Below are 214,310 nucleotides of genomic sequence, written 5' to 3' on the forward strand. Positions count from 1 at the left end.
CTTTTTAGAGAAGTACCACATATCTGAAGGTTACTTTTCAACATTTCCTACTCCCTCCTGTTCTCGCCACTTAGAAAAAGGTAATATTGTAGGGCTTCCCTCATGCCCCTTTTCATGATAATGATATCAGCCAAGTGAGTGAGTAAAAACAGTTATGCAAAAAGGTTCAATGCAGATGTGGGTAGCTATTTCGTTAACATCTTTAGCAGTTTTATGGTTTGGGGTTAGATGCTGTTCATGGTTCTGTTGGTTCTAGACTTGGAGCAATTAGGGTTAAGTGCCTTGCTCAAAGGCACATCAATAGATATTTTTGGGGGGATGGGATTCTTAACAGCGACCTTTCGGTTACTGACATTCTGTGAACAGTATATCGATATTCATCATTGTATTGACATGTTTGTCAGAAGTAAAAAAATAAAATAAAATAAAAAGTTTAATAGGAAATATGCACTGGCACTTGTTTCACTTGTCTTCAAACATGTCGACTGCATCCTTTCCCAGAAATGTAAAGCAATCAAGCAACAGATTCATGGTTTATTTCAGTATTACCATTTTATTGAGTTGCATCACTCTACATTATCTAGAATTTCAACAACGTTAAGACTAAATATAGTACTTGCATCCCTGCAATAAGTCTCTACACTCAAAGAGAGAAAGCCATTTTACTGAAACATACATAAGTATAAGAATTAGTATTTCATTAAACATTGCCATAAAAGTGAATGTTCATTCTGTATGGCATTTTCTATTCATATATATTTTTGTTTCATCTGTCCTTTATAGGAATACTATAAAATAAAAATAAGAAATGCACAAAACCCATTGAAAATAGCATGGCTAAATACTACAGCAAATAAGTTACTGGACATTCATTTGAACATGCACTCAAGTGAGGGATAAGGAGAGAAAAAATTGATTGCACAGTTTAGGGAACAGCCAGGAATGTTATAGAAATAGTATTGGCATTTTTTTTTTGTCTGGCTGGCTCTGACCTGTTCATACAGAACCCAACAGAAGCAACGGATAAATAGAAAACCTTTCCAGTAGAATTTCCCCACGTCTGTCAACAAGGGATCCATGCACTTGCTCCATTCTGTAATACTGATGCTGAGGCTAATATAAAGCCCAAGGCGTGCTATTCATTATTGATTAATATCACAGGTGCATTAACACTGAGAAGTCCAGGGTTCTCTCAAGGTAAAGTGTAATGTGGCCTAGCACCAGAGATTGAACTGGACATGAGTTCATTCCATTTCAGTGGTGGTCCTAGTTATGATCAAAGGCAAGTAAACAAACCGTTTTATTTATTTTACAGTGCACAAGGACAGTATTTGTTATTACTTGATATTATCTGAGAATGTTATCCTGGGGAGGGAGAGTTTGATATTCCCCCATTGGTTAAGGACAGGCTTGCCATGACCTTCATGTGCTTACAGGACAAACTAAGAAATTCAATGGCGAAGTAGGTGAAATATTCCGCCCTCTAAAGGTTGATCAAGATGAGTGATTCATACATTATTCTTTATAGATAACATTCATATTTTGATCATTTCTAATACTCTCATACTTTATATATCTTAATCGCTATATTCCATTTATGTACATTGTGGTTTTTGACTAGGTCTCTGTTTGATCATGTTGATTTCAGGTTGGTGAAATTGGGGTTGGACAAAGTCGTCATGGTCCTAGATGTGCACAAGAGGTTCTTCTCTAACTGGGCTGGTGGGTGAACATTCTGATATATTTTCTGTTACTATCATTTTGCTTGATAGGTGTGTAAACATCTCCTTTTTGCTCAATTGCAATGAACATTGTGATTGTAAGATGGGGCTGTGCGTTAGATGTTTAAAATCTAATTAGTGTGTGTTTTTGGGAAATCCTACCTAGGTACCCACTTACAACCTCAACCATATGCTGATGTTTAAGGCTTGAGATTGTGTTGGTCAAAAAGGGAACTGCTGCAGCAAACCAAGTTTTGCTACTTTTGTAGTAATTGCTTTTTCTTCATAATTTTGCACTGTATCACGAAAGACATCAATACAAATATAATTATAATATAACATTTTTTCATATAATTTTACTAGACTTTAACAGCTAATATATCCAGTGCTGATTCATACATTTACTTTTAACACAACGGAAAAAACAACCTTAACTGCTTGATAGAGACGAATGTTGAGTGCTCTATTAGTCTACCATTAGCAGTAGCAGGTTCATGTCTTTAGTCAAAATGGATGACATGCACGAGAGCCTCAAAAGCAGGTTAACAGTTCACGTCATTTCTACCATGACTTGAGGGTGAACGATATGATGAAGAAATGCATTGGATGGAGGTAATCTCGCTTTAATGCACTGTTCAATATTCACTGCAATTGACACATTCCATTTTGCCTCAATATCAAACAGACACTGTGTAAACATGTACTTACAAAAGAGAGAAAGAGAGGGGTTGTGAGGGTGAGGGAGGTTAAGGGGGAGCTAAGGATGGTGGGTGTTGCAGACTCAGGCAATCTGGCCTCACCCCCGTCAGTCTCTGCTCAGGCTGCACCAGGCGGCTGCAGGGAGAGAGACAGAGGGGGAGTTCAGTTAAGACACAAACAGCTCAGGAATACAAAAAAACAAGTCTATCATTAACACACTCACACATTGACACTCACATCTACTGTTTCTCTGCTCAAATGTGATAATACACTGCGTAATATAATTCCAATTTAATGTCATACATGTTCAGGTTTGTCTGGGGTAAGTCTATGACATAAGGCCTTATGCATTCATGCCAATAACAATAAGTCCACAACAATAAATATCAAGGTATGTGCTTTCCCTGACTGTTCCTGCTCTACATTGAACATATCTCTCCCCAGTAGGTTCCCTTGCATTAAGGGCCCCCCATCCATCCCAGACACATGGCACTATGCCAGCATCCCTCTCCAACCTGGACTCAGAGCATTTCGTATTATTCCTATGTATATCCAAGACACTCCATTTAGTACAATATGCTACGTTTTGTGTGGTATGTATTCATTTGTGGATGTCCATCACCAATTTCATATGATTACAATTTGTATGATATGTTACGGATAATAGGTAGCTAATGGTAGCTAATGTTAGCTAGTTTAGGAGTTAGGTTAAACGGTTAGGGTTAGGGGAAGCATTAGCTAAAAAGGTTAGCTTTAGGTGAAGGGTTAGCTAAAATAGTTAACGTTAGGAAAAGGGTTAGCTAAAATAGTTAACGTTAGAAAAAGGGTTAGCTAACATGCTAAGTAGTTGGAATGTAGCAAAAAAGTAGTAGGTAAGCCAAAATGCTAAAGTTGTCTGTGATGAGATTTGAACTCGCAACTCTTGTGTTACTACGCCCACCCATCTACCCCGACCAACCACCCTCCTTTTTTTTTGCCTTATGTAAGCATCTGTCTTATGTAACCATAGCAAACGTAACATATCATACTAAATCGAGTGTCTCGGATTTATGTATAGAACAATATGAAATTCTCTGAAACCTGGTTGCCCTCTCAGGAGACTAACCTGGCACAGCGACAGTGGACACAGCCTCGGGCTGGCACAGAGTGTCCACTTTAACATGTTGAAAGGCCTTGGAAGATGCAGTCTGGAGGTGTCTGAGGACAGAGGTGGAGGGCATAAGATCACACAAAGACAGATGAGGACATATGCACGCTCACTCACTTCTTCAGTATGCCCCATAGATTATATTGTGATTGTGAGCAGGAAAATATTAATGAGAACATACAAGATAAAGACGCATTACAGCCTCAGCACATCCCCAAAATCATCAATAAGTAATTATGCCAGCCTTATTCTAGCTGTAGATAGATTACGCTACTGCTACTCTCTGTTCATCATATATGCATAGTCACGTTAACCATATCTACATGTACATACTACCTCAATCAGCCTGACTAACTGGTGTCTGTATGTAGCCTCGCTACGTTTACAGCCTTGCTACTGTATATAGCCTGTCTTTTCTACTGTTGTTTTATTTCTTTACTTACCTATTGTTCACCTAATGCCTTTTTTGCACTATTGGTTAGAGCCCGTAAGTAAGCATTTCACTGTAAGTATACCTGTTGTATTCTGCGTACGTGACAAATATACTGATTTGAATTGATTCCTGCTGCTGTAGAGTCACATACTGTACATCTGGTGGTCTGTGCCGTTTAAGATGAGGGAGGACGATTATTTTTTGTTTTTATTACAGCATATTGGATGACTGTCATTCATATTCCATTCACCCAGCTCAATGTAATGTCGTTAGGTTTAGGCTACTACATTATATTCAAATTTTCCCTATACCCATTATGAGGTTGTTACAACCTAGCCTATGAATGAAAGTTTACAATATACTGTAGGTGCACACATGTCAAGATAATTTTTTTAAGTGACAGACAGTGACACATGGACAGACAGTGACATATTCAATACCGCCTGGCACACTCTTTCTTGCCTGCATCTAGCTGATCTAGGGTGTAATCATTAATACAACCATTGCAAACTAGAGTTTCTATTGGACAAATTCAGGTATATTTATCCCCGTTTCATTCTGTTTGCTTCTGTTTAAGAAACATTTTTCAACAGAATTGGCAGAATGAATACACCCCTGATCACACGTAAACACAGTTCACTTTCATAGCAGCCATGTTGTATTCCTTCTCACATTTACGCACGCTCCTCCTCTCACTTTTTCCCTTCACTTGTGGACTTCAATGCACATTCACATCAGCTGCATGTGACCAAGTGAAAAAACCTTTCCAAGCCAAACCATATAATAACCGCTACACACAGCCTACATCGTTGTCACCATATTAGCTAAAGTAACGTCATAGTCAACATAGCTAATAGAATTAACGTGTTACCAAACATGTTACAGTCATTTGTACAGTATACAGTTAGTAAGCAGTTTAGCAGTTACACCGGTGGGCCCCGGTGACAATAAATGAATAAAACCAAAAGCTTACCCTGACTTGGAAAAATCATAGTATTGTGTTGGATAGTCATAGTTAGCTAGCTAACATACATCCCTCTGTTTGAGCCGGGTGTTTGAGTAGGCTAAACTGTCTAGCTGCATTTGCTAGCTAAGTAAGTGAAAGTGAAAATGAAAAAAAAGACTAAATATCTCTCTCTTGCTTCTCCTTCATTTTTTCAGAAATTAATTACTGTTTTTCTCTCTCTTTGAGTCAACTACTCACCACATTTCATGCACTGCAGTGATAGCTAGCTGTAGCTTATGCTTTCAGTACTAGATTCATTCTCTGATCCTTTGATTGGGTGGACAACATATCAGATCATGCTGAAAGAGCTCTGATAGGTTAGAGGACGTCCTCTGGGAAGTTGTCATAATTACTGTGTAAGTCTATGGAAGGGGGTGAGAACCATGAGCCTCCTAGGTTTTGTATTGAAGTCAATGTACCCAGAGGAGGACGTAAGCTAGCTGTCCTCTGGCTACACCATGGTGCTACCATACAGACTGCTCATTTTTCTGTTTTTTTTCTTCTATTTAACCATTATTTAACTAGGCAAGTCAGTTAAGAACAAATTCTTATTTACAATGACGGCCTAGGAACAGTGGATTAACTGCCTTGTTCAGGGGAAGAATGACAGATTTTTTACCTTGTCAGCCATTGAGGCTACTGTAGACTGGAATAGCAGAACAGTGTATTTTATCAGTTATTTTGTGACGTGAATATATTTAATATAGTTTTATCTAAAAATTATAACTTTTTAAATGTTTAACTATTTTTATTTTTATGAAATTCCCTGAGGAGGATGGTCATCCCCTTCCTCCTCTGACCTCTACTTAACCAAAGACTGACTCCAGATGTTACCTTAGTATGAACCACAAAAACACTAAGCAACGATGGCTCTTCTGTATTCATCTACCCAATCATGTAAGAAATACAGACACAGTGCATAGTGAGTCTACACATCCCTTGCACAGTCTTCAAATTTCGCTGCCTTAAAATAAAAAATAAATAATAATTCGTTTTTTGTACTCCACACTTCCAAAGTTTAAGAAAAAGTATAGGATATTTTCCAAATGAATGATTTACATATTTTTTTAAAGGATGTCTTGATTGCATATGTCTTCACACCCCAGAGTTAATACTTGGTGGAAGCACCTTTGGCAGCCATTACAGCTGCGAAACATTTTGAATAAGATTCTACCAACTTTGGGTGGTGGACAATTCCTGATACACATGGGAAACTGTTGAGCGTGAAAAATCCAGCAGCGTTGCAGTTCTTGACGCAAACCGGTGTGCCAGGCTACCATACCCTGTTCAAAGGTACTTAAATATTTTGTCCTGACCATTCACCCTCTGAATGGCACACATACACAATCCATGTCTAAATTCTCTCAAGGCCTAAAAATCATTTTTTTAACCTGTCTCCTCCCCTTCATCTACACTTATTTGATTAAACAACTGACATTAATAAGGGACCATAATGTAGATTTCATCTGGATTCACCTGGTCAGTCTATGTCAAGGAAAGGGCGGTGTTCATAATGTTTTGTACACTCAGTGTATATCTATTGTTTTTGTCAAAATTGTTCAAGCTCAGTAAATTTGGTTGGGAGTCGTTGGTGGATAGAAATAGTCAAACCTTGTCTCTGGAATGAGACTGGACCATTCAGGAACACACAACACCTATTGGAAAGCCATTCCAGTGTGTCTTTGGCATTAAAATGTGTGTAATTGTCACGCTAAAAAATAAAACTATCCCAGGGGTTAGGTATCTAGAAGTCTGAGGCAGCGTTTCCTCTAACCTTTTAATCTGGCCTTTGCTCCTTTGATATTTATTTTTATCCAGAGACAAGGTTTGAATATCCATCATCCATCAATGAGCTTGAGCAATTTTGACAAAAACAGTGGATAAATGTTGACCTAAGAGTTGTGCAAAGTTGGTCAAATCAAAAAAAGTTGGCCAAAATATTAACTCTGGGGTGTGAAGACATACACAATCAAAACGTCTTTGTTTTGTTACTTTTTCTTTAACTTTGAAAGTGTGTAGTAGGTTGTGTAGATCGGTATAATTTTTGTATTTTATTTTTTATCCCTTTTGAGATTAAGTTTTAAAGCAGAAACATGGGAAGACTGTAAGGGGAGTGTAGACTTTCACTAGAGACTGTATCTCATAAAAGAACCGTGCATACAAAATAGTTATTCACTAATTCGGATCGGGTGTAGATAATGATACAAATATATCAAATTATTGTGCATTATTGATTCCATATTTTCTGGGAATTGGACCTATGGGATTATAAAAACACCAATGAGTCAAGGTTCAGGAGATGTGGGAGAGAGAGGAACGAGGTCAAATCTGACACATATCTAGGTCTTACTTTTTCCACTCCTCCTCTCCATCCCAGAACTCATACACCACGAAGGAGAGTCCATCTGGCAGCCGCACTGCAGTCACACTGAGAAAGAAAGGAATAAAAAGAAAGAGAGTAAGACATTGGAAAGTCAATAATGGGCAGTGGACATTGGAGAACTATGAAATATCCTAATAGAGTTAATTGCCAATAAGCGTATGTGGTAGTAGTTATGTGTGGTAGTTAAGCAAAGAAACACTTTCACACCACATAAACCATAGCAGTAGACACCCATAGTCACTTGACTTCAGCTCCACTCACTTCCCACCCATTATCTTCCACTGGAGGGCAGTAGTGGTTCAGATGGATGAGTTGTGCCTCGGGTTTAGTGCAGTAGAACAGTTCTACTGTATGAGCTGGGTTTTATAATGGCTTCCATCACAGTGGAGCTCACAACTCCACTGGAGAGACTCCTGACATGTCTTATTGACCCGCTGAATGCTTCCATTATGGCTAGCAGCTCTCTGTTGGAGGTAACATCTATATTAGACCACTACATTGTTTCATTTGACGGGCAGATGCTGTGCAAGGCTCAACAATCACATTAATCAAACCAAAGAAACATTATGTCCAAGTCAGTGTGTGTCCATCTAAAAGAAAGCTGTGGACAGTGGGAGGTTGATTGAGTGTGAGTCTGTGCATTCATTTGTGTGCTTCCTTCCCATAACTTTCCAGCGTTTGTGTGTATCTGAGACTGTGAGTTAAATGACTAAAAAGGAGGACATTTTCTTATGGAGTTTGACAGGATGTATTAGTACCATATATAAGCACTTATAGGAACCAAGAGTAAAGAGATGAGAGGGAGGAAAAGAAAGGGTCAGACCTAGATTGTGGTGGTGTGAGTGAGACTAGAAAAGAGACAAGAAAATTGCCTATTCAGCAGCAGCAGTAGAAGCAGTACAGACTCAGAGCCCAATTCCTCAGTGATAAATTATTCACCGTCCCTACGTGCATTATGATGAGATTACAAAATGCTGCCTAAGAATCTGCTGCTACATTGATTTGCATGATAGGAAATAAGATACATTTGTACATTTGAAGTCGGAAGTTTACATACACCTTAGCCAAATACATTTAAACTCAGTTTTTCACAATTCCTGACATGTAATCCTCATAAAAATGCCCTGTCTTAGGTCTGTTAGGACCACCACTTTATTTTAAGAATGTGAAATGTCAGAATAATAGTAGAGAAAATTATTTATTTCAGCCCATTTGCGACCAAGCTTTAACTTCCTGACTGATGTCTTGAGATTTTGCTTCAATATATCCACATAATTTTCATTACTCATGATGCCATCTATTTTGTTAAGTGCTCCAGTCCCTTATGCAGCAAAGCACCCCCACAACATGATGCTGCCAACCCCGTGCTTCACGGTTGGGATGTGTTCTTCGGCATGCAAGCATCCCCCTTTTTCCTCCAAACATAACGATGGTCATTATGGCCAAACAGTTCTATTTTTGTTTCCTTAAAGCAGAGGACATTTCTCCAAAAAGTATGATCTTTGTCCCCATATGTGCAGTAGCAAACTGTAGTCTGGCTTTTTTATGGCGGTTTTGGAGCAGTGGCTCCTTCCTTGCTGAGCGCCTTTCAGGTTATGTCGAGGTACTTTTGTACCTGTTTCCTCCAGCATCTTCACAGGGTCCTTTACTGTTGTTCTGGGATTGATTTGCACTTTTTGCACCAAAGTACATTCATCTCTAGGAGACAGAATGCGTCTCCTTCCTGAGCGGTATGACGGCTGCGTGGTCCCATGGTGTTTATACTTAAGGTATTATTGTTTGTACAGATGAATGGGGTACCTTCAGGCATTTGGAAATTGCTCCAAAGGATGAACCAGACTTGTGGAGGTCTACAATTCTTTTCCTGAGGTCTTGGCTGATTTCATTTGATTTTCCCATGACGTCAAGCAAAGAGGCACTGAGTTTGAAGGTAGGCCTTGCAATACATCCACAGGTACACCTCCAACTGACACAAATTATGTCAATTAGCCTATCAGAAGCTTCTAAAGCCATGACATAATTTTCTGGAATTTTCCAAGCTGTTTAAAGGCACAGTCAACTTATTGTATGTAAACTTCTGACCCACTGGAATTGTGATACAGTGAATTATAAGTGAAATAATTGGTCTGTAAACAATTGATGGAGAAATTACTTGTGTCATGCACAAAGTAGATATCCTAACCGACTTGACAAAACTATAGTTTGTTAACAAGAAATGTGTGGAGTGGTTGAAACACTTAGGTTGGAGTCATTAAAACTAGTTTATGTGAACTTCTGACTTCAATTGTACATGTCATCTTCTCTGCAAAGCAGTTATTGATAAAGAAATATCCTCGCTATGACAGCAGTGCTCTAGTGTACTTGGAGGTTTTGTAATAGGCTACCTCAGAGCAAAAGATCAGAGGCTCTGTCCAACTAAACCCGGCTTTCTCTAATCTGCTCAACCCTATTTTCCACTCCATGGTCCCTTGTCACATGGAGATTCCTCCTGGTTGATGATGGTTGTGGCGAGGCAGAGGAGAACAGCGTGTCTAACAGGTTTATTCAGCGGCCAGACATCTTTCCCAGGTCTGATTGCCTCTTCAGTCCACATGCAGCACATCCTTTCTCTGTCAGATGGATTCTCAACCATTACTAACCTGCACACACCAGCACTCAGAGGCTCTCTGTCTCTCCCTATCTCCCTCAACCAAGGTCACTGGAATGTTGACTTATTTGTCCTCTTTATTTCCTCATATCTATTCATGTTCTCTCCCCTGAGCTTCCTGCCATTATACCGGGGGATGGGTTTAGTACCTTGCTGAGCATTGTGACAAAACAAGCATTATGAAGGCACAGCCCATCACTCCAGAGATGAATATGAGGATTTGTAAAGGCATGACACAATCGTGTTAATAGAGAAATGTGTCAGTGCAGAAGTCACTGGAGTCAAGAATCAGTCTCGCATATTAAATTGTGTATTGAGGATTGCTAAAGTACTTGAGCAGGGTTCCACAAATAACCAGTTAGGTTGGGAATAGATCAGCCATAAATAAAACACACACAGCAGACAAAAGGCCACTAATTATGAAAGATTGACAATGACAGATAAAGGGAAATAGGTGGACCCACTGGAAGCAGTCTCTTTGGGCAGAGACATTCTTCAGGTACTGCTTCAGGGCCTCGCAGAACTCTCCCAGCTGCTTCTGGGATACCGCCATCTCCTGACGAATCAGGTACAGGGACTGGGAAAGAGAAAGACAAAGGAAGAGAGAGGGGTTGAGAAAAAGAGGTAGATAAAAACAGAGAGAGGTAACAAAATCCATTATATTGTGTGATGGGAATGCTCTATGGAGTGCTTGCAGTGTGCCATATAACCATGGTATTGCAGATGACCATTTTTGCCAGGTCAGTTGCCAATAGAAAGTAATGGTTAAGGCTAATCCAGCAATATCAAGTAGGATATTCCCACTGAATATCAGCATTAGGAAAGAGCTTAGGCATATGAAAGAGAACTGATTATTGTCATACTCTCTCTTACTGTATTAACAAAACTAATTTGCATAATGTTTGTGCTATCTTCAGGTTTAATGTGTTATCTCTAGGGACAGTTCATAATTTACTGGGGTGAGGGGGGTCCAAAATAGGGGAGGGTTGTCTAATATCCGGCTTTGCTGATAGCTAATTTATTGATGAAAAGTGTACGTACTTTGCCAGTAATATTTGGTTGTTTTTATTTATGGGATCAGCAGTTTAATACGGGTATTCAAGTGTTGTACAGTTTGTCCACAGTAAAGGAACTCCTCAGTACTCCTCTTTGATTGATATTGTCTCTGACAACAAGCTGCTGCTGTTGAAGCTTGTTGCCATGGAGTCATTTCCAGGGTCAGCAAGGCTGGATAGGGTAAGGGTCAGGGTGGTTGAGGTCTTAGAGGCCTGCTGGTACAGCTGGATCTTCTTGGTAATCTTCCTCTCCTTGGCTCACCTGTTCTGGAACCAGATCTGTACCTGTCTCTCTGAGAGGCTGAGGCCCAGGGCCAGCTCTATCTTCCTCCTGGTGGTGATGTAGCGGCTGTTCTGGAACCAGATCTGTACCTGTCTCTCTGAGAGGCTGAGGCCCAGGGCCAACTCTGTCTTCCTCCTGATGGTGATGTAGCGGCTGTTCTGGAACCAGATCTGTACCTGTCTCTCTGAGAGGCTGAGGCCCAGGGCCAGCTCTGTCTTCCTCCTGATGGTGATGTAGCGGCTGTTCTGGAACCAGATCTCTACCTGTCTCTCTGAGAGGCTGAGGCCCAGGGCCAGCTCTGTCTTCCTCCTGATGGTGATGTAGCGGCTGTACTGCTACTCCTTCTCTAGCTCTAGGCACTGCTGGTCTGTGTACACCACACTTTACTTTCCTTGCTGGGCGTCTTCCCTCCTGTACTGGATGAATGTACATTGTGTCTGATTCAGTCGTACAAGTTTCTTCTCTCTGAGTACTGCCCAGCAGGTGAGTTGAGTGATGGAAGAGCTCCCGGCCCCGGAGGCAGGATGGATGTCAGATCTGGGGAACCACACGGTGACCACTTCTCCCGTGGATATGCGAAGTAAGTGGATTTCCCCACTTCCCTGTCGTCTGGGAATGCGGGTCATTGATGCATGTGACGTCATGATAACCACTGAAATCTGTATATTGCATTAAGTTCTGACTGTTCAGCGTTTGAGTCGGGTGTGTCACAGAATTTGAGTACTTTCCTGTGTCTTTATCCAGCAAGTAACTCACGTACATCTCAATGAATGAACTCCTCTGCGCATGGTAATCAAAAACATTATAACACCAATTCATTAGAAATTCCTAGAAATCTATCTATGCGACTTGACCTCCTGTAACCTGTTGGATCAGCTTTAATATTGTAAATAGATTGTGGCTTCTATCAATGTAATTGTCTGCATAATTTCCAATGTATACATTTATATACAGTACCAGTCAAAAGTTTTGTTTTTTCTTTATTTTGATTATTTTCTACATTGTAGAATAATAGTGAAGACATCAAAAAGACGAAATAACACATATGGAATCATGCAGTAACCAAAAAAGTGTTAAACAAATCAACATCTATTTTAGATTTGAGATTCTTCAAAGTAGCCACCCTTTGCATTGATGACAGCTTTGCACACTCTTGACATTCTCTCAACCAGCTTCATGAGGTAGTCACCTGGAATGCATTTCAATTAACAGGTGTGCCTTTGTAACGGATGTGAAATGGCTAGCTAGTTAGCAGTGGTGCACGCTAATAGCATTTCAATCGGTGACGTCACTCGCTTTGAGACCTTGAAGTAGTGGTTCCCCTTGCTCTGCAAAGGCCGCAGCTTTTGTGGAGCGATGGGTAACGATGCTTCGTGGGTGTCAGTTGTTGTGTGCAGAGGGTCCCTGGTTTGAGCCCGGGTATGGGCGAGAGGACGGACTAAAGTTATACTGTTACACCTTGTTAAAAGTTAATTTGTGGAAATTCTTTCCTTCTTAATGTGTTTGAACCAATCAGTTGAGGTGTGACAAGGAAGGGGTGGTATACAGAAGAAAGCCCTATTTGGTAAAAGACCCAGTCCATATTTTGTCATGAACAGCTCAAATAAGCAAAGAGAAACGACAGTCCATATCATTACTTTAGGTGATGAAGGTCAGTTAATACGGAAAACTTTGAACGTTTCTTCAAGTGCAGTTGCAAAAACCATCAAGCGCTATGATGAATTTGGCTCTCATGAGGTTCGCTACAGGAAAGGAAGACCCAGAGTCACCTCTGCTGCAGAAGATAAGTTAATTAGAGTTACCAGCCTCAGAAAATGCAGCCCAAATAAATGCTTCACAGAGTTTAAGTAACAGACACATCTCAACATCAACTGTTCAGATGAAACTGCGTGAATCAGGCCTTGATGGTCGAATTGCTGCAAAGAAACCACTACTTAATGAAAATAGCGCAGACAGAGAGGGCTGCCTCGCTTCTAGTCCTTAGGAAACTTTGCAGTATTTTTTTAAATTTTTTACATTGTTAGCCCAGACAATCTTGTGTTATTACATACAACCGGGAAGATCTATTGGATAGCAGAGTGGCGTCAACTTACCAGCACTATGACCAGGAATAGGACTGACCTACAATTTCTCAAAGAGGAGTCTTGTTCGCACCACCCAGGGCATTTGAACTGATTCCAGAGGCCGACCTAAAAGAACGCCGCTGGAGGAGAGGGAGTCGTTTCGGTCTTCTAGTCAGACGTCGCTTCCGAGTATATTACTCGCTGATGTCCAGTCCTTAGATAACAAAGTTGACGAAATCAGTGCAAGGGTTGCTTTCCAGAGAGACATCAGGGAATGTAACATACTCTGTTTCACGGAAACATGGCTTTCTCAGGATATGCTGTCGGAGTCGGTACAGCCACCGGGATTCTCAGTACATCGCGCTGACAGGAATAAAAAATCTTCCTGAGAAGAAGAAAGGCATGGGTGTATGTTTCATGATTAACGACTCATGGTGTTATTGTAACAACACCTGACCTACAATTCCTCACAATCAAATGCCGACCATATTATCTCCCAAGAGAATTCTATTAGTTTATTGTCACAGCCATGTATATCGCCCCTCAAGCCGATACCAAGACAGCCCCCAAGGACCTTCACTGGACTTTATGCAAACTGGAAACCATAAACAGTTGAAGTCGGAAGTTTTTTAATTTGTAATTTTACCTTTATTTAACTAGGCAAGTCAGTTAAGAACAAATTCCTATTTACAATAAGTGCCTAGGAACAGTGACTTGTTCAGGGGCAGAATGACAGAGCTTGACCTTGTCAGCTAAGGGATTCGATCTAGCAATCTTTCAGTTACTGGCCCAACAACTAGGCTATCTGCCACTTAGGTTGGAGTCATTAAAACTTGTTTTTCAACCACTCCACAAATTTCTTGTTAACAAACTATATAGTTTTGGCAAGTCGGTTAGGACATCTACTTTGTGCATGACACAAGTAATTTTCCCAACAATTGTTTACAGACAGATTATTTAACTTATAATACACTGTATCACAATTCCAGTGGGTCAGAAGTTTACATACACTAAGATGACTGTGCCTTTAAACAGCTTGGAAAATTCCAGAAAATGATGTTATGGCTTTAGAAGCTTCTGATAAGCTAATTGACATAATTTGAGTCAGTTGGAGGTGTACCTGTGGATGTATTGCAAAGCCTACCTTCAAACTCAGTGCCTCTTTGCTTGACATCATGGGAAAATCTAAATAAATCAGCCAACACCCCAGGAAAGGAATTGTAGACCTCCACAAGTCTGGTTCATCCTTGGGAGCAATTTCCAAATGCCTGAAGGTACCACGGTCATCTGTACAAACAATAGTACGCAAGTATAAACACCATGGGACCACGCAGCCGTCATACTGCTCAGGAAGTAGACACGTTCTGTCTCCTAGCGATGAATGTACTTTGGTGCGAAAAGTGCAAATCAATCCCAGAACAACAGCAGAGGACCCTGTGAAGATGCTGGAGGAAACAAAAAGTATCTATATCCAAAGTAAAACGAGTCCTATATCGACATAACCTGAAAGGCCGCTCAGCAAGGAATAAGCCACTGCTCCAAAACCGCCATAAAAAAAGCCAGACTACGGTTTGCAACTGCACATGGGGACAAAGATCATACTTTTTGGAGAAATGTCCTCTGGTCTGATGAAACAAAAATAGAACTGTTTGGCCATAATGACCCTAGTTATGTTTGGAGGGAAAATGGTGAGGCTTGCAAGTCGAAGAACTCCATACCAACCGTGAAGCACGGGGTTGGCAGCATCATGTTGTGGGGGTGCTTTGCTGCAGGAGGGACTGGTGCACTTCACAAAATAGATGGCATTATGAGTAGGGAAAATGAAGTGGATATATTGAAGCAACATCTCAAGACATCAATCAGGAACTTAAAGCTTGGTCGCAAATGGGACTTCCAAATGGACAATGACCCCAAGCATACTTCCAAATGTGTGGCAAAATGGCTTAAGGACAACAAAGTCAAGCTATTGGAGTGGTCATCACAAAGTCCTGACCTCAATCCTATAGAAAATGTGTGTGCAGAACTGAAAAAGTGTGTGCAAGCAAGGAGGCCTACAATCCTGATTCAGTTACACCAGCTCTGTCAGGAGGAATGGGCCAAAAGGCTACCCGAAACATTTGACCCAAGTTAAACAATTTAAAGGCAATGCTACCAAATAGTAATTGAGTATATGTCAACATTTGACCCACTCGGAATGTGATGAAAGAAATAAAAGCTAAAATAAATCATTCTCTCTACTATTATTCTGACATTTCACATTCTTAAAATGAAGTGGTGATCTGAATTGACCTAAAACAGAGAATTTTACTAGGATTAAATGTCAGCTATTGTGAAAAACTGAGTTTAAATGTATTTGGCTAAGGTGCATGTAAACTTCCGACTTCAACTGTATCCTGAGGCTGCAATTATTGTAGCTGGGGTTTTTAACAAAGCAAATTTAAGGAAAAGGCTATCTAAATTCTACCAGCATATCGACTGTAGCGCTGGAAAAGCACTGGACCATTATTACTCTAACTTCCGCAATGTATACAAGGCCCTCCCCCACCCTCTTTTTGGCTAATCTTACCACAACTCCATTTGACTCCTCCCTTCCTATAGGCAGAAACTCAAACAGGAAGTACCCATGCTAAGGACTATTCAACACAGTTCTGACCAATCGGAATCCACGCTTCAAGATTGTTTTGATCACGCGGACTGGGATAGGTTCCGGGTAGCCTCAGAGAATGATATTGACGTATACGCTGATTCGGGTGAGTGAGTTTATAAGGAAGTGTATAGCAGATGTTGTACCCACTGTGACTTAAAACCTACCCTAACCAGAAACTGTAAATAGATAGCAGCATTCGCCAAAACTGAAAGCGATTACCACCGCATTCAACCATGGCAAGGCAACTTGGAATATGGCAGAATACAAACAGAGTAGTCATTCCCTCAGCAAGGCAATCAAATAAGCAAAATGCCCGCTTTGAGGACAATACAGTGCCACCGACGCGGCTCGCTACTAAGGTCTGTGGGCTCTCCTTCCCTGTGGCCGACATGAGTAAGACATTTAAACGTGTTAACCCTCGCAAGGCTGTTGGCCCAAACGGCATTCCTAGTTGTGTCCTCAGAGCATGCGCAGGCCAGCTGGCTGGTGTGTTTACGGACATATTCAATCTCTCGCTATCCCGGTCTGCTTCAAGATGGCCACCTTTGTTCTTGTACCCAAGAATGCAAAGGTAACTGAACTAAATGACTATCGCCCCATAGAACTTACTTCTGTCATCATAAAGTGCTTTGAGAGACTAGTCAAGGATCATATCACCTTCACCTTACCTGTCACCCTAGACAAACTTCAATTTGCTTACGGCCCCAACAGGTCCACAGACGATGCAATCGCCATCACACTGCACACGGCCCTATCCCATCTGGACAAGAGGAATACCTATGTTAGAATGCTGTTCATTGACTATAGCTCAGCATTCAACACCATAGTACCATCCAAGCTCATCATTAAGCTTGAGGCTCTGGGTCTGAACCCCGCCCTGTGCAACTGGGTCCTGGACTTCCTGACGGGCTGCCCCCAGGGGGTGAATGTAGGAAACAACATCTCCACTTCTCTGATCCTCAACACTGGGGCCCCACAAGGGTGCATGCTCAGCCCCCTCCTGTACTCCCTGTTCACCCATGACTGCGTGGCCATGCACGCCTCCAACTCAATCATCAAGTTAGCAGACAACACAACGGTAGTAGGCTTGATTGCCAACAATGACGAGACAGCCTACAGGGAGGAGGTGATGGCTCTCGGAATGTGGTGTCAGGAAAATAACCTCTCACTCAACAAAACAAAGGAGATGATCGTGCACTTCAGGAAACAGCAGAGGGAGCACCCCATTGTCCACAGACAGGTCAGCAGCGGAGAAGGTGGGAAGTTTTATGTTCCTCGGTGTGCATATCACTGACAAACTGAAATGGTGCACCCACACAGACAGTGTGGTGAAGAAGGCGCAATAGCGCCTCTTCAACATCAGGAGGCTGAAGAAATTTGGCTAGTCACCTAAAACTCTCAAACTTTTACAGATGCACAATTGAGAGCATCCGGTTGGGCTATATCACCGCCTGGTATGGCAACTGCACCCCCCACAACCTCAAGGCTCTCCAGAGGGTGGTGAGATGTGCACAACACATCACCAGGGGCAAACTACCAGCTCTCCAAGACACCTACATCACCTGATGTCACAGGAAGGCCAAAAGTATAATCAAGGGCAACAACCACCCGAGCCACTGCCTGTTCACTCCGCTACCATCCAGAAGGCGAGGTCAGTACAGGTGCATCAGGTCAGTACAGCTGCCATCTGTTTTGCGCTTAGTGGGACTACCATTTGTTTTTCAGCAGTACAATGACTCAAAATACACCTCCAGGCTGTGCAAAGGCTATTTAACAAAGGAGAGTGATGGAGTGGTGCATTAGATGACCTGGCCTCCACAATCTCCCAATCCAATTGAGATGGTTTGAGATGATTGGACCGTAGAGTGAAGGAAAAGCAGCCAACAAGTCTTCAGCATACGTGGGAACTTCAAGACTGTTGAAAAATCATTCCTCATGAAGTTGGTTGGGAGAACGCCAAGAGTGTGCAAAGCTGTCATCAAGGCAAAGGGTGGCTACTTTGAAGAATCTAAAATCTAAAATATATTTTGATTGTTTAAAACTTTTTTAGTTACTACACGATTCCATATGTGTTATTTCATGGTTATGATGTCTTCACTATTATTCTACAATAAGAAAAACAAAAGAAAAACCCTGGAATGAGTAGGTGTGTCCAAACTTTTGACTGGTACTGTATATGCAAAGGTATGTGGACACCCCTTCAAATTAGTGGATTCGGCTATTTCAGACACACCCTTTGCTGACAAGTGTATAAATCGAGCACACAGCCCTATAATCTCCAAAGACAAACTTCGGCAGTAGAATGGTCTTGCTGAAGAGCTCATTGACTTTCAACATGGCACTGTCATAGGACCTGTCCAACAAGTCAGTTCATCAAATTTCTGCCTGCTCCTGTCAACTGTAAGTGCTGTTACTGAGAAGTGGAAACGTCTTTGAGAAGTGAAACTTTTGTTCCCGGTTGCAACACTCATTACCGAGTTACAAACTGCCTCTGGAAGAAATGTCAGCACAAGAACTGTTCGTCGAGAGCTTCATGAAATGGGTTTCGGTGACCGAGCAGCCGCACATAAGCCTACGATCACCATGTGCAATGCCATCACGCTACACCAACTGGCAGTCTGATGGACAAATCTGGGTTTGGTGGATGCCAGAAGAATGCTACTTGCCCCAATGCATAGTGCCAACTGTAAAGTTAGGTTGAGGAGGAATAATGGGCTGTTTTTCATGGTTCGGGCTATGCCCCTTTGTTCCATTGAAGGAATATCTTAACGCTACAGCATACAATTACATTCTAGATGATTCTGTGCTGATAACTTTGTGGCAACAGTTTGGAGAATGCCTTTTCTTGTTTCAACATGACAATGCACCCTGTATACAAAGCGAGGTCCATACAGAAATGGCTTGTCAAGATCAGTGTGGAAGAACTTGTCTGGCCTGCACAGAGCCCTGACTTCAACCCAATCGAACACCTTTGGGATAAATTGGAACGCCGACTGAGAGCCAGGCCTAATCGCCCAACATCAGTGCCTGACATCACTAATGCTCTTGTGGCTGAATGGAAGCAAGTCCCCGCAGCAATGTTCCAACATCTAGTGGAAAGCCTTCCCAGAAGAGTGGAAGCTGTTATAGCAGCAAAGGGTGACCAACTCCATATTAATGCCCATGATTTTGGAATGAGATGTTCGACGAGCAGATGTCCACATACTTTTGGTCATGTAGGTTATTAACACAAGAAAAGCTGGGCATCTAGAAATCCTGTTCTCAGCCAATGCATTCTAACGGTCAATAAATACATTCAATATAAAGGACCTTAAGACAGTATTCACACCTCTTTGTTATGGCAAGCCTAAAATGTGCTTAACAAATCACATAATAAGTTGCACGAACAGCAATAATCGTGTTTAACATGATTTGTTAATGAATAACTAATCTCTGTACGCCACACATAATTATCTGCAAGGTCCCTCAGTCGAGCAGTGAATTTCAAACACAGATTGAACTACAAAGACCAGGAAGATTTTCCAATGCCTCGCAAAGAAGGGCACCTATTGGTAGATGGGCAAAAATGTAAAAAGCAGACACTTAATATCCGTTTGAGCATGATGATGTTATTACTGTCACTTTGGATGGTGTGTCAATACACCCAGTCACTACAAAGATACCGGCGTCCTTTCTAATTCAGTTGCTGGAGAGGAAGGAAACCGTTCAGGGATTTCTCCATGAGGTCAATGGTGACGTTGAAACAGTTACAGAGTTTAATGGCTGTGATAGGAGAACTGAGTCTGGATCAACAACGTTGTAGCTACTGCACAATACTAACCTACATGACAGAGTGAAAAGAAGGAAGCCTGTACAGAATAAAACAAATATTCCTAAACATGAATCCTGTTTGAAGGCCAGCATCCTGGAGTCGCATCTTCACTGTTGACGTTGAGACTGGTGTTTTGCGGGTACTATTTAATGAAGCTGCCAGTTGAGGACTTGTGAAGCGTCTGTTTCTCAAACTAGACCCTCTAATGTCCTCTTGCTCAGTTGTGCACTAGGGCCTCCCACTCCTCTTTCTATTCTGGTTAGAGACCGTTTGCACTGTTCTGTGAAGGGAGTAGTACACAGCGTTGTACGAGATCTTCAGTTTCTTGGCAATTTCTTGCATGGAATAGCTTTCATTTCTCAGAACAAGAATAGACTGACGAGTTTCAGAAGGAAGTTCTTTCTTTCTGGACATTTTGAGCCTGTAATCAAACCCACAAATGCTGATGCTCCAGATACTCAACTAGTCTAAAGAAGGCCAGTTTTATTGCTTATTTTAATCACCACAACAGTTTTCAGCTGTGCAAACATAATTATACAAATTGATTTTCTAATGACCGATTAGCCTATTAAAATTATAAACTTGGATTAGCTAACACAAAGTGCCATTGGAACATAGGAGTGATGGTTGCTGATAATGGGCCTCTGTACGCCTATATTCCATAAAATAATCTGCTACAATAGTCATTTACAACATTAACAATGTCTACACTGTATTTCTGATCAACATGATGTTATTTTAATGGACAAAAAAATGTATTTATTTTCTTTCAAAAACAAGGACATTTCTAAGTGACCACAAACTTTTGAACGGTAGTGTATGTATTGGAATGTGTCATCCATAGGGTATGGAATATTATGGGGGAGGGGGAGAACTCAGAGGGAACTTACAAAATTACACCATTACCATGGAATCTGGGGAATACCCCCCCACCCCTTTTCAGGCCTCCATCTCCCCTTTCTCAGCTAGCCTTGCTCCCTTATCGATATCCCACACTGTAATCCAGCTCAGTAAATCATTCCTTCATTTATTCACACACATTTGCATATATTTTTTATTCAGCTTTTCTTAAAACCAGATTAAAGGGCTCTGTCTTGGAGTGTTGATAAAGGAACCATACAGTGCCTAGAGGGACGATTCCCTTCCTGCAGTGGTATATCCCTTCCCACCATACTACACTCCAAATGAGCAAGGAGAGCTTTCTCCAAGGACTCTCTCTCTCTCCCTGTGTCTTTCTCTCCATCCCTCACGGCACAGTGGTTATATCGACAAGGGCCATGATTTATATTCAGGTCTGCCAATCTGAAATAACGTTGTGTGTGGTCTAGGAGACTATTAACAACTGTGAAACAGCATTCTAAACCCTTAAACTTCTGACAATACACGAGAGCAACGAAGCATTCATTCTGACTCTCTCCAGATGGAGATAGTGTATGAGCACTGGTCACTCCCACAGTGAGCAATAACTACAGCTCACTCCCTCCAATGCTCCGATCCCTCACCACATTGCTGTTGAGTTTCACATTCTAGACCAAACAACTGGAGAGTGGATGAAAACGTTTATTACCCTGCTGCACTCAAGATTAAATAGGTCTGTCAGAAGTAACAGTGGTGCTACACACAATGTCCATTGTGCTGGCTAAAGTCAGGTCAGATAACTCTGGTCTGCAGCACTGGTCTGTCCCAGGTACATTATATCACTGAACTGGGTAATGGAACGAAAAAATACGTGTGCTCTGTTCTGTCAGGTTAGGCTATAGGCTGGCCTTGGTTTTCCTCTCTGTAAAATCAGATAAACCCGTAAGTAATGAGGTTGCTGTATGCGTTACCGAGTGCTACTTGAGGGCATGCACCCCCTCATTTTATGTCAATCAATGTTTTACCACATTGCCACCCACTCTAGGATAACATGTATAATACCTAGCAGTTTCTCAAGCAGGCAATCCATTTGTAAAATGGGAATGTTTGTCTCATTCAGAAAACAGCAAGAAAACTAGGCCAGAACATCATTAGCTGTAGCACAGTAAGTTGGAAGCTAGCATTTTATTAAATAGGGACTAAGGCATGTCAAAGAGGTAATAATCAGACCCTAGTCTCATATATGTGTGACCTGGGTGCTGGAGAAGGGTGGGAAATTACTGGAATGATTCCGTTTTTGCAGGGGATGGATTTGCATTAAGAAACATTGCATAATACACATACAGTAATGGTACCATATCAGTATCAAAATGCCATGCAAAAACGAATTTCAAATGTGGATGGCGAACTCCAGCACCTCCGCTGTACATGCTTTTGTAAAAAACAATACTCTCGGCACTGTCTTTCTATTCTTGATCGTATGCTGAGCTGATGGCTCACTTTCAGTAATGTTCACAGCACTAAGAGAAATCCTGCTGAGAGTACGGTGGGTCAAAAGGTTCAGTCTTCTCTCCCACTTTAAGAATACCCATTGGGCTACCAATGTGCCCCTATTGAGCTTTGGGTGCACGGGCGCAGATGCAGCCCCACACCAATCAGACCGTCCAGCTGACAGGTGAAGCCTGCTCTAATCCTGTTTGTCAGTGCAAATGATGGCTCTAGACGCTAACAAGATTAATGGGTGAAAAGGAATAATTAAATTTGCTCTGATCCCTCAAGCATCAATAAAGCAGAAGACATTCGGAGGTAGGTTACGGGTGTCTTGGTTCAGAATCAGAGCAGGAGCTGCCAGTGCACTGCTGCAGTAGGACCCTAGGAGCGAGCGGAGGCCGGGGAGCTGCACTGATGCTCAGTTAGACACACCAGACCATGTATTTTTCATCAGAGCCATCAGACCTATGATTGTCCCCGTGTTAACTGCCATCTCTCCATCTTACTCATAATGTCAGCTCTACAGGCCACTGCCTCCACATCTCATACAGTCATGCTGCTGAGGGAGAGATTTATAAATATATATATTAAGATAATCTATTTCAATAACCAGATGGAGAAACTTTGGCCTCTTTAATCAAAGAAAAATGATGAAAGGGTCATAAGAGCATAATACCATTTGGCATTTGGAGAGTATGCTTGTCGCAGACTACACAAACTGTAAATAAACATTTGAGTCTTTTCGATTTTGGTGAAGTATTTTATTTGATATAAAGAAGTTAGCTATACCGCAGGAAACAGTCCAGATTGTTTAGCAATTGTTTATATGGAAGCATAAGGCCATGCCAACAATATGAACAGACTGTGTGCTTGTCCTAAGGTTGCAGTGTAAAAGAACCCCCCCCATGGGAGACACTTAAAATACATATTTTGAACTGAAGCACTGAATCTGACTACGGTACATTGATAGCAAAAAATAAATGACATGCACTCATGCTCTTCATGCATGGAGACGAAAAGCAACTTTTAGACATGATTGAAATGGGAAATAAATTTGAGATAACCTTGTTGGCTGCTTTCTGCTGGAGAGGAGTTGGATATGAGATGCCAATAATTCCCTGTGCATGCGGGAAAATTCAGAATGGAGATGTGTCTATAGGGGGTTGTGAGGAGTAGAGAGGGATGGAGCAGCGAGTCCTCCACAGTGTCACTGCTGTACAGTGCTCCCCTACTAGGCTCTCAGGCATAAAGATGCTACTTACTGCGCTGGCTGTGCCATCAGTGTCTGTTAGCCTCTGATGCAGGTCAAACCAAACTGTCTGCAATAAGAACCAAAACACAAGAACCACAATTGCATTAGCGTTAACCCTAAGCAGCACTGGAACAGAGGAACCCTACTCTGCACTGCATAAACCCATTTGGGCAGGTTTTTCACCTCACATTTCTTATTAGCAACTGTACAGAAAAAGTTATTTTCATCCAGTGATTTCCTCTCTAGACTGTCACAACAGACTGAAGACTTGCTTTCATACTGTTCTGATGACTGACCCCGTCTCTCTCTCTCTAGAATCTTCACAGTAGCCACCAGTTGCATTGATGACCGCTTGGAAACATTCTTGGAATTCTCTCAACCAGCTTCATGAGGTAGTCACCTGGAATGCATTTAAATTAGAAGGTGTGCCTTGTTAAAAGTCCATATTATAGCAAGAACTGGTCAGAAGAGACTGCGCGAATCAGGCCTTCTTGGTCGAATTACTGCAAAGAAACCACTACTAAAGGACACCAATAATAAGAAGAGACTTCCTTGGGCCAAGAAACACGAGCAATGGACATGAGAGCAGTGGAAATCTGTCCTTTGGTCTGATGAGTGCAAATGTGAGATTTTGGGTTCCAACTGCTGTGTCTTTGTGAGACGCAGAGTAGGTGAACGGATGATGTCTGCTTGTGTGGTTCCCACCGTGAAGCATGGAGGAGGAGGTGTGATGGTGTGGGGGTGCTTTGCTGGTGACACTGTCAGTGATTTATTTAGAATTCAAGGAACACTTAACCAGCATGTCTACCACAGCATTCTGCAGCGATACACCATCCCATCAGGTTTGTGCTTATTGGGACTATAATTTGTTTTTCAACAGGACAATGACCCAACACACCTCCAGGCTGTGTAAGGTCTATTTGACCAAGAAGGAGAGTGATGGAGTGCTGCATCAGATGACCTGGCCTCCACAATCACCCAACTTCAACCCATTTGAGATGGTTTGGGATGAGTTGGACCGCAGAGTGAAGTAAAAGCAGCCAACAAGTGCTCAGCATATGTGGGAACTCCTTCAAGACTGTTGGAAAATCATTCCAGATGAAGCTGGTTGAGAGAATGCCAAGAGTGTGCAAAGCTGTCATCAAGGCAAACTTGGCTACTTTGAAGAATCTAAAATCTAAAATATATTTTGATTTGTTTAAAACTTTTTTTGTTACTATGTATTCCATATGTGTTATTTCATTGATGTCTTCACTATTATTCTACATTGTAGAAAATAGTAAAAATAAAGAAAAATCCTTGAATGAGTAGGTGTGTCCAAACTTTTGACTGGTACTGTTATATATATTTTTTTTATAATATACATGTGTCAGATGACAAAATTGAGAAAAATATCAAGAAATTCAACAATACACTCCTGGAATACATAAACACATAATCACTATATTGCTCATAAACCATGAGCAATATATTCATCTGGTTAGGAAGTGAATACAAACTGCAGTAACTAAGGTAGTCATGAATTATACTTTTATTGCTGCTTTATGACCCATTTATTACAGTTAACAATGGAGTTCCCTTCAAACCGTCAAACTACACCCCCGCCCCTATAATGGATTGTTGCTGTAATGAGAGAAAGGCTTGAATAATGTGACATGCTATATCGTTTAGCAAGCTAATATACTCACATAACTGTAGAGGAAAATGTTACACTGCAGAGGGTAGTTATCGCAAAGGATAATGTGGAAGGGCCTTTAAGATAAAATTGCATGTGTAGACACTATATTTAATATGGCATGTGTTGACATTAGCGAACAAGAGCTCAAACAAGTAATCACAGAGATCTTAATCAGAGATGTAAAGCCCAGAAAAGGCATCACTGTATTGGAGAGCTATATTTCCCATCTCCCAGTCTTAAATCCAATCCAAAGTACTGATAGGAGAACATGGGCTGGATCAACTGAGTCAAGTAACAATGGCATGAGCAATGCAGTCACTCTGTGTCCTATTATTCTGAAGTATACAGCAGGCCGCATACGGACCACAACTATTGAAAACTGAGAAAATGTCACATTCTGTGGTGTTTCTGAAGTTACTCTCTGCTTTCCGGTGGGAGTGGAGTGAAACACTGTATTGTATAGCAGAATCCTTCCCACAAATGTCTTACTGAGTGCATAATGGTGCATGATGACTCAACACAGATGTGTATCAATGTGAGTTTGAGATCCTGGAATTTTCTTTCATACAGAACCAAATACTGTAGCAATACGAGGGCTGCTTGTGGAAGAAAGCGGACTGGTGATCCAGTTGCCACGGTAATTGAGGCCTTTATAATGACACAACGGGAAAAGGAAATTATGCTTCTTGAAGCAGCAGGCAAGCATTCTAGACAACAAGAGCACATCTGGGATGGGCCTGAGGTCACCTCTGGGTAAAATCATCCTGCAGATAATATACAATGACTGGATGGGACATGGCTATGAAAATCAGGGCCTTCAGTGTGTGCAAATTAGGCACATTGTTTAGGACTAGCAATTTAAAGCATATGTCTGCTTGTATGAGAAATTAAACCAAAAAAGTACGTTCACTTGTATAAGATTGGCTTTTTCCGTATGGAGATAGCACACAGAGATGGCTGAGGGAATTACTACTTTGATCTCATGAGGCAGAAGACAACTCAATTTGTGCGATGCATGTTAGTCATAACTGCATCCAGTAAACAAAATTCTCGCTCTGTTCTAAACCATTTTGTAATAATTGTTTTCACACCCGGGAATTTGAACAGTCCCTCTCCTATAACATGGATAATGAGCACTTGTGGCAAACAGCCCCGCCCACTGCTAATACATCTTTCCTGTGAGGGAACGTTTGTCTGCTCCCACCACAGCCCCGCCCACTGCTAATACATCTTTCCTGTGAGGGAACGTTTGTCTGCTCCCACCACAGCCCCGCCCACTGCTAATACATCGTTCCTGTGAGGGAACGTTTGTCTGCTCCCACCACAGCCCCGCCCACTGCTAATACATCTTTCCTGCGAGGGAACGTTTGTCTGCTCCCACCACAGCCCCGCCCACTGCTAATACATCTTTCCTGTGAGGGAACGTTTGTCTGCTCCCACCACAGACGTACAGTACAGTTAACTGCTTCAGGATCGCGCCTAGCACTGTGACTCAGAGGGTCTGCCTGGGAAGACTCAGAAATCCTCCCATTTAGGAATCTTTACTGGGATCTGACAGCTCCTTCCCTGTTCTCTAAGGGGTGCTTCATCGAGCGTGGAATAAACCCGTTCAGCTATTCTTAGCTGCAATAAGAACTTGCCTGCCTGCCAGAGACAACAGAATTAACTGGGGACTCCATTAGTCTACCATGCTCACTGCCTACAAGACATGGGCAATGGGGAGAGACAAAGAGCAGAGCAGAGAGAGATGGATAGATAAAGAAAGAACAGAGAATGTGAGAGAGAGAGAGAGGGAGACAGAGAGAGCATGAGGAAAAGAGTAGGGGGAGGGCATGAGGGGGGAGGGAGGGATAGGTGAAATAAATAGCTAAACATATTGCAATAGTTTGTCAAGGCTCAATAATTCCTTCCTTTGTCTTTTTCTTTCACATCCCCCACTGGGGTAGAGAGAGCAGTAATAACCAGAGGAGAGATTACTGGGTTTACAGTAATGCTTTCCCCAACACAACCTGAATCTCATCTCAGTTCCCTGGGTTTCTCTCAGCATAATTACTGGGGGGTACAGCACAGATGAGATGTGTTGTTGGAGATGTGCTAAAGAGGCACCATTGTATTTGACATTTTAGTAATTTAATGAGTTACAGGAGCAATTTAGGGTTTAGTGCCTTGCTCAAGGGCACATCGATAGATTTGAACCAGCAACCTTTCAGTTACTGGCCCAACGCTCTTAACCCCTAGGCTACCTGCCACCCTGAAATGTTCTAGAGATCGACCAGCCCTGTATTCTGAACATTCTACAGCGCAAGTTGCGCCAAGTATCTTATCTATTGTGTGGTGTTATTACTGCTAATGACCTTCGTTGGGAGACCCATATTGATAAAGCAGATTTTGATATGGTAGAGGTGAGTTAACTAGCTGAGGACCGAGGCTGTGTTGAAGAAGCCAGTCATGACATCAATGAAAAGTGTGACCAGACCACATGTGACCACTTACCAAAGCCAGGACAGATTACCTTTGTACCTGAATGAATGTAGAGTAGTGTGGGGGGTTCTTACCTTGTTCTCAAGGCGTCCAATCAGCTCAGCCAGTCGGTTGATCTGTGCCTCCAGAGTCTCTTTCCTCACCTCCACCACCCCTGATTAAACAGAGCACACAACACCTGACGCCAACACACTCCCAGCATTCAACACATTTTATGATAGCAATCATTAGTATATGAATATTTGACGGAAATAAAGAGTTCCAATCAGGTCTGATAAATAGCCAACTGCATTTGTTAATCAGGAAAAATCATGTGTATTCAAGGTTTGAAGTTGAAATATATTCACAGTGCCTCAGAAGAGAAGGGTCTTTATTGCTTCTCAGCTCTGTTTAGAAAGCAATAATACATTGTATTCTAGCGCACCTGGCTCTAGTCATTAGCTTTGCCGTTTTAAGTCACCCTGGATAGTAGTGTGTGCTGTAAAGGCCAGTAGAGTCAAATACACTTAGAAGCCCTGGAATAGGAGGCTTCATTGAGGCATAAATAAATATGAGACAACAATATTAATCATTCCATTCTTCTCCCCTCTATGTGATGCCACACAGCCAATTAGTGGTGGAAAATGGGCTTCCTGCTCTTTAAAATCATCACCTCTCGAGGTGCCAAGCCAATTAGAGGATGACACTTCCCCCTGTGTTGATGAGCCTACCAGAGAACCACACAGCTGAGGGGGGCTGCTGTGTTTTGGAACCTACCAGCTGTAACCATAGAGACATTTGAAGCAGGCACATTGCAGGCACATTTGGTCAGTTGGACTTGAATGGCAGTCCACGCTATTTGAGCATGGTCTTTGTCAAATGCAGGAGAGCAGTCATTAGTCCTGACTAGCCATGCTAATGACAGACAGCTGTCTCCATGTGCAGCTGTCTCAGCATACTGTCTAACATATGGCACAGTTGCAGATAAGCTGTGAGCAAGGAAAATGTACATGACTCAGGCTAGGCTGGTGCCTGCACACTCACACACACAAGCACAAACAGACTCTTGTCAAAATGCATGGGGGAGTGTTCCTTGCCTCAGGTAGCATTGCACAATGAACAATGGCTCATTTAAAAATAACTTTTCACCCAAGGTGTCAAATACTCCTGCAGATACAAAACTGAATGTTTACATTTAGCATTTTCACTGGCAAAGTATTCTCTGATCAGTAAACAGAGGGCAGAGACAGATTCTGCTACCAGAATGTATTGCCTGCCATGATACAAAAAAAAAGATATATAGCAAAAGAAACAGTAGGACAAACAGCAAGAATAAATATATTTGACAAAAGTGTGAATGGGAGATAGAGAATGAGAGAGGGTGATAGTGAGAGAAGAACAAGTGAATGTGAGAGTGAGAAACAGAGAGAGTCGGGCATAGGGAGGTATTGATCAATATTTTCTTTCTGGTGTTCTCAAATGACAGGCCAGACAAAGCTGGATCCAATCAAGGTCCTCTCCCCAGCCTCTGACAGCTGTAACACTGGCTTTTATGGCCCAAACAGGACAATTTAAACTGGTGTCCGACTTAAGTGTTAATTTAACTGCAGTACAATTCTATAAAGACTGTTCCCTCTGGGCACCAAAGTCAGTTCAATGTCAACTAAAGTTAATTTAACGTAAAATTAACAACAAAATAATCACATCACAGGATTTAGGTTAAAAGTTGGGTGATAGAAATTTTGGTTATGTTGTCTTTTTGCAAATCCAATCAGTTTTCCAAGTAGATTCAAAGACATTACATTTTATTATTTTGTTCAAATGATGTGGAAACAACATTGATTCAACCAATTTTTGCCCGGTGGGTTATCAAAGGAGAGCAATTTTGACTATTGGTTTTTAATTAATTGTTACAACTTGGCCAATGGAATCTTTTCTTGTCAAGTAGAGTACAATATCAGGAAAGCCGCATAAGGCCATGTGTGAAAAGGCTAGCCTGACGGCTCACACTAAATTGTCCTCTTCTCTGTTGTTTGCTACATACTTTAGTCTGAGACTGCCATCGTTGAAGTCATTTGTGGTGACGAGAGGCACGAGGGGTGTTGTAAAAAAACAAAGTAATACGCAAATTGGATTGTCTTTAACCAATCAGAGTATCAAAGCCAATGACACATTTTCAAACTGCTTTACCCACTAGTGTTCTGGCTCTGGCCCAACACATTAGTTTCTGGACCAATCAGACGGACCCAAATGTGTTCGCTTTTGTTGAAGGGTTGGGCAAGTACTCAGATCCAGACTTATTGTGGAGAAGAAACTAACATCCATGGGAGTGGCGTAGCGTTTGTCCGGAGCAAGGAGTCTGGGTAGCACAGGAAATTAAATGGCTACTTCATGATATACTGCTAATCAATCTCATAGCCCTCCTTCGCAATGCGCGTCATTCCTAAATCAGTTAAGTCACTGAATACCTCTCAAAACCCTTCAAAAGTGGCACTTCTTACAACATATAATTTGTTACAGCAAGTGAGTGGAAGGGAGTATCAATAGCCTGTGAGTATTCACAGTTTGTGACTCAGTGTTAAGAAGCTATCTGAGGGTTTCATTACACATGGAGAGAGATGGAATCTATAGCAGGGAGGAAAAGAAGAGAGAGGAAGAGAGTGGCGATGGGTAGAAAACACTGCTGAACTTCAAAGGGAATTATTGGCCTCTATCTGTGTCACAAAAAAAATGGAATTAATTTGTGAGGCCATAGGCAGAAGCTCCAGCTTTGCAGTGGAGCCGTGCTCTAATTGAAATGCAGGAATGGATTCAGGGAAATAGGGATGATTTATCCCCATTGAAAAGTTACCGTTTTCATCACTTATGGTCTACTTCCAAACCACTGGATACTTACGTAATGCTTATCTACTGCATGCATGATGACGAGGCACTCTTTGTTTATGGCTTCTGTAACTGCTCTGAATGCTGTACGTTATGCAATCGGATTCAAATGGATTGATTCCAGAATCGTCTTTGAGACAGAAGCACCATGAAACAGCTTACATTTCATTGTGGTTCCAAATGAATGAAAACTAAAAGAAATGATGGTGTCTGGCATATAAAATGGTTTTAGAAGACCATTTTGTTATTGCTACTGATAGCCATAAATATACTAGCTGTTTGTGCTTAAACCTTCTCTACAGTGTCTTGCCTCCGAACCGAAGTGAGGGCTGCAGTGCAGAATATATATGCCTATTTGATCGATCTGTGTCATTGTATAGCCCCTCCCTCCCTTTTTCTGCACCCCTCCCTCGGCCTGCCTCCCTTGCTCTGCCTCCCTGCCTCCCTCGCTCTGCCTCCCTCGCTCTGCCTCCCTCACTTCCTCCCTCTCTCTGCCTCCCTCCCTTCCTTCTACTTCTCTCCTCTGTGGGAGAGCTAGAGCTGCCAAGCACATCTCCATGTTTCTGTTGATGATTGATTGAGATTGAGATAGAAAATGGGAAATAAATCACTCTGCCTGAAGAGAACAGAGTTTTTGATTTCCATTGCAATTGATTAATGTTTCCATGCTTCTCTTCAAGCTAATCACAAATGCAACCGACAAATGTGTCACACTTCATCCAGAAAACATTTACATTGCATTTGGTTGAGGTGACAAGGCTACATTATGCTTAAATGTGATGTGTCTCTGAGGAGACTAAAGGAGAAAAAAGTTAGAGTACATCACTTAAATGAATCTTCAGATTGAAGAAGCGACTGCAATCAATACAAACCTACGTCAATGAGAGATGTACATCAGTGTAGCATGTGCGTGACACATGGCAGAGGTCTGACCTGTAGCAGTGTTGATGTTCCTTGGGGCAACATCCTTGGCAGTACGGACTCTGTTGTTAGGAGGGTAGTCAGGCACTGGTTTTTCATAACGTTTCTCTGGAACCCGTGGACTGACCTTAGTGGGATACCTTCACATAGAGAGAGAGGGATGAGAGACAGAGAGATAAAGAGAGAGAGGCATGAGAGAGAGACGGATGGTAACGGAGGAACACAGTAAGTACAGCAGGCACATACACTATATATACAAAGTATGTGGACACCCTTTGAAATGAGTAGATTCGGCTATTTCAGCCACACTTGTTAATGACAGGTGACATTGTCAGTAGAATGGCCTTACTGAAGAGCTCAGTGACTTTCAACGTGGCACCGTCATAGGATGCCACCTTTAACAAGTCAGTTCGTCAAATTTCTGCCCTGCTAGCGCTGGCCCGTTCAACTGTAAGTGCCGTTATTGTGAAGTGGAAACTTTTAGGATCAACAACGGCTCAGCCGCGAAGTGGTAGGCCACACAAGCTCACAGAACGGGACCGCTGAGTGCTGAAGCGTGTAGCGCATAAAAATCATCTGTCCTTGTTTGCAACACTCACTACAGAGTTCCAAACTGCCTTTTGAAGCAACATCAGCACAATAACGGTTTGTAGGGAGCTTCATGAAATGGGTTTCCATGGCTGAGCAGCCGCAAACAAGCCTAAAATCACTATGCACAATGCCAAGCATCGGCTGGAGTGCTGTAAATCAAACCGCCATTGGACTCTGGAGCAGTGAAAACGGACTAATCTGGGGTTGGCGGATGCCAGAAGAACACTACGTGTCCAAATGCATAGTGCCCACTGTCAAGTTTGGTGGAGGAGGAATAATAGTCTGGGGCTGTTTTTCATGGTTTCGGGCTAGGCCCCTTAGTTCCAGTGAAGGGAAATCTTAACGCTACAGCATACAATGACATTCTTGACGATTCTATGGTTTCAACTTTGTGGCAACGGTTTGGAGAAGGCCAGTTCCTGTTTCAGCATGACAATGCATCTGTGCACAAAGCGAGGAACATACAGAAATGTTTTTTCAAGATCGGTGTGGAAGAACTTGACTGTCCTGCACAGAGCGCTGACCTCAACCCCATCAAACACCTTTGGGATTAATTGGAACACCGACTGCGAGCCAAGCCTAATCGCCCAACATCAGTGCCTGACCTCACAAATGCTCTTGTGGCTGAATGGAAGCAAGTCCCCGCAGCAAAATTCCAACATCTAGTGGAAAGCCTTCCCAGAAGAGTGGAAGCTGTTATAGCAGCAAACGGGTGACCAACTCCATATTAATGCCCATGATTTTGGAATGAGATGTTCGATATGCCGGTGTCCACATACTTTTGGTAATGTAGTGTAGCTAGGAACCAGAGTGACTTTTGATTTGGGGAACTGCCAGTTTCAATTTCACACATAATGACATGACACAGCAGTGGCGTCCTGACAAGGACGATTAAGGCAGCCCCCCGCACCTCTCTGATTCAGAGTGGTTGGGTTAAATGCGGAAGACACATTTCAGTTGAAGGCATTCAGTTGTACAACTGACTAGGTATCCCCCTTTCCCTTTCCCTTTCCCTCCTCCCTCGACGACTCACCCTGATTGGCTACAATGCTGCTCGTCAATAGCATCCACAGCACTTTCCACCGAGTTTAGCAGAGACTGGATCTGATTTGCTGATTCCTTCAACAGGAAGCGAGTAACAAATTGCTCCACGTTGGTCCCTCGCTCGTACACCTGGGGAGAGAAGAGATAGAGAATGAGAGAAGCCTTGGCACCTTTCTGCACATCTCTTGAACACATATCAGGTAAGTCCCCCTCTATGTCTTTCACTGCCTATGAAAGCTTCCCTCCTGCAGAGTGCTTTTTGCCAAATGTACATTTCAAAGTTCCTGAGTGTTTAAGGGTTTGTCAAAGTTGAAGGCAGACACTTTCGCTAAGGTTAAGAGAAAAATACTAAAAATAGGGTGATAACATTTAAGGAGTTTATAACCTGGCTCAGAACTGCACAGTCAGACAGATCTAAGGACAGTTTCTGTTTCAAAGGCAGTAGTCCGCTAGGATGCAGCCTTGGCCATACTCATCTATTGTCAGGTTAATTTAACTGGTTGAAATAATCAATATTCTTTCTGCTTTGTCATTGTGGGGAAATGGTCAGTGCTGTCAAACAAACTTTATATTATTTGCGATAAACTTAATTGTCAGCTCTTGTAAGCAGACACACACTAAGATTATTGAGATAATTAGAACACTTTGTTACATCAGACTGATCATTTCTTATGACAGAAAAACAGGCCAAGAAAACAGAAAGTGAATATTGAATACCATTATCTCAGCAAATGTCGGCTGTAGGTTCAGAAACAGTTTTCATACTGGTATGAAAAGAAAAAGTGAGGCAACGTGATGAATCTTTGTATTGTTGTATCTGGTGATTGAATACCAAATAATTCATATTTGTCACGCCCTGACCATAGTTTGCTTTGTATGTTTATAGGTTTTGTTTGGTCAGGGTGTGATCTGAGTGGGCATTCTATGTTGTATGTCTAGTTTGTCTGTTTCTGTGTTTGGCCTGATATGGTTCTCAATCAGAGGCAGGTGTTAGTCGTTTTCTCTGATTGGGAACCATATTTAGGTAGCCTGTTTTGTCATTGTGGGTTGTGGGTGATTGTCTATGTTAGTTGCTTGTGTCAGCACATTTGGTATATAGCGTCACGGTCGTTGTTCATTTATTGTTTTGTTCAGTTTACTTCGTGTTTTTGTCATCCATTAAAATGATGCATTCACACCACACTGCGCTTTGGTCCGCTTCTTACGACGATCGTGACAATATTATTCCAAGTCTGATCATCAAATATGAAATATGTATTTAAATGTGACATTAGAGAAGCTACTGAAGCAGTCTAATAGAACAGTTATAAATGTGTACTCAAATTGCACACTATGGACATTGCGGAGCTGGTATAGTAAAGATGCAGACAGAATAGAATGGGCCTATGCATATATGTGAACAACAGCTGGTGCACGATATCTAAGGAAGTCTCCAGGTTTTTCTCGCCTGAGGTAGAGTATCTCATGATAAGCTGTAGACCACACTATCTACCTAGAGAGTTTTCATCTGTATTTTTCGTAGCTGTCTACATACCACCACAGACCGATGCTGGCACTAAAACCGCACTCAATGAGCTGTATACCGCCATAAGCAAACAGGAAAATGCTCATCCAGAGGAGGCGCTCCTAGTGGCCTGGGACTTCAATGCAGGGAAACATATCAGTTTTACCTAATTTCTATCAGCATGTTAAATGTGCAACCAGAGGAAAGACAATTCTAGACCACCTTTACTCCACACACAGAGACACGTACAAAGCTCTCCCTTGCCCTCCATTTGGTAAATCCGACCATGATTCTATCATCCTGATTCCTGCTTACAAGCACAAATTAAAGCAGGAAGCACCAGTGACTCGGTCTATAAAAAAAGTGGTCAAATGAAGCAGATGCTAAACTACAGGACTGCTTTGCTAGCACAGACTGGAATATTTTCAGGGATTATTCCGGTAATTGAGGAGTACACCACATTCGCCCTCCCTACAGTGGATTACAGGCAACATTCACACTGAGCTAAAGGGTAGAGCTGCTGCTTTCAAGGAGCGGGACGCTAACCCGGAAGCTTATAAGATATCCCGCTATGCCCTCTGACGAACCATCAAACAGGCAAAGCGTCAATATAGGACTAAGTGGCATGGTTTGCAAACTATTACAGACTATAAAGGGAAGCACAGCCGAGAGCTGCCCAGTGACACGAGCCTACCAGACGAGCTAAATATATTCTATGCTTACTTTTAGACAAGTAACACTGAAACATGCATGAGAGCATCAGCTGTTTTGGATGACTATGTGAGCATGCTCTCCGCAGCCGATGTGAGTAAGACCTTCAAACAGGTCAACATTCACAAGGCCCCAGGGCCAGATGGGTTACCAGAATGTGTACTCCAAGCATGCGTTGACCAACTGGCATGTATCTTCACTGAAATGTTCAACCTTTCCCTGTTTGAGTCTGCAATACCAACATGTTTCAAGCAGACCACCATAGTCCCTGTGCCCAAGAAAACTAAGATAACCTGCCTAAATGACTACCGACCCGTAGCACTCACGTCTGTAGCCATGAAATGCTTTGAAAGGCTGTCATGGCTCACATCAACAACACCATTATCCCAGAAACCCTAGACCCACTCCAATGTGCATACCGCACCAACAGATCCACAGATGATACAATCTCTATTGCACTCCACACTGCCCTTTCACACCTGGACAAAAGGAACACCTATGTGAGAATGCTATTCATTGACTACAACTCAGCGTTCAACACCATATTACCCTCAAAGCTCCTCACTGAGCTAAGGACCCTGGGAGCACCTCCCTCTGCAACTGGGTCCGAAACCTCCTAACGGGCTGCCCCCAGGTGATATGGGTAAGTAACAACACATCCTCCACGTTGATCGTCAACATGGGGGCCCCTCAGGGGTGCGTGCTCAGCCCCCTCCTGTACTCCCTGTTCACTCATGACTGCACGGCCAGGCACGACTCCAACACCATCATTAAGTTTGCTGATGACACAACAGTGCTAGGTCTGATCACCGACAACAATGAGACAGCCTATAGGGAGGAAGTCAGAGACCTGACCTGACCTGACCTGTGGTGCCAGGACAACAACCTCTCCCTCAACGTGAATCAAGACAAAGGAGATGATTGTGGACTACAGGAAAAGGAGGCCCGAGCATGCCCCCATTCTCATCGACGGGGTTGTAGTGGAGCAGGTTGAGAGCTTCAAGTCCCTTGGCGTCCACATCACCAACAAACTAACACGGTCCAAGCACACCAAGACAGTCATGAAGAGGGCATGACAAAACCTATTCAGGAGACTGAAAAGATTTGGTTTTACAGCTGCACCATCGAGAGCATCCTGATGGGTTGCATCACTGCCTGGTATGGCAACTGCTCGGACTCCGACCGCAAGGCACTACAGAGGGTAGTGTGTATGGCCCAGAACATCACGAGGCCAAGCTTCCTGCCATCTAGGACCTCTATACCAGGCGGTGTCAGAGGAAGGCCCTAAATGGTCAAAGACACCAGCCACCCTAGTCATAAACTACCGCACGGCAAGCGGTACCGGAGCGCCAAGTCTAGGTCCAAGAGGTTCCTAAATAGCTTCTACCCCCAAACAATAAGACTCCTGAACAGCTAATCAAATGGCTACCCAAACTATTTGCTAATCAAATGGCTACCCCCCGGAAAGCTGCTGCTACTCTCTGTTATTATCTATGCATAGTCACTTTAATAACTCTACCTACATGTACATATTACCTTGACACCGGTGCCCCTGCACATTGACATTGACTCTGTACCGGTACCCCCTGTATATAGCCCCGCTACTGTTATTTACTGCTGCTCTTTAATTATTTGTTATTCTTATCTCTTACTTTTTTGGGAGAGGGGGTTATTTTCATACTGCATTGTTGGTTAAGGGCTTGTAAGTAAGCATTTCACTGTAAGGTCTACTACACCTGTTTTATTCGCCGCTTGTGACAAATACAATTTGATTATACAAAATGGCGCCGGAAGAAATAGCAGCAGTTTTACAGGCGCCCAACCAATTGTGCTATTATGTGTTTTTTTCACGTTATTTGTAACTTATTTTGTACATAATGTTTCTGCAACCGTATCAAACTGCAAAAAAAGAGCTTCTGGATATCAGGACAGTGATCACTCACCACGGATTAGACAAAGATTTTTTCTTCAACAAGCAAGACGCACAAGACATTCTCCAAACACCCGACAGGGCCAACATCCCCATTCTTTGCAAGAGGAACACCTGCTCTCTCCATGACATAGACTGACCAGGTTAATCCAGGTGAAAGCTATGATCCCTTATTGATGTCACCTATTAAATGCACTTCAAATCAATGTAGATTGAAGGGGAGGATACAGGTTAAATAATGATTTTTAAGCCTTGAGATAATTGAGACATGGATTGTGCATGTGTGCCATTCAGAAGGTGAATAGGCAAGACAGAATATTTAAATGCCTTTGAACAGGGTATGGTAGTAGGTGCCAGGTGCACTGGTTTGAGTGTGTCAAGAACTGCAACACTGCTGGGTCATGCTCAACAGTTTCCGACGTGTAATCAAGAATGGTCCACCACCCAGCCATCTTGACACAACTGTGGGAAGCATTGGAGTCAACATGGGCCAGCATCCCTGAATGCTTTCGACATCTTGTAGTTGATACCCCGACAAATTTGTATTTGTAGCAGCTACTCTTCCTGGGGTCCAGAAAAATGAAGGCAGTTATACAATTTTTAAAACATTACAATGCATTCACAACAGATTTCCCAACACTAAGTGTGTGCCCTCAGGCCCCTACTCCACTACCACATATCAACACAAACTCCAGGTGTACATGTGTGTATAGTGCATAGTGTATGTTAATTGAAGCTGTCTGAGGGCAAAGGGTGGTTGGAGGGGTGCAATTCAATATTGGGAAGGGGTTTGGTATACTCTGGTATACTATATTTCATGCACAGACAGAGACTATTTGACTGATCTAAGCAAAATGAGACACAAGTAGAGCAAAATATGATACATGAGAGGATGCTTATCTTGCAATTCTATCTGTGTGTGGTTGCCCTTGTGTACTGCACTAATGGTCAGCCTGCTGAACGGTCCTCTAGGGAAGACAGACAGAGAGGTCCATTAGTAGTGTAATAGTAACACAGGCAGGGGGAATACTACAGTGTTGGCTCACAGGCCCATATTCTATTACACAGAGGTCATCTAGCACACTCAGGGAAGTGTGTGTGTGCAGAGTGCAGACTGTTAAAGGATGTGGGTTCAAAACCGTGCACCGTTAACAAGTTACGAGGTTCCTAGCTCTATGCGAGGGTTGAGGAAAATAACATGCATCTGGAGAACTGATTATTCAAATGGCAGGCTTGGAGAAATAGCCTCTAAATGCATGTGAATAGTGTAGGGCTCATTTCACAAAATCTCTAATACAGTTCAGAGCCATCCATTAGGTATATCTTGTGTTGGGTGTACCTGTAAAATAAGTGAAAGAGGTGGGTAAAAGGTTTTGTTTTAACAAATGGGATTGTTAAATATTAAATATTAGTGTGCAGTGAGTAGCAGGTAGCACCTGAGACAAAGCCCAGCCAGCCACCGATCCTATCACTGTTGGTCTTCACACAGGGAGAGAGAGATAATTAATAGATAACATTAAGCCTGGCTGCTGTGGGCTGATTAATGATGATGAGCAGTGATAGAGGTCTAATTGCTGCTCTGTGTGTGTGAGCTGAAGAGCCTGATGAGGACTATGGTCTCTTTATTAACAGGGTCTCCCTCCAGGGACAGATACAGACATAGACAGGAAAGGTCTAAGAGTCACTGTGTGAGACATACTGAGGGTTGAATGTGGTATGAGACAGAGAGAGAGCTGGATTGAGTTGAGTGATATTTGTTACTTTTATCCATTTCTAGACATAACCTCCTGGAAACCCATATTTTTACGACTTCTAAGATGACGGTGCCTGACGATTTCTTAATGATAATGTGTGAGCCGTAGCCTTGGCATCGTCAAATACTTTATTGGAAGGCCTAGCTTAAATATCATTTTACATATGTAAATGGTGTTGTTGAGAAACATATTGACTACTGATGTTAGGATACTATTAATTGGTTCAAGTCAGCTAACAGCGACTTTGGAGTCTGTAACTAGGAATGTTTAAACCTCAAAATAGTTAACTTGTGTTTTTATCTTTGCATATTTATCAGTGATCACACCTTTGTCGGTAGGTTTACATACCAGCTGGACTGTGGAGAGAGCGCAAGACTGAGGAAGGCTTTGCTGTAGAATAGGCTCTGCATAAGACTGAAAATGTTTAAGCAAAATCAATATTAATATTAAAGAATATTTCATTACATCCTGATGCCTGTTGTGTACTTAGTCATTGCAAAACATCATTATCATAACCTGAAATTGACGGATATATGGGAAGTTAGACAAGGACGAAGTTGGACTTGTCACAATGTATTTCATCTACTGTATCATGAGGGAAAGTTCACAGGTACAGAGTGTTACACTTTCACACTATCACGTTCTCGAGTGGCTGAAGAAAGGTTTGTCATGTTCTATGGGTTTAAACTCATTCCCTGTATGCTGGAGTCTGAACAGTGACAGACAGGTAAAGGTGCTGTGCTGCCTGCATCAGTAGAACTGATCTGGTCCTGCTGCAAACCCAGTTAGACAAAGCTTCCGAGAAAATGAAAGAAAAGATTCAATCTCAATCGCATTAGCCAGGCTTAAAAGCAGGACTCAGGACATAATCCAGTTATTCAGGCACTGATACAACCATTCAGCGGCTGCTGGATCTATGTTGTAGAGACTTTACAAGACTGGGATTAGATCTACTGCTGGAGAAAATGAACGGAGGAGATGAGGAGCCTCCTGTCAAAGAAGCCAATCATTAAACTGTGTCTCTTCTATTGTGCGTGTTTGTGTGTGTGTGTGTGTGTGTGTGTGTGTGTGTGTGTGTGTGTGTGTGTGTGTGTGTGTTTGTGTATGTGAATCCACAATGTGAAATGAAGTCTCTGTTTTCTTCATCCACTTGCTGCAGATGTCTGTCATTCCATGGCTGTGTGAGTTTCTGCAGGAGGTCAGGCTGACCCTGTCTTGGGGAGTTGGGGAATAACGGATTACATGTAATAATGTAATGTTACATAATGTAATGTTACATTACCAGCAAAAAGATTGTAATCAGATTACAGATACTTTTGAAAAACTAGATGATTACTTTGAGGATTACTTTTAAAATCAGAAAGGATATTTGTGAAAAACAATTCTCACTGACATTCAAATCAGCATTGAAAATATTTTGTTCCACCATAGCGAGTTTGACCACTATGATGACACACCTATTCCTGCGCTTTTTTCCATCAAACACAGCTGGTGTGTCATCATATTTTCCACCATAATTTGCAAATAAATTCATTAAAAATCCTACAATGTGATTTTCTGGATTTCTTTTCCTCATTTTGTCTGTCATAGTTGAAGTGTACCTATGATGAAAATTACAGGCCTCTCATCTTTTTAAGTGGGAGAACTTACACAATTGGTGGCTGACTAAATACTTTTTTGCCCCACTGTATCTGGAGCATCAGCGGGTGAGTTCGATTACAGGCTCAAAATGGCCAGAAACAAAGACTTTCTAATGAAACTCGTCAGTCTATTCTTGTTCTGAGAAATTAAGGCTATTCCATTTGAGAAATTGCCAAGAAACTGAAGATCTCGTACAACGCTGTGTACTACTCCCTTCACAGAACAGCGCAAACTGGCTCTAACAGAATAGAAAGTGGAGTGGGAGGTCCCAGTACACAACTGAGCAAGAGGACAAGTACATTAGAGTGTCTAATAAACAATAGGCCTATAGAAAATGTAGCATATGGCATTCATTTTTCACAAGTAAATAGCACTTTTCTGTAGTGCTCAGAGCATGCCATTTCATGAGCACAGCATTTATTTTTCAACTTGAATCAATGAGTCCTCCATGACAACAAAATCATAAACAACAGAGTAGGGCTGGCTAATAACTCCTCAGCTCAGGTAAAACACTTTGGCTAACCTATACTTCCAAGTCCTATTCTTGAAGATTAAGGGGTATAACATTTATTGGAATGACTGGAATTCTGATAGACTTCGGTTTTCAATGTAAAATATAATTTAATCGTATTATATGTAGTAGAAAGCGATGGTTTAGAAGAAGCCAACATAACCAACCCATAAAGTAAAATGTAACATCCATATTTGGCCAGCTATGTAAACTTTAACATTGATTTATCCTGCAATACATGTTGTTCAATTGGTAACATAGATTTTTGTCTTCTTCTAATGTCTCTTAAGGAGAAGGTAATCTAAAAGTAACTAAATGTACTCAGATGACGTTACTGAGTTTGGGTAATCCAAAAGTAACGTTACTGATTACAATTTTGGGCAGGTAACTAGTAATAGTAACGGATTACATTTAGAAAGTAACCTACCCAACCAAGCTTGTTGTTAACTTGAACCTCAGTGACCTCAGAACACGGAGAGAAACCATAGGGGGGCTTTTATCATCCCCTTCTACTCTACAGAAGCAGCAGTTCTACCAGAAAGGCAAGGGAGTAGTGCTGCCAGTGTGCAAGGGATTTCAATTTGAGATTACAAGGAGCTGGTCAAAATATTTCTGGAAAATAATTTGTGAAGCTGAATCAGTGTCCCACAAGATCGCATAATGATGACCCACTGGGCACACACTGTTTGAGTCAATGTTGTTTCCACGTCATTTCAATGAAATTGCATTGAACCAACGTGGAATAGACATTGAATTGACTTCTGTGACAAGTGGGTAATTAGTATTTCACAAACAGAACCGAATATAGTAGGCCTATAACATTACTGTTAAACCAAAAACACCTCATTTCTAGTGAGATTTTATGACGGTTAGCTGAAGCTGAATAGTCACATTTATTTTCTCAGGTGACCAAATCTCAACAGCGTGCACCACTAGGCAGGATGTATGCTTCGATTGAAACAAAATACAAGAAAGACCAATAGCTTGTTAACACCATCTGCTCTAATTTGCCCACAAAACAGTAATTCAAGAAAATCCAAATGCATTTTCCCGTGAAACTGATTGAGATCATTTAAATAATTGGCATTGAGATGCAGACTTTCACTGGTAAGACTTGAATAATGATTATTTGGGAATTAAGTAGCCTAACTTGATGTTTGAGGGTATTAAAAATATAAACACATATTAGGACAATACATGTGGGCATAAGCAGACGTTGCAATTGGAGGATTCATTTTATTCATATTCTATAATACTATTCAATAGGCTACAACTGTATTTACATCTACAACAAACTTTGTACTTGTTTTATTTTTTACTTTCGAACCTAAAAGAAATAGCACTACACCACTGCAGAAAGGAGACTTCTCACAATATAATTTGTCACACCTTCAGTGAAGATGAAACCTGCTATGGTCCACCTTCATATTCGAAGGTTTGTGGATGAGAGGACTTGAAGAGTTGAAAAAATTACAAAGTGGACACCCTGTTTCTTTTTTGGTAAAAAGCTGAGGGATGGGACTGGCTAAATGTAACCACTCTCAAATTATTAGACAGAGGTTGGATGCAGGGACTGAACATCCATGATATCAAAATGATAGTTTCAAGCATGTTTTGAGGCTATACAGTGTTTGTTTACATTTACAATGTTTACAAACATTGGAGTAAAAGAGGCGTATGCTATTTTGGGTTCTGATGGGATACAACAGTTACACTAAGCTCATTAGATATTTTCAAGGTATATTCTTCAAGAATCAATGGGTATATATCCAAAAATGGATGTAGCAACGGCAGATTGTCCCTTTAAGGGATATGACAGAAATTATAGAAATGTTTGAAGCAGTGTAGATATTTGGTACTCAAAGATTTTACCTCTAGGAGAGAGTCATATAGTATAATTTCCAAATAAAGTATTCAATAAGAAAAGGCTAAACCTTTGACTGTCAATATGGGAAAATGACATACTGTACAGGTGTGGATCGAAGTACTGTAGGAAGACTGTCAATTCACCAAAGGGGGATTCCAATAATGTACAAGCCAGGCCTAGAAAAACATTAAGAACACTACAGGCTCTCTTGACATTATCTCCACATCCATACTGGATTTTGATGAATACACAATCAATAAACTCAAGCACTGCCCAAGCATGAGTCAAATACATAAATAGCTACCTGTCAATCGAGCCACAGCAAAAACAGTGAAAGCAGTAGCATTAAAAGTAATAGTAAAAAAACTGTGAAAGAGAGGTAGTTCTGCAGTTCTCTGTGTGAGGTTGGGACTGATAGTTTAGCAGGTGCAGAGTGGTCTCCAGCTGGGTATACCTCTCTCCCAGTGAAGACCTTATAACCCACCATCAAGGCAGCAGGAGGTAACGACAAACAATGGCCCCAAATACCACCAAATGAGTCCTGTCCAGCGCCTAATTATAATCGCTGCTCACCGCCCTTTTTCCAGGCAATTTTAATCAGGCAGGGTTATTTGGAGGAATCACCATTAAAAAGGCCTGGGATTGTGTAATGATAAGGCTTTTGTTAGGACAGTGGTGAAGGCTGGAAAACAAATCATTCTCTATGGGGGCTTTTTTCTATCGCCTTTGATTAAGACATGATGCAGCGCAGCTGTATCTCTGGATCCAGCCTGTGTTTCACGTGTGCCTACTGTACCCCCTGCCTCAGAAGAAGGGTTACTGATGAGGCACACTGTAGATTGGCTAACTTATTGTCATTGCTGTAGTTCTTTTGTCAAGCCAATGAAATAATGGAATGTAATGATGCAGAAGGACTGCATTCAGTAAATTCACTGAACTGAGCAACTGCCTCTTCAAAAAGGGAATAACGAGACAATATTTTATGATTGCATGAAAGGAGCTCTCCACTGCAGTGTGGTAAGTAAAGGAAGAAAGTCCATAAAAGTCCTACATGTGCACGGGCAAACTCCTCTAACAGTCTCTTCCAATTCACATGATGTGTATATTTCAGACAAGGCTCACTTCAGGGGAATAACTGCCCACGTTTCAGACAGCTAACCAGTCTGCAGGATGCCAAAAATGCTCCTGCAGCATCACTGAAGATGGGTGGAGAGAGTGAAGGAGTCTGTCTTGCTGACTGCAGCCTGCAACCACATAGAAAAGCCCCAGAGAGATTTACTGTAGAGCAGGAGGCTCCCAGGCTTAATGAAAGAGCTGTGGCAGAACTTTCCCTCCTCTATTAGCCAGGGATGGGCCGACATACATAGTGCTGCTGCCACCACATACATCCTCACCCTCCACATCCTGCTGCTGCTCTACCACATACATCCTCACCCTCCACATCCTGCTGCTGCTCTACCACATACATCCTCACCCTCCACACCCCAAAATATATCTCTCGTCCACACTACCAACATCTCTCTACTCCACTTTCCCCTCCTGCCTACAGTACATTGCACATCCTCACTCCACCTATCTACCAACTCTCCCAACTTCCCTATGACCCTCACCCCCACATACGCCTCACCCACACTGTCCCATCCTCCCTACACCTGGCTTACCCAACTTCCCTACATCCCTTCCCCCCATCCTCCAGACATACCACCTACCTCAGTCTCTCATTGTCCCAACTCCATTTTCCACTTTTCTATTCTGAGGCAGACAGCAGCAGTGATGTTAGACAGTGATGTTTAATGGACTAGCCCTCTCAGTGCCCACTCCATGTTGATTTTATTTTAAACCTTTATTTAACTAGGCAAGTCAGTTAATGTCTGGGAACGAGCGGAACCCCCCGCCAACAGCCAATGAAATTGCAGGGCGCCAAATACAAATCAACAGAAATCTCATATATTAAATGTCTCAAACATACAAGTATTAGGCACCATTTTAAAGATACAATTCTCATTAATCCAGCCACAGTGTCTGATTTTAAGAAATGCTTTACAGCGAAAGCTCCACAAACGATTATGTTAGGTCACCATCAAGTCACAGAAAAACCCAGCCATTTTTCTAGCCAAAGAGAGGAGTCACAAAAAGCACAAATAGAGATAAATGTATCACTAACCTTTGATGATCTTCATCGATGACACTCATAGGACTTCATGTTACACAATACATGTATGTTTTGTTCGATAAAGTGCACATTTTTATCCAAAAATCTAATTTTACATTGGTGTGTTATGTTCAGTAGTTCCAAAACATGCTGTGATTTTGCAGAGAGCCACATCAATTCACAGAAATACTCATTATAAATGTTGATGAAAATTCAAGTGTTATGCATGGAACTTTAGATAAACTTCTCCTTATGGCAACCACTGTGTCAGATTTCAAAGAAACTTTACGGAAAAAGCATACCATGCAATAATCTGAGTACGGAGCTCAGAGCCCAAACCAGCCAAAAGAAATATCCGCCATGTTGTGCAGTCAATATTAGTCAGAAATAGCATTATAAATATACACTTACCTTTGATGATCTTCATCAGAATGCACTCCCATGAATAGCAGTTCCACAATAAATGTTTGTTTTGTTCGATAAAGTTAATCATTTATGTCCATACTCCTCCTTTTGTTAGGGCGTTTGTTAAACAAATCGAAACGTGTGCGTGCAAGTCCAGCGGAAAGGTCGGACGGAAATTGCAAAAAGTTATATTACTGGTCGCAGAAACATATCAAACTATGTATAGAATCAATCTTTAGGATGTTTTTATCATACATTTTCAATAATGTTCCAACCAGAGAATTCCATTGTCTGTAGAAAAGCAATGGAACGAGAGCTACCTCTCATGTGAAATGCGCGTGACCAGCGCGTGACTGCTGGCAGACCTCTGACTCATTCCCCTCTCATTCAGCCCCCCTTCATAATAGAAGCCTCAAACAACGTTCTAACAACGGTTGACACCTAGTGGAAGCCTTAGGAAGTGCAACATAACCAATATCCCACTGTGTATTCGAAAGGGGCTGAGTAAAAAAAATACAAACCTCAGATTTCCCACTTCCTGTTTGGATTTTTTTTCTCAGGTTTTTGCCTGCCATATGATTTCTGTTATACTCACAGACATCATTCAAACAGTTTTAGAAACTTAAGAGTGTTCTCTATCCAATACTGATAATATGCATATATTAGCCTCTGGGACTGAGTAGGAGGCAGTTTACTCTGGCCATGCTTTTCATCCAAAAGTGAAAATGGTGCCCCCTATCCCAAATAAGTTTTAAGAACACATTCTTATGTACAATGACAGCCTACCCTGGCCAAACCCTAACCCGTACGACTCAGGGCCAATTGTGCACCACTCTATGGGACTCCCAATCACGGCCAGTTGTGATACAGCCTGGAATTCAACCAGGGTCTGTAGTGACACCTCTGGCACTGAGATGCAGTGCCTTAGACCGCTGCGGCACTCGGGAGCCCCGAGTGATACTTCAACAGAAGTTACTACAGCACACTCTTCTTGGATAGGGACACTCAAACTACAAATAAAGGTGAGTACAACAAGTGATGAAGAGACAGAGAGAGAATCCTTGACACCCTGACCTATTTCAAACTGATTAAATGTAATTATAAACACACAAAGTGCCAGTCAAGCTATGTCCTATTCTCTCCCTTCTCTCTCTGGTGAAGAAAAGAGTTGAGAAGAGCAAAGATTATTCTAATCTTATTATTCAATTCACTAGTACTATTCATCAAGCAGTAACAATCCAGTCATCATTATCCTGGGCTGTAATTGGACCATATTGAAGTTAAAGATAGTGAGTGGTGAAATCTAATCATTAGTCAGTCAATGTGAAAAGCACTGCAGATGAATTGGCTGGCTGATTCAGTACCCGATGGCCATTGCTGATATACTGTAGCACTTAAATTCACAGGTTATTTTAAAATCAGAACACTGAAAAAGTATTCATCTTAAATGCATAGGTATGGAAAATAGATTCAAGTAGATTACATTACTGAATTTCACTATTGGGTGATAGAGTTTGTAGACTAGAGTGTCCTAGCAGTGTGCTAGCAGCACAACAGCCCAACCACAACAGGGGGTGAGGAGTGCCATGAAAACAAAGCAAATCAACATCCCAGATAGAGGGGGCGATGCAGTGACTCTCCAGAGGTCACTGACCTCAATGAATTATAGATTACAGGATTTAATCTTTTTTGGTTTCTATTCCCAAAAGGAAATGGGTTCTTTCTCTCTTGAACAGGGGGATGTGATAGGAACTGATGGAGAGAGAGGGATGGAGATAGAGGGTAACTGTGGGGTGCCCCTAAACAAATACAATACAGCCCGTAGCTTTATGGCTAGGCTCTAGAGAGAATTCAAACAGAATTCTTTATTAAAGGTAACGGGTAGGATTATGTGTTGTCGTGTATGGTTTATTTTTACATTCACACGAGATACACACTATCAATAAGGTCATCTGCAGGACTAAAGAAAGCTAAGTTAGTTATAAACCTAACCTCTATATCCAACTTTAAAACAAATTCTGCTTGAAATGGGCACATGACTAATGAATGGTCTGCTGTTGCTAAATTTGGTGACATACTGTAGTAATGAACTTGATAAATAAATACATCTTTGATTTCCTGTATCCTATCTCTCCATGCTCTGTGATCAGACAGGACTAGATTTATTTAACTAGTCAAGTCAGTTAAGAACAAATTCTTATTTTACAATGACGGCCTACCCCAGCCAATTCCTCCCCTATTAACCCGGACTCCCGATCACGGCCGGTTGTGACACAGCCCGGGATCAAACCAGGGTCTGTAGTGTAGCTTCTAGCACTGAGATGCAGTGTCTTAGACCGCTGCCCCACTCTGGAGTGCATAACTACCTGCATCATTAGGCAAGGTAGAAGGTCCTCGATTTTGCTTTCATCAATCCTATCTAAGAAGTTAATAAGGATATATGATATAAGGATAAACATGTGCTATAATGTATGTATCTCAATGGCTCATTGAGACACATACATTATAGTGGGTGTTCGATGGCACATTCAGACCCTCAACATTCTCCTTGCTGAATCATACATGTGCTATTCACTGATGATCCAGGAATTCTAGATATGGTTTCATGCCATTCTCCATGCCAAGAGCTCAAAGTCATGTTAGATGCTGATGAATATTCAAATTCCATGTTTGCTTGTTGGTTTAGTTCTGAATCCGGGTACAGATGGACCATGACTGTTTAAGGTGTGATGATGGTACGATGGCAGTCTAAAACATCTAAAACATAAGGCGCCTTTAGATATGATGCCAGGTTCATTAGCACTAAACATAGCTCCTAGTAGTCACTGGCAACAATCAATATATATTCCATGCTGCTCTCCACATAAATAGGTATGAGTTCTGACCAATTATTTATATATACACTAGATGACTGACAGGAGGCGCTGTTTTAAAGCCAACACGCCTCCATCTTGGCACTTCCCCACCGTTGTAAAAATATTTTGGACGCTATAGAAAGGAATTTATTAATGTCTACATTTGTTTTTGCCACATTTATTCTGTTACAGACACCTTAATGCATAATTTTTTATTATATTCTGTGAGATAAACATAGAAATAAAAAATGAAAACATATATAAAAACATTTTCCTTAAAGTGTAATTTTTTGAAAGTTCTAGTGATACTGTACCCACTACAACAACAAAAATAAATACATTCTGTCATTTAAACATTTAATTGAAATACTGTAGAATGCCATTCATTCCTATGGACAACTGCTCCTTCTGAGCAGTGGCAATATGGCCGCCTAGTGGCTTCAAAGCCTCTCTCACTGGCCAGTACATAGCATCAGCAATCCAGGTTTTATATACATCATTGATTCTGTCAGAGAGCAGAAGCAGCAGCAATCTACCCCAATAGAATGGGCAGTATTGGAGGTGATGAATCTTGCTATGGTTTATACCAGGGTGTTTGAGTGAATCCCTCATAGATTTACTGCTCAGCTATGTCTCTGTCTACTTCATATGGCACTGGCCACCACTCCCATCCTCCATGGAAGGGTACCGGGACAATCTCAACCCCATCTATATAATATGAAACCACGGAGGAAATGACCTGAACATGTTCTAGTTGGGAGTGACAGACATTTCTCATGCATACATTATTTGTCTCTCAGATGTAACTCTCATTCCCTCTAACTAGACCAAAAATCTATTGAGTGGAGAAAAGAAAGTAATGAGTGGGGTAGAGAAACAGGATATACTATTGGTGGTACCAACCGTCAAACTAGTTAAGGGAGCAACAAAAGCTTCTGTCTATTCTGTACATACAATAAATTATCCAACAGCATACCTAGCTGTGCAGTAACCTGTTATCCGTAGACTTCTATTCAAATCTAACACTCACCACTAACTCTGTAATCTATATAGAAATTCAAATGAGCTCCCCAATTAGATTATTCAGACGTAGACAGATCTGTGAGAGCCCTGTGCACCACAGCAGCAGCACGTTCCTGAGGAGAGAGAAGGAATGATAGAGAGCTTCTTCTGGATGTGCCCTCCCATGAGAAACACACTAACCCTGCCTTGAAGTCTAGCTTCCTCACTCCTCCCTCCCTCTATTTGCTCTCACTTTTACATTCCACTACATTATTCATTTACTGGGTGGAACTTTATTACTCAGAGAGCCAGGCTTAGACAGACACACACTGGGACCTTTGCTGATAAACAGATGTTAATGTGACAGTTGGTTGCATGACCTACCCATCAAACGACTTTCATGACAAAATCTTTTACACACTGCTAATGAAATATGTCCAGAGCCTGAAGGATAAGGTCAAAACAGAGGCACTGTAAGGATCAATCCCTTGGCTTTCCCCTCCAACAACTCTAGTTTACAGCAAGGCCAGCCAGTGCTTCTTGATGGGTGCCTCCTCTGTTACCGTGGTTACACAGTAACCCTAGTCACCAGGTTTGATTATGTGAGAGGAAAGGAGAGCAGGTGCTGCTAGAGTGCACACAGGGCCATGGTTAATATCACATCACTGCTACACAAACCAAAACACTCTGACTTCAACAGTAAACATAAAATAAGCAAGGTGCTATTGAGAATCTTATTTTCAGGAAACCTTATTTAGCACTATTTATGATCTCATCCAAGGAAAAGTAGTTAGAAAACAAAAACAGAAGCACTGAAGTGGACTTATCGCTGGATTTGACCTGTGTGTCAGCATTGAAATAACACTGAAGCTACACTGTCCCTCGTTTAAAAAGCAGCAGCATACCACCCTGCATACCACTGCTGAAGCTCAGCAGGGTTGGTCCTAGCCAGTCTCAGTAGGAGGCACTCTATCCTCTGGTCTAAAAAATATCCCAATACCCCTGGGCAGTGCTTGGGGACACTGCCCTGTGAAGGGTGCCATCTTTTGGATGGGACGTTAAATGGGTGTCCTGACTCTCTGAGGTCATCAAAGATCCCATGGCACTTATCGTAAGAGTGGGGGTGTTAACCCCGGTGTCTTGGATAAATTCCCAATCATTCCCTCATACCATCATGGTCACCTAATAATCCCCAATTTATGATTGGCTCATTCATCCCCCTTCTCTCCCCTGTAACTATTCCCCAGGTTGTTGCTGTAAATGAGAACGTGTTCTCAGTCAACTGACCTGGTAAAATAACGGATTAATAATAAAAAATAACATACGCACTTCAATAGGGTTGTATAGCAATATGCTCTAACTACAATATGCTCTAACTACTGCCCCAATACAGCTATTCTTGTTTGACACTCAAGGAGTGAGGGGATAACGGGGTTGGTTGTCTCACGGGTTGGTTGTCACAATGATTATTACTCCCAATCTAAATGTGTAATAATTGTAGGTTTAAAATGTGTGAATTCTTTGAAAGGACTCATTCACCTGGTCATGTTAGCATGACAAAACAATGAGGTAAAGTGAATTTATGTTTCTTTCATAGGTGAAAGTAAAAAAAAGAGATATCTTGGTATTTTCTTTGTAAATGTTTGAGTTATGTTAGTATCCATGAATATTATGTTTGCTGAAAAAAGGAAAGGGAGAGATATATTTCAAACCAATTTCTGAATTTCTAGGTCAAGCCATGTGGTAACTAGCATCTTAATTAACATTGGGGGGAGTTGTTGGGGATGGCTGTCACATGAACTGTGGGATTGGTCGTCACTATCAACTTTACCACTGCCAATATACAACAAATCACAACACAGGCACACATGCATGTGCAAACACACACCCACACAAATGTACAAAAAAGGTACAATTATTTTCTCAAGGCATAAAATTCAGAAATCTGTTTGATCAAAGAAAGGCTATTTCTAAGACTCTGTTTGCTATATTGCTCTGTTTCCTGTTACAAAATAAATACGTTACTAGCAAACATAGAGACACCCAACCGCACACTCTGACATCCAACCCTGCGATGGGGCTGGTTGTCACAAGTGGACAGAATGTTTTTAATGGCTAATAACTCCATGTTGGAATAAGATTTCAGGATAAAGGGTCCCCATTTCAACCCAAGACCTTGGTCTTTCTCCTCATATTGAAAATAGTATTGTAAGATATAATGATGCTGAGAAATACAGACAAGAGTAAAAACTGTGACAACAACACTGGTCTCACCTACATTAGCAATGTTTTGGAATAGACTGGATAGTAGCTGACAGGTATCTCTCCCTCCTTCAGGGCATGGGAGTGGAGGAATACGACCTACCACATCAGTCAACTAACTCACAGAGATAAACATCAACAACAAAACAATTCAGAAATAACTCCCCTGCTGTGCAACCATGTCAGAGAGAGGGACGCATTTATACATATGAAGTTTTGGGGAGATGACTATAGATACACTGGAGCTGCATGAATAGGAACCTAGATCAATGAGACATGACTGGAGGAGATACAGTGCCTTCAGAAAGTATTACTTTTTCCACATTTTGTTGTGTTACGGCCTGAATTTAAAATGAATTCAATTTAGATTTTGTGTCACTGGCCCCATAATGTCAAAGTGGAATTATGTTTTTTAGGAATGTTTACAAATTAATAAAAAATGTAAAGCTGGAATGTCTTCAGTCAATAAGTCTTCAAACCCAACACAACAAATTCCTTTGTCATGGCAAGCCTAAATTAGTTCAGGAATATCAATTTCCTTAACAAGTCACATAATAAGTTGCATGGACTCAGTCTGTGTGCAATAATAGCGTTTAACGGGATTTTTGAATGACTACCTCATCTCTGTACCCCACACATACAATTATCTGTAAAGTCCCTCAGTCGAGCAGTGAATTTCAAACATGGATTCAACCACAAAGACCAAGGAGGTTTTCCAATACTTTGCAAAAAAGGACACCTATTGGTAGATGGGTAAGAATAAACGTAGACACTTAATATCCCTTTGAGCATGGTGAAGTTATTAATTACACTTTGGATGGTGTATCAATACACCCAGTCACTACAAAGATACAGGCACCCTTCCTAACGGAAGGAAACCACTCAAGGATTTCACCCTGAGGCCAATGGTGACTTTAAAACTGTTACAGACTTTAATAGCTGTGATAGGAGAAAACTGAGGACAGATCAACAAGTTACTCCATAATACTAACCTAAAAGACAGAGTGAAAAGAAGGAAGCCTGTACAGAATAAAAATATTCTAAAACATAAATAATGTTGGCAATAAGATACCAAAAAATGTGGCAAAGACATAAACTTTATGTCCTGAATACAAAGCGTCATGTTTGGGGCAAAATCCAACACAACAAAGTACCAGTTCATATTTTCAAGCATGGTGGTTGCTGCATCATGTTATGGGTATACTTGTCATCAGCAAGGACCAGGGAGTTTATTAGGATGAAAACAAACGAAATAGAGCTAAAACACAGGCAAAATCCTAGAGGAAAACCTGGTTCAGTCTGCTTTCCAGCAGACAATGGGAGACAAATGTATCTTTCAGCAGGACAATAACCTAAAACACAAGCCCAAATATACAAATATACACAAATAAATGACATCGAGTTTGGACTTAAATTGGCTTGACAATCTATGGCAGGACTTGAAAATGGATGTCTAGCAATGATCAACAACCAAGTTGACAGAGCTTGAAGAATTTAAAAAGAATAATGTGCAAATATTGTACAATCCGGGTATACAAAGCTCTTAGAAACTTACCCAGAAGGACTCACAGCTGTAACTGCGCCAAAGGTGATTCTAACATGTATTGACACAGAGGTGTGAATTCTGATGTAAATGAGATATTCTGTATTTCATTTTCAGTAAATGTGCAATAATTTCTAGAAACATGTTGTCACTTTGTCATTATGGGGTATTGTGTGTAGATAGGAGAGAAAAAACATCAATTTAATCCATTTAAAATTCAGGCTGTAACTACAAAATGTGGCATAAGTCGAACGGTGTGAATACTTTCTGAAGGCACTGTAGATATGTCAGGAGGAGCTGGTTCAAAGGGCTGATACACCAACTCTGCAGCTTTAAACGAGTCTCTCTACATTGCCATTTTAAACAGCTTAACCTCACCCTGCACGCCTGTGACATTGCCATAAAAAAAACACAAAAATAAATAATCCCCATCTCTCAAGACGGTGAGGGGAGGGGAGGGGTGGAGAATAGAGAGGAGAAGATGAAAGTGGTGCACACGAAAGGAAAGGACAGAAAATTGAAAAAAAGAACAACAACAGGCCAGTGGAATAAATGTACTATTGGAAAACCTGCTGAACTTGGATGGTCACTTAACAATATTAAACATTGTCCTGAGTGGATTCAGAAATAGAGTGTGTTTGTGTGTGTGTGTTTTTGTGTGCTGGGTCAAGGCTTGAATAAATAAGAGGATAATTACAGTAGCTCATTAAACAGTATGTGTGCAGGACGGACAGGAGAAGATGAGATGTGTTTAATGAATTCTCAGTTTAATTTTACTCATATCCTCTCCCAATGGGAGTGTCCATTAGTTATTTCCACCTGCTAAAGAGCCAATTAAAAATGTTATGGAATCATTACTTCCTTATTAGTATAACTGCTTTAAAAGTACAGGTGTTGGAATAGTCAACACACATGTTCTGTGTATTTATTTGGGTACATATTTGTATGTTGTCTATTTGGTTGTCATGGACTCTGACTGTCATATGGGGATGGAAACTTTTACCCAAAGGAGTTACTGTATCTTTAGCTCATCATCTCGTCCCACCAGAGCCAAACCCATTCCCTGCCATTCAGATAATTACAGTGAATTCTGGTGGTCCAGTGCTGGGTCAGTATGTCAGCTGCAGGGTGAGGAATGACTGATTCCTGTTGGGGAGAGAGCTACCAATCTTTTCTTAATGACAGACCTTGACTGACCCACAGCCTCCTACCAGTTCTGAGGGAAGGATACAGACAGACACAGAAAAAAATCACATCACAGCAGTCTGACTGTACAGGGATGAGAGCAATCATTGTGACCTGCTTGTCATCAGCAGCAATTCAGCCCAGCAGTTACAATCCCATATGGTGTCGGCTCCCCACACTGCTACTGACATGTTCACAGGCAGCTCTAGAACATCAAGAGGCTAGGGATACATACAGGTATGTAAAGCAGCTACATTTGGATATGGCTCAAAACACTTCACTGACATTTCCATCTGTCTACTCCTTCGTGAAGTGGATTAAACTAACAACAATAAAGAATACATAAGAGATAACATGAACATTGCAGTGACGTCAGTATCTATACAATTAAAAACCAAATAAAATGTTTTAAGTGAGAATAGGCATTGGTTTGAAGCCAAAAAAGAAAAGAAACTCACATGAGCGCCACAATGCCTTTTCCACCCATGCTCAAGGCTTTCCAGCACACAGCTTTGACCTACCACAGTAGCAATTTTGGCATTGTACTTCAAACTATGTGTAGGCAGGTTGCTTAGGATTCAAACCTTTTCAAACAGACTAATTCATACTCTTAGAGGTGGTGCTTCCACAATATGTGATTTGTACTGCATGCAAGGTAAAGTATTGGATTCTTCACACACCACTGTAAGACATTATCCCATTACACTACCTTTTCATGCTTTTTGTGAAAGCAAGCTTTGCTTTTATACTTGCAAGACCATCAGGCTTGATTGAGCTGTGTCGTGTCTTTGGCTATGCCGGATTAAGTGATATGACATGCTATTCTATAAAATAATTTCTCCGTAATTAATATCACCTTATTGAGCTAATCATGTAAATGTAATTAACTAGAGAGTCGGGCACCACAAAATAATATTTATAGAGCTGTTATCTTCCGAATAAACTCTTAAAGACCTAGTAATATTTTACATCAATAGCAGTCAATATCAATCGTCGTCTTAATTCAGTCTCATCTGAAAGTTGTAAATTCTTGGTTATCTGCACGAACCCTGGCTAACAATTTAAATCAGCAATGCAAAATTATGTTTAATTATTTATTTACTAAATACCTAAACAATCACACAGAATTACACATACACATCATTAAATCATAACTTGATTACAAATTACGTCATAAAGGAAAACGTCCCTAGCGGGCGGAACAGATATGACAGCTTGTTACACAAAAGAAAAGGGGCTGGGTTTGAGTGAAAGAGTGGTAAGACTGAGGAACAAAGGGAAAAAGCTGTGCTATCGTAAATACAGATTCTTATGCATTCTAAATTACAGCCCATTTGAAAAAGGAAAACGCAATAAATATTTACTCTGAGCTGCGCCTCGGTAAGTTGGTGGTAGATGGAAGGCCGTGTTGCCAAACCGAGTCCTTTGAAGAATGTCTCTGGTTGTCAATTGAATACATTGTAGTAACGTCGTTGGGTGATAGACGGGATACTCTGTCAGTTCCTTCCTAACCCTCGTTTTATCTGCTGTTGCTAACTCAACGGCTAGGAGGTATCACTTCTGTAGTGAATACGAGTTCAAAGTTCATACCATTCGCAACCAAAGCTCACGCTGATGTTGGCTTCGTTCTGTAGTTATTATCTGAACTATTCTGACATAGGACCGTCGTCTTACATCCTCGGAACAGGAAGTTATATTGTCGTCAAGAGCTTATATAGGAAGGGAGAGGAGGGCGTGTTTGAAAAGTTTTATAGCCCATGTCCCTTCACAGGGGAGGGCCACTGATTGAGCAGAGCCATATCTTATGAAAACCCAAATCTCACATTTTAGAAGCTAAAATCCCATTTCATCCCATCACGAATAATTTAATATTGAAACATTTAAATTGAACAACAATTCCATGTGAATCCGATAACTCTGATGTGTAGACTTTCCACTGTAGAGTTTATGTCATCTTATCATTGATGAGAATGTCTCAGATGACAACCGAACTGACATCATAGTCATTAAGTACCACCGCATATGTTCAATTGTTCGGATTACCAGAATAGAGTTAATTTCCCCCCAACTACTGATGTTCCCAGAATCTCTATGTTAACCAAGGTTTTTGCAAATGTAACCTCAGTAGGGCAGAGAGAGGAAAAGGGGGAAAGAGGTATTTATGACTGTCATAAACCTAACCCCCAGGCCAACAGCTGTTTTGTCTTGTAGTAATGTGGTGCATGCCTGTATTCCTTAAACCTTTATATTAGCAAACATGTCATTAGAAAAAAATATCATAATAACATCCTTTTTTGGTCAGCAGGTGCCCAATATAACAACAGGTTGTGTGTTGGACACAGTAGCTCAGATACAGTTGAAGTCGGAAGTTTACATACACCTTAGCCAAATACATTTAAACAAAGGTTTTTCACAATTGCTGGCATTCAATCATAGTAAGAAATTCCCTGTCTTAGGTCAATTAGGATCACTACTTTATTTTAAGAATGTGAAATGTCAGAATAATAGTAGAGAGAATGATTTATTTCAGCTTTTATTTCTTTCATCACATTCCCAGTGGGTCAGACGTTTACATACAATCAATTAGTATTTGATAGCATTGCCTTTAAATTGTTTAACTTGGGTCAAACATTTTGGGTAGCCTTCCACAACCTTCCCACAATAAGTTGGGTGAATTTTGGCCCATTCCTCCTAACAGAGCTGGTGTAACTGAGTCAGGTGTGTAGGCCTCCTTGCTCGCACATGCTTTTTCAGTTCTGCCCACACATTTTCTATGGGATTGAGGTCAGGGCTTTGTGATGGCCACTTCAATACCTTGACTTTGTTGTCCTTAAGCCATTTTGCCACAACTTTGGAAGTATGCTTGGGGTCATTGTCCATTTGGAAGACCCATTTGCCATCAAGCTTTAACTTCCTGACTGATGTCTTGAGATTTTGCTTCAATATATCCACATAATTTCCCCTCCTCATGATGCCATCTATTTTGTGAAGTGCACCAGTCCCTCCGGCAGCAAAGCACCCCCACAACATGATGCTGCCAACCCCGTACTTCACAGTTGGGATGGTGTTCTTCGTCTTGCAAGCCTCCCCCTTTTTCCTCCTAACATAACGATGGTCATTATGGCCAAACAGTTCTATTTTTGTTTCATCAGACCAGAGGACATTTCTCCAAAAAGTATGATCTTTGTCCCCATGTGCAGTTGCAAAACGTAGTCTGGCTTTTTTTATGGCAGTTTTGGAGCAGTGGCTCCTTTCTTGCTGAGCGGCCTTTCAGGTTATGTCGATATAGGACTTGTTTAACTGTGGATAAAGATACTTTTGTACCTATTTCCACCAGCATCTTCACAGGGACCTCTGCTGTTGTTCTGGGATTGATTTGCACTTTTCGCAGGAACGCGTCTCCTTCTTGAGCGGTATGATGGCTGTGCGGTTCCGTGCTGTTTAAACTTGCGTACTATTGTTTGTACAGATGAACGTGGTACCTTCAGTCATTTGGAAATTGCTCCCAAGGATGAACCAGACTTGTGGAGGTCTACAATTTTTTCCTGAGGTCTTGGCTGATTTCCTTTTATTTTCCCATGATGTCAAGCAAAGAGGCACTGAGTTTGAAGGTAGGTCTTGAATTACATCCACAGTTACACCTCCAATTGACTCAAATTATGTCAATTAGCCTATCAGAAGCTTCTAAAGCCACGGCATCATTTTCTGGAATTTTCTAAGCAGTTTAAAGGCACAGTCAACTTATTGTATGTAAACTTCTGACCCACTGGAATTGTGATACAGTGAAATAATCTGTCTGTAAACAATTGTTGGAAAAATGACTTGTGTCATGCACAAAGTAGATGTCCTAACCGACTTGCCAAAACTATATAGTTTGTTGACAAGAAATGTGTGGAGTGGTTGAAAAACAGGTTTTAATGATGTCAACCTAAGTGTATGTAAACTAAAGACATTTAACTGTATCTGTAGACACTCACATCGGGGCTCTCAAGCAAGAAAGCCTGGCAGAAACCTTGCGTCATTGTGGCTGAACTACACTACTATCAGGACTGTATTGATGTTCTTCAGCGTGCCAGAGAATTTGGACCACTTTGATGCAACGGAGCACTCGTCTCTATCTACCCAGACTATGCCCCCAGCGTTACTTATGACCGTGCCGCTTTCAACTATGTCAAGAGTCTGCTCCGTGAACGGACCGACATTCGGTATGGTGTGTCTTTTCCTGCCAGACTCCGTATAACATATTTCCAAGATCCCCATAAGGCGATGGCCTTCATAAAGGCGAACATTCTACCGAGGGCAGACGAAGCAAATGGCTGAATGTTCACCTATTTGGCGATTAGGGTAATGGACGAATGTGTCTACCACTGCAGACTCAGTCTCTCTTTTGTAGATACTGTATAGCGTTGCCAGTGGAATCAGTTGATATTGTAATTATTAGGTGACGTTAGTGCCTTACTTCTGGTGAGTGAATTCTCCTTTTGTTTTAACGTTTTATTCTATTTATCGATGGTACCCGTATCCAGGGTAGACAAAGCACAGTTCTATTATTAGATTACATCATTTCTTTAAAGATGTAGCTGCTACAAGCATTTCGCTACACTCACATTAACATCTGCTAACCATGTGTATGTGACCAATACGATTTAATTGCTTATTTAGTGGTATTGCTGTAAGATGTGATTTATAAAATTATTTATACTTTATTTTAAAACAGCCTAGTTTGGGGTTGAAAGTAAGTATTTCTTATTGATTTATTATGCATAACTTGTTTTAAATCTTTCACTATTTCAGCAGGGCTCTCTACACGATAGGTTTAGTGTTCCTCACGACAAGCACATTATGTGCGGATATCTTTGTTTGGGGATTATCGGTTAACTTGTTCAGGTGACCTGACCAGGGTGCGTTTTCTTTTTCATACCAGACTTCAGAGTATTGTTTTTTTAATGTTTTTAATTCCCTCTTCAACGGACACTCCAGAGATATTGTTATCACTTGATGCTGAGAAGGCGTTTGATCAGGTGGAGTTTGATTATCTATTTTATACTCTCAAACAATTTGAATTCGGTCCCAATTTTATGTCCTGGATCAAAGTCCTTTACTCTTCCCCTATGGCTGCAGTGCACACAAATAATAATCTTCCATCCTATTTCCAACTTCAACGTGGGACAAGACATGGTTGTCCTCTATCCCCTCAGCTGTTTGCCACCGCAATTGAGCCTTTCGCCATAGCAATACGTAATAACACCACTATCAAAGGTATTCGAAGTGGGGGCTTAGAAAATATAGTTTCACTCTATGCGGATGTCATGCTATTGTATATGTCTGACCCTTTAACTGGTCTTCCAGAGATCCAGGTTCTACTAAAGACATTTGGTCATTCACAATTTCAAAGATCTCTATAAAGCCAATTTCCCTCCCTTGATTGTTGTCTGAAACAGGATCTTGAATGCTGGGATTTACTTTCTCTTTCCTTGGGAGGAAGAATTAACACTGTTTAAATGAATGTATTACGTACATTTTCATACTTATTTCAATGTATTCCTATCTTTCTGACAAAGTATTTTTTATCTCCATACATAAACTGATATCCACTTTTATCTGGAACAAGAAAAACCCTTGGATATGTAAGAGCACATTGCAGAGATCTCATCCCCAGGGTGGTATAGCACTTCCAAACGTTCAATATTATTACTGGGCAGCTAATATGAGAATCATTCTATATTGGATGACAGAAATCCAAAAAGGTAGCACATTGTTGTTTCTTAATGGACAAAAATGTACACGAGAGAGCATTAAATTATACAATTAATAAAAACTGTTGCCCCTACAAATATTGTCAATACGATATTTCTTCAATCCAATGGTCACTTTATGGACACTATAGTCTTATTTTAATCCAATGTCTAGAATTTTAGCTAGGTTGGCGCAATAAATAGTCTTCAAATTCAATTTCCAAAGACCCTGTTAAAAAATCCGGTATCTGGTTCTCGGTAAAGGATGGATGACTAGAGGCGGGGAGTGTGTTGTGTACCTCCAAGTTGATTTGCATATTTTCATTGTGATTGGTGTCATATTGTCTTAGATATGATGGTAGGGAGAGCTTCATCCAATGCGTAATATAGACGTGACTATCTATAATCAATAAAACCAAGGAAAGGCAATCTGTTTTGACGTATGATTTCTCTTTACTCCCATACATTGGGCGTGTAAACAAAGGAGAGGAGAGATGGAGAGGAGGAAAAGAAAGGAGTAGAGGAGGAGAGTGCTGTGGAGCTCTGACGTGAGAGCGCTCTTATTGGGATCATTTGTTGGGGAATTTGTCAATGGTAGCTCTGGGGTTCAGCATGCAGCTGGGAACGGAACAGCACCCGCCCTGGGTACACCAAACAAACACTGTTTCTAACTGACTGTCTCAATAGTCAACTGTCTCCATAGTAAATTCTGCACTCATTACAGCACCGCCGAGACTTAAGTTGGGACTTGCATGTAATACCCAGGAGATCAGGAGTTTTACAAATGAATGATCCTTTGGTATTTTATTAGGATCCCCATTAGCTGTTGTGAAAGCAGCAGCTACTCTTCCTTCCTCTTCCAGAACAGCTCAAGGACAGAACTACATCAATACTAAAAAAGCCCACATAGCCTACATATCAATACATACACACAAACTACCTAGGTCAAATAACTCACATTGAGTTATTGCTGTATCTGTTCTTTAAACCAGAGTTCCATGCAATATAATACTGTACACTTTCTTGAATTTGTTCTGAATTTGGGGACAGTGAAAAGACCCTCAGTGACATGCCTGGTGGGGTAAGTGTGTGTGACTTTGTGTGTGTGTGTGTGTGTCAGAGCTGTGTTTACATTTTTAATTTTTTTATTTAACCTTTATTTAACTAGGCAAGTCAGTTAAGAACAGATTCTTATTTACAATGATGGCCTACCCTAGCCAAACCCTAACCCGGACGACGCTGGGCCAATTGTGCGCCGCCCTATGGTTTAAGTTGACTATGCAAACAATTTTGGGATTTTCAATACATTAAGTGATGCAGTCAGTTTCTCCTCAACTCTTAGCCAAGAGAGACTGGCATGCATAGTATTTAACCACATGAGTAATCTTGCAGCTTGACAGAGACAAGGTGTTAAAACTACTGTACCACTAGAAGGTAGAGATGTAAATCACTCCCTACTTTCCCATGAAACACAACTTCATTATTCTTATTTACTAAAGATTTGTGTGAAAGGTTAGGATGCATCATTTCAAGCTCCTGTTTATAAGTTACTTAATAACCACTTTTGAGAATTGTTTTGCATATTTCATTTCCATCCTAAAAGGGGATTACAACTGTCCCTCTAATTGACGCGCAGACTGTCACAGGATTCATATTTAATGAAGTGAATGTAAATATCACATTTACATGAATTATTGGTGGTGTGTCCCTTGAGATGTGAAGGATAGACTGTGAGTGATGGGACTCTCAATAGCTTCTTCTATAAACCAGTCAGGCGATCATGCAAACACCACATGGATTTGAGCCTGGGTTGTTCGATTAGCCAACATCAAATACACATCAATCTCCTGGGCTTTATTCGCCAGTGAGGCGAGAGAGAACACCTGACACACTCTCCAGGAGAAACGCCAAAATTGACATGATTGCAATCAAACTCAAGTGATGTGGAACTCAATTCTGCGTCCAAAGTTCAAAGGTAGAAAGCAGAACACAGCTGCTTAATTCAAAGGGAGGGGTTAATGTCAGTCATTGAAGCCTGTCTAGATGGTACACACTCAGAGGGAGATGCTATACGGACACGGTTGGTGCCCAAATTGATGACGTACAGTATGTCGTGCAGCTGAGAGTTGAGTATGGAGACGAATGGATTCGGTTCAGTCAGTCGAGCTGATGATGAGCCCTTCCCAGCTAGCTAGTTTATGCTGGCAACAACAGCAGCATGGCGCTAGTTAAAACTTGGAAAAGAAAGTGATGTTTATTTCAGTGAAGTAGGCCTATTGATCAACAACTGGATGTCACCGTGACATGCCAATTAGCAAACATATCGACAAGCCGGTGCGAATGACCACTACAACGGTGTTGTATCGAGGTGGTTGCAGATATGAGTTTCTACCCACTGGGCATTAGTTGAGTGGGAAGCAAGAAATAACTTGTAATATTGGTGGTAACCATCTGGATGTCACCGTGATACAGCCTACTAAATGGGTAGAGTTTGTGCTGCAAAGCCAGCCACACAACAAAACGGGGCACGGTGTCGTTTGCTCCCACTTGCTGCAGTATACTGTATATCAGGCCAGGGTGACCGCGATTTTCCTTGAAAATGTACAACTACGGCAATAACGTCTACATTTTTGTGAAAAACAAAACAACTACTCCGATAAACGGGATGATTCTGAACACTCTCCCAAGTCCCAACTTTGGCAGACAAGTTTCAAATTCTCAATTAAGTTTCTAGCAACAAACATAAACTAGCTAGCTAGGAAGGGCTCATCAGGACGACTGAATGAACTGACTGAACCGAATTTGTTCATCTCCACTCAACTCTCGCTGTGCGACCATACTTCATCCATTGGGGCACGAGGCATGTCCATATAGCCTTTCCGATACTCAGGAGAGGGAGAGATCAAGGAAGTGTAAAATGTCAGCAAGCAACAGGATTGTGCTGCAAACCATGAGGCAGACATTTTAAGCATTATTTAATTTTCTCTTTACCCTGGAGAATTTCACACCCCGTAAAGAGGGAAACATCAGAGCATAGCAGTCTGTGCTGCAAGAGAAGAGAGAAGAACAGGAACAACTGCTGTGAGAGAAGGACAAATAACTAAAAGAGAGAATGAGAAGATATACAGTACCAGTCAAACGTTTGGACACACCTACTCATTCAGGGGTTTTTATTTATTTGTACTATTTTCTACATTGTAGAAGAATAGTGAAGACATCAAAACTATGAAATAACACCTATGGAAGGAATCATGTAGTAACAAAAAAGGGTTAAACAAATCAAAATATTTGTTATACTTGAAATTCTTCAAAGTAGCCAACCATGGCCTTGAAGACAGCTTTGCACACTCTTGGCATTATCTCAAGCAGCTTCACCTGGAATGCTTTTCCAACAGTCTTGCAAGGCACTTGCTTTTCCTTGGTTGGTTTGGGTCCAATCACCCCAAACCATCTCAATTAGGTTGAGGTCGGGTGATTGTGGATGCCAGATCATCTGATGCAGCACTCCATCACTCTCCTTCTGGTTCAAATAGCTATTTTACAACCTGGAGGTGTGTTGGGTCATTGTCCTGCTGAAAAACAAATGATAGTCCCACTAAGCGCAAACCAGATGGGATGTCGTATTGCTGCAGAATTCTGTGGTAGCTATGCTGGTTAAGTGTGCCTTGAATTCTAAATAAATCACAGACAGTGTCACCAGCAAAGCAACCCCACACCATCACACATCTTCCTCCATGCTTCACGGTGGGAACTACACATGCGGAGATCACCTGTTCACCTACTATCGTCTCACAAAGACACGGTGGGTGGAACCAAAAATCAAAACATTTGGACTCATCAGACCAAAGGACAGATTTCCACCGGTTTAATGTCCATTGCCATTGCTTAAAGAAATTATGGACTGTCATTTCTCTTTGCTTATTTGAGCTGTTCTTTCCATAATATGGACTTGGTATTTTACCAAATAGGGCTATCTTCTGTTTACCACCCTTGCCTTGACACAACTGATTGGCTTAAACGCCAATCCTTAAGAAGGAAGGAAATTCCACAAATTAACTTTTAACAAGGCACACCTGTTGATTGGAATGCATTCCAGGTGAATAACTCATGAAGCTGGTTGAAAGAATTTCATATCTCAAATATAAAATATATTTAGATCAATATAACACTGTTTTGGTTACTACATGATTCCATATGTGCTATTTCATAGTTTTGATGTCTTCACTATTATTTTATAATGTAGAAAATAGTAAAAATAAAGAAAAACCCTTGAATGAGTAGGTGTCCAAACTTTTGGCGGTGTGGTGGATAAAAGGGTGGAGGAAGAGAAGGAGGAGGAGAACTTGACAGTGGTGGAAAAATGTTTTTCTATATTATCGAAGGTGTTCTTGTTGGTAATCATTTGGCTGCATTTAAACATTAGTGGTTTTCATCCGAAGCTCCGTGTCTCTCCTCCTATAAGTCCTGAGAGGCCACTGCAGCACAGCCAACCTTGTGAACACAGCAGCAGAAGCACCGCAACACCGTAAAAGGGACCATACTGTGCATTTGGAAAGTTTTCAGACCCCTTGAATGTTTTCACATTTTTTTACATTACAGTCTTATTCTACAATTGATCACTTTCAGCAATCTACACACAATACACCATAATAACAAAGTGACACAGTTTTTTAGAAATGTTTGCGAATATATTAAAAATAAAAAACAGAAATACCTTATTTACATAAGTATTCCGACTCGAAATTGAGCTCAGGTGCATCCTGTTTCCATTGATCATCCTTCAGATGTTTCTACAACTTGATTGGAGTCCACCTGTGGTCAAGTCAATTGATTGGACATGATTTGGAAAGGTACACACCTGTCTATATAAGGTCCCACAGTTGACAGTACATGTCAGAGCAAAAACCAAGCCATGATGTCGAAGGGATTGTCCGCAGAGCTCCGAGACAGGATTGTGTCAAGGCACAGATCTAGGGAAGGGTACCAAAAAAATTCTGCTGCATTGAAGGTCCCAAGAACACAGTAGCCTCCATCATTCTTAAATGGAAGAAGTTTATAACCACCAAGGATCTTCCGAGAGGTGGCCGTCCAGCCAAACTGAGCAATCGGTGGAGAAGGGTCTTGGTCAGGGAGGTGACCAAGAACCGATGGCTACTCTGACAATTCCTCTGTGGAGATGGGAGAACCTGTGGAGATGGGAGAACCTTCCAGAAAGATAACCATCTCTGCAGCACTCCACTAATCAGGCCTGTATGGTACAGTGGCCAGACGGAAACCACTCCTCAGTAAAAGGCGCATGACAGCCAAAAGGCAGCTAAAGACTCTCAGACCATGAGAAACCAGATTTTCTGGTCTGATAAAACCAAGATTGAACTCTTTGGCCTGACTGTCAAGCATCACTTCTGACGGAGTAAAGCTGGTACCATCTCTACAGTGAAACATGGTGTTGGCAGCATCATGCTGTGGGGATGTTTTTCAGTGGCAGGGACTGGGAGACTAGGCAGAATTGAGGCAAAGATGAATGGAGCAAAGTACAGAGAGATCCTTGATGAAAACCTGCTCCAGAGCACTCAGGATCTCAAAATTGATTGGGGCAAAGGTTCACCTTCCAACAGGACAATGACCCAACAGGACAAATCCAAGACAATGCAGGAGTGGCTTTGGGACTCTGAATGCCCTTGAGGGGCCCAGCCAGAGCCCAGACTTGAACCTGATCGAACATCTCTGGAAAGACCTGAAAATAGTTGTGCAGCAATGCTCCCCATCCAAGCTGACAGAGATTAGGAGGATCTGTGGAGAAGAATGGGGAAAATTCCCTAAATATAGGTGTGCCAAGCTTGTAGCGACATACCCAAGAAGACTCAATGCTATAATCACTGTCAAATGTGCTTCAACAAAGTACTGAGTAAAGGGTCTGAATACTTATGCATATGTGATATTTCCGTTTTTTATTTTTAAGAAATTAGCTAGAATTTCTAAAAACCTGTTTTTGCTTTGTCGTTATCGGTTATTGTGTGTAGATTGATGAATTAAAAAAACAATCCAATCAATTTTAGAATAAGGCTGTAACATAACAAAATGTGGAAAAAGTCAGGGGGCCTGAATACTTTCCGAAGGCACCGTAAATATTTAAAGAGTAAACTCAGCTTGTGTACGTATATAGTTTACAACAGCCATTAATTCCATCAACTCTTTAAGGACTCTAACCTGCAGTACTTATATATAGCTTGGCAAGCCCTGTCCTGGTCCTTGATGCCACCCTAGGCAGACAAAACAAATTGCCGCCTTCCTCCCACGCAAAACTAGAATAGTGTAGCTTACACTATCGGCTCGCCATATCATTTTATGAATGCCCATCCATGTGGTCGGCCTACCGTTTGTAAAACAAGCAGTTGCATTGGGTTTATTAGTCCTGATTCCTGTGACTAATCATTTTGGATATTTAAGCTCTGCATCAGCTACCCAACCTTATCAGGAGTTATCCTGAATGTACAGTGCCTTCAGAAAGTATTCACACACCTTAACAGGCATCCTTCTTAACTCAGTTGTCAGAGAGGAAGGAAGCCGTTTAGGGATTTCTCCATGAGGCCATTGGTGACTAAAACAGTTTAATGGCTGCGATAGGAGAAAACTGAGGATGGATCAACAATATAGTAGTTACTCCACAATACTAACCTAAATGACAGAGTGAAAAGAAGGAAGCTTGTACAGAATACAAATATTCCAAAACATGCATCCTGTTTGCAGTAAGGCACTAAACTACAAAAACTGTGGCAAAGAAATGTACTTTGTCCTGAATACAAAGCGTTATGTTTGGGGCAAATCCAACACAACACATCACTGAGTACCGCTCTTCATATTTTCAAGCATGGTGGTAGGTGGTAGCTGCATCATGTTATGGGTATACTTGTTTATGGGTGTGCATATTTTCGGCAAGGACTAGGACGTTTTTCTAGGATAAAAATAAAAGGAAAAGAGCTAAGGACTGTCAAAATCCTTATTTTCGGCAAGGACTAGGACGTTTTTCTAGGATAAAAATAAAAGGAAAAGAGCTAAGTACTGGCAAAATCCTAGATTTCCAAAATCCTGCTTTCCAACAGACACTGGAAGACAAATTCACCTTTCAGCAGGACAATAACCTAAAACACAAGGCCAAATGTACACTTAGTGTAGAAAACGTTAGGTACACCTTAATATTCAGTTGCACCCCCTTTTGCTCTCGGAACAGCCTCAATTCGTCGGAACATGGACTCTACAAGGTTTCAAGCGTTCCACAGGGATGCTGGCCCATGTTGAGTCCAATGCTTCCCAAGGTTGTGTCAAGTTGTTTGGATGTATTTTGGGTTGTGGACCATTTTTGATACACACTGGAAACTGTTCAGTGTAATAAATAAAAAAACAGCAGCGTTGCAGTTCTTGACACACTCAAACCGGTGAGCCTGGCACATACTACCATACCTCGTTCAAAGGCACTTAAATCTTGTTCCTTTCCCATTCACCCTATTTTTTTAAGTTGATTTAACCTTTATTTAAATAGGCAAGTCAATTAAGAACACATTCTTATTTACAATGACGGTCTACCCTGGCCAAACCCGGACGACGCTGGGCCAATTGTGCGCTGTCCTATGGGACTCCCAATCACGGACAGATGTGATACAACCTGGATGGCACACATACACAATCCATGTCACAATTGTCTCAAGGTTTCGAAATCCTTAATTTTCACTGATTGAAGTGGATTTAACAAGTGACAACAATAAAGTATCATAGCTTTCACCTGGGTTCACCTGGTCAGTCTATGTCATGGAAAGAGCAGGTGTTCCTAAGGTTTTGTACATTCACTGGAGTTACTTACCAAGACGACATTGAAAGTTCCCGAGTGGCCTAGTTACAACTAACTTGACACAGCTTGAAGAATTAAAAAAATAACGTGCAAATATTGTACAATCCAGTTGTGCAAAGCTCTTAGAGGCTTACCTAGAAAGACTCACAGCTGTAATTGCTACCAAAGGCCATTCTAACATGTATTGACTCAGAGGTGTGAATAGATATGTAAAAGAGATATTTCTGCATTTCATTTTCAATCAATTTGACAAAATGTCTAAAAACATGTTCAAATCCCTGAGCTGACAAGGTACAAATCTGTCATTCTGCTCCTGAACAAGGCAGTTAACCCACTGTTCCTAGGCAGTCATTGAAAATAAGAATTTGATCTTAAATGACTTGCCTAGTTAAATAAAGGTAAAAATATATATATATATATTGAATTCAGGCAGTAACACAACAAAGTGGGTATGAATACACAATAAGGGGAATGAATACTTTCTTAAGGCACTGTATTTGCAAAGAGAATCCATGTGTTTGCAGGAAATGCAGAAGTATTTAATTTTTTCGCTATTATGCAGCTTGTCATAAGGAATACAAACTTAAAATCACTGATTATCATGACAATTTAGCCCAGAGGGTGAAACTCCCAGACAGCAGTTGTGAGTAGCTTGATTTTTCATTCCATATTCTCCATTTTACCTGTCCTGTTTTATGATATATTGTTTGATACAGCATTTAATGTTGATATGTCATCTTCACATTGAAGTACATGTTTTTATTTGGTTGAGTGCCAGGTTAGGCTATTTGATCTGAGAAACGTGCATGATGTAACATGTGTCTCATGACAGGCTACAGAAAACGCCACATACCCATTCTACCATAGGCTATAGGATACGTGATTTATGTTCGATAATTTTTTGACGAAACAATGATGGAACGCTGCAGCGGTGTGTCTCTCCAACAGCACCCTGGAGAGAAGCACTGGGCATGGACATGCTAAATATTTTGCGCCCCTGCCTTTGACAAAGTGGGCACTGCTTGTCACGGGGTGGTATCAACGCTCACCTAAATAGCCCATATGCCACTGGGTGAGAGAGATTGTCATTGTTTTTTGGGAAGAATTATGTGAGGTGTTGTCTTGGTCAGTTTAGCTTGGAATTTGCTGCCCTCGTCAATCTGCCGCACTAGGCGGTTGCCTAATCCTGCCTAATGGGCGGGCTGGCCCTGTAGCTTGGCTCCATTAATTACAAGGACTGTAAACTGCACAGTATGCCCTGGAGAAAGAGGGCAGTGGTGAGAGCTGATACATAAAACAGCAGTTGTTCATTATAATGAGGAGAGGTAACTAGCTGCTGGCTTTGCGTCGCTGGATGCCCTGGAGCTCAGAGCTACAGAGTAGAATCATTAGGTTGAACCCAGACACAATGTTAATTAGAAGCCAGGAACAAACAGAATATGGTAGTGAAGCTCTGAAACGACAGGCTATATATAGCCCCTATCTGAGCTGCTGCCACACTAACACATTAGTTTACCACACACATCTACTGTAACTCCCAGTCCTATCTGCAGCACATGGGCTTAACTTTAGATTACTGGTGGAAAGAGGAGCTTTCAGCCCCCTATTGCTAGTATTTGTCTATAAGAACGAACATCCTCATCTTAAGTAGGCTCAGCTCCAAAGAAAAGTTTTCTGGTGTTGGATGAGGTGAGTCCCCACCTTGCTATGTAAACCACATTGAAAAGACATGCAAATGAATAATACATATAGTAGTACAGACAGGACAAACAAGCAAGACAGACATGCCTACACACATCTAATAGCGTAGCATACCGGGTTGACACTCACCTTCTTGGTGAAGTCCATGGCTCTGAGGATGGACAGGTTGAGAGTCTCCAGGGAGGCCAGTACACCCTCATAGTCACCCATGTGTTTGACAAAGTAGTCTGGAAGGACAGGGGAAAAGACAGAGGTAAGAGGGGTACACACTAGAGCCCGACCGAAATATCGGTTTACCGATATTATTGGCTGACATTGGCCTTTTACTGCTATATCGGTATCAGATGGTAATTCCACAATAGCCGGTATTCAATAAAAATGATGAAAAAAGGCAATCTCAATCTTATCTGAACACTTGCTGCAGTTCTCATGATGTGTCATTATTGTCACAATGTATGAAATCAACATTTGAAGCATAGTTATTGGACAATTGCTTTTTTGGATGAGAATTTATGAGAATTCAGTGTGGGAAAATTACATTTTTTAATTTCCCCAATCTAAAATAGTATATCGGCAGATTTATCGGTAAATTGTGTCCCCCCAAAAATCGGAATCATATCGGACCCCAAAAAACATATAGGTTGGGCTCTAGTACACACAAATACAAATGCATACAGGCACACACACACTTAGGAGACTACCAACTAGCTACGTGATTAATCAAGTCTTCGTTTGAATACTACAAAATCAGATATTCTACTGGGAAGTTTGGGATTATTGTGAAGCCAGAAAACTATACATGGCATATTGACTTCACAGATTGATTTGGTCATACATTCACATATACAATACATCCAAAGACACACACAAACACAAGTAAAGCTCACAAATACACACACAGATTAATCTGTTAATACTTACCACAGAGTTCCTTAGTGTCAACATTACTAACACACCACAGGTTAGTTAGGAGCAGCATAGGGAGAGAGAGAGAGAGAGAGGGAAAAGGCAGTGGGAGAATGTGGTAAGAAACAGGCAAGGCTGGCATGCAACACAACATGATCTATAACCATCTATATCTATATTGCTCCATCAGGGGGGAGCAGCAGGTCCACAATAATTTGACAAAACCCTAACCTAAATCTGTTCTCATGAATTCAGCTTCAGGTTATTAAATCTTTATTCGTTTTGTATCTTATTATTCTTTGGCATAGAATATGCTGCTATAAATCACTGATAAAAAAATCTCTACAAAGGCGCAGTGTAGGAACCAGATTGATGAGGAGCAGGAATAAGGAGAACAGTTCATCTTTGCTTGCTGTGGTCTGGGCAGTCGATAAATCAGATTGGCATTAAATATTGTTAGGTTCTTATTTTTCAGAGTAAATAACTCACGGACACTAGAGAAGCTTAACCAAGTTTAATTATTCCCAAAGGGTCGACACAGCTGTATTCAGACATCACATTTCACACAAGCACTGATATTTAACCCTTTCTCCTCGGCTGAGTCTCCTCCTCCACACTGAACAGCCAATGCATCTCCGTTGCTAGACAGAACCTTAGTGATATCTGTTCTTCCTCACTTCATCTGACCTGACCTCTACCCCAAAGTGCTCACTCCTCCCCAACTCAAGGCTGTCATGGTTATTGATACCAGACTGTGTCTCTTCTCTTCCCAGAGGATCCCTGGTGGCTAACAATCACATATCCTGACATAATGTAAACGTTATACATCACCCTCTGTCCCTCAGTGACATTGTTTGTTTCTAAGATCTCCACCCGTCTCCCCTACACATTCCAAAGACATCTGACTCCTACAGATAACCATTAACTTCTGATGTAATAACCATTCACTATCATCCCTCAGATACCATACTTCTGATCTATCATCTCTCTAGTATAGCAATGTTCAAAGTTGACCCAGAATCCAACAATATCAAATGCTTACATTGTAATTTAACGTTTTAAACAGGCCAATCAATTATCTCCCAATAGTAACTGGTTATACTTCTGAGTAACGAAGGGAAAGAAAATCTTCAGATAAAATCGAAATATATATGACATAAAAAGCATTTATTTATGATTAAAGAGAAATTGAGTGGAACGATCTTTTTTTCAATCAATATTCTAAAGAGAGAACGCATTTAGTGTCTGAAAATAACAAGGCTGATGACATGGACGGTCAGGAGTACTGTAAAATGCCAGCCGGAAGGACAGTGAAAGAAGGTGAAAGAGAAAAAGGAAGGAGGGAGGAGATAAGAGGATGAGACCACAGGTAACACAGGAACTGGAGGACTGTCCTTACTCTGCAATTCTTTCATCATCCTCTCTCTCTCTCTTCCCTGGTGTTTCATCTTTCTCTTCATCATTCTCTTTTTCACTTTCTAATCTAGAGGTGTCATCAACAAAGGCCTGTCAGCTAAAGGTCACACCAAAATCATATCAAAAGATCTTGAAAAGGTGGATATGACATTTATGAGTACAGATAAATTGTATACTTTGCAAGCAAACATATACACACACACTCTCAGACCAGTGACATTTTCCCCTAAATGTAACACACTTTATTAGAACAGTCCTGATCATAACTAGAAAGCAGATTATGATCTACATATTGAAGATAATATAGATAGATAACACATACTATTTGAGATAGATCATATAAAAACATAGTGCATACTGTCTGACATGCTCTAGGGTTATTCAAAGGGTTCTCCTATGGGGACAGCCAAAGAACCCTTTTAGGTTCTAGATAGCACCTTTGTTTCTAAGAGTGACCCCATCCACCCAATTCCACCCTACTACTGTCATCCCTGTCCTATTCCTTTTTCCCTCTCATCTCCTCTCCTCTCTGTTCCCTCCCCTCCTCCCTTCTGCTCCTTGCTAAGGCATTGTTCACGGCTGGCTGTGCTGGTTCATTATTTAATGAGAGGGAAGCGCTAGACCTGGCAAACAGGGACTTGAGCTCAGCAGCTGCACTCGTCTCCTCCCTTTTACATAATTCAATCTGAAATGTGATTAAAGACAATGCACACAGTGGAGCAGCATACCCTCCTGAGGCAGCCTGACACTGAGCGGGGGAGAAATGTGGCAAAATACACACAGGCAGGGCTGGCCTACTAAACAGTACTGCATATATAATATATACACACCCCGGTAGGATAGATCCATTTGCTCACATATGCAGACACAAACACACACGCACGCACACATGCACACATGCACACATGCACATCCTCTTTAGCCCCTATGTTAGTGAATAGGCTCCTGGCATGAAAAGAGGGACATGAAGGTCCTGGGATGTCTCAGCTATGGACAAAAGTAGACCGAAACTAGAGGATGACTTGTGATCGTTTCATATATCTCAATGCTATCTCCTCCCTGCACTCCAGACCCAAATGGGCCGGTCAATACCTCTGCTTCAGCAGTGTGATGATGCTCTCACCTTGTGTTATCTGAGTCAATGGAGTGAAACAGATTCTCCAGCTCCTCCTCATTCAGCGTTCCGTCTGAGAAGAACGCCTGGAACTCGTCCAGAGACAGCTTCCCATCATCTGCAGGAGAAGAGGAGAGGTGGAGACATCCATCAGGTTAACAGCGGATATAAACCATGCAGCTACACACCATGATCACCGTCATTACCACTAGGCTCATTGTGATAATATGTATACACACAGTGATCAATGAACATGGTCTTTATCATGATATCATCATCGCCATTATCACCGGAATCATTACCAACAATGTCATAATAGCCATAATCATCATCGCCATAATAATGATAATCATCATCATCGTCATCTTCCTCCTCCGCATCGTGATATATCACAATCACCCTGCAGTCTTCCATCAATTCTGAACCATTATAGATTATGGTAAAGAATTTACACAATGCTCTGGGCATTTGCAAGCTGTAAGATCAACAAAGTGAAAATCATTTGAGAGGCCACCACTTGCAGAGCTTTTGTTACAGACCGGTCAGCTCTCTGCGGATCAGTAATTATTGATTCCAGAATGATGTACAGTACTACTACAAGGCTTGAACAGGTATCTGGACCTGGAGAGAGCTGGCTCCTGATCCATCAGGCTCCCACTGAGCCAATCAGTGAGAGGCCCTGCACCCAAGATCAGAACTAGAATTAGACTAAGACCCCAGAACCAGGCCAGGTCCTAGCCCTCAAACTTAGCCCTCGGGCCTAGCCACAGGAACCAGACTCCAGGCCCAGCCCAAGGAACCAGACTCCAGGCCCATCCCCAGGAACCAGACTCCAGGCCCAGCCCCAGCCAGGAGGACTCCAGTCAGCATTATTAGGACTACAGGAGTCTGTGGAGCCATGCTGTGGCCGGGCGCACCACGTCCTTGAAGCTGTTCAACTGGACTTTTGGCTATTGGAGCCATTGTAGGCTCTAATCTCCAGTGTAAGAAAATGACTAGCGTGCAAGCCAAAATAAAGAGAGTGGTTTTCGTTATTGCCACCTAACAGAACTATTGGGACATTGAAATGGAAAAGCTTTTGAACCTGGTCCTTTGAATTAAAACTGGCCCTCATTCTTGGCTGCAGCAGCACATTCCTCTCTCTCTTTCTCCCTCCATCTCCCTCTTATCATCTCTTTATTTCTGCCCTCCTCTCTATCCTATTGATATCCCTCCCCTGTTCTTTCTCTTCTCTCTACCTTCATCATTGCTCTTTCTGTCCCCCTCTCTCTCCTCTCCTCTCTCCACTGTCACTGTCATTTATCTCTTATTTGCGCCTGAGAGACAGGCATAGGCACTTAAGAGCTGAGTGAACTGCTGGAACAGAGGAGAAACATCTTTCTACTAGACACAGGCTCATCTCCACCTCTCTTCTGTGTCCCCCTGTCTCACCCTGTTTCCATATGAGGCAGTAGAGTCTCAGAACAGCACAACTGTACCAGCAGTTAATTAAACACTGACCCACTTTTACCGCAGTACTCCCACTAAGGAATACCATGCGCATGAAGAAGAACGCCAGCCCAGCCCTATCTTCTCCAAATTAGAGTGTGCTGGAGGATATGGCCACTACTGCAGCTCAGTTGGTACAGTGGGATATGGGCTGGACATCAGGTTCTGATGTGGGCAGATCTCTGGTTCCAGTGTTATCTCTGTTCACCAACGGGAAAGGGAATAACATTCTCTGTGTTCCAGGCTGATAGGTGGACTATAACTCATACAGTATGCAAGCATCAGGATCTGATAAAGACATAGTATAAACCCCAAACTGCATGAAAAGCTCTGCTGGGATGGTCACATTTTTCCGATAGAGTTCAGATTAGATTCAAAGCAATGAAAAGACCTCATATCCAGTGGTGTTATTTTGTAATCAAATGTGATGTGCGTGTGGGGAAGAAGTGTGGGGAGTTAGTGAGGACAGACAGGGGTACATCAGACAGATGGGAACGGTTCTGCTAATGTGTCTGAGTGGGCAGACGCAATACGGATGATACTATGCAGACCTCGCTGCTACAGATAAAAGGGATGCAATTAGCACTTTTACTTCCAGCAGGGCTCTCACATCCTGCACTCTTCTAAGAATAAGAACAGACATAGACTCTGTATTTCATTTCTATCCTTTATCATATAATTGTTGGGGTGCTGGGCTTCCCGGTTGTCATGGCAACCAGACTCCATGTGCATCTCTCCCCTTTTCCTCTATTCGCCATCTTCCTCATTTCTAATGACCCAATCCAGGAAAAGGGTGTAGAGACCCATTTCCAGTGACCCATCTTTTCTCTCTTTACAATTCCTTTTTTAGTCCTAGACTAATAAAGGACCTTTTTACAGATTTTATCTCCTGCCTGAGATGGTCTGTGCCATCAATTCAGAACAGGAGAATAGCCCCCTGCCGTGCAAGATTACCACACACAGGAATATCTTCCTCTGATGGATTGATGGGACATTTCATTAGAGACAAAGCTGTGGTTGGGAGTGTCTGAAAGTGAAGGTGTGTGTGTGTGTGTGTGTGTGTGTGTGTGTGTGTGTGTGTGTGTGTGTGTGTGTGTGTGTGTGTGTGTGTGTGTGTGTGTGTGTGACAGATGAATCAACGGTAGCTAAGATGGGGAGAGGTCTGGCTGCTCTGCTTTCTTGACATCACAATCAACAAAACAAGTCCTACAGGTTTTATCACACCTGGACTACTGCCCAGTTATATGGTGAAGTGCCACAAAGCAAGACATCGGCAAATTACAGTCAGAACAGGGCAGCACGGCTGGCCCTTAAATGTACACCGAGGGCTAATATCAATAACACGCATGTCAATCTCTCCTGGCTCAAAGAAGAGAAGAGAGTGACTGCATCACTACTTGTCTTTGTGAGAGGTGTTGACATGTTGAAAGCAGCAAGCTGTCTGTTCAAACGACTAGCACACAGCTCAGACACCCGTACCTTACCCCACAAGAGCTGACACCAGGGGTCTCTTCACAGTCCGGAAAGGACTCTGGGAAATGCACAGTGCTACATAGAGCCACGACTACACGGAACTCTTCCACATGAAGTAACTTGAAGTTACTCTTCCACATGAAGTAACAGAGAGAGGGAGAGAGAGAGCGAGAGAGAAAGAGAGAAAGAGTCTGAAAATGATAGCGTGTGCACGCACAACGAGGACCGGCCCCACACAGAGCCAGGTTCGGTCCCAGAGACCTGTTTTGTCTGATGAATGAGGAACACAAGTGGCTCTCACAAGGCTGTCAGCTTTCCTTATTGCCGTCCATCAAATCAGCACAGCCAAACCTGCACTGTCTGCCACGATAAAGAAATACACCAAACTCCTCGCAGGACAGATGCTCATCAACAGATGTTACCACATAAAATAATTTAGCGTAGGGGCGTGAAGCATACATCAACATACTGTATCATTAGTTTTATTAGGTGTTGATACTGCAGACTCCTACAGTACAGAGCTTGGTAGAGACAGCGATTGAGTTATCTATAGTATAAGTCCCTTGTCTCCTCTGAGTGGCTACCATCTGTCATGATGGGAACAGGGGGGAGCGCAACCCTCATTACTGCATCCCATCCCTACCCTGCATCATTATGATCAGCAGCGTCACTGACAGGATCAATTCATTAACAATAACCCAATATTATTCAGATGTAATCTACACTAGCCCTACTACATGTTCTCAGAGTGGCCTGGATGAGGCTGTGGTGAACGGATTAAACTGAACACTTCTGAACAGTAGCACACAGCACAGGCAACCTGCCAATAGAAGCTGAGCACACACAGCTCTCCTAACCAATCGGATCCTAAAATACTTACTAAGAAGTCAAACCAATCAATTCGCAACATACAAAATCAGTCACCCCCAAAATCATAACAAAGGACACTGTGCTCAGACTTCCAATGGGAAATTTAACATGATCAAAGACAATAACTTAACTTACCTTAACTTACCTCATTTGCACTCACTGTATATAGACTTTTTGTTTTCTTTTGTTCTACTGTATTATTGACTGTGTGTTTAGTTTATTCCATGTGTAACTCTGTGTTGTTGTATGTGTCGAATTGCTACTCTTTATCTTGGCTAGGTCGCAGTTGCAAATGAGAACTTGTTCTCAACTAGCCTACCTGGTTAAATAAAGGTGAAATAAAAAAATTAAATAAAAATAATCCAGTACATTAAGGCTTTTTATGGACATATGATGGGTGAAGAAGCTTTAATAAATGATCACCATTTCCTCTTATTCAGCGGCTAAGAGCTGATTCAAATGGCACAGACTTTCATGTATTCATCATCAATCAAGTAGATCAACAAGAGTCACTGCCCAGTACAAATTGTGCATGTGTGCACGCGCACAGCGTATGTGTGTATGTGCATGCAAATATCCATAATGCTGTTTTAAGTAATTATGCTTTATAGTCAAAAATAGCAATGTGTCAAGTTGATGAAGATTCATACAGCGATGGGAGAAAGACTCTGATGGTTCCTAACACCACTCACTCATCAATCTACACACAATACCCCATAATGACAAAGTAAAAACAGGTTTTAAAATGTTTTCCTCCAGATGTGACGTTTGGCATTCAGGCCAAAGAGTTCGATCTTGGTTTCATCAGACCAGAGAATCTTGTTTTTCATGGTATGAGAGACTTTTAGGTGCCTTTTGGAAAACTTCAAGCGGGCTGTCATGTGCCTTTTACTGAGGAGTGGCTTCAGTCTGGCTTCCACTCTACCATAAAGGCCTGATTGGTGCAGTGCTGCAGAGATTGTTGTCCTTCTGGAAGGTTCTCCCATCTCCACAGAGGAACTCTGGAGCTCTGTCAGAGTGACCATCGGGTTCTTGGTCACCTCCCTGACCAAGGCCCTTCTCCCCCGATTGCTCAGTTTGACCGGGCAGCCAGCTCTAGGAAGAGTCTTGGTGGTTCCAAACTTCTTCCATTTAAGAATGATGGAAGCCACTGTGTTCTTGAGGATCTTCAATGCTGCACAACGCATCACCGGGGGCAAACTACCTTCCCTCCAGGACACCTACACCACCCGATGTCACAGGAAGGCCATAAAGATCATCAAGGACAAAAACCACCCAAGCCACTGCCTGTTCACCCCGCTATCATCCAGAAGGCGAGGTCAGTACAGGTGCATCAAAGCAGGGGCAGAGAGACTGAAAAACAGCTTCTATCTCAAGGCCATCAGACTGTTAAACAGCCACTACTAACATTGAGTGGCTGCTGCCATACATGTAAAAAATGTATCACTAGCCACTTTAAACAATGCCACTTAATATAATGTTTACATACCCTACATTACTCATCTCATATGTATATACTGTACTCGATACCATCTACTGCATCTTGCCTATGCCGTTCTGTACCATCACTCATTCATATATCTTTATGTACATATTCTTCATCCCTTTACACTTGTGTGTATAAGGTAGCTGTTGTGAAATTGTTAGGTTAGATTACTCGTTGGTTATTACTGCATTGTTGGAACTAGAAGCACAAGCATTTCGCTACACTTGCATTAACATCTGCTAACCATGTGTATGTGACCAATAAAATTTGATTTGATTTGATTTGCTGCAGAAATGTTTTGGTACCCTTCCGCAGATCTGTTCCTCGACACAATCCTTTCTCAGAGCTCCACGGACAATTCCTTCGACCTCATGGCTTGGTTTTTGTTCTGACATAGACTGACAACTGTGGGACCTTATATAGACAGGTGTATGCCTTTCCAAATCATGTCTAATCAATTGAATTTACCACAGGTGGACTCCAATCAATCAATGTCAAGGATGATCAATGGAAACAGGATGCCCCTGAGCTCAATTTCGAGTCTCCTAGCAAAAGGTCTAAATACTTACTGTATGTAAATAAGGTACTTCTGTTTTGAATTTTCTATAACTGAGCAACAACAAAAAAATAATGTGTTGTGTTTTGTCATTATGGGGTTTTATGTGTAGATTGATGAGGATTTTCTTTTAAGTTTATCCATTTTAGAATAAGGTTGTGACATCTCAAAATGTGGAAAAAGTCAAGGGGTCTGAATGTACTGTATGTTGAGTAATTATGTTATATATTTAATAATATAATATAGAATGTTGAGGGCACAAAGGAGGTCGTATGGTGGTAGTTTTGCTGCATTATGGTCGTTTGCTGTTAAAAAAACATATTTCACAACCAGAAGGTTTTTTTCCTCGGCAGGTTAAATTAAGTCTCTAAATGGCCTTTAGAATTGGCAATATGGAGGCATCTAATATTGTACTATAAATGACACTTGGAAGTTGGAACATTACAGACCAAGGAGGTGGTAAAAGACAGAAAAAGAAGAAAGGAGGAGGGGGGTGTAAATGGAGAGAATTTGAATAGCCCATCAATACACTGGACTGTAGACAATAATAACATCCCACGTTCTACTCCCACTCACTCAGAGGAGCACTAATCTAATAAGACACTTTTATTTCCTCAGAGGATGAAACATTTTCAATTATTTTTTGGTTCATGCTGTGCGGTGAAAATCCTTAGTCTGTGAAGCAGTGAAAGCATTTGAATACATTGGACTGGACATGCACTTTGAAACCAACAGACATGAAGAAAAATCCCTGGAAGGAACCATTTAATTAAACCAGGCTACTGTTCAATGGCAGGTCTTCCATGAGGTAAGGGGAAGGATTGTTACACGGTTAATGAACATTCTGAATAAAACAATGTAGGATGTGCTACTCAATCAGCAGATACAAACCTCTATGGAGATATAATACACATGAGATAAGGCCAGGATCTGACCTTGGATTGGATTTTCATTTCATTAAAGCATTCAGCCATCTGGAGATACAGTATGCAATTTTAGAGGGATGAATGTGACACCATGGTAACAGCGAGCTGAATGGCCTCATGGGAGAAGAAGGATTCCAGAGTGCTGTAACTAGGGGCAACTGGGCACTGGGAGGTTGGTGGGGAGTGGACATTCTAATAAAGTCAATTGAAAAGTTTCAAAGCTCTTCTACAAGCTGTCACTTCACCCTCAGACCTCACACAGTGTTCTTACTGCAATCCTCGATATGAGATTGACATCTTCAACAACCAGGGTCAGACTACTTTCTTGTTATCACTGTTGCATCATGCACTGTACTGTGCCAGTTTAAATTCTAAACTCTTCATAGTCAGAGAGAAAAATAAGTCTGAGAAAGCAGCCGAGGCAACACAACATATACAGTGCCTTGCGAAAGTATTCGGCCCCCTTGAACTTTGCGAGCTTTTGCCACATTTCAGGCTTCAAACATAAAGATATAAAACTGTATTTTTTTGTGAAGAATCAACAACAAGTGGGACACAATCATGAAATGGAACGACATTTATTGGATATTTCAAACTTTTTTAACAAATCAAAAACTGAAAAATTGGGCGTGCAAAATTATTCAGCCCCCTTAAGTTAATACTTTGTAGCGCCACCTTTTGCTGCAATTACAGCTGTAAGTCGCTTGGGGTATGTCTCTATCAGTTTTGCACATCGAGAGACTGACATTTTTTCCCATTCCTCCTTGCAAAACAGCTTGAGCTCAGTGAGGTTGGACGGAGAGCATTTGTGAACAGCAGTTTTCAGTTCTTTCCACATATTCTCGATTGGATTCAGGTCTGGACTTTGGCTTGGTCATTCTAACCTGGATATGTTTATTTTTGAACCATTCCATTGTAGATTTTGCTTTATGTTTTGGATCATTGTCTTGTTGGAAGACAAATCTCTGTCCCAGTCTCAGGTCTTTTGCAGACTCCATCAGGTTTTCTTCCAGAATGGTCCTGTATCTGGCTCCATCCATCTTCCCATCAATTTTAACCATCTTCCCTGTCCCTGCTGAAGAAAAGCAGGCCCAAACCATGATGCTGCCACCACCATGTTTGACAGTGGGGATGGTGTGTTCAGGGTGATGAGCTGTGTTGCTTTTACGCCAAACATAACGTTTTGCATTGTTGCCAAAAAGTTCCATTTTGGTTTCATCTGACCAGAGCACCTTCTTCCACATGTTTGGTGTGTCTCCCAGGTGGCTTGTGGCAAACTTTAAACAACACTTTTTATGGATATCTTTAAGAAATGGCTTTCTTCTTGCCACTCTTCCATAAAGGCCAGATTTGTGCAATATACGACTGATTGTTGTCCTATGGACAGAGTCTCCCACCTCAGCTGTAGATCTCTGCAGTTCATCCAGAGTGATCATGGGCCTCTTGGCTGCATCTCTGATCAGTCTTCTCCTTGTATGAGCTGAAAGTTTAGAGGGATGGCCAGGTCTTGGTAGATTTGCAGTGGTCTGATACTCCTTCTATTTCAATATTATCGCTTGCACAGTGCTCCTTGGGATGTTTAAAGCTTGGGAAATCTTTTTGTATCCAAATCCGGCTTTAAACTTCTTCACAACAGTATCTCGGACCTGCCTGGTGAGTTCCTTGTTCTTCATGATGCTCTCTGCGCTTTTAACGGACCTCTGAGACTATCACAGTGCAGGTGCATTTATACGGAGACTTGATTACACACAGGTGGATTGTATTTATCATCATTAGTCATTTAGGTCAACATTGGATCATTCAGAGATCCTCACTGAACTTCTGGAGAGAGTTTGCTGCACTGAAAGTAAAGGGGTTGAATAATTTTGCACGGCCAATTTTTCAGTTTTTGATTTGTTAAAAAAGTTTGAAATATCCAATAAATGTCGTTCCACTTCATGATTGTGTCCCACTTGTTGTTGATTCTTCACAAAAAAATACAGTTTTATATCTTTATGTTTGAAGCCTGAAATGTGGCAAAAGGTCGCAAAGTTCAAGGGGGGCGAATACTTTCGCAAGGCACTGTACAGTACAAAATTGGCAATGACAATAGTCTGTGGATAACGTGCTACAGACATAAAGTATGTTTACCCCCTTCCACCACCATAATTGGCAATTCTGTGCCAATGCTGTTGACAACCCTCCCCGTGCCTCCCTCTGCCATTTTGTTGGCTGAAACTATACACCCTACTTGACCACTAGATGCACTTGGAATAAAGCGGGGAGTCCCCTCAAAGTCATTGTCTAGAGCAGGTGTTCTGACACTTTTTCAGCTCGAGACCCAAATGAGAAATTCACCATCCTCCTCCAAATGAAGAAGAAATTGTGCGTGATTATAGATATAGTCTCGTAACCCATGACCCAGGGCCCACTTTGGGTCCCGACCCATAGTTTATGAAACCCTGGACTAGAGAAAGGGTACAGCTGCTGCAATGAGTTCTTTCAACTGCCACTGCTGTACTCCTGTCTCCTGTAGATGTCAAGGCAATTATCGTTTGTTAGGTCAAGGTCTCTACATGCCGGGGGGGCATCATTTGGAGGGACAAAAGTCTCCTTCAGTGATAAAAGTTGCTCCTGAACAACAGTGGTCATGGCCATGGGAGAAAAAGAGAGAGAGGAAGAGGTGGAGGGCTGTTTTTCCTCTAAGGCTCGAACTATGATATTTTTTTTTACCATTCTCAAAGGTCCGCCCCCCTTTCGGAAAAGCTGACCACGACTCCATTTTGTTGATCCCTGCCTACAGACAGAAACTAAAACAAGAGGCTCCCACGCTGAGGTCTGTCCAACGCTGGTCCGACCAAGCTGACTCCACACTCCAAGACTGCTTCCATCACGTGGACTGGGAGATGTTTCGTATTGCGTCAGATAACAACATTGACGAATACGCTGATTCGGTGTGCGAGTTCATTAGAACGTGCGTTGAAGATGTCGTTCCCATAGCAACGATTAAAACATTCCCTAACCAGAAACCGTGGATTGATGGCAGCATTCGTGTGAAACTGAAAGCGCGAACCACTGCTTTTAATCAGGGCAAGGTGTCTGGTAACATGACCGAATACAAACAGTGCAGCTATTCCCTCCGCAAGGCTATCAAACAAGCTAAGCGCCAGTACAGAGACAAAGTAGAATCTCAATTCAACGGCTCAGACACAAGAGGCATGTGGCAGGGTCTACAGTCAATCACGGACTACAGGAAGAAATCCAGCCCAGTCACGGACCAGGATGTCTTGCTCCCAGGCAGACTAAATAACTTTTTTGCCCGCTTTGAGGACAATACAGTGCCACTGACACGGCCTGCAACGAAAACATGCGGTCTTTCCTTCACTGCAGCCGAGGTGAGTAAGACATTTAAACGTGTTAACCCTCGCAAGGCTGCAGGCCCAGACGGCATCCCCAGCCGCACCCTCAGAGCATGCGCAGACCAGCTGGCCGGTGTGTTTACGGACATATTCAATCAATCCCTATACCAGTCTGCTGTTCCCACATGCTTCAAGAGGGCCACCATTGTTCCTGTTCCCAAGAAAGCTAAGGTAACTGAGCTAAATGACTACCGCCCCGTAGCACTCACATCCGTCATCATGAAGTGCTTTGAGAGACTAGTCAAGGACCATATCACCTCCACCCTACCTGACACCCTAGACCCACTCCAATTTGCTTACCGCCCAAATAGGTCCACAGACGATGCAATCTCAACCACACTGCACACTGCCCTAACCCATCTGGACAAGAGGAATACCTATGTGAGAATGCTGTTCATCGACTACAGCTCGGCATTCAACACCATAGTACCCTCCAAGCTCGTCATCAAGCTCGAGACCCTGGGTCTCGAACCCGCCCTGTGCAACTGGGTACTGGACTTCCTGACGGGCCGCCCCCAGGTGGTGAGGGTAGGCAACAACATCTCCTCCCCGCTGATCCTCAACACTGGGGCCCCACAAGGGTGCGTTCTGAGCCCTCTCCTGTACTCCCTGTTCACCCACGACTGCGTGGCCACGCACGCCTCCAACTCAATCATCAAGTTTGCGGACGACACAACAGTGGTAGGCTTGATTACCAACAACGACGAGACGGCCTACAGGGAGGAGGTGAGGGCCCTCGGAGTGTGGTGTCAGGAAAATAACCTCACACTCAACGTCAACAAAACTAAGGAGATGATTGTGGACTTCAGGAAACAGCAGAGGGAACACCCCCCTATCCACATCGATGGAACAGTAGTGGAGAGGGTAGCAAGTTTTAAGTTCCTCGGCATACACATCACAGACAAACTGAATTGGTCCACTCACACAGACAGCATCGTGAAGAAGGCGCAGCAGCGCCTCTTCAACCTCAGGAGGCTGAAGAAATTCGGCTTGTCACCAAAAGCACTCACAAACTTCTACAGATGCACAATCGAGAGCATCCTGGCGGGCTGTATCACCGCCTGGTATGGCAACTGCACCACCCTCAACCGTAAGGCTCTCCAGAGGGTAGTGAGGTCTGCACAACGCATCACCGGGGGCAAACTACCTGCCCTCCAGGACACCTACACCACCCGATGTCACAGGAAGGCCATAAAGATCATCAAGGACATCAACCACCCGAGCCACTGCCTGTTCACCCCGCTATCATCCAGAAGGCGAGGTCAGTACAGGTGCATCAAAGCTGGGGCCGAGAGACTGAAAAACAGCTTCTATCTCAAGGCCATCAGACTGTTAAACAGCCACCACTAACACTGAGTGGCTGCTGCCAACACACTGACACTGACTCAACTCCAGCCACTTTAATAATGGGAATTGATGGGAAATGATGTAAATATATCACTAGCCACTTTAAACAATGCTACCTTATATAATGTTACTTACCCTACATTATTCATCTCATATGCATACGTATATACTGTACTCTATATCATCGACGGTATCCTTATGTAATACATGTATCACTAGCCACTTTATACTATGCCACTTTGTTTACATACTCATCTCATTTGTACATACTGTACTCGATACCATCTACTGTATCTTGCCTATGCTGCTCTGTACATCACTCATTCATATATCCTTATGTACATATTCTTTATCCCCTTACACTGTGTACAAGACAGTAGTTTTGGAATTGTTAGTTAGATCACTTGTTATTACTGCATTGTTGGAACTAGAAGCACAAGCATTTCGCTACACTCGCATTAACATCTGCTAACCATGTGTATGTGACAAATAAAATTTGATTTGATTTTGATTTGAATTTTGTAACATCACACAGAATTCTGAGACACACACACACACACACAATTTTGTGATATCACACAGAGTTCTGAGACACACACACACAAACAAACACACAGCAAGGCAGCCTGGTTAATTACCAGGCATCCAAATGTCATTTGGACAGAGACCCTGCTGAGCCCTAGCGCAGAGAAGCGCATCACATCCAGCCATCCCCCATGTCATGTGATTGACACCATCATGACCGCAGCTCATTAGTGAGAGCACAGAAAGGGCAGTCATTAACAGAAACACACAGATAGATTACCCTCAGGATGGTTTACATACCTCGCCAAGAACAAACAGAGATAAACTCAACACTCTGGCCACTTACCAGGCATGTCAATCATATTATTTATATTTCAAATCTTCCTTAATGTCATCATCTCATGTTAGCACTTCATTGACTGTCACCAGCCCCTGTGCTCTAAAATAAATGTGAAGGATAGTGAGAAAGAGCTGATGATGATGAAATTGCATGCACCCAAATCGACCAAGGCTGATTCTAACCGCCACCTTCAGTCTAACTCAGCCACCCTGTCGCCTCTCCTCTTCCATCCTGCTACCTGACACCCTTAGTGGATTTGGGTGCCTGCATGACTGTAAGCAGTGGTGTAAAGTACTTAAGTAGTACTTTCAAGTATTTTTACTTAAGTCATTTTTTGGAGGTATCTGTACTTTACTATTTATATTTTTTATCAACTTTTACTTTTACTTCACTACATTCCTAAATAAAATGATGTACTTTTTACTCCATACATTTTCCCTGACACCCAAAAGTACTCATTACATTTTGACAGGACAATTGTCCAATTCACACACTTATCAAGCGAACATGCCTGGTCATCCCTACTGCATCTGATTTGGCAGACTCACTAAACATACATGCTTCGTTTGTAAATGATGTCTGAGTGTTGGAGTGTGCCCCTGGCTATCCGTCAATAACAAAAAACAAGAAAATTGTGATGTCTGGTTTGAGTAATAAGGAATTTGAAATGATTTATACTTTTACATTTTTATACTTAAGCACATTTTAGTAATTCCATTTACTTTTGATACTTAGGTATTTTTAAAACCAAATACTTTTACTCAAGTAGTATTTTACTGGCTGACTTTCACTTTTACTTGAGTCATTTTCTATTAAGGTATCTTTACTTTTACTCAAGTATGACAATTTATTACTGTTTTCACCACTGACTGTAAGTCGCTTTGGATAAAAGTGTCTGCTAAATGGCATATATACTGTAATCTATGCCAGGACACACAGTGCAGTGCTGTAATCGTGTCGTATTGAGTGGTTTGTTTGTTCTGGTTAGTATGGTCAGAGAGACTATCTGTCTGTTTCTAAGAGGCTTTGAGCAGAAAGGTCCCATTGATGATTCACTCCTACACCTCACAGGAAATTGGATGGACAACTGGGATCTATTGCTTAATTTGAGTATGAAAGTAAAATATAATACTAATACTACAGGCAAGCACTTATTTTGCTGGTATGCATGTTCTTATGCATTGACAGTGTGCAGTCACTGTGTGTACTGTATATCTCAGACTGTGTTCAGCACAGTCCCCCCGCAGCAACAACCAAATGGCTTCAACAACAGTTTTGCTGAATCTCGTTATTTCATAACGTCTCCCCTGCTGGCAGTCCTCATTCTCTTCCAATTAAAAAAGCACATAATTAAATGGAGAATCGTGATCCTTGCTGTGAGCGATCGCTGGAGAGGAGTTTCGGATAGGGCGGTCTCTGCCCACTCCCTCCCCCAGGCTGCCAGTGACAGTACTGCCAGTAGGATGGCATATGATAGTGGTGTTAGGCTACGTAAATACTGTATATCCACCCTGCAGGAGGCAGAGGAAGACATTCTGAGATCACTGGTAAGACACAAGCATTTTACTGCGATATGAAAATGTCCTCAAGATACTATAAAAGGTTATATTCACATCAATGCATTTGAGATAAATTGCTCTGAGAATCTCAGTCACTTGTCTCAGTGGACACATACTACTATACTTGTGGATACTTATAGGGCTATACTATACACTGCCACATGTATACAACTCTCTTGCTACAGCTGGCAACCAAGCTTGCTACAGTAGGATGGTAGAGCTGAGAGAGAGAGGAGGTTGCCCTCTAGGTTACAGAGAGCTGGTAGTCCCATCGACCAAACTACCAGGTGTGAAACAGGGAAGGGACTCAGGGGGTATGCTAATTTGGTATAGATCTGGACCCTTTCTTTCTAAAATTATCTGCCGAAATTGTTGCCACCCCTATTACTAGCCTGTTCAACCTCTCTTTCGTGTCGTCTGAGATTCCCAAAGATTGGAAAGCAGCTGCGGTCATCCCCCTCTTCAAAGGGGGGGACACTCTTGACCCAAACTGCTACAGACCTATATCTATCCTACCATGTCTTTCTAAGGTCTTCGAAAGCCAAGTCAACAAACAGATTACCGACCATTTTGAATCTCACCATACCTTCTCTGCTATGCAATCTGGTTTCAGAGCTAGTCATGGGTGCACCTCAGCCACGCTCAAGGTCCTAAACGACATCTTAACCGCCATCGATAAGAAACATTACTGTGCAGCCGTATTCATTGATCTGGCCAAGGCTTTCGACTCTGTCAATCACCACATCCTCATCGGCAGACTCAACAGCCTTGGTTTCTCAAATGATTGCCTCGCCTGGTTCACCAACTACTTCTCTGATAGAGTTCAGTGTGTCAAATCGGAGGGTCTGTTGTCCGGACCTCTGGCAGTCTCTATGGGGGTGCCACAGGGTTCAATTCTTGGACCGACTCTCTTCTCTGTATACATCAATGAGGTCGCTCTTGCTGCTGGTGAGTCTCTGATCCACCTCTACGCAGACGACACCATTCTGTATACTTCCGGCCCTTCTTTGGACACTGTGTTAACAACCCTCCAGGCAAGCTTCAATGCCATACAACTCTCCTTCCGTGGCCTCCAATTGCTCTTAAATACAAGTAAAACTAAATGCATGCTCTTCAACCGATCGCTACCTGCACCTACCCGCCTGTCCAACATCACTACTCTGGACGGCTCTGACTTAGAATACGTGGACAACTACAAATACTTAGGTGTCTGGTTAGACTGTAAACTCTCCTTCCAGACCCATATCAAACATCTCCAATCCAAAGTTAAATCTAGAATTGGCTTCCTATTTCGCAACAAAGCATCCTTCACTCATGCTGCCAAACATACCCTTGTAAAACTGACCATCCTACCAATCCTCGACTTTGGCGATGTAATTTACAAAATAGCCTCCAATACCCTACTCAACAAATTGGATGCAGTCTATCACAGTGCAATCCGTTTTGTCACCAAAGCCCCATATACTACCCACCATTGCGACCTGTACGCTCTCGTTGGCTGGCCCTCGCTTCATACTCGTCGCCAAACCCACTGGCTCCATGTCATCTACAAGACCCTGCTAGGTAAAGTCCCCCCTTATCTCAGCTCGCTGGTCACCATAGCATCTCCCACCTGTAGCACACGCTCCAGCAGGTATATCTCTCTAGTCACCCCCAAAACCAATTCTTTATTTGGCCGCCTCTCTTTCCAGTTCTCTGCTGCCAATGACTGGAACGAACTACAAAAATCTCTGAAACTGGAAACACTTATCTCCCTCACTAGCTTTAAGCACCAACTGTCAGAGCAGCTCACAGATTACTGCACCTGTACATAGCCCACCTATAATTTAGCCCTATCAACTACCTCTTTCCCAACTGTATTTAATTTATTTATTTATTTTGCTCCTTTGCACCCCATTATTTTTATTTCTACTTTGCACATTCTTCCATTGCAAAACTACCATTCCAGTGTTTTACTTGCTATATTGTATTTACCTTGCCACCAAGGCCTTTTTTGCCTTTACCTCCCTTCTCACCTCATTTGCTCACATTGTATATAGACTTGTTTATACTTTATTATTGACTGTATGTTTGTTTTACTCCATGTGTAACTCTGTGTTGTTGTATCTGTCGAACTGCTTTGCTTTATCTTGGCCAGGTCGCAATTGTAAATGAGAACTTGTTCTCAACTTGCCTACCTGGTTAAATAAAGGTAAAATAAAAAAATAAATAAATAAATAAAAATTAATCAAAACAGGAACATTCTACATTTGGCTAGAAATTCAAAAGGAAATGATCCTAACAGAGAAAAATGTCCTCCTGTGTGCTACCTATATCCCCCCACTAGAATCCCCATATTTTAATGAAGACAGCTTCTCCATCCTGGAGGGGGAAATCAATCATTTCCAGGCCCAGGGACATGTACTAGTCTGTGGCAACCTAAATGCCAGAACCGGACAAGAACCTGACACCCTCAGCACACAGGGGGACAAAGACCTGCCTGGAGGTGACAGCATTCCTTCCCACATATGCCCCCCTAGGCACAACTATGACAACATAACCAACAAAAACGGGTCACAACTCCTGCAGCTCTGTCGCACGCTGGGTATGTACATAGTCAATGGTAGGCTTCGAGGGGACTCCTATGGTAGGTACACCTATAGCTCATCTCTTGGCAGTAGTACTGTAGACTACTTTATCACTGACCTCAACCCAGAGTCTCTCAGAGCGTTCACAGTCAGCCCACTGACACCCCTATCAGACCACAGCAAAATCACAGTCTACTTAAACAGAGCAATACTCAATCATGAGGCATCAAAGCCAAAGGAACTGAGTAACATTAAGAAATGCTATAGATGGAAGGAATGCAGTTTGGAAAGCTACCAAAAAACAATTAGGCAACAACAAATTCAATCCCTTTTAGACAATTTCCTGGGTAAAACGTTCCACTGTAATAGTGAAGGTGTAAACTTGGCAGTAGAAAATCTTAACAGTATATTTGACCTCTCAGCTTCCCTATCAAATCTAAAAATCTCAAATAGAAAACCGAAGAAAATGAAAAACAATGACAAATGGTTTGATGAAGAATGCAAAAATCTAAGAAAGAAATTGAGAAACCTGTCCAGCCAAAAACATAGAGACCCGGAAAACCTGTGTCTACGCCTTCACTATGGTGAATCACTAAAACAATACAGAAATACACTACGGAAAAAGAAGGAACAGCATGTCAGAAATCAGTTCAATGTAATTGAATCCATAGACTCTAACCACTTCTGGGAAAATTGGAAAACACTAAACAAACAACAACACGAAGAATTATCTATCCAAAATGGAGATGTATGGGTAAACCACTTCTCCAATCTTTTTGGCTCTATAACAAAGAATTACATGAAAACAAATACATGATCAAATACAGATCTTAGAATCAACTATTAAAGACTACCAGAACCCACTGGATTCTCCAATTACATTGAATGAGCTACAGGACAAAATAAAAACCCTCCAACCCAAAAAGGCCTGTGGTGTTGATGGTATCCTCAATGAAATGATCAAATATACAAACAACAAATTCCAATTGGCTATACTAAAACTCTTTAACATCATCCTTAGCTCTGGCATCTTCCCCAATATTTGGAACCAAGGACTGATCACCCCAATCCACAAAAGTGGAGACAAATTTGACCCCAATAACTACCATGGAATATGCGTCAACAGTAACCTTGGGAAAATCCTCTGCATTATCATTAACAGCAGACTCGTACACTTCCTCAATGAAAACAATGTACTGAGCAAATGTCAAATTGGCTTTTTACCAAATTACCGTACAACAGACCATGTATTCACCCTGCACACCCTAATTGACCACCAAACAAACCAAAACAAAGGCAAAGTTTTCTCATGCTTTGTTGATTTCAAAAAAGCCTTCAACTCAATTTGGCATGAGGGTCTGCTATACAAACTGATGGAAAGTGGTGTTGGGGGTAAAACATACGACATTATAAAATCCATGTACACAAACAACAAGTGTGCGGTTAAAATTGCCAAAAAACACACACATTTCTTCACACAGGGTCGTGGAGTTAGACAGGGATGCAGCTTAAGCCCCACCCTCTTCAACATATATATCAACGAATTGGCGCGGGCACTAGAAAAGTCTGCAGCACCCGGCCTCACCCTACTAGAATCCGAAGTCAAATGTCTGCTGTTTGCTGATGATCTGGTGCTTCTGTCACCAACCAAGGAGGGCCTACAGCAGCACCTAGATCTTATGCACAGATTCTGTCAGACCTGGGCCCTGACAGTAAATCTCAGTAAGACCAAAATAATGGTGTTCCAAAAAAGGTCCAGTCACCAGGACCACAAATACAAATTCCATCTAGACACTGTTGCCCTAGAGCACACAAAAAACTATACATACCTTGGCCTAAACATCAGTGCCACAGGTAACTTCCACAAAGCTGTGAACGATCTGAGAGACAAGGCAAGAAGGGCATTCTATGCCATCAAAAGGAACATAAATTTCAACATACCAATTAGGATTTGGCTAAAAATACTTGAATCAGTCATAGAGCCCATTGCCCTTTATGGTTGTGAGGTCTGGGGTCCGCTCACCAACCAAGACTTCACAAAATGGGACAAACACCAAATTGAGACTCTGCACGCAGAATTCTGCAAAAATATCCTCCGTGTACAACGTAGAACACCAAATAATGCATGCAGAGCAGAATTAGGCCGATACCCACTAATTATCAAAATCCAGAAAAGAGCCGTTCAATTCTATAACCACCTAAAAGGAAGCGATTCCCAAACCTTCCACAACAAAGCCATCACCTACAGAGAGATGAACCTGGAGAAGAGTCCCCTAAGCAAGCTGGTCCTGGGGCTCTGTTCACAAACACAAACACACCCTACAGAGCCCCAGGACAGCAGCACAATTAGACCCAACCAAATCATGAGAAAACAAAAAGATAATTACTTGACACATTGGAAAGAATTAACAAAAAAACAGAGCAAACTAGAATGCTATTTGGCCCTACACAGAGAGTACACAGCGGCAGAATACCTGACCACTGTGACTGACCCAAAATTAAGGAAAGCTTTGACTATGTACAGACTCAGTGAGCATAGCCTTGCTATTGAGAAAGGCCGCCGTAGGCAGACATGGCTCTCAAGAGAAGACAGGCTATGTGCTCACTGCCCACAAACTGAGGTGGAAACTGAGCTGCACTTCCTAACCTCCTGCCCAATGTATGACCATATTAGAGAGACATATTTCCCTCAGATTACACAGATCCACAAAGAATTCGAAAACAAATCAAATTTTGAAAAACTCCCATATCTACTGGGTGAAATTCCACAGTGTGCCATCACAGCAGCAAGATTTGTGACCTGTTGCCACGAGAAAAGGGCAACCAGTGAAGAACACACACCATTGTAAATACAACCCATATCTATGCTTATTTATTTTATCTTGGGTCCTTTACCATTTGTACATTGTTAAAACACTGTATATATATATAATATGACATTTGTAATGTCTTTATTGTTTTGAAACTTCTGTATGTGTGATGTTTACTGTTAATTTCTATTGTTTATTTCACTTTATATATTCACTTTATATATTATCTACCTCACTTGCTTTGGCAATGTTAACACATGTTTCCCATGCCAATAAAGCCCTTGAATTGAATTGAATTGAGAGAAAATAGCATTAGCTATGATGGTTGAGTAGCAAATTCCATGAACCTTACTGAAAGCCACAAGAGCAAACATTTAAAGAGGCAGGCCTAAATGTGCCACCTACAAAACAGCACACTTGAGAGAACATCCTTAATGTCTTTATTTTTATTTATTTATTTTTACCTTTCTTTAACTAGGCAAGTCAGTTAAGAACAAATTCTTATTTTCAATGACGGCCTAGGAACAGTGGGTTAACTGCCTGTTCAGGGGCAGAACGACAGATTTGTACCTTGTCAGCTTGGGGGTTTGAACTTGCAACCTTCCGGTTACTAGTCCAACGCTCTAACCACTAGGCTACAAGTCAAAAGTTTGGACACCAACTCATTTTTTTTATTTGACTATTTTCTACATTGTATAATAATAGTGAAGACATCAAAACTATGAAATAACACGTGGTATCATGAAGTAAGCAAAACAAGTGTTAAACAAATCAAAATATATTTTATATTTGAGATTCTTCAAAGTAACCACCCTTTGCCTTGATGACAGCTTTGCACACTCTTGGCATTCTCTCAACCAGCTTCATGAGGTAGTCACCTGGAATGCATTTCAATTAACAGGTGTGTCTTGTTAAAAGTTAATTTGTGGAATTTCTTTCCTTCTTAACTTTTTATGGCTGCAGGGGCAGTATTGAGTAGCTTGGATGAAAAGTTGCCCATTGTAAACGGCCAGCTCCTCAGTCTCAGTTGCTAATACAGTGCCTTGCGAAAGTATTCGGCCCCCTTGAACTTTGCCACATTTTGCCACATTTCAGGCTTCAAACATAAAGATATAAACTGTATTTTTTTGTGAAGAATCAACAACAAGTGGGACACAATCATGAAGTGGAACGACATTTATTGGATATTTCAAACTTTTTTAACAAATCAAAAACTGAAAAATTGGGCGTGCAAAATTATTCAGCCCCTTTGCTTTCAGTGCAGCAAACTCTCTCCAGAAGTTCAGTGAGGATCTCTGAATGATCCAATGTTGACCTAAATGACTAATGATGATAAATACAATCCACCTGTGTGTAATCAAGTCTCCGTATAAATGCACCTGCACTGTGATAGTCTCAGAGGTTCGTTAAAAGCGCAGAGAGCATCATGAAGAACAAGGAACACACCAGGCAGGTCCGAGATACTGTTGTGAAGAAGTTTAAAGCCGGATTTGGATACAAAAAGATTTCCCAAGCTTTAAACATCCCAAGGAGCACTGTGCAAGCGATAATATTGAAATAGAAGGAGTATCAGACCACTGCAAATCTACCAAGACCTGGCCGTCCCTCTAAACTTTCAGCTCATACAAGGAGAAGACTGATCAGAGATGCAGCCAAGAGGCCCATGATCACTCTGGATGAACTGCAGAGATCTACAGCTGAGGTGGGAGACTCTGTCCATAGGACAACAATCAGTCGTATATTGCACAAATCTGGCCTTTATGGAAGAGTGGCAAGAAGAAAGCCATTTCTTAAAGATATCCATAAAAAGTGTCGTTTAAAGTTTGCCACAAGCCACCTGGGAGACACACCAAACATGTGGAAGAAGGTGCTCTGGTCAGATGAAACCAAAATTGAACTTTTTGGCAACAATGCAAAACGTTATGTTTGGCGTAAAAGCAACACAGCTGAACACACCATCCCCACTGTCAAACATGGTGGTGGCAGCATCATGGTTTGGGCCTGCTTTTCTTCAGCAGGGACAGGGAAGATGGTTAAAATTGATGGGAAGATGGATGGAGCCAAATACAGGACCATTCTGGAAGAAAACCTGATGGAGTCTGCAAAAGACCTGAGACTGGGACGGAGATTTGTCTTCCAACAAGACAATGATCCAAAACATATAGCAAAATCTACAATGGAATGGTTCAAAAATAAACATATCCAGGTGTTAGAATGGCCAAGTCAAAGTCCATACCTGAATCCAATCGAGAATCTGTGGAAAGAACTGAAAACTGCTGTTCACAAATGCTCTCCATCCAACCTCACTGAGCTCGAGCTGTTTTGCAAGGAGGAATGGGAAAAAATGTCAGTCTCTCGATGTGCAAAACTGATATAGACATACCCCAAGCGACTTACAGCTGTAATCACAGCAAAAGGTGGCGCTACAAAGTTTTATTAACTTAAGGGGGCTGAATAATTTTGCACGCCCAATTTTTCAGTTTTTGATTTGTTAAAAAAGTTTGAAATATCCAATAAATGTTATTCCACTTCATGATTGTGTCCCACTTGTTGTTGATTCTTCACAAAAAAATACAGTTTTATATCTTTATGTTTGAAGCCTGAAATGTGTCAAAAGGTCGCAAAGTTCAAGGGGGCCGAATACTTTCGCAAGGCACTGTATATGCATATTATTATTAGTATTGGATAGAAAACACTCTAAAGTTTCCAAAACTGTCAAAATATTGTCTGTGAGTATAACAGAACTGATATTGCAGGCGAAACTCTGAGGAAAATCAAAACAGGAAGTGGCTTCTATTTTGAAAACTCCAGGTTCCATAGCCTCCCTTTGCTGGATTTAAAGGGATATGAACAATATTCCTTTTCCTATTGCTTCCTCAAGGTGTCAACAGTCTTCAGACATAGTTTCAGGCTTTTATTTTGAAAAATGAGCCAGAACGATAACATCGCGTCAAGTGGTCACATGAGTTTTGCTCGCACATCAGAGTTTGGATAGGTATTGCTTTTCCCTCTCCTACTGTGAAAGACATTTGCGGTTGATATATTATCGATTATATATTTTAAAAACAACCTGAGGATTGATTATAAAAAACATTTGACATGTTTCTGTGGACATTATGGAATCTATTTGGAATTTTCATCTGCGTTGTTGTGACCGCTCTTCCCTGTGGATTTCTGAACATAACGCGCCAAACAAACTGAGATATTTTGGATATAAAAATAATCTTTATGGAACAAAAGGAACATTTGTTGTGTAACTGGGAGTCTGGTGAGTGAAAACATCCGAAGATCATCAAAGGTAAACGATTAATTTGATCGCTTTTCTGATTTTCGTGACCAAGCTACCTGTTGCTAAGTGTACTTAATGTTTTGTCATGCGATCGATAAACTTACACAAATGCTTGGATTGCTTTCGCTGTAAAGCATAATTTCAAAATCTGACACGACAGGTGGATTATCAAAAGGCAAAGCTCTGTTTTCCTATATTGCACTTGTGATTTCATGAATATAAATATTTATAGTAATATTCATTGAATGTAGCGCTATGCTATTCAGCGGTTGTTGATTACACTTATCCCGTTAGTGGGATTGCAATCATGAAGTAAGCAAAAAAGTGTTAAACAAATCAATATATATTTTATATTTGAGATTCTTCAAAGTAGCCACCCTTTGCCTTGATGACAGCTTTGCACACTCTTGGCATTCCCTCAACCAGCTTCATGAGGTAGTCACCTGGAATGCATTTCAATTAACAGGTGTGCCTTGTTAAAAGTTAATTTATGGAATTTCTTTCCTTCTTAATGCGTTTGAGCCGATCAGTTGTGTTGTGACAAGGTAGGGGTGGTATACAGAAGATAGCCCTATTTGGTAAAATACCAAGTCCATATTATGGTAAGAACAGCTCAAATAAGCAAAGAGAAACGACAGTCCTTCATTACATTAAGACATGAAGGTCAGTCAATACGGAAAATGTCAAGAACTTTGAAAATGTCTTCAAGTGCAGTCGCAAAAACCATCAAGCGGTATGATGAATTTTGCTCTCATGAGGACTGCCACAGGAATGGAAGACCCAGAGTTACCTCTGCTGCAGAGGATAAGTTCATTAGAGTTACTAGCCTTGGAAATTGTAGCCCAAATAAATGCTTCACAGAGTTCAAGTAACAGACACATCTCAACGTCAACTGTTCAGAGGAGATTGCATGAATCAGGACTTCATGGTTGAATTGCTGCCAAGAAACCATTACTACAGGACACCAATAAGTAGAAGACACTTGCTTGGGCCAAGAAACACGAGCAATGGACATTAGACCGGTGGTAATCTGTCCTTTGGTATCATGAGTCCAAATTTGACATTTTTGGTTCCAACCACCGTGTCTTATGAGACGCAGAGTAGGTGAACGGATGATTTTCACATGGGTGGTTCCCACCATGAAGCATGGAGGAGGAGGTGTGATGGTGTGGGGGTGCTTTGCTGGTGACACTGTCAGTGATTTATTTAAAATTCAAAGCACACTTAACCAGCATGGCTACCACAGCATTCTGCAGCGATACGACATCCCATCTGGTTTGCGCTTAGTGGGACTATAATTTGTTTTCAACAGAACAGTGACCCAAAACACACCTCCAGGCTGTGTAAGGGCTATTTGACCAAGGAGAGTAATGGAGTGCTGCATCAGATGACCTGGCCTCCACAAATACCCGACCTCAACCCAATTGAGATGGCTTGGGATGAGTTGGACCGCAGAGTGAAGGAAAAGCAGCCAACGAGTGCTCAACATATGTGGGAACTCCTTCAAGGCTGTTGGAAAAGCATTCCTGATGAAGCTGGTTGAGAGAATGACAAGAGTGTGCAAAGCTCTCATCAAGGCAAAGGGTGGCTACTTTGAAGAATCTAAAATCTAAAATATATTTGGATTTGTTTAACACTTTTTTCGTTACTACATGATTCCTTATCTGTTATTCCATAGTGTTGATGTCTTCACTATTATTCTACAATGTAGAAAATAGTAAAATAAACAAAAACCCTGCAATGGGTAGGTGTTTCCAAACATTTGACTGGTAGTGTATATATATTTTTTGCTCAGAAGACTTGGGGGGGGGGAGGGTTGCGAATATGCCAAATTGAAATAAATTGAGATTCTGTAATTGATAGAGCAGGGGTATCCAACTCTTACCCTATGAGGTACGGAGCCTGCTGGTTTTCTGTTCTACTTGATGATTAATTGCACCCACCTGGTGTCCCAGGTCTAAAATCAGTTCCTGATTAGAGGGTAACAATGAAAAAAAAGGAGTGGAACTGGCTTTGGGAGTTGATTTTGAGGGTGATAGACAATGGTAGTTCCCAATCAGATAATTACTGTAAAACAAATTAGTTTTCATCAGCGCAATGTTTGGTGAATGCATGGCTTTGTTTTGTCCTCAGTCCTCCTTTGAATGCTGTGTGTACTGATTCAGTGCTAAACAGCCATCTTCGATTCCATCCTCATCTCCTTGATCACCGCAACAGATTGTCTGGGCTTCTGTGAGGGTCATTGCATTAGCTGCCACCTACCCTCCATCAATCTCCTGCGCCACTCCAGGCGTAGGAAGCATGCGGGAAAGACCATCGCCGACCCCTTCCACCCCCTCTTCCACAGACCAAAACCTCCCGCCACCTGAACAGTTCCTTCCCCTGCACCGTGGCCCCCACCGCCCGGCCACCTGTTCCACGATGGTCTTCTCATCCATGGACTTTGCACTATGCACTATTCATCCACAGACCATGCACCCTGCACTATCACCACAGAACTGCACATTATTCTTTGCACATCTCTTGCATAATTTAAAATGTTGCTTATAGCTTTCATAGTGTAGTCAACAGTTTTTAGCTTAGTGTTCATAGTGTATGTGGATCTGTGGAAATTCTGTGTCTATATATTTTGTCAGTATATTCTGTTTATCGTCTTTCTGTATATTCTGTTTATTTTGCTAACACCATTTCAGAGTCAAATTCCTGTACATGCAAATGTATTTGGCGAATAAAGCTGATTCTGACATGTTAACCTGAGTTTAGCAGGTTTAATCATATGTCAGTTTACATTATATTATTTGGGACTGTTTATTTACTGTATGAACTGTAGCAGCAGATTATCCTCTTTGTGTCTTCATATAATTAAAAATCCCCATGTGCTGTTCGTGTGTGTGTTCTTGGGCTTAATACCTTAAATATTGGATCCTGCCTTCAATTAGTGGACTCGTTTTATGGTGTTTGCTAGAGCTGACTGTCTGCTTTTCGTTTGACAGACGAACGTTTCTGGTTAACAAGTAATTAGCTAGCTAACTTTAGCAAGTAGATTCCACTCAAATCAAGGTATAGTACACCTATTTGAATTTATTTCCAAATTAATTTGTCTATCAAGCTGCTGGGTTTCCCCAAGCCGTTCGGTGCTAACTGCTCATGCCGGCTAGATAGCTTAACATGCAGTACATCTATTTGGGGGCCAAAAAACAGAAGGCTCAACCAACCAACACGACGGGTTTCAGGCAGCGTAATAGCCAATCACAACACTGGACTGGCCAGGGGCAGGAATTTGTTAGTTTGTCCTTCACGCCAGTGAAAGTGATGGATCTAAGGTTTCTAGCCTGCCCCCCATCTGCCAGAAATCCAAACCCAAAAGGTGCCAAGACTTGAGAGAGCAATGTGTGACTATTGCTGGTTGACAATTTAATGTGTTCAAGTGTATTTGTTACATATTTGAATCCCGTTTCTTTGCTTACAGTTCTACAGTATATGTATAAGTTTAATTTCCACTCTCAACTGGCCTGTGCACTCGCAGGACCGTCCTCGGATTCCCTCAACCACATTTCTTCTCTCTCAACTTGTGCAATGATGTTTCATCTTGCTGGTACGCACCATCTCGCGCCCCTTCAACCTTTGAATCGGATTTGACTCCATACTAGCCAATATTGAGTCATATCATGAATGCTCAGAGAATGGATGTTACAGCTCACAGGGGGATGGATGGCAAAGCCTTCTTCTCAGTGCTAAGCTTTTCAGCACCTTAAGAAGGTTCAGGTAGAGAAAGAATCTTCAAAAGGGCATCTTAATTTTGAGCCTTTGATCCAAAATCCATCCATAAAACCAAGACATTTCATGAAAATATAAGACTCTTTTAGTCTCTCTTCACTCCAATCAAAGCCTAACATATTTTCAGAATGTAGTAGATGTATCATTGGGTAATAATGTATGCTATACTGTATATACAGTAACTATAAAACAGAGATAAGCAGTCTGCAAGGCAAGGCTGCTATAGAGTCTAGATAGGGAAAACCTGGATCTATTGCCTCGTATAAGAGTATAGGTACTGATTAAAACTAAAAGGCTGCATGATGATTTTTCCCTCTCATTTACAGGGACTGTGGTCCGTAGACACTAAATGGAAAATAAATAAACCATGGTGCTGACCTAAGGTCTTGTCCAGTTCCAGCATCAATCCCCCTCAGAAACACCAAGCAGCTCCCAGCCATCTAATCACTCCGCTGTCTCTCCTCTTCCCTGGTGTGGTCTGATGGGACAGCGGCCATTAAATCCCCTAGAGTATGTATGCCCAGCACAGCTCCTGGATGGCTCTGGCTCACTCCCATAGGCATTTACTTCGAGAGGTACCACCAACGCATCAGTCAAAAATCCAAATTTCTCCAAAGTCCTTAAGGATGTTAGGTCTGTCTGAAAACACTGATTTGGGTTGCTCTTGATGTTCTGCATGGTTTCAGGGCATTGTGATTCAGGGTTTCTCTGTGTGTGATTAAACAGTGCAGGGAGACAGACAGCTTTGGAGGAAAGTCAGAAACACACACTCTATTTGCCCAGTAGGCCTACACACATCCCCCACTGAACACCGTGCTTATCACAAACCCAAACATTCCTGCTTACCGTTTTATGATACTTCTACATTCAAAAACAGCAGCGCTCTGTTGCTTATTCTGAGAAAAAAAAATCGAAACCTAATTAATCTGGATAGAGTACTGGAGAGAAGGGAGGAAAAAACAGAACAATATTAAATGGGAACAAACCCAAAGCTCTTTGCTTGAGGCCCAAAGTGTGTTTTAATTAGCCAGCAACTCCTGGCATTGGGTAGTGAGACTTCAACAGACCTGCGGGTGCCAAAATCATTTTCAAACACCTTTAAAAGATTCCTGTTGATTTTTGATCTTTCACAGTTGTTAGGTTCTGCTGCTGCATTGTCACAAGAGCTGTGTTTGAATATTCATACTAACCTCACTAACCTTACTATTTGTGACGTAAATTGAGTATGTAGTATGCTTATTGGTCATAGTATGGATATAGTTAGTATGCCAAAAGTTCCCGGATGTCGTACTACATTCGCCAAAATTCTAAAGTATACAAACTGTGGACACCAATTCTGTGCTCTAGGGCCCATATTGCAATTATTCCAAAAATGGGCGTGGTTTCACAACATTTTCAGATTTGAAGAAAATGGCGGAAAATATGCAGCCGAAGTACAAATATAAGTACAAAAAGTAAATATGAATTGCTTTAACTAATTATGATACATGTTAAGAAAATGTTGAGCAATGTAATAAAAAAGTAATTACTTTTTAAATAAGTTATATTACACGTTGGCCGACAATTTGTTTTGCTACACTAGCCTTACAAACAGCAGAGCATATAATTACAGGAATTGCTTGTATGTACCGGTATGTTAGTTAATAATAACTACCAAACGTTAGTTGGCTACTAATACATCGAACTTGCCAGTATATTATATTATATTAACTAGATTCTATCTAACTAAGTACCCAACGTTTAATGCCTTGATTATTCACGTCATTCTTGGCTTAGCTAAGTGGTACAGTCATTGTTCGTTCTCAATGGACATTGTTAATGAAGTCGTAAGATGTCTAGCTAGTAATTTGTATTGCTAACAAGCTAGCAAGAAGTTGCATAGCAACAGCATCAACTTCCAGTACACAGGCGAAGCGCTAGTACACTCAACTTAAAGGAGACCTTTAGTTTACAGTATACTAAAATGATCTAATAGTATGTAGTATATACTCATTAAGTATGTAGTATACAGTAGGTTAGTATGGGTATTTGAACACAGCTAAGGTGTTTTTTATTTCCTTCATTTGCTGGACGTCTTGGTTTTCGCTGAGCACTAAACTTCAGTGTCATAGCTCTCTCTCCCCACTGACAATGTATACAGGACAGATCAGCTTTCAGATCAGCTTTCTCTATTTAAATTTAAACTTAACGTTAGAATTATTTCTCAATACTGACGACGGATCAGCTTCTAGAGAGATATTACCCCCTCTGGTTGCAAATATTGCCTAACCAAAAAAAATGCACTAAACCACCGATTTGGCACATCATTGCGCACGTTAGGCTACACATAATGAAATATATTGAGACACATTAGACAGTAGTCTACAAGTAGCAAAATAGAACTCAATTAATTGAACATGAGATGTATTTCAAAATGATTGAAATAAGCCTTTAGCTTACTGTATATATTATAATGCCGTCATATCTTGGTTTTTATTTCAAGCATATTTTTATACTTCGCTTGTTTGTACTGTATAATTGCAAAGACGTTGGCAACTTCGTATTTGTAGTCAACTTTGTTCTGAAGCTATCGGCGGTCACAGAGAGACAGATAACCATGTGATTCAATATTTAGCAGAGATCCTATTTGTATAAAGTGAAATGGGAGGGATATTTTTTTTTATCTGACGACGCACTTAGCTGTTCTACGAGTGTTCTGAGGCAGGCGTTGCTCCTACGAAGGTTCTAACGATGAGCTTAGCCTTAAGATGCTTTTGGGAAACCGGGCCCTGGTCTGGTCAGGGGGAAGAGAATGGTCTATCTGAGGCTCAATGTCAGTGAGCAGATTCTATCATGCTGGGTGTTAATGCTGAATAAACCATGAGCACCCTGCGCTTCTCTTCCATAGTCTGCTCTCTCTCCTCTCTCCAGCCCTTTCCACTCTTAAGCACTCTCCCCAGCCTGACTGCAGGTTAATTAATAAATGAGCAAGGTTGGGACTGGCTGTTAGAAGAACACATGTTTACAAAGTGTTCACAGAGGTAACGCTGCTCATTTAGATCCACCAATCACCATTACAACCACCATTCACCCTAGCCCAATACTGAAACCACTATGTAGGCAGAAGTAGAGAATATTGGATAAACAAACATCCCTAAATGACTGTTGTCTCCTTATCACCGTGAGTTACAATAATTATCTCAAGCTAAATGAGTCAGAAATCTACGGAGCATCACAAACAATAATTAAACCCCCAAAAAGAGGAACAAGACAAGGGCACCAGGCAGCAGGCAGCGTAGAGACAGGAATGTATCCTGCTGAGAGGAGAGGTGTCTGACAGGTATTCACACAGAGATGATGACAAACACATACAAGAGGGAAAGTCACTGAGAGCGAGGGAGAGCGAGAGAGTGTGTGCGTGTGTGTGTGTACACTTTGTGTATATCTTTGTTTATACAGTACACTTTAAGGTAACTTTGAGAGAGAAAGACAGAGACAGAGTGAGCGAGAGAGCAGCAGGTAGACAGAGAGAGAGAGAGAGAGAGAGAGAGAGAGAGAGAGAGAGAAAGAGGGAGAGGATAATGGATGAGGTAGAAATGCATGGGTACGTGTGTATGTGCACTGTCCTTTCCTGACACTGACGACAGCCCTGGTTCAGATGATGTTCTAACTCCCAAAGAGGCCCCTGAATAATAGATGATGCTGAACAGAGGACAAGACAGGGAGGAGAGTAGCAGCTCTATCTGTTCACTTCATCAGCTTCCAGCTCACCTGTGCAGCTCCCCAGCCTCTTCTGTCCTGATTCCTGTCCTATCTGTGTCCAGGGAAAGTAAGCGATGTGATGGGGCAGAAGGGAATCTGATCAGCCTACCCTGCAGTGAGGTGGCAAGTATAAAGGTCACCATGTAGGGACAGTGACCACTGCTAACAGAGATAACCAGGGCATGTACACAGCACAAACAACAGCAAATAGAGCAGACTTCAAGGTTACCTCTGTTAGCATTCTGTGCAGTTTCCCTTACTGCTGGGATAGAGGACTCACTCTATGGGCACATTTCTATCAGTAGGCTGGAACTAGAACAACTGCCGTTCTCTAAGCAACATGGCAACCTGGCAACTGTAAATTACGGTGTTCCTCAAGATTCCATTATAAGACCACTATTGTTTTCACTATATATTTTACCTCATGGTGAAGTCATTCGGAAACATAATTTTCACTGCTATGCGGATGACACACAGCTGTACATTTCAATGAAACATGGTGAAGCCCCAAAATTGCCCTCCTTGGAAGCCTGTGTTTCAGACATAAGGCTGCAAATGTTCTACTTTTAAACTCGGACAAAACAGAGATTCTTGTTCTAGGTCCCAAGAAACAATGAGATCTTCTGTTGAATCTGACAATTAGTCTTGATGGTTGTACAGTCGTCTCAAATAAGACTGTGAAGGACCTCGGCGTTACTCTGGACCCTGATCTCTCTTTTGACAAACATTTTGACATTTTGTCACTTCTAGGTTAGACTACAGCAATGCTACTTTCCGGCTACCCGGATAAAGCACTAAATAAACTTTAGTTAGTGCTAAACATGGCTGCTAGAATCTTGATTAGAACCAAAATATTTGATCATATTACTCCAGTGCTAGCCTCCCTACACTGGCTTCCTGTTAAGGCAAGGGCTGATTTCAAGGTTTTACTGCTAACCTACAAAGCATTACATGAGCTTGCTCCTACCTATCTTTCCGATTTGGTCCTGCCGTACATACCTACACGTACGCTATGGTCACAAGACGCAGACCTCCTTACTGTCCCTAGAATTTCTATGCAAACAGCGGGAGGCAGGGCTTTCTCCTATAGAGCTCCATTTTTATGGAATGGTCTGCCTACCCATGAGAGAGACGCAGACTCGGTCTCAACCTTTAAGTCTTTATGGAAGACTCATCTCTTCAGTAGGTCCTATGATTGAGTGTAGTCTGGCTCAGGAGTTTAAAGGTGAACGGAAAGGCACTGGAGCAACGAACCACCCTTGCTGTCTCTGCCTGGCCAGTTCCCCTCTCTCCACTGAGATTCTCTGCCTCTAACCCTATTACAGGGGCTGAGTCACTGGCTTACTGGTGCTCTTCCATGCCGTCCCTAAGAGGGGTGCGTCGCTTGAGTCGGTTGAGTCACTGATGTGATCTTTCTGTCCGGGTTGACGCCCCCCCTTTGTTTGTGCCGTGTTGGAGATCTTTGTGGGCTATTCTCGACCTTGTCTCAGGATGGTAAGTTGGTGGTTGAAGATATCCCTCTAGTGGTGTGGGGGCTGTGCTTTGGCAAAGTGGGTGGGGTTATATCCTGCCTGTTTAGCTCTGTCCGGGGGTATCGTCGGATGGGGCCACAGTGTCTCCTGACCCCTCCTGTCTCAGCCTCCAGTATTTATGCTGCAGTAGTTGACTAGGGGCTAGGGTCAGTCTCTTATATCTGGAGTATTTCTTATCCGGTGTCCTGTGTGAATTTAAGTATGCTCTCTCTAATTCCGTCTCTCTTTCTCTCCTTTTCTCTCTTTCTTTCTCTCTTTCTCTCATTCTCTCTTTCTTTCTCTCTCGGAGGACCTGAGCCCTAGGACCATGCCTCAGGACTACCTGGCCTGATGACTCCTTGCTGTCCCCAGTCCACCTGGCCGTGCTGCTGTTCCAGTTTCAACTGTTCTGCCTGCAGCTATGGAACCCTGATCTGTTCACCGGACGTGCTACCTGTCCCAGACCTGCTGTTTTCAACTCTCTAGAGATAGCAGGAGCGGCAGAGATACTCTGAATGATCGGCTATGAAAAGCCAACTGACATTTACTCCTGAGGTGCTGACCTGTTGCACCCTCGACAACCACTGTGATTATTATTTGACCATGCAGGTCATTTATGAACATTTGAACATCTTGGCCATGTTCTGTTATAATCTCCACCCGGCACAGACAGAAGAGGACTGGCCACCCCTCATAGCCTGGTTCCTCTCTAGGTTTCTTCCTAGGTTCTGGCCTTTCTAGGGAGTTTTTCCTATCCACTGTGTTTCTACACCTGCATTGCTTGCTGTTTGGGGTTTTAGGCTGGGTTTCTGTACAGCACTTTGTGACATCAGTAAGGGCTTTATAAATAAATGTGATTGATTGAACACTCCCGAGAGCTCACCAAAGGCACAGGAGCCAAAATACTGGAATAAAGAGGGGAACAAAAAGAGCATTATAGCAGAGGAAGAAGTGTTGGGTTAGCGGGTCAGATTCATGCTGCACTCTGTGGGGTTGTGAGAGGGACTTTCCCTGCAGTCTGCCCATGGAGAAGAGAAGAGGAAAACGGGGCAAGAAGAAACCTTTGTGAATCCACCCCTCTAGAGTTCTCTCCACTTCCCAAAGAGCAGCACTCACTCTCTCTGTGCTTCTTTCTTCTTTTCTCTCACTCAATTTCTCATTATCTCTCTCTCATTCTCTCTCCCTCTCATTTCCTTCTCTTCCTCTCGCCGTTTCCACCTTCACTCTCTCATGAAAATGTCAGTAGCCTGTCACTTTGAAGCAGAACACTTCCCTCCTCTCCGTCAGCAGAGTGATCTGTCTCACTAGATATGTTCAGACGAGAGGAGACAAAACGCTGAGAGGAAACACACAACTATACTAGCCAATGGCACAAATACTTTTCACCCTAGGATATAACATACTGTATGATGCAAACATTCCACTCACACTGAAACCTAAGGCAACACTAGGATCAAACCTCTCAGAAAAACAATTACTTCAACACTAAATCTAATGACTCAAAGGCTGAAATTTGCAAACATTTCCTCATTGTGATTCAATAAAAGAACATTTCTGAAAACATTTCTGAAAACTTTCTGGAAAACGATTATATGATAGGCAGTGGGATACTCTCTGCAAGCCAGTCAAAAAAACAGAATTACAGCTCCACAACGATCTAGGCATGTAAATCACTAATCAGGTACACAGGCTTACACTCTCCCACAAACTATCGGTGCTGTTACAGCTTTTTCCTGTAATGCTGGATGGGAAACACTCACGCACCCCCTGAGCAGTTTCAGGGAATGGAGCATAGAATAGCACTGGCAGCTGTGCTCAGAATTTAAAGTGGGAGAAAGAAGCCAATTACATTTCCATTACCACCCACTGTCTATAATTACTGATACCTCTCTTTCTCTCAGGGAAGTGTTTCGCTTACAGGACTTCCACATTTAAAGGGGCGTGATGCGTCCCACTCTCTGACGGTGGGCCCAGAAGCATTACCCTGCAGGGTCAGAACCTCTAATCAGGGCCTGGTAAGCAGAGCTCGTCTGGAGCCATAAAAGTTCCAGGGCCAAAGGAGCATGTCAGCTCAGCTATAAAACACACACTAATGATTACCGTTCTCACTGCAGCTGCGTTATTAACGCTTGGAGACATGTAGGGGCAATTCCATGGTAACGTAATTATGCATATATTTCACTTTAAAATGTATGCCAAACAAAAAACATTGATTTAAAAGTTTAACAAACCATACAAACCATTACCGGACCTGCTGTTTTCGAATCTCTCTCTACCGCATCTGCTGTCTCGAACTCTGAATGATCGGCTATAAAAAGCCAACTAACATTTATTCCTGAGGTGCTGACCTGTTGCACCCTCTACAACCACTGTGATTATTATTATTTGACCCTGATGGTCATCTATGAACGTTTGAACATCTTGGCCATGTACTGTTATAATCTCACCCGGCACAGCCAGAAGAGGACTGGCCAAACCTCAGAGCCTGGTTCCTCTCTAGGTTTCTTCCTAGGTTCCGGCCTTTCTAGGGAGATTTTCCTAGCCACCGTGCTTCTACATCTGCATTGCTTGCTGTTTGGGGTTTTAGGCTGGGTTTCTGTACAGCACTTTGTGACATCGGCTGATGTATACATTTGATTGATTGAACTATATGCACAATGAATGAATTTCACAAAATACTGGAAGAACTGTGCAGATGTAAAGTTTGGCAACAGAATTACAGTAAAATCTCCCTCAACTTTTTAATGTGATCACGTTTTCCAAAAACTCTACTCCACAGAAAGAATGGCGTGTCAGATATGACATGACACCTTGAGTTTGAAAAATATCTTGGTTATTGAACTACTGTAAGTGAAGTGCATAACCCAGTAAAATAATTACGGTAACGGAATTATTTCCTGGGTCCCTGATCTGTACTACACAGAAATGCATAATTATGGATATGAAGGTCATTCTCCTCATGCTGATGTATCCTGAATAGGTACACAAAGGTAGAAATACAGTGCCTTCAGAAAGTATTCAGACATTTTCCACATTTGTTATGTTACAGCCTTATTCTAGATTGATAAATAACAAATCCCTCATCAATCTACACACAATAAACCATAAGGACAAATCCAAAATTGTTTTTGATTGTTTTGCAAATGTAGAAAAAAAATACAAAATTATAATCACATTTACATAAGTATTCAGACCCTTTGCTCAGTACTTTGTTGAAGCACCTATGGCAGCGATTACAGCCTCAAGTCTTCTTGGGTATGATGCTACAAGTTTGGCACACCTGTGTTTGGGGAGTTTCTTCCATTCTTCTCTGCAGATCCTCTCAGTCTCTGTCAGGTTGGATGGGGAGTGTCGCTGCACAACTATTTTCAGGTCTCTTTAGAGATGTTCGATCGGGTTCAAATACCGGGCTCTGGCTGGATCCACTCAAGAACATTCAGAGACTTGTCCCAAAGCCACTCCTGAGTTGTCTTGGCTGTGTACTTAGGGTCGTTGTCCTGTTGGAAGGTCAACCTTCACCCCAGTCTGAAGTCCTGAGCACTCTGGAGCAGGTTTTCATCAAGGATCTCTCTGTACTTTGCTCCATTCATCTTTCCCTCATTCCTGACCAGCCTCCCAGTCCCTGACTCTGAAAAACATCCCCAATGTTTTGGTACCCTTCCCCAGATCTGCGCTTCGACACAATCCTGCCTTGGCACTCTACGGACAATTCCTTTGACCTCATGGCTTGGTTTGTGCACTGTCAAGTGTGGAACCTTAAATAGACAGCTGTGTGCCTTTCCAAATAATGTCCAGTCAATTGAATTTACCACAGGTAGACTCCGAGTTGTAGAAACATCTCCAGAATGATCAATGGAAACAGGATGCAGCTGAGCTCAATTTCGACTCTCATACCAAAGGGTCTGAATACTTATGTAAATAAGGCATTTCAGTATCATTTTAAATACATTTCGAAAAATGTCTAAAAACCTGTTTTCGCCTTCTTATTATGGGCTATTCTGTGTAGACTGATGAGGATTTTTTTTATTTAATCAATTTTAGAATAAGGCTGTAACGTAACAAAAAAAGTCATGGGCTTTGAATACTTTCCGAATGCACTGTATGCAACATTATCCTTTGCATATATGTGTATTATTCTACACACTGGCTATTATTCCCAAACAAGACCAAATTTGGTCCGGTCATGGACGTCTATGATTGGGCCAAATCAATGCCGGTAATAAACTGTAGATGTTGAAATCATGGCTGGTCCGGACTTGCCCAAAAAACGACGTGTGTGGATGTTGAAATCAAGGCCAGGGTGGGCTAACCAAGTTTCAAACACCAACTGTGGATCGTGGCTACTTTGATTTCCCATTGTAGTCAATTCAATTGCAGTAATTACCTTACAGATTTTTCTGTAATTGTTGTTACCAATTTGGTAACAGAATTACAAGTTTTAATCACTTAATTAAGCAATAAGGCAAGAGAGGTTGTGGTATATTTCCAATATACCATGGCTAAGGGCTGTTTTTAAGCACGACGCAACACGGAATGCCTGGATACAGACTTAGCCGTGCTATATTGGCCATTTTGGGTTGCAGGTATCCTAGTGGTTAGAGCATTGGGCCAGTAACTGAACGGTTGCTGGATTGAATCCCTTAGCTGACAAGGTAAAAATCTGTAGTTCTGCCCCTGAACAAGGAAGTTAACCCACTTTTCTCCGGAAGGCCGTCACTGTAAATAAGAATTTGTTCTTAACTGATTGCCTAGTTAAATGAAGATAAAAAAATATATAAAAAAATACAGTATACCACAAAACACCATAGTGCTTTATTGCTATTATAAACTGGTTACCAACATCATTGTCATACCTGTGGTATACGGTCTGATATACCACAGCTTTCAGCTGATCAGCATTCAGGGCTCGAACTACGCAGCTTATAATAATTAATAAACAGAAATGTATATCAGTAAAAACACTATAACTAATTGGTAGGTCTAGCTTCCCTATGAACGTTCATTATTCTCCCTCTTCATGGGGGAGAGAAATTAGAACATATCTTAAATGACAGGTAACATAATTACAAGGCACAAGGCAATGTTTCTTAAAACTTCTTAAGGATTGGCGTTCCGTCAACGGGACAGTTGTAAATCATGCAGCGAGTTATGTCAAGATTGCAGATTTGAGAGAAACAACAAATGTTGGTACATATAAGTGTCTTATATCGGCTGAAAGCTTAAATTATTGTTAATATAACTGCACTGTCCAATTAACAGTAACTATTACTGCTCCTAACCACAAAACACTTTTTTCTTCGCGATAGGTTTGATAAATTCACCTCTGAAGGTGAAATGTGCACTTATATTCTGATATCTTGCTCTGATTTATCATCCAAAGGGTCCCAGAGATAACATGAAGTGTTAGTTTTGTTAGATAAAATCCTTTTAAATATATTCTAAAAAGATCCATATAGCATGCACAATCGACTTTGTATTTCCACTCGTTCAATTTGCAAAGAAAGGAATCAGTGAAAATCTCACCCTAAACGTTGTTTCAATGAGTCAAATCACTTTCGTATCTATTCCTCAGAGTTCCGAGAAGGTAACAAGACTTCACTATTTAATTAGGGGTGTAGTATATCCTATATGACACCATATTTGGTCAGAGAGCGACGCCTTCAAGGCACGTCGATGACGCGAGCGGCCATCACTTGAACAACTGTATCTTTGTCAAATGTATGTCGTAAAATGTAGCAACTAACCTTGTACGACAGCATGCCTTTTCATTTTGGACAAAAATTATAAGGATATTCAGAGTTATGAAGTTATGAAAACTGGTTGTTTTGCAAATGTTGAACTTATAATATGGCTAGTAATACTTGGAAAGCTAAAAGTCCGAGTAAACAGATTTGACGATAGTCTTGCAGAAAAATGGAATATGAATGCGAATCTCTCCTCCATGATTTGCGCAAATGTACCTGGGGACTTCACACTAAAAGTCTTGTTGTTCATTCATTTTTCAAGTTATCCATCTGACACTTTGCACATACACTGCTGCCATCTTATGGATACTTTCAGAGTTACAACCAGAGTGAAGGCTATAACTATGACCCTTCTCTTTGCATTTCAAAGATGGTGATAGAAAAAGACTGGTTGGTTTATTCTTTGTATTTTCTTCTACCAGATCTATTGTGGTATATTCTCCTACATTCAATTCACATTTCCACAAACCTCAAAGTGTTTCCTTTCAAATAGTACCAAGAATATATATATCCTTTCTTCAGGACCCGAGCTACAGGCAGTTCGATTTGGGCATGTCATTTAGGTGAATTCTTTTTAAAAATGGGGCTATCCCTAAGTTTAACTTACAGAAGGTAGAGAAATGTCTCCAAAAATAAATATGTGTTGATATTAGTTGTCAGGGGTCTTTGCTTCAACATTATTGTGTTTTGATGTATTTTTAATAGCTTTTTCTGGAAGATGTTTTCTAAGACTCCTTTTCCATCTGTTTGATCAGAAATCAAAGCCATTACTTGTCACATTTTTAAGATGTTTGTTATTATGATTCTTTATCTATGCCTTCATTTCCCCAAAATATAGACTCTTAGCTATCATTTTACACCCAATTTGATATGCTCCGATGAACTTCACATGTTGGTGCTCATGGAAATGATCATAGGCTTCATTAGCAGGTGCCCTTTTGGAGGTGGGCAGGAAGGGAGAGGCAATACAACCTCTGACCCTTGTCAATCCATACATGGATTCTATTGAGGAGAGCTAAGGATTCTCTCTCTCCCCCTCTCTTTCCCTAATATACAGTACCCTCCCATATGTAACAGATTACAAAACAAACTGTAATCCATTATGTTACCAGCTAAAATATTGTAATAAGATTACAGATACTTTGAAAAACTAGATGATTACTTTTAAATTCAGAAGGGATGTTTGCTGTTTTCTCAATGACATTCAAATTTGCAAAAAATTACCATAGGTCAGAGACCTCTATGATGACACACTAAATGTGTTTGATGGATTGTGGTAAAAGAGCAGGAATGGGCCTTTGTAGGCTACAGCCCAGGCTGTCTTCCAATAGTGCGACTGCTGTCGGCATCCAAATATTATCCAACTTAAATAAACGCTTGGAGGTAAGGACAACAGCAGTGGTGTAGCATATGGGCGATACAGATATAACTTATTATTGATATCTAGGACACATTGCACATTGATGTGACTCACACTTCTGCTTTCTCATTCTGCTATTTTGCTATATTGTGGTTGTTGTGGATGGCTGTTCACAAATGTAGTCCTATACTGTAGGTCAGTGCCGGTCAGTGCCATTTAAGCTTAGGGAGGACACTTTTTCTTAATGAACATGGCCTTATTTCTATGACAGCATATTGGATGACTGTCATTCATATTCCATTCAACTAGGTCAAATGTAACATGCTACAAACTAGCCTTCAAATTAAAGTTTATAACATTCATGACACATTCAATACCGCCTAGGGTGTAATCATTAGTCCAAACAGTTGCAAACAAGAGTTTCTATTGGAAAAATGTAGGTAGGTTAATCCCTGTTTGGTTAGGTAGGTTAATCCCTGTTTGGTTACGTTTATAACAAACGTTTTCAACAGATTCTGCAGAATGTATACACCCATAATCACCGAACACAGTTCACTTTAATAGCAGCCACATACAAACAGCATCATCACTTTGCTCGTTGTATAATTCCTTCTCTGCTCACATTTTCCCTTCACTTGTGGACTTCAGTGCACAACACAACAGACGCCTGTGGCCAGGCGAAAAAAACTTTCCAAGCCAAACATTCATACCATAACCGCTAACCGCTACACACAGCCTATAACGTTTTCACCATATTAGCTAACGTCATAGTCAACATAGTCAACAGCTAGTAGAACTAACACGTTAGTAAACCCGCTACAATCAGGGTACAGTGTACAGTCAGCAAGCAGTTTAGCAGTTACACCGGTGGGCCTCGGTGGCAATAGATTACTAAAACCTAAAGCTTACCTTGATTTGAAAGCGTTCCAGTGTTGGATAGGCTTAGCCAGCTAGCCTCTTAAGTCGACCCACTACTTTTTCGAACATTCTGTTAAAAATCGCGCAACATTTCAGCGTCCTGCTACTCATGCCAGGAATATAGTATATGCATATGATTAGTATGTGTGGATAGAAAACACTCTGAAGTTTCTAAAACTGGTTAAATAATGTCTGTGACTATAACAGAACGTGAACAGCAAGCGAAATCCCAAGAAAAACCTGGTCACAAAAAACACAGAAAAGTATTAATCCGCCAGTCTCTGAATTGTTGATTGCAAGCAAAAATATATAGCCGGGAGCTTGCAGTTCCTACAACTTCCTACAACTTCCACACGATGTCGACGACGTCATTTTTGTTGACAAAAATCTTTGACAAGTGTTTTGTCAAAGAATATAGGCAACTTATATAATTTTTTTAAATGACGTTGCGTTTTGGAACGGAGCTTTTCCTGAACCAGACAGGCTATACAAATGGATATTTTGGGCATACATGGACGGATTTAATCGGGAAAAAGACCCAATTGTGATGTTTATGGAACATATAGGAGTGCCAACAAAGAATATCATCAAAGGTAATGAATGTTTTATATTTTATTTCTGCGTTTTGTGTAGCGCCGGCTACGCTAATTATTTTGTTTACGTCCCCTTCAGGTATTCTGGGGTGTTGCATGCTATCAGATAATAGCTTCTCATGCTTTCGCCGAAAAGCATTTTAAAAATCTGACTTGTTGGCTAGATTCACAACGAGTGTAGCTTTAATTCAATACCCTGCATGTGTGTTTTAATGAACGTTTGAGTTTTAACGAGTACATTTAGCATTTAGCGTAGCACATTTGCATTTCCAGGTGTCTAGATGAGACGTCTGCGTCTCAGGTGGGAGTAAGAGGCTAGCTAACATAAATGGCATTCCTCTCTGTTTGAGCTGGGTTTTGGAGTAGGCTAAATTAGCTAGCTGCAATAGCTAGCTAAGTAAGTGAAAGTGAAAAAAATGCAACAAAATAGAGCTAACTCTTTCTCTTTCTGCTGCTTCCCCTTAATTGTTGAATAAATTAATTTGTTAAAAACAGTTCAACTATTGTCATTCTCTCTCTGAGTCAACTACTCACCACATTTTTTTTTTTTTTTTTCACCTTTATTTAACCAGGTAGGCTAGTTGAGAACAAGTTCTCATTTGCAACTGCGACCTGGCCAAGATAAAGCATAGCAGTGTGAACAGACAACACAGAGTTACACATGGAGTAAACAATTAACAAGTCAATAACACAGTAGAAAAAAAAGAGAGTCTATATACATTGTGTGCAAAAGGCATGAGGAGGTAGGCGAATAATTACAATTTTGCAGATTAACACTAGAGTGATAAATTATCAGATGCTCATGTACAGGTAGAGATATTGGTGTGCAAAAGAGCAGAAAAGTAAATAAATATAAACAGTATGGGGATGAGGTAGGTAAAATTGGGTGGGCTATTTACCGATAGACTATGTACAGCTGCAGCGATCGGTTAGCTGCTCAGATAGCAGATGTTTGAAGTTGGTGAGGGAGTTAAAAGTCTCCAACTTCAGCGATTTTTGCAATTCATTCCAGTCACAGGCAGCAGAGAACTGGAACGAAAGGCGGCCAAATGAGGTGTTGTTTTTAGGGATGATCAGTGAGATATACCTGCTGGAGCGCGTGCTACGGGTGGGTGTTGCCATCGTGACCAGTGAACTGAGATAAGGCGGAGCTTTACCTAGCATGGACTTGTAGATGACCTGGAGCCAGTGGGTCTGGCGACGAATATGTAGCGAGGGCCAGCCGACTAGAGCATACAGGTCGCAGTGGTGGGTGGTATAAGGTTCTTTAGTAACAAAACGGATGGCACTGTGATAAACTGCATCCAGTTTGCTGAGTAGAGTATTGGAAGCTATTTTGTAGATGACATCGCCAAAGTCGAGGATCGGTAGGATAGTCAGTTTTACTAGGGTAAGTTTGGCGGTGTGAGTGAAGGAGGCTTTGTTGCGGAATAGAAAGCCGATTCTAGATTTGATTTTAGATTGGAGATGTTTGATATGAGTCTGGAAGGAGAGTTTATACAGTCTAGCCAGACATCTAGGTACTTATAGATGTCCACATATTCTAGGTCGGAACCATCCATGGTGGTGTTGCTAGTCGGGCGTGCGGGTGCAGGCAGCGAACGGTTGAAAAGCATGCATTTGGTTTTACTAGCGTTTAAGAGCAGTTGGAGGCCACGGTAGGAGTGTTGTATGCACTGCACTGCAGTGCTAGATAGCCGCTGATTATGCTTTCAGTACTAGATTCATTCTATGATCCTTTGATTGGGTGGACAGCATGTCAGTTCATGCTGCAAGAGCTCTGAAAGGTTGGAGGACATCTTCCGTAAGTCGTCGTAATTACTGTGTAAGTCTTTGGAAGGGGATGAGAACCATGAGCCTCCTAAGTTTTGTACTAAAGCCAATGTACTCATAGGTTAGGTACCCAAAATAGCTGTCCTCTGGCGACACCTTGGTGCTTCCCCAGAGAGTGCTGTTGAGGCTACTGTAGACCTTAATTGCAAAACAGAGAGTTTTAATCAGTGATTTGGTGAATATATATTTAGTATAGTTTTATCTAAAAATAATAACTGTCTGAAATTCACTGAGTAGGATGGTCCTCCCCTTCTTCTGAGGAGGAGCCTCCACTGCTATATGTGTATTTTAACCCTATAATGGTTGAATTGAAGAAGTTTAAGCTGCCCATCAATCAATGTTTTTGCCACGAGGGATGTATTCATTACAGAAATCGTTTACCATTTAAGAACCAAACGGAAGCAAACAGAGCAAAACCGAAGTTTCTATTGGAACAATTCAGGTAGATCCCTCCCCGTTTCGTTCAGTTCACTTCCGCTTAAGAAACGTTTTGCAAAAGAATCGGCATAATGAATAGGCTACGCCACAGTGGACAGCCAGTGAAAAATGCGCTCTTGCAACAGCTGTATAGAGTGGATCCCAGCCTGTGGAATACAAGTTTGAGGGAGTTACTTCTTTCTAAATCTAATTCGTGCTGATAAAAAAAAACTAGAATAATCCATAGGCCTAACGGACATATGCTGAAACACACACACCTTTTATAGACTTAAACAGCTGCAAATTATCAAGCGTCACCAACAAAAATGTAAACAATAGGCCTGTAGCAAATGGAGCATATGCAGCATACATTTCGGTAGTGCTGAAAGCATGAAATTCCCAGAGCAGCATTTCTTCAACTTGAAGCAGTCCTCCATGACAACAAAATCATAAACAACAGAGTAGGCTAATTAGGTCTTAGTTTTTGGGTTATGCTCAGGTAATACAATTTGGCAAATCTATATTTCCAAGTCCTATTCTTGAATATCAAGGGGTATTAATTGAATCGGAATGACTGGAAATCTGACGGACTGTTGTTTTTAATGTAAAGATATAGCCTAATCATATTATTATCTGTAGTAGAAAGTAATGGGTTAGAAGACACCTAAACTCAGCAAAAAAATAAATGTCCTTTTTTCAGGACCCTGTCTTTCAAAGATCATTTGTAAAAATCCAAATAACTTCACAGTTCTTCATTGTAAAACATTGTTCCCCATGCTTACAGAGGGTAGGGTAGGCAATTAAGGTCACATTTAAAACTTAGGACACTTAAGACGCCTTTCTACTGACTGAAAAACACCAAAAGAAAGATGCCCAGTGTCCTTGCTCATCTGCGTGAACGTGCCTTAGGCATGCTGCAAGGAGGCATGAGGACTGCAGATTTGGCCAGGGCAATACATTTCAATGTCTGTACTGTGAGACACCTAAGACAGCGTTACAGGGAGACAGGACGGACAGCTGATCGTCCTCGCAGTGGCAGACCACGAGTAACAACACCTGCACAGGATCGGTACATCCGTACATCACACCTGCGGGACAGGTACAGGATGGCAACAACAACTGCCCGAGTTACAACAGGAACGCACAATCCCTCCATCAGTGCTCAGACTGTCTGCAATAGGCTGAGAGAGGCTGGACAGAGGGCTTGTAGGCATGTTGTAAGGCAGGTCGTCACCAGACATCACCGGCAACAACGTCGCCTATGGGGACAAACCCACCGTAGCTGGACCAGACAGGACTGGCAAAAATTGCTCTTCACTGACGAATCGCGGGTGATGGTCAGATTCGCGTTCATCGCCGAAGGAATGACCGTTACACCGAGGCCTGTACTTTGGATCAATTTGGAAGTGGAGGGTCCGTCATGATTTGGCGTGGTGTGTCACAGCATCATCGGACTGAGCTTGTTGTCATTGCAGGCAATCTCAACGCTGTGCGTTACAGGGAACACATCCTCCTCCCTCATGTGCTAGCCTTCCTACAGGCTCATCCTGACATGACCCTCCAGCATGACAATGCCACCAGCCATTTCTGCTCGTTCTGTTCGTGATTTCCTGCAAGACAGGAATGTCAGTGTTCTGCATTGGCCAGCGAAGAGCCCGGATCTCAATCCCATTGAGCACGTCTGGGACCTGTTGGATTGGAGGGTGAGGGCTAGGGCCATTCCCTTCAGAAATGTCCGGGAACTTGCAGGTGCCTTGGTGGAAGAGTGGGGTAACATCTCACAGCAAGAACTGGCAAATCTGGTGCAGTCCATGAGGAGGAGATACACTGCAGTACTTAATGCAGCTGGTGGCCACACCAGATACTGACAGTTACTTTGGATTTGATCCCCCCTTTGTTGAGGGACACATTATTCAATTTATGTTAGTCACATGTCTGTAGAACTTGTTCAATTTATGTCTCAGTTGTTGAATCTTGTTATGTTCATAAAAATATTTACACATGTTAAGTTTGCTGGAAATAAACGCAGTTGACAGTGAGAGGACGTTTCTTTTTTTGTTGAGTTTATATAACCAAACCCATAAAGTAAAATGCAACATATATTTATTGCCAGCTATGTATAAACTCTAACATTGATTTATCCTGCAATATGTCGTTCAATTGGTCATATTCATTTTTGTCTTGTATTGCTTCTTCATAAGCAAGATGATATTTATTTGGATGAGTGATGTCTTCGCTAACTGCAAAGTAAAAATGGATTATATTGTAAAAATGTATGAATGTTCTTTTAGAATTTTTGTCTTAATGGAAATTTTCACCAATTTTGAATGTTAAATTGTGTTAGTGCATCTCTGAGAGATGTTCTATTGATTCCCAGGGTAATTTCATGTTTTCATGTCTTCATGTGTATCTGTTCAAGCAGGCAGAAATCCGTCCAGTATGATATGGCACTGTGATAAAGTCTCTCTCACTACACAGAAAGTTAATATGAATATGACTTTTAGATCTCAAAAACGTCTAGCATACATGTCTGATTTCAATACTGGCCGATGTCATAACGTAGGAGGTTGTCTTCTCTCGAATGAGCCATTGACCATATTTTTTGCGATATTCCAACCTCGAGAAATGTGTAGTTTAACAGAAAATCCACCACATTTCTCCTATTTGTCTGCCTCTTCAGTCCAAGGTGCATTGTATGGTGCCGTTGCAGGGCCATTGTGAATGTCAGACTCCACTCTGTGAGGCACATCGATCTGCAGGTTGAACATGCTAAGATTGTAGACTCCAAAATTGATAATGCAGTTTGTTTAGGCGATTTTACAGCTACTGCAGCTACTTCACATGCTGATATTGCATTGCATTATGGGTTGAGCTGGAACAGATTTCCACCAAGATTTTTACATGTTGCTACCAACTTTATTATAACGACAAAATGTAAAATTTGTTCACAAGAAAGATTGTTCTCACATATTAGTGTTAGCAGTGTGTAGCAGATTACATTTAGAAAGTAATCTCTCTCTCTATGTGTGTGTTTAGCATCTCTCTCTCGTTAAAACAGCCACAGAGCATTTCCCAGGAGAGGAGGGTAAAAATAGCACAAACTGAGCTTGTTCCATACATCAAATAACAAGGATTCTCTTTAACTATGTACTTTTGGCAGCTGTGGTCCTTTTCACAGTGATTAGCTGTTTTTCCCTTTGAAAAATAAATAGTTAGATTTCACCATTGCACAGCTTACTCATGAACCCACAGGAAAAAGCCCATATTCCTCTGGGTAAAACAAAACCAAGGACAAATCACTGGTTTTAGAACAGCAAATTATTTGGTAAATGTAAAGGGAACTTGCATTTACAGGATTGTTGGGTGACCTTGCAAAAGGGTTACACACTCTTAAATTGCAAGAGATACAATTAACTTTGGTGTATTGACCATGTAGTGTATCTACTGTGTTAGTAACAAACATACACACAGAACAGTTAACTATTTGTAACATTTAAATATGAAAGAATTTAACAACTCATTGATTGAGAGAATGAGGGAAAATTGCAATAGTTATCTGTCCCAAAACACAGGCACTCATCCTGCTTGCTAACTGTATGCTCTCACACACACACACACACACGCACACACACACACACACACACACACACACACACACACACACACACACACACACACACACACACACACACACACACACACACACACACACACACACACACACACACACACATATCAGAGAATACAAGAAGATGGCCATCTGGCTGATACGAAGACTGAGCTTTTTAAGTTGTCTCCTTGTTCGTTTTCTTCTGTCTTGTCAAAGGCTCCAAGAGACGACAGCAGAACAAACAAGTGACAGAGGGAATGAGGGAAGCGCTGGCACCAAACAAAACGCTGTACTAGCCTGGAAATTAACCAACACCCAAATAACCCACAACACTGGACAGGGTGGCTACCTTACTGAGAGGGCACAGACAACATGATAACAGATCAGTTTAACAAACAAAAACACACTTACCATCCTTATCAGCTCTCCGGAAAATCTGTTAAGACAAAATAGGAGCTCTGCATTAGCGAAGGGACTAGTCACGTGAAAAGTGTCAAGACATAAAACATGATAAAACATGGCAAAAAAGGTAAATGATACCATAACGCCTAAAAAGATACTAGCTACAGACACGGAGACAGTAAATAAGCCTGCCTGAATGGCTAGTTAAGAGTAAGTGAAAACCCAGTGTAGTCTTGTTTGAAAAGCCTGACCACATTGTGCACTCATGTGTGTAATAGCACAGTTAAGGCTGCAGGGTAGAGTAAGAAAAAGCATTTGTTTGTCACTGGAAAAGCAGTATTCACACCAGTTTAAAACACTAATACGTTTTCTGTAACCATCGTTATATCTGGTGGGGGGTACATATTCATGTGTTGTTTCTTTCTATGCTTTTGAAAGCGGTGAGTGCATTTCATCCATGAATGAGCTTAACAGTATAAAATACTGTGTATACTGTAGGTGTTTGTCCTTCGTGCGTTTGTTGATACTATCTATTTGCTTCACCAGATTGATGAGCACTTGAGTAGTTTTAATAAAACAAATCAGGGGTAAATAATTGACCATGAAAATGGACATGTGACGTAGAGAACACACCATACATTTATTGGGATGAGTCTTGTCCTGGAGGCAGAACTGAGAGATTACCCCTAGATGGGCCAGCTGCTAAGTCAAAATTGGCTTCATTTTAGATTAGGGTTAGGCATTAGGGTTAGCAGTGTGGTTAATGTTAGGGTTAAGGTTAGGTTTAAAATCAGATTTTATGACTTTGTGGCTGTGCCAGTTAGTGACCACTCTGCAGAGCTGCCTCAAGAACAAGATTCATGATGTAAAACACTAATGAGCAAAAGAAATACAGGTACCTACTCTCCAGAAAGACTCATCCTCACTGACATGATTAGAAAAGGTGCATTAAAATATTACATATCATGCAAAATGTAAAGCAACAGAAGTGGGGAATAATATGACAAAGGTGACAGACGTTTGTGTATAGAATTGGCCAATTTGGTGTTGAGGGGCTTGTCTGATCATCCATTTGTCAGGCCTACCAGCATGGTGTCACATAATGTAGGTGACCCAATTTCACTTCGTTTCAGATAAAAAAACATATTTGACAAAAAAAGGGGACAAACACCAAATGCACACACTGCTCCTCTAAAATATATAGAATGAAAACGACATCAAAGAGTATCACTTACTAAGACAACTATAAAACAACTAGAGCAGCTCAGTTCCCAGGGGCCAGGGTGTGGTTTGCTACTGCTATCCAGCGGTTGGAACTGGTTCAGGGAACAGAACTGAAAACCGTAAAATATTTTTTACAGAGGAACAGAACCGAGAATGAAAGTGATCAATACTGTTCAAGAACAGAACGGTTATTATGCAGCCTACTTAGCCTACTCAATCACTTTTTATAGCTACTGTTACTACAGGCCCCCTGGGCCATATACAGCATTCCTCAGCATTCCTCACTGAGTTCTCTGAAATCCTATCGGACCTTGTAGTCACGGAAGATAATATTCACATTTTTGGTGCCTTCAATATTCACATGGAAAAGTGCACAGAACCAATCCAAAAGGCTTTCAGAGCCACCATCGACTCAGTGGGTTTTGTCCAACTTGTCTCCGAACCTAAGCATTGCCACAGTCATACCCTGGAATAAATATTATGGACCTAAATGTTTTTCCTCATATTCCTGGACTATCAGAACACCATCTTATTACGTTTGCAATCGCAATAAATAATCTGCTCAGACCCCAACCAAGGATTATAAAAAGCTGCACTTTAAATTCTCGGAAAACCCAAAGATTCCTAGATGCCCTTCCAGACTTCTCCCACCTACCCAAGGACGTTGGAGTTAAAAAATCAGTTAACCTCCTAACCAAGGATCTAAATTTAACCTTGTGTAATATCCTCTAAAAACAAAAAACATTTGTCACAAGAAATTAGGTCCCTGGTATACAGAAAATACCCGAGCCCTAAAGCAAGCTCCCAGAAAATTGGAACGGAAATTACGCTGAATAAAAACAATCCAAAATGTATTTTTGATACAGTCACAAAGCTAACTAAAAAGCAGCAATCCCCAAGTCCAAGAGAAGATGGCCTTCACTTTTACAGTGATGTATTCTTTAACTTCTTCGACGGAAAGATCATGATCATTAGAAAGCAAATTGCGGATTCCTCTTTGAATCTGCGTATTTCTCCAAAACGCAGTTGTCTTGAGTTTACACAGAACTGCCAGGACCTAAGATAAATGGAGACACTCAAGTTTTTTAAATCCTGTATCTCATGACACATTCACAAACCTTCCAGTTGCCTACTGGACCCGATTCCTACTAAACCACTGAAAGAGTCACTTCCTGTTCTTGACCCTCCTATGTTGAACATAATAAACGCCTCCCTATCCTCCGGATGTGTACCAAACTCACTAAAAGTGGCAGTAATAAAGCCTCTCCAGAAAAAGCTAAACCATGACCTGGAAAATTAAAAGGTAATAATGAGAGAGAGAGGAAAAGAATGAGAGACATGACAAACAATAAGCATGAAAATTTGTGAGAAAGAGCGAGGCACAGAATGGTGGGAACAGGGCAAGAGAGAGAGAGAGAGGCAGCGTTCTCCCTGACTTTTTTCCTCATTAAGAATGGATGGATCTGTTTTCCCTAGGCAGTCACTGCTGTGTGGAGTAGGGCTGTGGAGGAGAGAAGAAAGGAGAATAATGGGGCTGTAAGAAATACTGTACAAAGAACAGATACTGTGAGTTTTCTCTTCTAATCAGATGGGTTTTCAATACTCACATACCTTTAAATATACAGTAGGTCCTGGACGTCTCAAGTTTTTGCTATAACGAGTTAGAATACCTAATGATAAGCTGTAGACCATACTACTACCAAGAGAGTTGTCATCTATATTTTTCGTAGCTGCCCACCACAAACCAATGCTGCCATTAAGACCACACTCAACACAAGCAATAAGCAAACAAGAACATGTACATTCAGAGGAAGGGTTTCTCATGGCTGGGGATTTTAATGCAGGGAAACTGAAATCTATTTTACCTCATTTTTTACCAGCATGTCACCTGTGCAACCAGAGGTGACAAACTCTAGATCACCTTTCTCCACACACAGAAACACATACAGAAACCCTCCCTTTGGAAAATCAGATCATAACTCTATCCTCCTGCTTACAAGCAAAAACTCAAAACAGGTAGTACCAGTAACTATCTTACACTGACTCTATGCACACTCACTGGACTCTACTCACAAACTCACACATACTTACACCCCAACACACACCCTACATACGGCCACACACACATAACATGTGCAAACATGCATACTGACAGAACACGCACTTTCACACTCACCACATACCATGCATTCAGACCCCTTGACCTTTTCCACATTTTGTTAGGTTACAGCTTTAGTCCATGTATAAAATTATATTTTTCTTCATCAATCTACACACAATACCTCATAATGACAAAGCGAAAACAGGTTTTTAGAAATATTATTTATATTTATTATTTACATTTACATAAGTACATGAGTACATTTACATTTACATAAGTATTCAGACCATTTGCTATGAGACTTGAAATTGAGCTCAGGTGCATCCTTTCCATTGATCATCCAACAGATGTTTCTTCACCTTGATTATCGTCCACCTGTGGTAAATTCAATTGATTGGACATGATTTTGAAAGGCACACACAGAGAAAAAACCAAGCCACGAGGTCGAACAAATTGTCCGTAGAGCTCCGAGACAGGATTGTGTCTAGGCACAGATCTGGGGAAGGGTACCAAAAAATATCTGCAGCATTGAAGGTCCCCAAGAACACAGTGGCCTCCATCATTCTTAAATTGAAGAAGTTTGGAACCACCAAGACTCTTCCTAAAGTTCCTCTGTGGAGATGGGAGAACCTTCCAGAAGGACATCCATCTCAGCAGCACTCCACCAATCAGGCCTTTATGGTTGTGACCAGACAGAAGCCAAGTCTCTGATTGTCCTTGAGCCTGGACTTAAACCCGATTGAACATCTCTGGAGAGACCTGAAAATAGCTATGGAGATCTGCAGAGAAGAATGGGCGAAACTCCCTGAATACAGGTGTGCCAAGCTTGTAGTGTCATGCCCAAGAAGACCCAAGGCTGTAATCTCTGCCAAAGATGCTTCAACATAGTACGGAGTAAAGGGTCTGAATACTTATGTAAATGTGATATTTCCGTTTTTTTATTTTATTTGAATTTCTAAAAACCTGTTTTTGCATTGTCATTATGGGGTATTGTGTGTAGATTGCTGAGGATTTAAAAATATATATATTTTAGAATAAGGCTGCAACGTAACAAAATGTGGAAAAAGTCAAGGGGTCTGAATACTTTCCGAATGCACTCTCCACTGCTGCTACTGTCTATTAACTATCCTGTTCACTTTATCCCTACCTATATGTACATACAATAGCTACCTCAATTACCACGTACCCCTGCACATCAACTCGGTTGTGGTATTCCCTGTAAATAGCCACATTATTTTATTTTTTACTCGTCATTGTTATTCACTGTGAATTTTTTTTTTTTTTTTTTATCTTTAACTCTGCATCGTTGGAAAATAACACATAAGTAAGCATTTCACTGTTCTACACCAGCATGTGACAAATAACATTATTTTAAAAATCCTGGAACACATAGCAAGCAATAAATAATATTAATTAATACCATATGTTTGTCCTTCAAAAAGAGATAACATGCAATTAAAGCAAGTAGTAAAGTCTGGTATGGCTGAGCCTAAAAACGGTGCAAATGACAACAACATTTACATTTCATGGCCAATAATCCAACTAAAATCTTCTGTAAATGTCACTTGCTGGATCTATATGGACAGTTTAATTAAAAACCTTCAATAATCACCTCTAAGTCACTCACAGAGCTAGAATGTCCTAGAGCAATACACTACATCGACAGGCAAATGCAGAAGCAAACTACATTGCTAATACTGTATACCTAGTATACTGTATGAGGCTGCGTTGTCATTCAGTGTACACTAGGTGCAGTCAAGACTTTATACAGTATCAGCTGTGCAATTTATTGTGAACTTAAAAGTGGGCTCAGCAGAGAATGTCTTATCTGGTTTTCAATGGCCACCCTGTACAACTCTGTCTCTCTCACTTTCATATACTGAGTACTCTCTCTCCCCTCACCTCACTCTCTTTTTCTCTTGCTCTCTCTCATGCGCACACACACACACACACACACACACACACACACACACACACACACACACACCACAGTCACACACACACCACAGTCACACACACACACCACAGTCACACACACCCACTAGGATACGTCTACTCCTCTGGTCTCCTATAATCAGTTTCCATGCACCACTTCTTTATCATCTTATCTGGGTCTGGGTCTGGGTCTTGGTGTAAAAGTGAACTAGTTTCTCTCACTCTCAGGTTTGTTTTATCCATTAAAGCAATATGTAGATCCCTAGAGAAACGAGCATCAGATACACATAAGGCAATTATGACTAATACTATGGCAACACTTTGACCTATTAAATCAACACTGCTGAGACCAGCTTCAGCAGCCTACCCGACAGTGTAGGCTAATTGCTTGGTACACTGCAAAAGCATAATAAATTATAAAAAATAAGATATGACTGTCAAAGATGTGCTAGTGCATAGTAAAGACAAGATGTCTGACTATCAGTCATATATTAATCTATACCTCTTTATAAGATTTTTAATTAAGACAACATTTAAAGATGCACTATGCAGAAATCCCTCTGCCATTTCCTGGTTGTTAAATTTCTAATAGTTTGCCTAATTTCAGTTTGTGACAAAACAAGCAAGTATAGTTTAAAGAATCATTGCACCTAAACCTCTGTCAAATATATTTTTAACGACAAAAAATATTGTATTTTCAGCTGTTTGAAGCTGGTGTACAAAACTGAAGGTAAAATACCAAAAAACGTAACTTAAGAACAGGAAGCATAGAAATAGCGCACCTATAACATATCTACCGCTTCTTAAACTTAATTTAAATAAGAATGACAAATCTATAAATCCCATTTCTATGTGAATTTGTCCGGATCTCTCAAACAGCTGCTTATTGTAGCTTTAAATTACTGTATATGCATGCTGTGGAATCAAAGGCCAATTATGTAACAAACTGCACACATGTAGGAGCATTTACATCTATTGATATCAATTTGGAGCATGGATAAAAACCGTTTTTTTTTTTTTTTTTAATGTAACCTTTATTTAACTAGGCAACTAAATTAATAACAATTTCTAATTTACAATGACGGCCTACCCCGGCCAAACCTGGACGACGTTGGGCCAATTGTGCGCCGCCCTACGGGACTCCCAATCACTGTCGGATGTGATACATATTCTAGGATGTATAGCCTATAAAACACCACTCAAAGCCAATATGGGGGGACGTAACTCTGAGTAGCCTATTTGATTTGTTTATGGGTGCTTAGAATTATTCCACTATTTATGGAAAATATGGGCCAGATAGGCCTACTGATTACAGAGAAACTTTATTTTCAAGATATTTATAGTGAGTGCATGTGTATTCAGAGAAGCTAGAATTAATGTACAGTATTTGCACAACATTGAGGATGATCTTTGAGCGTAAGTGCGCACTGAATTAAAATGGGACTTTCTCCCGCAAACTATTCCACCTCAGCTACCATATTAACGAATCATGTGCAGATAAGATATCTGGTAACCCTACAATCAAGTTAGCGATACCTACATCCAATATAACAGAGATGCCTTTCCGTGGCTCTGGTGCGAAGAACTGCTCTTGGGCAACCGACGCCTCCTCCTTCGCGTATTCCCGGGTAGAGATGCTTTTGTTGTCGCTCATCTTGGTGACTATCCAGCGGACGAGCCCGTCAATTGCACCGGGCTGGGCGCCGCTGTTTCCGGACTGTGCAGCCGTTGCTGACTCGCTGTCCTGGTCCACGGGTTTTGGTTGCTCTTTGCTGTCCTGAGCCCGGAGTTTCGGTTGTTCTTTTTGGAGCAGTTTGTGGACACCGTCCCTGCAGTAGCGCGCTGCTTGCTCACACATCCTTTTGCACCGGAGCGTTCATGCTGAGCGCTATGGGGCCAATCCCTCCCTCCTCGCTTACATCATCATCGACCCTCCGAACATCTCCGAAAACACACCTCTCCTCAACATCACTTCAAACTTTAAGAGGGTTAGTGGACTATTCCAGGTGACTGTCTATTGATGCCTTGGCAATATTCGATTAGACTAATCAGCATCTTGCCTGATACAGGTCTACTTGCTTAAATATATGAGAAGTTATTGTATATGTAGAAGTTATTGTAAAGAAATGTAAGTAAACGTGTTGAGAGACATTGTACAAAGTGGACTGAAGCACCATGAATTAAGTTAAAGAAAAGTATGAGTCCTTACAACACTACCTCTAACAGATCTCTATCAGTTGTGGGGCAAATTAATCAAGTCACTAGCTAACTACGTTTACATTAGGATAGTGGCATGGTTGAGTGGGGTGGTGTCACCCAGTGTATGTGGTTCATTAATTAAGCCACTGATTAGGCCCCCTGTTGCATTCATAATCTCTGCTAGATGAAAAGTTTGGCTGATGATGATCAGAGACATTGGGCCTCACCATAGAGCGCAGAATTCCCCACCTACATGTTTCATCTGAGCCCCTCTAAATTTTGAGGAATGTCCCTCATTACTAGTGTGTGATGTGTGCAACTATAAAGGCCCATGCAGGATAACCTTTGTGAGTTGAAAGACTCCCTGGTCCTGCCCTTTTCAGAGAGGTGATTAAGTCATTCCAGGCCCCTCTCTTTAATTAGCCAAATCCACCAGAGTAGGAAGAATGCTCTGCCTTTAGAAATATTTAGATATAATTATTGCCATTTTAATGTGTGGCATAAAACTGCATATGGAAATCCTCCACAGCAGTTGAGGAGGAACCCATTCTTAGAGGAAGTCTTGCCTCAGGCGACTAGAAGTGCATCCATCCGCCTCTGGTCTCTTGACAGAAGGCCTGATGCCCAGCAGAGCACAGCCAGTCAGACCTGGCTGGGTTGCACAAAATGGATATCAACAGGACTTCTGTTTATGTGACTCTGGTAACTTGAGCTTCATCTGCCTCATTGCTACCCTACACAGATCAGGCAAACAAGCCCAATACAGGCAGCCCAGCATAGACAGGCCTCTCCTGTGGTCAGGCCCAGATAGATGTGATGCCCCTTAGCAAAGAGCTCGGAGCGTTCCATAGAGGAGAGAGAGAGCTCCTTCACTGGATCATCTTATCTGTCTACTCTGATTACAGTTCAGCTGCATCATAACTGCTAGCCAGTTTCAAACCGACAATCATAAACACAACACATGTCCTTTCTGTCAAAACTGTTCATCCTCTTCTGGTCACCGTCTTCTATTGAGACCGCACAAGATAGGGGTATCAAGAACAATCTGATCATATAACAAGCCCATCAAATAGACCCACAGGCTATGCAGTGGGGGTGGGAGGGAGACATACAGTGGGAAAGTGGTGGTTATTCCATCCATCCCTATTGAGCCGATAGCCTACACAGCACAGCCCACAGTACTAAGTTAGTTCTGGCAGAGGGACTGCTTGACACGGCAGCAAAGAAACAGGGGATTCATGATCCTGTGAAAAATGAAAGAACAATTTGAATTCCGTGGTTAGGAAAAAGAGCCAATATATGTACGTGTGTCTGTACAATGCCCTCCCACTCCCTCATTAAAGCTCTCCTACTCACCAGATTAAAAGCTCTGCCAGGAGACTTCAAACCCCTGCGCAATATTTAAATATGAATGAATTTAACAACTCATTGATTGAGAGAATGAGGGAAAATTGCAATAGTTATCTGTCCCAAAACACAGGCACTCATCCTGCTTGCTAACTGTATGCTCTCACACACACACACACACACACACACACACACACGCACACACACACACTCGCTCTCTCTCTCGTTCTGACACACCTATTCAACTGCTGTTTATGCAAATTGAAACTCTTTTTATATTTCATGCATCTTGAACACCCATCCTGTTCCCACAAATGAATGTAGGAAGTCACTGGTGCTGACACATAATGATTGCTATTTGGAGGAGTAAGTGCTCTCCCTAGTGGCTCTGAGAGGGACATGATCTAGAAGAGATAAAATCCAACAGAGCTAATACGATAGACCATTTCCGCTATAAATATATTTATTATTTAGTCTCACAATGTATAAATCTCCTAAGGCTTTATAAATAGGACAACAACACATTCTTATTTGTAAAATCAATAACTAAATGTGATTACTGTAGCCTACTGATTTAAAACACATTCAACAAATAAGATTCTGTGCTAAAAGTACAAATGTAAGTGCAACAGAAGAAAAACACCCATCTATATGACATTTATTAGCTTGACATTTGCTTAAAACTATATCAGTGTGTAAAGAGTAAACATATTGTAGTATCAACCACATTGTGCATTGAACTGTAGATACTGTATAGAGGAGGTTCACCCTCCTCTAGGAGGTCTTGTCCCTCTGGGCCAGCTCAGGGCAGTAGCCCTTCAGGTAGAAGACCCAGGAGATGCTCTGGCCGTGGCCCTCGGAGCGCGGGCTGGAGATGGTCAGCTTACCACTGCAGGGCCCTCGGGAGCCAGGGGGAGGCCCCTCGAACATAACAAGAATGTTATGGGTCTTCTTGGACCGGATAGTCTCCACGCCCTTCACAGTGAAGGATGGGCTGTCCACCTGGAAGGAGAAGGCTGTGGTCTGGACAAACACATTCTTAAAGGGGATGGACACGCTGGATCCGGCGCGGATGGTGAAGGGGCCCTGGGCTTTGGGAGGGGTGCAGCACCCAAAGAGAGGGAACATGTATTCTCCTCCAAACCCTGAGGAGAGGGTGAGCATGCCACGGATCTCTCCCAACTGACAGGGTTCAAAGTAAACCTCCAGGCTGATGTCTGTGCCTGCCTGGTAGCCAGCTGCAGCGTTGATGTTCTTCTCCACAATGAAGTCAGGACTGTCCGTCTAAGAGAGATATCATATCATCAGATACATCATTTTCTGATCATGCATTCCCCGAGATAATGAATTGAATCTATAATGGAAATGCTATAGCTTGTATTGTCCAACGTCTACAAGATATTCTATAAAAAGTACAATTTGTAGAAAAAGGCAGTAAGACAACAGGTTTCCAGGTAACAGTGGTCATCAAGCATGAGCAGTGTGCCTGGATGTGTGGGTAAATGATTGCAGGTGGATCCAGTACCTTGCAGGCATACTCTGCCTTGACGCGGGAGTAGTTGGTAAACTTGGCAGAGACGGAGTGTCCGCTGCCCAGCGGAGCACGGAAGTAGAGCGGTTTCTCATGCGACGCTGGCAGGGCTTTCAGCAACAGCTCATAGTGGAAGTAGCCCAACTCTCCATTATGAAGAATGAGACGAGCAGTGGATTCGCCCGCACGCAGCGGCTGGTACTCAAATGAAAGAGTGGCCTGCGATTTAAATAAAACCAAACAAAAATGGAACAATCAAGCATTGGTTTGATACAGTGTATATGCTTAGGAAAAGCAATCATAGTCAAGATAATAGATGAAGTCAGGTGCGTGTAGACCCACCTTGGAGAGTGCAGGCGTAGAGAGCTGTGGAGGCACACTGACGTCTGGGCTGCGGCACTCAGCACTGAAGAACAGGCTAATGGGGAGGGGGTTCTCCACCCTGACAGAGGCAGAGGCTGTCTGGCGCACCGGAGTCACCATTTCTATGGTGCTAATGACACCCGGCGCTGTGGCCTTGAAGTTCAGGTAGTAGAACAAGTACTCCCCTGTAGACTCATTACGGAATGTCACCTGGAGGGCAGGGAGTAGAGGAGGACAGGACACATATGGTTAAATACAAAGTCAACTTGGAAAACAGCTGCCTTTGGCATTCTTCATCTATGTGTAGGTAGCAGGGTAGAGTAATGATCTGGGTTTTGCAATCTAAACATACAGTACCTGAAGATAGATAGCATTCTCCTGTATGCATTTATAATGTAGATCTCCACTCACCTTGGCGTTGTACTGGCCCTCCTTGTAAGTGAAGAAGGAGACCTTGTAGTCCCTCTTGGCCAGAGCTGGTACATCCAGATAGTCCAGGCCCTTCAGCGACACAGTGCTGTCTGGCCTCTCTGGCTTCATGATCTCCACTACAGCACGGAACCTGCACACAGAACAGCTTAACACTGGCAGCTAACAAAATTGTGGCAACGTATTAGGAGTGTAGTGGTGGTACCTCTGAGGTTTGGAGAGCCAGTTCTGGACAGGAACCATCTCAGTGTACTGGGTCTTGGAGGGCATCTCGTGGGTGATGGTGGCTACAGCCTTGGGGGCCTCAGCAGTGCCATGCAGAGTGTAGAGCATGCCTGTCCCATCTGGAAAGGAGAAGAATACAGAGCCCTGGAAGAGGCACAGGAGGACAGTAGGGTCAAGCAACAGAGACAAATCACAAGATGCATCTATAGTACATAATGCAATAATATGCTGTATCATATGAACATACTATTTGATTAAAACTAAAATATGTTAATTGTCGGCAACAATAATAATTTGCCATCCTATTCAAGGTTCTTCACACTACAAATAAGCTCAGTCTGTTCTAGAGCCAAGAAAGCACTGCAGTGAAAGTGTCTCACCAGGTGCTTCTTGCCATCGGCGGTCGTGACCATGGGTTTGTATGTGATCTCGTAGGCCTTGTTCTGCTGGTAGGGCTCAATGATGAAGGAGGGAGGGCCACTCCAGTGCTCCCCCTCCATCACAGGCTTCAGAGTCCAGCGCTGGTTGGTGCGGTTGGACAGGGTCAGTGACTGGATGTGCTGACAGCGCACCTGACACACAAAATGCAACACCTGTGAAGAATGAGACGGGTAGAGAAAGGGGAACAAGTGATAGGGAACAATCATTATTAAACACAGGTCTCATTTCCTATGCAGGTTTTGGGTTTATATTGTGCACATGCGTTGTATTAAAGAGATTTCCAAGCAGCCTTACCTCTTTGGTGACCGGGGGTAGGATACAGGAGCCTGCCAGGGTGAGTTTGATGGGCTTGGCTCCTTCTATAGAGCAGGGCAGGTCATCATATCTCAGCTCATGGCTCAGCTCCACAGGGGAAAAGGTCACCTCAAAAGGCACCTCCATGCCGGGGCAGATGTAGCCTTCTACAGGGGTGATGGAGAAGTCTCTGCCAAACCTCTTCATTTCCCACTGGAACCTGACACAGTCACAAGGATGGATACATCAATACAACGGATGCTAGATAATGGCCATTATTACCTATTGTATAAGTATGTAGCAGTAACATAGCATACTTTACATTTTTATGACCATCAATAATAGGAGAGCATACAGTATCTAATAAAGTATTCAACTTTATCATTGACTGACATCGGTTCAATTATTTGAATTCCATTTATTTCGGGGGTTTCTGAGCTCAATGCACAGTTTCTCTACAGAAATCAGATCAAGTCCCAACTGTGTGATGTAATATGGGGTTGAAGTTTCAAACAGGCCAATATTCTACATAGTTTAGTGCAGAAAACATGGTAATTAACTACATAATCCATTACGTGCCTACTTGTCCGGTCTGTGTGGGCCCAGAGATGGAGAGATGAGAGAAAAACGTGCGCTCCAGGGGGATAGAGAGCAGTTGCCTCGCAAGGTACACTACATGACCAAAACCAGTTTGCTGCTATAACAGCCTCCACTCTTCTGGGAAGGCTTTCCAGTAGATGTTTGAACTTTGCTGCTGGGACTTTCTTCCATTCAGCCACAAGAGCATAAGTGAGGTCGTGCACTGATGTTGGGAGATTAAGCCTGGCTCGCAGTCTGCGTTTCAATTCATCCCAAAGGTGTTCGATGGGGTTGAGGTCAGGGCTCTGTGCAGTTCCTGATTCATCACTCCAGAGAATGAGTTTCCACTGCTCCAGAGTCCAACGGCGGCGAGCTTTACACCATTCCATCCGACACTTGGCATTGCACATGGTCATCTTAGACTTGTGTGCGGCAGCTCGGCCATGGAAACCCATTTCATGAAGCTCCCAAAGAACAGTTCTTGTGCTGACGTTGTTTTCAGAGGCAGCTTGGAAATCGGTAGGGAGTGTTGCAACTGAGGACAGACTAATTTTACGCACTACGCACTTCAGCACTCGCCGGTCTGGTTTTGTGAGCTTGTGTGGCCTACTACTTCGCGGCTGAGCTGTTGTTGCTTCTAGATGTTTCCACTTCACAATAACAGCCCGTACAGTTGGCCGGGGCAGCTCTAGCAGGGCAGAAATTTGACAAACTGACTTGTTGGAAAGGTGGCATTGAGCTTTTCAGTAAGGCCATTCTACTGCCAATGTTTGTCTATGGAGATTGCATGTCTGTGTGCTCGATTTTATACACCTGTCAGAAATGGGTGTGGCCTAAAATAGCCAAATTCACTAATTTAAAGGGGTGTCCACATACTTTCGTATATATAGTGTATCTCTACCTGAAAATACATGATCTAACTGATTGATAGTTGGTATTCAGCAGTCATATACACTGAGTATACCATTAGTAACACATTCTTAATATTGAGTTGCATTCTCCCGTTTGCCCTCGTCAGGGCATGGACTCTACAAGGTGTCGAAAGCATTCCACAGGGATGCTGGCCCATGTTGTGCGTGAAAAACCATCAGCGTTGCAGTTCTTGACACAAACTGGTGTGGCAAGCATCTACTACCATACCCAATTTAAAGGTACTTAAATATTTTGTCTTGCCCGTTCACCCTCTGAATGGCACATATATTTGCTCCCGAGTGGCGCAGCAGTCTAAGGCACTGCATCTCAGTGCTAGAGGCGTCCCACCAGGCCCTGGTTTGATTCCAGGCTGTATCACAACTGGCCGTGATTGGGAGTCCCGTAGGGCGGCACACAATTGGCCCAGCGTCCTTAGGGTTTGGCCAGGGTAGGCCGTCATTGTATATAAGAATTTGTTCTTAACTGACTTGCCTAGTTAAATAAAGGTTCAATAAAAATAAAATAAATAAATATACGCAATTCATATCTCAATTGTCTCAAGGCTTAAAAATCCTTCTTTAACATGTCTCCTCCCCTTCATTTACACTGATTGAAGTGGATTAAACAAGTGACATCAATAAGGGATCATAACTTTCACCTGGATTCACCTGGTCAGTCTATGTCATGGAAACAGCAGGTGTTCTTCATGTTTTATAAGTATGCCTTATTTACTTAGAAGAACTGTTAAAATAGTGATGTCAGACAGCATAGAAAGAAGCTCTAGAGATGAGATGACTTAGAATGAAATAATAAAGTCATCAAATAAAACAAATGTAATATACACAACTGAAATATTTTATTAAAGTAAAGTAATGTGAATAAATTATGGTTATTAAGTGATAAGCAGTAAAAGTCAGTCACTACGATCATGGGACACATTTTTTAAATGCTGTGTTGTTACAGAATTCAACCCAGATAGTGCATAGTGCAAAACTAAAAAAATTCAACCGTGATTGTTTTTTAATAATTGAATCGAAACTGAATGAACCTCAAAAAGCACTAATCACCCAGCATTAATGTCAGAGTACCTACCTGGCTCCGATGTCTCCAGTGTTCTGCATGATGATGCGTCTTGTGACCTTGCAGCGCTGAGCGACAGCTCCAAAGGGCAGGTAGTCCTGGTCCAGCTTGACCTCCACTCCCTGACAGCAGCCCTTCAGTACCAGCAGGGGGCGAACCGTGCCCAGACACTCAAACTGCAGCTCTGACGTGAAGGGAGCCATGCGCTGCCTGGGAGAGAACAGCACCTCCACCAGACAGCGGCCCCCAAACGGCTTCAGGGTCACCTCACCTGGCGGGTTCACTGACAGCACCTACGGTACAGGAGAGGAACACGTCTCATCACACTCACATCTAGAATGACAACCCATGAAAAGGAATAGTCTTTTTGGCTCAACTGTGTTCTCTTTATAGATTAATTGTGAGCAAAATATACATTAATCTAGCAACTGTACTATTGTGTGTCAGTGAGAGGGACTAGTGTCAGTGGTGTGGAGGTGGCTGTGAGGCGTACCCTGGAGTCCAGCAGAGTGTGTACAGTAGAGCTGAGTAGCAGGGAGAAAGTTAGAGAGGAGTGGCTGTTGTTCACCAGGGGAATCACCCTCCTGATCTTCTGACCAATCTGCGGAGCCCCCAGATTCACCAGCTTGTGTCTGGGGTCCTCAAAGTCAACCTGGTAGCAGGAAGGTCACAGGGGAGGTATGCATAAAGACACACACAAGCATGAACACACACATACGCAAGCTCCCACACACGCATTCCTCACCTTCATCTCAATACCTTGACCTAGGATCTCGACCATCTGCTTGGCACAGTCATTGATCTCGAAGACCACTCTTTCATGGTAGCGCATGGCCTCCCGTGGGTAAAAGGTGATGGGCACCTCCATGGACCCACCAGGGGGCAGCACCTCTGGCTGGAAGCCCACCTCCAGGAATGGGGTGTTGGAGAACTGACAATCTAGACTGGAGAGGACAATAACCTGCTATGGCAGCACCCTCAATGAGAAACACTGATATATAAAGTATGCCTTTCCCTGTCAGTGCAGTGAGGCCTTTTTCATTACATTTCATTTGGTAGTTTGAGAGGAAATTGGTCTGACAGCGAGCCTGATAATGGAAAAATGCTGTTTTGTTTAGGTTTTGAAGTTGTCGCTCAAACACAGGCAAAGTGCCAGACAACCAGTCAGCTGGTACCTGATCCCTCTCTCTCCCTTGTTGCTTATGATCAGTGTATGTGTGGCTGGCACCATCCCTGCACAGTAGATAAAGCTCATTCCAAAGTTGTGTTTCGAGAAGGAGAAATCCAGGCCAGGGGCAACCGCTGAACCAAGGATGGAGCAGCTGAACACAGGCCCGTTCTTAATCTGAAGAGAAGTGAGAGAGAGAAAGAGAGATGGAATCATTCATAGATTGGAATCATACACACAGTAGATATAAGGAGGAAAAGGGAGAGCAATGATGCTAAGATGAGATGCTCACCTTGATGTTGAGGCCCACGTCTTTGAGCACACACTTCTGCAGGGGGAAGAATGTGACAGTACAGCGGCTTTGTCTGCCCACCTCAACACGCCCCTTGTCTGTCTCCACCTTTAGGTGGCGCTGCATCTCCGCCGAGCCCCATAACTCATACTGAACATCCAGACTGAACTTCCCCAGGTTGGACACTAAGAAGGTACACAATGTTGTATCACTGAGCTCCACCTGAACAAGGACAAAAAGCAAAAGGAAGAGAACAAAATGTAATTATAAAACTCAAACAGGGCAAAGGGGAGAAAAAGTACCTCTGAATTTGCATGAGTTTTGTACTTCACACAACAAAGGCTTAAGGGGAGTTCGGTGTATAATTAGCCTTTCTGTCTGAGTCTTAAGCTTTGAAGTGGACATTTCTCACTTGTTTGAAGTCCACCTGATGATAAGAGTTGCCTGGAGACAGCTCGGTGACGCCTCCCTCGGTGCTCTCACACTGCACACAGGCATTCATGCTGTAACCCTCTGCCTTGATGTTCATATTGAGGGGCTGGACCTTCCCCTTCACCTGGACCAGCAGGTTAAAGGTCACCACTCCATCTTGTGTCGGGGTGAAAGACACAAACACAGGGAACCTGCAAGACACCAGGAGAGAGAGGATGTTTTGTGTCAAGGGTATCACTCTGACAATATAGTAACTATAACTACAGACAGTCCCTCTTAGGCTGATACACCATTCTATTAAATTAGATTCAGGTGTATCACCGATGAAGTTGAGCTACACACCTGTCTTTAGGTGGCACCACCCCCTCCATGGGCTCCAGCTGCAGGCTGTCCAGGAAGGCCTCTGAGTAACGGGACGTTTCCTTAATGAAGAACTGAAAGGGCTGATTCTCTCCATTCAGCAGATACACTGTTTGGTGAGCCTTGTGTCCTACAGAGACATATTCACAGAAACATGTTGTCACAACAAATGTTCACAGGTTAAGACTGATGTTGTGTTTAGGATAATGTTATTAAGAATTTTCTCATATGATAATGATTCTAGTGCAGTGGGTATTTTCTACCTTAGTTGCTTTATTGTACTTACCCACTAGCAGGTTTCCCAGGTTAAGATGGGCATGGTCCATGTAGACAACAGGCTCACTAGCTGTTCCAACGAGCAGGAAGGGCACAGACAGGTTCTGATCTGGGATCAGGAAGGTCCAGAATGACTCCACTGTATCTGGCTCCTGGGCCTGGAACTCAAAAGATACCTGCAGCGGGAAGAATTAGAGATTTTACAGCTGACATTTTCCCCCAGTAAAATAGTAAAACAGCAGAGAACAGGGTTCACTGGAGCTGCACTAAAAGCAGTAAGAGTAGCTGACATTTTATCAGTGATCAAGGACCTCAAAGTGAAGCACAATATACACAAGCCCTACCTCTACTTTTTTCCCAGGCTGAATGGAGTTATTGGGTGTGAGACATTGGAAAGGGGAGGCACCTGCATCCTCACATCTCCAGATAAAGGAGTAAGGCTTGTTGGTGGGGTTTACAATGCTGAACTGCCTGTATGGGGGGAAAAGATACAATGAAATATACTATTCAAAAGTAGTAAACATGTTTTGGGCTTGAGTGATCAAGCTACAACCCACCTAAGGATGGAGGAGCCAATGCCCACAGATCTGAACTCTATGACCCTAGTGTTGGGGTCCAGGGGGGCCCTGGGCAGGGCCCCATGAGGACCACGCAGTTCTGGGTTACGTCTGTTTCCACTGATGTAGTCTGAGTCCTCCAGGTGGAAGTGGCAGTAGGGCAGTAAACTGCGACCACACACCACCATGGTGGGGCTCTGCTCATCTTTCAGGTTTGGGATGCTGTCATAAAACACACACATAAATACAATATTTGAGATGATGAAAGTGCGAAAGCACACATCAAAAATTCACTCCGCCTTGATTTGTAAGTGTGTGTCTATGTTCCTAATCCTGACCTGCAGACCAGCCTGGCCTCACACTCTGCTATCTCGAAGGGGGAGAACTTGATCCTGAAGGTCTGGGTGGCTCCAGGGCTGATGATACCCACACTGGGCTCCACGGAGAAGGGTGGCAGGTCTGGGTCACCCAGCATCAGGCATGACACGCTCTCCAAAGAGCTGGCAGGTCTCACCCCTAATCTACTGCTCTGACAGGAGCGAGGGCTAACGTCTGGAAATATAGAGCACAGATCATGTCAGTTACAAGGTCTGCTGATATACAGTACATACAGTATATTGATAGCATATTTTTATATTTTTCCTCAGAACCAGAAGGCAGTGTCTGAAAGTTACCTCCATGATCAAAGTTGACACCTTTTCCATATCTGTCCATTAGGACCTGCCATGAGTACTCCAGCTTCACACTGCTGTTGTTCACCATCTGGAGCCTGCACACCATGGGACATGATGAAAATTAGAGGAACTAAAATGACATAATTTGTATTTCTGACTTACATATGAAAGGCACAGAAACCCAAATAGACATTAACTTACTGGAACATTCTGGTCTGATAGAGCAGTGTGTCCTTGAAGCGGATGGTCTCTGCGTTGCAGGTGAACTTAGCATAATCACACACAGCACTGATGCGCAGCTCCGTCTCCCTGAATGACTTCTCTACTACAGAATGGACTGGCTCTGGGTCTGTCTCAATCACCTGGGGACAGACAGGACACACACAATTTAATATTGAGCTCTCTATCAGTGTTTAAATTGAATTGCCTCTCATTCCTTCATGGGTCATTATACACATAAATACAGTGCAAGTAAAGCTTCTGGATAAATAAAATGTTTCCATTTTATAAATAAAAAAAAGATCATGAAAGATTCTGCTTTATCCCAGCTGTTTTATGACTGGGCGGTCAGTCACAGATATTTGGGTGACTTCACCTTCTTCTTTGTAGGCTGTTGACTGCCCACTTGTTTTCCAGAGTCGACCCACTTGACGGTCCTGAGGCGGTCGTCCCAGTCTGGCACCTGGTCCACTGGCTGCTGGAACACCACTCTGCACAGCTTACACTTCACAGGCTGGGCGATCAGCACCACGGGCTGCTCTGAACAGAAGGTCACGGTCACCTCCTTGGCACAGCCTGCATGGAGGTGGCCCACCTGGGGGGAGAAGGAGACTTGGGGGCCATCGGCGGGCCACTCGAACCTCAGCACGTTATTGCTGCTCAGGTTGGTCATAGTGAAGGTCTCCTGGTAGGGCCTGGACACGTCACAGTCTCCAAAGAACAGCAGGTCCCCCTTACCTGGGTACAAAATACAAGGGAGGGACACATATTCAACTAAGGGCCTGAAGTAGTGGAAAACTGGCACACCTTTGCTGTATCATTCTAAAAAGCTTTGAGGCCTTACCATCTGGTGAGTACTCCTTTTGCTGAGCCTTGCTGTTGATGTTGTCCAGGGAGATGACGTCATGGTAGCCCTCCCCCAGCAGCCGCACCACTGTCTCCTCATACTGGTTGTCCACCACTAGGAGGCGCATGTTGGCCTCAAAGCTCTGAGCCACCACGGGACTAAACTCCACCTCAAACTCCGCCTGCTGACCGCCTAACAGCACCAACGAGGCAGTGTGTGCCATCTGTCTCTCTAAGGGGAGAGGAAGGATGGATAGGATGAACTTTACAGTTGAAACAATCGTACTATACAGTGTCTCTACACAGTGTCTCTGCTGGTTTTCTCATGGACCAGTTGTATACTGTACCAACCTGTCCCGACCTCTGCATCTATCTGTGATGAGGAGATGTTGCTGCAGATGGTGTTGGGAGCAGCTCTCAAAGTGAACACCCCCATCTTATCCAGAAGATCAATGTGAATCTGCAAAGCAGTCAAATAATGCCAATGTATAAACAGCACTGTTCCAAAAACGTAATATAAACAGAGGATGTTCTCACCTGAGCGGGTACATTGACTTCATTCTTCAGCACCAGGGGCAGGGTCTGGGCCCGGCCCACCAGCAGCCGTTTGAACTGCAGCAGAGGGTGTCCACGGCTGGTCCTCAGGACTGGTCTCAGAATAGTCACACTGGGCAGATTGCCATCACCCATCAGATCAAACACCAACACCTTGGACTTGGCCATGGGTTGCAGACTAGGAAATACAGGAGAGTGAATGATGAGAGAAAAGTTTACCCACACACACAGGTATGCACACACACACACACGCAAACTGAGGTATGTACCTGGTAGCTCCCTCCAGGGTGGCCTCAAACACAGCATGGTAGGTCTGCATGGTCTGAGGGGCGAAGGTGATGATGGCAAAGGCATGAGAGTGACTGGGTATAGAAAGCCTGCCAGGCGTCAACTCAAACACCTCCGTGCTACGCACTGATATCTGTAACAGACAAACAGTCACTGTTCGCCCTGCTGCCTTACAGCCTACAAACACAATCAATCTCTGTTTCATAAACATGTTCATCAGAAAACCACCCATACCTTCGTAAGGACAGGTTTAACTGCGAGGCTCAGCTCGCAGGGCACCTTGCCGTTGTTGGTGAGGCGGAAGCGTGCTTTGGCCGGGCGACCCACCAGAACATTATTGAAAACAAATTTGTTCTCATCCTGGATATAGATGCCCATGGAATCACGGAATTGCTCACAGTACAACATGGTGCTGGTCTTGCAGATACGGTGCTCCTCAAAAATAGAGGCAATGTCTTTGTATGCAATCCCTGTAGAAAAATACAGGGTGAGTCCCAATTTCAACATAAGCACTCAGGGCCAGGGGTAACGTTACATCACATTTCCTTCTCAATCATTGCTAACTCATATACACACCTGACATGCAGACTTCAGCCACAAGCCGGTAGGGGATACCGCCTGGATTGTCTGAGGGGTCTCGGTCAGTGATGTCCAGGGCCAGGCACTCCTGCCACCGTCCTGCCTGCTCTGCCACACAGTCTACCGTGACCACCTGGTGAGCGCCCGGCGCCAGGGTACCAAAACCAGGCACCAATGAGAACACGCCCATGGTGAAACGGGCCTGCACACCGGGGAAGAGAGGGAGGCATGGGGATGGGGCAGTGGTGGATTATGGATCCATATTCAAATGTTTATCTTCATTAAGGTCATTTACATCTGCTGAAGTTAGTTTCTAGGTATGTTGTAATACGAGGAGGAACTCTTACCAGAGTGGACATGCCCATGTCCTTCTGGATGGATTCAGTTCGCCGCACTTTGTTTCCAGTGAGGGGTTTAGCAGAGTGGTTCTCACGTGATGTTCTCTTCCCCACAATGCTGCAGTGAGACATAAAGAGGCATTCCATGACTTTGGGTTATACAGAGAAAGTGCTAAAATAGAGGAAGTATTAGGAGTGAGATACAGTAAGGTTAGAGTTCATAGTGGTGGTCATACCCTCTCCTCTGGGCAGGCTGTGGCAGGTCTTTACACATCCTGCTGATGTTGAAGCGGATCTCAAAGTCTCCTTTGTTCTCTATGGTGAAGGTTTGTGTCTTGCGGCAGCCGTAGACTAGTGGGCCAAAGTTAATGTCACTGGAGGGCATGATGTTGTATTTCGAGAAGAGGGACCGGACTGAAACTTTGATGGGAATGATGGCAATGGTCTCTCCACCCTCTGCAATATTTGGCTCAATCACCTTTGAGAAAAAGCAGACACCTGTAAGGCACCAGTGGATACTGAGATTGAAACAGCACACTACTGAAACTCTTCACAAGTTTTATTGGTTGAGTCTACTAACTTGACAGCGCAGAATTGGTTGCTCTCGGATGGACACCTCCTTGTTGTGGCGGAACACAAACTGGACGCATGTGGGCCGGTCGTTGGGGTTGAGGGAGCCCTTCTGTGGGGTGATGGTGAAGATCTGGTTCAGGTCTGGCACGGCTGGGTCTGTGGCCTCCAGGATAAACCTGGGAAAGTGGAGGCAAAGGGAGGGCTGATGGATAATGTGCTTAATATGGTAAAAAAATGGCATGATTAGCAGTTAGCTTTAGGATAGTATGTTTATTGATACTCACTTGAAAGCTATCTCATATTTGCCCTTGTTTTTCATGTTCACAGAAAGCTTGACCTCCTCAGATACTTTGATGGTTCCAAAGTCTAGACCGCCGTCAGCCCCTAAAAAACAAACACATGTATGGTAGATCAGGGAAACACCATTAATTTCCCTTTCACAAACAGGAAAAGGAATTAATCCAAATCAAAGGGAGCTGGTAAAATGATGCATGTGTGAAAGAAACAAGCGTATCTGTCTGTGAGAACTCCTGTAAAGACCTTTAGGGAAGGTGATGTCCAGAGCCACGTCGTAGGCCTCAGCAAGGATCTGAATGTTCTCTGTATGGACAATACCCAGGATGTTCTCCACATCGGACACCTAACACACACAGCAACACACAGACAGAAAGTCACACCACAACAATATGAGATAAACAGGAATAATGCAACATGATGATACCAATCATCAAATTAATTATCACCCAGTACTGTACCTCGAGGCGAATGGCTCTCTTCAGGTTTATGGGCTTCATGGCTCTGAAATGCATCTGCAAGCAGAACTCAGAGTGTGGCAGGATGATGCCCTGGTCCTGAGACACACTGAACTCATCCCCCAGCACCTCCAGCCCACTCAGCCTCCAGGCTGCAGGCAGCAGCGTGTTGTTACGCAGGCACAGATTCCTTGTGTCCTTCCTGAGATTCACAACCAGCACAGGGAGAATGGAGTATAGTGGCGAAAGGAAAATCAACAGAAAACTACCATGACAAAAACAAATTCCTCTACTTTGAAACTGACACATTAAAAAGCACTACAGTAGTTCTGTGCAATGTGGACTACAGCATTAATTAATTCCCTGACCTGTGCAGTAGAATCTTATCAAAATGCAGCTGCTTGCGTTCGATCTCGAGCTCGGGCCGGACCCCGCGACAGGAGAAGCGGAAGATGGCTGGCTCTGGGTTCTCTTTAATACAGCACACCACACTGTCCTCTATCTGCCCCGGGCTCGTAGGGTATGCCCACACTGTCAGCTCCTGCAAGGGCACAACATGGATAAGTGGTACTCTGTGATTACCATACAAAGTCTCATAACAAAATGTGGTTATTACAGTTGTATACTGATAACATGAAAAATGTATGGATGTGAAACTGTTCATTGATAATATTAGTGACAATGACACCTTCCTGGTATGTTTGACTACATTCAACTATGTTATGAGTAGTTCTGATTGGCTACTTGTCTCTCGTTGGGCTTGAGGGTCATGTTGGGAGGGTCCAATAGGTAGGTGGTAGCCTTGGTGTCATGCTGGAAGCAGAAGTGAATCTCAGCATCCAGTGGGGAGTTATTGTGTATCACCAGCCTTTCCATGTTCTCTGGATACTTCCTCTCTTTATACCTATGGCGCAGACAGGTAACACACAGGCATACATCACACATGTTGTCCTCTATGGAGTTACAGTGAATAAACTCACAGAGTAGGTAGTGGAAAATAATCCTCTTACCTATCTCTGGTCTTCCCACAGAGCAGCGGGCCAAACTCATAGAGGCCAGAGCGGATGATGTAGGTCTTCTGCAGAACCTCATCAGACTGAAGGACCCTCTTACTGTGGGCAAACACCATCCTGGGAGAGACCAAATGACACACACTCAACACATCATTTACAGTGATAATAAAACATATATATCTATAATAAAACTTAGAACAGCTCTGACAAAATTCAGTTAAAGGTCCAGCGCAGTCAAAAATGTGATTTTCATGTGTTTTTATATATATATATATATATATATATATATATATATATATATATATATATATATATATATATATATATATATATATATTTCCACACAATGAGGTTGGAATAATACTGTGCAATTGTGAAAATTATGATAATTCCCTTTTAGTGTAAGAGCTGTTTGAAAAGACAGCCTGAAATTTCAGCATGTTTCGGTGGGATGGAGTTTTGGAGTCTGGTGACATCACCAGGCAGTAAATTAGCTAATAGACCAATAAGAAAGAGAGTTCCAAACCTCTCTGCCAATAAGAGCTAGTTTTCCATTTTACCCTCCTACTCAGACCACTCCCAGACAGTCCTAGCAAAATTCTTATGTGAGAAATTGATCTTTGCTAAGCTATTTTTGTTTCTTTTTGACCATTTTAATTGAAAACTATCACAGTAAGATACTTAATTGTTACTCTGGCATTTTTTGTTATTGAGATAAAAACAGCTGCATTGGAAAAGCTGCAATATGTAACTTTTTGGGTGACCTGACCAAATTCACATAGACATGTGTGCTATAGATCTCTCATTCTAATTGAAAGCAAGTCTAAGAAGTGCTAGATCTTTTCTATGTGTGCTATTTCTATGCTCCCCATTCTTAAGATTTGTTTTTTAGTCTTTTACTGTCGGTTTTGTACACCAGCTTCAAACATCTGAAAATACTATATTTTTGGTTTATGGAAAATATATTTCACAGCGGTTTAGATAGTACAATGATTATCTACACTATACTTGCTTGTTTTGTCACATAAACTGAAATTAGGCTAACTATTAGCAACCAGGAAATGGGGCAACTTCTGCATAGTGCATCTTTAAGTATAGAAATTGGTTCTATTTCACAAATGTCTTCTAGAAACAAATAACAATACTCACTTTACATCTTTGCTGATGGATGGATATGCACAGATGCCCCTACAGTACATTTGGTACCGTCTCTTTGTACCCAACAACTCAAAGTTCAGTGTTTGGTCAAACTTGCCAGGCAATTGGGAGTGGAACCAGATCTTCAGCGTCACCTCTCCATTGGGTGGGACATTCCAGCGGAATGTGGTGAGCCTATAGAAAACAACACATTTAAGTCACATTTATGCACATTAGTGTATATTCTTATGTAGTGTATAGATGATCTCACCGCTGGTTGCGCTCCTGCTGGGACTCCTGTTGGCAATGCTCAGTGTCAGATAAGGGAGTCACAGCGTTTAGAGGAGGGGAGCGAGAGTCATTGGACCTGGCCCCCTTTTTGGCTGGGGTGCGTCTCTTGTCTTTCTGACTCTCTCTGCCTGTGTCTGCCTTCTTCCCCCGTCCTTTGGTAGGGGTCACCACTTCTTCCTGTAAGACCCATTCAGTTAGACCCGACTATGATGAATAGCTTCATTAATTAAACCAAGAGAGGCTGCAGTGGTTCGCAGGTCTGTGTACCCACATCCATACCCACATGCAAATTTGTGAGCAAAACATTTAAGCAGTTTTAGAGTTAATTTCCTGCAATTCTACACATTCTTCCATGGGGCGTAGAGAAGATTCAGCAATTTTATAACACATTTCTTGCAATTCTACACATTCTGCCATAGGGTGGAGAGAAATGTTTGCTGTTTTTAATATGATATCTAAGTGAGAGTAACTGACAAAATCAATGGGGGTCCCCCGGGCGGTAATTCAACCATTAATAAGTTTAGATAGTTGGCCGCTATACTGACTTACCAATCTAAAAAATTTTAGCTGACATGGGCAAATTGAGTGACTGTAAGTGACTGACATAAGAGAACAACTGCTGATGCACAACCGAGTTTTGAAATTGCAGCTTGTGTATTCTACTATTCTAACTTTCAACAGTAAGTTGAGATCCCTACTGAGTTGGGCCGCCAGTTGTCCATCCCTGCTCTTGACATAGTGTTATTAATGTATCATCAATGGTGTTTTTTAAAGTGAGCAAGAAGTTAATAAAATAAACAAAAAATAAAATAAACGAGTGAATATGGTGGCAATAGTGGTTTGATGTGTGAGGTTATGCTATTTTCCATGGAGGACCAATTATACCTTGACTGAGCCTTGAGCTTCAGCCTCCATGTCTGTATCCTTCTTCTCCCCTGTTGGATCCTCTGGAACTGAGGGCACCATGAAGGTGAAGCAACTAGTGATCTGCTGTGCACTGGGCACAGGCCTCTTCTTAGGGTAGGGGATGACAGAGAAGATAGTGGAGGGGGGGATAGGAGGGCCCTTGGGTCCCAGCCCTAAACCATCCAACACCTGAGGAACAGAGTAAGTTGACATCATGTAAAGCTTTTTTATCAAAGATCGTCATAGGGATCAAATATAAAATGAAGGGAGAATATTACTGCAAGTATCTACTGTACCTCTTCAAGAGGGGGCAGTTTGTTGCTCTTCAGGATCTCTATTCCGCTAAGATAGTCCCTCCCAGTAACAGAAAGGAGGATGTGGGGCACAGTCTCAGGTGCAGCCTCCCTGTCCCCTCCCTCAGACCCCTCCACTGCTAGAAGGGCCTGGCTAGGGGCTGGAGACACCAGCTTCACATCTGTGGCATCTGCCTTCAACTTTTCCTTCTCCAAGCGCTCCTTCTCCTTCTCCACCTTCTCCTTCTCCCGCTCTTTCTTGGTCTTCTTGCCGGAGGGGGCCTGTCTCTCAGGGACTACTTCCTCTGGCTCCTGGATGTTGTCTTCAGAGAACAGGGGCTGGAGGAGTTGACCCTGGGCTCGGTCCCAGAACTGTAGGATGTGGAGAAGCTGGGGCTGGCTCTGCTCGTAGAGCCTGAACCGAGACAGCAGCAGTCGGTCACCCTCACTAGACTACAGGGAACAGAAGGAGTAGAGGAGTTTCAATTACAGGCCAGTTAAACAGCTATTAAATATGTTTTATTCATCTGGGTGTCAGCTATTGTTTAAACAATATGAGGTACAATCGTAAAAGGAGGAAAGGAACTAGTTCATATTCAAAATATGTTTGTCACGTAATGGCTGTGCGTTCTTATGCTTCACTTGGTATTTATGAGGGTAACATACCAGCTCTCTCTCTGGGTCCTCGCTTGGTAATGGAGACTCATCCTGACCCCCTGCCTTGCCCTCTTTTGGCTTCTTCTTCTTGGGTCCCTCCTCTGGTTCCCTAGTGCCCTCTGTGGGAGAGTCTTTATACTCCTTGCCGTCAGCACAGGAGGACATTTTTCTCCCATCTTTCACCGGCTGGTCCAGTTTTGTCTCTGAGCGTAGGGCACTTGCAGACTGTCAGTGTAAAGTGGAAATAAGGGAGGAACACATTAGGAAATGTAATTTATTATGCTACCACTTCTCCTATGCACTGCAATGAGCACCATGTGATGCAGCTTTTTTTAAAGAGAATTTTATTAGTTCTAAATAGGACAATCAACAATTACAGAAATACTATTATCCCCCCCAACTCAAAGATAAAGACAAAAACATAACAACAATCAAACATTAACAACAGAAAAAAAGTCCTCACATTTCCAATAATAAAAATAAATAACGATTCTAATATGTAGTCACAGATAATGCAGATTACACTTCAACTATAGCCAATATTCACACAAAATAATAGAGAATATACAGATTTACAGTTCCAATGCTTCTATAATACCTTGTGACACAGTTGGCTGATCTGACGAAACACTGACCTGTTTTCCTCCAAGCTGACTCTTCTTCCCTGATGAGTCGTCCTTGGCAGGCTCCTTCTTGCCTTTCTTGTTTTTCTTTTTCATCTCCTCTTCTTCTCTCACTCTCTCTAGCTCCTCTTGTTGTCTCCTCTCCTCCTGTTCCCTTTCTGCCCGCTCTTGTTCCCTATCACATTTACATACATTAACATTAACATAAACTCTACAATTACATACATAATTATTCACATTCCAGTCTGTTTAAACCATTCTCTCTTAAGTCAGACACATTGCTATACATAATATGTGCATAAGCATTTTTCATCCAATACCTGCGCTTTCGTTCTCTCAGTGCCACAAGGTGTCTGAGATCGATGCTCTCTTTCTCCTCCTCTGGCAGGGCATCATACTCCTCCTCATCCATTTCTTGCAAGCGCAGCTTCTCCTTCTCAGCGTGCTCCCTCTGTAAGACCTCTGTGATGGAAGGAGTGTTATTACCAGTCACCGTAGTAATTACCTCAAACTATTGTTTAGTTTAGCACAGCTCCCAGCTCCTTTGGCCTAGCTTGTCCTCACCCTCTGCCTCTCTCTGTGCCCTCTCCTTGGCCTTGAAGGCATAGTAGTTGTTGGAGAGATTGACCATGTAGATGAAGGATCTGTTGTTGAAGGCCTTGAGGATGATCTGTAGGGTGCTGCTGGGGGAGAGGCTGTACAGCGTTTCCAGCCCATCCATCACAACACCCCGGTGACAGTCACTCAGCTGCCAGGGGACAACACATACATCCCATTCATCATCAACACTCTCGAGGATCACACAGGATATTCATTGAGGGTCCATCCCAGACCAAGGACTGGGAGGCCCATATAGGCTCTGTGTCTCTCAGTACTGTATGTCACCTGCAGTCTCTCTGAGAGGATGTCCACTAGCAGTTGGTCTGGTAGCAGGCAGCTCATCAGGCCCAGCTCTCCCACCTGGCTCACACTGATGCTGAGCTGCCGGTGGATAGGGCCACCACCCTGCACAGAAAGCAAGCACTAATAAGAGGCATTACAAACTGTGTCCTAGCTTTGATATAGTAATACACACTATTGTGATGATCAGGGTACCATTGACGGGGCGGTGGGCTGTGATCCGTCGATCCTCTTCCCTCCCACAACACTGTTCTTGTTACGTGTAGAGATGGAAGAGGCTGGAGCTTTGGGGTCAATGACTTGACTGCCCTCAGCTGTGTGTTTGGCTACAGCCTCCACACTCAGAGTACCAGCACCCTGACCAGCAGGCCCCATCACCTCCACCACAGCCTGGCCTGTACACACACACACACACAAACATTACACCTACAATTAGACAACTACAAACAAAGCATATAACCTAGTTCGTCCACAGATAATTTACTGTTAGGCTTTAATGCAATAAATGACCATTTGTTTGATACAGTTATCATTGGCTGAGAGAGTGAGACACACCAAAAACGTCCTATCCATCAAGCTGAGACTCACCGGCCTCCTCCACCCTCTTCTGAGCATGCTCCATAGCAGCCTTGGCACACAGCTCTCGGGCCCGCAGGCCAGCAGAGGTCATCCCTGAGGACAGTGCCTCCAGCACTACAGCATCAATGTTCAGACACGCTGCACCATAGTATTTGGCCAGAGTCACTGCTGTGCCTGTTTTACCTGCACAGAGATATGTGCAAATGGTTGAAAGAAAAAACTGAGTGTTGAAAGTGTTGAAATCTTTTGGTGGATGTGCCACTCTTTACCTGAAAGGGGAGCCCCATGCACAATGATTGCGATGCCCCGGCGGTTTCGTGCAGCCTGGCCCTCAGGTGACAGGTCAATGCCCATGTGGCGTGCAATAGCTCTGGACACTGGGTTGACCTCCAGGTCCCCCACACTGGCAGTCCTGCTTTCCACTGTGTCTTTGATCAGGTCTGTGACAGAATGCAACATGATACCTGCTGTCTTTGATCTCTATAACTATTATAGTGTCTGAGGTATCCTGTGGCAAAGTTGTGTACTGTGAGCAGTGTGAGAGCTGTTCAGCTATTCTGTCTGTTTCTTCAAGGTAATCTGTACTGTTCTGAGTGTTGTGATGTTAATGTTATATATTTGGTCTTGTTCAGTACCTCCACATGGAGTCCCATCCTTGGAGGGAGCTGCCTCTTTCTCCTCCTCCACGAATCGTTCTGGAAGGGGTGGGGTGGCTAGCTCCTCCTCCTGCTCTCCCTTGTCCCCTGCCTCAGATGCCTCCTCATCTTTAGGGTAGCCAGCCTTGGACTCTGGGGAACCAGACAAAGCTCTGAGTCAGTGAGAACTTCCATTACAGATGATCCCAGATCAAATCAAAGCTTACACTGCAGCTCAAACTAGGCCCTTTACACAGTAAGTCCCAGATCTCACCCCTATGGATTATACATGACCTCTAAATAAGTAAGCCATCAGTAAATATTAATCTACTGCTCTGCAGAGGCTCCCATTTTGTAGATATGTCTTATCCATCCTGATAAGAGATAATTGAACAGTCTGGTTGCAGAATGAGAGTGTGGTTCCACTGCAGACCTACCATCCTCCTCTTCACAGTTATGTTCATTGTAATAGTCAATTATCTCAGGAGGTAGTGACTCTCCCGGGGCGCGTGGGGGCAACAGCAGGACGTTCTGGACATCATAGCCCTTCATCATACGCAGAATCTTAAGAGAGAGGGAGAAATTAAATCCAAACATTCTTTCTTAGTGCTTGAAAGGTACGAAAACAGAAACGGAACAAAGGAGATCACTTAATGAGTTAAAAGAACCATGTCTTCCAGAGTGCACCATTAGAGGCAGTCAATTGATTTCACCTTATCTTCCTCCAGGTATTTCTTGTCAAACTCCAGGGAGTAGAACTCAATGGGAAAGGGGCAGGGGTTCCGTACAATCACTTCAGCCTCCTCTCCAGCACTGAATGGCAGGGTGGGTCCCAGCTCCAGCACAGAGGAGGAGAACTCCAGCTGGGGCTCCTCTCCCTGCCCCTGGGCCAGCAGCAACATCCTCTGGGTGCTTTGGGCCACTGACACCACCAGCCTCTGGCTGTACGCCCTCTATGGCAAACAACACAGCCAAGATGACAGTTACAGTACATCCCAAGGAAGCAACCAGACACCATCTGCAGCCCAGCCAACAGTCTCTCTCGCAGTATTCCCTGTGGTGTGTCTCTCCCGGACTCTAGAACATTACTTAGACCAACAAGTCATGTACTGTAGAGGCTTCACCAAGCTTTTAGTTTAGTTCAGCTAATCTCCATGAGACACCATCAAGACTCTTAAGGCAGCAGACCTGTCATTGGGGTGTGTGTGGTGTGTGTGTATCTGATGGAGGAGATCCATACTGCAGCAGAGCGAGATAATGCCCTCTGTGAGTCTAGTCTCTTATTTGTGTCTCCCAGCTCAACCTGACTCCATCATTCATGAGAAAGATGAGCTCTGGAAATATTGTGCAAATGTGAACATGTGGTGTTAACAGAACAGACAAGAGACAGAGACACGGTCAAACTGCTTCTGTCATTATGAGAGAACAGTGTTCCTTGTAGTCATGACAGCTTAAATATATTGAAATGTTATGGGCCCCTGGTTTTTCTTACCCCCTCGGCTGGGCTGAATTTGACCTGGACGTTGACTCTATCTCCAGGATACAGCACGCCTGTTGAAGGTAGCATTTCAAATACCACTGGAGGAGGACACTGTTCCAATCTGGCCTTCCGTCTCAGGTGGAGGGGGACATGCTTGTCAATCTACACACAGGCCATAGACACATATCCCTTGAGTTTTCAACAATTATTAACAGGTCATAAAGAACAGAGATACAATATCTATACCCTAGACTAATTAGAGAATCCCAAATGAATAACTATGTGGATAACTTCATTACTGAAGAGGAATGTATGTATCATGATGTCGGTATGTTCTGTAATACTAGGACGTCTTATTGGTAAAGATAAAGCCCAAAATATGAATGAGATGAGCTTGACTGCCCCTCATTAGACTCAGTGTGGGGCCTGGGGTCTATAATTATCCTCTGAAGACACAAGACAAGAAGAAAAATGAGCCAAAGCCTTGCAGCTAATGCCCTTAATATCCCATTTTAAAAGCTTTAATCCATCATAAAACACGAGATAATGAACAAAAATGCACTTAATTAGCTATTTGTGTTAACGGTAACAGCACATCATTTAGGTTAAACACACTCTATTTGAAGGTCATGTTCTTTTTTACTCTACAGTGTTGCTGCTTACGGTTTGACTTTTCCTGCAGTCAAATGACCAAATCGCCCTCTAGTGGCCTCACGGGTGGAATGTTTTTAATATGTTGTATTAATAAAATACAACGCTGAAAATCCGATGTTTCTATTTAAACGGTTTTGTTACATTTCAGTATTCTGTGATGTATATAAAGTGTAATATTGGGATGCAAACTCAAAATGTAACACATTTCAACTCTGTATCTGACATGGTACTTGTCTTCTTTTTCTAAGTCCATAACCATGTGTGTGAGGTGTATACTTTTGCTTCAAAGTAGATTTTAAGACTACCAAGAAACACTCTGTGTGACCCTGATTTAGCCCACTGCAGTAAAAGGTTCAAAAGCACAAGTATCTAAAATAGCAGGAGGCAATAGAGTACAGTATATTGGTGCATAAGTTGGGTAGTGTACCTTCTTTCTGGGCCGTTGCTCCTCTGCGATGCTCCACTCACAGGGGACAGGCTCGGGGTTGAACAGCTGGACGGTGGTTACCTGACACAGCCCACACTGGATGCTGTCAAACTGCAGCGTATCCGTGGAGACTGTGAGGGAGGGCATGGTAACTACGGCACACAGATGGACCTGCACTGCAGGGCCCCCAACCACCTGGTAATCACAACACACAGCATAATGACACCATGGCACATTCAGCCTGTTTGACCTTAAAAAAGATGGGTCTAAATATTTAATGTGGTGGAAAAACAATAAAACTTCAAATACACTCAAGAAGCTAAAGAAAATAAATAGGATATAATGAAGTAGAGAACTAAAGGTACAGATTCCCTGCTGTACCTGTATAGGCATGACAGTGTTGATCTCCCCTAAATTCAGATTTGCTCCTCGTGGGTCAAACTTCACTTCAAAGGTCTCAGTCTCACAATATGGCAGATTCTTTACTCTATCCAGCTCTACAACAAATCCTGGAGAAAAAAACAAATCTATTGTTAAAAATGATCCATAATATTCCCCAAACAGCTCCATATGTAGCTACTTTAAGGAATACTGGAGAACCTACCTGTGCCTGTGAGTGGGCGGCGGTCAGCCCGGAAGGACACAGACATGGGTCCAGTGTTTGTCACTTTGACTATGTGGTTAGGAACACTACCATGGATCACATAGCCAAAATCCAGTGTGTACTCCGGTAGGAGGAATCTAAACATGAGACACAATGAGATCCCACTTTCAGTAATGATTCACATATACAGTATGCATAGCCATGGAGGAGAGATGGTGCATTTGCATGTGAGCCTACCTGCTAAGCTTCTTGCGCCACTTGCTAGTAGACGCAGGTGTGTCTCTATTATCCACTTGTCTGTTCTCAACAGCCATGGCATTCTGTTTCACCAAGAGCCTCTCTACCTCCATCTGCAGCAGGGCATCATACTGCACACAGAGAGACAGAAATCAATTTTCACACACATCTGTCCACACAGCACAGGTATCATGTCTGCCATACAAACTGAACACATTAGCTTTGTTTCGTCTTATGAAGACAATGATAATGTTGAGATCTACATTTCAATACATTTTAGAATAAGGCTGTAATGTAACAAAATGTGGAAAAAGTCAAGGGTCTGAATACTTTCCAAATGCACTGTACATGAATCAAGGTGAAAGTGCTGAGTGATTGTGATACAGTAGGTACTGACTGTAGGGATGTAGTCCTTGTCTGACAGGTTGCCATTTCCAGTAGCAGGCCGGCTGATGGCCACATCCCTCCTGTCCTCCTCCAGAGCCTCCTTGGCCTCCTTCACCACTGCAGTATACCTCTCATCATCTACACAATACAAGAATAGCGAGTTACACACTGCAACAAAACAGTTTTAGAGTATCGCGATAGACCTCCACAATGACCAAAGTCACATACTGAGCTCTCTGGGTAGGTCCAGGCACACCCTGGGGAAGATGCCCTCTCCTCTGAGAGTGAGGCTCTCTGGCTCAAAGAAAGCCACCTGCAGCTGGAAAGTCTTGTGGAAGACCTCAGGGACCCCAGGGAGATAGTACACTGAAAGCTTCTGCTCTGCATTCGCCTCGATGTAACCCTTTGAGTAATGAGAGACAAACAAAGAGTTACATAAAATACATAAAAATGGTATCCACAAGTTCATCTGGCTCTGCCAAAATCCATTGAAAGTAACTACATAAAGGGTGTATGTAGTTACACTAAAGGATTGGTAGAGAAAGCAGACTGTAAAAGGGAGGGATCCCCTGTGCTGTGGGCTGTCTCACCATTCTGGGGATGACCAGGGGATGTCCAGGCCGAGGGTCCTCACACACATCCTTCTCCCCCAACAGAGCACTGAACTGAAAGCCCACCTTCCCTGTGTTCCTCAGGGTGATCTCTGCCTCGGCCACATGGTCAAATAACTGCAGGAGAAAGAAGGGAAGAAGAAGAAGAGCGGGAATGGATCCAAACAATGTATGCTGAACCCGCAAGGATAAGATTCTGCTGATTCACTCCTTTAAAAATAAAAAAATCAATAAGTCCTTGTTTGAATATCAATGACAATTGCCTTGAATGCATTCATTGCATACCCAAACAGGGACGAATGAAAAACACAAGCAAAGAAAGCCAACACAGATATCTCTATCCTTCACAAGTGAACTGGACTCAACTAACACAGCCTCAGGGTGACCATAGTACAAATACCTGAAGGCCAAAGTCTATCTCTGTTCTGTTCAGGCTGTAGGTGACTAGTGAAGCCTCTCCTTTGAGTGTGATTTCATATGTGGGGCCCTCCTCGACCTCACACAGAGCCAGAACCTGACCACTGATGTCAGCATGACCGTAAAAGGAGAAGGACACCAGCTGGCTTTCACCTGGCTGCAGCACCCCATATATAGGTAGGATATCAAAAACCTGCATCAAGGAGAGAGGAGGAGAGACATATAAGGAGGTATACAGTAGGTCAGAACAATGATAGACCGATAGAGAAAGGCAAGGACATATGGATAGAACAATAGTGAGAGGGTAGGCGATGCACAAAGGAATAGTTGATAAGAGGTGAGAAACTTTGATTCAATACTGTAATTCAATTCAACAATGTTCTCTGTTGTTCCAATGCAGCCATTTTATCTCAATATTAAATCATTTCTGAGTAACAATTAAGTACCTTACTGTGACTGATTTCAATCAAAATGGTGAAAAATAAATGAAAATAGCTTCTTAGCAAAGATCAATTTCTCAAACAAGAATTCTGCTAGGACTGTCTGGTCTGGGTGGGGAGGGAAGGGGTAAACTGAAAACTAGCTGTTATTGGCAGAGAGGTTCGGAACTCTTTCGTATTGGTCTATTAATTAATGTACCACCTGGTGATGTCACCATGGAAGGCCAAAACTCCATCCTACCAAAACAGAGAAGAAAGCTTATCAGCTGGGCACCTGATAGTCTGTACTGTACCTCCTCCACTCCAACACTGGGGTGGTCCTTTGTAGTGCGGCTTGCTGTGCCTGTGTTCTGATCAGTACTGTCTGGCCACTGTGCTGGTGAGGTCCTGTTGATCTCCCGTCTGCTGGGGTTGTAGCTGCCTCGCCCCTGGCTCTGCCTCCCCTCTGTGATGAGAGTGAGGGTGACTGGAGCTGACAGGGGATCTTTGGGAGAGCCCTTACCCTCCTTAGTCTCATTCTCTTGGTCTCCCTTCACGTCCTCCACCTTCTCATCCAGGAACAGTTTGGGAATCTCAATTTCCCTGAAGAATAAGTATATAATGTGTTATGTTATATCTATAGTATTGAACTGTAATAAAGACAACTCACTGGATATTTAATATTGGATCAAGTAAGGCATCCAAGTAACAGACACATTAACAAAGTAACAAATAAAGTTTAATTAGTCTATTAAAATGAGCAATAAAATAAATCAGTGAAGGAACTCATACTAGCACAGTAAGTCCTCTCAGAAGCTTCCTGATCCTCCCCCAACAACACTCTTCCCCCCCCCCCCCCCCCCCCTCCTCGGTAGCTACACGCTTGGTACGTCCATGAGGTTAATTAATTACAGAATGCTAATTAATTAATGGCATTTTAATAGAAATGCTCCAATGGACTGAAAACATATTTTGCAAGAAAGGGGACCGGACAGATGTTGCCAGATAATAAATGAGAGACAGACATGCACATTGACAGAAATGTAGTGAAATGACGACATAGAGAAACACACAGATACATACAGAGATACAAAATACAAGGAGACATGGTGATGAAAGAGACAAAGCAGGTCGCGCCTGCAGACTATAGTAAGAGTAGGTGTTCTGGGGAGTAACAGCAGGGGGCAGTGTTGTATGGGGAATTCTATGGCAGTTCGTGCCACCAGCAAAGATAATTTAACAGGTTAAATTAATATACTCCAGAGGACCACTGTCAGGAGGAACCACCATATTTTGTCTCACTATACAATATATGATTTTAAGCTTTCTATCTTGTCCCATTGCCCTCATTTGTAAGCATTTGTGTGTGTGTATGTGTGTGTGTGTGTGTGTGTGTGTGTGTGTGTGTGTGTGTGTGTGTGTGTGTGTGTGTGTGCACATGTATGTGCATGTGTGTGTCTGTGCACGAGTGTGTGTATGTGCTGACATTCCATCACACTAATCCCCAGACACCTCAGAAGTCTCTGGAACAAATAACATTTCAATTACACAAAACTGTCAGCAGAGAGAGAAAAGTAGATTTTTTGTTTTTATATCGTTAATGTAGCCCACGAAGCCAAATGCCTTTTCAAAGATTGTCTGAAGTGAAGACCCTCCTGGGAGACGCCTGAAATGATTATACTCTGCTATAATTGGGCTAGATGCTGACAATCCAGTTCTTCAACCATTTGGAATTATTTCCAGTTAATGTAATGTTAAAAAAAATTGGATTCCATATGCGGTCACTATCGTATGAAATAAGCCTGCTGTGAATCTCTGATCTGAAATTTCTCTCTATATGTTGGCATGATATAAATACATTATATTGCTCATTCTATTCAGATACAGGGTGCAAGTGCTGGAGCTTGGTGAACGGCAGGATCAGACCTGTTTGAGTCCACTCTGGTGTCAATGTTTCTAGTTTTGGACAGGTCCCATCGCGTATCCCTCTCCTCCTCATGTGTGGTTACTCTTCCCTCACTCACGTTGGTCTGCTCAGGAAACCTGGGGAAGTGAAATATATCAGCACCAAAAAAGAAAAGGACAGCAGGGCAAACTGTCTGTCAGAAACATATACACCATAAATCAGTTAGCTAAGCGGATGAAAATAATAATAGCAGGATCACCAATGATTGAATTACTGATAGGTATTTAATTAGCAGGTTGGCCGGTGCATTGTGAAAACCAAGTGAATATTGATAGGAAGGGTCATCCACTTCTAAGGGGGTGGGTCTGGAGAAATGAAAAAGCAGGAGGCTGAGTGATAAATCTTCACTGGCCTGCACTTTAGCCCCACGTACAGCACTATTGATTCCTCTGAGGCAGGACATGGCAGCAGCTGAAGAACAATTAAAAACTATAAAAACTCTACAATACGCTGCCAGAGATTGGAGCTGTATTGACAGCTCAGATTTAACATCAGAGCCAACATGGGCATTGACTACTTTGAGTGCTTAGAGTGTAGTATTTTTAATAATAACTTATAATAATTTCTACAATCAAATTATTTTGCAGAAAATCTGTTATCTGTACACACTACAGAAACCCTGCTGTGATCACAAAAAGCAGGACATCATTGATATGGAGTCTATATATCTCTGTGCATAATGAACTGATATCTACTGAAGGCAACTCCATATTGTGGAGCTGCTTGAGGTTCATATTCCCTCAAAATAGATAGCTTGAAATAGTAGCCAAAGAGTTATAGTGTAACAGATTGGATCCCTTCTTGACTGGTGTGAGGAGATTAAGAGAGTGTGGTGCTGAGTAGCCACTTCCAAGGACAGGCTTTTGGACTGGTTTACATTGTGTTCTCAAGATGGATCCAAGGAATGGCTGCCAAGGTAGAGATGTAGATGAAAATAGCAATACGTGTGCACCGTCAGTAGATCAAACTTTTTATTGAAGCGTCTCAGATGATTTTTTCCCTGTTGGTTTCCTTAGAGAATGGCTGGATTTGGCTTTACGAAAGGTGCAATCATCTTGCTTTTCCCATCTCAGACAACTTTAAATCCATAATCCCAGAGGTGGCCACTCCAGTACAGTACAGTATGGTATGTGCTTACACATTTCAAACACACAGTTTACAGGAGTGGAACTTCGTATCAGCCTCTTAGGAGGAAGGAAAGTGGCTTGATGAGCAGTCTGATGCTCAGCATCTTTTCAGTTGAAGGGGAAATGAACAGCTTGATTAAATGGATTCTTAATAAGGAGTTCCTTTCCTCGGCTATACCAGCGGCTTCTGCACCATCTGTCCCCTCCTGGAACTACATGAAAACTGGAGCCCTTTTATGCCTCAATATAATCTCAAATAAACAGTGGAACCACAATAAACAATATCCCCAACCATTTATAACAATATGCCAACCAATATAGGGAAGGTAAGGAAGTGTTTAGGAATACACATACAAAGGTCAGGGATATTCTCTGCTTAAATCTTGAGTTTTCTTTCCCAGGGATGGTGGCTAAACAAGTCTAACAGTGACGTTGTTGAGGTGGACTAGGCTCTCTACCTGATATTGTACTGTTGCTGGTCGACCAGGAAGGCCCAGTGGTAGGACACAGACAGAGGGCTGCAGTTGGTCATGGTGAGCTGGCGCTGAACCTCGGTGTGGTTCAGTACACAGCCAAAGTCCAGAGCCGCACTTGAGAAGTGCAGGTTCGGGAAGTGGACCTCTCCCCTCAGGCCCACCGTGTCCTGCTGAGGATGGTCTGAGTAGCGCACCTCCAGCACCTCCTCAGCCACCCGCGTCATACTGTCCTGGCGGTATAAGGGATCGAAGCGTACCCACTGCTCCGTCTGCACTCCTACAGCCAGTACCAAAGTCTACCAACACAGAGACATGGACATAATATGGTACCTGCCCCTCAATACTAGGTACAGATACCTTTAAATAATTAAACGTGTCAGATTATGTTAAGTATGAACCAAGGCTATAATCCCTGCGATGTATTGTACAAGTATTGCCTGCAGAAGGATGTACCTTAGAAGTGACACATGTGTGATCACCATCGTGGTCAGACAGACCAAAGGGCTCAGCCAGAGTGAGCTGCAGAGAGAGGGCCAGAGACGACACATTCCTCAGGAGCAGCTTTTGGTAGAGAGGAAGCAGAGAGACACCTGGAGCCTGCAGTGGGGGCACCAACAGTCACACGTTCAGAATTCTAACACACAAACACACACACACACATTAGAAAAGGAAAGATAAGACTGATTGGGAAGATGAATTAAATAAGTTAAGAGTAACTACCGCTATTCAATACAGTAAACTCTAGAGACTGGAAGTCAATTGACTATAATGCCCATATAAAAGCTGCCCTGTAGTTAATAACTTCTCAAAGGTTAAGCAAAGCAGAAATAACTCAATCTATAATCTCTATCTATCACTTTCTTGTGTGGGCAACACAATTTACAGCAGGCCTTATACATCTGCAATTCATTCTCAGCCTCTCTCCCTCCTCCTCTAAACTCTACTGCATTTCTTATCCCTTTATTTCTTGCTGTCTCTCCTTACCCATTCCTTTCCCCCCCTCTCCCTCTCCCTCTCCATTCCTTCCCCCATCCCATTTCCCTCTCTCTAATTGCTTTATCCCAGAGAGGTCTGCTGCACAAGCAGCCTGTAAATCTAGAGGAAAGGCTGTCAACACATAGATGAATGGGACAGAGTCAGATAAAAGAATTCCACTGAAATAAATTATTATTTTTATTTCTGAAAGGCTGATCAGCAACAGAACCTGAAATGGTTCTGTATGTGTAAAAATATGCACAGGTTCAGCATGAAAAGGGGCGTTATACAAACATTGTGATAGAGTTTGTGCTAGTGATAATAAAAGTAAAATAGGGGGGACAGGAAATAATTTCATTATGATGATAGAGGTGACGCCTCATTCTTTCTCTCATTCAGAATTCAATCATTCTGATGATATGAGATGGAGAGTGCAAAGTACTTGTTGCTATCCCCATAGAATCCTTGAAAATAGCTTAAACCCAAGTTCATCTTCCAATAGGCATAATGTGTATTCAGGTTTAAGCATACTGCAATAAGTGGACTAATTTTGGATTTGAGCCGAACCCCTCTGGTCAACAACTTCCTCTCATGTCCACTGGGTCCATATATTATTGGTTACACTAACATAATCTGGGGCAAAGCTTTGTGCATCTGTCAGAACCATTGCCATCTTCACATCATAAATCAGGAACGAACTGGTGCAGAAGTATACAGTTTAATTTCCTTAGGAGATAATCACCATGATCCAGCTTCATGGAGCAATGGACTCCTGACACTGGAGCTGGAGAACATCGAATAAACACAATGTCTCAACAGAACTCAATCATTGATCTGCTGAACACTGAATGCCTTCAATGAACAAATGACTGATGTGAGGTCTAATGTTTCAAGCCAGTGTTTCCCATGGGATTTTTTTCAGCAGCGGTGGCAGAGTTAGTAGGGGGATGGGTCTTCCTGCGGGGCGGCGGACGGGGTCATCCCGTGGCATACATCTATACAGCTACATTATATATAAAACATTTTTTACAGTGGCGGCCATGATTTAGCAGTGATGGTACGCTGCTGCTAAATGCATATAGGGGAAACACTGCAAGCATTATGAAATATGTGTCATTGGGCATGGATGGCTACACCATGACTGTAGAAGCTTATGAGAAGAATTCCATGCACTAAGGCTTCAATGCACTTGCATTGTGAGCAGAGAGGCAGCAAATGTGGGTGATGGGTGATTGGTGTCACACACCTTCTCCACATAGAAGCTAAGCTGCTGGGAGGAGATGTCCAGGATGGGTGAGACAAACCGACATGTGACGTCCACCGTCATGATGCGCTCCTTCCCACTCTGGTGACCTAGGATGGCGTGACACACCAGCCTCTCTCGAACCACCTGGGTTAGAAACACAGGTATTCAGTTCACACATCCCATTAACTCAAGACAACTGTAAGAATATTTTAAGATAATACACAACACAGTGGACTAGAGGTCAATAGGGAATTAACGATCAATGGAAATAGTTGTTTTTCAGTTCAACATCTGTTTAGAATCTGTGTAGGGGTTTCAGTTCAGGACTCATAGCTCCTTGTGGCAAGTTCTCATTGGTTCGAATTGTCTATACATTGAACCTGAAACAGGATACTTGGTACTTGACCATTGGCCCAATTTTACTGCAAGGAATTCTAATTAGTTAACCAGAAGGTTAACCACCTGAGGACAGGGAAGAAAGAACAACTGTCATCTACTTCCCAACATAACAACTTAGATTTTTTCTCTTTGAATAAACCTATTTTTCTACCACTGATTTGCTTTGGGGCCTGTGTTATTGAATAATAACATCAACTGCTAACACAACCTTTATACCAGCAGATACAATTCTGCACTTAAGCTCAGCTTGTGACCTTGTCTAGGTATAAATGTGACATAGTTTCCTATAACTACCCAACAGAAATAGAGCCCTGTCAAAGCTTTTCTGAGACATAGCCACACTCTGCTTTGCTTGGGCTTTCCTGAATTACAACTCCACAATAGCCATTCAAAGATATAAGGGATCAGCAGAGGTTGCAGTGGCGTGGGCTTATCTCTGGTTCTTGCTTCATTCCCTCTCCTTCTTTCAATCAATAGGCATCCCAGTAATACCCCAGAGAGGAAGTCAACAGCCAGGCCTGTGCAGTGTTACTTTGGGAAGATTCTACACCTTTATCTCTGTAGAATTCAACCTTGAACCCCCTGTGTCGTGATCTAATATGCTAGCTAAGAGTGCACTGACTGTATTTCACATGTTTGTTCAAATGTTAGCAAATGTTAATAACCAGCTGTGATTACTATCACCAAACACTGGTAATGCTCCACTAAATGGAACTGGTTTGGCTGAACAAACTGGAGTTCATAAAGGTATAATATGGTGAAACATAGTAGGTCTTGGGAAGAAAATTAAATAATTTATTCAAAGTTAAACAACTTTAGGTGTTGAGGAAGACCATTGTTGCCAATGTCGACTCCAACGCATTTTTTCCACGTAACACACAATGCATGATCCGCATAGATTTTCATTGAGAAGCATACCGTATGTGTATTTTGAGGGAGTGTGTATGTTTCTAGATCTCAACTGAATATCTAGGTTGTGTCTGACAGAGGAGTGTTTTCAACCATTGTCTCATCTTCCCACCTTGGGAGAGTCAGAGGAGCCCTCCAGCACCATGTCGGCAGTGTGTCCCGGGGCCAGCTCCATACGCATGGGGTGCAGGCTGAAGACTGGCCCATCTACAGGTGGGGGTACCAGGGAGCTGCGACCCTTTCCCTCCCTGGTTGTGTTGGCGGGTGGGGGAACTCTTCGGCGAAACTGGGGGTACCCATCCGTTGTCCAGTACAGCTGGTGGGAGCGGCGACCTCGGTTGGTCACTCTAAAATGGTACTGACATGGACCAGAGCTGGGGATGGGAGAACAGAAGACAAGGTTTCAGGGGGAAAGAATAAAAAGGATTTGAATGACTGACTTGATTGAATATGTAAAGTATGCACTTTCAGTATTTCCTCACTCGTAGCTATGCCTACCTGAAATGGGCTCCCAAGTCCAGACTGGGGGCAAAAGGGCGGTTGGTGACAATAGTAGTGCCCTTGCCAGTAGCAGAAAAAGGGATGGTGTGTGTTTCACTATTCTGGATGGACAGGTGCAGCTTGTCCTGGAAATGCAGGGTGTCATCCAGGTGAGCCACTAGCCTCAGCTCCAGCTTCCCCTGGGGTGGAACCTCTCCCTCACTTGGCTCCACCCGCCACAGAGACCTGCTGCGCACCTGGAAAAATACAGTGGACTTCTGTTACATAGGTTCTAACATTTGAGGTGGTAATAGAAAAATAATACAGTATAAAGTATGCAGTGAGCCAAAACAAATGCACGATAGATTCACTGAGGGGCTTTGTAAGAGTATGTTTGTAATTTTGATTAAACATCCTCAGGTTAGCCAAACATCCAGGAGGTTAGCCAAAGGCAACAACAGGCATTGAACCCTTTTATGATTAGGCCAATAGAGATCATATGTTCTATTAAACTCTATTATTGGCCCATTCTTACAGAGTGTCTGAGTGCTTTAGATTGAGAAATAAAACGAGGGCAGCACACAAGAAGCAATTTGACACCTTTAGCAGAACCTTATCTGGCTCTAGAGCCATGCCGTGTTTTACAATGAGAGGCCATGTAGTAATAGCATGTCCGGGCTCCCTCCAGTCTCTTCCCTACTTATACTGTCTTATCTGTGGGCCTCTTGGTAGCCTGGTGGAGGCAGAGGAAGGCTGCAGTGGGGAAGCTCACTCGTCTATCAGTTTTACAGAGAATGTGAAGCTGCTAATTGAAACAATAACAGACAGGCTGAGGTTTTAACAGATCAACGGCCCAAAAGCTGTGTTGAGATAGATACAAGGATCACCCCGCTGTGCTTGTTTTTCACTAATAGCCTTCCTTCTAATTCAGTTTGAGAATTGGATCTTTATCTGAAAGTATGTTTCATCTAAAGAAAAAAAGATGAGAAACCTACTTTCCCCATCCTATTCTGCTCCATTCCAGATTTCTGATCGATTTGAATGAATTTACATTCAATAAGGAACTCATCTAAAAAGAAGGCACATTAATCTTCTCTACAACCACATCTTCAGCCTTGTTCACATCAGGAGATAAGCCCAAAGTGCACCAGCAGCTCTCTATATCTTAGCTATTAGCTGAAAGAGGACTAAAATCAATTCTCCATGCAGCAGCATCCTGATTGATACACATAGTGCTTTAATTGGGATATTCTGACTGAATCCAGCTCTGGAACACTGGATTGGGCTTTCTGATTGCTGATGCTTTATTTCACCACCACACTGGAGGCCTCATCCAACTATCTGGATGCTTCCATGGACTAAGCAGAATCATCACAATTGACTGCCATCATGACGTTTGCTTTTGAACAGCAACCAAAGAACCTGAATGAGCTCAGTGTTTGCAGGGGCCTTATCTTATCTAACAAACTCGCTAGTCTACAAACTAGATAAGCAAGGGCAGTAATACTCACTTTTTTTACAACATGCAACTTCCTTACACTGACATTGTGCAATGCACTGAATTTAATTGGAGTTTCTGTGTCTGTTGGAGTGTGGAGGAGACCTTATTGAACAGAGCATGGTCTGCTGGAGACAGAAGATCTTAATGTTACTAGCAGTCATGTAGAACCAACCGATCATTCAGACATAAACATATTCTGTCAGCCTGTAAGACAGAATGAGGGTAGATTTTTAGGAAGATGTCTAGTCATAATGAATATATTCTAATAGACTCTCTACACTCTTTTGGAACCCACAAAAAATGGTTCCAAAAGGGTTATTCGGCTGCCCCCATAGGAGAACCATTTTTGGTTCCAGGTAGAACAGTTTTGGGTTTCATGTTGAACCCTCTGTAGAAAGGATTGGACATGGAACACCTGCAACCAAAAATGATTATTCAAAGGGTTCTCCTATGGGGACAGCCAAAGAAGCCTTTTAGGTTCTACATAGCACCTTTTTTTCTAAGAGCGTACACTACAGTGTATTTCATATTCCCTTGCAGTTCAAAGTGGGATGTCAGCTCATTACAGATAGACCTGCAGGGAAAGGGGAGTAAACTGCCCTTGAAACAATGATCCACTACACCTCACATAGAAGACACACGCTAACCATCCATGTGAGCGTTGTGTGAATTCTGGAGTCATCTGATATTTTTTCCACTAATTGGTCTTTTGACCAATCACATCAGATGTTTTTCAGAGCTGATATGATTGGTCAAAAGACCAATTAGTGAAATAAACATCAGAATTGGGCTGCCTGCGTAAACACAGCCTGAGCGTCATAGTTCACTTTCTCAGGCTTTATGTGGCAGAGAGCTAGTGAGAGATGAGCCGCCGGTCGATACAAAGGTGATCATGGAGGGGTGTCTTCGCTGAGAGGAGGAACTGAGTGAAGAACAACCCAGCTGAAATTTCAATAATCAGATCAGACTTGCATTAGAGAGGCTTAATACAATTGATTGTTTTGAACCATGGCATGTCAAATGCTGCGTTTACACAGGCAGCCCAATTCTGATCTTTTTTTCACTAATTGGTATTTTGACCAAGCAGATCAAGCTGAAAAAGATCTGATGTGAAAGATCTAATGTGATTGGGAAAAAGATCAGAATTGGGCTGCCTGTGTAAACACAGCCAATGAGGTTTAGAATGGAAACCACTGCAAAACTCAGTAGATTGAACAGTATAGTGCCATCATGAACAGTCTAGAATATACTAATGACAAAGTACAAATAGAATGTATACTTTGTTTTTAAATCTTTCACATTATTTTGCTATCCAGTATTACTTCCCACTGGGCAAAGACTGGTTGAATCAATGTTGTTTCCGTGTTATTTTAGCAAATACATTCAATGTGATGACATTGATCGGTTTTTAAAAAAGTAATCCATGTAAAGGAATTTCGTATTTCTTTTCACCCAACTTTGAATCTTAAGCCAATGACATGACAACAATTTTTTTGATTTCCTGTTGGATTCACGCTAGTTGACAACTCAATGTAAATCAAAACTAGATGGTGAACTGACGTCTGTGCCCAGTAGGCTGGCTCTTTGCCATGCTATCGATCGACTCTAATATAATTCTGGAAGAATCACCAACGATTGATGCTTGAAATTGCTCTATAAAAATGGCTGCCTTATCAACACACATCTCTTTAGCCTTGGAGGACAAAAGAGTGTTCGCTCATTTCCACAGCACTGCACTTTAAGGATTTAAGCGCAATCCAAGATACCATGTGTGTGTGTGTGTGTGTGTGTGTGTGTGCACGTGTGTGTGTGTGTGTGTGTGTGTGTGTGTGTGTGTGTGTTTGTGTAGACTGCAGTACTTGAAGGCCCCACCATAGCAGGGTTCCAATCAAAAAAAGAGGCATCAAACAGAAATAGAGACAGAGCAAACACTATACTCAGTGGATTCATTAGTAACACAATGTACAGTATGTGTAATAGAACAAACCCACATTACTGTGTAAAACATCTTAGGGCGAGAGTAAACAAAGCCCCATCTATCGCAAAAGGTCTGCAGAATTAATGAATTGAAGACGATGAAATTCTGATTGTTATGTTTCTAATTTGTGCCTATTGGTAAAGACTATGAAGATTTAGGAGGACAGATGTAACACAGTAATAAAGGAAGGGCCATGGAGCAAATGTAAAAGTCTGATGAGTTGCTATTGGGATTAGATTGCACTGGCAGCCTGATATCCAGAAAGCTAAAAAATAATTGAACCAATTAACTAATTAATTACACACTGAATAAGGTTAGAAATGAATCAGAGGCAGCATGTAGCAGAAAATGAGCAGAGGTAAACAGAGCCAATGGGAGAGAGGATTTAAGGGAGAGAGAATTTCCCCTTGTTAAGTTTGACCCACCATTTGAGCCACAAAGCGTGCTGGTATCGGGGACTGGTTTGAGAGCTGCAGTGTTCTGGAGACATCGGTCAGAACTGGTATGTTGCCAAAGGCCACCTCTGTGGTCATCACATGGACTACCGGACCCTCCCCAATGCAGGACAGTTGCAGGTTCTATGGAATTCCAAGAAATTAGAGGGACCAGGGGTATAAATGCAAGGCTACACACACACACACACACACACACACACACACACACACACACACACACACACACACACACACACACACACACACAAGAACAAACATGATCTCACCAGAGGAGGCTCCTTCTTCCCAAATATAGCAATCTGTGCAGTTTGTTGAAGCCTGCCAACAGTCTTAGCCCGCAGAGCCAGGGGGATGTCCACAGCACTGTGGGGCTGAATGACCCCTCGTGGGTGGGCACTGGAGTAGAGCAGAGACGGGTACTCCTCATACTCCTGGAGAGAGGGACCACAGACACAGTGTTAGAGAAATGCCTGAAGCACTGAAACACCCAAACAGTAAGTGGCCTGATAAACTTGTCTGTCAAAGACAATAGAATTGCTCCTTGGCAGTGATCAAGGGAAGCCAAGCGTAGAGCAAAGACAAATGGATGGTGGAGAGACCAGAAAGTCAGAGACACTGAAACATTATAAAACAGTAACACTTCAAATCTAACCTGGAACAGAAGGCCATAGCATGCAGGCAGGTCACTGTCATTAGTAAGCTTCACTGACTGCTCGTAAGGGTAACTCAGGAAACATCTCTGGAACTGTAGTACTGGGGTATCCAGAAGAACATTTGGTATAACACACCTACGGACACAGACATTTACCCAAGCTTAATACACCACTCACCTTTTAGGTTACACACATATTGGCCTGCACAGTAGAATAATTATCCCTATGTGCTTACAGCTCTACATTGATGTGTTGAGGTTATGAAGTAGTTTTCTATAAGGGGTCTCTGACATTGAAATGAATGAAAGGACTATTAATCATCTGCTCTGAATGAGGAGTTCCCCCCCTTATGATAAATCAGGACATTATTGTAGTTAAGAGGTGTGTTTTGACCCTGGATCTAGACCTCTAACCTGGCATTGATGGGTAGGGCCAGCACATCCTCCCCAACTCCTTGTACGTCCACTACTAAAGCCAGGCTGTAGCGCTGCACACTGTTGGAGCACAGAGTCACCTACAGATGGAGGTACACAGCAGACATACTGGTTAAACAGTCAAACATAACCATGACATAACCATGGCACCTCTACTGTCCTTGTTTGGCAAATCAGGGTTCTCCCCAAAGAATGTAAGAGAGGCGCTGCTCCAATTTGTGGACTGGCTGCACCCCTATGTAAACATTTTTTTTTAAACTGATGTGTTATCATGTAAGACCACTTTTTGCTCTAGATGGCAGGAAATGGCAGTTACATGTGTTCATAAACTTCCGCCCTCTGGGCCTTCCCCCGGCCGTACTCAGCAGCACCACCTTCTTCAAATATCTGGGGGAGAACCCTGCAAATATATTTACAGATTACACTACTTTTTTAATTTGCAATAATTTGCAATCATGTTCCTTTTGTTTTTTCTTTACACTTCTTGACATAGCCTATACTACATACAGTAGAACCCTACTAAGCTACTTTCATCAAGAAGAAGTAGAGTAGACTGCATGGTCAAAGGTGCCTGCATATGGGGAGAAACAGTTATCTCTGCACCTTCCATCCATGAGTACCTTCCTATACTTTGAAAGGTTAGCCAGGGCCCATTTTCTGGTCTAGGTGATGAAGATTATCTCCCTCCAGCACATTTGACTTCCCCTGACCTCTTCTACATACATTATTCTGGTCTTGTAAGAGATCTCATTAGAGCCCCGGAGTGCCACTGTGCTGTCACTAGGCTGGAGAGCAGAGCAGCGTGCTGCAGACAGCCAAAGGGAGGGCGGCAGACAGGAGACACCCTATACAAAGCACCGAAGACAGCTGCACAGATTCCCTGATATGCCCACGGCAGGGCTGCTGACAGCTTAAAGTGATGGGAAAAGACCAAACAGTCTCCCATTGATAGGAAAAGACCAGCGTATGACACTCAGTAACCAGAGGCAACCAGAGCAGGCTGATGTAATAATCAGAGCTCTGCAGAGCCACAAGGAGAAAGGCAGCTTCCCCAGGCATTTATCTGCAACAGATTTGTTTTATATTCAACTTCTCCACAGGATAATTACAATTACGCTCTGCCCCCCTCAGGGGCTATCATTGATTAAATCCGTTTCGATCAGAGGTAATTAATCGAATGATTAGTTTATTCTAAATCTCAAATGAAAAACCTACAGCATACACTTTAGCACTAATTGGAAAGCTAGCTGACTCAGCATGACCCAACAGCACCTACATTTAATAACACCATTAAATTGTACTACAGTGAGTGCATAAGCACATTTTCATTTGAATAATGTTTGATTACTTTCTGGTAATGCTCCCTGCTCCTCTAACACACCTGGATGTCAACCAGTCCCTGAGGACGCACAGTTCCTGAGTTGGGTGTCAGGGTGAACTCAATGGGCCGGTCTGGTACAGTACTGGAGCTCCACTCTGTCCTACTCAGGTCTGACACCTGGGAGACACTGGTGATGCTGGAAGGGCCACTGCCATCCCCTGGAACCCTCAGCCCAAAGTTGATAGGAACCAGAGAAGTATTGTTCAGACTGCAGGTCAGTGTGTGAGGGAAACCTGTAGGAAAGGAGGGATAAGGAATGAAACAGAGAGCAAGCAATGTTACAGTTCTAAGGGTTAGTGCAGAGATAATTCCAAACACTGTTATCTGATATACAGCTGCAATGCCACAGGGCAACTCATAATCGAGACTTTGATTTATCTGTAAGGTTATAAAATGTATGGTTTGTGTGGGGAGAATTGCCACACAAATAACCACTGAGATTAAAAAAGTGTCATAGTATACTTACAGTGCCTTGCGAAAGTATTCGGCCCCCTTGAACTTTGTGACCTTTTGCCACATTTCAGGCTTCAAACATAAAGATATAAAACTGTATTTTTTTGTGAAGAATCAACAACAAGTGGGACACAATCATGAAGTGGAACGACATTTATTGTATATTTCAAACTTTTTTAACAAATCAAAAACTGAAAAATTGGGCGTGCAAAATTATTCAGCCCCCTTAAGTTAATACTTTGTAGCGCCACCTTTTGCTGCGATTACAGCTGTAAGTCGCTTGGGGTATGTCTCTATCAGTTTTGAACATCGAGAGACTGAAATTTTTTCCCATTCCTCCTTGCAAAACAGCTCGAGCTCAGTGAGGTTGGATGGAGAGCATTTGTGAACAGCAGTTTTCAGTTCTTTCCACAGATTCTCGATTGGATTCAGGTCTGGACTTTGACTTGGCCATTCTAACACCTGGATATGTTTATTTTTGAACCATTCCATTGTAGATTTTGCTATATGTTTTGGATCATTGTCTTGTTGGAAGACAAATCTCCGTCCCAGTCTCAGGTCTTTTGCAGACTCCCTCAGGTTTTCTTCCAGAATGGTCCTGTATTTGGCTCCATCCATCTTCCCATAAATTTTAACCATCTTCCCTGTCCCTGCTGAAGAAAAGCAGGCCCAAACCATGATGCTGCCACCACCATGCTTGACAGTGGGGATGGTGTGTTCAGCTGTGTTGCTTTTACGCCAAACATAACGTTTTGCATTGTTGCCAAAAAGTTCAATTTTGGTTTCATCTGACCAAAGCACCTTCTTCCACATGTTTGGTGTGTCTCCCAGGTGGCTTGTGGCAAACTTTAAACGACACTTTTTCTGGATATCTTTAAGAAATGGCTTTCTTCTTGCCACTCTTCCATAAAGGCCAGATTTGTGCAATATACGACTGATTGTTGTCCTATGGACAGAGTCTCCCACTTCAGCTGTAGATCTCTGCAGTTCATCCAGAGTGATCATTGCCCTCTTGGCTGCATCTCTGATCAGTCTTTTCCTTGTCTGAGCTGAAAGTTTAGAGGGACGGCCAGATCTTGGTAGATTTGCAGTGGTCTGATACTCCTTCCATTTCAATATTATCGCTTGCACAGTCCTCCTTGGGATGTTTAAAGCTTGGGAAATCTTTTTGTATCCAAATCTGGCTTTAAACTTCTTCACAACAGTATCTCGGACCTGCCTGGTGTGTTCCTTGTTCTTCATGATGCTCTCTGCGCTTTTAACGGACCTCTGAGACTATCACAGTGCAGGTGCATTTATACGGAGACTTGATAACATACAGGTGGATTGTATTTATCATCATTAGTCATTTAGGTCAACATTGGATCATTCAGAGATCCTCACTGAACTTCTGGAGAGAGTTTGCTGCACTGAAAGTAAAGGGGCTGAATAATTTTGCACACCCAATTTTTCAGTTTTTGATTTGTTAAAAATGTTTGAAATATCCAATAAATGTCGTTCCACTTCATGATTGTGTCCCACTTGTTGTTGATTCTTCACAAAAAAATACAGTTTCATATCTTTATGTTTGAAGCCTGAAATGTGGCAAAAGGTCGCAAAGTTCAAGGGGGCCGAATACTTTCGCAAGGCACTGTAAATATTATCTGTCTGCAAAGACCTTTGCTGTTATTGATCACAAGAAAAATGTGCATTCTACCGTGGCTAATAGTGTGTTAGTCTCATTCTACAGTAAGCCATTTGTAAGCCATGCACATGCATGATGCATTGCAGGCAGAGAATTGAGTGGACCATAAAAATGTATGAGAGATAGGCCTGCTCAAAAGACATCCAATGCCAAATGTATCAACTTGGACAATTTTTGGAAGGGTCAAATAGTGTGTAAGGCCTATTTTAGTAAGGCCTATTTTAGGAGATCCAAAATGACAACTTTGCAGTGAAGAGTGGGAGTAAATGTGTGCAGTAATTGTTGCAAGAAGGTATAGTGTGCCAATACTGTTTGTATGGGACTATTACTGCAAAACAATACACATTGCCAATTATAAACTGGGTGGTTAGAGCCCTGAATGCTGATTGGCTGAAAGCCGTAGTATATCAGACTATATACCACAAGCATGACAAAACATTTATTTTTACAGCTCTAATTACGTTGGTAACCAGTTTATAACAGCAATAACGCACCTCAAGGGTTTGTGATATATGGCTAATATACCAGAGTTAAGGGCTGTGTCGTTGCGTCGTGTGTAAGAACAGCCCTTAGACGTGGTATATTGGCCATCTACCACACCCCCTCGGGCCTTATTGCTTAATTATACACTGAGTGTACAAAATATTAGGGACACCTGTTCTTTCCATGACATAGACTGACCAGGTGAATCCAGGTGAAAGCTTTGATACCTTTTTGATGTCACTTGTTAAATCCACTTCAATCAGTGTAGATGAAGGGGAGGAAACATGTTAAAGAAGGATTTGTAAGCCTTGAGACAATTGAGACATGGACTGTGTATGTGTGCCATTCAGAAGGTGAATGGGCAAGACAAAATATTTAAGTGCCTTTGAACAGGGTATGGTAGTAGGTGCCAGGCACACCGGATTGAGTGTGTCAAGAACTACTACGCTGCTGGGTTTTTCACGCTCAAAAGTTTCCTGTGTGTATCAAGAATGGTCCACCATCCAAAGGACATCCAGCTAACTTGACACAACTGTGGGAAGCATTGGCGTCAGCATGGGCCAGCATACCTGTAGAACGCTTTTGACACCTTTTTAGAGTCCATAACTGACAAATTGAAGCTGTTCCGAGGGCAAAAGGAGGTGCAACTCAATATTAGGAAGGTGTTCCTAATGTTTTGTACACTCAGTGTATATTGTGGGCTACATCTATTTCGTAGACTTGCAGTAATGGTTGTTTATTTGCATCTGTCATTCATTGTTATGCTTGTGCTTTATACTGTAAATACAAAGCAGTAGGTATTATCAGTGTGTCTCAAATGCACTGTTTGATAAATGTGCCCCCAAGCCTAACACAAGCATCTAGCGTGAGTAACAGGCATCATCAATGAGGATTAATGAAAAACAAACCATAGCTTAACTCACCAAAGGACACATCCCCAAAGTTGAGCTCTGAAACGCTAAAGTGAAAAGTGGGGCCTATTACGCAACCCCTACAAGAGATAAAAGAGACAGGAAATACAGAATACATTTGTGCTGACCAGCAAGCATGAAGGTCACTGGGTAATGCATAATAATTACACTGGGTTGGGCAAGTATAGAGCAACTGAAGAAAAAAACAAGATTAGTCAATTTCTTGGATGACAGCGTGGAAGGGTAATTCTGTAGTTTAAACACAACGTTAAGGGAGTCATTTACTCAAACCTAGAGTATAAAAATGTGCTAATCAAACATGTAAGTCAGGGAGAGCAAGTATTCAAGCATTCAGGAGACAAAGCATTCGGTGGATTAATGTAGGTCATTTGGTCATTCTCATGAAACTGTGAGTAATCTGTAGTAATTTATTTAATAATTATTGTTATTATGTTTTTTGATCAGATATGATGTATTTTACCACAATTTCCACAAATACCGTAACAATGCAAAACTTCTCATTACCACAACAGTTTTCAAAGTCTAATGAAAAGACCTAAGTTAAACATAATAAAAATATTTACAAATAAATTGTTAACATTTAACACATAACACATAACCTTTTTAGAATCACTTGTGTATGTATGCATGTTATTTATGCATTTTATTTATGCACACATATTTGGATAAAGAACAAAAATCACACAATCCGATTTAAGCCAAAATTGCTAAATTAAAGTACAATTTTTCTTAATATTTCCTAAATATTGGTGCATTACGGTAATGATAAGCAGGTTTCGGAGACTACATGTTTTGATAATGAGTGTTGCATCGTTTAGCAAAATTTGACTGATCTCTATCAGAGATTCAGTAACCAACAAATCATCAAAGTGTGCCATTTGCTAATCCCAAATGACTTGCATGATACTAAAATCACTGATCTTAATGAAATTGACTAAAATACCCCTTATTTCAGTATAAGTAATGTAAGTACATGCACGTACAGTATTTTCAAAAGTCAAAAGTAGACTAAAACGTAACAAAGTGACAAAAAAAAATATTCAAGGTCTTTACAGGTAATATTGGTGTATTAGTACGTGGATATTTATGGTTGTAAAGAATGTTATATATATTTCTGGATTGAATGGGTTCCTATGGGCAAAAAGCATAACACAATATGCCTATAAAGTACCTACTGTAAATACGTGCGATATGGACCAACATTTTTCTTGGGACATCAAACAACAACAGTATTTTTAGGCTCCCGAGTGGAGCAGCACTCTAAGGCACTGCATCTCAGTGCTAGAGGTGTCACTACAGACCCTGGTTCAATCCTAGGTTGTATCACAACCGGCTGTGATCGGGGCCCACCATAGGGAGATGCACAATAGGCCCAGCGTTGTCTGGGTTAGGGGGGGTGGGTTTGGCCGGGGTAGGCCGTCATTGTAAAATAAGAATTTGTTCTTAACTGACTTGCCTAGTTAAATCAATTTAAATTAAAAATACACTGAGTGTACAAAACATTAGGAACACTTGCTCTTTCCATGACCTAGACTGACCAGGTGAATCCAGGTGAAAGGTATGATCCCTTATTGATAAATCCACTTCAATTAGTGTAGATGAAGGGGAGGAGACAGGTTAAATAATGATTTTTAAGCCTTGAGACAATTGATACATGGATTGTGTATGTGTGCCATTCAGGGGGTGCCAGGCGCACTGGTTTGAGTGTGCCAAAAACTGCAATGCTGCTGGGTTTTTCACACTCGTTGCTGCTGGGTTTTTCACACTCAACAGTTTCCTGTGTGTATCAAGAATGGTCCACCACCCAAAGGACATCTAGCCAACTTGACACAACTGTGGGAAGCATTGGAGTCAACATGGGCCAGCATCCCTGTAGAACACTTTTGTAGAGTCCATGCCCCGACAAATTGAGGCTGTTCTGACGGTGAAAGGGAGTGCAAACTCAATATTAGGTAGGTGTTCCTCATGTTTGTACACTCAGTGTACTTAAGTGTGAAAACAGGTACACATGTCACAATGGGGGATATCCTCCTTTAAGTAGTGGGGTAACTCTTTGCTGAAACACAAATTGCAGATTGTGGCTTAAAGTAAGTTAAATGGGGTTTAAACATCCCATATTTCTTGACAAACCCTACTTAGTCAAATAACTGTTGTTTTATTAAAAATCTATACAATAGGTATTAGTGGTCCTAGTAAATAAATAAAGTTACCAGCACAGCACACCCATTGACTATACATTACAATTAGCATATAATCAATACAGAAATTAAGGTTCTCATTACCGAAACGGCCCGAAAAATTACACGGTAATGAGACATTTGTGTTTCGGTAATGAGAGGACCTTAGCCTAATCTGCAAGTAATAGGAGACCGCTGTAATGAGTGAGCAAGCAATTGACCACATCACTAAGCCCATTCATACACTCCATGTTGGTAAGGTAATGGTTCTCTGACTTTTTCCCAATTTGAGCTTTTTAGACATTTTGGCCATGAGAAGGCACAGATGGGTAAAGGGGGCGTTTGAGAATAAGAACATCATTTTGAAGGCAATTGGCCCAGCGTCTTTAGGGTTTGGCCGGGGTAGGCCGTCATTGTAAATAATCATTTTTCTTAACTGACTTGCCTAGCTAAATTTAAAAAATGGTTGAATAAAACTTTATTTAAAAAGTGATTCAAGTTTTGTCAGGAACTTGAAAAGGTGGTATAGTAATGAGGCACATGTCCACAGACACTGTGTTTTTACATAATAAATATTATAGTTTAATGTAAACTTCAACTAGTATACTATTTTTATTATTTATGGTTCAACTACAGTAACATATACCATGGCATTGGTATTCTAGAGTGTAAATTATTTCCCTATAACACATGGTATATTTGGACAGTAGAATTCAATGGCAAAGTTCATTCTTCCACGTTGTGTTTGAGCTGCTTTTGAAAGCAAAAGTCGAATTGAAAACGTTATTGGCATTGTTGAATTTGATTTTTATCGTGGCAAGCTAGGACTGATGGTTTGGTAAACCAAGTCTGTTTGTTTGGTTACCTTGGAAACTACTGTAGCTATCTAGTAATGGAAGTATCTAAGTATCTAGTATCTAGTCCGTGGAAGGTCAGTTCGACTCCACTAGCGTGTCGTGGAACACACCTTCCACGTCATTAATGATGTTCCAAATAATGCATAACCCCTCGTTTATTATGCGTTACATATTTTTTGTTTTATTCAAATAAGTTATGTAAAATTGTATAAAATGATCCGAGAATTTAATCCGGACAAATGTTGGTAATGAGAATTTGGGGTGAAGATTTTCTAAATTCTGGTGAAAATGTAAAATGTTTTTAAAATTAGACAATTTGCCAAACACTAGACATCTTAGTCTTTCCAATGATATTTGATTTTTGCAGATGCTTCATGGTTTTGTAACAGACGTGTTTAAAACTGGTTTCATGAGAATCACCCAGCTGCTGTGGTATGGGGTGATATATGTGTCTGGACATGCTCGCCAATGCTTTATCTACCGCAGTGGTGATGTACTGTACAGACCCTAACAAGACAATGATAGAGAGGTTGAGGACTGTGCTGGGATGGATGAGAGGGGTGATAGGGCGAGTGTTACCTAAACGTGAGGCTGATAGGTTGTGGGTTTCCCCCCACAGTGAAGACGAACTCCTCAGAGAAGACCCCCAGGGTGCTGGAGGAGAAGCAGACCTCCATGGCTTGGCAGGCCCCAGCGGGAACCATCCCCTCAGTAGGGCTGAAGGAGAAACACTGGCCAAACCCTGAGCTGGGAGGAACCAGCTTGAAGGTGGCCTCGATGAGCCCATTATTAGACAGGAGCACCTGAGAAGAGAGTGCATGGATGGATAGTGGAGTCAAATCAGGTTTAAACAGGGCGAGGGGACATTTGTAGGGAAAACCAAACTATGTAAATGTAGAATTTGATTAACCAAGCACTGTTTTCTGTGTGTTCATATTCTCACTTTTTTATTTAGCCTAATCAGAATTAAAGTGTATTGTGACTGCAGTGTATATTCCATGGTCTTATCTATACTTGTTTGCTGGCTTTGGAAAGCTAGCAATACGCTAACAATGCATGATCCAACAGTCTTGTTCTGTGGGAACCAGTATCACAGTGTTTTACAGCAAGGCTGCCATGAATGCCCTAAAAACAAAAGGGGCTGACTGGGTAGGCATACCTTAAATAATTAATCTAACAGTGAATTCATAGAGAGCCTGCCATGTACTGTTCTATTATAAGACTAACAGTTATAACAATTATACTTCAATTACTCAATTACTCAAAAGTATGGGTATCTGCAGACTACCAGCAGCAATAATGTGATTTATTTTCATGTGAGACACATCTTATTACAGGGGATAATCACAGTGCTGTTATTTCTAGTATATCTCTATTTCCTGTCTAACTCTTCTGCACCTCCAACAGCTGGGACCTTGCACATTATGAGTCTCATTTGTTGTGAGGGCTGATAATCTGGAACAAAGGTGTAAAACAAAACTCTGTAACTCTCATTCAGTGTAAGTGTAGAAATACAGTATTTGTGTCTTAGCTTTGTTTAATATTGTTAGTACATCTCCTAACTAAGGTTAAGTACCTCATAGCTGTGATTGGAGCCAATAAAGATGGTACCCATGTCAAGGAGGTCAAAGTTGAATTGTAATTTGGGGCCTAACCCCTCCCCCTTTATCCGTAGTGGTAGGCGAGACTCACGGCCTAATGTGGATAACGAAGAGCACAAAGGCAGAGAATACAAAGACGGAATTAAATAAACAAACTGAATATATGTAAACAAATGAGCATGAATTAAGCACATCTGCAGAACACAGGTATGTAATAAAAACATCTAGACATTGCCCTTTAGGCAAAAATCAACTCTCTATGACTTGTGTTATTGAGGTCACCACCTGCCCATGAAACTCTGTCAGTCATGGAAATTAATGGAAATCTGACCTCCGGCACCGGAAATATAGATGGATACCAAATGCAAATCAACCAACAACTGCTTTGTCAGTATGAGATGATAGAATTATAATTGTGAACTAACACATGTTTTTTACCTTATGGCTTGTAGGCTATATGATTTGACTATAATACCAGAAAACACCTTTTACAAAATGCATAAATATAATACATTTTCAGGCCTTGTCACTTTTGATCAAATCCAAGGTGGGGCTTTCTCATCAATGCACCATTTTATTTCTGTTCATCATACTTCTGTTTGTAACATCAAACACAACTTAGCTAATACTGTAGTAAATACATGAGCCCTCTCTCTGATCAAATGACATCAAACTTCACCTGTGATGTCGCAATAGACCGTCTGTTGATAAATCTTTGCCTCCTGTGGTTTGAAAATTATGTTGACCTCTGAGGTGGTGTTTGGCCAAATGTCCCCCTCCTGCAGGTAACACAAAGGCAACAGAGGAGGCAACTTTAAACAATGTGCATCTTACAGTAGCAACACGATTACTGAAATCCTGCTGGAGGAGAAAGTGGTACAGTCCATCAGGTGTCAAATGTGTCAAGACAGTGTAGAGTAGCTAAATTATATACTTTTGATATATAATTAAAAATGATATATTATAACACTTCCCCTTATACACTTGTGATTATGCAAGAGCAAAGACAACTCAACACTGATGAAATATATGTATAAAGCTTCTGTCTAAATGATAGTGTCTGTCAAATAGATAAAGTCATCAAGTGGAAAATAAAAGCAGCTGAGTGCTAATGGATGTAGTACTTATTAGTTAGAAAGACACTAATGCAATCATAATCAGCAGAGCTCTGGAGAGCAGAAGGAAAAGTTTGCCTAAGGGTAACGGTGGGGTTCTGGCCTCACTCTGTGCTGATGGAGCACAGCTCTTCAAGGTGCTTTACAGAATATTTGGGTGCAGAGTTTGTCCCTGGAAAGCAATGCTTTTTTGGATGCCTTGCTTTTTTTTGGCAGGGGGGGTTGAGTTTGTTTTCCCCTCTGTTTTCCATCTCTCTGACATTGAGGCATCAAGGTCAAATGATTGTGAGAGTTCCCTTAGGACCTAGTGTGCTTAACAGATGCCTAGGGCGAGTTGGGTTTCGTCAGGATGGATGAGAGAATGAGTGGCTGTCTCCCCAGGGGCGTCTCAGCCCATCGGTCAGACTCCGAGACAGCAGGTGAAATCAGGTTAGAGGCTAATTAGATCCACGTGGCCATGCCTCTGACTCAGCAGGCAGTCTCCCACAGTGTTTGGGAACACTGATACTTCTCACACACACAAGAACACATGGCCCCTCATAAGTGCATTGCCACAAACACAAATGGGGTTGAAGAATATGAAATTCATGGGACTTCTATAGCTGCTGTGGAGTAGTGACTCACTGCTAGGTGGCAGAATTATAAGCAGAGCATTTTAAATGTGCTTTAAAGGCTGCGGTTTAAAGGTTGTCTTCCACCACAGCTGAGTAATCCATAGAGCCAGATCTGTCACTTTCACCTGAGGCTGGAGGTGTGAGCAGACACCACACTAGGTTATAGTGGTTGGTACAGAATACTAGTACAGGGTGTGGTGTAATAAAGTGCATCCATTAATTTAGTGTATAAAGTTTCCTTAGGCATTGCAATGCAAACCAATGATTATTGAGGATTTTGGCATGCAAGTTGGCATGGCTACTGCTGTATAAGAAAATATGATGACATTTGAGAAAACTGTACTTTCAATGCACTGCACTTCATGACTCAACACATACTGTAGGTTTCCTAGAGGAGGATCACCAGGAGTGATTATATCATGTAATTCCTCTTTTGTTTGACTGTGTGCGTGCACAAAGTCCTGTATGACAGGAAAATTGGACTCTACAGTGTATATCAAAACATTTGATATCAGTACAGAGTAAATTCCCCTCCCTCCACCCCCACTCTACATCACACACAAGAGGTTCCACTGTGATGTAGTTGTCTGAGAAGGACAGGCGTTCCTCCTTCAGCTGCCTGCGTCGGTCCTGGAAGGTGCGTGAGAGCAGGGAGAGACGGTCACGTAGAGTGGGGTCTGCGTCACACTCTGTCAGGAACTGATCCATGTCATCCTCCTCCTCCCGCTGCAGTTCGGAACAGAACCTAGAGCAGAGCAGAGATACACACAGAGAGAGAGAGTATGGGGATGAGGTGGGGGATGGGGAACAGAGGAGCATCTGAACAGGCTACATAAAACAGCATTGATGTGGACTGATACTCAAATTTTTACGATGATCCATTAGCTAAGGGTCACTTCGGATGTTTGTTTACAGGAAATCAATGTCTATTGATGTGTTGATCATGTTTATATTATGTACATCATGGAGATGAGCATGAACATACATCCCACCTTAGCTTCTGCTGCTCTTCTTCCTCTTTAGTGGCCAAGCTCTTCCACTGGTAGTGGACTAGAGTATCACTCCTGTTCACTATGGAGACTGAACGTTGGTTGGCCATGGAGATGTAGGTTTTCTCCACTATGACAGAGTTCCTGTCCAGCCTCACATTCACGTCTGCAGACGCTCCATACAGGCTGATGCCAACATCCTCCCCTTAGGAGAAACAACAAAGCCCAGACACAAACAGCAACTGAATTATTCAAGAGCACTGTAGCTGTCCAATATATTTATAGAAAGTCAAAAGTACATGTGGGTAGTTCTAAAATACAGGCTTTTCCATTTATTTATTTTATTTTTCAGGACTTTATGGCAAAGCCCCAAAATGTGATGCTATAGCCTAGTCAGCGTGCTATTATTGGTCAGTGCTTCATAATTGGTCATGGAGATGGCGCTGTTGGATTAGCATGACATGTAGACTATACTGTCTGAGCCATCCACAACAATAACAGAGTCTCTCTGGGACCCAGTGACATTAGCACAAGTCACATGGTTCCCACCAGAGCAGCCAACAGAATGAAAAATAAATAAAAAATACAATGCAAAATCAGCATGTGGAATATGTAAATACCTCTAGCTTTTTGTTTGGCTAGTTTGGTTACATTCAAAGCAGAGCCATGGTGCTTTAGAAGAGATCCTGACCTGACCCTAATGAGTGAACCAAGCAAAAATGTAACCCAAAATGAAATAGGCTGGTATTCAAATTGCATCCTGAGTTTTAAACAGGCAGTAAGCACCAGGCAGCCATCAAACTTCATTAAGCAAAAACATGGTTCATGTTAAATTCAGAGTAATACACCACAAGTAAACACAATGTGACACTGTGGATCATTACCCAATAAGGTGTATTATTCTAACAATTTTTCCACAACAGTATAGTCAGTCGTACATTACATTATTCGTATTTTCATCAAAACTTTTACAGAATGCTTAAATCAATTCAATATGACCTCAGAAGAAGGCAGAATATCTATTTTTAAAATGAATATATTGCCACAGATTAATTTCTGTAGTTCTATGCTTCCCTTGTCTCCCCTTTCTGGCTATAGGGATAAAATCCATAGTGTGGTTTCGAAATACATATGGTTATATATATGGCAAGGTAAGTGACCCTGGATAAAAACTTACAATGAGGGAGAGATGTAGGAAGACTATTTGTACCAAACTTTAAATTGTATTTCCAGGAACTAGCATTTTGTCCCATCCTAATTTGCTTTAGACAGGATTTTTCCACTCTCTGGCTGAGTATATAGAGAAAAATGGTGTATCTTATTCCCGTGGAAGAGGTGGTCTACACTGATACTGTATATCCCTTAAACAATGTAAACTACGCTTTGGTCCTGTTATTGCTCACACAATTTGTATGTGGCGCAAAATTGAAAAACAATGTACAGTAACTGGGAATCAAAATGGCATGCCTTGCGATCTGGAGGGCAGCCTTTTCCATCAGTGGTCCAAATTTGGAATCCTTACCCTTGCCGATATCATGGACAGTAATGGTTTGAGAACATTCTAAGAGTGGTCCAAATTTGGAATCCTTACCCTTGCCGATATCATGGACAGTAATGGTTTGAGAACATTCTAAGATTTGAAAGACACATACACATTAACAGCTATGCTGGCATATGGATTCCCTTGGGAAACCCAACTACCAAACCATCCAATGTTGGGATTTATAAATAAATGATCTGGGCTCCCAAAAGGACTGATCTCTATAATATATAAACAACTTTTGGAAAGCTCATATTCTGAGCTAGCCATTAAAAAAGTATGGGCCACAGAGCTAAATGAATCTGAACATCCCTTTAAGTGGAACAAAATATGGAAAAATATAACTTTGGCATCCTGTAATCCGAACCATCAGCTTTGTTTTGTTCACAGACTGTAAAACCAAGGAAAAGTGTAGGATGAAATTGGCCCAAACTCCCAACTGTTCACTCTGTCCCCTAAATCAGAAGGGCACATTCCTTCATATGATGTGGACGTGCCCTGCAGTTAAATGCTTCCGGGACAAAGTTACAAAATTCATTACGAAGTGCAAATGTAAATATTTAATGCGTTGCATCTACTATGTTAATTAACGATGATAGCTTCTTAAATCTCTCAAGTCAATCAGAGATGATTACTGCTGGCAGGCAGAAATGCTGCTGCAAAAAAAGATGTTGGTCCTTAGAGGGCAATCACCCCACTCTCTCTCTATTTGCCAGTAGATACAGTTACTATTAGAAGTTAAAAGGTTTGAATTATAGACAGCAAGAATTAATGCTAGTCAAGGAACAATTGAGGCAAGGACAAATACGCCTGACTCCGTAAAGAATAATCTCAACTAAAGCCCAAAACATACAAATAAACAATCCATGAAGCCCAGCACATACATTCAAACAACATTTTAAATATTTTTTTCCTTTCTTTTCTTTCAGGCCTTCTTCTTCATATTTTTTTCTTTCTTTTCTTTCAAGTAGCTTGATACTGGGTAGCCTGGGTACCAGTCTCTTTAGCTAAAATTATACTCCTTGCCACTCCTTGTAATTGCGAAATAGACTGGCCTTCCGGCAATCTTCAAATAACATTCTATCATTAATGAGTTCTAGGATATCAGAGTATGTGATCCTGATTCGATAACCTATCATCCAATCACAATGTTTATGCAAATGCACTGTATATACACTACACTATATACACAATGTAGAAAATAGTAAAAATAAAGAAAAACCCTTGAATGAGTAATGTTCTGTCACATTCTGATCTTTATTTCCTTTGTTTTGTCTTTATTTAGTATGGTCAGGGTGTGAGTTGGGGTGGGCAGTCTATGTGTGTTGTTCTATGTTGGGGTTTTGAGTTCAGCCTAGTATGGTTCTCAATCAGAGGCAAGTGTCGTTAGTTGTCTCTGATTGAGAATCATAGGTAGCCTGGGTTTCACTTTTGGTTTGTGGTTGTTTGTTTTCCGTGTGTGTATTTGTTGCCACACGGTACTGTTTCGGTTTCGTTCATGTTCACGTTTATTGTTTTGTATTTTCATAGTGTTCAGTTTATTTCCTAAAATAAAACTTTATGGACACTTACCACGCTGCGCATTGGTCCTCCGATCCTTCTCGCTTCTCCTCCTCAGAAGAGAAGGAGGAATGCCGTTACATGTTCTAAAAGTGTTGACCGGTAGTGTATACGTATATATAGACGCTACAAGCTTGGAGCACCTGTATTTGTGCAGTTTCTCCCATTCTTCTATGCAGGACATCTCAAGCTCTGTCAGGTTGGATGGGGAGCACCGCTGCACAGTTATTTTCGGTCTCTCAAGAAATGTTCGATCGGGTTCAAGTCCGGGCTTTGCGCTGGGCCACTCAAGGAAATTCAGAGACTACTACTGCATTGTCTTGGCTGTGTGCTTAGGGTCGTTGTCCTGTTGGAAGGTGAACCTTCGCCCCAGTATGAGGTCCTGAGCGCTCTGGAGCAGGTTTTCATCAAGGATCTCTCTTTACTTTGCTCCGTTCATCTTTCCCTTCGATCCTTACTAGTCTCCCAGTCCCTGCCACTGAAAAATATCCCCACAGCATGATGCTGCTACAACTATGCTTCACCGTAGGGATGGTGCCAGGTTTCCTCCAGATGTGACGCTTGGCAATCAGGCTAAAGAGTTCAATCTTGGTTGAAATCAGACCAGAGAAAAATGTTTTCTCATGGTCCGAGAGTCTACAGGTGCCTTTTGGAAAACTCCAAGCGGGCTGTCGTGTGCCTTTTACTGAGGAGTGGCTTCTGTCTGGCCACTCCACCATAAAGGCCTGATTGGTGGAGTGCTGCTGAGATGGTTGTCCTTCTGGAAGGTTCTCCCATCTCCACAGAGGAACTCTGGAGCTCTGTCAGAGTGGCCATTGTGTTCTTGGTCACCACCCTGCAGTCTCTTTGGCAAATGACAGGAGTGGCAAGGAGTGTTAGCTAAAAAGACTGGTAACCAGGCTAGCCTGGTACTACAGTAAGTCCAATGCTGGAAAACAGTCGGTCTCTATCAAATAAGTATGTAGACAGTACTCTACCTCTTCAAAAGATTAGTCAAAGAAAGATAGATGCACATAAACCATTATATAGGCCTCCTGTAACCATACATCCTTTATTAGGGATGTGGATTAGGCTATACAGTACTGTACAATAATCACATTATAACAAAATCACTTCAAAGACCTTACTATAAAGGATTGGCTTGACAGTATGCCTCTTAAATAGGTGTTGCAGATAAAGTCAAAGTAAATAAGTCTTCATCAAAGTAAGATGAAGTACAAAATCCAGGGAAATAAGCTTTTTCTTTAAGACATGAATATCAATGTCACAACCTCATAAATCTATCCACTTTTCCTTTTATCCACCGATTTCTCTTGTGGAACACCAAGTAGACCTATTACAGTGGTGTGACTGTGATATCTCGGTGAACGGCACTCTTTTGGGACCAAGGGACAACGCAAGGTGGGTGAGCATGCTCACTAAGGTAGTTGCTGCCCAGTTAAAGAACCTAATGTTGTCTCAGGAGGAACCGTAGATGATTAGCAGCATCAAAGAAAGCAAAGATACACTTAAAACCAGCACATATTGATGACGACAAGCCTGTCATGTGCAATAAAGCTGTAAGATGTGTCCTACAAAAAAGAAAGAATAGAAAATAGGGGAAAATGGAGGGACCATAATTATCGCTGAGATCCTGATGCTGTGACAGCGGTTGATTGGCAAGAAAAATGTGCCTCTCTCCCCCACTGGTCGAGCCAATATCATGCTTTCATCATCTAATTTCCTCAAGAGATTAATTCTGCACGGCCATCAGTTTCCAGGCTACGCAGAGGACATTTTAACCTCAGCCGATACTGCTGTTGGAAGTTCTCCCTTTGATTGCCCATGCTGCATTTGACAGGAGACTTGAGCCCTCAGTGAACAGCTCTTGAAAAAATTCTGAAGATTCTGCTGGAGTGCTGCTGGTGAGGAGAGGGTGAGCAGAGCTAAGGGGTTAGGTTTATGGTTAGGGATACAATTAGGATTAGGGTTAGAATTATGGTTAGTGGTTAGGTTTAGGGTAAGGAGTTAGGGATTTGGCGTTAAGGATACTAAAACAGATGTGTGTGTGTGTGTGCACCTGCGATTTCCTAAAAGACTGCAGATAGTCAAGGCAGAGGCAGAGTCTAGGGTAAACTCACCAAGGAACTGTCTCTTTGCTCCTAAATACGACAGCAGCTAAAGGACTATTACTAATTCATTAATTTCAGTAGCAAAGGAAGCCTATCTTAAACACACTGATGGCATTTCTCACCAGAATTGACTTTGAGCGTTTTTTCCTGTGTGAACATTGTTCCCCAATAGGCAGCAAAATTGGCCCAAGCGTGATTTTATTTGGCCCCAAAAGTATTTTTTTTTAAATAAAATTGTATTTTCTTTAATTTAGGAAATCTGTTCCCAAGTATTCCCATGCATAAATAGAGAGGCATACAGTATGTGATCGTATCCCAATGTAATCAAGGTTTGAAATTATTCTGTTTTTGTCAGATACTATATCTGTTTGCGTTCAATTTGCAGTGTATAAAATATTTATAACTATATTCTGCCCTCCCGACCATCCACTCAAGGAAAAACCGGCCCAAGGCTGAATGTAATTGGGGACCCCTGATCTAGCACTTCAAGAACGACAGAGAGTACGTAGCACTTCTTGTCTCCTGTCAAGTAGAAGCCGAGTATCCAGGCAGGAGCAATGAAAGAAACCTGACATCTGTTTGCATTATTGTGTTAATTTTAGGAAATGACATAGCAGTGACTGGGGAGCTGGATTCATATATAGCTATTTAGTTGTCATATTGAATCTCAGTATTAGCAGTCACACCCTTGAGCAAAGGAGCCTAATTTGTCAAGCTTCGGCTACTATCCAATAAAATATACAATATGTAAATGTGTCCTAGATGAAGGCTACTAAAGGGCAAATTAATACATCAACAGATGGATTGATTAGAATAGATGGACACTGTATGTACAGTAGAATCACTGCTTAACCACCCCTGCAAAAATTTGACCATGTTTGAAATGACATGTTCATGGGTCAAAAATGTACAGTACTACTTGACAAGATACTCATGATTTGCTGCGTTCACTGGTTCCAGAGGGTAACTTCCAGAGCAGCTTCATCTGATGCATACATGAGAAGGAGACAGGGAAAGGTGCTGAATTAAAAATGATACAACCCTGATGGGCTTACAGTGAGTGGTCTTTTTAGAGTAGAGCACATTAGAAAATGTTAATGCTACTGCCCTTCACTTGACCTGTGTGTGTATGTAGTGAGACAGCAGACCACCAAGCACCACCTGAGCCAAACACACACACATGCGTTTACACGCACACAGACACGCATGCACGCACGGATGCACACGCACACACACACACAAGCACACAGATAAACATGCACACACACACACTCAAATACTCCTCTGGCTCTTAATTGGTTTACTGTATCTCACACAGATATAGTTCTCCATCACATTGCAAATTCACCTTTTATTAACTTGCAATTCTACCATAGGCTTGTCAAAATAATTAAGTGATAAAGAGGTCTACTCTAAATCCTCAATCAAATCTGGATTTCACCACAGCATAAAAACACTTTTATCAATCTTTAACACTGCAATCACCTTGGAATCCTATAAGGTCCCTTTGCCAGCACTACCCATCATCACAATTACAAACGTGGGACAGTTTAAGATCTTGAATTGCGCCAAAAATAATTGCACATCCGCTTACATTCCAAAAATAAAACATATTGGGGTTTCCAATGGAGTTCTATCAATATCTCAAACCATTAGCTGGTATAATCACACAAACAAAACAAGACAGACGTGTCTCCAGGGACTGTCCATTCTAACTGGGCTGACCACACTGCTATAGGCAACAGATAACACCAGCAAACCCAGCTATCCACACTCATACATCTGTTAATAGGATATATGCTAATTCGGGTGTTTTCCCTATACGCTAGGTGCAACCTGTGTGAAAGAGCAGAGATTAAAGACTGTGAATAAATGCCCCTGAAATGATTAACACTGTTTTACCATTCCTGCTGCAGGGTCATTAGGGAGGGGATATTTTATTATTGTGTTCACAGTGAATGTATGGTAAACAGATTCATCCTTTTAGTTCCACTCCATTTGATGTAGTTGATTATCTTATGCAAAAAATGTGTGTAATGTGAATGTGTGCATGCATCTGTTTCTTTGAAGTACCTTACTGGTGTAGAGCAAGTACTTGTGTGCTAGCGTAATGCAAAGTGAGTGGGTCTATCGGTGGAGACTCTGGGGAGACATGTACACTGAGTGTACAAAACATTAAGAACTCCTGCTCTTTCCATGACATAGAATGACCAGGTGAATCCAGGTGAAAGCTACGATCCCTTATTGATGTCACTTGTTAAATCCACTTCAATCAGTGTAGATGAAGGGGAGGAAACAGGTTAAAGAATCATTTTGAAGCCTTGAGACAACTGAGACATGGATTGTGTATGTGTTCCATTCAGAAGTTGAATGGGCAAGACAAAAGATTTGTGTCTTTGAACAGGATATGGTAGTAGGTGCCAGGCACACCGGTTTGTCAAGAACCGCAACGCAGATGGGTTTTTCATGCTCAACAGTATCCCGTCTTTATCAAGAAACGTCCACCACCCAAAGGACATCCAGCCATCTTGACACAACTGTGGGAAGCATTGGAGTCAACATGGGCCATCATCCCTGTGGAACGCTTTTGACACCTTGTAGAGTCCATTTCCCAACTAATTGAGGCTGTTCTGAGGGCAAAAGGGGAGGGTGCATCTCAATATTAGGAAGGTGTTCCTAATGTTTTATACACTGGGGGTATATTGTATATGGTTTGTCCTTTGTGGGGGGAATTTTGGATGTAGATGATTGTAGAGTATAGATGCATGTGTACCATCTGTATAATGGTGACCATAAAGCTCCAAGGATACTGAATCTTGTCTAGCCAGGCCTGTATGGTGTAGCTGCTGCTTTATAGTTATGGTCTTGTACCTGTATGGTAGTGAAGAAACAGATCCTGGCTGTGGTCTCCTGCAGTCTTGGGTAGAAAGTCAACTGTCACCTGCATGCTCTCTCCAACTCCAATAGTTCCAAGAGGGGGCTCCACTGAAAAAGGTCTTGACAGAACAAAGGCATGGACAGGTAGAAATGGTTGGTTTAGCATAGAGTACTTGGGCTAGAACAGACTAAAGCCTAGAACAGACTACTATCATAGATCATCTCTCACCTGTGTGTGCTTAGCTGAAACTTGGCCTCACAGTTGCCAATGTTGCGCACCAGCATGGTCTTCTGTGAGGAGCATTTCACAGGGCACAGAGAGAAGTGCAGGTGGTCAGGGAAGTCTAGGATGGCCCGCGCCCCAATCGCCCGGATAGGAACCTCAAACCTCTCCCTCTCTGTCACACAGATGAGCCTGTGGATGTAGTCCTGGGAGACGGGGGAGGAGAGGTTACTTTATGAAGTTCACAAGGACAGGACAGCACAGAGGTAGACTTCAGATTCAACTTTGTTCAGTTTCTTATTGGATTCTGTCTCAACAATGTCTTGGAACTATAACACATGCATAACCAAAGGTTCACTACTGCTCCAAATGTTCACATCTTGTCAAGTATGTTGTTTTTTCAGGGGTCTATCATCCAAACAGTCATCTCTCCCTATTGTCTCCATACAGATTAGTTGGCTCCATGCCTGATTATGTTGCCAAGGGCCCTGAATCTCTCTAACAACTGCACTATGTATTAATGTGCAAGCAGAGCAAAGCAGATTACCAGGCCATATTAGAGCCTGGAGAATGGCAGCTAATGGAGTGAGAGTAGGCGGTGGTGGAAACATTCCCTGTCATGCCCATGCTCATCAAAGCACACTCTCTGATAGAATTACAGTGCAGAGGCGCATTAATGAGAAATATGAGCTTTGACATTGATGTTTCACCGTGTTGTCATTACTGAAGAGGAAAACCTGAAGCATTGAAATCTTTCCTTCAGACCAAGGGTAATGAATGAGACTGGTTTCATAACTAGGCCAACATTCCTTTCAGTAATTTTCAGAACATAGGAAAGCTGTTTTCTTTTGAAATCAGAAAGAGGAAATTTAATGAACAGATTGAATAAAGTTGGAATAAAGTTGGAAACACTTGTTTGCTTTGATCCATAGCATTAAAAGAAAACGTAATAGTTTATTGCACTTTACAGTGTTCCAACTGTTTGTTAAGTGTGTTGCCATATCATTTTTATTTGATTTGTGTTGACAGTACCTTGTTCTCCTGAGGTGTAAAGAGGACACTGAATGTGGACGCCATCCCTGGGGCCACTTTGCTACATACATCCACTGGACTGACCACTTTAAAATACAGAGAGTCTCCCTCCATCACCTTCACCAGCCGTGGGATCTAAAGACCAGAAAGACACACACACACACACACACACATATGCACATGCACGCACGCACGTGAAACAAAGAGAGAGAAAGAAAAAGAGAGAAAGAGGGACATAATGACTAACTCTCCACTTTCTTTGCAACATCCCTACTCCCTACTCTCCTAAGCCCCAAAAGAAGCTCAAAGACAACAAACATATTTAAGAGAAATAACTGCAAGAAGAACATAAGAAATTATATTCATATCCTTTGTTTTAAAAATATATATATTTCAACAGCTGGTGGCAGTTTGGCAGACCATACTAAGGTACAGAACTGTGTTCACTTTGGCAGCTATTTTTTTTCCATTAAATTATTGACTTGTAACTTCCATCATGTGCACATTAAGATAGCCTACTATCCCCTCATATAGCTGGCACATTGCTATTGTGGAAAATAGTAACCAATGCCGGCCATGACTTACCATAGGCTACAAAGCCTTGGCAACAGGTTAAACAATTTAAGCGTACAGCTCTTTTCTCCCAATCATAACCTCGGGATGGGGCTAAATAACAATGACTCGTATTTGCCGACTGCAAGAGCAGCAACACAGATGAATAACAGCACACATGGGAAAATGGAGCATGTGATGTGATCAAAGCGAAAATAGCCAACATGAAAGTAAGAGAGTAAACATTATAGTTTTTAGTTGAGGTTAGTTACAATTAAAGTGTCCTGGTTCGCTGGCTGTGCATCAGTTCAAAATATTTCTGAGTGACTGAAGTGACTGCCCGGAAGCTGTGTGACTGAAAAGCCGTTAATTCTGCCAATGAGAGGATTGCATTAAATATTCTGCAAAGATATGAATGCTTATGATTGGACAAAAAATATTAATGTCTAATTGAATGTCCATTAGTCTCATGTGGAATTCTAGTCTCGTCACATTTTCGTCAACTAAAATGAAAACGAATTTGTTACTAAAGTTAGTGTGTTTTTCATGGCATCTCGTCACGCTATCGTCATTAGTTTTCGTGAGGAAAAATAGGTTGTTGACAAATATTTTTCATCATAGTTATTGTTGACGAAATGAACACTGGAACAAAACAGTGCGTCACCAAATGCATCAATGTAAAAGTTCACTTCACTTCTGTTTGATATAAAAATCTGCCAAATGCAATACATCCTAAAAAAGAGTTTGGGGTTTGGACAGGCATGCAACATAGTATATTTAGAAATTCAGGATTTAAATGGCCAATAAATAAGAGGAATTGTGGCTTTGACTCTACTGCCAATAACTTTTTCTAGGCCTATCTATTTGCCATCAACATGGGACTGCAGTGAGAAAGTGAGACATTTGACTACGAAGCTAAATCTTTCATATATTTTTTCCTTGCATTTTAAATCCAACTACTGTATGCATTACAGCTTCAATGTGGTCATGAATAAATTGAATAAAGAGGTTGTTTTTCCATGGAATTAATATACATATTTATTAAAGTATGTCTACCCCATCTCCCTGAAAGGTAAATGGTTGGGAGAAAATATGTAGGTTGTAGACTACCAAATCAGTTGACACTATATAATCCTTTCATCACAATGCTTTTTGTTCAAACTAAAAAAAAGGCCTAATTAAAAAACACATAATGTAGTTACTAATGAGTTTCACTGTTCTGAAAGGATGAAACCGGTAGAAATAGTTGGTATTTGAAAGGATGAGTGTAGGGGAAAGAGAGGTATGTTATTGTGTGAGGGATATTGCGAATGCACTGTAGCCTATAAGAAAAGGGGTAATAATGCACTGTAGCCTATAAGAAAAGGGGTAATAATGCACTGTAGCCTATAAGAAAAGGGGTAATAATGCACTGTAGCCTATAAGAAAAGGGGTAATAATGCACTGTAGCCTATAAGAAAAGGGGTAATAATGCACTGTAGCCTATAAGAAAAAGGGTAATAATGCACTGTAGCCTATAAGAAAAGGGGTAATAATGCACTGTAGCCTATAAGAAAAGGGGTAATAATGCACTGTAGCCTATAAGAAAAATGGTAATAATGCACTGTAGCCTATAAGAAAAATTGTAATAATGCACTGTAGCCTATAAGAAAAAGGGTAATAATGCACAATGCACATAGCTGGGCCAGAGATTTTATTATGTTGGGAATTACTATTGCATTACATAGTAAAATTACTGTACCTCTGTGACTTCCACAATGCATTATCAACATGTGAAAGAAGAGACAAGGCAAGTTAAAAGCATATCAATCATTGTAGAGTTGTAAAAAAGATTGTTATGCCTTTTCATGTGTTGAAAAAAGAACTTGTCCAGATTTCATGCACTTACACCTTTTTATAATGGACTGACAGTTACATTTGGATATTTCTTCTAAATCCTAGGTAGGTTATGCATTAAATGTATAGGCTACGCCTAACAATATATTTCCTTGACTTATCTCTGACACCATGACAGGGTTTTAGGAGAGACATATTTTCTAACTGTAATCGAGACCATTTAAATGATAGATCCATGCATGATTCAGCCCTTACATCTGATTAATTACAGTTTATTGAGTGTTTGCAGTGGAGCACTTTTTAATGGAGAATCCAATCACATATTGGTGTGGCACATATGGGGTTGTAACTAATGACCAGTGGCCATTGTGTCCTAATAACGTACGCCATACAATTATCACTGGGAATTCAGATGGATCAAGAAAATCTCCAGAACTACCCACTCTCCACATAGCTGCTCGCTCAGCCAGGTATTGGCAATCTAATGTCCACATCAACCTTCCACGCTTCCCTGGTACCCAAACCCGCCCTGCCCTACCTTGTCATTGTTACGGAGAATCAGTGAAATCTCATAGGTCTCTGAGGGCGTATAATTCTGGAACACAATCTCTGAGGGGTATGGCTGGAACATGGCCTGGTCCACATCTATGGTAGAGAACTGAGAACAGCACAGAGGAAAAGTAAAAAAAGACAGGATTCTTAGGGTAGGAACAATAACATACTCTTTTGAGCAAGCCACATTGTGCCTTTAGTAACACACATATTACAAAATAATATTACATAATAATTGTAGACAATTGCAATTGTTTAAGTCACATTAGATGGCCTCTACTACTACAGTAGGAGGTCACATCAGACAATGCTGACTAAGGGAAGGCTTCTTACAGGCCTGGTTCATAAACTTAATATCAATGCTGTCAAAATGACCTTCATCTCATAATGATGATGCATTCTGTATTCTGCAACTGTGGAAATTTACTACCAACAATCGGCCAGCTTGTAAGTGAAAAATAGAATGCCTTGATTTGAACCCCCTTCATCCTATTTGACTTAAATTTGTATACAATTTCAGAAGATGGGCTCTGATATAAGGACAAGCTGGTTGGAAAATAATTATATTAGCTAACATTAGTATTACAGAGGCAAAAAAACGCTGGAGGTAGAAAGGGGCAAAGAGAGAGAGAGAGGTGCAGAGAGCAGATGCTTTATAAGATTTTTTCCTTCAATCGAGTGATCGTGGCATGCAACTATGGTTTTCCTTCACAAAAAAATATATTAGTACAACACATTCGACAGACAATATCTTCATTTTCATCAGATGATAACAGAAGTGCAATGCTATTCGGCTAGCAGCCACACAAGTAAATGAGCTTACAATGAAAAAGCAAGGTATTTTTTGCAAAAACGTTGCATGGCCATCATATTTCTAATGTTTATCTTAGAATGAATGTAGCCAGCTACATTTCCTAATGTTTTGCTAAAAATTAATCTTGCACCAAAAGTACAGGAGAAAGGTAGCTACACATCTGCTCATAGAATGCCTGTTCATGAATTCTCATCAGAGTGGAAAAAAATTAACGTTGGTCTGATGACGAGCAGAAATTACAATGAGAAGCATTTTAGATCTGCCTTTACAAAACGCTTCAAGATATTCACGACACAACAGTGGTAGGCTTGATTACCAACAACGACGAGACGGCCTACAGGGAGGAGGTGAGGGCCCTCGGAGTGTGGTGTCAGGAAAATAACCTCACACTCAACGTCAACAAAACTAAGGAGATGATTGTGGACTTCAGGAAACAGCAGAGGGAGCACCCCCCTATCCACATCGATGGAACAGTAGTGGAGAGGGTAGCAAGTTTTAAGTTCCTCGGCATACACATCACAGACAAACTGAATTGGTCCACTCACACAGACAGCATTGTGAAGAAGGCGCAGCAGCGCCTTTTCAACCTCAGGAGGCTGAAGAAATTTGGCTTGTCACCAAAAGCACTCACAAACTTCTACAGATGCACAATCGAGAGCATCCTGGCGGGCTGTATCACCGCCTGGTACGGCAACTGCTCCGCCCTCAACCGTAAGGCTCTCCAGAGGGTGGTGAGGTCTGCACAACGCATCACCGGGGGCAAACTACCTGCCCTCCAGGACACCTACACCACCCGATGTCACAGGAAGGCCATAAAGATCATCAAGGACATCAACCACCCGAGCCACTGCCTGTTCACCCCGCTATCATCCAGAAGGCGAGGTCAGTACAGGTGCATCAAAGCTGGGACCGAGAGACTGAAAAACAGCTTCTATCTCAAGGCCATCAGACTGTTAAACAGCCACCACTAACATTGAGTGGCTGCTGCCAACACACTGACACTGACTCAACTCCAGCCACTTTAATAATGGGAATTGATGGGAAATGATGTAAATATATCACTAGCCACTTTAAACAATGCTACCTTATATAATGTTACTTACCCTACATTATTCATCTCACATGCATACGTATATACTGTACTCTATATCATCGACTGTATCCTTATGTAATACATGTATCACTAGCCACTTTAAACTATGCCACTTTGTTTACATACTCATCTCATTTGTACATACTGTACTCGATACCATCTACTGTATCTTGCCTATGCTGCTCTGTACCATCACTCATTCATATATCCTTATGTACATATTCTTTATCCCCTTACACTGTGTACAAGACAGTAGTTTTGGAATTGTTAGTTAGATTACTTGTTGGTTATTACTGCATTGTCGGAACTAGAAGCACAAGCATTTCGCTACACTCGCATTAACATCTGTTAACCATGTGTATGTGTCAAATCAAATTTGATTTGATTTGATTTGACTTCAGCAAAAGGGCCGAGAAAGACCTAGAAGTAGCCTGCAAACTGCAATATTTCTCGATGTAGTCCTACACAACCAGGCCAAAACCTGACGTCTAACCACACTTTTTGCATTTCACATGAGTCAGAGCACATGGAGACATTCAAAAGAGTGGGCATATTTTATTATATTTATATTTCATAGTTGACTAATTGAGGTCTCTGCTCTGAGTGTTAACCAAACTATTAACGTGGGTATTTCCAGTGTGAGAGCATGGTTTCAGGTAGACAAAAGTTCCCCTTCATGCACCTTCACTGTCAGCAAATCATTGTTTTGTGGTTAAGCTTTAATGTAGAGTTATGTATTATTTGTTCTGCTTTAGTCATATGATCCTTTCAGTTCCCTATGTTGTCAACGGCTAGCCCGCTGTCAGTGTCAGCTAGCAGCCACACAAGTAAATGAGCTTACAATGAAAAAGCAAGGTATTTTTTGCAAAAACGTTGCATGGCCATCATATTTCTAATGTTTATCTTAGAATGAATGTAGCCAGCTACATTTCCTAATGTTTTGCTAAAAATTAATCTTGCACCAAAAGTACAGGAGAAAGGTCTGCTCACACATCTGCTCATAGAATGCCTGTTCATGAATTCTCATCAGAGTGGAAAAAAATTAACGTTGGTCTGATGACGAGCAGAAATTACAATAAGAAGCATTTTAGATCTGCCTTTACAAAACGCTTCAAGATATTCACGACACAACAGTGGTAGGCTTGATTACCAACAACGACGAGACGGCCTACAGGGAGGAGGTGAGGGCCCTCGGAGTGTGGTGTCAGGAAAATAACCTCACACTCAACGTCAACAAAACTAAGGAGATGATTGTGGACTTCAGGAAACAGCAGAGGGAGCACCCCCCTATCCACATCGATGGAACAGTAGTGGAGAGGGTAGCAAGTTTTAAGTTCCTCGGCATACACATCACAGACAAACTGAATTGGTCCACTCACACAGACAGCATTGTGAAGAAGGCGCAGCAGCGCCTTTTCAACCTCAGGGGGCTGAAGAAATTTGGCTTGTCACCAAAAGCACTCACAAACTTCTACAGATGCACAATCGAGAGCATCCTGGCGGGCTGTATCACCGCCTGGTACGGCAACTGCTCCGCCCTCAACCGTAAGGCTCTCCAGAGGGTGGTGAGGTCTGCACAACGCATCACCGGGGGCAAACTACCTGCCCTCCAGGACACCTACACCACCCGATGTCACAGGAAGGCCATAAAGATCATCAAGGACATCAACCACCCGAGCCACTGCCTGTTCACCCCGCTATCATCCAGAAGGCGAGGTCAGTACAGGTGCATCAAAGCTGGGACCGAGAGACTGAAAAACAGCTTCTATCTCAAGGCCATCAGACTGTTAAACAGCCACCACTAACATTGAGTGGCTGCTGCCAACACACTGACACTGACTCAACTCCAGCCACTTTAATAATGGGACTTGATGGGAAATGATGTAAATATATCACTAGCCACTTTAAACAATGCTACCTTATATAATGTTACTTACCCTACATTATTCATCTCACATGCATACGTATATACTGTACTCTATATCATCGACTGTATCCTTATGTAATACATGTATCACTAGCCACTTTAAACTATGCCACTTTGTTTACATACTCATCTCATTTGTACATACTGTACTCGATACCATCTACTGTATCTTGCCTATGCTGCTCTGTACCATCACTCATTCATATATCCTTATGTACATATTCTTTATCCCCTTACACTGTGTACAAGACAGTAGTTTTGGAATTGTTAGTTAGATTACTTGTTGGTTATTACTGCATTGTCGGAACTAGAAGCACAAGCATTTCGCTACACTCGCATTAACATCTGTTAACCATGTGTATGTGTCAAATCAAATTTGATTTGATTTGATTTGACTTCAGCAAAAGGGCCGAGAAAGACCTAGAAGTAGCCTGCAAACTGCAATATTTCTCGATGTAGTCCTACACAACCAGGCCAAAACCTGACGTCTAACCACACTTTTTGCATTTCACATGAGTCAGAGCACATGGAGACATTCAAAAGAGTGGGCATATTTTATTATATTTATATTTCATAGTTGACTAATTGAGGTCTCTGCTCTGAGTGTTAACCAAACTATTAACGTGGGTATTTCCAGTGTGAGAGCATGGTTTCAGGTAGACAAAAGTTCCCCTTCATGCACCTTCACTGTCAGCAAATCATTGTTTTGTGGTTAAGCTTTAATGTAGAGTTATGTATTATTTGTTCTGCTTTAGTCATATGATCCTTTCAGTTCCCTATGTTGTCAACGGCTAGCCCGCTGTCAGTGTCAGCTAGCAGCCACACAAGTGAATGAGCTTACAATGAAAAAGCAAGGTATTTTTTGCAAAAACGTTGCATGGCCATCATATTTCTAATGTTTATCTTAGAATGAATGTAGCCAGCTACATTTCCTAATGTTTTGCTAAAAATTAATCTTGCACCAAAAGTACAGGAGAAAGGTCTGCTCACACATCTGCTCATAGAATGCCTGTTCATGAATTCTCATCAGAGTGGAAAAAAATTAACGTTGGTCTGATGACGAGCAGAAATTACAATAAGAAGCATTTTAGATCTGCCTTTACAAAACGCTTCAAGATATTCACGACACAACAGTGGTAGGCTTGATTACCAACAACGACGAGACGGCCTACAGGGAGGAGGTGAGGGCCCTCGGAGTGTGGTGTCAGGAAAATAACCTCACACTCAACGTCAACAAAACTAAGGAGATGATTGTGGACTTCAGGAAACAGCAGAGGGAGCACCCCCCTATCCACATCGATGGAACAGTAGTGGAGAGGGTAGCAAGTTTTAAGTTCCTCGGCATACACATCACAGACAAACTGAATTGGTCCACTCACACAGACAGCATTGTGAAGAAGGCGCAGCAGCGCCTTTTCAACCTCAGGAGGCTGAAGAAATTTGGCTTGTCACCAAAAGCACTCACAAACTTCTACAGATGCACAATCGAGAGCATCCTGGCGGGCTGTATCACCGCCTGGTACGGCAACTGCTCCGCCCTCAACCGTAAGGCTCTCCAGAGGGTGGTGAGGTCTGCACAACGCATCACCGGGGGCAAACTACCTGCCCTCCAGGACACCTACACCACCCGATGTCACAGGAAGGCCATAAAGATCATCAAGGACATCAACCACCCGAGCCACTGCCTGTTCACCCCGCTATCATCCAGAAGGCGAGGTCAGTACAGGTGCATCAAAGCTGGGACCGAGAGACTGAAAAACAGCTTCTATCTCAAGGCCATCAGACTGTTAAACAGCCACCACTAACATTGAGTGGCTGCTGCCAACACACTGACACTGACTCAACTCCAGCCACTTTAATAATGGGAATTGATGGGAAATGATGTAAATATATCACTAGCCACTTTAAACAATGCTACCTTATATAATGTTACTTACCCTACATTATTCATCTCACATGCATACGTATATACTGTACTCTATATCATCGACTGTATCCTTATGTAATACATGTATCACTAGCCACTTTAAACTATGCCACTTTGTTTACATACTCATCTCATTTGTACATACTGTACTCGATACCATCTACTGTATCTTGCCTATGCTGCTCTGTACCATCACTCATTCATATATCCTTATGTACATATTCTTTATCCCCTTACACTGTGTACAAGACAGTAGTTTTGGAATTGTTAGTTAGATTACTTGTTGGTTATTACTGCATTGTCGGAACTAGAAGCACAAGCATTTCGCTACACTCGCATTAACATCTGTTAACCATGTGTATGTGTCAAATCAAATTTGATTTGATTTGATTTGACTTCAGCAAAAGGGCCGAGAAAGACCTAGAAGTAGCCTGCAAACTGCAATATTTCTCGATGTAGTCCTACACAACCAGGCCAAAACCTGACGTCTAACCACACTTTTTGCATTTCACATGAGTCAGAGCACATGGAGACATTCAAAAGAGTGGGCATATTTTATTATATTTATATTTCATAGTTGACTAATTGAGGTCTCTGCTCTGAGTGTTAACCAAACTATTAACGTGGGTATTTCCAGTGTGAGAGCATGGTTTCAGGTAGACAAAAGTTCCCCTTCATGCACCTTCACTGTCAGCAAATCATTGTTTTGTGGTTAAGCTTTAATGTAGAGTTATGTATTATTTGTTCTGCTTTAGTCATATGATCCTTTCAGTTCCCTATGTTGTCAACGGCTAGCCCGCTGTCAGTGTCAGCTAGCAGCCACACAAGTAAATGAGCTTACAATGAAAAAGCAAGGTATTTTTTGCAAAAACGTTGCATGGCCATCATATTTCTAATGTTTATCTTAGAATGAATGTAGCCAGCTACATTTCCTAATGTTTTGCTAAAAATTAATCTTGCACCAAAAGTACAGGAGAAAGGTCTGCTCACACATCTGCTCATAGAATGCCTGTTCATGAATTCTCATCAGAGTGGAAAAAAATTAACGTTGGTCTGATGACGAGCAGAAATTACAATAAGAAGCATTTTAGATCTGCCTTTACAAAACGCTTCAAGATATTCATTCCCCCCCCCTTATTTTACCGCTTTTTCTCCCCAATTGGTAGTTACAGTCTTGTCTCATCGCTGCAACTCCCGTACAGACTCAGGAGAGCCGAAGGTCGTGAGCCGTGCGTCCTCCGAAACACAACCCAACCAAGAACTGCACTGCTTCTTGACACAATGCCCACTTAACCCGGAAGCCAGCCACACCAATGTGTCAGAGGAAACACGGTACACCTAGAGACTGTGTCAGTGGGCACTGCGCCCGCCCCGCCACAGGAGTCACTAGTGCGCGATGGGACAAGGACATCCCTGCCGGCCAAACCCTCCCCTAACCCGGATGACGATGAGCCAATTGTGCACCGCCCCATGGGTCTCCCGGTCGCGGCCGGCTGAGACAGAGTCTTGACTCAAACCCAGAATCTCTAGTGGCACAGCTAGCACTGCGATTCAGTGCCTTAGACCACTGCGCCACTCGGGAGGCCAGCAAGATATTTCTTATGCGTTTTATATATTTTGTTCTATGTGAAAAACTAAATTCTGCATTAACGTGACCCCTGAGCCTAAACATATATAATATTAGACTAAAACATAATGATTTCAAACCTTGCTTACATTTGTATACAATCACATATACTGTATATTTCTAGTATGTGTGGGAATACTTTGGAAATGTATTTATTTTTGCTCAGAAAACTTGTAGAATCACCCGCGGGCCAAACTCGGCCTGCAGGCCGAGGGAAATCAGGGAAATCCTGTTGTAGTGCATTTGCATAGACTTTACCTTCTGGTGAGTGGTCTCAGTCATGTCTATCAGCTCTAGAATGCGTGGTGGGTGCATCGCATGTGTATTTGCCAGACGCTCCTCCGTAGATTGAGACATCTCTTGTGCAAAAGCAGATGGTGTCAACTACATTGAGAAAGGGAATTCAATGAACAGAATCCATGAGTGATCATTAAATAAAAATGTCCATCCTTGACCACAGACATATACACACATTCTGCTTAATTTCCCCCATAATAACATCTCTCCATCAGTTAGTTCATCAATAGGTAAACATAGAACTGCACTCATTTCAAAGTCAGGGACACATTTTTATATATATAAATTAATAATGAAGTAGGAGGATATATTCAATAATAGCTGCAAGTCATGTGTATATTGAAAACATACACTCCATATGAATGTACTCACTTTTTTAGGCATATCCTCTCTTCTAACTAGTTTGGGATTCCTGGGTGCCACCACTTTGCTCTTGAATCCCTCGGGTATTTTCAGAGGCAGGCTTGGCAGAGCCGCATGGGATGCCTGAACCTTGGAGGTGGGCATTGCAAAGTTGGATCTTTCTTTGTTTAGTTCATTTGAGAATACTGCGGATCCTGTTGAATATGAACAAATTTATTGATTTAGAAATCAACAAGACAGACTCACTAAGAGTCTTTATTCTAGTAGATACACTACCCATCAAAAGTTTGGGGTCACTTAGTGTCACGAGAATTTTCAATCCCAATGATAATAACTGACAATCAATAGCTCTGACCAATCCCCGAGATCTGTAAGACCATGGGTTTAATAACAATTAGTCAAAGACTCAGCTTATGCAAAAAGATAGTACAGTTTATTCACGAGAACGTTCTGAAGTCCATTATACAAAGACATCCATTTTATAGCTACGCACATACTTCCACACAAACAGTAGGTATCCTACGCACATACTGTACATACACACAAACAGTAGGTGAGTTTTATCCTTCTCCATAGTTCTCACCACTGTTCTTCTGTGTTTTCTTAGGCACACACACATTTCTCTCTCTCCCAGTCCAACCTAATTCGACTTGTGTTTAATACTTTAAGTATTCCTTATACATGCAACATAAACTATACTCTCTAATGGTTACGTTTCAGGGTAGAATTATTTAATCATTACCTTTAAACATATAAATTATTTTATCACTTAGTAATGTCAGTGTTTTTTTTTTAAAGCCATTTTTTTGTCCATTAAAATAACATAAAATTGATCAGAAATACAGTGTAGACATTGTTAATGTTGTAAATGACTATTGTAGATAAAAACTGAAGATTTTTAATAGAATATCTACATAGTACAGAGGCCCATTATCAGCAACCATCACTACTGTGTTCCAATGGCACGTTGTGTTAGATAATCCAAGTTTATCATGTAAAAGGCTAATTGATCATTAGAAAACCCTTTTGCAATTATGTTAGCACAGCTGAAAACTGTTGTGGTGATTAAATCAGCAATAAAACTGGCCTTCTTTAGACTAGTTGAGTATCTGGAGCATCAATATTTGTGAGTTTGATTACAGGCTCAAAATGGCCAGAAACAAATACCTTTTTTCTGAAACAATGCTGTGTTCTTAGACTAGTTGAATATCTGGAGCATTGGCATTTGTGGGTTAAATTACAGGCTCAAAATGGGCAGAAACAAAGACCTTTCTTCATACAATACTGTGTACTACTCCCTTCACTGAACAGCGCAAACTGGCTTTAACCAGAATAGAAAGAGGAGTGGGAGGCCCCGGTGCACAACTGAACAAGAGGACAAGTACATTAGAGTGTCTAGTTTGAGAAACAGACCTCTCACAAGTCCTCAACTGACAGGTTCATTAAATAGTACCCGCAAAACACCAGTCTCAACATCAACAGTGAAGATGATGGCCTTCTAGGCAGAGTTCCTCTGTCCAGTGTCTGTGTTCTTTTGCCCATCTTAATCTTTTATTTTTATTGGCCAGTCTGAGATATGGCTTTATCTTTGCAACTCTGCCTAGAAGGCCAGCATCCTGGAGTCGCCTCTTCACTGTTGAGTTGAGACTGGTTGAAGCTGCAAGTTGAGGACTTGTGAGGCATCTGTTGCCAGGTCGGGACACGGGCGCCCCGGGATGCGGGCACTGAAGGGGGGTTCGCCCAGGGCGCCATATAAACTAGAACCGCCACATACACTTGAAACAAATCTCCAAACCGAAAACTGCAGCCAAAAATGCTTTCTGCTACTTAGATCAGTGAAATGTAAGCTAAACTGACAACGGAGTGAAGAGCAGAAATCTCAACTAGCAAGCAAGCAATTCGCAGCAATGAAGAACGCGAAGGGTGGAGAATTCAGGCAGGGGGGAGATTTTCGGCACAACACCTGGATGTCTCGTATCCTACTATCAGTACACTCGTAACAACTTAAGCATTACGAAACTTATATTCGATCAAATAAACCTCAATAACTTAGCAAATAAACCATTCATTTTTTGTTGACCAAATTCACCACTCTATCATTAATCGCCATACAAAAAAATAATTAATTGTGGGCGAAAAAACGAAACCTGCTTGAATGAGAGATTTCCCGCGGAGTTTGGCCTCTCTCTTCCTCCCTGCTGAAGTTATGTTACTTGGCAAGTCTGGTGGTAAACAGTGCTCAAAAGTAATTTATTTCGTGTTTTGGATCAATTACAGCCTGTGCGCAGAGATAACAGTTCTTCAGCACTGTAGCTAGAATCGTCTTTACTTTGGCTGAGTAATTTATTATTATTGGTAACGAAGGTATATTGAATCCATCCAAATGTGTCAATATTTCGTCTGGCGTTCAAATCTGCAAACAGTACAATAACATTATACTAGCAACCAACTAACGTTAGCAACTAGCTAACGTTAGCTATAAACTTCAGTAAATGTGTCTACATTATCAAGCCAGTTCAAACATTTTATACTCAGTTCTAGGTTCTTTATATTCCTAGTAACCAGGCATTGGCATTTGTTTTGAAACTTACAAAATAGTCACCAATAGTTGTCCCTCTGTTTCTCTCCTTTCAGTTTGTAGCGCATTTAGCCGTTACCATGGCACCGACTCTACGAGCCTGCTGATTCCTTGGCAATGGTCACGTGGTCCTCATTGATCGTTGGTCACGTGTCCAAAGGGGGAATAAAAGGGTGGGTTTCGGGGAGGCAACATCAGAAACAATGTATCCAAATGGACCTCTGAGACGACCCAACCACCCACCCATACTCTCTTATTAGAGTGACCAGTCTTCTATCTAGCCGCCTATGTTAAACCCATTAAGTAAATAATTGATTTCAATAGATATGATCAAAGTTAATAATTATAATTGGGTATCAAGATGACAAATGTTAGATGTATCTAACTAGGCTTCATTAGTAGGCTATGCATGCATTCCTTTCTGAGCACTCAAACTATATGTGAAACAGTTTGGAAGTCTTGTTAGACAATATGTATGCTACATTTGGGGTATTACTCTATACATTGTGGTGCCAGCATATTTGTAATGTTTGCTATCAAAAATGTTTAATGTTTCTTTAACAGTTATTTTATCCCAGTAGACATGTGCATGAGTATGCACCAGGTAGTAGAACGTGTGAAAGATCATGAATAATAGAGTAGCAGACTATTTTGTCCTGAAGACCCTGATACCAGGGGATTTCTCTCAAAATGCACATGCCTATTCTGCATCAAAAAATCAAAAAAATTACAGTATGAGTCCAGGCCTAACTCCCTATGCCACATGAATTGATAAGATATCATATGTCAGGTTGAGTTAGAACATTACAACAGTGTAGGGGATTGACTTCAGCAAAAGGGCCGAGAAAGACCTAGAAGTAGCCTGCAAACTGCAATATTTCTCGATGTAGTCCTACACAACCAGGCCAAAACCTGACGTCTAACCACACTTTTTGCATTTCACATGAGTCAGAGCACATGGAGACATTCAAAAGAGTGGGCATATTTTATTATATTTATATTTCATAGTTGACTAATTGAGGTCTCTGCTCTGAGTGTTAACCAAACTATTAACGTGGGTATTTCCAGTGTGAGAGCGTGGTTTCAGGTAGACAAAAGTTCCCCTTCATGCACCTTCACTGTCAGTGAATCATTGTTTTGTGGTTAAGCTTTAATGTAGAGTTATGTATTATTTGTTCTGCTTTAGTCATAGGATCCTTTCAGTTCCCTATGTTGTCAACGGCTAGCCCGCTGTCAGTGTCAGTCCTCAAGGTTTATTGCGCGGGTCAGTGAGCGCCCCAGTCTGTTAGACAATTGGATTAGAACAACGAGACCTTTCAAAGGAACCGCAAGTCCAACGACTCCTCCTCCGTCACGCCACCCTCCCATCACTGACCTTGTCCTACGAGTACTGTTTGTCGCTAAACGCTGTGGCTGACGAACAAATCTACTGTAGCTTTACCTCATCATCAGTAATGAACAAGTCATCCTCAAACAAATGCAGGTAAGATAACATATTGGTGTATATCGAAGTAAAACGAAGTGAACGGTTGTCCTCCTGATAGGCTACACAGTAGAGCCTATAATAATTTTCACAGTAACCCATGAAAGTTCTGCCAAAATGCCAGTTTAGGTCAGTAAAATCGTCATATCGTAGGTAACAATGTGTCGGTGGATTAGGCTACATGAAATAGGCATATTTTCACATATGGCAAGAGATTATCGTGGCTCTATTTGATAGATATCAATACAAATAGTTGATTTACATATCGAAAATGTATATTGTTTATAAGGTTAACAATATTTAAGCTTTTTATCTCCCTATCATTGTTAGTAACTAGGCTGCCTACATCCTCATACGTAGATACACGTTAGCGTGGGCAGCACTTAAAGAAACATGCTTCCTTTTCATGCAAACTCTATGCAAAATGAATTCAAGCATTGAAAGTAGCCCTAGCTTCTGCCAGCTCATTTGAAAGGAAAGGGACTCGCCGTTGTCTGTCAATAAATACAAAATGAGTGGCCATTGTGCGTGTTCATTGTGCGCCTGGTTCAGTAGGAGTGTGCAGTCGCGCGGCTCTGTGGACCGTCCTGAATGGAATGCGCTGATCCCGCAGCAGGCAGCAGCACCACGGACAGCTCCGCACTGCGCTGCCACTGAATCATCCAATCCTGCTGCTTTTTTCACTTGCTCACTGAGCCTTTGTAGCTCCCACCATTTTACTACAGCGAGCAGAAGGTTGAATTGCCACTATTTTCCGTTTTAAATCCAGCTTTATTATGACGCGTATACAACCCATAAAACATGGCCTGCCGATATAAAAGTTTATGGTGACTGGAGGTTTATTGCTAACATCGAATATGAGGATGATATTTATTTTTTTACTAGCAGAACTAAAACTGCCTTCTGCAACTAATGTTTGTTAGAGTGACCTCTAGTCAAGTGATCTAATTGGGTTTATGGTAACTTATAAAAGCTGTGTAAGCCTGCTTTTAAATTACAGGACTTGCAATCAATCATTCACCCGATGAGTTTGCCGACAACAGTGATGTGTCTCAAATGAAGTCGATGTGCTTTTAGAGTTTGAATGTGTAGAAGTTAATTACATTTTGTTGAACTCACGATTCAATTTAATTCAAGTAGATAAACTCTCTTTCTCTCTCTCTCTCTCTCTCTCTCTCTCTCTCTCTCTCTCTCTCTCTCCCTCTCTCTCTCTCTCACACACACACACACACACACACACACACACACACACACACACACACACACACACACTACCAAGAGAGGGGGTTACAGGGTGTGTTGTGTCTGTGATTCTGTTGTTACCAGCTGTAGAAGTTGCTAAGATACTTTTGAAGATCACCCTTCTGTAATTGACAGGTTGAGCTCATCAACTAAGAAAAGTTCCTATTGGTTGTGTTCAGATGAAAGGTATATAGTAACCTATCTCCACTGAAACACAGATGATCTTTGATGATTTAAATTAACGTCAGGATTGTGGGTTCGATTCCTGTGACCACCCATATGTAAAAATATATGCACAAATTAATGTAAGTCACTTTGGATAGAAGCTTCTGCTGAATGGCATATATTATTATTATATTTCACTGAATAGCATGCACTTACTATGTTTCTTTCCTCAGTTACACATATGAGGATTATAGGGAAACAGCTGATTGGTTGCTGTCCCAAACTGAGCAGAGGCCTAAAGTAGCCATCATCTGTGGCTCTGGCCTGGGCGGCCTGGCTGACCTGCTGGACAACAAGACTGTGTTTCCCTACAAGGACATCCCATGCTTCCCCAACAGCACAGGTCAGACAATATCCTTATCCTGTACTGTCCCACCGGAAAATGTACAGCATCACGCTGTCTTCAGTTTGTACATGCATCATTACATCATCCTGTAGACATTACATACTATCTTATGCTTAGTGAACACTTGACCAAAGCTCAATATACGTTATAATGATCATTGATAACTTATGCATTTAATCATTTAATGTTAGATAAGAAATGTTTAGGTGGATGTTTTGAAAGTTGAAGTAAGAACACCAGTCTTTCACTGTGACCCAGAACCAGACCTTCACCCAATGCTGGCTGCTGCTTCCTGTCCTTGGGACCTGACTGAAATATTTACATTCGGTAATTCTATAAAAATACTCCTCCTTTTTTTCTTGTTGCACCACTGCAGTACAAGGACATGCCAGTCAGCTGGTCTTTGGGGAGCTGCAGGGGAAGCAGTGTGTCTGCATGCAGGGCCGCTTCCACTTCTACGAAGGCTACAACATTGCCACAGTGAGCTCCACTCTCTCCACCCACCAGAGACATATCCTTATTACATGTTTAATGTATGTTGTGGAAGTGTATTGAAATGCTTGTATATCCCATGGTAAACCTGACACCTGTTTTATGGGATGATATTTAATTTTAAATGCAGCTACTATATTCTTTCAAATGAGTAGTGAGGATACTCAATGATACTTCACCAGTTTGTACTTTTATGAAGAACATAAGTCCCATAATGTTAGAATAACACAGTTAGTGTCTTGAGTTAGCTTTTAACCTCTGTAAAAGTAGCATACCAGGCAATTTGGGTTAACCTTTGACAGTGTGAGTTGAATTTTCATTGTAAAGCTTTGGACACAATATAATCTGCACTCTGACATGATAAGACACACACTCTACACACACCTACACATGGATGTTGTATTGTAAATATGTGATAGTGGAGTAGTAGCCTGAGGGAACACACTAAATGAAAACAGTGCAGGCTTGCTATTAAAAAATGTTAGTACTGAGCATGTGATCTCTTATCTCTAGTTCTTCTTTCTCTCTAGGTGACATACCCGGTGCGAGTGTTCTTCCTGCTCGGGGTGGAGACCCTGATTGTCACTAATGCTGCTGGGGGGCTGAACCCCAACTTTAAAGTCGGTGACATCATGCTGATCAAGGATCACATCAACATGCCAGGCTTTGCAGGCCAAAACCCACTGTGTGGTCACAACGATGAAAGGTGAGCCTTCCATCACTCCTGGTTAGAATAGCAGTCTCTTGATCTTTGGAAGGAAGGGTCATGTTGCACGTTCCTGCTGTCTGAGAAGCCTGATTACTGGCATTATATTACAGTAAAGCACATGGGTATTATACTTGTGGACTTCTTGGATTGTACTTTATCCTTTACCTGACATTGAGGGTCTCTGATATGACACAGGACTTTATGTATCTCTTCAGGTTTGGAGTCCGTTTTCCCTGCATGTCGGACGCCTATGACAAAGACCTTTCTATACTGGCCAAAGAGACTGCTGAGGAGCAGGGCTGTTCCTCCTTCATCCAGCAAGGCGTGTACTGCATGCTGGCAGGTCCCAACTTTGAGACCATCGCAGAGTGCAGAGCTCTCCAGAAACTAGGCGCAGATGCTGTGGGTTAGTATGGTTCATTGGGCTTTATCAATGCCCTGAAATCTTTCAATAGATGTCCATTTCTTCTACAGAACTCTAGTGCTTGTCTTCTTTTTCACCCTCTCTGTGCTCTGTAGGTATGAGTACAGTCCCTGAGGTGGTGGTGGCTCGTCACTGTGGTCTTCGTGTCTTTGGCCTGTCTCTCATCACCAACAAGGTGGTCACAGACTACGACAGCCAGGAGAAGGCCAACCATGAGGAGGTACTGGATACCACAAGAATGCGCACTCAGGACCTACAGAGGCTGATCAGTAACCTGCTGGCTAAGATGTAGATCAGCCCCAGTCTGGCTGTGTTAACTGCCCAGGAACATAGCTACTGTAAGGTGATGTTATACAGAAAGCACAGATGCATATATTCTATAGAAATAGCTAGCAGACAGATCATTGCAATCATATGATATACGTAATTTGAAGGAAAGGCTAGATAGCTTTAAATGATGTCTTATTTGTTTACATTTCTAAGCACAGAGGCTAATGCTAGTATTGCTACTTCAGTTTGATTTGACATCTTATAGGCTAGGGTTTGTCTTCATTGTGTAATCTCTAAACTGAAGCACTGTAAAGAGGCATACTAACCAAACTCACCTCTTCAAAAAGGGGTTGTCCATATGGCTATAAAGTAATGTAATACTTGAAAATAATATATTCCTTTGAATTAAAACAAAACTGAAAATGCATCACACTGAAGTGTAAGATATGTAGCCTTCATGTACATTAATGTATTGCACAATTATTAAGCACAAATTAATCTCATGGTCAATGTGATCATGGGATCAAGCACTGAAAGACAAATCAATGGTCTGTATATCACGTGGACCAACAATCATTGTGTTGTTGCTCATTAGTAATGATTAACAGTGTATATTTCTTCCTTGTTAGACTTATTATTCTACCTTTCTAGAATCCGACTGCTCCTTGATGGAGAGATCGCCAAAACTCATCATGGTTATAAGAATAATCAAATTTCTCAGAGTGATGAGAAGTAAAACTTTTTTTTTAAACTCTAACATACACTGAATATACCAAACATTAGGAACACCTTCCTAATATTGAGTCGGGGCATGGATTCTACAAGGTGTTTAAAGCGTTCTACAGGGATGCTGGCCCATGTTTACTCCAATGCTTTCCACAGTTGTGTCTAGTTGGCTGGATGTCCTTTGGGTGGTGGATCATTCTTTATACACATGGGAAATTGTTGAGCGTGAAAAAACAATCAGCCTTACAGTTCTTGACACAAACCGGTGCGCCTGTCACCTACTACCATACCCCGTTCGAAGGCACATAAATCTTTTGTCTTGCCCATTCAACTTCTGAATGGAACACATACACAATCCATGTCTCAGTTGTCTCAAGGCTTAAAATCCCTTCTTTAACTTGTCTCTCCCCCTTCATCTACACTGATTGAAGTGGAGTTAACAAGTGACATCAATAAGGGATCGTAGCTTTCACCTGGATTCACCTGGTCATTCTATGTCATGGAAAGAGCAGGTGTCCTTAATGTTTTGTATAGTCAGTGTATATTGGGGACCAGTTATTTTCGTAATCATAAAAAGGAGACTGTTGTTGTCAGATGTTTTTCACAGTTGAGGAGTAGTAATGTACTGTATGTAGGAGATTAACTTCTTTACTTTAATTTCAGTTGTCCTAAAATCGAATGTACTTTCACATAATATACGGTTTAAAACCAGCAAATTACACTTATAAAATTGTGTACTGTTATTGTGAGAGTCACATGCAGTATAGGCAAAACAATACTGAGCACCTTGAGTAGGAGGTTGTGTATGTGTGTGTGTGCTTGCGTGAGGGTGTTTGTGCAGGAGCAATGTTAGTGTGAGATTACAGGTAGTGAAAATCCTTTGAATGGAATGGTTTATTACCTCTTGTTTATGTTCATATTGACTCATGAGCAATATGGGAAGAGAACAGTCTTTTAATGTGTTTCATAGAGCAGTACATTTATGTTATGCTTTGTTTTAAAAGGGCAAGTGGGCCTCCCGAGTGGCGCTGTACCACTAGAGATTCTGGGTTCGAGTCCAGGCTCTGTCGAAGACCGGCCACGACCGGGAGACCCATGGGGCGGTGCACAATTGGCCCAGCGTCGTCCGGGTTAGGGGAGGGTTTGGCCGGCAGGGATGTCTTGTCCCATTGCGTACTAGTGACTCCTGTGGCGGGCAATCACAGTGCACGCTGACACGGTTGCCAGGTGTACGCTATTTCCTCCGGCACATTGGTGCAGCTGGCTTACGGGTTAAGTGGGCATTGTGTCAAGAAGCAGTGCGGCTCGGTTGGGTTGTGTTTCGGGGGACACACGGCTCTCGAGCTTCGCCTCTCCCAAGTCCGTACGGGAGTTGCAGTGATGAGACAAGACTGTAACTACCAATTGGGGAAAAATAAAAGGGCAAGTGAGATGATTATCATCAATAATGTTGATCAATACAAAGAAGGAATCTGATGAAATGAGAGAAAAAGACAAGGGGGATACGCCCCCACGCAACATCCCTCCTCCCCATCCCTATCAGTATTTTGAAAGAACTGGGTCACAGCACTGAAAACATACAGTTGAAGTCGGAAGTTTACATACACCTTAGTCACCTACATTTAAACTCAGTTTTTCACAATTCCTGACATTTAATCCCAGTAAAAATTCCCTGTCTTAGGTCAGTTAGGATCACCACTTTATTTTAAAAATGTGAAATGTCAGAATAATAGTAGAGAGAATAATTTATTTCAGCTTTTATTTCTTTCATCACATTCACAGTGGGTCGGAAGTTTACATACACTCAATTAGTATTTGGTAGCATTGCCTTTAAATTGTTTAACTTGGGTCAAATTTTGGCCCATTCCTCCTGACAGAGCTAGTGTAACTGAGTGAGGTTTGAAGGCCTCCTTGCTCGCACCCGCTTTTTCAGTTCTGCCCACAAATGTTCTATAGGATTGAGGTCAAAGATTTATGAAGGCAACTCCAATACCTTGACTTTGTTGTCCTTAAGGCATTTTGCCACAACTTCAGAAGTATGCTTCGGGTCATTGTCCATTTGGAAGACCCATTTGTGACCAAGCTTTAACTTCCTGACCAATTTCTTGAGATGTTGCTTCAACATTTCCACATAATTTTCCACCCTCATGATGCCATCTATTTTGTGAAGTACACCAGTCCCTCCTGGAGCAAAGCACCCCCACAACATGATGCTGCCACCCCCTTGCTTCACGATTGGAATGGTGTTCTTCGGCTTGCAAGCCTCCCCCTTTTTCCTCCTAACATAATGATGGTCATTATAGCCAAAAATATCTATTTTTATTTATTCAAACCAGAGGGCATTTCTCCAAAAAGTGCGATCTTTGTCCCCATGTGCAGTTGCAAACCATAGTCTGGCTTTTTTATGCCAGTTTTGGAGCACTGGCTTCTTCCTTGGTGAACTGCCTTTCAGATTATGTCGATATTGGACTCGTTTTACTGTGGATATAGATACTTTTGTACATGTTTCCTCCAGCATCTTCACAAGGTCATTTGCTGTTGTTCTGGGATTGATTTGCACTTTTCGAATCAAAGTACGTTCATCTCTAGGAGACAGAACACATCTCCTTCCTGAGCAGTATGGCAGCTGCGTGGTCCCATGGTGTTTATACTTGGTACTATTGTTTGTACAGATGAACGTGGTACCTTCAGGCATTTGGAAATTGAGGTCTACATTTTGGAAAGATTACTTGTGTCATGCACTAAGTAAATTTCCTAACCGACTTGCCAAAACTATAGTTTGTTAACAAGAAATTTGTGGAGTGGTTGAAAAATGAGTTTTAATGACTCCAGCCTTAGTGTATGTAAACTTCCGACTTCAACTGTAGATATGGACATATCAACATATACACTAAACATGCTCCAAAATGTGGTGAATGAAAAGGAATTTCCCATCCCCAATCCATTACATAATTCAACAGTTCTGCCAACACACTGTAGAAGTGGAGCTGAGATGAAATATTAACACAGTGAGCCTAGCAGCCTGCCACCAGAAATAAAGAAATATCTCCAAAGATGCTTCTATCTATGAAGACCAAGAAAATAACACTTTTTTAAAATGGTTAAGAACAACATTATGTGTCATACAGAGTATAATCTAAGCTTGATGCCCTCAATCTCACACAAATGATCAATGAACCTACCAGGTACAACCCCAAATCCTTAAACACCGGCACCCTCATAGATATCATCCTAACCAACCTGCCCCCCAAATACACCTCTGCTGTCTTCAACCAGGATCTCAGCGATCACTGACTCATTGCCTGCGTCCGTAATGGGTCTGCGGTCAAATGACCACCCCTCATCACTGTCAAACGCTCCCTAAAACACTTCAGCGAGCAAGCCTTTCTAATCGACCCGGCCCGGGTATCCTGGAAGGATAATGACCTCATTCCGACAGTAGAGGATGCCTGGTTATTCTTTAAAAGTGCTTTCCTCACCATTTTAAATAAGCATGCCCCATTCAAAAAATGTAGAACCAGGAACAGATATAGCCCTTGGTTCACTCCAAACCTGACTGCCCTTGACCAGCACAAAAACATCCTGTGGCGTACTGCATTAGCATCGAATAGCCCCCGCGTTATGCAACTTTTCAGGGAAGTTAGGAACCAATATACACAGGCAGTTAGGAAAGCGAAGGCTAGCTTTTTCAAACAGAAATTTGCATCCTGTAGCACAAACTCCAAAAAGTTCTGGGACACTGTAAAGTCCATGGAGAATAAGAGCACCTCCTCCCAGCTGCCCACTGTACTGAGGCTAGGAAACACTGTCACCACCGATAAATCCATGATCATTGAGAATTTCAGTAAGCATTTTTCTACAGCTGGCCATGCTTTCCACCTGGCTACCCCTAACTCGGCCAACAGCCCTGCACCCCCCACAGCAACTTGCCCAAGCCTCCCCCATTTCTCTTTCACCCAAATGCCTTTTACATGTCCTCCAACACCACTTATTTGACCACCACACAAAGGTTAGATTAAAAACCACATGTCTGGAACAGTGCTGTGTTATAACAGAGAAGGCAACATTGGCATTGCTATGAGCGATAGTGCTACATCACAGTATTTAATTTAGCCACTTGCAGACGTGTAACTATTGCAGAGCTGTTTGGGCAATCTCATAGTTTATTGCATGATATCATGATGTCTCTGGGAGTAAGCTACATTGTGTTAATCATACATTGCACACTTTGTTCCATTTTGGGTCAGATGTCAGAGATTGTTTTTGTTTCCTCCTTTCTTTTCCCTCTTTTCTCTTTTCCAGGCACATCTTCCATCCCTTTTTGCAGCCCCCCCCCCCCCCCCTCCATCTCTCAAACACCAACTGCTAAATCATCCTAAAGATCCCAATTCCATTTTGGCTCACTACACATAATGTCACTGCAATGTTCTCTCAGGCCCCATATTTCAGGGACACTTTCCAAGATCTCTATGTGGATAACAGATTTCAGTTAACAGTAAACCCATATGAGTCACTAAACTTGTAAATCACTCACAATAAAATGCGATAATAATTGATGAACGTGATACTAGTTTGGACAATATGGTCTTTCTCTTCTATATAAACACACACCAAGCTAAAAAAAAAAACAGTGCCCATTTTTAGATCAAGAGGCGCGCTCTCCCTGTCTCTCCTACCCAGATATCTCTTAACAACACAGACACACACACACACACACACACATTTTGGTGTAATCAGTAAATAGCAATCCCACTGTTGACGGAGATACTTTTTTTTACTCTCTTGCATCAAATGTTCGACGCTACCAGAGGGAGAGTCTGTAAAATACAGAGTAATAATAAGAGAGGGATTTAAAAGTATTTTGGGAGATTCCCGCCTACACACACTCCAGTGCACTGTGGTACAACACACACTCTTTTGAAAGTTTGTTTAAGTTTTTCTTTATTTGCTCATTAAAATCGCTAAATAGTAGAGGAAGAAAGAAAGAAAAGAGATACATGAGCAGCAGAGATGGGAACCACAATTGAAAACAACATTATCAGTCAGAGGCGGTTTTAATATGTATATGAACAATTGCTATTCCCTGTTTGCGTGTCAATCAATCTATATTCATGAAGGGGACAAAAACATTTCCTGAATAGAGAAAACCAGAGTGATAACCAAAAGAATGGAGGGGTGAAGGAAAAGAACACCAGTGCTATTGTCTTAAGGTCAATGCTTTAAACCTCTATGCATGGTGACAGCTCTCATCTCAGAATGATGATCTATCTGACCCTGTCTGGCCAATAAACGGGAGACTATTCCACGGTGAAAAGACCTGCGGAGGAAATAGACTGAGACATTGTTGCTGAATAAAGACTTTCAATATTTCCAAACCGGTCTGACATCACTGGATCTGATGGAGGATGGGCCTGTTCAAATGGTATTGGCTGACTGTCTGTTATAGATCATATTAGCTAACCGCTCATTTTAGATTATGTTAGCTGACATTCCATATAAAGTTATGGGTTATTGAGCCTTTGTGACATTTAAATGGTGTCTGTTGCACTAAACATGTTCTCATGAGCCATCCTGGTTGGTGGGTGTTACGCACGAAATAGGATACATTACATTGATTTTTCAGAGTGTTTTTTGTTCTGTATTGAGTGTCATAGTCAGTGTTAGAGCCAGTGTAGTTCCTCTGCTTTATTCTCAATGAGGGTGTACAGTAATAAGCTCACCAGTGGCCTTGAGAGGAAAACACACAGTATGTCATGAGGAGATAAGAGGAAGTGTGAGACTGCCAGGTAGTGGATGCGTTGATTTACTGGACATATTTCTCAGTAACAGAGGAAATTGACAATTTTCACCACTAGCCAAAGGATCATATTGTGACGCTGTGCCACAAAGCCAGGGCAGCTCAGTCCAGACAGAGTCATGGACTAAAGCCCACTTATAAGTTGCAGCCAGTAGCCTCTCACTCAATGGAAACTCACATTATTACAGCAAGGTGTGTCCTCATTTCTGAGCTCACTACAGATAAGGCGTTGATCACTGTCATTCTTGACCTTTGAAACTCGATCTGCATGTCCAAGGATGTTTAAATGTATGTAAATGGTAATGAATGTACG

The 214,310-nt window shown here is 42.0% G+C and overlaps 3 protein-coding genes and 1 pseudogene across 6 annotated transcripts; 1 reads left to right on the forward strand and 3 right to left on the reverse strand.

The window, feature by feature from the left end:
• Positions 1–533: 533 nt before the first annotated feature.
• Positions 534–126,892, reverse strand: necab2 (N-terminal EF-hand calcium binding protein 2). Of its 4 annotated transcripts, XM_036975172.2 has the most exons (13): positions 126,451–126,892; positions 119,660–119,684; positions 73,120–73,228; positions 70,596–70,621; positions 69,804–69,901; positions 33,063–33,202; positions 31,451–31,578; positions 27,730–27,809; positions 23,507–23,563; positions 10,501–10,613; positions 7,357–7,434; positions 3,526–3,617; positions 534–2,555 (listed from the first exon to the last, which is right to left on the reverse strand). In XM_036975172.2, exons 1-13 carry the CDS (start codon positions 126,766–126,768, stop codon positions 2,527–2,529), a joined length of 1,293 nt encoding a protein of 430 aa, XP_036831067.1. In that variant the 5' UTR covers positions 126,769–126,892; the 3' UTR covers positions 534–2,526. The 4 variants fall into 4 exon arrangements, with proteins under 4 accessions (XP_036831067.1, XP_090079558.1, XP_090079582.1 ...); XM_090223432.1 differs by lacking the exon at positions 23,507–23,563 and having other exon boundaries at positions 126,451–126,818; XM_090223456.1 differs by lacking the exon at positions 70,596–70,621 and having other exon boundaries at positions 126,451–126,808.
• Positions 10,794–12,222, reverse strand: LOC149985467 (homeobox protein CDX-1-like; annotated as a pseudogene).
• A 2,009-nt stretch (positions 126,893–128,901) lies between the features above and the next one.
• Positions 128,902–202,553, reverse strand: hydin (HYDIN axonemal central pair apparatus protein). Its single transcript, XM_021597913.3, has 85 exons — positions 202,297–202,553; positions 199,715–199,899; positions 199,304–199,429; positions 191,644–191,763; positions 188,718–188,852; positions 187,692–187,891; positions 187,457–187,581; positions 179,378–179,579; positions 178,947–179,130; positions 177,336–177,435; positions 176,632–176,750; positions 175,635–175,858; positions 172,013–172,080; positions 168,470–168,702; positions 167,068–167,168; positions 166,654–166,789; positions 166,268–166,432; positions 165,972–166,124; positions 162,086–162,324; positions 161,700–161,961; positions 160,280–160,423; positions 158,512–158,655; positions 158,041–158,354; positions 156,416–156,532; positions 154,804–155,092; positions 154,054–154,263; positions 153,633–153,770; positions 153,271–153,445; positions 153,053–153,180; positions 152,656–152,786; positions 152,419–152,555; positions 152,196–152,323; positions 151,815–152,009; positions 150,746–150,895; positions 149,967–150,206; positions 149,691–149,817; positions 149,254–149,406; positions 148,888–149,058; positions 148,628–148,801; positions 148,235–148,434; positions 148,025–148,162; positions 147,704–147,887; positions 147,460–147,601; positions 147,152–147,314; positions 146,526–146,741; positions 145,863–146,312; positions 145,546–145,755; positions 144,641–144,837; positions 144,382–144,564; positions 143,230–143,349; positions 142,964–143,123; positions 142,588–142,760; positions 142,223–142,421; positions 142,008–142,107; positions 141,752–141,851; positions 141,475–141,643; positions 141,131–141,372; positions 140,904–141,012; positions 140,554–140,758; positions 140,212–140,447; positions 139,959–140,110; positions 139,672–139,867; positions 139,486–139,594; positions 139,133–139,366; positions 138,665–139,026; positions 138,271–138,431; positions 138,070–138,164; positions 137,734–137,947; positions 137,396–137,617; positions 137,183–137,309; positions 136,849–137,014; positions 136,545–136,692; positions 136,183–136,393; positions 135,771–135,992; positions 135,486–135,655; positions 135,056–135,254; positions 134,804–134,962; positions 134,323–134,603; positions 131,740–131,959; positions 131,385–131,597; positions 130,985–131,148; positions 130,762–130,912; positions 130,330–130,560; positions 129,982–130,206; positions 128,902–129,740 (listed from the first exon to the last, which is right to left on the reverse strand). Exons 2-85 carry the CDS (start codon positions 199,847–199,849, stop codon positions 129,231–129,233), a joined length of 15,330 nt encoding a protein of 5,109 aa, XP_021453588.2. The 5' UTR covers positions 199,850–199,899; positions 202,297–202,553; the 3' UTR covers positions 128,902–129,230.
• Positions 202,554–203,403: 850 nt separating this feature from the next.
• Positions 203,404–207,906, forward strand: pnp6 (purine nucleoside phosphorylase 6). Its single transcript, XM_021597929.2, has 6 exons — positions 203,404–203,766; positions 205,407–205,576; positions 205,956–206,059; positions 206,602–206,777; positions 206,996–207,186; positions 207,300–207,906. The coding sequence occupies exons 1-6, from the start codon at positions 203,738–203,740 to the stop codon at positions 207,494–207,496; spliced, it is 867 nt and encodes a 288-aa protein (XP_021453604.1). The 5' UTR covers positions 203,404–203,737; the 3' UTR covers positions 207,497–207,906.
• Positions 207,907–214,310: the final 6,404 nt, after the last annotated feature.

This window comes from Oncorhynchus mykiss, chromosome 1 (assembly GCF_057628025.1).
Source record: "Oncorhynchus mykiss isolate SJ-2025 chromosome 1, ASM5762802v1, whole genome shotgun sequence".
In the NCBI taxonomy this organism is placed as follows: domain Eukaryota; kingdom Metazoa; phylum Chordata; class Actinopteri; order Salmoniformes; family Salmonidae; genus Oncorhynchus; species Oncorhynchus mykiss.

Excerpts from the sequence above, each read along its gene's own strand:
- necab2 (XM_036975172.2), bottom strand. The coding sequence starts at position 126,768 with ATGTGTGAGCAAGCAGCGCGCTACTGCAGGGACGGTGTCCACAAACTG. Across the intron at positions 119,685-126,450 it reads GCATCTCTGTTATATTGGAT|ATTTTCCGGAGAGCTGATAA; the intron begins GTAGGTATCGCT and ends TTGTCTTAACAG. Across the intron at positions 10,614-23,506 it reads CTGATGGCACAGCCAGCGCA|TCCCTGTACCTGATTCGTCA; the intron begins GTAAGTAGCATC and ends TCTCTTTCCCAG.
- hydin (XM_021597913.3), bottom strand. The coding sequence starts at position 199,849 with ATGCCCACCTCCAAGGTTCAGGCATCCCATGCGGCTCTGCCAAGCCTG. Across the intron at positions 177,436-178,946 it reads ACATCACAGTGGAACCTCTT|GAGGGGGACATTTGGCCAAA; the intron begins GTGTGTGATGTA and ends TGTTACCTGCAG. Across the intron at positions 139,868-139,958 it reads ACCCTGGAGGGAGCTACCAG|TCTGCAACCCATGGCCAAGT; the intron begins GTACATACCTCA and ends TGTATTTCCTAG.
- pnp6 (XM_021597929.2), top strand. The coding sequence starts at position 203,738 with ATGAACAAGTCATCCTCAAACAAATGCAG. Across the intron at positions 203,767-205,406 it reads TCATCCTCAAACAAATGCAG|TTACACATATGAGGATTATA; the intron begins GTAAGATAACAT and ends TTCTTTCCTCAG. Across the intron at positions 206,778-206,995 it reads TGTGGTCACAACGATGAAAG|GTTTGGAGTCCGTTTTCCCT; the intron begins GTGAGCCTTCCA and ends GTATCTCTTCAG.